Genomic DNA, 284,812 nt, shown 5'->3' with positions numbered 1-284,812 from the left:
ACTTTACAATAAGGTTGCATTAGTTAACATGAACTATCAATGCAAAATATTTCTAAAGCATTTATTAATCTTAGTTAATGTTAATTTCAGTATTTACTAATAGTATTTAATATTAATAGTATTTCATATTATTTAATAGACCCTGAGCTAACATGAATAGTTGTATTTTTATTTACGTATACTGTAACACATGTATTGCTCATTATTCGTTAATGTTAAAGGAATGACTATTTTGCCCAAAAGTATTAGATTAATTGTAGAACTAATCTGCATTTATGGGCGAGTCTCACTAAACCTGTCAAAAACATATCTGTGTCATTTTTCAGATTATAAATAAAAAAATTAAGCATATTTAAAAAAAAAAATCATGGAAATTAACCCACTGGTGCTGTTTTTTTACTTTATCGGAATGGCAGGAAACTTGGTAACGGATTTGGCACTTGGTGTGTGAACACACACACACACAAAAAATCATGGACATGATTGGAAAAGGTTAAACAGTCCTGAAAAAAAAATAGTCACACTTGTATTGTTCTCGTCAAAAACGAATTTCCTCTAGTGGAAGCGTTCGGTACTGCGCCTGAACAAAATCTGACTGAAAGCCCATTTATTGAGATATCAACCTCAAATTTGGAAACCAGCTTGTTTAGATTTAATCATATATTTAGATTATATATTTATTTATTAGCTTTGGTTTCCTCACAGTTTTAGAGTAAAACATGGTTAGAAAATATACATTTAAAATTAAATATTTCATAAACTTAAACTTCCATGTTCACTTTTTTTAACTTTTTGCCAAGTGTCTTTATGACGGTTAGTTTATGTTGGAAATTTCTTTTATTTACAGGTAATAAATGCTATTGCATAAATATAATTTGGCACCATAAAATTCCCTAAAAATACAAAGTATTGAATTATAAACATTATCGAACTAAAATATAGTACATACATTGGGGGGGGGAAGTGGTTATTTTTGCATTCACGTGAGCAGCACCAACATATTTTACCCACAAATTCTCATTACTGTAACAGCGTTTTTATTGTTAGCCTAAAACCATGCAAAATTATTTTTGGTTATTAAAAATAAAGCTAAAATGAATATAAATATTAGATGAAAAACTTAAAAAACTTAAATAGAAAAATTGCCATTGCAACTAATTGAAATAAAATAAGTTTAGATTGAAGTAATACAATTGCGAAAAATTAAAGCTAAACAGAAATATAAAAAACTAATAAAAGTGACAAAAGCACATGACAAAATTATTAAAAATACTAAAATTAAAAATAAAAGCTAATTCTAAATTTTAATAGATACTATAATAGTGGATAAATATAGCTAAAATAGCACAAAAAGCATTATTTTCACTGTAAATTATTTATATTTTATATATTATATTATTTATTATTTGTTGTACCACCTCTAATTTATGCTTATTGTGGCAAATCATTGTATTACAGTAATGTTTAATGTAAAATAAAACTGCCTTTTCGAGACTACATCGTTTTAAATAGATTTATTTAAAGCATTATTCATTTCTTTTGGTGTAAAATGTACTCGATGTGTCTTTAAACTACTCAGTTCCCATGCTGAATGTTTTAAGCTGGTGTGTTGTTTTGGCAGTCACGGTCAGCTGGGTCACGGCGCTCTGACGTCGCAGGACGAGCCTCAGGTAGTGGAGGCGCTGTGGGGCGTCCCGATCCGAGCAGTGTCCGCTGGGAGCTGGCACTCCGCTTCCGTCAGCGGTGAGATTATCCCACTAACATTCCCTGGCAAACTCAGCCGTTTGCTTGCTCTTTGTGAGCATACTGTAAACACACTGCCAAAAAAAAGTCTTGTCTTTTGTCTTGTTTCCAGTCCAAATATCTAAAAATTCTTAAATCAAGATGCATATGCTAAAGTAGTAAAATGCCATAAGATATTATGTCTTGTTTTCTGAGGGGGAAAAAATCCAAATGAAGTGAGTTTTTTCTTAAAACAGGCACAATTATCTGCCAATGCATTTTGATTGAAGAATTTTTAGATATTTAGACTGGAAACAAGACAAAAATACTAAGTAAGAATATCATTTTTTGCAGTGCGACAGCCACTTAAAGCCTTGTTTGATTGTTTTATGGTAAAAACGGCAATTGCAATTTTTAAAGATCATACCCCCTTCATTCCACTTTTGAATTGCTCTATCTGGTCATAGACTCAAAATTCCTTTGGCCAGAAGAAACATGTATAAAAAATTGTTTGTCCCAATGGCAGTGATTGTCTTAAATCGTACAATTTTCTAAAGTGATACAATAGTGTGTTTTGTTCTTTTTTTGAAAGATGGAAACAGTGTTTAATTGTATAATTTTGTTAATTATGTGTTGGTAATGTGTGATGTATTTTTAAGCATTAAAGCTACACTGTGTAGGATTTTCTCCCATCTAGCGGTGAAATTGTTTATGACTACCAACTGAATATTACTTTCTAGCCCCTCCCATTCCGAGGGCGTTTTAACTCCTACGATGGCCGTATTATTACAAATCTGCCGGCAGTCGTGAGTAATCTCCCCCTCGCATTCGTCACGGTGCCACTGAGTGTCAAAACGCAAAAGGCGAAGCTTGAATTTCCAGGTATGTCCCTCTTTGACTAATGTATTTTCAAGATGGAGGCGCAACATGGCGGCCGTCATTCGAGCGGCTCACTCGTATGTATTCTAAATGGCAGATTCTACGCTTACGAGAATACTTGATTAGTTGGTAGAAGTATTTGAACATTAATGAGCACATATCATTTTGAAAGAACAAAGTGTTTTTTTAAGAATCAACTTAAAAAATTACACAGTGTAGCTTTAATGTGAATGTATCTATGTCACCAGGGTCAAATTTCAGCATTGACAATAAAGTTCAACTCTACTGACTGTTCATCTGAAATCTGTCTGAAATAATTGTGTTGTTTATTGTGTTTAGCTGGCGGGGACCTGTATATGTGGGGCTGGAATGAAAGCGGGCAGCTCGGTCTGCCATCTAGAGGCCTGGAGGAGGAAAAACACAGAGCAAAAAGTGGTGGTAAAAGGACTTAAATATATATGACTTTACATAATGAATGTTTACTCAGGGCTGCCAACTCTCACGCATCGTTCTCATGCCACACATCCATTTTCTTACAAAGTGAAAAAACATTGCAGAGCAACGAATTAGACTAACTTTCAAATTCTGTCAATGTTATTCAAACATCGTATGCAACATGTGCAGCGCAAGTCTGTCATATAAGCTTCAAAACATTATAATTAGAACATCATAATTGTGTGTTTGGGTCATTGCTTTTAATGGTGAGACTTTTGTTTTTGTAATCAGTGCTTTCAAAAAGTATATAAAAATTTGTATTTAGATTTATCGGCCAAAATATCAGTTATCGGATTAAAAATATAAAGAATTATCGGTTATCGTTATCGGCCAATATAGCAGTTATCGGATTTAAAATATAAAGAATTATCGGTTATCATTATCGGCCAATATATCGATTATCGGATTTAAAATATAAAGAATTATCGGTTATCGTTATCGGCCAATATAGCAGTTATCGGATTTAAAATATAAAGAATTATCGGTTATCATTATCGGCCAATATATCAGTTATCGGATTTAAAATATAAAGAATTATCGGTTATCGTTATCGGACAAAATTTTCATATTAGTGCATCCCTAGAAATAAAGATGAATGAACATCAGAGAATGTATGTTGAAAAATACAGTACAACTTACTGAAATGTATCTTGTCTCATGTAATCACTCAGTCAGTGAGATGTGCATTTTGCTAAATATATGCACTATATACTGATAATTCTTTGTATTTTGAAAGCCAATTACAGATATATTGGCTGATAAATCTATTATAATCTTTTATACATTTATCGGCTACATAACATTATAATGAGAACATCATAATTGTGAGCTTGGGTCATGGCTTTTAATGGTGAGATTTTTGTTTTTCTAATCAGGCTATGAATTTTTTTTTTTTTTTTAAGTATATAGATTTATCAGCCAATATATCGGTTATCGGCTTTCAAATACAAAGAATTATCGGTATATAGTTAAATGAGACAAGATACATTTCAGTAAGTTGTACTGTATTTTTCCACATACCCTCTCTGATGTTCATTCATCTTTATTTCTAGGGATGCACTAATATGAAAATTTTGGCCGATAACGATAACCGATAATTCTTTATATTTTAAATCCGATAACCGATATTTTGGCCGATAAATCTAAATACAAATTTGTATAAACTTTTTGAGAGCCTGATTACAAAAACAATAGTCTCACCATTAAAAGCCATGACCCAAACACACAATTATGATGTTCTCATTATAATGTTAAGTGGCTTATATGACAGACTTGCGCTGCACATGTTGCACTGAACTGTACTTTCCTTTTTTTAAGTGATTTCAATCATATTTCAAGCAATTCAAAACCATCATGTTGATCAGTGCGCATCTGAAGTGTCTCAGCTGAAGGAAATAATACATTATTTATCAGCTTTAATATATCGGCCCGATAACTATAACATTAAAAATTACCATATATCGGCCAATACCGATATGGTTGCCGATATATTGTGCATCCCTAATTACTACATGTTTCTGTTTCTGTTAAGGAAACACTGACCAGACCATGAATAAAGATGAAAAGAACCAAGCCGATATGTTCATCTCAATCCAAGCGTTCCCTGCTCTAGTGGACGTCCCTAATGTGTCCGAGATCAGCAGGATCAGCTGTGGATCCCGTCATACAGCCGCCGTCACAGGTCACAATGCCATTGCATCAGTGGAGCATAAACTGGATCCCTGATGAAACGTAATACTGCTGGTCGACATGAAAAATCATTACCTTATTCTTTTCTTATTTCTTTGTAGGCACCGGGGATCTGTACACCTGGGGATGGGGTAAGAGTTTGCTTCGTTTTATTTTTTGTTAAATAAATCAACGTAAATAGACTGTAGATACACTACATTAAAGATTTTTTATATTTTGAAAGAAGTCTCATACTCACCAAGGCTGCATTTGCTACAAAAATACAGTAATTAAATATTTTCACAATTTTCTAATATGTGTTTGTTCAATATATTGTTAAACTGTAATTTATTCCTGTGATCAAAGCTGATATTTCAGCATCATTACTCCAGTCTTCAGTGTCACATGATCATTCAGAAATCATTCTAATATGATGATTTGATGATCAAGAAACATTCATAATTATTATCAGTGTTGAAAACAGTTGTGTACACATTTTTTTTCAAAATTCTTTGATGAATAGAAAGTTCAAAAGAACAGCATTTATTTAAAATATTTTCTAACATTATAAATGTCTCTACTGTAACTTTTGATCAGTTTAACTCATCCTTGATGAATAAAAGTATTGATTTATTTTATTTCTTTCCCCCAAAAATAAAAATAAAATGCTTACTCACCCCAAACTTTTTAACGGTAGTGTATATGTATGTACATGAATGAAGGAAAAATAAAACACTAAACTTGGTTATGGTATTTATCTGATAAAATTATTTGGCAAAAAAAGGCAAACTACAGTTACAGTTAAAATTTTACTGCGTAAAAAATGCATAAAAAAAAAAAAAGCTCTCATAGACCACAACATAATCAGTTATTAATATTTTTTTGGTTCTCTCTTGTTTTTGATGTGTTCATAATTTCTTTGCGTGACATCCTGGTCAAAAACCATGTACTATGTACTATGCGCACAACTACAAAATATGCTTACAAAATAAAAAATAAAAAGTAATATTTAAATAAAGGGTGAAGATTTCAATTTCCCGAGGCTGGACATCACTTTTGGCCACTACTGTATTTTTTTACAGGTTTCTTTGATGAACAGAAAGATCTTAAGAACAGCATTTATTTGAAATAGAATCTTTTGTAACATTATAAGTGTCTTTACTGTCACTCTTTTGTAACATTATAAGTGTCTTTACTGTCACTTTTGATTAATTCAGTGAGTCCTTGCTGAATAAAAGTGTTAATTCAAAAGTGCTAAAAGTTGCCTTTCCTCCATGTGTCACATGATCAGGTCATTATGGACAGCTGGGACACTGCAGTGAGAACAGCACAGATGAGCCGACGCTGGTGGATTATTTCCCTGCTCACAGCATGTGTGTTCAGGATGTTGTCTGTGGGTTGTGGAACACGTTTGTGTTCGCGGTGCCAAAAGAACAACCTCCATCCTGACAGAAACAGACCCATTTCAGAGTGACATATGAACACCAGGATGTCAAAGTTGCAGTGTTAAGAGTTTATTAAATTAGGTACAAATATATGATCTAAAATACAGGATAGAAAGTAGATTTTTTTTTAAAACAGTGAGTAAAAATGTTTTTCAAACATATAAACAGTAGAAAGATTAAACGAGAGAATACATTCACATGCTACATTATTGACAGATTAAAGGCGCGGGTGAAAAATCTGGACCGGAGAGCAGCTTCTGTGGAAACTTCACAACACAATCTTGAATGAACTGCAAAAGAACATTGTCAGTCAGTGAGGATCAGGAGAAATGCTGCGTTATGAGTTCAGAAGTCATTATTATTGTGTCATTTTGTTTTGGCAATTCCTGTTCCTGAAGTGTGTGAGTGAGTTCCTGAAGTGTGTGAGTGAGTTCCTGAAGTGTGTGAGTGAGTTCCTGAAGTGTGTGAGTGAGTTTCTGAGTGAGTTTCTGAAGTGTGTGAGTGAGTTTCTGAAGTGTGTGAGTGAGTTCCTGAAGTGTGTGAGTGAGTTCCTGAAGTGTGTGAGTGAGTTCCTGAAGTGTGTGAGTGAGTTCCTGAAGTGTGTGAGTGAGTTCCTGAAGTGTGTGAGTGAGTTCCTGAAGTGTGTGAGTGAGTTCCTGAAGTGTGTGAGTGAGTTCCTGAAGTGTGTGAGTTCCTGAAGTAAGTGTGTGAGTTCCTGAAGTAAGTGTGTGAGTTCCTGAAGTAAGTGTGTGAGTTCCTGAAGTAAGTGTGTGAGTGAGTTCCTGAAGTAAGTGTGTGAGTGAGTTCCTGAAGTGTGTGAGTTCCTGAAGTGTGTGAGTTCCTGAAGTGTGTGAGTGAGTTCCTGAAGTGTGTGAGTTCCTGAAGTAAGTGTGTGAGTTCCTGAAGTGTGTGAGTGAGTTTCTGAAGTGTGTGAGTGAGTTTCTGAAGTGTGTGAGTGAGTTTCTGAAGTGTGTGAGTGAGTTCCTGAAGTGTGTGAGTGAGTTCCTGAAGTGTGTGAGTGAGTTCCTGAAGTGTGTGAGTGAGTTCCTGAAGTGTGTGAGTTCCTGAAGTAAGTGTGTGAGTGAGTTCCTGAAGTAAGTGTGTGAGTGAGTTCCTGAAGTGTGTGAGTGAGTTCCGGAAGTGTGTGAGTTCCTGAAGTAAGTGTGTGAGTTCCTGAAGTAAGTGTGTGAGTTTCGGAAGTGTGTGAGGGAGTTTCGGAAGTGTGTGAGTGAGTTTCGGAAGTGTGTGAGTGAGTTTCGGAAGTGTGTGAGGGAGTTTCGGAAGTGTGTGAGTGAGTTTCGGAAGTGTGTGAGCGAGTTTCGGAAGTGTGTGAGCGAGTTTCGGAAGTGTGTGAGCGAGTTTCGGAAGTGTGTGTGTGAGTTTCTGAAGTGTGTGTGTGTGTGTGTGTGAGTTTCTGAAGTGTGTGAGTGTGTGAGTTTCTGAAGTGTGTGAGTGAGTTTCTGAAGTGTGTGAGTGAGTTTGTGAAGTGTGTGTGTGAGAGTTTCGGAAGTGTGTGTGTGTGAGTGACTGAAGTGTGTGAGTGACTGAAGTGTGTGAGTGAGTTTCTGAAGTGTGTGAGTGACTGAAGTGTGTGAGTGACTGAAGTGTGTGAGTGAGTTTCTGAAGTGTGTGTGTGAGTTTCTGAAGTGTGTGAGTTCCTGAAGTGTGTGAGTTCCTGAAGTGTGTGAGTTTCTGAAGTGTGTGAGTGAGTTTCTGAAGTGTGTGTGTGAGTTTCTGAAGTGTGTGAGTTCCTGAAGTGTGTGAGTTTCTGAAGTGTGTGAGTGAGTTTCTGAAGTGTGTGAGTTTCTGAAGTGTGTGAGTGAGTGAGTTTCTGAAGTGTGTGTGTGAGTTTCTGAAGTGTGTGAGTTCCTGAAGTGTGTGAGTTTCTGAAGTGTGTGAGTGAGTTCCTGAAGTGTGTGAGTTTCTGAAGTGTGTGAGTTCCTGAAGTGTGTGAGTTTCTGAAGTGTGTGAGTGAGTTCCTGAAGTGTGTGAGTTTCTGAAGTGTGTGAGTTCCTGAAGTGTGTGAGTTTCTGAAGTGCGTGAGTTTCTGAAATGTGTGTGTGTTTCTGAAGTGTGTGAGTTCCTGAAGTGTGTGAGTTTCTGAAGTGTGTGTGTGAGTTTCTGAAGTGTGTGAGTTTCTAATGCAATGTACAAACTAAAACTGAAATAAAATAATTGTAAAATAAATTAATAAAGCTATATAGAAATGTGTTTTTTTAACTAATAAAAGTGATAAAATGACATAATTACTAAAAATAGAAATATAAAAATAAAAGCAAATTCAAAATATTAATAAATGCTATAATAGTATATATTTTATACTAAAATAAAAGTGCATAAATCAGCTTGACATGTGTATGTCAAGCTTTATCGCTATTCACTAAATAATACAAACTAAACTGGGTTGCGTTTCCCAAAATCATAGTAAGCCGACAATAATTTACACAACAACAATGTACTAATAATGTTTCCTTTGCGTTTTCCGCGTATATATGACAGCATTGTCAAAACGATCCCACACGGATCCGCAAAACTGACTAAAATCACTCTATTCTGCTGCCAGGCCAGTAGGTGGCGATGTCACTTTATAAAGAAACACTACATGCCTATAGACGTTTTGCACCAGAGAAACGACGGCGCCGCCATCTTTAGAATATTGTCTTTTAACTTCCGGTTTTGCAGTCGCTCTGTATATCTCTATGGCATTGCTGTCCAGGAGTAATTAGCTTTTGAAGTGGATTTACTTAATGTAAAGTTAACGAAAGTTATCATGAGGACTGTGATGTTTAAAGCAGATGTCTTAACAAATGTCAGTCGACCGGGAAGATTTCAAAACGAGCCGTTCATTAATAAACACGCAGAATCGCTGTGAAACTACAGACCGGAAGTCAAAAGACAACGAGCGCCGCGCTGAAAAGGGGCGGGGCTACATAAGGTCTATAGACTGAACACGTTATACACATGCGCATGGCGTCACCATTTTTCACTAATCCGAGTTTTTTGTAGTTTACACGGAGCCAATAACGGTATGATGTAAATGAACGGCTAAAATGCATAAAATGTTTTACATTTTTAGTTAAAAACTGTGTCGTGTAAACGGCCCCTAAGTAGATCGTAGAAGTATTGCCACCAATGACCTCACAATGCTTTTGGGAAACGCAGCCCTGTACAGTAAACATTCGAAATCAAAACTTAATTAAACAACTAAAGGCAGCAAAATACGTCAGCTGACCAATTTGTAAATAAAATAAGCAAAATTCTCTCACCTGACAAAATCTGGAGATCTGGAGATGACATGCTGAAATTCGGAGAGGTTCACCGTTCCATCTTTATCGATGTCCGACTCCTCCAGGATCTGCACAATTACATTTGTTCACATGAGTAAAGTTCATCTTCTGACAGATGTCTCTCGTTTGTCATGTGACGTGTATCCACCGGACTCACATTGCTTAAGAGCTGCCTCATCTCCTCCGCAGTGAGACGAGTGTCGTCCGTCTCGCCGGTCAGGCAGTTCACCAGCTTCTCCAGATCTCTGGCATCAAGTGTCCCGTCGTCGTCAAAGTCTGCAGCGGAACAGAATAATGTTCAGGAACTGCTGTTTAATGGTGTTTGCTCAATTCAGAGTGTGTTCACACTTATGGTTCGGTTCGCTTGGTCGGGACTAATAAAGTCTGCTTAGCGTTCACATAGGATTGGAATCCACTGCTGCTTCAATGATTATGTAATGAGTGATTATAATCAAGGTATTAATAAATCTTTTTCCTTCTAAATATCACGAGTTGAATGACTTCTCTGGAGATTTTACTTTGTTATAGAAGTAACCAGTGTGATCATTGAAATGTTCTTTTCATGTATTCTTTAATGTCAGTATTTGATATCTGAATGCAGTGACAGTGCTTGCTCATTTAGCCCGGCTTCCAGAAATGAAATAGGGACATGTTTTGTGTTTGAGAAAGGTCTTCAACGTGTTAAAACATACAGGGGTCATTGAAGCCAATAGTTTAAGGGACCATTTCTCAGTTAAAGCCTTACTTTCCAGTTAGACTAAGGTGTAGCTCTCCTTGAGAAAGAACGCATTATCTTGATGTTTTGAGATGAGACTCCTGTTTATAGTTAGAGCCTGGCCAAATCCAACATTGGAAAAGCTGTGTGTCGGTGTGTGTGTTAGTCTTCTTGCTTACAGGTTAAGGAACCACTGGCATTATTGGAGATTGACTGAGTTGTTGTTCGAGACATGCTGGCACCCAGCAACCCAAATCTGCGACCTGGAAGGTCACGACGCGCCTAACTTCAGGGTCCGAGTGTCAGCTGCATGATCTATAGAGATATGCTTCAGTTTATCTGTATATGTGTGGAAATTTACTATGTTTATCAATTTCTTAGCCAATCAGAATCAACCTGTAAGCAATGACGTAGCTTAGACCTTGGAAATGGTATAACTGCTGTAATCTTTAACTGTAAGCGGGGCGGCCTACGAACTCCTGTGTGAGTCTTGAAGCTGACTTCTGCTGATGAAACTGCAAACTATCTTCAGTAAAACTTTTCTTCAATTTTTTATAATTCTGACTCCGGGTCTTCTTTCAAACATCTGGTCCTTGGGTCCTAAACTGTTAACCCCCTAACAATGCCAAACCTAAAGACATAGGGATATGTTTAAAATCTGATTGGCCGGCTTTTATTACGTATATTTTGTGACAAAACTTTCTGAACATCCGAAACAGTGCTGTGTTCTGGGCTAAATGTGCACGTTGTGTGTGTGTAGCTACATATGATGGTATTCTGACCAGCTGAGAACTTGTGTGTAAAGGAGTCAAAACAGCGTCAGGAATCCCTCCGTCACACACACTAACACACAGATCTGCTGCGAAGAGACGCGGTTCTGATCCTGTACTGAACTGTGATGGGAAACATTGCGACTATGAAGAGAAAAAACAGCTATGCTTGAGCTTTGTCCTTTTTAGGGTCGCATCTTGTGACATCATGTCCTGTTTGTGGTTCGTTTACATGTCTTTGGTCAGTGTTGTGTTGGCCTGAAACCTGAACACTTTCGGTGAGAGCGAGACTCGGTCTACTTGTTTGATGCACCAGGGCTCGGATGGCAGCGTTCACACTTATTCCGATGAACCGCACTAACAGCCCAAAGTGTGAACACACCTTAAACCTCAATCTTAAGAGCGTTCCAGCTATTACCAAAGATCCGGAAGGCGTAATGGGACTTGATTTCCAGGGTTGCCGAATCGCTGAAGGCACTCAAGAGGTCCAGGAAATCCTCAAAGCTCAAGCTGCCATCCCCCAAGTCACAGGTCGAGAAGACGTGACAAATCCTTTTCCGGAAGGGGTTCGACTGTGAAGGGATCGAAACACAGAATTTACAACAATAACAGCATATATACAGTTGAATAGGTGAATTTCGAAGGATTTTGCTTGAAGATAATGAACCCTATTTTAAGAAACATTATGGTTTCTAAATGTTATCTTTTACCTTCAGTTCAGGAAGCGTAAGGATCTTCTCCATGGACACCCTGGAGCCGTACGGCCCATTTTCTCTGCCCTGGAGTTCAGAGAATCTTTTGTGTGCCCTAAACAAACACATAATCAATGACAAAAGTATCAATACATTGAATGTCATTATCAATGTAATGACATTCAAACACTTTTAAGTGTTGGTTAAGCATCCAAATAAACTTCGGAGCCACTTTCGATAACTTTACTGTATGCTTATGTAGTTTAGCTATTGTCACAAGTAAATTGATACCTTGCTGTTACAAATTCACTTTGCAAGGAATGCCAAAGCAAAATGTACCATAGTAGAGAAGATGTATGTGAAAATCCAATAATAAAACTAATAAAATATTACAAAATATTACAAATGTAAAAACAAAATATAAAAATCAGGGTAACACTTTACATGTTACATGTACTTACACTATAGTAATAACAGTAAATTATGAAAAATTACAAGTAACTAACCCTAAACCAAACCCTAACCTTAATCGTAACTCTATAGTAAGTACGTAGTTAATTCATATTAATTGGTACGTGTTTGAGTAAGTACAATGTAACTACGTCACCTTAAAATAAAGTGTAACCAAAATCAGTTTTGGTTTTCAGTGACTGACATAAAGTTAATATATAATTATTAGGTGAAAAACTTCAATGAAAATTAGAATAGGCAGATCACTGAAATAAAATTACTAAAAGTAAAACTGATATAAAATTAAACCAGAGTTAAATATAAATATTAAAGATATAATTAAAATGACAAAGAAAATTATAAAACAGTTTTAAAATGAAAAAATAAAGGCTAATTTAAAATAAATACTTAAACAATAATAGCTTACTAAATAATACAATACAAAACAATTCAATTCTACAGTCAACATTCACAATTAAAACATAAGCAGACTGAAGGCAACAAAATATAACATAACAAACGAGTTTAAGTACATTATGACTTTACTTACAGTAAGATTTCTTGCTTAGTGAGAAATGTAAGCTCCTGTGTTACACAAAAAAGGAGAACATATAAACAAATATAAGCAACTCAACTCCTCTCTATAAAGAATACATTTATGTTCATAAATAATAAATATATTAAATGTGTCTGTCTCACCTGATACTCTGATAGAAGTTCTTTCGGCAACTTACTCGCGGTTCCCCCCATTAGTAAACTACAAAAAAGTCGATTAAAGTTACTATTGTTTCATAAAAACCGAGTTAACTGGCTGAAGTTTGGCTGTGTTTAGATAACGTTACCAGGCTAAACCACAGACAGGGCTAAACAAACTTTGGTCGAAAGGCTCTCCGCTTCCGCTTCCGCTTCCTGGATTACACGTCAGTTGCTATGGGAACAGATTTGCAGCGTTCAAAGACCACAATGGATTTTTCTCTTATCTTCTTTTATATGGGATTTTTTTATTATTACAAGGAAATAATGTTTAGTTGTAAAAAATAATAATAAAAAAATACCTTCTGCATATTCAACTGTGTTTTTATGTGGAGGATAACTGTATAATTTTCAGTGATCAGGTAACTAACAGATTTGAACTTGTTTATTCACCCTAATTAGTATATATTTTTAATGTTACAATGTTATTATTACAAGCAGTGAATAATACTGATGATTAACGTGTATTTAATACATAATAATTTCCTGGAGCATCTGATTACACATTGTTATTGTTAGTTCTATGGTTTATGATCGTGTCATATATTATTCTGACCACATGTTTTGAAGGAAAGACATTAAATTATTCATATCTTATCATGTTGCTCTGTCTTGGATCTGCAATTTGCCAATGATTTCAGAAGGTGGCATCATATCACTAATAATAAATGATCATGCCAACTATGATGTATTTATTTATTCATGAAATAAATAAATAAACAATTTATTTACAATTTATAACATTGTATAGCCATGTATCTTCTTCGTTTATGCAGTACGCTTAGGTGATCAAAGTTATTTTGAGGTTTTAAATCTTACGTTATGCTTTTAATTCGATAAGAATGAGCTCTTGTATTAAAGAAAATATTACAACACTAAAAAATACTGGGTTATTTCAATCCATGTTTGGGTCAAATATGGACAAACCCAAACGTTGGATAAAAAAATTAAACGTTAAATAAAAAAATTAAACCAACGGTTAAAAATGTATACCAACGAAATAAAAGTGAAATAAAAGCAATTAAAAACACATTTTGCTTTTTTAATCTGGGGCCCCAAACCATTAATTTTTGTTTTTCGTGTTTGACATATGCTGTCAAAACATGTAATAATAAATATAATAGAGGATCAAATAAGTTCTTATAAAGTTTTGCGGGATCAGGATGGGTTTAGCGTGTTGGACCTTTTCTCGAGTAAAAAGGTCCATCCAGCTCTACTCACAGTGATCCCGCCCCCACATGACGTAGGCTTCTCCCACAATCCCTCGCGCGGTCACATCATGGCGGACGAGCTGGCGCAAGAGCTGCAGTCCGTAGCTGCAAAAATGCAGATTTTACCGAACGGAGACTCTCACCTTCCCAAAGTAGACGCGGATCCCGTTGACGAGACCGGGAAGAAGAAGAAAAAGAAGAAGAAGAAGGGAAAAGCGGCAGCCGTAGGTAATAAAGACGGAGGAAAGTGTCGCGTGGCCCTGCCATTTACTGCCCTTTCTGGTGATCCCATTAGAGCTCGCTATTCTTGTATCTAATTCAGAGGACATTTTTATACTAGGGACTAAACGTGTTTTAGCAGACCTTAATGTTGATCTCATGCTCTGGGGTGTTCGGTTAAAGCCTGGTTGGAGGGTTAAACTAGCTGGCGAACTCATGGCAGTTGTGTAATGTTGTTATGAGAGGGCACAGTGACTCCACGTGCGTTATATGTCTGTGTGCTTTATGTCTGTTGAATTACAATATCTACATCGAATTCCCTTGACTATTCTGCAGAAGTGTAAAGAGTCCTTGAAAACCATACTTGAGGAAAAGTACAGTAAAAAATGACCCATTACAAGTTACCAATACCACTTGAGTATTTGATTTTAACAGTATTTTAGTATTTTGTACTCATAATGAATGTAGGAGATGCACTAGTCCTCAACATCCAAGAGTAAAACAAGAAACAGTTGATTTGGGAGGAGAGCAAGATCACGTTTTGTTTCTAAAATCAAAATTAAACTGAACGTCTCAATATTGCAGCTGACAGAACTAACAGTTGCAGAAATAAACTGCTGCAGAACGAGTTATGAGTCATGCAAAATGTAACAAGAAACTGCATTACTCATTACAAATGTATTGGAGTAAAGAGTACATAAACTTAAAGGGATATTTCACCGCTGGAAAGATGAATGTGTATTTAAATTGGGTAGAAATGTGAAATTATTTTAGAAGTTGGTGCCTTCTAGACTGAGAAAAGCCAGAAAATGTATTTTTGGCTCATGTGGATGAAAGACTACAACTCCCAGAATGCACTTGCTTCGCTGCCCTACGAGGACACTCCCAAGCCACGCCCCCCGGTTACAGAGGGCAGTATCGGGAGAAATGATACAGCTAGGCTACTAGTCGACTCGAAACTGAAAAGACAGTGTTTTATCGTGAGATCCCCCTATGGGCGGGCTGAACACATGCGGGACGAGCTCCTCCTATTGGCTGTAGTCTCTCGCCTCTGGACAAAAGAGCCTCAGATGACGATAAATGACGGTTTTTGCGTCATCGGAGGGTTTTTGTCCAGACACACAATACAGAAATCTCTGCTCTCAGGGGGACATGAGGGAGGGAAGCACGGTCAAATGAAAATACTACCGGGTTTCTACTGATACAAAGCTTAACGCTAATCGGTGAAGTATCCCTTTAATAAAAAATGTAGTCAAGTAGAGAGTTACATTTGCTAATATCTTTGATACTCTGTAAAGCTACAAAGTAGGCAAAAATATACAGTACAGGCCAAAGGTTTGGACAAATTACTATTTTTAATGTTTTTGAAAGAAGTTTCTTCTGCTCATCAAGCCTGCATTTATTTGATCAAAAATACAGAGAATTTTTTTTTTTTATGTTGTGATATATTATTACAATTTAAAATAATTGGTTTTCAATTTATTATACTTTAAATTATAATTTATTTCTGTGATGCAAAGCTGAATTTTCAGCATCATTACTCCAGTCTATCACATGATCCTTTAGAAATCATTCTAATATGATGATTCATTATGAGTGTTGGACACAGTTCTGCTGCCTAATATATTTGATGAATAAAAGGTTAAAAAGAACTGCCTTTATAAAAAAAATAAAAAAAAATTTAATAATATAAATCTTCTTTATCACTTTTTATCAATGTAACACATCCTTGCTGAATAAAAGTATTGATTTATTTCAAAAAAATTACTGACCCCAAATGACTGACCAGTCGTGTATATTGTTGTTACAAAAGATTTCTATTTTTAAAACATTTGCTTCTTTTTTAAAAACTTTTTATTCATCAAAGTATCACAGGTTATGAAAAAATATTAAGCAGCAGAACTGTTTCCAGCTTTGATAATGAATCATCATATTAGAATGATTTCTAAAGGGTCATGTGATAGACTGGAGTAATGATCCTGAAAATTCAGCTTTGCATCACAGAAATAAATGATAATTTAAAGTATAATAAATTGAAAACCAATTATTTTAAATTGTAATAATATATCACAATATTAATTTTTTTTTTTCTGTATTTTTGATCAAATAAATGCAGGCTTGATGAGCAGAAGAAACTTCTTTCAAAAACATAAAAAATAGTAATGTTTCCAAACTTTTGGCCTGTACTGCACTTAAAGTAATTACATTTACTCAAATACTTTACTCCACTGCTATTCTGCACAGGGAACCATGAGGGTGAAGGAGAGTCGGACATCACCAAAGTGGCCAAACAAATGGAGAAACAAACTTTAGAAGAACAAGAGAAAGAGGACGAGCCAGAGGAAGGTTTGTCTAAAGATACCATTGCGAATGCACGTGCACATGTGACAAGCGTAGGTTTGAGCACGAATCTTGTTTTGTTTTTATATTGGCAGATGGTGAGGAGGGAGATTCAACTGGGAAGAAGAAGAAAAAGAAGAAGAAAAAGAAAGGCCGTGAGTGATTATTCAAATACTTCATACTGTATAAAAATGCCCTTGTTACTCGCAATATGGATGTTTATGTTCTTGTTCTCTTTCAGCCAAAGTTCAAACAGATCCTCCATCCGTTCCCATCTGTGAGCTTTATACCAGTGGAGTTTACGCCAAGGGCCAGGAGTGTGAATATCCACCCGTGCAAGATGGGTAACAGACAACAGCCGCTTATTGACACACTCTAAAACCTGTAGTCAACCAGTGTAAAGAAACCTCACAGTGTTTTATCTCCTTTGCAGACGGTCTGCTGCGTGGAGGACCACCAGCGACGAGAAGAAGTTTTTGGATCAGGCGAATGAGGACATGTGGAATGACTTCAGACAGGCTGCCGAGGCGCACCGGCAGGTCAGGAAGTACGTCATGAGCTGGATCAAGCCGGGCATGACCATGATCGAGATCTGGTGAGCAAAACCATCATGAGCTTTGCTTTAATAGGCTGTTTTTGAAACGATGATGTGGAAACTCATTAAATGTGATATAAAACCTGTTGGGCTGTATTAGTAAATGCAAAATGTATCAAGTCATATATCATTTTTATTTAATTTTTTTAATCGTTTTTTGTGATTTAAAAAAAATGCGGGTTTTCTGTGCCTGTTTTTAGGGCTGCAAAATTGTGTGATTATTGATATGGTTATAAAATATTATTTAATATTGTAAATAATTTTTGTTTTTATTATTGCTAAATTAAAAATGTAAAACTTACAAAAAAATGTATAGTATTACTATCGTTGTATTGCTGGTGTCTTAATTTCTTTTCCTCCAAACTTTAAACCATCAAACTTTTATTTTGACAGAGAACTGAAAGCTTCTTTTATTAAGGACTTCTCATTTAATAATTTTTATTCCTTAAAGGGATGGTTTGGAGTAAAATCAAATCCTTGCACCATGACCTCGAGCCAAATGATCCTTATGATCGCTTTCTGCCAGGACTTTTACGGGCTTTTCCCAAACCCCTGAAGTGACGTTGACGTCCAGGTTAGCGGTAGCATTAGCCATCAGGCAAGTGTTATTTCAATAAACTCCTGATGTACTTACAAACTTTCCAATGCCTCGTTTTATGAGTACAGAACCTATTTGTACTACTGTAGAAGTTTGGTACCATTCTGGGCATTATTAGTGGGGAAATTTACGAGATACAGCCTTGGATCCATTAGCGCCTGCACTAAACCATCCGGCTGATATCTCTAAATAAGCTCTAACTTTATATAATAATGTTCAACCAAGGGGAAAAAAAGGCTTCTGGGGGGGGTGTTTGGCTCGAGGTCATGGTGCAAAGGACCCTAGGTTGATTTTACTCCAAACTATCCCTTTAATACATATATATGTGTCTAACATGGGACTGGGGCTCCAAATTAGCCTTTGGCTAGTAGCCTGTATGTAGAGCATTAGCTGCTTGAAATTATAGCAATGTTATTCTGTATTGTCCCTGTTTAATAAATAAATGACAAGTATGGGAAGATGTTGCGTTCCTAAAATGCATGTTAACCTCTTAAGTGTCACCGGCCCACCGGTGGGCCCAAAATCATTACATATTTAAAACAGTAATATCCTATAATAAACATAAACTAATCTTGACAAACTATATATCATTTGAAAGCTTACAAACTCTAGTTTTCATATTTGGTGAATGATTTTCAAAATAAATTAGAGAGGATCTGTAATCATCCATTAAATTATTTTAGAAAAAAAGATATTAAAATGTTTTTAATAACGCATATGGAAATGGAGGCGCCCTTATATGGGCAGTAATGGAGTCCGGTTGTCACCTAGTGAAAATGTTTGGTACTGCGCCCAAACAAAATCTCACTGAAAGCTCATTTTTTTGAGATATCAACCTAAAATTTGAAACACAACTTATTCAGATTTTTGGCTTTGATTTTCTAGCAGTTTGAGTCGGCCAGGTTTTAAAAATATATATTTTATATAAAATATGAATAATAATTTTTTTTACATTGTACATTTTCATAAACTCAAACTTCTATAACTTTTTTTTTGTTTCACTTTCTTAATTTATTTCACTTCAACAAAAATCCACCAAATGTCTTCTTTAAAACAAGACCAATTTTACGTCTCTACTCCAAAGCATTCTTTAATTACAACCATTTAAAGTCGAAATGTGCATTTTCATGTATATTTAAAAAAGGGGGGGTGACACTTAAAGGGTTAAAGCGACCCAAATTTGTTGTAAAAGAACACATCACTCTGAAACACGAGAAATCTCAGCCATAATTGCAGTAGTTCCATATTGACACTCATTGGCACTAATCCACTGTTCACATCTTGTTTTTTCCCCTGACAGTGAGAAACTGGAGGATTGTTCTAGGAAGTTGATCAAGGAAAATGGTCTGAATGCTGGTTTGGCTTTTCCGACCGGCTGCTCGCTGAACCACTGCGCGGCTCACTACACTCCTAACGCGGGAGACCCCACCGTTCTCCAGTACGACGACGTCTGCAAGATTGACTTCGGCACGCACATTAATGGTGCGTCTTTAATCATTCCTTATCCGTCTTGATTCCTTCCTGGTGCTTTTCTTGCTGATCTTTAGAGATGTTTGATGATTATGGCATTCCAGGTCGAATCATTGACTGTGCCTTCACCGTCACCTTCAACCCAAAGTACGACAAACTGCTGGAAGCTGTGAAAGATGCCACAAATACTGGAATTAAGGTAGAGTCTCACCTTTTTGCATTGTGATGCTATTTTCCGTGACAACACACATTTTTCTCTTGTCAATGTTGTTACTCTTTGCAATATTACTGTTAAATACAGTAAAAAGTACAAAAATACAGTAAAAACAGTAACATTGTGAAATATTACATTTTAAAATGTTATTCTTGTGAAATTTTCAGCATCATTACTCCTACATTTTTTTAACAGTAGTGCAAGTTAAATGTATAAAAAGACTAGAAACATGTTTTATTGGCATTTCAGTGATTGTTGTAAAGGTTATTATTTTATTTCAGTGCGCAGGTATTGATGTTCGCTTGTGTGACATTGGAGAGTCGATTCAAGAGGTTATGGAGTCTTACGAAGTGGATCTTGATGGAAAAACATATCAAGGTAAAAATAAAATAGCACTACCTTTAACATCAAAGACTTATAAATAACACAAGATATGATGTTGCAGATGACATTATTTTTCTTTCCAGTGAAACCAATCAGAAATCTCAATGGCCACTCGATTGGACAGTACCGGATACATGCAGGCAAGACGGTGCCGATAGTGAAAGGAGGAGAAGCCACCAGGATGGAGGTGTGTCCGGACTTTTTTGTTTTACAGATTTGAACATAGCTTTAACCCTTTTTATTTGGGTTGTTGCCTGTATATTTAGAGTTTACCATAACAAGGAAAAGGAAGGCTGTGTTTTTGCCTCTCAGGAGACAGACTTTATCTTAGGAGAAGGGACAGACAGTCTTGAGAGAGTCTCATTCTGAGGGTTTAAGGCTGAGTTTGGGTGTGCCAGAATTATCAACCCAACACTCTATCAGTCACGCCACAGGGCTTAAAGAGAGGTGTAGTCAAGTACACTAGCACTCAAAAGTTTGGGGTCGGTAATATTTATTTAATGTTTTTGAAACGGGTCTCTCATGCTCACCAAGGCTGCATTTATTTGAGTAAAAACCGCAATATTGTGAAATATCATTACAATTTGAAATAACTATTTCATATTTGAATATGTTCAAATGTAATTTATTCCTGTGATCAAAGCTGAATTTTCAGCATCATTACTCCAGTCTTCAGTGTCACATGATCCTTCAGAAATCATTCTAATATGATGATTTGATGCTCAAAATGCATCTCTAATTATTATCAATGTAAAAAATTTTGTGAAACCATAATACAATATTTTCAGGATTCTTTGATGAACAGAAAGTTCAAAAGGACAGCATTTATTTGAAATAGAAATCTTTATAACATTGTAAATGTCGTTACTGTCACTTTTCATGTGTTTTTTAAGTAAAATTAATTACTTAACAAAAATAATTTTTACTGACCACAAACTTTCACTTTGTCAAGTCGACATTGTAAATCTGCTCCTCCATTTTGAAAGCGATTATGTAGTGTTGTAAATCTCATTGTTAATGGTTTAGTTCTGCCATTTTGACGGTGTTTCCTCTTTTACAGGAAGGAGAGGTTTATGCCATCGAGACCTTTGGAAGCACTGGGAAAGGCATGGTGCATGATGACATGGAGTGTTCCCATTACATGAAAAACTTTGAAGTTGGTCATGTGCCAATAAGGTGAGAAACTAGTCCTAACTAGTCCTTGTCCTTACTAAGTTTCCAGCGACAAGCAATCTGTCAATCACAGCCAATCAGAAGATATTTGACATTTAAAGGGATAGTTCACCCAAAAATAAATTCTGTAATTTACTCACCCTCAAGTTCCAAACCTGTACGAGTTCTGCGAAACACAAAAGAGATTTTGAAGAATGTCAGCAATCAAACAGTAGATGAGCCCCATTGACTTCCATAGAAATTGTTATATTTCCATACTATGGAAGTTAGCTCAACTGTTTGGTTATTGTTTTAGTCGACATTCTTCAAAAATAACTTTTGAGTTCAGCAGAAGAAATTAATTCATACAGGTTCACACCAACTTGAGGGCAAAATGACAGAATTTTTGTGTGAATAATCCCTTTAATGTACTGGGAGCTCGCATATGATGCTTAAAGTTCCCTAAATGGGCAACTCACAAGATTTTAGAACAGAATTATGTAATGTTCATGTTCATCTTTCCCAGACTCCCCAGAGCCAAGCACTTGTTGAACGTGGTCAACGATAACTTCGGCACCCTCGCCTTCTGCCGCCGTTGGTTGGATCGCCTCGGTGAGAGCAAATATTTAATGGCGCTGAAGAACCTCTGTGACCTGGGTATCATCGACCCCTACCCGCCTCTGTGCGACACCAAAGGCTGCTACACGGCCCAGTTTGAACACACCATCCTGCTGAGACCCACGTGCAAGGAAGTGGTCAGCCGAGGAGACGATTACTAGGCCTCCACGTCACCCGTTTTTTATAAATCTGTCCTCTGCTTTCTTATCACATGAGTATTTGATGGGTAAAGACCTGAGTAAGTTAATAAGCTGTGCCTTCTTGTTTTTAAAATGCTAGTATTTGTTTGTATAAAGGATGGTTGGAGGTAAAGATGTCCCCTTGTTTAACCGTGGTGTAACTCACTGGCACAGAAGTGCCCACACGTAAAGTGCTCTAGAACCATTTTGTAAATGCAGACAACAATATGGTTAGCTTTTGACCAATGAGCAACCCAGGAAAATGTGAAGTCAAAACCACATTTTCAGTATCATCTGGATTAGGCTGTTGCGCATTTAATATTGCACGTTTTTTTGTACACAAATCTTGGTCTAAGAGAGATTAGGAAATGTTCTAGTTTTGATTTATTTTCTTTATCAAGTGCTGTTTGTTTCTCCTTTTCAGTTTGATTCAATTGCTCATTTAGGCTGAAAAAGAGGACAAGATATTATTAAAGGTGGGGATTTGGCTTTATTCCTTAGTGCAAGAACTGACTTTAATGTAACATAGACCCTAAGATACTAAAATACTCATTGAAACATGCTTTCCTCTAAGAGCGGGCACTCATAACAAAAGTGGCGGTGATGATGATGTGTAAACATCTTTATTTTGGCTATGCTTGATTTCAGGTAAAGCCTGTTTGAAATCACCTTTCTCGGAATAAAGCACATGTGGTGTTTTATTTTGAAGTACAAATAAAATTTATAAGAAATTGTGATCTGCATGTTTCATGGTTTTTTTCTTTTTCCTTTCAAGGCTTCATGTGTAACCAAGACTGATGTTCAATTTATGAAATGTAGAATTTAACCATAAATGAATATATCTATCTTGAAAATGTGTATTTTGTCACCACTTCTAGACAAAATTATATAAAATGTGATTGGGTCACACTTTGTGAAAATATTAATGCACATGTGAAAAGTTGGCTCGCAAAATCATTTACAAGTTCAAAAAAAGTAATCTTCTAAAATTAGATTACATTTCATTCAGACAAACAAAAACAGAATGTAACGTAAATATCAACTGCTCGAACGCTTTCCGTTAGGTTGGTATCTTGACGTACATTGACGAAACGTAAGTACTGTTGTTATTCATACACATTTTTATCACATCACAAGAACATATTTTAGTGTTTTGTTTAAATGGTCTTAAAAATAGTCGACGTTTCGTTTGGCTAAGTAACGTTAGTTTGATTGGCGTGAGGCGAACTCAACAGACGAGCCTCGAAAATTACCCAATTTATTTTAAAAACTCGACCCTTTTGTCGTAATTCATTAAGTTATTTAGAGTTAGCTGGAAAATGTTACTCTGAAAATGGCACTATTTCTCATAAAAGTCCAAATTTTTTGTTAGTATTTGGTCCAAACTCAAGTACACAAGAGGGGCGTCACTCCAGCGAATTTTCGCGGTTAGGGCGAAATATTTCTTAAAGGGATAATTCACCCAAATTTAAAATTCTGTCATTAATTACTCACCCTCATGTCGTTCCAACCAAACTTAGTGTTTTCTTCGGAACACAAATGAAGAGATTTTTGATGAAATAAGAGATTTTTGTCCCTCCATTGACAGCTACATTACCACTTTGACGCTTCAAAAAAGTTAATAAAGAGAGATTACAAAACTAATCCATATATGATTTGAGTGGTTTAGAAGAGACACGGTCGCTCGCTTTAGGCCTATGATGAACAGATTGAATTTTGGCTTTTATTCACATATAATTAACATTGATTAGCATTCAAGTTGGTCATTAAAATTGGCCGTATTTGATTTTTGGTTTAAAAGTGCCTTCTGTGTGAGCTGTGCTTCATACATCGCTACACAATTACCGATAGACAGTGGACCTTTTTTTGCCTGTGAAATTTTGCTAATGTGATGCAACCGCACCTTTAGTGATTGGTACATCATTACCAGTAGATGCCGTTAACTACACCAAATTTCTCCATGTATAATAGATCTCTTTGAACCAAACAAACCAAGCTCTCATTCAGTTTTACACTCAAAATGTTCAAAATGGATCCTCAGAAACTCTCCATCACGCTAATAATCTGAGGGTGCACCCGTTTCCTATTGCATTTGAACAGCCAGTCTTTCTTCCGCCTGTAGCGTTTGGACAGCAGAACGTAGAGGACGGGATTCACGCAGGGGTGCAGATACTGGAGAACCGTGCAGGTGAAATGAAACATCTCCCATGAGCGCCCATGCCGGTAAAGTCCCAAATACACACACAACTCTAGAACATACCCTGGCAGCCAGCACAAGGAGAACGTCCCAGCCGCCAAAAACACCATGAGAGACGCCCGCCGTGTGTTGCGGGTGCTGGCGAGGGACATAACGGGCCTCTTGTGCAGGAAAAAAGCCATACGCCCCGAGCTCACTGCGATAACCAGCATTGGTATGAGATAGTACAGCACAAATTGGCTGAGAACAACCTGGTAATGATGTTCCTGGGTAGTCGGCAGACAAACAGTGCTGTTACTCAAACCTGGGCCTAAGCTTTCCTTAGTGGCGAAAATACGCAACGGCAGACTTATGAAGAAACTCAGGCCCCAGACTAGAATAAACATGAGTACCACAAGGTCCATGCTTGGCGGGCGGTAGGGGTTGGTGATGATCATGGCACGAACCATTGATACGGTGCACAGGGAGTATGTGCTGGCGGCCAGGGAGAACGCCAGCAGAAACTGATAGACCTTGCAGGACGTGTTGCCCAGAGGCCAGGAGAAACTGATCGCGGAGTGGATGGTGAAGGGGATGAGGAGAAGCGTGAGGACGTCGGCCAGAGCCATGCTGAGGAGAAGGACGTCCAGGCGGTTTTTATGAAGGTTCTTGTGTTTGGCGAAGAGGGAGAAGGCCAGGAGGTTGGCGCAGAAACCAATGCCCACTATGATGCCACAAGTGCAAGCAAAGATCACTCCATAGGTGTTTGTGGCTGCCTATTAAAAATAGTATAAAAATAAGTTTTAAGTTGCATTTAAATTCTTTTTTTGTTGGAATTAAATCGCTGTATTGAATTATAATTTAAAAAAAAATATATATAATTTTAAAATGTATAAAAAAATTATATAAATACAGTATAATATTAAATATTTTTAAATACATTTTATATACAGTAGTCAACATACAGTAGTCAACACTTGAAGTGGTTTAAAAAAGTTCATCAAAGTTGTCCTAAGACAAGAACGGGTATTGTTCAAAATTCATGTATAACTGTGATGAAAGGTTTTGATCCAATTAAATGTTGACTAGTATGTGTGTGTGTATATATATATATATATATATATATATATATATATATATATACACAGTTTAAATATAACAAAACATTATTATCTCTCAGTGTAAAAAACATAAAAATTAGGTTGACTACATACATTTTTCACTGTGCTTCTGAAAATATGTTCAATGATAAATTATATTTAAAAAATAACTAAGTAAAATTCTAATAACTAATTCATCTCACATATTGCCAGAGGAAATTATTTACTCACCATCTGAGACGTTCAGTTACGGCAGATATCCGTGTATTTGCAAAGATAAAACATCTGTGCATTCAGATAAGATTCAACAAATCATTTTTATTGTAGAGATGAGTCTAAAATGTGTAAAGATATAATCCCGCTTTAAGAATAGACAAAATATGGGCTAAGCTTCCCTAACACCTCCATTAGAATAGAGCCATTTACAGACGCAAAAAAAGGATATGAAAAATATCCATTTATCAATAAAGTCTTCTATTGGATTTGATTCAAAAAGCGACTTCTTGCTCAAGATTTTATGTAGCGCATACACCAAATTACATCTTTCGAATGAATGTCAGTCTGTTTTTTTCCATCTCTCGCTCTCTGATTGGAGGCTTATTGATTTGTGATTGATCTCTGGGCTTCTGCCTCGTGGTTAATGCGTCTTTAAGGCTCGGCATGTGATCCTAAAGCACTCACAGGAAGTTGACCGAAACTTGCATTTACCTCAACATCCATTAGCATGTGCAGTGAAAGGTGTATAATTGTTGTTAGAGCCATTTTTGTGTCTTTTATTTGCTCGGTATTTGCACGCGAGCGCACATTGATTGATTATTCCACCATCCTCAGTCGCTACTTAACCCCATATTGATGAAGGAATAAAGTGACGCTTTGTGTGCACAGACTGAAAATAATAGTAAAAACTGTGCAAATTATGAGAATGAATTCGGCGTTCTCTCTTTTTTCAGTTTTATTGTGTATTGCTTATCAATGTATTTATTGAAAATAGCAGAACATTATCTAAAGTGAAAGAAAAGCTGTGTAATAAAATGTAAAAGATAGAAAAATACCAGCATAACTATCTAAAGTGCATTTTGAAAATCTCATCAAAATCAGCAGCATTGAGATACATTCAGGAAATAAATATTCCGATCAAATAAATTAAATATTACACGAAAAGTCTGACTGAATGAATACATTTAAAACAGGCTATACTCTAATTGTAACATATGCAAATTAGTTTGAATATGAAGCATTTTCTACGCATCAATTAAGGCTTTACGATAAAGAATTGTTTGGAGAGTTTATAATAAAGGCAAAGGCCTTTATTGTGAATAAAAAAAAACAAGTGGGTTCTCAAAAGAGTCCTGGAATCCCATGTCACTGAAGTCTCTCCTTGTAGGTGTTGCAAGCAGATCATGTGACCTCATTATATCACTGTTCATTTGCATAAAGTCTGCTCAGTCATTCAAGTCTTTTCATGTCCAGGCTCTTTTAATGGTCTCTTTGCATATGTAAGGCACACCCCCTGTCTTTCCTCCGGTCTGGGTCTCTCAATCTGCCCAAACCCATCTTCCTCTTCCTCTTCGTCACAGCTTTCAATGGCTGTTGCTCATATCTCAGGGTCTTGCTGGTCTCTTGCGGTAGGTTGTCTCTCATCACTAGAGTCTCTATTTGAAAGCTCAAGGGGAAGTTTTTGTTGCCCCCGATGTGTTTGGGACAGTGTACGGTGGCCCACAGCGGGGTCTGGACGCTTCCCTCGCTCTGATATGGGGATATGGCCGTGTGCACCTGCTCAAGAAGGTCTTGTATTAACTTGCGCCTCTTCCAGTCGTGCAGGGATCGGCCCCTGTCGTGCATCATCTGTGCGTGACCTACTGAACGTCGCCTGCGTGGGACAAACAGAGGAAATATATGTCAAATTGACTTCTACCTCAAATCACATGCAGAGATTTGAATAGTAGACATGAAAAAAATAAATAAATACATGATGCTTTATTTGAACAATTTGACCTTCACTGCATGCAAACCTGTGCATTTATTTTGCATTGGCTTCTTAGAGCTCCTGTTTCTTCTGTTACCAGCAGATGGCAATCTCAACTACTTTCTGAACAAGCCTCATGTTTTGAGATCTTGCAGAAATCACTCATGTTCAAAAAGTAAGAGGAGATCATGACTTACTGTCTGTTGTTGAGAGTGTTAGTGGGTCTGGACTGGACCGGTATCAGGACAGTCAACAGGAACACGGCAAACCCCCAATGCCTCAACATACTGGACAACTGAACACAGGAGAGTCACAAAGTTATCAAACATTCATATATATATATATATATATATATATATATATATATATATATATGTATGTATGCAATTTATTTAAATTAGAAAATATTTTAATAGGCATATATATATACTATTAGGTTTATTAGGCAAAAGATAAAATACAAATGATAATATAATATATATTTATTTTTTTATTATTATTATTTTATTTTTTTAATTACTACATATTTTTAGTAAAATATTTGCCTTATATCATTTGTAAATCTGAATGATTTTAGTTTCAACATAATAGTATGATATTCTTTTCACCTTCTGAATGGATTTTAACATATACATATATTAAGTTATATATAACTTGACTTATTAATTGCTGGTACTTAGAATTGAGTCAATGTCCAGTACACAAGTGGAAATAGTAACAGAATTATATCATTATTCATCAATTAACATGAGGTGTAATAGCCTATATTAAATTGCTGTTGTAAGGCTTCAGCATTGATGATATACTCACATGTAATGCCACTGCTCAGTAGATGTTACTGCCACCCGGCTGGACGAGTTACAGATGTTGAAGCCCAACATGTGACTGTACATTCAATAAACCAGGAGCATCATCTGCTGCCTAAATGAAGCATGTTAATATGTCCAAACTCCACTAGTCCAGAAGACAAACTCTTCCTATGTCTCCTTCCAGAGTGTTTGAAGGAATGAACGCATAGAGAGAGAGAGAGGACCAGAGCGATGGGCGTTAGATTTATTGCACCGGTGAGTCTTGTAAGTCCCCTTTGCTGTTCACTGCAAACTGGAATAGACAGCAGGCGTTACAGCAGAGAAAATTAGTGCGCACTGCACACTTGTCTGTGTGTGTGTGTGTGTGTGTGTGTGTGTGTGTGTGTCTGCTGCACATGACTGCCAAAGTGTATACCAGACTGACAAACCACACACACATACACACACACACACACACACACACACTTCTAGAAACGCACAGGCAGACACCTTCATTGGAAAGAGGCTGGTATGCTGGTCTCTCTCTCTCTCTCTCTCAGCACTCATGAAGGGCTCAGGTTTGGCCAGGAGGGGCAGCATTTGACGAATAATCACCCAATGATCTCTAATCTGAACTTTTGATTACAATGGTACATATTTGATACGCTCTTTGTGCATGTAAACAATCTGCAAAGTTACAAAGCACAAAGTCAGCGCAAAAGAAAACACTTGCCTTAAACGCTTCGTATATGTCGCCTTGTAACACATTACTGTGACCCGCCCCAAAGGCTTTGAACCTGATGCTCGCCGCTTATGGTAAGGGGCGTTACTTTTCCCGATACACGCTCTAAGTTATTGACCAATCAGAGAAGACCGAAGGCGGGGTTTAGAGAAACTAGTATTCAGACAGAGGGTGAAAACAGGTGCTGCAACTATTAATATGAAAAATAATGTGTTTTTGAAAATTTAATCATGTAGACCTATTCTAGTAGACTCCCTGCACAAAATTATGAACCTGTAAATGAACATATTATGGTCTCTTTCATTTTTGTGTTTATTACTTAAGATCTTATCCATACACTGGGTCCTTTTAACGTATGAAGCAAATCCCGAAAAACTCCTGAAAGCCATTACAATGGACAACTGATACTGATACAACACCCAAAAAAATATGCTGCATTATGTTGAACGTCTTTTACTTTGCATGGAAATTCTGTGTGAGAGTTCGGATGAACATTATAGCTTATAGCGGAGACCATGAGACCCTCCCCTCCTAAAACATGGGTGAAGCTGGGTGAAGAAAGTAAACAGCTTTGGCTGACCACTGTCCCAAGAGATTATGACCATAACCTCAGTGAAATCAAGCCTGTGGGTGGGTCTGCTCGCCTCCTAAGCAAACGTAATGGTCAAGGTGGTTTTCGGGGAGCCCACAAAATAGTACCGCTTCATTTATAGGCCTCGGGGCAAGAGGTTCACAACATAACTAATGCTCATCAACTACAAATTAGTTCTGTGCGACACTAAAATATTCCATATATTTCCATGTTTATGAGGCAGTGCGTACATTGGAAAATACACTGACTTGCACAACCACTCAAAAGTTTGGGGTTTTTTGAAAGAAATTAATGCTTTTATTCAGCAAGGATTCATTAAATTGATCAAAAGTGACAGTAAAGTCATTTATAATGTTACACGAATGTTCTATTTCAAATAAATGCTGTTCGTTTTTAGCTTTCTATTCATCTAAGAATCCTGAAAAAAGTTTTCCACAAAAAATAAATTAAGCAAAACAAACTGTTTTCAACATTGATCATAATCAGAAATGTTTCTCGAGCAGCAAATCAGGATATTAGAATGATTTCTGAAGGATCATGTAACAAATGTGAATAAAGTAGGCTACTTAAAAAATAAATTCAAATAGAAAATAGTTATTTTATATTGTAATAATATTTCACAATATTACTGTATTTTTAATAAAATAAATGCAGTTTTGGTGAGCATGAGAGACTTATACAAAAAATCTCACCGACCCCAAACATTTAGTACACAAATGGCTTAAAAAAAAAAAAAATATGTGCAGTTTCATGGATTTCTTTTTATGATTTGAGTCTATACACTGTCATGAATAGCAACAAGAACTTTGTAAAGATTCTTCATACATTTCTGCTTGTTCTACGGGAAAAATACCAGCATAAAAGTTTGGAAAATGAGGGACAGTGGCAGAAACGATGACAGAATTAGCATTTTCAGTTTTTTTTGTACACTGAACAATTGAAACCTTTGGCTTTGAACACACTATATTTCTATCATTTGTATGTAGTTCTCATTTGTCATATAAAATATGATGGAATATGAAATAAACCCAATGCGCAGCCGCAGACTCAAAAACCCAAAAACAAAAATGTGTCTTGATTAGAAGAACCTCAAGTGCTGTAAAAGATCCTTTTCGTCCCATGAATCCTTCATGTTCATTCTTTCTTCTAAGTGGCCTTAAACTACTGAGAAATGTTTTGTTCTTTATTTCTAGTCAGTGACAGCATCGTCTAGCAATGTTCAAAAAGGGCTTGACTCCCCGCACTAATGTCAAAAGCCTTGCGTTTTTTTATTCATTTTTTTTTTTATTATTAGAAATTGTTTAACTGTCATGGCTTGAGTTTCCTTTCCGCTTCCAGCGAACTCCTGTTTTGTTCTCGTGTTTGTTTGTTTTATCATGTAACCTTTGCGGGAACACATGACACGATTTCTTCCATTCGACCAGCCCAAAAAATAGTTCCAGCGGGCCGCGGCACAGCACCGCTCCAGATTTAATCACGAGGCGTAAGTGAATTCTGCCACCGAGGAAAGTCTCAGATTTTTTTTGCGGTCTTCTCAGTGAAATTGTTAAATGAAGAAAACATGTCATTTAACACCTTGTCAGTTCCCCCGTCGACCACTGGCACTTGACCTTCTCAGCACTTGGACAAACTTTGATATGACACCCGTAGTCAAACGCCACTCTTGAGTGAATCGTGGGACATTAGAGAAACACGCGAGCTAGCCACCCAGTATGCCATCAGACTGTGAGATTATTAAGACTGATGTCCCCAGCGAGGCCAATATTTTTTGTTCTACTGCAGAGCGTCGGCAATTTATCATCCAAACATCCCACAGGTTTGTGTTGTGTAGGTACTTTTGGATCTAGTCCGGCGGGTTTGATTCGGTGCCAGAAAAAACATGGCCGCCTTGCCAACAGGCCGTTTAGAGCTCGAGTTGTGAAAGCTTGTCTGAGGGTTCCAGTAAATCCTTCTTCTAGCAGGTAAGAAGTTTGGAAAGCGACGAGGCAGCTCCCAACACACCTCCCACCGCTGATCTCCATAAGCACAGCTTCATTTAGGTCACTATTGTTCGACGGACGGACTTGCGTGTTATTTCATTCATTTCTGCTCACATTGCATCGATATATACGAAGGCACCTTGAGGACTTCTTCATGAAAAGAGTATTCACAGAAACTGTATTTAAATATTCAGCACTAGGGGCCGCGGAAAGGACACGCGTGTGTTCTCAATAAAAACTATAGGTGAAACTTGTCAAAGTCAAACCTGATGTGTTTCTGAGCTCACAAAGCATACAAAAGGACCTTTCACTTGCGAAACGCTTTGTATCAGCTTTTATTGCATGGTATATTTCAATTTAATTTTGAATAATGTATATACAACTATACATTGGTACCATTTTACATTCTCAAACTATATTTAGTGTATGCAAAGTTTTCTATATATAATTCGTTAACTTTGTTTTAAAAAATAATAAAAATTAAAATTTTATAAATTCATTAATTAGACAAAGACAAACTTTTTTTTAAATACATTTTGAACAATACTTTTAAATATATACATACAATAGCTATATATATATACACAGTACAGGCCAACAGTTTGGAAACATTATAATATTCTGATTTATTATGAGTGTTGGACACAGTTCTGCTGCCTAATATATTTGATGAATAAAAGGTTAAAAAGAACTGCATTTATTCAAAATAAAAAAATATTTTCTAATAATATAAATCTTCTTTACTATCACTTTTTATCAATGTAACACATCCTTGCTGAATAAAAGTATTGATTTATTTCAAAAAAAAAAAAAAAAAAAAATTACTGACCTCAAATTACGGACCAGTCGTGTATATTGTTGTTACAAAAGATTTCTATTTTAAAAAAATTTGCTTCTTTTTTTTTATTTTTTATTCATCAACGTATCCTAAAAAAGTATCACAGGTTATGAAAAAATATTAAGCAACAGAACTGTTTCCAACTTTGATAATGAATCATCATATTAGAATGATTTCTAAAGGATCATGTGATAGACTGGAGTAATGATCCTGAAAATTCAGCTTTGCGTCACAGGAATAAATTATTTTTTGAAGTATATTCAAATAGAAAACTATTATTTTAAGTTGTAATAATATTTCACAATATTACAGTTTTTTTCTGTATTTTTGATCAAATAAATGCAGGCTTGATGAGCAGAAGAAACTTCTTTCAAAAACATTAAAAATAGTAATGTGTCCAAACTATACTGTATATACACAAACTTTTATGTTATGCGATTAATCAATTTGACAGTACTAATGTATATGTAAATATATTTTACAGTTTTTGTCCTATAAGTAAACAAAGTGGCCTTTAATAAATATATATTATTTAATATATGTGTGTGTATATATATATTTATGTTTATTTCTTCTCAAAGGCAATTCAAAACTGTACTATATACACATATATACTATATACATACATATGTACATACCAAGCTCTGCATAATAGACAATAAAGGCAATCTCAGAGATGAAGGTGAATGCTTTCATGTTGTCGAGCAGGTGCCATCCCATGTGGTCTGTCAACATTTCAGCGGTCAGCAAACCGCCTACAAAAACATGTTTCGATTTTATCTAATCGTCTGGAGGGAAAGCCCTTCCAGTAAATGCTTGGTTGGTTTAGCCCTCCACCATCCAGCCATACATAAAATATACAAATATTTACTGCATAATGGAGGTGAATGGGAGGTGTCCTTCTAAAGACCCACACGTATCCCAGAATCCCGTGCGGCGGGGCAGATGAGTGATGCGCCACGGCTAAAATGCACGCATGAAAAAGTGCTGTGTTCGCGCTGGAACAACGGGGACCGGAAGGTGAACTGCTGAGGGGCTTCTTCAGATTTTGGGGATCATACATCATGGGTCTCAATGCCTGTTGACCTCAGTCCACTGAGCTGAAGGTGTGTGTGTGTGTGTGTGTGAGGGGGGGGGGGGGGTTTAGGAGAAGGCACACCAAGGCTGTGTGTGCCGCCACACAGTAAGGCCTTTTGCTGGCTGCCATGGCGATGGCGACCGCAGAATTGCCATGTTTACTTAAAAGCTAGTGCATAAGAGAACAGCAGACCACCGGCAGACGCCACCCGCCGGCACTGGGCAAGGGCTACGGCTCATCTTTGTTGAAAATGGCTCGGGAACCTGCTGCCTGCACAGGGCCAACCTAAATTTAGCAACAAACTGAAAAATCCTCCTCATTCTTAAAAAGCTGTTTAAGTTTCCAGAGCGAGAGGGTTCAGTGAGGGACAGGAATGGTCTGAGAGACTCGTTCTGTCTCGTTGCAGGTGGCGATCGAGCGCTTCGGTCCACGGGCTCGGTCAAGACTTGTGATTGTGCTTCCTGCGATGTAATATCACATAAAACATGTCAACGCGAGGTTAAACATGCAGCAGGGGCAGAATCTGACTGGCCTCACTGGTTCAATTTAAAAGCGATATAAAAATAGCACCTGTTTTGTTTGACATTAGGCACATTGATTTAGAGCAGTGTGTGAATTATATAATAAGTTTCTGAGGGACCAATTTTTGTTCTTATCGAAAGTCATTTTCGTTGAGCATCAACCTAGTATTAGTTACCTAAACGTTCGCCTTTTCACCCTATGGACACCACATGTACACGAGAAATACCGGTAAATCCATTCTGGCAATGAGAGATTGCAGGTAAATGGACTTATTGATGATATGTGTGAACAAAGCAGGATTACAGGCATGACCACCTGCTTTGAGAGAAATGATCCACCCTCTTTTTAACGTAAGAGCAGGCGAGGCCAATGTAACTTGAATGGGTCGAGGCTTAAAGTCTCATCTGCTTCTAGTTATTTTAGCTGTAGAAAAACTGTTATGCTGCTTGATATAGAGTGCATTAGTGCAATGCATTAGCATTTTAAAGTCCCCCTGTAGTCAATAATTGTATCCCTTAAAACTCATCTTTGATCAGCAAAATTACATTATATTTAAGCATTTTTTCCCCCGTGAGAAATAATTCTTCATGCCCTAAAATATCTTGAATGTAACTCGACACCCTTGCCTCATTTAGTATACGCGGTTCTATGAATATGCAAATGAGCCCCGCCTCCACTCACTCACAGCATCTCAGAGATCCACTCGTTGACGATCACACGTTGATCTGATTGGTTACAAGGTAGTGTGTGACGTCAGAAACACCAGCGATTTCAAACTGTGTTTTTGGTTCACTGCAGCTTTAAGGAGAAAATACTCAGCAATGGTGTTGACATGAAATTGCACATGGTTTGTCTTCAAGCATATTAAAAACACCACATAGACATATAAACCTCATTAAAAACTTGATTTTCAACACAGGAGGACTTTAATGCGATCCTACTCTGTGTATTTGCTGGTTACCTCCTCAGGAACACAGAGTTTGTGCATCTTTTTGGTGAAAATACACTCTCTAATTTGTAATATAACTTTTGAAGTGACTAAAACTCTGTTCTGTACGTCTATATGATATTATGTGGATTTAAATTGGTTTATTATATGTACTATTAAGACACAAAATCGATTGTTTTGGTTTCCTTTGGAAGCACCCTAATATGGGGTCCAAAATTGGCTTTCACAAAATAGAGTTATACTAAGCAGTTTAGGATTATTCCTGTAATAATGGGGTATTGAAAGAAACACCCAGCCAAACTCAATTCATGTTAACTTCCCTGTGTGGGCCAGACCTGTGCATTGGGACATTAGCTGGATTTCTCTTCAGGTGCTTGGGTAATTGTGCTTGGCATAAACTGCCGGTTCTTTGTGTCGGCCCGCGTGAATAGGATCCTCAAGGTGGAATTCCTGTGCTAACATGGGGAAGTCACAATATACACGGTCATATGACCAGACGGCCCCCACGGATTGGCTCGGTGGAAAACGTCCAGCCTGCACACAGTAGGTGGGCGTGGGTGGCGACTTTGCCCTTGTGCCCACTCAAGGCCTCATAAAAACACCTGACAGTTCGTATTGCCTTTGAGTACAACCCAGTATTGACACGAGCTGACCTCCGTCAACACCAGCCAAACAAAACAGCAAAAATTCACATAATAATTGAACAAATAAATGGAGAACTTGTTTGGCACGCCGTTCATAAAGAGCTGGACTGGCAGGCTTCGGGAAAAGGAGTCTCACTTTCTCTGTAGTGAGAGTTGACATCGAGGTGTGTGTCCTATAAGCACAGTTTGGACTGTCAACAGGGGAAATATACTGTACTAGGTTTTTCCAAGCCAGGACAAATCCATTCAGTGCCTGTGAAAAGCTGCCTCTCAATCAGCGCCACACCAAGGGCCTGATTCTAATTAGCCATGAATACAAACCTTTGAGACGCTGCTTGTTGTACGCTGGTCAAGAGTAACGTCTGTGTGACTTTTCATGCTCGAGGCGGTGATACATTGTTACTACAACATCAAAGACCCTGTTACTTTACACCTGGTATTAAGATGTGTTTTGGTCGATCGGATCACAAGTTGACGAGGGAGACACATTCCCATTCACACCTGGTGTTTTAATCCGTCTCTTTTGTCCACTTTCAACCACTTCTGTCCTGATTTCTTCGAGGCGAGGGTCTATGGGTGAGTAAATGTATGGGTTTTTCAGATTTTCGATCTAATGGATGAAATAAGCTCGTGTAATTTACATATGAACGCGACCGGAGACGACGGAAACACACACGGAGAGCATCAGCTTTAGTTTCTGCTCTGACAGACACAAGACCAGCCGAACGCTGTGAGTGTGTGTTAGAAATCAGGAATGGTGGGAGAACATTGTGCTTGGTATGTTTATCATCTTCAAATCAAACTTGGGCCTCCAGACGACAGATTAAATCCCGTCTGGCTCGAGCTCTTCCCATAATGTCACTCATTAGATCAGTAGACGGAGAGAAGACGGTCTTTTGAACACATTCGATCACATGAGCGTTCACACTACGAAAGCAATCTGGTTGAATGTGTTTTCACTCCCTCTGGAAGTGTCGAAAGTGGACGAGCTCAAAACGTTTTAGACCCGTTTACACCTGTATTTAGTGTCGTCCACTTGCGATCCGATCCACCAAAACACATCTTAATACCAGGAGTAAACAGGGCAAAACACATCTCTTTTGTGTAATTGCAGTTGATATTGCAACTGTCTGTATTTGTAATTGTAATGCACAGTTAAAAAGCTCACGTTTTTGCTCACAGTCCCGCCTCAGGATTGGTTGAGCCAGTGTTGCTGTGTTGGGCTGGTCGAGATGCTCAAACAAACAGAGCAATGTTTTGAAAGCACCACAGAGCCACGGTGTTTACACTTTTGTGGCAAAATCAACCTACAAATGGCTTACTTATAGTTGTCTATGCAAATTAACATAGAAATACCACACACTTCACCTTTAAGAAAAGATCAGATCTCAAACATTTTGAAAATACCTCTCAAATACTTTTCACAGCGAAGGCGTTTTATGTTAAAATATGGTTATAAGCCACAAACCATATGAAATTTTCAGTTTTTACATATGCTGACAGAGGTTGTGTGATGGACAGACTAAACTGCGTGCTGAAAAGTCTCTCAGTCAGTACTTGGACTATAGAGAAGTTTAGTTTTAAGTGTAAGCTGCACGTTTTTTTTGCATTTTTGCAATACCCCTGCCAATGCAACGTTTATCAAACGACAAATGCAATATTCAAGATAATCACATTTTGATCAGTGAAACCTAATAACATGTTGACATTAGACGTGCAAAATGTGACTGACTGCCATCTTGCAGATGCTGTTACTTCAGAGTTCACAATGCATAAGCATTCTCATATTCCATCATTAAACAAAAATGTACAGTAAATACAATTCGAAGATTGTTTGATTTGGAAAACGCACACGCTTGGACAGTTTATACGTTTGAACATGTCATCACCCTGCTACAGTTTACACTGCATTCCTTTTTCAAAACCACTTTTATACACCCCGATGTTGATAATTGCCTAGTTTCTCTCAGATCCCTTTCCTGAGGGCACCACTGTTATGCTTTAAAAGACACTTTTATGTGGTGCTTGGCCGGAGGACTGTTTTCTGTATAAATGAAATACAATAAAGACAGAAAGGGTGTTTCTTAAGAGCTCAACATTTTCAAAGTTTCCCTCTCTGCTTTTCACTGGCAGAGCTCTCTTGGAAAAGCTTTAAGTGAAGATTAAGCGTTAAAATCTGTGTGGTTTTGGGCACCGTTGCCATAATTCAGCTCTATATCCCAGAAACATAAGCGCGGGGCGAAATCACCAGCTCTCGCGACGGAGATCCAGGGTGCCCGACCTAAACCACACCGAGCTGGAATCCAGGAAGACCAGACAGTGGTCAAAACCAACACATACATCCACACCCGCACACAAGCTCATGTTCATTATGCGCGTGGAGACCGTGAACCTGAGATGAGTGGAAAGGAGCCCGGATCAGTCCAAGAGATATTTGGACAAAGAATTAAAAAAAAAAAAAGATCGATTGGAAACTCCTGAAGAAAATTTGTCTTTTTTCCCCCCTTTTGTTCAAAGTTTTACTCGTATCAACCATTCAGAGTGTGTTCACACTTGTAGTTCGGTTCGCTTGGTCCGGACCAAAAAAACTAAACAAAAAAAACATTTAGTCCTGTTCTGCTTAGCGTTCACATTAGCATTTTAACACTAAACCTAAAGGCATAGGGATGTGTTCACAATCTGATTGGTCGACTTTTATAACGTATATTTTGCGACTGAACTTACCGAACATCCAAAACGATGCTGTGTTCTGGGATAAATGCACTTGTTGTATGTGTATAGCTACATATGATGGTATTTTGTCCAGCTGAGAACTCACGAAGAGGTTATAAAATGTTCTTTTTAGGGCCGCATCTTTTGACTTCATGTCCCGTTTTTGGTTCGTTTACATTTCTTTGGTCCGTGTTGCGTTCATATTTCAGTCGATCCGCACAAGAGGTTGTTTGGAAGTGGAGTGAGACTCATCTTTTCAGCGTCTCGGCCCGTGTGTTTGATGTGTGTTCAGATGGCAGCGTTCACACTTATTCAGATAAACCGCAACTAACAGAGCAATCGCACTAGAGTTCGTTTTAATCCAAACAAACATCATGCCAAGTGTGAAAACACTCTTAATGTCAATTAAAGATTAAATGATTTTTTTTTTTTGTGATTTTATTCATTATTAATTTTATTCATCCATCTTTTAGAAGGCTTGGTCAGCTGAAAAGGAATATTATTTTAGATGCAGAGCAAGCATTTTGACAAAAAATAAGTCAAAAGATTTCTTATTCTTTAGAATAATGTGCGGTGTTCGCAGGAGCATGCATTATAATAAAGTAAATACGATCAATTTTGATTTCATGTTGACTTTAAGATATTAGACTTAAGACTATTACTGGCTTCACATGTGCTTTTCATCTGTGTTTACGCTACAGTGCTGTATACTTTGTACTTCTCCATGTGTGTCATACATACCACAAGACCAGATTTGTACCGGATTTGCTGCTAAATACGGTTCATTTGACCTTATGCGTCTGTCCTGTTACTGTAGAGCCTGGTCTAATAAGGCTTATGCTGCCATCTTTAGGTAGGGTGCTATGCTGTAATTCCTCTATATTGAGTTAATCTTCCTACATAGAATGATTTAGTCTTATCATGTACATTTTAGTCTTACGTTTGAATGTTTTTAAGGGAAAATATAACAAATACAATAGTAAAATCATTAAAGATTTCACAGCAAAAAGACATGAGCTGAACTACTGAAAATACTAAAAGCCCCTTTTATTGCTAAAAAGAGTGTCAACTATCAATCAGAGGAAGAAAGGCATTTAGAAGCAAAAAGTTTATATCATTTTGATAATTTTCAGGTCTTAGAAACACAATACTGTAGGCTTTATAGGGTGTACACTCCTCCAAGCTTACAAAATACCTTTTAATACCATGATGTTTTAACAGTAAATCTGAATAACGACCATATTCATGTGCCATGGTATTTTTTTAACATACCCCTCCCCCATTTTGTATTAGTCTTTTATTATGAAATACAACCCTGTCAAAACCCCCACCTACGTTTTTAGTTGAACTAAACTCATAATAATGTTCCAGTCTTAATTTTTACAGGCCTTTCAACCGAGTTTACACAGTTTATTGTAAAGAAACCTGCTGCAAATTCAAGTGTGTGTTGCAGACGGACACCATATGCTGCAGCTGTCGCTCTATGGCGGCCTCTTTGTTTTGGACCAGCGTCTGTCACTCTTCCGCGTCGACCAATAGGAGAACGCCTTACTTAACCCATTCGACCAATGAGCGTTGAGCTTTGTTGTACTGTGCCAGTTCCGAGGCGCGCGCGCACGATAGCCGTCGAGCTATTTCTACTTTTACCCGCCTTCGCAAAACCGCTTAATTGCGTATTTTAGCAGAGTTGTTTTTATTTATCCACAAGATTCGATGTTCAAACTTCCAAAAAAATCAATTTTTGGATGTAACAGGCAGCTGTGTTTGTCGTAAAACCCCTAGGAGGACATTCAAACGGAAGGCGCGAGCCGGTTTGACGGTTGTCAGCGCGAGGCATCTTTTACTTTCATTTATTCTCGTGCGGAGGCGTACACAAGTTACCGCTTCATTTTGAAAAACAGGAAAATAAGTAATTACACTTGCATTTTGTAAGTTAACCCCGTGTTTCATACTGTACTTTGGTAAAGATAATAAGCATGGCGCAATTTCACGAGGATCCGGCGCTGCTCACTAAAGAGAAACTGAAGAGTGAGTTACTAGCCAATAATGTTCCTCTACCGAGCGCTGACAGCAAGAAAGACGTCTATGTTCAGCTGTATCTGAAGAACCTGACCGTGCTCAACAAGAAGAGCCTCTCTCCTCCCGCTCAGGACACTTTCTCCAGTGATGAGGAGATGACAGCGCCGCTGGTGTCCGACAGGAGCCGCTCGGGGAGGGTGAGATCTCAAAGCATTAGTCTTAGGAAAATCAAAAGCATGCATTAACACAGATTATGCATGCTTGTTCATAATTATGATGGATACTGGAGCAGATGGGAATCATTATATATGATACAATTATTATAATCCCATATATAATAAAAATTATGTGATGATGCGTATAATTAAAGATATTACAAATTATGGTTTTAGCTTTTTTTCTTCTTTTTTTTTTTTTGTCTCATTAAAATATTTCGCATATATTTATAATTGCTTTTTGATCCAATAATCATTTCATACTAGTCTACCGTAATAAAACATGCTTTCTAAAAATGTTAATAACAACAAAATTTAATAATCGATATAAACTATGATGTAGGTACAAATAAAACGATGTTTCCTTAACCTCCAGAAAGCCACAAGAAAGACGGACAGAGTTCGGGCTGAGGAGAACGACTTTTTGGGATTGACTGATGAAGAGTTGAAGGTTCAGCTTCTGAAGTATGGAGTCAATACAGGACCAATTGTTGGTTAGTATTGAGGTTTTCCACAGTCTGATTGTGTTTGTGAATATTAATCGCCCAATATGAATATGTAGGTTTGCATTGTATTCTCACATGTCTGATTCTGCATCTCAGCAACTACACGTAAGGTGTACGAGAAGAAACTCCAGCAGTTCCTGGAGCATCCGCCGCTGGAGATTATCCATCCTGAACCCGAGACCACGATCCCAGAGGCCATCACCATCAAAGCAGACGGAAACCAGAACGGCAACACGCATTCAGCTGAAGATCAGTACAGCGACAAAGAAGAAGGTAAAGCAGGGATAATCAAGACAAGTATCCAAATATCCAGTCGAGCTGTTCTGCATGTGCACGATCAAGTATATTACAAGTGATCAGACTCATCCAGACTTTTTCTGTATCAAACATAAATATTTAGTTGTGGCAATTGAAGACTTAAAGTTAAATATTTATGGTCATATGTGACCTTGGATCACAAAACCAGTCACAAGTCGCACGCGTATATATTTGTGGCAATAGCCAACAATACATTGTATGGGTCAAAATTATCGATTTTATCTTTTATGCCAAAAATCATTGGGATATTAAGTAAAGATCATGTTCCATGAAGATATTTAGTAAATTTCCTACCGTAAATATATAAAACATTTATTTCTGTGAGTGAATGCAGCACAATCGTGAACATAAATGAAGAACTTTAAAGGAGATTTTCTCAATGTTTTGATTTTTTTTGCACCCTCAGATTCCAGATTTTTAAAAATAATTGTATCTCGGGCAAATATCGTCCTATCCTAACAAACCATACATCAATGGAAAGATTATTTATTCAGATTTTAAATTGTTTTGACCCATGTGACTGGTTTTGTGGTCCAGGGTCACATATTAAGTCTCCTTTTCACCAATTTTGCTTTGCGTTTGATTGTCAGAAATTGCTCCAGTACCTGAGCCGGTTCCTGTAGTGACGAAGCCGGTCCGGAGCCGAGGAAAGACTCCAGTCACCACCAGGACCAGCAGCAGACAGCGCTCTAAAGTAAAGCCTGCACTGGAAAAATACAGTTAGCATCACAATAGAGTCATCAGGCCTCGGTTTCTGGTGCAAAATCTCTTACTATTAGAGTTTTCTTCTGTTCAGCAGGTGGTGGAGGAGACGGCATCAGCCAATGAGGAAGCATCCGTGGACGGAGGAGATATTCTGAAGGAAATCTTCCCCAATGAACCCGCCACACCAACCGGAATAACGTGAGTATGAAGATGTGTGTCGTCCTGAGTGAAGGAGGTTTCATTCACACATTTTTGTTACTAATAAAATAATTTATTAATTTATTTAATCTAGTTGCCATGGCAACATTTCTTATTTTAATTTATTTTAACTGGATGTAGTAAAATTAAAACTTAGGTTACACTTTATTTTAAGGTGACGTAGTTACATTGTACTTAAATAATACAATACTCAAATAAGTAATTAACTACATGTACTTACTGTAGAGTTGTGGTTAGGGTTGGGTTTAGTGTTACTTGTAATTATGCTTAATTTACTGTTATTACTATAGTAAGTACATGTTAGTTACTTGTTGTAATTATGCTTAATTTACTGTTATTACTATAGTAAGTACATGTAGTAAATTGTAACTACGTCACCTTAAAATAAAGTGTTAACAAAACTAAAACTGAATTGAAACTTAATATAAAAAAAACTTAATCAAAAAAAGCCCAAAACTATTAAAAATGACAAATAAAAGCACAACAAAATTATGGAAACTAACTAAAATTGACATGAATACAAAATATGACTATAAAAACTGATATTAATAATCTATAATAGTATCTCAATAATACAAAAATAACACTGATACGAATTGTGCAACTGGTTTAAGATTTACCACAAAAAAAATTCTTCTTTCTTTCTATATACCCCTGATATGTTTGACCATATGTGACTTGTTTATACGTTATACTTGTTTCTCTCTCTCTCTATAATAATAATAATTAATAATTACAATAAACTAAGAAGATACATAGCTATAAAATTTTATAAATTGTAAATAAATAAATTGTTTATTTCATGAATAAATAAATACATCATAGTTGGCATGATAATTTATTATTAGTGATATGATGCCACCTTCTGAAATCATGGGCAAATTGCAGATCCAAGACAGAGCAACATGATATGATATGATATGAGTAATTTAATGTCTTTCCTTCCAAACATTTGGTCAGAATAATATATGACACGATCATAAATCATAGATACATTAGAACTATATATATATATATATAAAAAGTTAGTGAAAAAAATGCAATCAGTGCTTTAATTAAACCCACATTTATGTTATCTGTCCGATCAGGGCCACATGTCGGAGGCCGATCCACGGTGCGGCCGGGCGTCCGGTGAAGCCGCTGAACCTCTGGTCCGAGGAGTCGCTCCTCCAGCAGAACACTTACACCGTGACTAAATCCTCCGTCACAGACGTTCGCAGTGCAGCTCCCGCCGCTCCTCCCACTCCTCGCCGCTGGTTCTCTTTCTGGCTGAAGCTCCTGGTGTTCATCGCACTGGCTGCGTCTCTGTACTACGCCTTCCAGAACGTCACCGCCGATCAGATCGACTCCTGCCAGCGCTATGTCCAGGACAATCTGATCACACCCATCATCAATTACATTAACCTGGATTACCAGCCAGAAGGTGGCGACAGCAAGTGAGCGGCGAACCCGTCGAGCCGCTTTCAGCATGCATCTACCGTCAGACTTCTTTTCTAGTCCTTTAAGGAGCAACGCATCGGCAGGGTTTGGCGGGAGGGGGGGGTTATTTCAGTTTGACCTAGCAGTCACATGTGTTTCAAGTAGTCTTTAAACTCTGTGCGTTTTGATCTTGCTTTGTGATTTTACGGTTTTTATGTAGCATTCGAGACGACGTATAGACGAGTGTAGTGTTCATTCACGATCGCTAGCAGTGAATCATTCGCCGTTCAGACTCACACGACGAGAGTTTAGGACTCACCTGCGTGTTTCTTCAAGTGCCAAGACGCGGCTAACACAAGCACAATTCGGTTTCACACACACACACACACACACACACACACACACATCACGGCTAGAAGGAAAAGCTTCAAGCTGAATGTCTGCACACAAAAAAAATCTACGTTTTCCTGAATAAACCTGGTGAAGTTTATTTTTAGCGTGACTGAATCTGACATTAGGAAGTGTTGCTAATGAGACCAGAGTGAGGAAATTGTGTTCTTGCATAGTAGGGTGTGTCTCAGAAGGAAATATCTTGGTCATATTTCACCACAAATGAGTGAAAAATCTCATTTTCATTACTATAGCGCAAAAAATGTAATAATTTGTGTTACTGTTATGGTGGAGAATTACTATTATACAATTTTTTTTAAATTAGTATAATATTATTTTGAATTAATTTAATAAATTAATTGATTTATAATAATAATAATTCATATCTGGGTACAATAATTATTTTTACTTAAAATTAGCATAAATTTCATTCAGATGTGTGTACTTAATAAATTAAATTTAGATACAACATTATTATTATTATTGGCTTTACAGTAATAAGAATCTATGAATGTGCTTAATTGAAAATATTTTAATTAATTATTTTGATAAATAGTAAATTTTGTGGTGAAATATGACTTTAATATCGTATGCTTTGACGGTTTTCGTGAGATTCATCCCGTAGCTTTTGTTCAAATGATTTTTTAGCACTGAAATGTTCAAGCTAACTGAACCACCAGCTCAGATGACGTCTGGTTTTAGAACTAGACTTTTTAGATTGATTTTTGTTTTTTTATCCAAAGCTTGAAAGAAAAATGTGATCTTATATGAAAGTCTTGTGTAGTAAATAACGCTTCACTTCTGGTGAGAGGCAGTTTATTTTATTTTTTTATAGGTAATGGTGGCTTGTTTAAATGTGTTTGTGATGTTTTCATAATGTGATGTGGCATTGTAGCCAATATTAAAACCCATAATGAGAGTCGAGTCCGCCGACACTTGCCTGCTATTGACTGTAATCGGACGTCTGTGATTCATCTGACTAAACTCAATTCATTTCTTATCTGTGATTTTTAAAAACAAAACTATTGTCGTCTGGACCCATGTACTAAGTATATATTCATTTAATTCAAAACATGCATCTTAATGTGCAGGGGTTTGTTTTTATATTTTGCTACTCGGTTTAATCACATTTTAACTGCAATATTTTTCTAATGTCTTCTCTGAAATTAAAAGCTTTTTTTTTTAAAATGCAGTGGGTTACTTTTAAATAAATGTACATAATACTGACTCCACTAACCACTAACTAACATCTTAGTTTTGTACTGCTGTGTCAAATGCAGTGAATGGTATACAAGTCCAATTTGCACTTTGTATTTAGGCAGCTATTTGTGGAAAAACTGGGCATATGGAATATCTATCCTTGATTCAATACAAATCTTGTGTGAAATAAAAGAAAACCATTGAGATCCCAGAGGTGACCCCTTCCTTGTATATTTACAGCAAGGTCAGTTCAGTGACTGACACACACACACACACACACACACACACATGACATTCCAGGAATTGCAGGAATGTTTCCATTTTTACAGGAGGTTTGACCTTCAGACACATCATTGCACACAGGAACTAGCAAACAATATAATCAATCATTTTTCTTATGTACTACATATACAAAATATATTTTGCGATAATTTGCTGCTGTACAACAATTATTTACATAAATATGCCTCAAACACGCTAGAAAGACATCAGACGGTGACTTTGAGATGAAAGGAATCTCTTGCGTAATGCTCTCCGGAAAAGCCCCGCCCCTTATTTTTGACCTGTCTGGTCGAGAGAAATCTACTATGGCGAAGGCTTGGCTCATGAATATTAATTACGTAATGTGACGTTATCCAGTTGGCCGGGCTGATTGGCTCAGACGCAGGTAGGTAATTTTTGGTGTTTTATTGTATTAAAAAAGATTACAAAAACAACAAAACAAAAAGTAAAATGTGTCACTTGTCAATTATACTTAATAATAGTACAGTCTCTAATAGATTTTTTGCGTTTACATTTTTGCATAACATTAGTTTTGTTTAAAATATTTACGAAACACTACGTTTCTTTGAGTAAAGTAATAAAATGTCTTTATGTATGTGAAATTTTAAAAAAATAATTAAAATAATAATCAATAAAGACAAAAAATGTCTTGTTGAAATATTTTTCTTATTGAAATGTATTATTATTATTATTATATCCTCTTCCTACACACACACACACACATATACAGTATGTATCTGTAGTAATATGTAGTCAAATATACATGGTAAAATATATATATAGTAAATATAGTAAAAGTATCTATATATTAAAACGTCATTATTTTGCAAACAGAGAACAAAAGAATCTGAATGAATGTAAAATAGTTTTCTTTTATCACTGGCACAGGTCATAGCTCACTGTTTTTAATATTACTATGTACATCCATTGTGTTTTCTGCATTGAAAAAGCTTCTTTTTTTTTTAAACACCGTCTCTATTAATATTCATGAGCCAAGACTTCACCATAGTAGGATTTGTTAAATAGTGGGCGTGGCTTGCAGTGACGCATCACTTCCTTTATCCGGTTCAGACTTGCGCGGCTCTCACTCACCGCTCGGTCTCTATGCGCACCGGTAGAGGAGAGGACGGAGGCGCCATTTTGCGACAACTTCTCTAAAGTAAGAGTTTCTCCCACTTTGCAACACATTTTCCTTGGTTTCCACACACATATGAAACCGTCTTCTCACACTTGCCTCAGATACATACTTCTTAACGTGTCAAATGCTTTAGTTTAGTGTTATTTTCATCACAACGTCTTCCTCAAGAGCGCAGGGCCGCTGACCTCTCCATACAACCACATGATGATGAGAGGACAAATGATGACTCGTTTAATGGACTGCTTATAAATGTGTTCACTGCCTAACCAATGTTTGTTCTTTATTCAGGTCCACCATCAGACATGTATCCGACCACACTAACCCAGCTGGCCCGGGGGAACCCCTTCAGCGCCCCGTTATTCACACTGCAGAAGACCGTTGAGCCCGAGACGAGCAGTCCCGTACAGAAGCGCAGGCTCGCCGCCGCCGCAGTGGCCGGTAAGACCCTCGCAGAACAAAAACCTCTATTCTTAATGCTTAAAATTGTGTTTAAATGTGTGTAAACGGGGGTTGACATAAGAGAGACCGCATAACCCATCAAATTTCTCTGTTTATGATTGTATTAATGCTTGAAATGGATCAGAATGGGAGATATGAAACGTCATATGAACGTTGAATAAAAGGTTAGAGTACTTGTTAGCACTGTGATGACTAGATCCTGCCGAGCTGTAGTTTAGATCATTAGGAAGATCCCTTTAAATGCTTTAGTTACTAGATTGTGTAGTTTAGTGTGACTCGAAGTTGCTGTGTGTTTCTGGCCTTGTTTGCGTTCATGGAGGGCAATGAAGGACAAAGATGGAGAACGCGTATCAAATCTTTCGGAGGACGTTTTTACATTTTAATGAGTTGTGTAAATATGACAAATGTTAAAATGGTATTGAGCCGGTCAGGGGGACATGATGTACTTTATTTAAAGCGTCCTATTCTGCACATGACCTGTGTGTGCACCGCTACTAGCAATGAAGGGCGATCTGATTGGCTCCAGCTCTCAGCAAGGCGCGTTCTGATTGGCCTTCAGTCTGAGGAACACGTCCAAGACCGGCATCGTGTGTCGTTCAGTATCTTGCCCATCATTTAATCGTAAATTTTAATACCTTTTTGCATGTGTTATCAGTGCCTCTCCCTCATAGGCTTGTATAATAATTGTATGTAGATTTAGGTTTAGTTAAACGCTTTAATTGGTTTGCTTAATCTTTTTATGTTTATCAAAATGAATAAGGAGGTCGACCATAAACTGTAGATAACTTGTGAGTTTCAGTTTGGAGGTTAGCGTGGTTTATTGCTTTAAAAGTATGTCCAAAATGAATCGATTAATAATTGATTGAAAATAGACTGAACAGAATTTTCAGTTGTCAGATGTATAGGTCATATATTAATTATATATGCAGTTGTTGCCTGCCTCTTTAGATTGTTTTTAGGAAGGGAGTCCCTCACACAAGGAGGATTATATTTGATGGTTTGTGGGATACAGGGTGTGTTCACACTTGGCATGTTTGGTTGGATTAAAACGAGTCGCCTAGTGCGATTGCTCTGTTAGTGCGGTTCATCTGAATAAGTGTGAATGTGCCATCTGAACCCTGGTGCACCAAACACACGGACCGAGACGCTGAAAAGATGAGTCTCGCTCCACTTCCAAACCAACTCTGGTGCGGGTCGACTGAAACATGAACACAACACGGACCAAAGACATGTAAACAAACCACAAACAGGACATGATGTCACAAGATGTGACCCTAAAAAGGACAAAGCTCAAGCATAGCTGTTTTTTCTCGTCATAGTCACAATGTTGCCCATCACAGTTCAGTACAGGATCAGAACCGCGTCTCTTCGCAGCAGATCTGTGTGTTAGTGTGTGTGACGGAGGGATTCCTGACGCTGTTTTGACTCCTTTACACATTTTATAAGCTCTTCACGAGTTCTCAGCTGGTCAAGATGTCATCATATGTAGCAACACACACACACACACACAACGAGCGCATTTAGCCCAGAACACAGCATTCGTTGCGAAATATACGCAATAAAAGCCAATTAATCTGGTTGTGAACACATCCATATGCTTTTACATTTGGTGTTAAAAATGCCAATGTGAACGCCTAACGGACCATGACTAAATGTTGTTGTTGTGTTTTGTTCCGCACCAACCGAACTACAAGTGTGAACACACCCTAAAAGATTAAAACCCCCTTGGCATAGCTTATGTCACTTGGTGTGATAGCAGGTGAAAGGTAACGCTTTAAAGTTCTGCGTGGAGGTTTCCCACTAACCCCCAAACAAACGTCTCAGGCTGTGTGTAGATGAATGTGACTCCGTGTTTCTCTTCAGAGGGAGACAGCTGTGAGTTCGGCTCACAGAAATACCTTGTCCTCTGTGGCTTCGGAGGAATCCTCAGCTGTGGCACCACACACACGGCTGTAGTGCCCCTCGACCTGGTCAAGTGCCGAATGCAGGTCCGTGTGCGCGTGTGTTAGCCGGAGTCACCCGAGTGTGTCCGTGTGTGACCTGACCCCCAATGCAACCCTTCTTCATCAGCATGTTAAGTGTCGTGTTGTGACGCATGAGCATGTGTGTGTGTTGTTCCTGTGTTCCCCCACGTCACAGAGACGGGCAATAGCTGCGAGTTCGGCTCATCGAAATACTACGCCCTCTGCGGGTTTGGGGGCATCTTGAGCTGTGGTATCACACACACGGCCGTCGTGCCCCTCGACTTGGTGAAGTGCCGTCTCCAGGTCTGTACTCGCCTCCATCCCCTTCATCAAATAAATGAGATGGCATCCGTGGCGAAGGGGTCACTAACACTTTTGAAGTGATTTGGCTAACCAAGCTAACACATCTGATTATCTCTGCTATCTATTTTTATTTAATTTGAGGTGCAATATCATTCTGCGGAAACAGTTTATAATATGAAATGAAAGAAAATGCCATTTTTTCTTATTATGCAGAATGTTCAAGCCGCTCTTTTCCATAAAATATATGTAAAACTGAAGATCTTTTGAGTTTCGTGGAAAAAAAGTAGTTGTACAGTATTATTAAATGACCATTTCTAAGTAATCAATTCCTTTAAATTGATCTGTGACGCTCTGCCACTGATGTCATCCAAGTAACATTTGGTTTACTTTTTGATTTATTAATCATGTTCCAGCATGTAAATACCATTTTTGAAGTGAAACCATTAACCGTGTTCCTTCATAACCAGCCGGTTCCTCGTGAAGTTCCTGTGTTGGTGTTTCTGGCTCTCATTGCAATAACCAAATGCTGCGTTTAGGTGGATCCTGTTAAATACAAGAGCATCTTCAATGGGTTCTCCGTCACGATCAGAGAGGACGGCATGCGTGGGCTGGCCAAGGGTTGGGCGCCCACCTTCATCGGATACTCCATGCAGGGGCTCTGCAAGTTCGGCTTTTACGAGGTGTTCAAGATCTGGTACGGTGACCTGCTAGGAGAGGTGAGATGGATGATGGGATGCTTGAGAAACATGTTTCAAAAACTTTTTTTTTAACCAACCTTTGGATCATAGATCACCTTTGGCCTTGGATCATAGATTTAAAATTCATTTATTCATTGAAGTATTCAAAAATTATTAACTTAAAGTAAAATTCTGACAAGTCATTTGTAATTGTAAGGTTTAAGGTGAGGCGGTAGCACATTGCATTTAGAAGAAAGCAATGAATTGTGGCACAATCATTTTTATAGTGTTTTTGTAATTGTTGGAAGGCAAAATTGAAATTAATATGTAATTAATTGCACGGCCCTAATTTATATTCATTTCACATATTTGTTTAGATGGCTAATACATATGTTTTTAATTTATAGATTAAATTACCTGTTAATTAATTAGTATAAATTAATGTAAACCTATATTCAATGTAGCCATTCTCCACAATTAAGCATGGCTATAACAAAATGAACAGTAAACATTGTAGAAGCTCGGGCTTGGTTAAAAATATTGATTTCTCAATTTTAATCGATTCTCTTTTTTGATTCTTAAAATACAAGAATCTTATCTTTCAGTCTGTGCTGTTTTCAGCTGATGAATGAACAAAGCTTTGTTTGTGCTTTTACTTCTGATATGAAACAAAGTCTCGGCTTTTAAATACTGTCAATTTTATTATGAAATTCAAATCAACACCTCTTCAGTGTTAGTAAGCTAGAAAAAATGAACCCTAGAGGAGCATTTTGCCAAATAAATGCATTATTGCACATAATTTTTTTTTCTTATTTAACCTGTTCTTCAATATTTAATGCATGTTTGAATAAGTCCCATCATGTTTTTATGACAGCCACCATTTAAATGTTTAAATAAATAAAAAATGATTTGTCATTAAAGTTATGGAATTATTATTAAACCTTCCTTTTGTTTAAGTAGCCTATACAAATCTATGGAAGCTTGTTTCCGCCACAAAATAAAACATTTTAAAAGATAATTGACTTCCATCTCCATTGCGAGTTTACATCTCGCAATTCTGACTTTATTTCTCAGAATTGCGAGATATAAAGTCAGAATTGCGTGAAATAAAGTCGCAATTGCGTCTTATGAAGTCAGAATTCTGACTTTTTTTCTCGCAATTGTGACTTTATAACACATAATTGCGAGTTTATATCTTGCAATTCTGACATCTTTTCTCACAATTGTGAGATATAAAGTCCAATTCTAAGAAGAAAAAAAAGATGGACTTCTTTTTTTTTTTACCTCAGAATAGTTTATATCTCAATTCTGACTTTATAACACGCAATTGCGACTTTATTTCTCAGAATTGCGACTTTATTTCACACAATTCTGACTTAATATATCGCAATTGTGAGAAAAAAAGTCAGTATTGTGAGAGAAAAAGTTGCTATTATTTATTTATTATTCAGTGGCGGAAACAAGCTTCCATACAAATCAGTTAATTATATTATATATTATTTTCCCTTGAATATTTTTCATGTACTGTACCTGATACATACCACAATTCAATTAGAATTGATTCATGAAATTTGTGTTAGTAGCCCTGCTGTAAAGTGTGTCAGCCGATGCTCATGTGTTCCTCCTGTCCTCTTACAGGAAAACTCATACTTGTGGAGAACCTCGCTGTATCTGGCTGCTTCCGCCAGCGCTGAGTTCTTCGCAGATATGGCTCTGGCCCCTATGGAGGCGTGTAAAGTGCGTATCCAGACTCAGCCTGGCTATGCCAACACCCTGAGAGAATGTGCCCCTAAGATGTACGCCGAGGAAGGACTCTGGGCGTGAGTATCCTGCACTTTAAACCTGTTAAAAGCTCAACACGTTCCTTAGATCCACCTCTGGGGAGTTCCTCCGGGTCGGTCCTGCTCTCTCTCTCTCTGGGATCAGCAGGATCGGGCCGGAGGCTCCCGGCAGCTTCACTGCTGTACAGTCAGAGGTGCTTGAGTCATTGGCGTGTGAGATCAGTCTACCTGCTTTACCCAGCATCCTCTCTGCCCTGAACCGTCTCAGGAAAACAGCAGGGCAGAACCGCTGGAGAGCAGACAAACTTTTTAAATAAACCAGCAAGCCTGTTTATGTTGACTCTTCGGGGAGTTGATGAGTGGTGTGAATCTTCTGGCAGGTTCTACAAAGGTGTGGTTCCCCTGTGGATGAGGCAGATCCCGTACACCATGATGAAGTTCGCCTGCTTCGAGCGCACCGTTGAGCTGCTCTACAAGTACGTGGTGCCCAAACCCCGCAGCGAATGCTCCAAATCCGAACAGCTGGTCGTCACATTCACCGCTGGTTACATCGGTAAGGAGGATTTCTGAGGATTGGGTTGATTAAATGGTGTAACGCTTTACAATAACATCAGTGTTACGACCTGCCTCAAAGTCATGACATAAAGAGGACACTTCACAAGATAGGTTTCAATAGAGAGAATTTAGATTTATTTAAAGTTAAACAAATAATGTCTAGGGTCAAATGGTAATAGGTAATAATAGTCAATATCAATGCAACCTCAACTTATTAAACTGTTGGAAATGGGGTTTGTAGAGTCATGGAAATCATATGGGAACACAACCACTCGAGAACCCACTCTTCAAACAAAGACAAAACAAAAATGAGAGAGAGCTAGACTAAATCCAGGAGCTTCTTGAATAGGTGCCACAGGTGCAGCCGGGTTTCATCAGGGCAATCCTGCCCACCGAGGAGGAGTCGGTCCTAGAGTTCTCACAAAAACTAAAGAAAAAAAAAAAGGGCTGTAACATCAGTTAATGTGTTAACTAACAATGAGAAATACATTTATTATATATTAATCTGTAACGTTAATTCATAAAAAAATAAATAAAGCTGTTCGTTGTTAGTTCATGTTGCTCAGATCTATTAAATAAAAGTAACAGATACAACTTTTGATTTTTAATCATGTATTAGTAAATACATATAATTAGTAATTTTATATATTGGTTTTTATTGATTCTGGTTAATATTAATTTTATATTACTGTTATTTTTAATTGTTTATTTTATCTTAATTTATTATACATTTTATTATTGTAAATGTACTTTAATGTTATTTTATTCTGTTTAATACTTATTTTGTTCATTTTTTTCTATATTATAATTATTGTATTACCTTAATGTCTATTAATTTCTATAGTTTTTTTCTATTTAATATTTATTTAATTTTATTAAATCCATTTCATTCTAGTTCTTTAATTCTAGTTTTATATTAATTTTCTTCTTCTTATTATTATTATTGTATTATCTTTATTTGTATTTCTATTAATTCATTATTTTCTATGAATTTTTTTGTTATTTTAATAATTTTATATTTAATTCTACTATTTTATTTTTTATTAAATTTATTTTTATTATCATCATTATTATTATTCTAATACCCATATTCATTTCTATATTTCCATTAATTTCTGTATTTTTTTTTTTTCTTCTATGAAGTTATTTCTTAAATGTGCCCAGTATTGTGACAGCTCAGAGTTGCTGAAGTGTAGTAGTGACACATGTTGCTCTTGTGTGTTGCAGCTGGTGTGTTCTGTGCTATCGTGTCTCACCCTGCTGACTCGGTCGTGTCCGTGTTGAACAAAGAGAAGGGAAGCACAGCCGCTCAGGTGCTCAAGAAGCTGGGACCTAAAGGTGAGACTTTTATCATCAATTCATTGTGTTTTAATATTTCTCTTTCTTGTACAGCCTGGGGTGTGTTTCCCGTACAACGCCGTAACTCGCTGCTTAACCACCGTAGTGCGACGCATCAGTGAAGAAACCATATTGTCGCAAATTTGTCGTTCAACCACGTTGGTCAATGTCACGCAGGTGTTGGGAGTAATAACTACTTTTAATAAATGATGGACATGACATCTGAGGACTATTTCAAATTTTTCTCAGTTATTTTGCTTTATTTCCAGATTCAATCATAGGCTCGTTCTTGCTCACTAGAGCTCGTTCACACATGCACACTCTTGCACACTCACAAAAACAGCGCTTTAAATCTCTTGACAAACTAAAAGACATAAATGACATTTGTATGTATTCCAAATAAAAGATATAGATTATAATGAATGTCAGCTTGCTTATTTTGCTCAAGATAAGGATTTATTGAGTCCACATGTCATGCAAACTAGAAACTGCTTCTAACCACAGATCGAGAGCCGTCCTTCCAAACACACAACGATAGTTTCAGGAAACACGGACTCATTGAACTATACTGATAATAACAGAACTTGCGACCATAGTTGTCTAACGATGCTTTCTGGAAACACACCCCAGATCAACACGTTCCTTAGATCCACCTCTGGGGAGTTCCTCTGGGTCGGTCCTGCTCTCTCTCTCTGGGATCAGCAGGATCGGGCCGGAGGCTCCCGGCAGCTTCACTGCTGTACAGTCAGAGGTGCTTGAGTCATTGGCGTGTGAGATCAGTCTACCTGCTTTACCCAGCATCCTCTCTGCCCTGAACCGTCTCAGGGAAACAGCAGGGCAGAACCGCTGGAGAGCAGACAAACTATTCAGATTAAACAATTGAGCAGTTCCAACACTGCATTACCAAACTAAACTCCTCATCCACCCTCTTGACTTGTGTGTGTTGTTTTTCAGGTGTGTGGAAGGGTCTGGTGGCCCGTATCATCATGATCGGTACCCTGACGGCCCTGCAGTGGTTCATCTATGACTCAGTGAAGGTCTACTTCCGCCTGCCCCGCCCTCCTCCCCCCGAGATGCCCGAGTCGCTCAAGAAGAAGCTCGGCCTCACAGAGTAGACAGCGATCACACACACCTTCCCCTCCGACAGCTACACACCTCCTGTTTTCTATATTTAAGCCTGTCCTGAGCCCCACTCACCCCCCCGACATCATGATTAAGGGGAACCGCTCTCCTCCACGGGGCCGTTCCATGTCTAAATAGTCTATATAAAAAGAGTTGTGACCTGAATGAATGCCGTCTGGTTTTAACCTCTGACATTTGTTTTGTCAGTAGTACAATAAAGAGCTACCTGGACATTATACACAAGAAGGGCTGTCTCTCTTTTTTTTTGTTTCATGTTTTCATGTTCAATCAATAAATTGAGTTCTCATTAGTTTCTCTAAGGATTGTTTTTCAAATTCATTGTCTAATTCTTTGTGGTTGCATATTTAGTGTTTTTGCTGTTAACATTTGAAGTGCAGTAACTGTCTATGGCCAGTAGGGGCGGTGTGGTTTATTTAGTTTTGCACAGAGTTGCTCTCTCTGTAAGAGTGATGTCAGTTATTTTTAGCTGTAGAAAATCAGTCCGTCATGCAGCTTGGTGTGGCAGACTGGTAATTGTTATATTTTAATTTATAATAACTAGTTTGTAGTATGAATAGATTTACTGTTCACTCAATGTTATTTTTATTTAGTCATTAACAGAATAGCTTCTGTATTGGAAAAATAAGGTACTTGAGTAGTTGTTGTTTTTTTTATATATATTTTACTTAATATACACAAATAAGATATCAAAGAACGTACTGAAAATAGTATTAAATTACCTTTTACTACAGTATTTCACAAGTTTTTGAAAGCTTTTTTCCTCTGAATTATTGATTGACACCACTGTTGATGTATAGAAACTGACACGAGGGTAATTATACTATTGCTATAGTAATAATTAATATATATTTAATTTAAGTTAGCATTGTAGGTAATGCTAAGATCAGAAACACTATTATAGGGATGTACTGACTATATACATGTAGGCCTGCAAGATTTTTGTGCATTAAAAAAAAAAAGTGGTAAAGATTAAGAGTTTGTTTGAAAAATGACCTCATTAACCGGCCAAATTTAACCAATAATTAAAATAAAATGCTTACCAATATGATACCTACAGTATTAGGGTTGATGATATCTAGTCTTTTTAAACCATGCTCTTCTACACTGGAAGCATAGGCGTAATTCTATGGGGGGACAGGGGGACACGTCCCCCCCAATATTCAAAGAAGGACAATTTGTCCCCCCCAATATTTGATCATACTGTATGATTATGCGGGCAATATCGATGTGATTGCAAATATGTCTTTCTTTCCAGCTCCGAAAATATAAAATCCCGGCCGGTCCATTTCCCAAATCCATTCGACTGGCCTTACACTATACAATAACAAAACCTATTTCTCCTGAAATCCATGTCATGTTTTCCCTATACCTTTAGTAGCTCGTGCACCGTCAGTGAGTTAGGAAAAACCAAACAGAAGAAGAGTTAGGAGCGCGAAATCTGACAGAGCAGGTGACGGCGGTGTCGTCTCACATGGTGAAATCTCATATGGCAGGTGACGGCGGTGTCCTCGCAGAGAAACCGAAGTACAGTTGTAAATTTATGTTTCCATTTATGGGTATTGCCAGAGTTTTTCCTGCATAAAGAATTATAAGGCGGCTGCCTCCGTCAAATTTCGTGCCGCCTCCGGCTCTCGACAAAACTCGGACAGACAGTCACATGGTCAGATACACTTTCCCCACCGTGATGGTTCTGTTGCGGTTATAAAAATATTTAAAATAATCTAATTTAATACAGTTATAATTTTTCAATGTAAATTATTTAATTTGATTGGTAACAGCCTAGTGTCTTATTATTTTAATTGGATATATTTATCAAATTTAAGAATTTGAAATGAAAGATGGAGCATACAGTTAATAAAATTAGGGGGGAAAATGCCCTTTATAAAGGTACAAAAAACTATTCTGAGTGTTTTCAAACAGTAATGTAATGAAAAATTGACCATTTGAAGTTTGAAGGGAGTAAAGCCTCTGTTTAGGCTATTAAGGAAATATAATTTTGCCAAAAGAAGAACTTTTATTTTAAATAAATGTTCATTTTAAATCAGCATGTCAGTGTGATATGTTACCATATTATCATGCTTAACACTAAGAATTTGAATAATTGTAATGTGATGATCAGATGCAGATATCTAAATCAGAGAATATCATAGGTTCGGGCGGTTTGCGGGTGGATTATTTATTTTTAACAGTGGATTCGGGTGACTCAAAGTGCACCAGATTAATGAATTTACCTTTAAAATGTACAAAATTTTCTTCCGGGGGAGCATGCCCCCGGACCCCCCTAGAGGTACCAAGTACACAGCTGTCCCCCCCAATGTGTGATTGACAATTTCGCCCTTGACTGGAAGCATATCCTAAATGTTTGTATTATGGTTTTATTGTCGTAAGACAAAATTTTGGAAGTTTTTTTTTCCCCACCAATGAATAAAACTAAATAAATAAAAGGTCATTGTAACTCTCACAATTCTGACTTTTTTTCTCTCGCAATTGCGAGTTTACATCTCGCAAATCTGACATTATTAAAAAAAGGTCGAATGCTTATATATGCATTCAAAATTATGCAAATCATATATTTAGTTCATGCTGCAGTTATGGCTTAGCCTAGGCTACATTAAATGTGTCATATAGTTTGAACCCGACAAAACAGGCGATATTTTTAACGGCTAAATCATACCGATAACAGTAGGCTAATTTAAATACAATATTGGCCGATGATGACGATCATCCGATGAACTTTTGATGTATCAGTGCTTGGATTAAACTAGCCTAACGTTACATGCTAAACATGTTATTACAGTATAGTTAGGCTATATGTAAAATCATGCACATTTTGCTTGCTGTATGACAAGAGTATTTAATAATTAATTTGTTGAGGTAGTTTTAAGCTCTAGCCTATCTGCTGTCTGACCCCTCGTGTCACTCATAAGTAAGGCTAATCAGAAAGTGACAGGTGTCAATCAGTCGCATGAACTCCGCTAATTCACAGCTTTACCTGTGCGCCTGACCCCACACACACACACACACACACACACCAGTATAAACTCAGGACCAGTGTCGTGTGATTTCCCTGTGGTTTTAATCTCTCAGCGTGTGTTTCAGCGGCTGTACAGCAGATGGCAGCGGATTACAGTAACTCCATTAGCCTGGCACTTACAGCACTGACTGCAGAGGACAGAGCAATATAAATATATCACACAATAACATGCTCGTGTCATGGTGGTATCTCTACCTGGGCGCGCAAAGCCTCTACACACATGGTAAGACTGACATGTGCTTGTGTTTTAACAAGAGTGGATGTTGAACATTATAGTCTTAAATGACCTTGATCGGAAACGAGAGGAGGGTTGTGTGAGGATCAGAGTTTGTTTGAGTGTATATAGGACAGGACAGGACAGGACGTGTGTGTTTGTCCACATGATCCATCACTGGAGGAGTGTCCTGTAAGTGACCTTGATCTATACAGACAGCTGCAGATATTATAAACATGATCAGGTTCTTCATTACAGCAGATTTCTTGTGATGCCTGTGTGATTTACTGAAGAGCATCTGTGTACCGGTGAGATATTAATGTGCCACATGCTGCTTTATTTCTATCATCTGTGTGTTATTATATGATGGTTTTGATTATGAGGTGAGGTTCTCCATTTGCTGCTCTGTTGACTGAGTTTTGGGAATTGTTGCTTGGTGAGGTTTTTAATCATCAACATAGTTAGAGGCAAAACTTAATCTGGGACTAATTTAACCAACATGTTCTCTGGAGATTTACTTGCTTCACCTCAAATTAACCTCGTATTTTTCCTTTCGGATTCTTTAAAATATTCCTGTACATTTTTCCTCTTTCTGGTTTTTAGGTTATTGTTTTTTCCCAGAATGATAATATATACGTAAATGATTATAAGCATGTTATAAGAATCAACGAGGTATTTTTAACAATTAATTTAATTCTGTTTTTATTTTTAATTACTAATTTAATATTTAATTTATTTTTAATTTGGTGTCTTCTCAATTTGAGATATTGTAGAGATCTCTAGATGAGACGCTGATATACAGGAAAAAGTCTCCAGTTGCTCTCTTTTTCATATCATTTTGCCATAATGAGAAATCATTTTGATATTACGCAGATGGACGTGTGTGTGTGTGTGTGTACCTACTTAACTATATTTTGGGGACAAATTTGTACCCAGAAGTGACTAAAACCTCCCTTTATGGACGTACTCATATGTAAATCAGTTTTTTTAACAATGTAAAACTGTGGAAAGTTGTGTGTGATGGGTAGGTTTAGGGGTACGGTTAGTGTGTGTGTGTGTGTGTGTGTGTGTGTGTGTGTGTGTGTGTGTGTGTGTGTGTGTGTGTGTGTGTGTGATGGGCAGGTTTAGGGGTACGGTTAGTGTGTGTGTGATGGGCAGGTTTAGGGGTATGGTTATTGTGTGTGTGTGTGTGTGTGTGTGTGATGGGCAGGTTTAGGGGTACGCTTAGTGTGTGTGTGTGTGTGTGTGTCTGTGTGATGGGTAGGTTTAGGGGTACGGTTAGTGTGTGTGTGTGTGTGTGTGTGTGTGTGATGGGCAGGTTTAGTGGTACGGTTAGTGTGTGTGTGTGTGATGGGCAGATTTAGGGGTACGGTTAGTGTGTGTGTGATGGGTAGGTTTAGGAGTACGGTTAGTGTGTGTGTGTGTGTGTGTGTGTGTGTGTGTGTGTGTGTGTGTGTGTGATGGGCAGGTTTAGGGGTACGGTTAGTGTATGTGTGTGATGGGCAGGTTTAGGGGTACGGTTAGTGTGTGTGTGTGTGTGTGATGGGCAGATTTAGGGGTACGGTTAGTGTGTGTGTGATGGGTAGGTTTAGGAGTACGGTTAGTGTGTGTGTGTGTGTGTGTGTGTGTGTGTGTGTGTGATGGGCAGGTTTAGGGGTACGGTTAGTGTATGTGTGTGATGGGCAGGTTTAGGGGTACGGTTAGTGTGTGTGTGTGATGGGCAGGTTTAGGGGTATGGTTAGTGTGTGTGTGTGTGTGTGTGTGATGGGTAGGTTTAGGGGTACGGTTAGTGTGTGTGTGTGTGTGATGGGCAGGTTTAGGGGTACGGTTAGTGTGTGTGTGTGATGGGCAGGTTTAGGGGTATGGTTAATGTGTGTGTGTGTGTGTGTGTGTGATGGGTAGGTTTAGGGGTACGGTTAGTGTGTGTGTGTGTGTGTGTGTGTGTGTGTGTGTGATGGGCAGGTTTAGGGGTACGGTTAGTGTAGGGGAGAGAATATACAGTTTGTACAGTATAAAAATCATTATGCCAATGGAATGTCCCCATTTAGATGGCAGTGTGTGAGTGTGTGTTTGACATTGACATTGATATATAATACACAGACTATGATTTCGATACGTTTCTTCTATGAAAAACATTCAGTTTTAATTATTTTATTTCGGATTTTAAATTTTTGTGACTCAAAATGTCAATAATGTCTAGGTGTAACTGTCTAGAGATTATTCAAGCAAGAAAGTCTCTAAAAACATTATTATATCTATTTTTAATATTATTATTTCTTTAATATTATTATTTCTTCCCCCCCCCCCCCTGGGTCTTCATATTATTATTATTATTATTATTATTATTAGAAGTAGTACCGGTAGTATAATTATTATTAATATTATACATATACATTTTTCAATTTTTCTATTTCTATCTATCATTATTTGTCTAAAAACGTCAGTGTTTTAAAAATGTATTTTAAAATCAAGTACATACTTGTGTGTAGTATGAGTATATGTAATTTGTGAGTTATTTGTTGAATGTTGTGTGTGTGTGTGTGTGCAGGAGCTGGCGGACGAGCTGGCGCTGGTGGACGTGGTCGAGGACAAACTCAAGGGGGAGATGATGGACTTACAGCATGGAAGTCTCTTCTTAAAGACACCCAAGATCGTCTCAGGCAAAGGTAGTGCACTTCTTCTGTCATATACATGCCTCATTCATTTATTCTACTGTCACCTCAACTCCTCAGTGTTACTCACTCATGCAAAAGTCGCCACTATGATGCTGGTGGTTGCCAGGATGTTGCTAAGCAGTTGTTAATATGTTTTGTATTATGTTACGATGTGGTTGAGTGGTTTGTTTTAAAAGAGAGTGAAATGTTTTGTCCTTCAGATTACTCTGTGACGGCCAACTCTCGTGTGGTGGTGGTGACGGCGGGCGTTCGACAGCAGGAGGGCGAGAGCAGACTCAATCTGGTGCAGAGAAACGTCAACATCTTCAAACACATCATCCCTCAGATCGTCAGATACAGTCCCAACTGCATCCTCATCGTGGTGTCCAACCCAGGTAAACACACACACTCTATTACACACACACTCTCTGTCACATACTCACACTCTCTGGTTACACACTCACTCTCTCTGGTCACTGGTCACACACTCACTCTCTGGTCACACACTCTCTCTCTGGTCACACACTCACTCTCTCTGGTCACACACTCACTCTCTCTGGTCACTGGTCACACACTTACTCTCTCTGGTCACTGGTCACACACTCACTCTCTGGTCACACACTCACTCTCTCTGGTCACACACTCACTCTCTCTGGTCACACACTCACTCTCTCTGGTCACTGGTCACACACTCACTCTCTCTGGTCACTGGTCACACACTCACTCTCTCTGGTCACACACTCACTCTGGTCACATACTCACTCTCTCTGGTCACACACTCACTATCTCTGGTCACACACTCACTCTCTCACTCTCACTATCACATACTCACTCTCTCTGTCTCACACACTCACTCTCTGGTCACATACTCACTCACTCACTCTCTCTGTCTCACACACTCACTCTCTGTCACACACTCACTCTCTCTGGTCACACATTCACACTCTCACTATCACATACTCACTCTCTCTGTCTCACACACTCACTCTCTGGTCACACACTCACTCTCTCTGGTCACACACTCACTCTCTCTGGTCACACACTCACTCTCTCTGGTCACATATTCACTCTCTCTGTCTCACACACTCACTCTCTGGTCACATACTCACTCACTCACTCACTCACTCACTCACTCTCTCTGTCTCACTCACTCACTCTCTCTGTCTCACACACTCACTCTCTCTGTCTCACACACTCACTCTCTGTCACACACTCACTCTCTCTGGTCACACATTCACACTCTCACTATCACATACTCACTCTCTGTCTCACACACTCACTCTCTGGTCACATACTCACTCTCTCTGGTCACACACTCACTCTCTCTGGTCACTCACTCACTCTCTCTGTCACACACTCACACTCACACTCTCACAATCAAATACTCACTCTCTCTGGTCACACACTCACTCTCTCTGGTCACTCACTCACTCTCTCTGTCTCACTCACTCACTCTCTCTGTCTCACACACTCACTCTCTCTGTCTCACACACTCACTCTCTCTGGTCACACACACTCTCTCTCTCTCTCTCTCTCTCTCTCTCTCTCTCTCTCTCTCTCTCTCTCTCTCTCTCTCTCTGTCACACACACACCACACTTTATTTGTGTAAAGACACTCTGGTCACACACTCACTCTCCCTGTCACACACACACTCACTCTCTCAGTCAAACACTCTCTCTCTCGGTCACACACACCACACTTTATTTGCGTTTCTAACAGTTTTTCTGCTACAGTGGATGTTTTGACGTACGTGACCTGGAAGCTGAGTGGCCTCCCGAAGCACCGCGTCATCGGCAGCGGGACAAACCTGGACTCGGCTCGCTTCCGGTTCCTGATGGCCGAGAGGCTGGGCATCCATCCCAGCAGCTTCAGCGGGTGGATACTGGGAGAACACGGAGACTCCAGCGGTGAGACGATACAAACCAGTGTGTGTGTGTGTGTGAGAATATATTAGTAAAGATATTTATATTACTATTATATAAAATACATTTATACAGTATTTGTATAAATATTTGTTTATTTAATTGTATAAAATATAAATTAAAATATAAATATAAATAAATAATAATGAATAATAAAATATATTAAAAATAATACATAATAAAATATAAATAAAAAAATATTAGTGAAATAATTATAATTTGCATTAATTATAAAATAAAAATAAATTATGTAATTAATAAAATATATTGGGATTATGTATAATAAAAATATAAAAATAATTCTAATTCTTATGCATTATTAGCATAAATACTAATTAATATAATAAATAATAAAATAGTAGTTATTCAAATAATTATTCATATTTATTATTCAAGATTTAAATAATATGAATAATAATAAATTATACATATGTAATAATATAATTATATAAATTGTAAAATGTTATGTTTTTATAAAATACATTCTATTAATGACCAATAAACATAAATATTGCCATCAAATTCTGAACATGTTATATCACTCAAGAACTCATGGCCTCTGTGTGTTTGTTTTGCAGTTCCTGTTTGGAGCGGCACTAATGTGGCAGGAGTCAGTCTGCAGAAACTCAATCCTGATATCGGCAAAGACACGGACAGAGAGAACTGGAAAGAAACACACAAGAAGGTCGTGGACAGGTACGTCAATGAGTTCATCTCTTAGATATCAGTCCTAATTAATGAATTAGTATGCGAAAGGAACAATAAACACTAAAAAAGTATGCATCACTCACTGTCATCACGTGACTTCACTACATTGCATGATTGATTCAGTGTTGTGTCTCGTTATCTCACAAATAAATATCCTTTATAATTCAGTTTGGTTAAATTTAAGACAGAAATGAGTATGAGTACTCTTGTATGATGTGTTCACCGCAGTGCCTATGAGGTGATCCGACTGAAAGGTTACACTAACTGGGCCATCGGCTTGAGCGTGGCCGACCTGAGCGAGAGTCTGATGAAGAACCTGAACCGAGTCCATCCCGTCTCCACCATGGTGAAGGTCAGGACAGGGTTATTGAACCCTACATATAATACACACACTAATGTTCAACACTTCAGGGTCTGTTTGAGTTTAAAAAAAGAAAACAGAAATAATACTTTTATTCAGAAAATACGCATTAAATTGATCAAAAGTGACAGTAAAGACATTTGGTTACACTTTATTTTAAGGTGTCATTGTTACAGTGTAATTAATATATTTAAGTACTGAGTAATATTAAGCAACTACATGTACTTACTATAGGGTTAGGGTTGTATTAGGATTTGGTTGAGGGTTAGTCGCATGTAATTATGCACAATTTACTGTTAATACTATGGTAAGTACATGTAACATATGTAACAAGGACACTGTAAAATAAAGTGTTATATTAGACATTTATAAAGTTATATTAGACAATTTAACATTATTAGACAATTATAATTCTTGTGATAATATGATTACTTGTAAGTAGTTAGTTATCACACATTCATCCAGTAAATGTTTCCCACAGTGTAAAGACACTAAAGTATTTCCATCACGAGGAAATATCCACCATTTTCCCCAAAACAATGTATTTATTAAACAAGTTCATGCTATAGTGGGGCATGTTGTCATACTGACATCAGAGAGATACTTCACCCAAACTTGTTTAATTCTGTCAGTAATTACTCACGCTCATGCCGTTCCAAACCCGTTCATCTTCAGAACACAAATGAAGATCTTTTTGATGAAATATGAGAGGTTTCTGTCCCTCCATTGACACTTTGGCACTGCCACTTTGACGCTTCAAAAAGTAGATCGTAAAACTAATCCATATGAATTTAGTGGTTTAGTCCAAATTTTCTGAAGAGACACAACGCAAAAGTCTTACGGGTTTGGAACGACATGAGGGTGAGTAATTCATGACAGTTCATAACCCTTTCACTAGCTGGACCACAAAACCAGTCACATGGGTCAATTCTTTGAAATTGAGATGTATACAACCACATGAAAGCTGAATAAATAAGCTTTCCATTGATGTGTGGTTTGTTAGGATAGGACAATATTTGGCCGAGATACAACTATTTGAAAATCTGGAATCTGAGGGTGCAAGAAAATCAAAACATTGAGAAAATCTCCTTTAAAGTTCTCCATTTATGTTCACGATTGTGCAGCATTCACTCACAAAAATAAATGTTTTATATATTTACGGTAGGAAATCTACAAAATATCTTCATGGAACATGATCTTTACTTAATATCCTAATGATTTTTGGCATAAAAGAAAAATCGATAATTTTGACCTTTACAATATATTTTTTGGCTATTGCAACAAATATACCCGTACGACATGTGACTGGTTTTGTGGTCCAGGGTCACATATAGTATATCATAATGATGATTGACAGGAGGACTGAATGTTTAGGCTCCTCCCGAACCTACGTTTTGAACTTCATTTAATATCCTACAGTAAATCAGTGATGAAACCCATTTCCAGTCCTGACCGCAGATGTGTGTTGCAGGGCATGTACGGGATCGGGGACGAGGTCTACCTGAGCCTGCCGTGTGTGTTGAACAGCGCTGGAGTGGGCAGTGTGATCAACATGACTCTGACCAGCGACGAGATCTCGCAGCTGAAGAAGAGCGCAGACATGCTGTGGCACATCCAGAAAGACCTGAAAGACCTGTAACGCTCGCTAACTCACGACCAAGAGCTTTTATTCACAGCGTCCGATGTTTGATCACTGCTTTCCCGTGAGCGGCTCACTAGAGGTGTTGCATTTTTTAAAATAATCCTAGTATTAAGTAATGCAAACATACACTGTGCGACCAAAAATAAGTCTCTCATTGGATTTAAATATGCAAATGCTTAAGAGTCTATCATTATTGCAGTGATTATGATGTTTCCAGCATGTTTGGCAATAATTCCTCTAACCATAATTGATGGAGTGTGTAGCTTTTCATCTCTTAAACAACCATGTATGAAGACACATTATGGCCATATTCCAGGATGACAATGTCCAGATTCCTCAGGCTCAGATTGTGAGATTGTGAGGAAACATGAATAATCATTTTCACACATGAATTGTCTCGTCTGAGTCCAGATCTTACATTCACTGAGTCTCTGGGATGTGCTGGAGGAGACTGGACTCAATAACACAAGATCTGGACCAAAAACTGATGCACCTCGTGATGGAAATAACATCACAACATTTAAAGACTACTTTAGAAAAACTGATGCCAAACATATAACATGCTGGAAACATAATAATCACTGCAATGAGGATCCAATCACACACTCTTAAGCATTTGCATATTTAAATCCAAACAGAGACTTTTTGTTTTTTTGGCCGGACAGTGTATAAATCGTACTATCAAATGATTTAGGTCTGAATTTACATACTTAAAATAATCAGAAACACAGTAAACCAGATCTTGGTGTCTGAAAGCTTATGGTGAAATATAGCAAATATTATACGCTACAAGTCAAAAGTTTGGATACAATTCACTGAATTGATGTTTAAAAACCTTTTGATTCAAAAGTTTATGCTCAAATTCGCTTTGTAAACAAATATAAATTTTGTCAACATTTGATTTGCATACTAAATTTATTTTTTATGCATGCATTGGATCAGATTGTGAAGGAAAAGCATCAAGCGTTCAGGTTTAAAAACCTCCCATGATGCATTTCGAGGTGGTTGATGCATGCCCTGATAGAGTAAGAAGAACTGAAATCCAGACAAAGAAAAAACTCAAACATGAGAGTTTTCATTTCTCACTTTTGATCACAAAATGTGAAAAATAGGCATAAAGAATAAGTAGGCGTGTCCAAACTTTTGATTGACTCTTCCAAATGACTGTTGGTTACAGGAGCTACTCAATGTACGCACTAAATGTTGATATTGAAGTGCAATATGTAAGGCAAATGCTACGAATATAAACACTTTGTGTAATGTTTGCACTTGTATAAGGCTTTAAATGTGATGTCGGGCAACACTAGCTGGGACCATCAAGGATTTAATCCATTTATTAAACAGAATCTTTGTCGGTAAAAATGTATATTAGTCTCACATTTCAAGTATGTACAAATACTTAAACAAGTCAGTCATGTATCATAACAGCATATCACGCAGGTTGCTGAATTTCCTGGTGAGCACGAAGAGATGAAACAGTCTCCGCTCCACTAGGTGGAGCTCATGTGGAAAACGTCCAAATTAGCCTCATGATGTCGATGATTAAAAAGGAGCGAGACAAACCAGTTGGCACGTAAAAAACATTATTTTTTTAAAAACAGTAACGACTTTATTCAGAACCCAGTGATTCCTTCAGGTTAACTTCATCGTTCGCTCGTCGTCGTGTCGGGGAGCAGTCGGTGGTCCCCGTCGCCCCCTGGAGGGAGACGAGTGATGCAGCAACGATGACAGCGCTTGACTTGGTTTGGTTATCAGTCCCAGAAAAAACACAAACTTCTTCACAGGTAAAATATCAAAAATCTGATCTGTGGTTCAGAGAGGTCGGCCAGCAAGACGCCGAGCCCGAAGCACATCATGACAAATATAAATATGAGCCACTCATAGAAAACTAAACCATTGACCGTTATACCATAGTGTTGCTCTCGCCGACTTTATCCACCAGCTGAAAGAGAAACACAAAAACAATCGTCAGAATGAATCATTTGACAGGATTTCTGTCATGCAAGTGCAAAATACCAAACCAGTGAACTGTGGTTGACTTACTCCACTGATACCAGGAAGGTTCAGTAAAGATCCCAGAATAGGCACCCGCCTAATGAAGCCAATCGCTACTGGGAAAAAGCCCCTGAAAATAGATGGAGATGCAATTAAAATCAAGTATTATTAAAATTCACCAAAAAAACAGTATTTATTATAAATGATTTATCCATGCACATCATTTTTTTGACAAATTAATGTGCCCTCATGATGATCATTAATCAAAATAACTTCCTCTCGCTCTTTCAGCGACATTTTTTCTCTGATGATGCGTTTACTGGCGTGAGGGCGGGGCAACCTGTCACTCACATGAGATCGACCAATAGCAAACCACAACCATCCAATCAATTCCCCATGGACAAAATCAAGCCCCGCCCCTTCATTTGTTCTTGTTTGCGAACTACTTATACTACGCCGTAAAAGTATATACTCTTATTGTGAAGAAAAAGTACATACTTTAGAGTGTGTAGCAGAAGAGTATACAAGCTTTAAGACACAATCACATCATAAAATCGCATAATAAATTAGTGTTTGTAGTTCTGAACCGAATCCTCCTCCAAAGCGCAATGGGTTGTGGGTAATATTAGCCGTTAAAGTGTGCATGGAGCCACACTTCGAAAATAGTAGACCATCCGGGGACTTTTTGGCATGCTCTTTTCAATATACAATGCTTTGTAAAACACTTTTTTTTTTTATCTCACGTACTATTTAGGATGGATAATACACACATTGGTAAGATTGGTGTCCACATTGGTGTTACAACCAGGTGTGCCGCAAACGTCCTGAAAAGTGAAGCTAAAGCATTGATCGCCCCCTGGTGGCTGGCTGCAGTATAGCTCATAAAACCCACCCTTCTCCATGTAATCAAATGGGACGCGAGCCAGACCAAAAAATTCAATTACACTTAAAATAATATTTTTCTCCAGGATGTTCCCTCCACGCTGAAATATGCTATAAAAACGTGGTGTAACATCATGATTGACAGCTGTGTTTGCGATCAAGTCCGCAGGAGTGGGAGTATAGACCTTATTCAGAGCAGCGCCATGACAGGTATAAAAACGAGGCTGTGAGGGATAGACAGCTTGGTATCCGCTGTAAAAGCTAGATCATTAAAAAATTCCCACAGCTCATGTTGTCTGGAGTTTTTGTACATTTCTTGGAAAGATAATTTTGCAGTGTTTCGTCAGCCACACATGAAATAACAGTACAACCCACTGAAGAGATGTACGTCTATCCCTCACAGCCTCGCTTTCATTCCCATTAAAAATCAAAGATGGCGCTGCTGTGAATAAGGTCTATGGGCAGGATCTTGATACCAGTGAGCGACTTGCGCTCTAAATTATGTAATCGTCAACAACCTTTCTGGGATGTTTCGGTGACATTTTCTACAGTCAAAGGAAGTGGAGACATGTCATCCATATCTTTTTTTTTTTTTGCAGCCTATGGTTACAACAGGGAAGAAAAGACTATCGCAACTTACGTTTCATGCTGACTTTAAATCTGTTAATCTTGAACAAAAAAAGTTACATAGTGTAGCTTTAAATAAATAAAAATAAACCCCTTTATGGTCATGCAAAACCACCCTGTCAGGGTTTGTTTATACAACAGCAACAACAACAACAACAACTCACCGGAAAAGAAGGAAAAATCCATAGACCTCCAAAACTACGCCTACAATCGGCCATCCGATGAGCACCACGAAAACACCTCCCAGGAAGAAACCGGTGGCTTTCATTTTATGCCGCTGGAAGAAGAACCTGAAAGTCCGTTCCAGCCCGATGACAAATGAGAGACCTGCAACGAACAAGATCTACAGACACACACAGACATCCATGTTCAGTTCAAGCAGGGTTTCATTTCATGACACAAATCTGAGCATTCACATCACATTTTACTCCAATCAAACACAACTTTGTTTCCATGCTAAAGCACACACTCACATTTCCTATGGCCAAGAGTGCTTTATCAAAGAACAGAATCATTCCGAAGAAGAGGAAAAACACGCCGAAACCCGTCAGCCCCATCCCGATCTCTGACCAAACACAAGAACAGACTTCATTAGTGCTGAATTACAAATCTGTAGAGAGTTAACTGCATGCAAATGAGTCATATTTGAGAGGTTGCAGAAATTAACATTCAGTACTTCAAGAATACAAGTAATACTGTTGTAAAACTTGCAATTTTATTAAGCTTTTTCTTTTTTATGCTTTGGAAAATGTTTATTACCATTTACCATGGTATTTGCATGGTACACCACAGCACTTGTTCAGAGAATGCCATGGTAATATATCTTTCATAGATAGATAGATAGACAGACCTAGATGATAGATAGATAGATAGATAGATAGATAGACAGACAGACATAGATGATAGATAGATAGATAGATAGATAGATAGATAGATAGATAGAATGTGGCAATACCATAGAACAGCAACAGTATAATATGGTCTATAAATCTAATGATTACCATATTTACATACTATAGTACATTACACTAGCCTTCGGGCTAATTTGGGTAAATTTACATGCATGGATGTTTATTAATGTACACTTTGCCTTTTTGAAATAAATCAATAAAACCATAATGGCAGTGCTATTACCATGGCATCGCCGTTCTTCATTAATTTTTAAATAGTTTTACTATATTTGATTGTACTGTTAGAGGCCAGGCCGTCTATCCTCATTCATTCCCTTTCATCACTTTAAGAACATTTCCAGCTTTAAAGCCGCATTTTCACTATTTCTATCACGATTAACATAACGCAAACATACAATAAATTTGACTTACTCTGTGAATCCGATAATGAAATCATGTTTGTGTTGTGTATCAGCTGCTTTACTGACTGAAGAGTAAAACTGTTCTGTGTGTGATCGCCACGACACCGGAAACACGTAGAGATACTTTAAAAGCCTGAAATGACGCAGAGACGCGCTGCAATTTTTTTTTACATAGTTTATAGTATTAGCATTATTATTTACTTAATTTTATTTAAAAGCTATTTTATTACTACCTCTCGCGATTATGCAACTCCAATGTAAATACTGACAAAGTTTGTTCGTTTGAATAAACCTACTCGCTTCCGTTTGTGATGCTGGGAAATGTAGTTTTCATTCACACCCGAATGCATTCTAAATTAGAGACAAAAAACTACAAATCCCACAAGAGGAGGTGGGAAGCAGGAACGCATGTCTGTCGCTAGTCGGGAGACGTGTTCATTGAAGTGCAGGAACATTTACAAATGTATCTATTCACAATGCCAGCATCCGGATTAGTGTAAAGCTGAAATAACTGCTGAAATAAGTGTTTCATTTTAGCCTTTAACAATGAATACGCTGTTTGCGACCAGTTTGGTGTTTGTTGGTTGCTGCAGCAATGTTGTGTTTTTGGAACTTTTGGTTAGGTGAGTTGCATTTCTCTCATTTATGATCATTCAGTGTCAGTCATCTCTGATATGCTGTCAGTTCTCACTTCTTTACATCACATATTTTATAGGGATTTCCCAGGATGTGGAAATATTGTCACATTTGCCCAGTTTGCCTTCATCGCACTGGAGGGGTTCATCTTTGAGACAAACTTTGGACGCAAAAAGCCACACATACCCCTCAGGTTAATAATTTATACATTTTACATGTGCACGCGTGCATTTTAATTCTAACCATTTGCTTTTGGCTTCTCAGACTAGATTAGTAGACAGTGAAAATTCATTGATCATTATAGGTGAATGTCGAATGATTTGCTTGATTGATTCCCATCCTATTATGTTATATGTGCAATTGTGCATTCATTTATTCATTCATTTTTACAAAAATGAAATGCACAGTTATGCATTTTTACTGAAACAACCAGTTTTGCTTGTTGAACGGGGTGGTAAAAGGCAGTTTACCATTATTAATTATTATATTATTATAGGTGAAAGGTGAACGCCTTGCTTTGTCACTGGTACAGGCGGTTTGCAAGTCAAAGCTCAGTTCAGAGAGCTTTGACAGATCAGTATTGTGAACATTATGGATATGTATATGTGCGTGTATATATATATATATATATATATATATATATATATATTAGTGTGCATGCTTTTTCATGGTGTACATATTTGGGTAACACTTTATTTTAAGGTGACATGAGTTACACATTACTACATAATATACTTACTATAATAATAACAGTAAATGATGCATAATTACAAGGAACTAACCCTAAACCCAACCCTAACCGCAACTCTATAGTAAGTACATGTAGTTAATTAATATTACTTATTTGAGTAATTACAATGTAACTACGTCACCTTAAAATAAAGTGTAACTCATATTTGCATTGAATATCGGATATGAAAACTGGATACCACTTGCTAAATGTGGTGTTGTGACAACAGTATAGCATTCTGCATAATGTTTCATATACTTGAAAGCTAATATACTGTACTGCACAGTGTACGTTAACCCAGGGGTTTCAATATTTTAGATGCCATTGGCCCCCAAATATGATTATGTGAGAGAGCCCATCTTAAAATATCTTTTATAAACACCCAGTTTATACACACACATTTTTTTTTTATATAATAATAATAATAATTTACAGATTTTTATTATTTATTTTTATATTTATTGATTTATATTTTAATATTTTTTTATCTAATGTATTTATTTACTTATTTTATTTTTATGATTTATTTTATTCTCATTTAGTTATTTATTTATTTTTTAAAAACTGGACTTTTCCACGTGCCTCCTGTCACTCCCTGGACTCCAGTTTGAAAACTCCGGTGTTACACTCACATTCCATTCCAAACATAGTCGTGCAGTTTTGAACCTCAGCAAGATGACTTATGTTACAGTCTTTGTGCTAAATCTAGAATCACAGACCAGATAAGACACATCTCTTACATTCAGTGGTTCTTAACTGGTTTTGCTTCAGGACAGATTTTGTACTGTACTTCAGGTGGGCATCTGTAAAATAAATAAAAATGACCTTAGTTAAGCATTGCAATTTATACGTTTAATTAATGTTTTATTTTTTTCAGTATGAGGGCATGTCATGCAAATCTGTTCATGTTGGAATCTGCCTAATTTTGCCAAGTAACAGATGAATTTGCAGAAAAATATTGTATGAATGCTCATATGGTTAGATGCATTACATTATTTGCATTCAGCATTGATTGATTTTCCCTCTTGTCCATCAGAAGCTACAGCTTAACGTCGCTGTCTTTCATGACTTTCAATGTCCCTCTTCTTTTGCAGTAACTATGTGATCATGGTGACTATGTTCTTTACCGTCAGCGTTATCAATAACTACGCCCTGAACTTTAACATCGCCATGCCACTGCATATGATCTTCAGATCAGTGAGTGTCATTCGTTTCATTCATTCATTGCTTTGGACTGTGCCTTATAGATCTTTCTAACCTCTCGTTTTGTTCACAGGGATCTTTAATAGCAAACATGATTCTCGGTATTGTCATCTTGAAGAAAAGGTATGCTGAAGATCATGCACAAAATCATTACTGAAAGAGGACCTATTATGTCTTTCTATATGTTCATCTTTTCTTTAATGTGTAATGTTGGTGTTTGAGCATGAAAAAGCTCTGCAAAGTTACAAAGTCCCTCCAGCGGGAGTTCTTCTCTATATCAGTGTCAGTGTTTCTGAACTCCCTGAAACGCCTCCATTGTAGTCTTGAGTTTTCTTCCGGGAACGAACATGTCACAATATTCCTAATTTAAATAATTAATGCGCAGATTAAAGGGGCGGGGCCTGGTTGAGTTAGTTAGGAGTGTGTTAAAACTGGAGGTTATGGTAAGGGGCGGGACATTTCCCAAACACTGACCAATCACAACACACTGATCCACCCGACCAATCAGAGCGCATTGTGCTTTTCAGAAGGAGGGGCTTCATAGAGACAGGAACTAAACAGAGCGTTACTGACAGACTGGGAAGAGAGGAGCCGCAACAATGGAGAATATTTGGAAAATTAAATCTAAATCAAGACTTTGTGAAAGTGCATAATAGGTCCTCTTTAACTTTCAGTTTATTGTTCAGTCACATTATTACTTTACAGATATTCGATGAGTAAATATCTCTCCATCGCGCTGGTGTCTCTGGGCATTTTCATATGCACTATTATGTCGGCCAAACAAGTGGTGAGTTGCAAAATACTGTGTTAGTACTTGTTTCATATTATAAAAGGCACAACATACTTGCATTTCAATGTTTTATTTCACATTTTATCTGCACCTAATACATCAGGTTTGATCCTTATGTAGAGTGTTGAGAAAGGGGCCACAGAGGAAGATGGTGTTTATGCCTTCATGCATTGGCTTCTGGGTAATATCTTCACTACACATTCAATGTTTTGGCATTACTAAAAATAAGCATTTAAAATGGTTGCATCCACATTATTTGTAGAATGTTTCATACGGTAATTCACTTATGATTTGCACAGGACCGTTCAGTTTGGGTCAGCATTTTTATATATATATATACACTACCGGTCAAAAGTTCTAGATCGGTAAGATTTTTTATGTTTTTAAAAGAAGTATCTTCTGCTCATCAAGGCTGTATTTATTTGATCAAAAAATACAAACAAAAAGTCATATTGTGAAATATTATTACAATTTAAATCAGCTGTTTTCTATGTGAATATACAGTAAAGTGTAATTTATCCTCTTTACTCATCATTACTCCAGTCTTCAGTGTCACATGATCCTTCAGAAATCACTCTAATATGATGATTTGATGCTCAAGAAACATTCATGATTATTATCAATGTTGAAAACAGTTATTTACATTTTTATTTCATGATGCTATGATGAATAGAAAGTTCAAAAGAACAGCATTTATCTGAAATCTAAAGCTTTTGTAACATTAAACACGACCGTTCAAAAGTTTGGGGTCAGTAAGAATTAAAATTTTATTTTGGGGGAAATAAATAAAATAAATCAATACTTTTATTCATCAAAGATGAGTTAAATTGATCAAAAGTTACAGTAAAGACATTTATAATGTTAGAAAATATTCTATTTTAAATAAATGCTGTTCTTTTGAACTTTCTATTCATCAAAGAATTTTGGGAAAAAAAATTACACAACTGTTTTCAACATTGAAAATAATAATGAATGTTTTTTTGTTGTTGCATAAAATCATCATATTAGAATGATTTCTGAAGGATCATGTGACACTGAAGACTGGAGTAATGATGATAAAAATTCAGCTTTACAATCATTACAATATCTTACCCATCCCAAGCTCTTGAATGGTTGTGTATATACTGCATACTGCTAAAATTGTATCAGGAGTGTGTTAGTATGCTATTCTGAACCTACCCTAAAACAGTTATAGAGTAAACGTGAGAAGTGAAATCCTTCTGAACTTTATTGTTTATTTTAGAGTACCCATAACCAGTCACCATACTGGATATTCCATTAAATCAGTGCTGTTGTGTTTCAGGTATCGCCATGCTGACGTTCGCCTTGCTGATGTCTGCAAGGATGGGGATTTTCCAGGAAACTCTGTACAAGAAGTATGGAAAACACTCGAAGGAGGCTCTGTTCTACAATGTGAGTCCCTAACTGTACATATGATGCTGTCATATATGAGTTTGTGGGATGAAGTGTAATTTCTCGGCCTTTATTTCAGCACTGTCTGCCGTTACCAGGATTCCTCCTGCTGTCAACGGACATCTACAAACACGGCGTGCTCTTCAGCCAGAGCTGTGAGTCTCATTCAACAGGGAGTCATTTAGGCCCCGTTTACTCCTGGTATTAAGATGCGTTCTGGTCGATCGGATCACATGTAGACGACACTAAATACAGGTGTAAACGGGGTCTAAAACGCTTTGAGCTCGTTCACTTTCGACACTTCCAGAGAGAGTTGAAAACACATTTGACCAGATTGCTTTCGCAGTGTAAACACTCATGTGATCGAATGTGTTCAAACAGCCACAGAAGACCGTCTTCTCTCCGTCTACTGATCTAATGAGTGAACATTTTTTAGGTTTGGTTTGAAGATAAATTTATTTGGAAAAAAAGTTGGTCAAGACAAACTTTAAGTTGGCTTAAGAAAGCCGAACCAGAAAGTTTAAAGATGTTTAAAGCTAAAATGGGAATGTGTCTCCCTAGTCTACATGTGATCCGAGCGTCCAAACGCATCTTAATACCAGGAGTAAAGTAACATGGCCTTAGTAAATTAGTCCTCATCTATATATACTACTGTTCAAGAAGTTAAAAAATATATATTTTTTAAAGTTTCATCTGCTCACCAAGGCTGCATTTATTTGATCAAAAATACAGTAAAATGACTGTTTTCTATGTGAATATATGTTAAAATGTAATTTATTCCTGTGATCAAAGCTGAATTTTCAGCATCATTACTCCAGTCTTCAGTGTCACATGACCCTTTAGATTTCTTATTGTTATCAATGTTGAAAACAGTTTTTGCTGCTTAATATTTGTGAGGAAACAAATTTTTTTTTCTTCAGGATTCTTTGGTGAATAGAAAGTTCAAAAGAACAGCATTTATTTAAAATAGAAATCGTATAACTATCATTACTGTCACTTTTGATAAATTAAATGCATTCTTGTGGAATAAAAGTGTTTATTTCTGTGAATATAAGCCTTAAGAAGTTAAAACCGATGACTTTCTCTCAAAGCCCCAGTGGAAATCCCTGTGATTGGTCAGTCTATGCCAGTCATGTGGTTTTACCTGCTGATGAACGTCATCACCCAGTATCCTTTCATACTTGTCGTATTAACATGTTGTTTATGGGCTTTATCGGACAGGACTGTAGAATCCTAATTGCATGCCAAGAGTCAGTTTTATATTGCTTATATATCGTCCTTATCCAGGTTTTCTCAGATATGTGTGTATCCGCGGCGTCTTCATCCTGACCACAGAGTGCGCCTCGCTCACGGTCACACTGGTGGTGACACTGCGCAAGTTTCTGAGCCTCATTATTTCCATCCTGTACTTCAGTAATCCCTTCACAGCCTGGCATTGGGTGGGAACGGGCGTGGTGTTCCTGGGAACGCTGCTCTACACGGAAGTGTGGTCCAGCATTCGTGTGGCACTGAAAGGAGAGAAAGCCCACAAGAAGGCAGAGTAAACTGTACAGGAGTTGCAATACCTCTTTAGTTCTGTGCGGGTGTGTTTGTTGTCACTTTTCATTGATTCACTGTGAATGGATGAGAGCTTGAAGTGTGTTTGGGCCAATTTTATGAGCTGTTTTTGAGCCAGATGTGTGTGTAGGTCTGTTAGAGCATTTGTCTGTAAGCTTGCACAATCCTTTGACCTGTTTCAGATTGTTTTTTGCAGAATTAGACACTCCTTTTGTTCCTGCCACCATATTTACTTCACGTAGATCTACTTCATTCAGGACTTGCAGCGAACCCAGTTTGTATTCATTTCCATACAAGTATTTATTTATTTTCCGTTTTTTAATCACACCCAGTTTCGGTTAGTCAGCGGAATGTGTCGGCCCACTTACATGTGTAAAATAATAAAGTAAATATGACAACAAAAGGTTATGTAATACATTTTTGTAATCATTTTAAGCTGTAGTCATTATATCAGTTTTGACTTTTTGTTGTCGCCTTACTCTAGCGCTTCGTCAGGGTGAGCTAAAGCAATACTGTAGAAAACAAGACTGCCAAAACTGTATGAGTGTTGGTCATGAGGCTGGAATTTGTAATGTTGCATGGATTTGTGTAAAAAAAAAAAACTGTTTTCTATCAGCTAACACAGAGACCTCATAAACTAAAGGAAATCTTTGTCTTCTTTATTGGCTTTAAAAGCGTTGTACCTCCATGTGTCTGAGGGATCAATACCTAGGCTTTTTATTGAATGTGGCTCATGTTGATTTCATGAACCCACAGTATTCTTTACAAAAATTCAGCATTATTCCACCAAAATACAATAATTAATGAAGTTATTATTAATATTGTAACATTAAAATGATGAGGGATTGCGCTAAAAAGTTTTCAAGTGTATGATTTACATTTTTAGTACACAGAAACAGTTTGTTTTTACCATTTTGAATAATAATAATCACCTCATGTATTATTTACATATATTAGCCACGCCCCCAATTGCATGAGAGACTACATTAAATATATTTTTCTTGTTTCCATTTGCTCACATAGCAACAGAAAAACTCCACAAATAGCGTTTTCCACAACTTTCAAAATAGGAAAATATACAGAGAGAATGATAACGACAGTCGGAAGAGAGAAAATTGTCAATTTGACAGAAACACCATCACAGCAGCGTAAATTAGTTTATTTGTAATCTGATGCAAAGGTAATATAATACAAGGTATAGTGTTATAAATGTACATCATTTAAAATAAATATATATAGGCCTAATATAAATATATATATATATATATACATACAGTACGGGCCAAAAGTTTGGAAACATTACTATTTTTAATGTTTTTGAAAGAAGTTTCTTCTGCTCATCAAGCCTGCATTTATTTGATCAAAAATACAGAAAAAGAAAAGTAATATTGTGATATTATTGCAATTTAAAATAATTGGTTTTCAATTTATTATACTTTAAATTATCATTTATTTCTGTGATGCAAAGCTGAATTTTCAGGATCATTACTCCAGTCTATCACATGATCCTTTAGAAATCATTCTAATATGATGATTCATTATCAAAGTTGGAAACAGTTCTGCTGCTTAATATTTTTTCATAACCTGTGATACTTTTTTAGGATACTTTGATGAATAAAAAGTTTAAAAAAAAAAGAAAAAAAAGAAGCAAATGTTTTAAAAATAGAAATCTTTTGTAACAACAATATACACGACTGGTCAGTAATTTGGGGTCAGTAATTTTTTTCTTTCTTTTTTTGAAATAAATCAATACTTTTATTCAGCAAGCATGTGTTACATTGATAAAAAGTGATAGTAAAGAAGATTTATATTATTAGAAAATATTTTTTTATTTTGAACAAATGCAGTTCTTTTTAACCTTTTATTCATCAAATATATTAGTCAGCAGAACTGTGTCCAACACTCATAATAAATCAGAATATTAGAATGATTTCTAAAGGATCATGACTGTGATAGATTGGATGTCACATGTGACACTGAAGACTGGAGTAATGATGCTGAAAATTCAGCTTTGCATCACAGAAATAAATGATCATTTAAAGTATAATAAATTGAAAACCAATTATTTTAAATTGTAATAATATATCACAATATTAAAAAAAAATCTGTATTTTTGATCCAATAAATGCAGGCTTAATGAGCAGAAGAAACTTCTTTCAAAAACATTAAAAATAGTAATGTTTCCAAACTTTTGGACTGTAGGCCTACTGTATATATATATATATATATATATTCTGGATTACATTATATTAGCCACGCCCCCAAACATAACGAAAAGCAGTCAGAAGAATTTACATATAAAACGTATGTTGAAAAAACATTTATTCTCGATTATAAACGTTTATTATATGGCAATATAATTCGCTGTCTGTCCGGAGGTTTGAATGAACGCGGGTCTGTGGACAGAAATTCCTCAGGGTGTGTGAGCAGTCTATGGGTGAGAGACTGAGTGGGAAGGGTCGGTCTGAACACGAGCTTTTCGGCAGATATTGAAGCCCGTACTGAATTTCCCATGAGCTTATTCCCGTTTTTGGTATTTTATGTACAATAATTATCACATTAAACTATAGAGGTAAAGGTACACCGTCGCAGTGATGGGAGGCAACAGCAGCTCGCGCCACGTTTCCCTCGATGAGGCCGATGAGGTTACATTCGTAAAGGGCATTCGGGTAAGTGCAAGTTACTAGTTAACAATAAACTTATGAAAAAGAGGTTTTAGTTATAGCTTCATAATCTCTATTCCTCATACAAAACTTGTGGTGCTTGCTTAAGAACGTAAGTTTGTTATTGTAATAATTGAGCTGCAGTTTCACTGATTCAGTCGAAGTCTTGTAGCGTTGCAATATCGTGCAAAAATGCAAGAAATGCATTGTTTGTGGAGATTTCAGTCGAAGTCTTATGTCATTGGAATATCGTGAACAGTGCAAGAAATGCACTGTTTGTGGAGATTTTATGGGTGTAGAACAAAATGTACTGCTGTGCAGGGTATGTTATGTTAAATATAGCCTATGGGTCATGCATGTTGACCTGATCTGCATACTAAGCATGCATGCATACTACACCTAGACATGACTGGTCAACTTTCGTATTACCTATAGACATATTGTAGTACCATGGTACATGAATTTGGTTGCCAGTTTCAATGAATAACATTATTGGTATGCTGTACCATGATTTAGGCAAAGTACTTAATTAATGCTAATTTCAATCAATTCCTGCATTATTTGCAATTGCTTGCATTTGCATTAAATAAAATAAAAAATAACGCAATATCAGCTAATGAATGTCCACGAATCCTGGTATTAATATCACAAAGTTTGAAAAAGATTAGTAAATTCAATTTGGACAACAATAATCTGGACAAACAAGTTATACGAGATCCTTGTGGGACAATCATACACTTAAACTTTTAGGTGATGCAGAAAATGTTCTCAGTTATCATTGTAAAAAAACGCAATTGTGCACATATTTTAATAAACAAGAGAAAATGTATCTCAATGCTATTTCTGATCTGATGATACACAGCTTTCAGAGAGAGTGATTGATCGAATGAAGGAGTCTCCACCTGTGGTTCGCCCGCAAGCGCCAACCAGATCACCATCAACTCCTCCGGTTGAGTCTTCAGTTCCAGATGAACGTCATGTACCCATAATGCCTCATTCTCCTTCATACGCCAGTGCTTTGGTCCCTCCTCCTCTTCCAGAGCCAATAACACCTTTAGTGCCTCATGTGACTGAGGAAACATCTACACCTCCTTCATCTGTTCAGTCACCTGAGGGTCTTCCAGTTCCTCCACCCACTGGTAATGAGCATGTAGTTGTACCTGATCCTCAACCTGAATCTGCTAACATACCTGTACCTGATCCTCAACCGGCTAAACCCATAAATGCTCCTTCACAAGCCTCAAGTGAACCAATAACCCCTCCTCCATTAGTGGATTCAACCAGTGCACCTGTTGAACCCTTAATACCCCCCCCTATCACCACCTCTACTACTGAACCTGTAACCAATCCACCTCCACCAACCACAAACCCACTTACTGAGCCTGTAACATCTTCAGAGTCCTCTATTGAACCTGTAGTTGTACCGATTGAACCCGTAGAGACTCCATCCTCCTCTACTTTAGCTACTGAAGCAATATCTGCCGACCCCATGGACTTACCTGTTCCTTCACCTGTAGAGCTTGAGACTTCACCCTTCCCGATCTCCATACCCGATCCCGTTGTATCTGTCATGGAGGAGTCTACTGTGTCACCATCTGGATCTGCTTCAGATGTGGTTTTGTCTAATGAAATGCCTTCCAAGACACCTCCTGTTGTTGTTCCTTCCTTAATCGACCAAGTCGAGGTCTTTCCACCACAAACACATGTTGGTAAGTTCATAATCCGGTACATTAGTCTTACCACAATCTTTCTGCTTAATTTTTTGATCGATTGACCAGCAAATACTCCAATTGTATCTCAGTATTTTATACAAATGCTTAACTCAGACTTAAAGTCAATTAAAGGGGTGGTTGATTATGATTTGACTTTTCTAACTTTAGTTAGTGCGTAATGTTGCTGTTTGAGCATAAACAACATCTGCAAAGTTACGACGCTCAAAGTTCAAAGCAAAGGGAGATATTTTCTTTTAAAGAAATTGCTTTTTAAGGACTACAACAAACGGCTGGTAGAGACTACACGACATTCCTCCAGGGTTAGTGACATCACAAACCCTAAAATTTGCATAATCCCCGCCCCCGGAACACAATTTATAGATTATCATGACAGAAAATGCTAATCAATGACTAGAAGGTAACTACACATAACCTACATAAATACATCTGTTGCTTCTACATGTTATCACTTCTTCTTGTGTCTCCATCATTGTCTGACTCTGGTTTGAACATAAAAGGCTAAAAGTTTTTGAAATTTTCAGTGCATGTCTGTGTGAGGTAAAAGGACACAAGCTGTTGAAGCTCCGCCCCCTGTGCCGGAAGCAGCAGCTCATTTGCATTTAAAGGGACAGACACAAAAACGATGCGTTTTTGCTCACCCTCAAAAAGTGACAATTTTAACATGCTATATATAAATATCTGTGGGGTATTTTGAGCTAAAACTTAACATAGACACCCTGGGGACATCAGAGACTTATTTTACATCTTGTGAAAAGTGCATTATACCACCCCTTTAAATTATCTGTCACATAGCTCTCTATATAAAGTTGGATATTTATAATCTACAACTTTAAATGCATACATACAGTAGCCTATACTCACATAATGGGATATATACTATATAGCAAATCTCAACTCTCTGATTTTTAATTTCATTTCAAAATGTAACTATACCATCACCAATATGTCCAAATTTATTTGCATGCATGCCGTATATTCATATAAAGCAATATACATCATAGCAAAGTCTAAACTCCCTGATGTTTTATTTCTTTGCAAAATGTTAACTATATTATCGGCCAGCTCTTTATATAAAGTTGTGTAAGTATGTCCAACTTTAGTCGCATACATTCAGTACATTGACGTAAAACAATTTATATTATATAGCAAATGTCAACGGCTTGATTGCTTGAATCATCGCAAAATGTAAAGTATGATATCGTCCAGCCATAATCTGCTAAATACGACAATAAGGCATGAACATCATGACTTTCTGTAAAGCTTTGTGACATGTTTATTGTGAAAAGCAAATAAATTTGACTTGATGTCCGTATTTTGACGTTTTAGCAGGTTATCACTAGAATTTTCACCAGAATGACCAGTTGTGGCATTTTGATTAAGTAAAGAATAAATAAAATAATAATAATAAGTAAACATGCCCAAATGAATTGTTGGTTGCACTTTATTTTACAGTACCAGTACTTTCACAGTGTACTTACCTAAGAAAGTACTGGGTAATTTAAAGTAACTACATGGGTTAAGGTTAGGTTTAGGGGTCGGTTCATTGTTAGTACCTATATTATAATAATAACTGTAATAATAAGATCTATAACATGCATGTTGAAAATAGATAGGGTGAATTTTCATCTCACGCTCAAATGTTGGTGTTTCTTCTGTTTAGTGAGTGAGGAGAAGCTCAGGAAGCAGATCGGAGAAGATCTCCAGAAGCTTCTGAACGAGGAGATGAAGATGGCAGAGCGTGATATGCGACAACAGTAAACACTGATCAAGATCTTTCAACAACATACGCAAGAATGCAGTGAGTTTTAGGGTTTAAACTGTGTGTTTTCGTAAGGCTGGAGGAAGAGAAGGCTGAAGCTCAGGCTCAGGCTCGAGCCGCAGCCCGACTCCAGATTCAGGATGAGGTCCAGAAGGTTCTGGATCAGGAGAAGGCGTCTTATCAACAGACTCTAGCAGACGCCATCAGGAGGGAGCAGTTGAACGCTCAGGATGATCGCCTCATAACTCAGTATTATGTAAGTCAGCTTCTCCACACAATTATAGATTGATGGATGGATGGATGGGTAGATAGATGATAGATTGATGGATGGATAGACGTGCAAAACAATGTTACGTAACATTTTCTCTGCATCACCTCTACTTTGATCTGCTCGTGTTATCTTTGCTTATTGCTAATGTCCAAATGCATGAAGTAATTGATCTGGTGATGCTTTGCTGCTTAACTCCACTGTCGCTTATTTCCTTTCCATGTCTCTCTTTCTCTTGATCTGCCCGTGTCTTTCAGTGGACGGAGAGGAAGGTAAGACGCTGCACCTTCATTCTGACAATCACTCACTCTTTCACTTTTTACAGAGAGATTTGTGACATTTCTATTGAGTGTGAGTGAGTGAATGCTCAAACACAAGATTAAATTAGTTCAGTTTAATGCTCATTAATTTATCACACACATATACAGCCTTTGGTCTAAATTTGACTTGACTTTTCAGTTTAGAGGTCAAGTGTGAGCAATACTTTTTTCAATGTGCATTAAAAAAAAAAAGTGCCTTTTAACTCTATTTACTACAGTGATCAATTATTTTTATGGGAGATTTACAGGTTGATCCGGTCATAACATGTTTTATCTTTAGGCTCAGAAGCTGGAAGAGAGGGAGAAAGATCTGGAAAATCAGGACGCTTTGTTCCGGGAGCAGATCGCCAAGATGCAGGAAAAGGCAAAATTATTCATCCCATCTTTCATATACTCTCCATAACTTCACTGCATATGAATAATATTACATGTGTTGACCATCTCTTGTTGTACAGGCGGCTCAATTCACTAAAGTCACAGCTGAAAATTACAGGAAAGGCTTAGAAAGCGCAAACAACCGCTTCAGGTGAGTGTGCAAGAGCAGATTTACTAATATTTGGAATTAGCTTTTATTTTTATATTAGGTGTCTTTAACTATGTACTTACATCAGAAAATAAGTACAGTGTACTTGTTGTGTTCATGTTGTATTGCAATTACAGAAATGAATTATAGATGTAATTACGTGCATAATAATAGTACAATATAAAAATATGTTTGTGCATAAGTGCATTGTATCAAATGTTTAATTTAAATATCAGTGCATTGTAGTTAAAGACACATAATATGAAGTGGGACCAGTTTAATTTTTAGTATGTGCTTTTGTCATTTTATTTAAAACATTTTAATTGCTATTTAGGTTTAATTTATAGTTCAGTTTTTTTAAATTTACAGTTAATAATTGTAATGCTTCAACTTAAACTAATTTCAGTTCATTGCCAAAGCAACCTTTCTAATTTTCAACTCATATTAATATTTCATTCAATTTCGACTTTTGTTTTAATGAACATAAATGTTTTTAATAGTTTAAGTTTTAGCTAATAATAATAACCCTGGTTCAAGATCAGTAAATCAGTGTTAAGTTTTTCCAATAAATCTCTCTCTCTCTCTCTCTCTGTAGGCGATATCAAATCAAGCCAGTGTGTTTGGATCTACAGAGTCAGATAATGAAGTGTTACGCTGAGAATAAAGGTCAAACTATGAGCTGTTCCAACATCGCATCTCTGTACATTCAGTGTGTGGACCGCGCCAAACAGGTAAACCGGACACGTGGATAAACAGGACAGGACTTGTATTCAAAATAGCAATCAAAATACTAATTAAGAAAAGCTTAGAGGACATTTTGAACTAAGACTTTAAAAGTGAAATGTTTTACAGAAATGTTTGCATTTAATTATTTATTTATTTTTCAGGATAAAAAATTAAGCACTGGAGGTTAACTTACCGGGCTGAACGTCAGATCCACAGTGTCATGGTGAAAGAAAAAAGGACCATTACACAGCAAATACACACATCTAAACCTTTATTGCGTACTGTACTGCAACATTTTCCACTGGAAGCGTGTGGGAATTTCATCCCTACAGAAAATGAAAAGGAAACTTAACACGTTTACGCAGTTTTAAATGTGCTTTCCAGGAATATGAGCCATGATTGGACCACGATGCAATACCTCAACTAGTTTCTGTGTTCACTCTTTTTAGTTTCTGTGTTCACTTCACTAGTTTCACTCTTTTAACTGTGAACTGTGAGCTAAATGATTTTAGGTGCTATCGAGTGCTAGTTGTGTGCACAGATATAGTGATGTTGTTCAGAATCCCTTTATGTTTCAGAAAAATAATGCACACTTTTTTTTTGCATGACCAAAAAGTACAAAGCGATGCACAATCTGGAAGCTGCTGTCTGATGATACATTTTTGCATAGTAAAAAGTTTGTGCCTTTGCCTTGAAATGCTTTTGTTATGGTCATTTTGGGTAAATGTGATTGGCTTTTAGCAGCACAGTTTGGATTTCATTCAAATTTGTCTCCTATAATAATAGGTTTCCACATTATCTTTTCCAGCCTCTGTGGGTTTTTCGTTGTGCAACTTACTTCCACTAGATGGCGCTGACGTTATTGTAATGTTCTTGATGTATTGTGGAACCACGCTGGTCCAGAAGGTTAAAAGGACGACCAAAAATCCTGCAATCCAATTTTCCCAAGCCTCTGATCAACAGATTAAGTTCAGTATGAAACGAACATGACCAGTTGTAAAATGAGGCAGTAGATGCATTTGCATATAGAGCTTGTTTTCTAGATTATTATTTAATTAAATATGTGAATAGTAGGGGGCTGTAGTTCTGTCAGTGCAGTATTGTATCGTATGAGAAGCTGAAATGAATAAGACATCATGTCCACTTGCTGCTGGTGTCCTCTGATAAACATGTCCTACTACCAGCATGAACACACAGCCTAGATTCAGCACAGCAATTCATGCTAATTTCACATCCAGCGCACCTTAACCCTCTATTGCATGCATTATGAAAGCATATTTGATGCATAAAACGGACCTCATTATCGAAATCCAAAAGCCTTGTGTTTTATGAAGATGTGAGTTATTTAAAGACTGCCATCACTTACTCTCAACCTCATGTTTTTCCAAATCCATATGCATGACTTATTGTATTGTGTTGAACATTTTTAATTATATGTCACTCTTTTGCATGCATTTCATGCATCAAAAGCACCATAAACATATCATAGTAGTCCATTTTCAAGTCATACTATAGCTTTATGTGAGAATTGAAAATTAATTGAAAATAAAAACAACTCTCCTTTAAGCAAGCTGATTGTTAAATCAGTGAGTTGAGCTCAAAAACTGGATCAGTTTAATCCACAAATGAATCATTTGTGAACTGAATCATCCGATTCATTGAAAAGATCTGACTCAAGAATCAATCAGACTCAGACATTGTTAGTTCTCTAATGTACACTAACACAAACATATGGCTTTATGAGAAATGGAAAAGTTAATCCTATGAGCTGCGTTTATGATGCTATCCTCTTATTTTCATAGAAATTATTGATTCAGATAATCATCAAAAAAAAAAATCTCCTTTTGAGTGAGTAGCCTAATTGATGGCAATATTTTCATTTTGAGGTGAACTATAGCTAATTAATATAGAATTAAAAAATCTAAATGAAAAACTTATGACTGCAACAGTATTCATAATAGTCTTGTTCATTTCATTCCACAGTTGCTCATGGGCAATAAGTGTCAAAGCAATCATAACGTACAATGAATTTATATGACTGTAAATGCTATAATTGAAGTTTACCCGCTAACAAATATGAGTCATATTTTCTGCTTTTCTCCAAAGTTTGTCCTCGAGATGTTTTTAAAGAATGCTAGGATGTGCTGTGACCAAGAAAAGAGTTCTTCTCTTCATTATAACCCGTTTTATATGCATCAGGTGTTTGTAAAGTGTACAGAATAGTTACCCAGAGTGCAACAGACGGGGACACTCACCTTTGGCTGTTTGCAAACCTGAATACACGACGTCCTCCTCCTGGTCCCCTTTATCCTTAAATCTAGACATGAGCAGACCGAGCTTTATATATGATGACAGATCTTAACGGGTGACATTTACAAAACCCTTGTGGTGCATTGACTGTTTACAGAGGGGTTGATGATTCTCAATTACAGTTTTATAGGACGATCTGAGAGGGGCAGATCTTATGCGAGCGAAGTGTGACGAAAGGTCACCGTGGCATATTGAACGGCTGGTTTGGTTGTTTGAAGTGCGCGAGGCGGAACCGTGAATTGCGGGTCCCCGTGTGACCTGGATTTTACAGTGCCATGAAACCGGCTTCTGGTGTCTGCCAAGGGCACTTCAAATCAAGCGTATGATTTTATCCTAGCAAATAACAGGACTCCGTTGGCGTGACCCGTTGATGCCAGCTTGATATTGCTTTTCTAGAGGTCGTCGGTGAACAAGACCCCTGTTTGGATGCAAAACTCGCGCTGTGTCACTTTATAAGAGCTTTTAAGTGATTCTAAATTGTTGCGACACCATCTATTTGTCTTAAATTTGGCCCATTTAAGTAGTGTGCACTTTACCTGTCATCCAGTCTGATGGATGAACATCTCAAGAACCTTTTCCTTCATCTGTGGTTAAGATGGCAGCACTTCATTGAGATTCCTTGAATGGTAGCCTACAGAACAAATTATTATTATTTTTTTTAAACATTTATTGTAAAACATAGCTCGGTTCCAAATCTTTAATGACATGAATAAGCAGACAGTGATCTCACATGGCTCAAGTACACCGTTCACTTTGAGACAAAAGTTGTATAAATCAAGAATAGCTCCAAAAGATTCAGTGAGTGACTCATTAGAACGATTCTAACAGAGTCATTTTGACTGAATCATTTAAAAGAACAAGCTTGTAAGAGTAATTTGTTCATGAATTACGGTCGTTTTGACACTTTTATTTCTTTCTACAGCTTCATCCCAGTGTTGTTATGGTTAACTAAAACTAAATCGTTTTCATTAACTGATATAAAATAAAAAAATATATGTTTTTAATATTTAATATCACAAGCGCTTTGAGGTCTCAGAAAAGCGCTATATAAATGTAACGAATTATTAAATGTAACGAATTAATATAAATATTAGATTTATAAGAATTTTTTTTATGAAAATTAGAAATGTTTACTTGGCAATTAACTGAAATAAAATAAGTGGAAGTTGAAGTAATACAATTAATAATACTAAAACTGAAATAAATATAAAGCTATTAAGTGAAGCAAATGTTTATAATTTTTCTTCTTACAAAACTGGTTCTTGAGTTCCATGTGAATCGCTAAATCGGCATCGTCATTTGTCCATTTCGTTCTTGACAACACAGAATGATTCCCACTGAACGCACAAGGACGAATGCTTTCGTAATGGTGCACAATAGACCTCTAAGAGCTGGGAAAATATTCATTAATATGCAGATTTGGTGAATGGGAGCTTAACTTCAGGTTTTTTTTTTTTGTGTGAATGCAAAATGGGGAACGTTTTGTCCTTGACAGCAGAAGCGAAATTAACCAGACGTTTCCTCAGATTTGACAGCATATGTCTTCGATGTCCTCCCTTCTTTTCTTTGCATATCATGAGGCTTTTACAACTTGTTTGTTACCAGCTTTTAATTTGCGGTCTGTCACTCAAAGCTATCACATGACACCAGAGAAGACTTGGTGTACAGCGCAAGAGGCGACTTTTTGTAAGTGCTTTTGGTGTTTTGTTAATGTTTACATATGAATCGCTGTGTGATGATTCGTCAATAATTCTCATTTTTTGTTCCACAGAAACCATAATATTCTCATATTCCTGCACAAGATGACTTTAGGAAAAGCAGCCATCGTGGCGGGTTAAAGAGCAGATGGATTTCGTCTTTTCCCCCACCTTTATTACAAATACATGTATACACAGGCTACAAGTCATAATAGAGGTACATAACTGATCAAGAATATGTACAAATCCCATGTATTTACAGTACATACAGTGGTTTATAAAGGACATGCATCTTGTAACTGCAGTAGTATCATTCTATGAAACCTATCATATTATATTCCAAGTAAGTTATATAAATAATACGATTATTTGATACCTGCTCATGTACGACTAATATTCACATCACGTGGTTCCCTTTATGGATAACAGTGCTTTTATGAAAACTAGTCTTTTGTTAGAGGTTGCAAAGTGGCTTTAATCGGCATCTTCGGATGATAGACATTTCTGCCTGGCTTCGTGATCATCAAACGTCACTTTCTTATTCCGTTTAGGGTCGATCCAGGAGTTTCGAATCACTGCGTTGTTCGGCAGCGGATCCGCCTCGATGATGGACACCACCCGTTTCTTCATTTTACTTTTCAGGACATTCTGAAACTTCTGCCTTGTGAAGGCATACAAGAGTGGATGGAAGACCGTGGTGCCGTAGGCCATGACCAGAAAACCCATTCGGAGCTTGACGGTGAGGTCGCTAGGGCCTGCGCTGAGAATCACAGTGTTTAAAACGGTAATGGGCGTCCAACAGAGGAGGAACGTGGAGATGATTAGCAACGACATGCGGAAAACGCGCTTTTGCCGCTCACGGCGTTCCCGGTGGCGTTTGACGGCCCTTCGCAGGGCGATGATCACCGAGACTGACGTGCGCATGCCAAGTGGAGCATTTCCACGGTTTCCGGCGCTGCTCTGCGAGGCGTCCGTGATCTCGGGAAGCTGCTGTTCAGATGTCGACATGAGAGAGAAGTTCTTTTTCCTCCTTATCTTCTTCTTCTTCTTCTGCGTGGCATGGAAGCGCGTACCAATGCGGATGTTGAGAGCCTGCAGGATCTTTGCGTATGTCACTAGCATTATGATGGCAGTCAAACAGAAAATGGGGATTTGGGCCACTAGGTGGTAGTACAGACCAAGTTCGGTGTAATACTCGTTTACGTGCACAACGGCGGTCTGATTTGCTTTGGTGGGCTCCGGTCCCAAGAATCCCACTTCGATAAATGGCACCAAGAAGCTAGCAAAAGACAGCACCCAAATGCAACCCAACAGAGCCACTGCTCGTCCCATAGTCAGCACGCGATTGGCGGGTTTAACGGAGATGTCGTATCGGTCCAAAGTGATGGCTAGCACGTTAGCTGCCGTAGCTACGCTGGCGAAGGACACGCAGGCCTCGTGGAAGCAGCACACGAGCACCGTGTCGCTTTGCAATGACAGCATTAGCACGACGATAGTTAGCGGGATGCAGCAAACGCACACCAACACGTCCAACACGTGCAGGTTCATGGTGACGATGTTGCTAACGGAGTTGACCAGGTTGGACTTCATGCAGTAGAGCGCCAGCACGGTCAGGTTGCTGCTCAATCCCAGGACGATCTCCAGCATGAGGAAACCAGTCAGGGACACCTGGAAGCTGAGCGGGTACGGGATCGGGCCGGCCGCCGTCATGGCGGGACTCACGGCCTCGGTGATGTCAAGGACAGTTACGTTACTCATGGTGCTTTCTTCCTCCGTTGAGGGAGGGACGTGCATTATCCTGAAAGGTAAAAACAGCAGAATGCACAATCAGAGACAAAGGTAGAAAGACCAGGTGCATTTGCACAGCGTTGTTTCATTCATAATTTAATGTCTTGAAGATGAATCGATAGCTTGAATGACAGATAGATGGATGGATGGATGGATGGATGGACAGAGATGGATGGATAGCTTGAATGATAGATAGGTGGATGGATGAATAGATTGATGGATGGATAGACATAGATAGATAGATATAGATAGATAAAAATGGATACAATTCATTAAATACTTCTTCCTTTCATTCCAATTCGACTGCCTGAATTTCAAATTCACACTCGTTCACTCACTTCAGTTCTGAATTTTGTACAACCTCTTTGTTAGATCCACTACCAATCTAAGAGAAGAACAAATTAAGTTGTCTGTAATGGCCACAATAAGATTTATCATGGATCTCACTTATTGAGACCAACAAAACCATTAGATTAAGGAGTCTGTGGTAGATTTATGCTGGATTCGAATTACCGCCATATACAAAGTTCTGTATGTCTTACTTGTTCAGATTCCCTATGCGCCTGCTAATGGCTTTACATCTGAGGTTCCTGTGCACATTGACTAATAATGCATTGGTTATGCACTGGCCAGTCTGTATTAGGCGCTGCTATAAATAGACTCACTTTAGGCATTATTTTTTGTCCACAATGCATTTTCATTTGTTGCACAGTGATGGATTGCTCCATTTGCAAATGTGACTGTCTTTAGTGCTGCGTTTCATTCATCACCGTGAGAGAGAGAATTAAGAGAGAGAGAGAGGATTGTCGAGATAAGTATTAACCTGGCTTTTGTAATTTACTACATGTAGATGGATGCATCAAGGTGCCAACTGGGTACTAATAACTCTTTTTGTTTTGATGTAGGCCGACTGACACCTTGGAGTGAAACCATATGGAAACTCGAATGACTTCATGAGCTAAAACACAACACCTCACAGATCATCAAGCTTGTTTTCTGGACGTCGAACAACCTTGACGACTAATGACATCTGTCCAATAGTTTATTCTACACATTAGTTGACTTACCCTTCCCCTTCCAGGTTTTTTCTCAGCCTCGGGAGTCAGCAGTCGAGACGGGAGAGTCTGGAAGGGGTACAAGTTGTACATCAGCCCCAGGCATGGCCTTTCAAGGAAGTATTCTGCACTTCTTAATCCTCGTAATCCAAGCGAATCGCTCTCTTAATGATCAGGGATGATGTTTTTGTACTAAACCAATTGATATGTTTGGTCCCCTGCCATGTCCAGACCTAACAAAGAGTTGGCATTCCCGTTTTCTTTAACGCACTGATTGAGTCCAAAGGACATGACAAGTGATTTAGAGATAAACTGTCCATTTTCATTTTCTATCCTAGCTTGACCACTGAAAGCTTGCTTTCCTTGTAGCTCAATCAGTAGAGCGTTGGCGCTTGCAACGCCAAGGTCATGGGTTCGATTCCCAGGGAAAGCAAGAACTGATAAGAATATAAATGCGTACCTTGAAATGCAATGTAAGTCGCTTTGGATAAAAGCGTCTGCCAAATGCATAAATGAAAGTAATTGTTTTCGATTAATTATTATATCCACGTTAGGGTTAGGGAGTTGCTGTAATCTCGCTCGATACCATCAGCACGGTCTCATACCGTTCCTTCACTGCTGACATATTCCCGTTATTGCAGTTTTATGGGCCCTAGAAGGTGATAAATCCATATTGATTTGCTGATTTGCATGTGCCATCTGGTGAAGAATCCAAGGTCGCTGAATTGTTTAGGTCAGCATGAGGGCGTTGGGGAATTGGCAATGTAATTTCCAGTCCCCCTCACAGAAGGTCACCTTTAGGTTGCATTATCAATGCTTTCTGAAGCCCGTGATAAAAACTTTTCACATCCGTGGTGAGCATGGGAATGTCTTCCCCTGGGAAATCCACTCGTTCTGGCACGTCTTCCTGAGAGATGGCACTTTGGAAGCAGTTCTCTTCCACTCTTTGATTCCACAATCCTAACAAGAAAAAAGCAGAGAAGTGTTGATAAGTGAACAATCAATTATTCATTAAGCCTGCATCCAATCCATCATCAAGTAAGGACTTCCATGTGTTATCCATTCATCTTTTCCGAGCGGTCTGCGGAAATGCACACGCTCTGGTCTTGCTTAACGTCCATGTGAAGGTACGAGTAACATCTGCGAACCTGCAGGGGTTGATGGATGGGCCCGTGCATCTTGGGAACAATCTACAAACACTCATTTCCAAAGCAATACCTTTTAGGGAAGGTAACGCAATCACCTGTGTTGTTTTATGTCTGTACTTTCTCACATCATTTTTCAGTCAACGGCCCTGCAAGAATATGCCTGGATCACGTGTAACGAGGTGGTCGTGTTCCAGCCGTGAATGAGATTTTACACTGTAAATTTTTCCCAGATGTTACAGTCCGGCAGACTTTGACAGATCGAGGGGAAAACCGTAAACAGAATCGATTGGGTATTGGGGGTGAAATTTGTCAGCGGAGACGTGGATCAATAGACTAACTAAAGTAAGAATGCTGTTTACAGGCAGCGGCAAGTTAATCACAAAACGTAGACGTCCCCTCAAACATTCAGATAACGGATCGATATGAGGTTTTCAATGACAAATTCTTAAACTTTAACCTTTGGTTCCTTCAATCATAAAGGTTGCATTCTTGCAATAAGCATATTTTCCCCCCTTCATCCTTCATTTCACAGATTTATTTGAATATGATTTACTAGGGCATCTCCAATTTTGACAGATTGCCCTAGGTAGATGTGCTATTCCAAGTTTCGACATCTGCTCTTTTGAACGAACACTGTTTAAATGGTTTTACATCCAAAAACTCAGCCGCATGCATACTTGTTCAATAAAAAAATTTTCCACCAAAGTTATTCAATATCACCAGCTTACCTTTGCGCTCCCAGAGTTCTCATCTGTCATGCAATGTGGAGCAGCTACATCTTCACCGAAGCATCACCTGAGATCCACAAGTGCACAGACTTTTGTAGGCATTGCATGTCAGCGAGTCGTAAACCTGCTTCTCCTTGAGGAGCATGAATCAAATCCCGTCCGTGCGAACTGTCAGAGTGAAATAGACTGACTTTGATCTACTGTCCTGCTAACTGTTTCTTTCACTGTCTTGCTTCTTTTCCTCTCTTGATGGCACACTCGCTCGCACACTCTCTCTTCGAAACTGTGATGCATTGAAGTGTTACCGATGCACCCCTCTGTTGCTCCTCCAAAAACCTTGCTTGTCCCCCCTCTCTCTCGTTCGCTCCTTCTCTATCTTCGTCTCCCTCTCTCACTCACTGCGGCGGTTTTGCAGTGTTGCTCTCTGCTCTGATTGGTCTGTCGTAATGGGGTTAACCCTTTCCTCCCCAGAGAGTGGGGATGCACTCTTTTGTTTTCTTGTCGTTCTCTCCATCCAGCTTTTCCCTCTATCCTGCGATGGAAGCGCAGTCAGTCCCTGCGGAGATGCTTCGGTTTCTATTTAAACACTGTGTCAGAGTTGCATGTTTTCATTCATATTTGATGCCGTGCTCTGTGATGAAAATGGATATGTGTCTACTGGGAAAAGGACACAAAAAGAATGTGGCTGTGTTATAAACCTAGCGAGCTGTCTATGTAGGCAGCATTTTATGGTGCGCAGGCAGTTTTTAAAGACTATTACTTCTTAATTTTGGCAACATTTTGGCTGAAACAGCATGGCATGCATTCATAACGGAGAAGGCAGTGTCAGAATGTTTTGCGATGAGCTCAGTGGGAAAAAATATATAATTTGTCCAGTACCTATAGCCCAGCTATAAGTACCTATAAAAATGATACATGCACCAATAAGACCGATAAGCCGATAATTATTTTGGTATGTTATGATAGGTGAATTTAAGCATCACAACATTATAATGTACAGAATGAAAAAACAATTATAGATAGATAGATAGATAGATAGATAGATAGATAGATAGATAGATGGATAGATATTTAATACAAATTATATCAATTTACAAATCCTTTAATTTAAAAAAAGTTATATAATGATATTAAATATATTATGTATTCCTATTCATTTTAAGATTAGCTAAAGATTACATTGTACCAATGTTAGAAAATTATTAGTATTTTTAAAGATGAACATTTAACAAGTAGATGTAATATTACATATCTAATATTGACCGATAATTTCTTATATCAGCCGATAACCAATATGAACATTTTACATTTAGTCATTTAGCAGACGCTTTTGTCCAAAGCGACTTACAAATTAGGACTTAATTAAGCGAGTCATCGTGAAGAGGCAAGAACGACGCAATAAGTGCTCAAAATACGAAGTTCAGCCATTGTTCAGAGTAGCATAAGCCTGATAAGGGAGGATTAAAGGAAAAGGAAAGATTTTTTATTTTATTTAATTTTTTTAGGTTAAGTGCTCACGGAAGAGATGGGTTTTCAGCTGTCTTTTGAATGTTGTCAGGGATCCTGCTTTCCGGATAAGGGTGGGGAGAGCATTCCACCAGCTTGGAACCGTGAATGAGAATGTTCTGGAAAGTGATTTTGTGGCTTTCTGTGATGGAACCACGAGACGTCATCAAAAAGTAATTTTGAGAATCGAGACGTTATTATGAACATCAGATTAATTAAACGTACATGATCTTACCCAACATATTTTTGTGTAATATAGTGTATTTTAGATGCTATTGTCATGTGCTTAATGCTAATGGTAAATTATTTAAATCAAAGTCGAGTCTAACATGCATTTTACAAAGTTGAGCGCTATTTGTACGACGTAAGAAAAGCTGCATATATCGATAAAATTGTTCACTTACGAGATTCCAATTGAAACCGACTGTGTAGGCGGTAGGCAGCTCACTAGGATTTGAAACAGAGCATGTGTTATATTTAGATGATGGGAACACTTAGCGTGTGTGTGTGATAAGTAAAGGAATTGTGATTGATAGTTTCAATTAAACCGGCCTGTCAGCTGGCAGAAGGAGCAGTCTTTCTCTATTCATTTTGTTTGGCTCATTTGGCAGGTAAGGGGGGGCGTTGAAAGTGACAGTCGTAACAAGAATGTGTGTGTTGTTCATATTTGAAGCACTTGTTGGCGTGCAGCTCTCCGTTCTGAAATGCACATGTTGTATTATTAAGTAGTAAACAGCCTTCTATAGACACGGCGGCAGCGCTGCTGAAAACTTTTTACTAAAACCAGGCTCAATATTTCAGCTGCCATTAATATTTCAGCATGCTTTCCCAGCAGCCTTCCAACACTGCAGACTAATATTCGGTTATTCCTAACCATTTTTCTGTGTTGAGTGTTGGAGAGAAAAGACACTAGCAATAGCAGACAGCATTGTGTGTGTGCTGTGAATAAAAATGCACAATGATCATTCTAAATAACTATTTTGATTGACTAATCCTCCCTCCGCAATCATGTGTGTCCTTACATGTTTGTCCATATGCAAATCAGACAGATGAAGGCTGTGAGGAAAAAAGAAGATATAGTAAGTATATTTTACAAATATGTTGACATGCATTTAGAAGAAAGTACTGTGGTGGTAACAGATGCTAATATACAATTTTCGGTAACACTTCATTTTACAGTGTCATTGTTACATGTTACATGTAGTTACTATAGTAATAACTATAAATGATGCATAATTACATGCAACTAACCCTCAACCAAACCCTAATCCTAATACTAACCTTATAGTAAGTACATGTAGTTACTTAATATTACTCAGTACTTAAATGTCTAATTACACTGCAACAACGACACCTTAAAATAAAGTCTAACCCTGTTTTCTAGCTGATTCTTATGGCATATAGCAAGGTAAAGGTTATTTACAATAATAACATGGTTTTACCATGGTACATATCCAAAAAGCCTGAGCAATGAGATTTACCATTGAAGTGCCTTGAAATGCGGAGCATTATTCAATGTTGATGTAATTTCCACTGAAACAGGAAGACAGGGCGGGACATATTGAATAGCTCCTCCCATTTTTAAAATAGCCAATAGCATTTAGTTTATATCACAGCTTGGCCAGAGCCGTTGAGCTCGGTAAAGCTGCAGTTTCCTCCTGATCTCTACCCCGGAAATCCAGAGTTCTCGCGAGAGCACATGTTGAATTTGCTCAGAGAGTTTACTCGTAATGCTCATTAAATATGCCCTTGTAGCCGAGCTGCACCAATCACATCGAGTTATCTGATATAGGCGGGCCAGAGGCGAGCTAAACAGAAGACGACAGCGCTGTGACGTCGAAGTCATTAGTAAACATTGCAAGATGGCTATGGATGAGCACCAGTTGTTTGAAACGGCTTTGGCCGCTACAATGAACGAGTTAGACTTGGCTTTTTATCTAAAAGAGGAACAGAAGACGGCGCCCGAATCGTTCCTTTGCAAGAAGGATGTTTTTGCTGTTTTGCCGACCGGATACGGCAAGCGTCTAATCTGCCAGTTAGCTCCGGTCTGGATAAGTCACCCCATGTATTGTTGTGATTGGTCGTAGTGTTATCCAATTGCGTGCAGTGAGATTTTCAAATGCATGCTTGGTGCCGCCCCTCGAGTTGGGTGATTTTCATTACTCAATGCCAGACCCTTAATCTTTCAGATTTGGGTCTAGATTTCCAGGCTACCTAATCTCTAGTCTCGGCCTCAGATCCACGGACCGTTGGCTGAACATCTGATGCATATGGCACACTTCTCTGGAAACACTTCAGCAGTTTCAAAGTCGCGATCTGATTGGTTGAATTCTACAGAATGCCTGTGAGACGCGTGTGTCGCGTTCTTTAACGGTCCGCCTGGAAACAAATGCCGTGGCGCCAAAACCCCTTCGTGGAAGAAGAACACCGTTGTGTTTACAACTTGACAATGAGCGCTTACCAGGATCAACTAACCGCTGGATTTTCAAAATTATGTGAAGTTCGCGGCTCCATTGTTGCAGTGAACTTGCACGTTCTTGAATGAATAATTAATTAGATGCATGCCGGTCTGTTATTGTAGAGACATCGACATTATATTCTCATGCTCCTAAATATGACGTGGAACAAAACGAACTGTGATTGGTTGCATTACATATCAGTCAAACGTCCTCTAAGGCGGTCCTTGACCAAGAAAAGCTGCGATAGAGTCCAGAGCTTCTGCCGTCAGTCTGAAGGTCTGGCTACGCGAGACTACCTAATCTCCAACATATCTTCTCCTAATCTCCTTCATATCACTTTAAAATACGGCATACTGTGCAGAATTCAAATGGGTCCAATATGTTTATCGGTCTGCGCCGACTCTATCGTGCCATCGTGTCTCTGGACCGGAGCTGCGGCGGCTCGCGTGACACAAACGTGAAACCAGACTTTATTTGTCTCAATGGAAAGCATATTTCAAATCATCTCTATCGTTCCCTATCCCCTATATAGTGCACTATGTCACCATGTAGAAAACAGTAAATGTGTTAACAAGTGACCGATTTCAGCCGCAGCTTCAACATCTATTTATAATGTAGGGGGCGGAGCTTCAGATTCTTAAGCGCATTTGATTGGACAGAAAATCTGATGAGAAGCTGAAGTGCAGCGTGATGTCATCAAAATCATTGATCCATATTGGCGGAAGTGAGAGACTTCAAAGTTTTGAATGCTTATATCTTCTAAATGTGAATTCCGTCATTGTTTTGCAGCACACTAACTTTTAGATAACAATAAGACTCACATATTCATACTAAAAGCCAAAAAACTTCCACTTTAAGTCACTTTTCTGGAGTGGCAGACAGCAAGTCGACTGGGAATTCCAGCACTCAAGCGCTGTTTCGATCCGTCTGCTATCGCTATGTGAGCAGAACAGCAAAAGCCCTATTGGACGTCTGGTTTTTCTAGGCCTGGCCGTGCGAGAGGGTCATTTCACAGGGCTAGAAATCAGCTTGAGAAAGGCAGAGATCTCCGCAGCGGCTCTTTTATCTCTCTCCTGCAGTGCCACTCATGGTCTTTGTAGCCGGAGTGTGTGCGGCAGCGTCCCAGTAGATTAACACAACGCTAATAGAGCCGCCTGCCTTTGTGTTACTGAAGTGGCGGCAGTGTTTTAATCACTCTCCTCTTAATACGCAGAGTAAATCTGAACACTTTCTCGGCTGGAGCAGCGAAAAACGAGAGCGAACAGGATGAAGAAAATGTTTTAAATTTTATGTGAAAGATATAAGCTTCCGAAAGGAATGAATTAAGCGCACTTGTACACTCAAGTGTCCTGAGGGAATCATTTTAGCGACTTCAGATGGCCCACATGTAAATCAGCCAGTGCAGATTAACATATTCATTTGAGTTTATTGCTATGTCGTTTATTTTGATGCTGCTGTTCATCGACACTGTTGTATTTAGTCTGAATTTATCGGTTTAATTCAAAGCTGTCACCCTATTCAAAATTAGTTTTTGTTCGAGATAAAGTCATTTCATCTGATGATTTCATATAAAATGATTCTGCTCCCTTCAATAGATTCAGTGTAATTTATATGATAACTAAAAGTTATCATATATATCTCATATATATATATATAGCTCAAGTTAGCTTCAGACACGTCTATGTTTATTGGTGCGTTTTCTTATGCTCTTTCAACCTTTTAATAGCTTCTTTTAGCCAAAGTTTGGACATTCCTTCTGAAACATTACATTAATTGTACAAGAAACTTTGTTCAGTTTTTAAAGCCCTTCATTGCATGTTCTTTATGATTTTATTTATTTATTGATTTGACAGTTTGATGTAGTTTTGCATCCATTGTTTATACATACATTATTCATTTATTGGTACACACGTGTTGTTTTTCAGCCGTAACATGTTTTCAATCCTCTTACTTTAGTGCTAAATGTTCATCTCTGTGCAATCAATAAATGATAATTGGTCGTGGGCCTCCGCTAATGTACTTATACTCGAGCCGACGACTGCATTTATAAGCCCTTTGATGTTTAAGCAAACAAATCACTCATCTTTGTTTGCGTTTATGACACTACATCTGATTTGTGAGCGATACCCTGTAGCCTGAAGTGATTAATCTTTATTGTTGAAGCTTGTAAATTTGATAATGTGGCCAGTGAGGCAAGACTGTTTTGTCTGTGTGTAATTGTGGCCTCTCTCTATCTTTCCCCCCTGTTGTCTCATTGCATCATCTGTTGTTATTAACATGTGCTCTGATTTGTTTTCTGCATGTGTTTTGTGTCATCTCCAGTCCTCTGTGGTGTCAGACTAACTGGTTACATGAATTAGAGCTGGTGAGGTCACATAATGACTGAAGGCACACATGAATGCCATCGCTTGTCATAAAAATTGGGGCGTCAATTAAAGAATTATAGTGGAAGGTGATTGTTATTGGTTGTAATTGTAAATGTTAAACGAACATTTAATTTTTATTTCATGTATTGATGTCATTTAACCCATTTATAAGGTGATGGGTTCGTACGACGAAAATTTCCTTGACAGATAGCTAACATCCAGCTTCCACACCTAATCCAGCTTCCATCATTTCCTCTTCATTTTTTGGATCAGTGCTAAAAAAGCTACTTTTGTCAGCAAGATAGAAAGGAATATGAAATTGGCCAATCATTGAGACTTCCGAATTCATAAATGTGAGGGCTTGAATGCAGCAGTAATCTAGTAAAACTGGAGAACAAATCATACCTGAAATCATACGGTTATTATGTTGCAAATGATTGCATTTTGAGGTGGATGCAATTTCAGTTTATAGATGAAGTAAATCTGCTTCTTTTTAGGCCTTTTGTTGGTTTTAGCTGGTCTCACAGCCTGACCAAGCTGGTTTAACTGGATGACCAACTGGTATACCAGCCGGACCAATGTCCAAAACATCTTGAAATCCTTCAAACCAGACCAGTTTGACCAGTGGAAACCATCTTGGTGCAAACCACCTGAGGCTAAGTTCAGAGGTCTTCAACCTTGGGGTCAATTGCAGATTATGTTTACAATATATTTTCATTTTTTGTAAGGCCATTTTCTACGCATAAATATAAAATATCTGGCTTATTTCGTGCTTAAACTGTTCAGTGAAATAGCATTACTTGGATGCAAACATTCATTCGATTTATGCAATTCAACATATCCACTACGGTGCATCCCTGGAGAAATTTTGGAGCAATAAAAGCTGCTGAATACTGTCTGCTAACAATAGTGCAAGGCCAGATTCAGCACGCTTTACATCAGTGCCAAACGCTGGATATAATAGCGGCGATGAAACACTTTCAACACTGAACATCAATCCTCATTAAAAAAGGCAAGTTCTAGTCCAAGTGATTTGTTTTAGTATTTGTGAAAGACTCAGTAGGCTATATCAATATTGACTAATCGTTTAATAGTAAAAAATGGTTTATTATTAAGAATGCATTTTACCAGTTATGCTTAATACAGTTTTTGGCTGGACAAAAAAAAAAAATGCTGATAAAAAAAATAATTTGAGCAGAATAATGTTGCAATTTTGACCATTACATTGATATTTAAATGCATTTATAAAGTAGATGACAGGTCGATTATATTCCAGCATACAGTATACACCAAAAGAGACAGAGAGTCACTGCAAACCCCTTGACTTCCTGTTTGAGTTGCATGTTTACATTAGCCTGTTAGCGTGAGAAAGGACAGGTCCGCTGTTTCAGAACGCAGCAGACATGCTCCAGAGGACACATTGTTCACCCCTCGGTCAGAGATTCACAAGAGAAACTGCTATGTCATGCATTAAAAAAAACCTGGGGTTCGCCACGCTCGGTTTAGTATTACAAGGGCTCCGTTACGAAACCTAGTGAGCCGTGTTGCTGTCTACTACACCCTATACACTGACAGTGAGGACGCATGCTAACCTAAATACAAAAAAACCCAATGGAAAACACAGATTGTCCGATGAACTCAGTTATTTGTGGTCTACACAACAAAATTTAGTTTTTCTCTTAAACTTGATGTCTTTGCTTTCAATTAATGTAATTCTCTAAAATGTGCGATATAGATTAAATTATGTGAACCAATCAAGTAGTCCAATGATTTTTTGATGTTGACTTAACTGAAACTCCAGTTCCCAGCATGCATTGCATGAGACTTGATTGGGAGGGTAAAAAATTAAGTATTTTTTGTGGTTTTGAACAAGATGAGAAAGAGGGAGACTTGATATAGTGTTTAGTGTTCGATTGTGTTTTTGGATTTAGAAGCATTTAAATTACACTGGGTTATCATTGTGGTGAAGAGATTTTGCTTGGGTTGAGGATGTCCTGCTGAAAAAAAAAAAAACACAGCTAAAACCAGCCTAAGCCGGTTTGCTGGTCTTAGCTGGTTTAAGATGGACTTCCAGCCTGGTCAAGTTGGTGTTCAGCTGGTTTTAGAGGGTCTTTCAGCTGGTCTCCCAGCATGACCAGCTAAGACCAGTCTGGTCAGCTAAAAAAGTGTCTAAAACCAGCCTGGGAGACCAGCTAAAAACTGGGGGTGTTTTCAGCAGGTCTGCATCTGAAATCACATTCTTCCTAATCCCTAGTATAGTAGTTGAAAAACAGTGTTTGAAAAAAGTAGTATGACCAAATTCACAGTATTAATAAAACAGACGCATAATATAAAATTAAATGAATTAAAACATATCAGGGATCCATATAAAACCACTTCAGAACGACTTAAATCGATGATGTTGAAGTTACTGAACAATTTATGCCTGTGTTACTTAATTGATTCATGTTGAACTGATGTAAATGGTTAAATCATGTAAATCCACACTTTTTTCAGTGCGTTGCATGTCGTCATACAAAATGCACCCTTAGCGATGTGCACGGGAGACTAGAAATTAGCATTAGCAATGTTGCTGATGTTGTCGTGTGGTAATAATAAGCATAAAATACACAAATATTGGGTCAAATACTTTATGCAAATTAATCAATGAATTATTTGTAGCCTATGTATTTTTCCCGCTTTCTCCAGCATCTTAAAAAAAAAAAAAATCAGCTCTCAGCCATGCATTTTGGTATTGCCTTTTCCGCACAATCCACATAATTATAATCTTTTTCGAATTGCATACATGTTTATAATGCCTTAAAGGGATACTCCACTTTTTTTGGAAATAGGCTCATTTTACAACTCCCCCAGAGTTAAACAGTTGAGTTTTACCGTTTTCGAATCCATTCAGCCGATCTCCGGGTCTGGCGGTACCACTTTTAGCATAGCTTAGCATAGATCATTGAATCGGACAGGACCATTAGCATCTCTCTCAAAAAAATTACCAAAGAGTTTCGATATTTTTCCTATTTAAAACTTGACTCTTCTGTAGTTACATCGTGTACTAAGACCGACGGAAAATTAAAAGTTGTGATTTTCTAGGCTGATATGGCTAGGAACTATACTCTCATTCCAGCGTAATAATCAAGAAACTTTGCTGCCGTACCATGAGTCCAGCAGGCGTAATGATATGACGCAGCGCCTGAAAATAGTCCCTAGCTCAGTATCTTTCAACGTGACCGGGACTAAGTTTGTCTAACCTATTAGACCTATTTTCATTTTCCGTCGGTCTTAGTACACGATGTAACTACAGAAGAGTCAAGTTTTAAATAGGAAAAATATCGAAACTCTTTGGTCATTTTTTTTAGAGAGATGCTAATGGTCCTGTCCGATTCAATGATCTATGCTAAGCTATGCTAAAAGTGGTACCGCCAGACCCGGAGATCGGCTGAATGGATTCGAAAACGGTAAAACTCGACTGTTTAACTCTGGGGGAGTTGTAAAAAGCCTATTTCCAAAAAAAGTGGAGTATCCCTTTAAAGTAGGCAGCTCAGTAGGTTTCAAAATGCAGCCAAAAACTTGATGAACGCAGAGATATTATAAAGTCAAGTTTTGCTCAATTTAACCACGTTGATTGACACCACCAAGGTTTATTTTTTGATGTAACAGATGCGTAAGCACATCACCAGGACATTGAACGCTGAGTAAATGTTTGTACGTGAATCACATGTTGTTTGTCCTGGCCATATAAAATATGTCGCATATTTATTTTTTCTCCCAGGGACCCTAAACAACACACTGTGCGCTGCGGGATCATCCGATGGTTATCACGTGACGGTCACTTGAACGTTTGGGACGTGGACTCATCAATCACGGCGGCCCACGTGCGGTTCGAAACCCGTAACCTCCCGCGGAGAGGTTCTGAAGATGCGACGTGCTGTTTGTTTTTCCACATCAAGAGAGCTCTTCTCTCGGAGAACCAGAGAAACTTCCATGTAAACATTTGACGTGTGAACATAGAATGCAGAGAAGAAGGTCTCCCACTTTCTCACGCTGAACGCATCAGTAATTGTCAGGGCTTTCGAAAGCGGGATGAGCGCCTCCATAATGCTCCTCTTGAAGTGCCATTAGCATTTAGTACTGACAGACTGACTGATCTCTTCCCCGTTCCGGTAGTGATGACCGATATTAGCGATGCCGCTGCGGTCTCAGAATGAACGAGCTGAGATGTTGATCTTGGCCCGCTCTAGTGTTTTGAATATGTGGTTTATTTTTGGAATTTATAATAATAATTGAAAGCCGTTTTACTCTATTATTTGGTGCTCAAGTCTTAGATTAGTAATCTAGTCCAGTGTACATACCAAAATGTTTGTTATCTGTGGCGAAAATCCAGCTTTTAATGTTGTTTATATGTCTATGTAGTGTTTTTAATGTGCTTTAAGACAAACCATGTGTAAATTCATAAGTCGACAGCATTGCTGAGTATTTTCTCCTTAAAACTGCAGTGAACCAAAGACATGGTTTGAAATCGCTGGTGTTTCTGATGTCACAAACTACCTTGTAACCAATCAGATCAACGTGTGATCGTCAACGAGTGGACCTCTGAGCTGAGTGAGTGAGTGGAGGCGGGTCTCATTTGCATATTCATAGAACTGTATACTAAATGAGGCAAGGGTGTAGAAGTACATTCAAGATATTTGAAGGCATGAAGAATATAAAACGTTTAAATATGTCATTTTGGTGATTAAAGATGAGTTTTCAGGAATACAATTATTGACTACAGGGGGATTTTTAGATGGAGTTCATGCAGGACGAGAGCAAAGCAGAATTCAATGGAACAAACAGAAAGAAAGGGTTTTGAGGTTTGTAAAAATTAGATGCAGTGCAACAGACAAAAGCATTTATCTGAAATATTGAAATTATGGGCATTCAAAGGTAGCTGTGTATTCTGGTTAAAAAAAACATTTTGCAAGCAGCATATCAATTGAAAATATTTCAGTGTATTATAGATGTTTTGCAAACCCATCAAATCAAATTTCTATTTGGCGTAGTCCATGAATCTTTACAGTCCGGCTTCTTCCAAACCTGCTTGGATGGCCATCAACGGCGTGTAGTTAATATTCAACAAACTGCTTCCACACCTGCTGCTGAGAATCATGCATTAACATACAGTCATCGTCCCATTTGGGAACATTTCCGGTTCTTTAAATGCATAGAAGAGCAGAGGTGGGATTAGCTTTGGGAAGCACCTGGAAGATAATGCCGTCTTTCTATTTCCCAGAGATTACGCTGGAGTATCAGGCACTTGATCTGCCAGCCGTTACAGAGCGCGAGGTTAACGGAGGTCAGCGGCCTTTTCCCAAACCAGGAAATTAAAATAGGTGATCAGGAAGCAGGAAGGAGAATGGAAAAACGAGAGCAATTGAATGATGGATGTGAAAAGAAAAAGAGCATGAGAGAGAGGATGTGTTTGGAGTAGCATAAACCTTATTGATACTTATTTTCATATATTATTTGAAACATTAATCATTACATATTGTTTCAGTTTTTTAATTACAGCAAAATATTAATTTATGCATATATTATAGTATATATAATATGTATTTTGTTTATTATTAAAGTAATATAAAGATATATAGATACAATAATGATATATCACAGTATTAATATTGTTGTATTTTTATATTTATATATTTTTGATATATTTATCAAAATAAGTGTAGTTGATACTTATTTTCATATATTATTTGAAACATTTATCATTACATATTGTTTCCCTTTTTAATTACAATAAAATATAAATTTGTATATGTATATATTATAATATATATTTAGTTTATTATTAAAGTACTATAAAGATAGATAGATACAATAATGATATATCACAGTATTAATATTGTTGTATTTTTATATTTATATATTTTTGATATATTTAATTTAATTATTTTTATATGCAGTAATTCCATTCTTTTAAGAATGAAAGATATCCATTTTAATTTCCAATTTGATGATTTGAAACCACTCACATGTAACTTTAATGCACATTGTGGCATACTATTATTGAAATGTTTATTGTCAAATAACAGCTACTTGTTCACATAATTTTTTATAAAGTAGTAGGCATGATTCAGTGTATTGAATACTGCAGAGTTTTAGCTATTTTTTTCCAGAGATCAGGTAGAAATACTAATGTTCACCTTGACACACGCTTGTTAAAAAAGGGGGTCTGGGATAAAAAAGGAAAAGCAAGTTTGCGATTCCTCCCGGACATCAAAGGTGTGCAGACGCTTCAGTGTGTCCCGGCACAAACACACACGGCCTGAATATCTGATCAGACGCAGTGGCATCAGGCTTTTAGTATTCTGTGCAGAGAGAAAGCTGTCTGTCCAAACCTCGGGCTGAAAGCTTGCCTTGTAAATAGCAGTTAAATTCGAGCATCCACAGGCTGCGCTGTTGAAAGCAAAGAGATTTCGGGATCTGCTGTTTGTAGAAAACAAGGTTGATGAAAAAGGGAAGAGTCTGTTTTCTGCTTTCCTGCTGGGTAAACATCATACCCAGACCACCCAGACTATTGGCAAGGGTGAATCTAAGCAACAACATTTTGCATAAAGGAATGGAAGTCTATTTTAAATCACCTTTTCATTTTTGACATTGACAATTAAGCACATTTAACACACACACACACCCTCTCACCCCCCCCCCCCCCCCCCCTCTCTCTCACACACACACACACACACACACACACACACACACACAGTAACTATCTGCTTATTTATACTGTAAAGTTGAATTGCAAATTTTACATTGTTTTATTTGATGTAGTGAACTACATTTACACTTAATGTTAAAGAATTATGTCCAAACTTTGTTATATTTTTCTTGATTTATCAATGCAATCCAAAGTAATGCAGTAATGAGTATTTATTTTATCCACCCATCTATCCATAAATCCATCCATCCATAATGCAGTATGAGTATTTTTATAATTATTTATTTTAATTATTTAATTGATTTTATCCATCCATCCAGCCGTCCGTCCGTCCGTCCGTCCGTCCGTCCGTCCGTCCGTCCATCCATCCATCCATCCATCCATCCAGCCGTCCGTCCGTCCGTCCGTCCGTCCGTCCGTCCGTCCATCCGTCCATCCATCCATCCAGCCATCCATCCAGCCGTCCGTCCATCCATCCATCCATCCATCCATCCATCCATCCATCCAGCCGTCCGTCCGTCCGTCCGTCCATCCATCCATCCAGCCATCCATACAGCCGTCCGTCCATCCATCCAGCCATCCATACAGCCGTCCGTCCATCCATCCATCCATCCATCCATCCATCCAGCCGTCCGTCCGTCCGTCCATCCATCCAGCCATCCATCCATCCAGCCATCCAGCCATCCAGCCATCCATCCATCCATCCAGCCGTCCGTCCGTCCGTCCGTCCATCCATCCATCCATCCATCCATCCAGCCATCCATCCATCCATCCATCCATCCAGCCATCCAGCCATCCATCCATCCAGCCATCCATCCATCCATCCATCCATCCATCCATCCATCCATCCAGCCATCCAGCCATCCATCCATCCATCCATCCATCCATCCAGCCATCCAGCCATCCAGCCATCCATCCATCCATCCAGCCATCCAGCCATCCATCCAGCCATCCATCCATCCATCCATCCATCCATCCATCCATCCAGCCATCCATCCATCCATCCATCCATCCAATGTAATTTAATGCAGAGAATTTGGGATGAAAATGTGCCTAATGCCTAATTAAAATATGAAAAGGACATTTCTTAGTGAGATTCACCCATAAAGTCTTTCCTACTTGTTCTGGCTTCATCTATAAAATGTTACGTAAGCCAGAACAGGCGGACAAGACTTCAAATCTATAAAAATTTTGATGCAACTCTGGCAAATCCAGCGTCCAGTTCCTCCTCAGAAACATTCATAGTAACAGTCCAGGAACTTGTAAACATGCCTTTGGTTTCCTGACAGACTGATAAAAACCTGCGCATCTTCATTCACGGAAAATGCATAAAATCAGCCTTTTTTGTGTGTGCATATGCGTCAGTCCGTCTGTAGTTGATCCGTGAGCATATGTGATGTCGCCACAAGCACTGACTAAAGCCACACACGTTATCACTGCTGTTTAAAGGTCATCCGCTCGGACGCCTTGTCCTGCCTTTATCTTCATTTCAAACCTGCTACCATTCATTTCAGTCTTTCGTCCCTTTCTTTTTTCTCACTTTGTACCAGTCTTTTTACCCTCAGAGCCATCATAATTGAATAACCTTTACATCAATAGAGTAAAACACTCTTTGCTCCTTCTCAAAGGGTCATTGAGACGAAACACGGTCTCAAAGCTGGCTTTATCAACAGGTTTTAATGGCTGTTTCAAAGGAGTAGGGAAATCCAGTGATGCTACTAGATAAACTATGTTTTATATAGTTTAGCTTTTGTAATCTGCTTCTGAGATCAAACTAAGTTCAAACGTTTAATACTTAAAAGCAACACTTAAGGAACTTTTCCTCTTCGGTCCCCCTACAGGTTGGAAGCGGAATTGTCCATTACCGCTGTCGTAAATTATTTAGCCTATCGCAGTCTACTGTCGCACGCACGCTCGCTGTTTATCCAGCACTGGCTTTGAATGAACGATGTTCACAGACAAGGTAGAGTATGTTGCATGATTTCATGAAAGTATGATGTATTGCGACATCAGAAACGAAGAAAAACGAAATAATGACTATTGTAACGCTTGACGTAAAGCAAGTCAAATTTGTAGTTTTCTTTTGTCTCATTCGAACTACAGAAACGCGATCCGGTTTGGCAAACTTGCATAGTGTTGTTATAGCAGATATAGGGCTGCAAAGTGAATCCAGAAGTGCCGTTCACCCTGTTACGACTTGATGAACCACTGATACGATTTTGGAAACATTAATTTAAGGTAACATTTTTTTTTACTTAGAGTTGCTTTAAAGCTGCCGTCGGCAAGTCTGGCAGATTGGGTCGATTAGCCAAAATTTTGAATGTTTACAACTCTCATGCCCCTCCCCACTACCAGCGAGCACCCTCCCATCGAGGTCGTGCTCGTCAGTGCGTCACTGTGCGTGTGTACCTGATTTTCTGTGAACGCGTCCGTCTCTTCAGCATCTATGGCCCTGTCCCAAATGGCGCACTTCATGCGGACTTTCGGTCTCGTGGACTTGAATTGCGCGTGCTCGCTGAGTCTACGAGTCCGTAGGCCGTCCCATTCAGCATTTTACCGCTCTGAAGTGTGCTCAGCAGCGCCCCCTTTGTACCCTTGAAGCGGTCTTCCACGAAGCCCGCATAGATGCAGGCTCCACGCACTTTAACTACCCAGGAATCCTTGCGAAAGGCCAATCAGACAACAGATGGGAGGAGATTTCACTCACGGATAATTGTTGACATGGCTGTGAAGAAAATATTACTGTTTTTATGACCTAAATGTACATTTTACCAGTTGTTACCTACAGTTTATACAAACATTATGGTCATCGACCAGTGGTTGATGTCTCAAACATAATAATAGCGTGTTTAATAATACGATCGCATTATGATTCATTAAATAAATAGAACTGAATGGCAGGGCTTTACTGAGTCATATGTAAACATAGTATGAATATTGAAACCTGTAAATTGAAAAAAATATGTTTAAATTATGTTTTAAAATTGTAATCTTAGTTCAAATGGAACATTATGTATTATTATGTACAACTGTATACATCATTTAAATAAGCATGATTTATCTATTGTCTAATGCCCAGGTGATATGCATAATATCAAAATATAGAACTGTAAAATTAGGCTGTGTAGTGGACATGCAGATAAGACGTCGGAGCGCAAAAATGTGATTTCTCCTGTCCAACAACAGCCAGACCGTTATTTCCGGCATGCCGATCGAGTCTGTCCCAAAAATACCTCTCAATGCGCCCTCGTGGACTCGCGCCAAGGGCCCGATAGGTCTGCACTACATGACGTCACCAAAGTGTGGACTCTGAGGAAGTCCACAAGTCCGGAGTGTGCCATTTGGGACAGGGCCTATCAACACCATGGACTCGGAGGTAGGCTGCCCTGGCTAATCTATCCATAGATAGCAATAACCGAGGAATTGGACGCTTGTTAGTAGATTTTCTCTCCGCCATCACGCTTCATGCAATCTCCAGGCGAACTTCATGCGTGGCGTGTGCATGTGATATTAACGTGCGCGAGTGAGGGGGGATCTGTGGCGTGTGCACGACCTGTGATTGACAGTCAGATCTCACACCCCCCTGCGCTGATTGGACCTGATGAAGCGGGAGCGCTGGATTTTTGCAAAACAAATAACACGCTCCAGGTGGAGTTAGAAGCTCGGGGTTTTTTCTAAAACCACCTTATTTATGTTGTTAGGGGTTTGTTCATATCACTAACCCGGGCTATTTTGAGCCACAGACTAAGGTTAAGTGGCCATTTATAGCCTATATCTAAATATTTTATTATTATTTATTTATTTATTTATTACAGCTTTTGCTGTGCTTTTCATAAATTAATTTCATATCTTAATTGATGTTCGTGTTTGTTTGGCCTTCACTTAATCTGCTCTTTTATTGTCTCAGGTTCATCTCTCTGAAAATCCCCCCGGAGCGCTCGAGCACGACAGCCGTAATGAACTTAATAACCGTGAAATGAAGTTTTGTGTTCTACTGAGACGAGGGAAGTTTCTGTGAGTAAATACTTGTCTCATTCTGCACTTTTTTTGTTGAAGAAAATGACATGACACAGTAAGTTTTAATAGCAGAGACAGGATTCTGCACGGCATAAATGTTCAATTATCACTGTTTTCATGATTAGTCCATTCAGAGCATGAACAAAACTAATCGACTGCGGATTTGGTTTCAACTATGATGACGTTATTTGTAATGGACTTTTTGTTAGACTCAATGATATAATTGCCTCGTTTTCTCTTCCGCTGCGTGTGCAAGACTGTTGATTATGAGCTGATAGCTCCAGAATAAGCTCAAGTGCCTCATGCCTGGCTTCTAATCCACGGACAGCTTAAGACAAGCCTCGTTTTGACTTTGTACGCAGCGTTGCTCTTTTAATGGTTTAATAACTCATTCAAAAGCATTTATTTTAGGTGCACGACACACTTCAGTAAGCGTTGAGACTCCCTGGTTTACACTACAAAATATAATGCAGAGGTTTATTTTATGCATTTTTGCATCAAATAAATGCATTTTTTGTTTTTCATAGACAAACCCCAAAATTGATTTTTATTTATTTATTTATTTTATTATTCTGCCCTGATTGAATTGAATTTGTTGTATTTTCATTGCAATGCAACCAACCAATTCATTTTTTATCTGAAATTAGACAGGCCTATAACACACCAAAATTTATCTGCCCATTTTAACTTAAATTTATTTCATTATATTTATTAAATTTATTGAATTTATATTCAATGTAACCAACCAAAATATATGTTTTTAAGTTAATCAGATTAATAGGTTAATTTGGCCATATTTTATTTTATTTTATTTTATTTTATTTTATTTTATTTTATTTTATTTTATTTTATTTTATTTTATTTTATTTTATTTTATTTTATTTTCAATGCAACCAACTAAATAAATTTGTTATGTGACATTTTCGGACAGGTAAATCTGAAATTGGATAATTTTTGGCTTCCCATATGGGTCATAATTAAATAAAAACAACCAATTTGATTGATTTGTAATTTGAGATGACAGTGCATCCTGTGGTGTGACAATGGCCCAACTCAGATGATGTCCGAGATATGATGCGTCATGCGTGTTCCTGTTTCCTTACAGACCCAGTGTGTGTGCCAGATATCAACAGTGTAAATGCGGCCTCTTATGTTTCATGCTGTAAGGACACTTCGGGCGAGATCTGAACGGTCCGCTGTGATCTGTGGTCCGGGCTCGTGGCGTTTGGCAGGGCTTCAGTTCGCCCTCTTGTCTGCCATCTGATTCTTCACCAGCCAAACTCTACAGCTCCCATCTGCCCTTTACAACATGACCTCATCGGCACGGCACTCGCGTGCTTCCAGAGGAGAGCGGTGAGTTTGCCAGTGTGTAATCATCATTACAGGCGCAGTCTTACGTCACGCTCCAAATATGCTTCTTAAAACCTGATATTACTTGGACGGCTTCAAAATCTGTTGCTTTGATTAGTTGCTCTAGCAACACTGCCAACGTGTCCTGGATTCCTCAGACCCGGGACTCCGACAAGACCAACGAATAGAACAAAAACTTGATCTATTAAACACTTTAAAGGTCAATTCTGCAACACAGCATCATGGAATGATAATATAATGACTTTATATAACAAGTTTTCCAAACTGGAATCAGGAAGCGTTGTTTGTTGATATTAGTGCTTATGAGAGAGAATCAGATTTAGTATTATTAAAAATAAAAGCTAATTCAAAATATTAAGCAATAATATATGTATATTTTTTCAGGGTTTTTTTTCCCCATTTGTTTAAATTTTTGGTAATTTTGCTATGTGCTTTTGTCATTTTTATAATTTTTTTATATAGCTATAATTTCTTTAATTTTAGATTTTTTTTTTTAGTACCTCAACTTAAAAGTATTTATTTTAGTTAGTTGCCACTGCATCTTTCTAAATTTTCGTTTAAGTTTTTCATCTAATATTTTTTATTTTGTTTGATTTCATTTACCGAAATACCGAAAAAAAATGTTTAATAGTTTCAGCTTTATTAACAATAATAACAACTTTTTGTAAATTTTTCATATTTTTGAAGGGTATTTATTTACTTTTGTAAAATACAGAATCGTTAAATGCAAATTCGACATATACGAATGCTAATTTCTGTATAACTGTTCATGCATGTTATATTTTGAGTGTGTTTTTTCACACTGGTCTGTTATTACGGTAACATGCTGTCTTTAAATGCATGGGGCAAAGCAAAAAAAGTTCAAAACGCGACGGAAATGATCCCAGTCAAAGGGGGCAGTGTTTAAACTTTTGCCGGCTTGTGAGCGACTCAATGTGAGTAAAGTGAGTTTCTAGAGTAAAGTCTTAATTCCGTTGTGTTGTGGCTTAATTTCAGCCTTTTGTTTGCCTTGTAAATGTCATTGTGTGTGATGCCTATGGGCAACTATAACAGTATTAACGGCAGAATAACCTGCAGATTGTCAGAAATCTGGCTATGCAACACTAGGGGCCAATAAAAGTTTCACTCCAGTCCTGATGAATTAATACGTCGGCGTCAGTCAGACACATAAGTAAATGAATTCATGCCGCTCAGATGAGTCATTACCGCGTTCAGTAAACCCAGTAATTTGCTTGTAATGTGTGTTTGTTGGCAGTCGACCGGATGCTCTGATGTCATCACGATGGCACATCCCGTTTCATTCCTGAAAGGTTGTTGTTTTTTCCTTCGCTCATTAGCATGCACTTATCGTCACTCCTGCCATTTGTCTCGTTGCACTGATGACAAATACCAACCATAGTGTGAATTATAGGCAGGCTCTCAGACCGTGTAAAACATTAAATCACCTTGTTACATAAACAAGAGGATGCGGAGAGAGAACAGGGCTGTGTGAAGGTGAAGACAACAGCTTAAAATAGATAGAAATACACTCACAAATCAATACACTGGGTAGTTGGGTGAATCTTATGAAAACTGCAGAGAAAGATCCTTGTAAAAACATACTTACACTTCTTCTTTTTTTATTATTATTGATTAAACATGAACTGGACATTTCTTTGAGGGATTCACCCAGTATCAAGCTCAATTCTGATTGGATGAGACACGTTTAAAGTTGAATTCTGTATTTATGTGGCATGTCTTGAATTAGTAGAGATGATGATGATGATTATCATTATTAAATAAAACTATTATTATTATTAATATTAAAAATAATAATGTTTCAAGTTTCAAGCTACTTTTTATAATCTGCCACTTTGTGAGTGTGTGTAAAATGTACAGAAAGTGTGGTTCTCATTAGTATATAGTTTATGATTGTTAATAAAATCATTTTATGTCAATAAAACATATGTTTACAGTATCAATTTAATATACTTTTTATACGTTAACCCAATCACGAGCAAGACGAAGAAATTGTGCAATTGTTGTGAATCAGCCTTTCAATAAATTAATCAGGCACTGGTGAAATATTTACTATAAATATTTGAAAATTCAAAAATTGGTAAAACTTTATTTGAAGGTGACGTAGTTACACGAAACTACATGTACTTACTATAGTAATAACAGCAAATTATGCATAATTCCATAACCTTAAACCGAACCCTAACCATAACTCTATAGTAAGTACATGTAGTTAATTAATATTACTTAGTACTTATTAGAGTAAGTACAATGTAACTGTCACCTTAAATACCAGCTAACTGGACCATGCTAACCAGTCAAAACCCTTGGATAGTTTTATGGTTTACCCACTTTCCAATCATAAGCAGTTTAACTGTGTTAAATCACCACACTTTTACCACGGTAAAGAGGGTTTTAGGTGCTCCATTCACTTTGCATTCAAATCTAAGCTGATCACTTTGTTTAATCAGGGTCCATTTTTTGTTTATGTGTGTTTGTCCAACAGTTAAACAGCCGGCAGCTCTCAGTTTCCTCTCCGTGAGTGTGTCTCTTATGTTTCTGGATGTAGCTGGAAGACACTTAACATTTCTTTGAAGTGTGCAGGGGATATTTTTAGGCATGGCACACATAGGGGAGCTGGGAAGAAGGCCGAAAACCGGTGGAGAGAGATGGGAAGCCAAATGAAAAGTAATCCATATTTGCTCTGGAGGACGTAGATTTCCAAGATTTAAATATGACCTCGATTTTGAGCTGCGCTTCGCCGAGGCGTCAGTGAGTGCTGACGTCAGAGCGGGACCAGAACTGACTTCACGGTGGATGATATTTCAGCTGCTGTTGACTTCTCTTTATGTTCAAAGTCTCACGGTTAAAGTCCCATTCACACCAAGATTGATAACTTGTGCAACAGTCTCCATTCATGTCTCCCATAGGGATTTCAAAAAAGTGTCCATTACAGTGTTATAAGCCGTGAACCATGAGGAGAATCATAACATTACAAACTTTGATTTGAAGCAAAAAAGTATTCGAAAATTGGACAAAAATACAAAGGTACAACCAAAACTTTTTGCTGACCAGCCGCTGTGGCTCGTGGTTTTCCAAAGTTACAAGCCACTCAGCATTTTCACTGGCCACAATTTTGGCACATATACCATGGGGAAAAACTGCCATATAGATATTTTTAATATTATCTCATAATTTGGCAGCAGGTTTATTAGGTCACTGTCACTTTAAGAGCTGACGCACTGATCCATTACACTGTTACACATGCGTTTTCTTACTGTTTACGTTACATTTAAAACATAACTGACTGTGTTTACGTGAATACTCGCAGAGATCAGCATTTTGACATTATTTTGTGTGTATTTGACTGTTTAAGCCCAAAAACGGACTCAATTTAGTCCTGAGAGGAGGCTTTATGTGTCGAACACTTTAGGTATTCATTCAGCAAATGAAGCGAGTGAGTGAGGAGAGGCGGGTTTGTGTGTCACTCGCTGTCAGAGAGAGAAAGTGCAGCTGGTATCGTGTATCTATTCTGCGTCTAATGAGTATTGGAAGCGTTTCAAATATTTCAGTATTGATTATTTATATTTTTTGACAAAAATTTATATATTATATATAAATTAGAACAGATTCTGATTGGCTGTAAAAAAAATTTATCATTCATGAGCTGGGAAAAATCATGAAAGTGATTCCAACGATATCGTTCCTCTATGTCGTTATCTTCATAGCTGTGATGTGAACTTCCCCGTTCTCTTAAATAGTTATCTTTATAGTTATCATTCTTGGTGTGACTATACAATTATTGTATGTTCAGTCCCAAGATGGACTGTAAAACACAACCAGTGTAAGCAAAGAGTCCAGCATTCATTCAGCTGCAGAACTCGAGTTCGTGTGTGATTTACGATCAGTCCATGTGTAAGAATTAGACATAATGTTTTTTTTGCGTTTTGGCACCTGAATTAAGACATGTCCTCTCGCATGACGGGGCTGCTGGGTATAATTTGCCAGCAGCACTTGGCAGGTAACTTTAGAGTAAATTGCTTTATAATTGAATCTCCACAGGTTCCTTTTGCAGAAAACAATGCTAATGGAAGGTCAGGAAAGAAACGCTTGTTTCTCAGGCTCCCCCTGAAGTGTCTTGACTGCTTTAAAGTGTTGAAAGTTGTGATTCAGCAGCGTTTCTTGCCACTAAGGATTGGCTATAAAGACGTTAATGGACTTTGCCTGCAGTAGAGAGTCCTTCACAATATATAGGAGATATTATATTATATATATAAAAAGGAGACATTTGCAAGTTTTGTTTTCTACACTGTGATTTTGCCAAGTAATATATGTTCCTGGATCAACATACACTCACCTAAAGGATTATTAGGAACACCTGTTCAATTTCTCATTAATGCAATTATCTAATCAACCAATCACATGGCAGTTGCTTCAATGCATTTAGGGGTGTGGTCCTGGTCAAGACAATCTCCTGAACTCCAAACTGAATGTCAGAATGGGAAAGAAAGGTGATTTAAGAAATTTTGAGCGTGGCGTGGTTGTTGGTGCCAGACGGGCCGGTCTGAGTATTTCACAATCTGCTCAGTTACTGGGATTTTCGCGCACAACCATTTCTAGGGTTTACAAAGAATGATGTGAAAAGGGAAAAACATCCAGTATGCGGCAGTCCTGTGGGCGAAAATGCCTTGTTGATGCTAGAGGTCAGAGGAGAATGGGCCGACTGATTCAAGCTGATAGAAGAGCAACTTTGAGTGAAATACATTGACTTTGACTCGTTACAACCGAGGTCTGCAGCAAAGCATTTGTGAAGCCACAACACGCACAACCTTGAGGCGGATGGGCTACAACAGCAGAAGACCCCACCGGGTACCACTCATCTCCACTACAAATAGGAAAAAGAGGCTACAATTTGCATGAGCTCACCAAAATTGGACAGTTGAAGACTGGAAAAATGTTGCCTGGTCTGATGAGTCTCGATTTCTGTTGAGACATTCAGATGGTAGAGTCAGAATTTGGCGTTAACAGAATGAGAACATGGATCCATCATGCCTTGTTACCACTGTGCAGGCTGGTGGTGTAATGGTGTGGGGGATGTTTTCTTGGCACACTTTAGGCCCCTTAGTGCCAATTGGGTATCGTTTAAATGCCACAGCCTACCTGAGCATTGTTTCTGACCATGTCCATCCCTTTATGACCACCATGTACCCATCCTCTGATGGCTACTTCCAGCAGGATAATGCACCATGTCACAAAGCTCGAATCCTTTCAAATTGGTTTCTTGAACATGACAATGAGTTCACTGTACTAAAATGGCCCCCACAGTCACCAGATCTCAACCCAATAGAGCATCTTTGGGATGTGGTGGAACGGGAGCTTCGTGCCCTGGATGTGCATCCCACAAATCTCCATCAACTGCAAGATGCTATCCTATCAATATGGGCCAACATTTCTAAAGAATGCTTTCAGCACCTTGTTGAATCAATGCCACGTAGAATTAAGGCAGTTCTGAAGGCGAAAGGGGGTCAAACACAGTATTAGTATGGTGTTCCTAATAATCCTTTAGGTGAGTGTATATATATATATATATATATATATATATATATATATATATATTTTTTTTTTTACATTTATGCATTTGGCAGACGCTTTTATCCAAAGCGACTTACATTGCATTTTAAGGTACACATTTTACATTCTTATCAGTTCTTGCTTTCCCTGGGAATCGAACCCATGACCTTGGCGCTGCAAGTGCCAACGCTCTACTGTTTGACAGGAAAGCACATGACAATGACAACATGGCGGATGTAGTACGAACAATACTACAAACATTCATACTATTTACACAACATGCTTTTTTGATGGTTGCAATATAACGAAATGTAGTTCCTACTATAGAGTATGCAAGGTTTCTGACCAGCGAATTTCTGAGAATTTTGGACATACGTGTTTTTTCTGTCATTAGAACGGCCGTGTCTGAGGCAGTAAGAGCATTGCATTGTATTTTCATCAACTTACAGGTTAAAAAGTTTACTGTAGCTATGCGGAAATGATGCAAAAATCATTTTTGACATTTTTTTACTTTGGCCAAAGTCTAACCAAAGCTTCTACACACCAAGACAGTAGCTATGACAAATGCTAGACTAAGACACTCTTCTCCGCTCCTCAAATACATAAAACATTAGTCTTTATATGAAGAGTTCAGATGCAAAAACCTCTAAATGCCATCTGAAATTTCCTCCTAGAATGATCATTTTTATCAAGCTCGTATATTTAATTTCAATAATTTCACTTAAGTGGCAATTAATAGGTAATTTTCATTGCCATTTAAGTGAAATTACTGAACTTAAATATACGAGCTTGATAAAAATGATCATTCTAGGAGGAAATTTCAGATGGCATTTAGAGGTTTTTGCATCTGAACTCTTCATATAGAGTTACTTGAGTAAAGAAAACACTGTATTTATTCTAACATCAGTTTTTTATTTACCATTGCATTGCAAACAAGCAGAGACATCTATAAATGTGTGCGGCACTTAATTCACTATAGAGGTGGGCGGAGTTATGAGGTTTGACAGAGAGTTTGAGGATCCAATGGAGATACGAGGTTTAGTCACAAGCTCTTTTTATGTATATTTATCATATAAATATAATAATATTCATAATTAGATAACTATAAAAACATAAAGTGGATTATGAAAGCTTACCAGTAAAACTGTTGAACATCCTTAAATTCCCCCTGTGGTGAAAATCAAGCTTTCAACTTTCACACTCTTTGTCTGTGTGGTGTTTTTAATGTGCTTTAAGACAAACCATGTGCAAATCCATAAGTCGACATCATTGTTGAGTATTTTCTCCTTAAAACTGCAGTGAACCAAAGACAGTCTCAAAAACACGGTTTGAAATCGCTGGTGTTTCTGACGTCACAAACTACCTTGTAACCAATCAGATCAACTTGTGATCGCCAGCGAGTGGATCTCTGAGCTAAGTGAGTGGAGGCGGGGCTCATTTGCATATTCATAGAACCGCGTATACTAAATGAGGCAAGGGTGTCGAATTACATTCAAGCAAGGCATTTTGGTGATCAAAGATGAGTTTTAAGGGATACAATTATTGACTACAGGGGGACTTTAAAACATGCCATGTTTACCTGAGAAAGCTGCATCAAGATTTGTGAATATGTATTTTAGTCTATTGTTAGACTTGTTTTATTGGCAGATTCATGTTTAATGCACATTAATGCTAAATGTATCTAAGGAATCTCAGTGTTATTAGTTCTCATGTCTATAGTTAGCTGTAGCAATGCAATACCACTTGAAGATCGATCTGATTTATGTGTTTTTCTTCAATCTGTGAAATCTTTTTGGCTGGCAGGGCAGGTGTGTGTCGTCTGGTTTGAGCTCTCAGCAGGTGGAGACGACTGCAGCAGGTGTGTGTGTGTGTGTGTGTGTGGAGGGTGGAGAGAGACCGTGATTAATGCCGAGGTGCCCTTTACTGTTTCAGAGCGGCATTAGCATTCGAAGCATGAAGAGCAGCCAGTCTGTGTGTGTCTGGTGTGGCAAGAAAACAGCAGAACACACATTTACACAATCTGTTCACACACACACATGCGCACACTGCAGTTCTGCAGTGCTTGTTTGCCTGCATGCTCCATTTGCATTATTTTTTTCCCTCTCTAAGAGCATCTACAGTCTGTCATTCATGTTACAGACACTTATAACTAGCCATCCTAATAAGTTTACACAGATAAGCAGTTCATGGCTAAATTTAATCTGCCGTTTCTTTAAAAGGCAATAACACACCTGTTCTCCTCCTGGGAGTCGATGCTGAAAGCAATCCTTTAAGTAGGTGATCAATGCGGTTTCTGTGGCATCATTGCGAATTAATGTCCTGAGTGTCCTTGTTGTGTCCAATGGCATCTCTTCATTGATGGAATCATCCAATTCTCCTCGTAAATGAATGAGTCAGATTTCTCAGTTAGTCATCACTCTGTGCAATATCAGCAATGGAATCCTTCACTTGTTTTTACCTTACAATTAAAACAAGTGATAAATCTTTAAAAAATCTAAATAAAAAAAATTGAATGGAGTGTTGCATCTGTAAATTTATCATATTTATCAAAATTTTTCATATGTTTTAAGGATTTTTACATACGTCATGAAACTCTGGGCGCAGGTTGTTCGGTCCTTTACATGCAATCTGCAAGCAATCACATCATTACCTTATGGCTCAAGCTGATTGGCCTCTGCCGATCCAACAGCCAATGAGATTCCTTGCTCAACATTGAACTAATCTGGTTCAGTGTTTGCTGTAGGCTAGTCCTGCAGTGCTATCAGAGCTCCTCTGAACCCCTCCACCTCCCCAGCTCCACCTGCCTAGATCTGCTACGGGATTTATGCATGTCTATTTATGCAGCAGCAGCGAATCTTACATGCTCACAGCAGTGTTTCTGTTTAGCAGTAGCGAGTCCTTAAATAGCTGCGTAGCAGATCTAGTCCAACAAGAACAAATACATTACCATTGCCATAATCAATAGCATGCTAAAACTATTCTGCGAGTTGTCATGATTGAAATATTTTAACTGGAAAACAAGTCAAAAAAGTCTTAAAAGTGACAGAAATATTATAATTTTTTGTTGCAGTGAATAAGTGTCTTAATAATAAGTGTTATTATACAGTAGTCGACATTTGAAGTGGATCAAAATCTTTCATCAAAGTTATACATGAAATTTGAACAATACCCGACAACTTTGATGAACTTTTTTGATCCACTTCAAATGTCGAATACTGTAGTGTATAGGCTATGTATATATACACACATTTTTAGTATTCCTATTTCTAATTTAAATTACTATAGCTATAAAGACGTTATATGCATTATGAATATTTTAATACTATTATTTATGCCATTATATATATATTTTTTTCAATTATCTTTTTATTGATTTTTAACATTTTATTAACATAACAGACAGAAAAGAGAAAAAAATAAAAAAAAAATAAAAAAAATAATAAAAAAATACGATTCACGATTCATCCTTTGTGAATGTTATGTAAACATGCCAAAACCCGTTATGACATGGTAGTGTCAGAGATCCATAAGCGGTTCCCATATCCTTCAGAAAGGCATCTCCCTTATTTCTTAGGGCGTATGTGCGTTGTTCCAGTCTTAAAGTTTCATTTAGGATTTGTTTAAACAGATTAAATCATGTTGATTCATCATTGCTGATTCATCTTTGTTGATTCCAATTGAGCAAGATGCATTTCTTAGCTATATAGGACATTATGATAATCCTTTTCCTGCATGTGGTGTCCAGTGTCTTGTCCAATTCCGTACCTATGCCATTATATTTACACCACCGTTCAAAAGTATGGAATAATTTGAAAGACATTTTATTTATTTTTTTTAAAGAAATTGATGCTTTTGCTTGCCAATATAACATTTAAGTGATCAAAAATACAGTCAAAAAAACTGAAATATTGTGAATTATTGTTACTGTTTGAAATAACTGTTATATGACGGAAAATGTCATGCTTACAACATGTTGCTGAAGCACTAACTATACTTGCATTTCACACCGCACAAGCTAAATGTTGTTTTCAGAACAATCACATTTCAACCAGCATGTCTTCCTGTGAAGTCTTGTTGGTTAGGCTAGTTAAGATAGTTAAGATATCTTTGCTCTTTTGATTTCGGCAGGTCTGAGCAGGAGTGAGATGTCCTTTAACTGCTGGTCTTCCTCCACGTGGAGGCAGTGAGTCAGTGTAAAATGGTTGTTCACGGCCCCTGATTCATTCTCCCAGCAGGCTTGGACAGAGCCCATAAACGCCGCTGAGAACGCAATCAATCTGAGTGTGTAAGTGTGCAGCGTGTCTGCCAGAGAAAAATCTACTTTTGAACGCCATTATGCGCATCCGTAAGTTTAGCGAGGAAAAAAAGAGGCCAAGCTGTTAAAAGTGGGTCATCAAAAATGGCAATATCAGTCTTTTGATGTGATGACACGTTATAATGAGGTTTTATGTTAATATAATTACATTAACATTAATGCAATTATGTTCACGTTAGTTAATGCAATTATGTTAACATTAGTCAAAATGAAAAATGAACTGTTGAATATTTCTAGTTATGTAATATTAATATAATTAACAAATATGAATGAACAATCAATACTGTGTGTGTGTGTGTGTGTGTGTATATATGTAGAGAGAGAGAGATACATAAACATTATTTAATCAAAAATACAGTATAACAGTAATATTTTGATATTATTACAAATTAAATAAAAAATTGTCTATTTGAATATTTTATTATATATTTATTATATTTTATTTGAATATATTTTATTGAATATACTTTATATTTTGAATAAATCAGCATATTAGAATGATTTCTGAAGGGTCATGTGACACTGGATGATGCTGAAAATTCAGCTTTGATCACAGGAATAAATTACAATATATTAAAATAGAAAACAGCAATTTTAAATTGTAATAATAATTCACAATGTTACTGTTTTTACTGCATTTCTGATTAATTAAATACAGCCTTGGTGAGCAGAAGAGACTAATTTTAAAAACATTAAAAAAGTTGGAATGTATAATAAGTTGTAAAAGTATAATGAATAAACAAAGTATATTTATAAATAAACATTCATACCTAGTAATATAGCCTAATTATAATTATAATATTGTAAAGTATTACTGATTCCAATTCCAAGCCCATATCCCATTCCATCCTGATCAATTTCATTCCATTCCAGCTGCATCACGATTTCTTTCCATCCTATTCCCTTCCAGCACGATCCATTCTTTCATTTCTTGCCTTTTCTTCTGTTCTTTCCCCCCTTCAGCGTTTGGCTCAGTCGTGTTGTGAAGTTTTCATTAACTCACAGATGTCTGTCACAGCTGCCTATGTGTTCACGAAGCCACATTAATAATAATAACCTCCCCACACAAACCATTTGATCATCGCTGGCCCACAACTAATGACCCTCGCCTGGCTTCACACCATTTCATGACTGTATATGGCTGGAAAACACACAAGCGCCTTTTACTGAAGGCCCGACTGAACCTTGAAAGCAACAAACAGCAGAGCGAGCGGCAAAGTAAATACTTTAGCAAAAACTTCTCACATCAGAAGTGAAAGGAATGGGTGTGGGTGTGCAAACTGATCAAGAAGCAATGAATCTGTATATCAGTTAAAGGATTAGTTCGCACAAAAATTCTGATTCTGATCTCTCATTTGTTCGCAAAACATTTATATATTTCTGAGTGGAATATTCAAGAAAAGCAAATGTAGAATCAAGAATTAATTGGATGGTCAAAAGTCTCTCTTATGACATGAAGAGTCGAAAGGTAAGAGGCCATGTTGATGTCAACTGTGAAGGAAAGTATTTTTTATTACATTTCTAATGTTTTTCTTAGGGATAACATGTGCACTTGTTCATAGGACCAGTATTTAGACTATTTAAAAATAAGATATATTTATATTCAAAATAAAAAGGACTTGGTTGTTAGCTGTAAATGAAGGTCTTTTCAGAGGAGGATCAAGTTGTTACATAAAAGATTCATGTTTTGTGCACAATTGTTCAAAAAAAAGTTAAATGAGGACAATTTCATTTTTTAAGTCAACTATTCCTTTAAAAGACATTGTTGATATTGTGATTGTGTAATATTATTTGCACATAAACGTTCGCTACGTGACTGTTAGCAGACTCCACATGATTTAAGAGACTGAGGGCGCACTATCATGGTCTCTGCGCTTCATCACCCGCATCCTGTCCAGCGTCAACGTTTACATATAACTGGAATTTATGACTTTAAAATAAGAGCTAACTAAGTATACAAAGTTTTATGAGCTTTGGCTGTGTTTTCCTGAGAGGCACTTTGACATTCGTGCTGAATCTGTCTCTTCTCTGCTGGTTATTTTCGCATCCATCACTTGTCCGGTGGTCCTTGTTTACGATCGTATCTCTGCTCGCTGTTTGCGTCGAATCGATGTGAGTAATCACGCGAGGGAAGATTAACTGTGATGCCACTGCTTCAGGCCGATATCTCAACATCCTCATTAAGATGTGACTATGGCAAGCCGTTTTAGCATTTAATGCCCCTGGCTCTGCTAGTTGTAATTGGTGATGGCGGGTCATTCATTCATTGCGTCTGTCACGTGACAAATTAACGAAAGACTCGGAAGTTAAAGTAATTATTTATGTTCCCTGTAAATTATTTTAGACTGCATGATTTCTTGATCAAGATTGCGTTGGTGGATGTGTTCGGGAAATTTGGCTGTTAAAAGTATAACATTTAAAGCCACTGAACGAAATATGACTCGAAAAAGATTCGTTCATTTTGACGAACGAGATCGAACAAGAGAGTCAGTGAAATAATCCGAACTTCCCATCATTTTAGTTTTGATTAGGCAAAATTTAAGAGATATTGTGAATTGGAATTTTGTCAAATCTCATTTAAAGATATATGCAGTTTAATAATGGAGATTTCAGTCTGAATTTTGACCAAGACCCAGACAACAACATAGTGTCGGCCCAGATCCGGCCCACATCTGGTACGCGTTGAATCCACATGTACCAGATGTGGCCCGGATCTGGGCCAACACTATGTTTTCTGGGGAAGGTCTTTCTTCGGAGATATCTGCATTTAGCTGTGACCAGGAAGAATTTCAATGTAGATATCAGGAATTATCATTCTTACTGGTCAAAATGACCTTATTATATATATTTGAAACATGCATGCAAACACTTTTGCTAAGCCCCGCCTTAAACATTTTATTAACTAACTAATCCTACCTTGAAAACTGTTGTCATCCGCCATTTTGTCTCAGAATTGCATAATAAAAGTCCTGTATGGGTCATTTTAAACTGCTTTATATAGAAGTAAGTAATTCAAAAGTCTGAGAATAAAAATGTAGCTGTGACATATAAAAGTGACATAAGGTATGCAGAGAAGACTCAAGAAGGTTTTATATTCTATATTGTAAAGTAGGATAATGTTGAGATGTGCATGCTGTGGATTTATTTGTGCCAAACGAATGACACATCAATGACTTCATTACAGCTGTATCTTAAATAGCATTTAGACTAATAAAAACGTCTCGAAATGAATTTCTTATTAGTGCGATTATAATTGTAGATATCTCTAATTATCATTCCGACTACCCAAATTATTTTATGACTCGATGAATTGTAACTCTCTAAAATATATTTATGGATAGTCAAACCATAGTTTTATATGGCAATTCAGCTTGCCATATTCGCCAGCAGTTCATTTATGGGTATTGAATGCGACTTCTGCGTTTGTTCGTAATCGTTTCAATTAATTCGCTATGGCACTAGATATGTCATGCATATAAACTTCATAAAATGTACAAAAGTCTCTGTTCACTCACGCATTTCCTCTTTCTCGTGCGCTTGTCTTGGCATTAGTGTCATTGATAATGTAATCACATCGCTGTGGTATCAGAGCATCATCTTGGCCATTTCCACCAGGAAATGAGTGTTTGTGGCTGATCTTGTTTTGCCAATGTAGGTCACGTCTTAATTAGCATGCTCGTTTATGAGTGTTCTGCAGGTGAAAAACACTGCAACATCATCCGCTGGATTTATGTAGGCCTACCCTTGGAAATTACATTTAAATGAGTAATTATATAATTTATATTTAACTGAATATAATGTGAGATCTTGGCCAGAGGGGGTTTATGAATGTTTGATCCTCAAGGAAGGACAGGGTTTCCTATCCTGGGAATTTGATTGGGTTATGTTGGGAATATGTGATAGATAATTTGTGATTCATTTGAATAATGAATTAGCATATCATGTCATTCATTTGATTAAAATATTGAATGGATTTAGAGCTATAGTTCAGATGTCTTCAGGGTGTCTTTTCTCACGTGTTTTAGCTGCTCGACACGTCACCCTATTAGACCGGGACGGAGAGAAAGAGAAAGAGAGAGAGAGAGAGAGAGAGAGAGAGAGAGAGAGAGAGAGTGTGGCATAAAGAGAGAGCTTCTGAAGAGAAGGAAAGAAGAATGAAAACCGTGAACAATTCTTTATCTCCTCTTGTCAGGCCGTCAGAGGGAGTCAGTCTTTATCCGTTCTGTTCTCCCTAACCTTTCTCTCTCTCTCTCTCTGTTATCTCTGACAGCGGCTTCTTACCCTGTTCAAGCATTTCAACATCACCGGGTCTTGTGGTTTGACTCTGAGATGAGGGCGACACGGGATGTGCAAACGTCCCATCAGAGGATTCGATCTGCACCACAGGCCAAATGTTAAAATACTAAATAATATATTTCATTTCTGAAGGAAATTTCATGCAATATTAATATAATGAACAAAAATGCATTAACAGTCAATACGGTGTGTGTATATATATATATAGAGAGAGAGAGAGAGAAAAAGAGAGAGAGAGATACATAGACATATTATTTAATCAAAAATACAGTAAAAACTAATATTTTAATATATTATTACAAATTAAAATAAATGTTTTCTATTTTAATATTTTAATATATTTATTATATTTAAAAAATATATATTTTATTGAATATATTTTATATTTTTAATAAATCATCATATTAGAGTGATTTCTGAAGGATCATGTGACACTGAAGGATCATGTGACACTGAAGACTGGAGTAATGATGCTGAAAATACATCTTTGAACACAGGAATAAATTAGATTTTTTTATATATTGACATAGAAAACAGTTATTTTAAATTGTAATAATATTTCACAATATTAATGATTTTACTGTATTTTTCATCAAATAATTGCAGTCTTGGTGAACAGAAGAGACTTCTCTCAAAACCTGTTTGTTCAGCTTTGTTGTTTGCTATTTTATTTCCTCTGGTTTCTGTGCAAGTGTTTTTATTTTTATTTTTATTGCTGCATTATCTAATTCTGATAAACCACCCATAAATGGTATGCAAAACCAAAACAAACTGTGATTGGTTTACATGTCTGTCAAACTATCCCTTCCTGTTGGTTCTTGGACAGGATAATCTGCGATCGGGGCGAGACTTTAGGCCGCTAGTAAACGCTCATCTACACGAGACTCACAATAACTGGCCATTTTCCACTAAACAGCAGCTTCTTCATCCAGTAAACATGAACACTAACTCCAGTAGTGTTTGTCATTGTTAAGCGGAACGCATCGATTTCGTTTGATCTTTCTCTCGCTCTCATACTCGCTCGCTTCCCATTATAGTGGTGTAATTACTTCTAATGAAGAAGTCTGTGTGCAGATGCAGGCTCTGATTAGCCAGCCGCACCCACGGACATCTCTCTCTCTCTCTCACACACACACACACACACTTCATCTTTAAACGTTCATTTTGTTAGTCATTTGTTCCGCAAATTGCTCCTCTCAGAGTCATAATGGGGGACTGCCTGAAGTCAGCGTGAACTGAAAGGCATTAGACATGCAAACTACTACTAGTTTAAAGTCATCATGTTTCTTATGGAATATTGCAGTATTTATTATAAATTATTTATCTATCTGTGTACATCATTACTGTTGTGCCTTCATAATCTTTAATCAAAATAACTTAATAACACATAGCGAGGGCGGAGCAACCTGTCACTCACATGAGATCCACCAATAGCAAACCACTACCATCCAATCAATTCTCCACATATATAATCAAGCTCCGCCCCTACATTTGTTCTTGTTTGAGAAGCCGTTTCACTCGGATATACGTCACAATAGGGAAGAAAATCCCATCACAACTTCTGTTTCATGCCGACTTTAATGAATATCATTTCTGTTAGTGATCTAAACAAAGTCCTAATGCTTAGTCATTATGAAATCAAAACTTGTGTCGTATTAAGTAATGAATAATCATATGAATCATATTAAATTATGAGATAAATGTCGAAAATGGGATACAAAGTCTTAATTATGAGTAGGCGTGTCACGATTATTATTAATCGTCTGATCGTGGGTGTTTCATCTAATCATAATTTGAGATATATTATATTATATTATATTAATTATATTATCAGAAATCATATGGAGCTAGTTCATTATAATTTTTTTGATTATATACAATTGAAAGTAAAAAATAGGCTTACACTGTAAGAGATGTTATTTGTGATAATTAATCATCAGAGCAAAACAGATTAAGTGAGATAAAGGCAAAATTATGTCATAATTTATGTCAAAATTGACATACTAAGTCATAATTGAGAAAAAAAAGTCCACAATATGACATAAAAGTCTAAATTATTAGATAAAAATGTCAAAAAAATGTATGTCAAAAATACCTTTATCTCAAAATTATGACTTAGAATATCATATTTTCAACTTTTTATCATTATTATGACCTGTTGGTTAAAAAAAAAACTGCAGGTGAATTATTATTATTATTATTATTTTTAAAGTGACATTTTTCAGATGTATTTTTAGTGAATCCTCCAGAAAATGTAAATAACCTGTACAGGTTATAGTGGCGCACACATTCATTATTGTGTTATATTGATATTTTGATCAGTTCTGGCTGTTTCGGTTTCGACACTAACCACATCAGCTCTCAGACGAGTTTGTTAGTGTTTGCACGGTGACATTGCGCTGACAGCTGCTGATTTGAACTGTCTTCTTTAATGTGGCTCTTCATTCTCGGCTTTATTCGCGTCTGCTCGCAGACCTTGACGAGAGGACACACACGTCACGGGCTCGCATGACTTCATCAATTCTGCTGGGGAGCTCCACATCATGCATAAACATGAGCTGTCACTATCACAGCGAGGTCCCAGAGCTGCCAGCCGAAAGTGGGACCGCGGACACATGCTGCAGTGTGTGTGTGTGTGAGTGTGTGTGTGTGATTTGGAGGGGTTTCAGGAACGTGGAGCACAAGGCCGTGCCGCAGTAGGTCAACACACAGAGCTCAGAGAGCAAACACAGGCAACACTGCAAATAGATGAAGATACTCCAGTGCATCTCCCACGCCGTCCCAACGTCCACACCTAAATATATGATCTGATTTATTAGCCTGGTAGATGATAAAGTGGCTGAGAAAATCCTAGAACTACTTTGAAGGTCTTTATGGTGACTTAGAAACACCATCACATTAGTTTTGCATGGGCAAGCAGCACTGAAAATATTAAAATCTAGGTATATATGTGAATATATATCCTTTAATTCTGTTACAATGTATTTTTGTCCTGTTTAAATGCTTTTAAGGCATACAGTTCAGGCACATTCATTTAAATTTCATGAGGACATTTAAGTGTTTTCTGACTTTGAAAGACATGAATTGTTCACAAGGAGAGCTGTCTTTGAAAGAAGCATGTGGAAAGCTGGGCTAATGTTGGAAAATCTGGTTTCTTTTACATATTATTTTATATATATCTTAATGATATAGCCTAAGTGTCATGGTGTGCTACTGATATTTAGCCCTAGTCTTTTTATTTTATTTATCTTAAGGCAGTTAAAATCCATATTTCAGTTCTACTTAAAAACTGTTGCACAGTACAGTAAGCCTATATGTATTAATGTTTAGCTTTAATAATTATATTATTTTAGAAGCACAAAGCTGATGAACACGTGCTTCATGTGTAGCATGTATTGTGTTTGTGCGCCCCCTGGTGGATGTACCCGAATAACTCATAATATCTGTCTGCAATTTAGGTAATGAGATTTATTGGACAATATCAGACCTGTAACGTCAGATAAAATAAGATAACAAGCCACATATGAAGATTCGAGTGGTGAATATTCAACAAAAGGTTACATTTGATGGCGACGCTCCTGATTTCTGGCCGTGCAACTCAATTACTTGAGTTTTGATGTTTGGTGAGAACGGGAAAGATTCAATTGAAACTTCAAAGCAAATACGCTGAATGGAAGATTGATCCACAGATCTTCTGATACACTGTGGTGTGTATTAACACAGACTTCATTAAGGCTGTTTTAATGAAGATTTGTTTTGATGTCTGGAGAGTCTCCAGGGACACCGTCGCCACGGAGATGAGTACGGCTGATACTTCTTAAAATGCAAATCACTGGTCGGACGTTTAAAACAGGTTTTTACAAACTTTGTCTATTAATTACTGACACAGTGCTGTTTGAATCCAAGCCAACATTCTCTCATTTACCACAGAATATAATTGCTTTAAAAAATCGTAATGCGTTTATAATCGAAGTTTATTGGGGCAGGACTTTTATTTTATTTTATAAAATTACGCTATGTAACTTCTTTTTTTTTATATATATTATAATAAAACAGTAATTATGAGAGTATGAAAAAAACTGTCTTTACCTAAATGCGATTTGATAAACCTTTAAAAAAAAAGATTTATATTTTAGCGCTGTCGGGACGGATTTGGCGGGAAGTTGCGTACCAACGTAATTCGCTTGTTTGTACAAAGACACATTGTTTATGTTGATTATTATAATTTTTTCATGTCAGGAGACACAAAAGAAATGGTGCACATGTATAGGGTAGCGAGTTTAAAATTTTATTTATAATATGATACAAGAATAGTTTGTGCAAGAAATGGATGGGAACGTTGACCTGTACAATATTAACATAAATGTATTTGTAATGCAATCCAATGGCAAACACAAAACACAACACTCAGTTGCTCAGTTTGGCCATGATTGTGTCAAAGGATACATCTTATCAAGATATATAAATTTTTTACACATCATTTCAGCTTGTATACATTTATTGGTTGTATAAGGTTATATTTGAATATAAAGTGCAAAAACAAGAACACTTACAGTGAAGGCATGGCCCTGAAGTGCTGTATGTGACAACATGTGTGTCGTTGTACTTGCTTGCTTGCGTGTGGGACTCTATCCATGTTCAATATGGCCATTATGGATAGACTCATACACACACACACACACACACCTGCACACAGTTACGCAGACACACACACTGATTATGGCCTAGGCTGGACTGGTGTCATATCAAATTCAACCATTTTCCAGCACGTCGACGAATACGAAGTTCAACAGCATTCGTCTGTTTGCAATACATTTGAGTCTGTGCAATAAGTTGAGTTATACAAATATAATTAATATGAACAGCTGAAAAAAAAAAACAAGCTAAGATCTAAATTTCCCCTTTTTACATTGAAAAATAGACATTATTTGTATATATATATATCGCTCCTTCGGCCTCAGTAAAATAGCACCACAGGGTTGCACCTTTCAAGCCTAGAAATACGAAATTACCTGATAGAAGAACTGAGCGTTGTCTTGCTTTGGAAAAGTAAGGCATTTTCGTCATTTTTGAAAGGATAAGAAAAATACACAAGCACTGTTAGTTGACTAGATTAAAACATTTTTTTATATCGCATATAATTATATCATGATTTGCCTTTCGTTCATATATTTTTAAAAATGTATTTCTTCTTTCGCAAATTCTTCTCGCGAAGACGTTTCGTTGTAATTAGCGAATTTGATTTGTTTGTTTTTTTTCCCTAAAGCAAGTGCGTGAAGCATCACAGTTGCGGTTTATCATTCTTTTGAGAGAATGTGTATCGGTGTCCGTCTCCTGCTGTCCAGTTCGTGTTTTGGTGACGATCCTCAGGCTAGTTCTGCTGAGAGCCCTACAGCGAAATGGAGAGGAATATGATTTAACGATCAATTTAAAATTCTTAATGACCTAAGAGCCAATGAAAATGACGACAGTTCTTTTGAGAAAATCGAGGTAAGTCAAATTTTATCTTTCAAAAACAGATTCATGATATCAACGCTAATCATGCTAATTCAAAAATGCTAACCGAGTTTGTTCTCTTGCGTTTCCAGCAGTCAGGGTTGAGACGTTTCTGCTCCTCGGCCAGAGCTTTGGCTTCCATGGTGTACAGCCTCCTTTCCTCGTTTTTCATCTTCTTCCATTTATCGCCCAGAATCACGCTGATGGCTCTGAGTAAATTAGACACAGAAACATCTGTAATGTCTCATTTATCCATGAAACCGGACACTTCAGAACATTTTTTTCTTCTTATTCTACGAAAATGTATTATTTTGTCCTATTTTAGTATCGATGCTGCCTATGTAGGAAACAGACATCAAGACAGCTCACTAGGTTTTTATTTTTTATAAAAAAAATAAAATAATTATGTCTGCCTTACTATTTTTTTTTTATTATTTTTTTTTTATTCAACTTTCATAAAAGCTTAAAATGACATTTAACATTAAACATAAGCCAAACAGATATTTGGGAAAACATTTAACAGATTAACATTAAATTCTACAAATTTTTTTTTTTCAATATAAGAGATGTTTTTATACACTTCTTATTTCTAGTGATTGAATTCAATGAGTCATAGAATATTTTAAGATTTTTACAGAAAAAATTGAAAAAGAGGGTGTTATAGACATTACTTTAACTTTATGCATATGGAACTTCCCAAGAAGAATGATTAACTTTAATATGTTATCAATTATATCGGAGCCAGTATCAGCTCACTAGGGTTCTGGAACAGAGCTAACGCACACATGTGTTTGTTTGCACATCAACACACCTGTTGTCTTTGCCGGGATACATCTGTGTGTATTCCACCCTGTACTTCTTGGCAAAAAGCATGAAGGCATTCATTGGCCGCTTGCACTTTGTGGGTGTGGCTCCAGAGCTCCCTGAGGCGTGGCTGCGCTGTGATTTGCTGCTGGTGGAGTGGTGGGAGGAGCCGAGGGCCTCACAGTCGGGACTCACAGCGCCCCCACTGGACTGGGAAGCCCGACGCTGGCGTGCCATACTGCTCAGAACATACACGGCAGAAGAGTCGAGAGGAGTGAAGTCGTAACTGTGGGGTGAGAAAACATGTTAAACGTCCGTGGAAAAAATCACCCTGTCCCTTCGGTTACAGAAGGACAAAGGGGAAAGTACAGGAGGAAATGGGATTGTTCCATACAAAAAACAAATAATTAACATACTTTTAGAACTGTACCACAATACCACAAAGCAAGACCTCATGTACCAGTTATCGTTAATGGTTGTGTTATTGTTGTTAGATTTTTACTTCTTTTTCTCTTATAATTTTTTTCTTTTCTCAAAAGTTCTTATGTCAGAAATGATGTATCTATGTTATTATTATTATTTTAAAATAATAATAAGATACATCTAGGAAATCTAAACTAAAACTAACTAAATTAAATTAGTTACTAGTTGCAAAACAGTATCAAATTAGGTCATATATCACATTAAATAAGACAAATATATTTTTCTTAAATCATATTTTAATTTGTCATTACCACAATGCAAAAAAAATCTTAACATTAATATGAAAAAAGAATGAATATTGGTAACAATTTACACCAAGGTTTCATTTGTTGAAATTAGTTAACATGAACTTAGAATGAAAATACTTAAAAAAAAAATATTATTATAATATTCATTCATATTTTCAATTAGCTTTTAATATTATAATTTCAGTTTTTATTTTAAATTAATTTTTGTGTGTACATTTGTCATTTTTATTAGTTTTTCATTCCTTTTTTTTAATTGATATTTTAACAATGTAGACATCAATCCAAAACACAAGCCATAAACAAAACAAAATCAAACCAAATAATAGTAATAATAATAATGATAAATAAAAAAAAGAGATGCATATTCCGTATGTTCATTATAACACAATGCAGGAAAACAATAAGGAACAAACACATATGCAATCAACATATATGTATATTTAAATGTATGTGTTTTTATTTCTATTTAGCTTTAATTTATTTTTATTTCAGTTTTTAGTTTAGTACTTAGTAATTTTATTTCAGTTAGTTGCCATGGCAATATTTAAAAAAAAATTTCCTTCATCAAATATTTGTAATATTTTGATCTAATATTTAATTTCAGCTTTATTTCAATTAAGGAAGATTAGTTCACAATAACAACGCTGGTACCTCCTAAAAGTGTCAAAAACGACAGAGTCGTCGCAGTTGATGGCGTCACGGTGTCCTGGCGGCAGACACAAGTCTCCGACCTGCATGTCATAGCAGGGAATGCCGTGCTGTACAACGGTAAGGCTCGGATAGAAAGAAGACCACCCTAACACACACACACACACACAGTCAGAATAATCTTCTGAAATCACATTGATCTGGTAACGATACTGCATATAAAAAGGCTTTTGCGTTTACCTTTATTTTTCACAAAAAACGGATGGTCCAATCTGCACTCAGCAGTCAGAGGCCCTGCTTCAGGGGAACCAGGGTCAAAGGTTAACTTCAGGACAGACTGGCCGAAAGACACGCTCTCCTCAAAGATCACCAGCTTTAGACCATCAGAGCCATAATTCTGCGAGACAAACAAACTTATATTATTTTGTCAATAGGATTTTTCAAAGCATACTTAGAAGTAACTTGATGAATAATTGCACAGAGCTCATGTTTACACGATTACCTTCATCGGGTTGGACCGTGTTTCTCCCTCGTCCTCAGAATCTTCATCCGACTCCATCACATCCTCTGCCTCCTGCCACTCCACATTCGGACCTTTGTGGAAGCGTAAACGTGTTCCTAGAGGAAAAAGATGGTTTGGTGAGATACACACATATCAATCAATACACTTTTGTTCACATAAAATTGCATTGAAGTACAAGCAAACATGTTCTAGGAAGAGGGTGTGTTGACTAGAATTTGTTCTGAGGACTTCTTGTCCCTCCTGTGACCCAGAGACACGCCTGTTTCCCTCTTTTACTCCTGTTGCTCTGCATTTGTAACAGCAGAAGGTGCTGTTCACCACATTTCTCCAAGTCACTCATTGATAAAATGACTGCCATTACAATATTGGCTGCTATTCTGTTCCCAAGCTTTTAGGAGCACCTTTATCTGCGTGTGTCTTTACCTTTCAGGAAACAATGCCAGGCAGTGGAGGGCCAGGAATGGGACCATCCCAGGTCGTCATCATCGGACAGAGACGACATACAGAAAATGCCAGACTCCGACTCACTGCTGGCCTGTAAAACGCACAGAAAACAGCCTCAGAAGTCTATACTAGATCCGATTCACTCTTTGACGGCCAGCCGCTGTTTGGCAAAAAAGTCACAGTCTGGCTTTAAACAGGCAAATGCATAAGAGTGTGTGATTGGATCATTATTGCAGTGATTATTATGTTTCTAGCATGTTATATGTTTGGCATAAGTCTAACCCTAATTTAACGGACTGTGTAGCTTTTCATTTCTTGTCAGTACAAGATCTGGGCCAAAAATGTATGATCCTCTTGATGGAACTAACATCACAACATTTATTTGTGATATATATATGTTTTATATATTATATATTTACATTAGGGCTGTCAATAGATTACAATTTAAAAATGGTGTATGCTTAATGTCACGATGAGTTTGCGATTAATAGCACAAAAAGTGTGCAATTTATCGCAAACATATTGTGAAATTAAACTTACACCATTTATCTTGTTTACCACGTTCATTTTGACATCATTTGCTATATCCAGCAAAGGAAACCATCAAGACTAAATGCTGATTCTCACAAACGACACTTGGAGACTAAAAAAAAAGGACACCAAATGATATAAGGAGTCCTTATAATTCATACATTTATGCACACCAAAAAAAAACATTACAGAAAAAAACTTTTCAGAATTCACAGTATATAGTATGTGTACAGTGCAACATCAAAGAGCTTGTTTACATTTTACACAAGTCAAGTTGTGATACCGAACATGGAAATGCCCCAAAAAAATTAAATACCCTAAAGTTAAACCAACCGCCTTGACCAGACTGCATTTACCTACTATCACAGATCCATTCAGAATTACTAAACACAGCAACATACACATGACAAATCAAAACATTATCCTGAATGTGTGTGAAAACAAAATGAATGTGTCTGTCCGTAAATACACTGCGTCGAGAGTGAGCATACAATACGACTCCTGTACGTCACCGCAATCATCTTTACCTTGATCGTAATACTCTTCCATCGAAACTTTACTAGTGAGATGTTGCTTTATCTAGCCAAGAAATGTAGTTTGCATGGCCATCCAGCGGTGGGTTTTAACATTCCCTTCAGTCTGTATTTCACACAAGCGTGATGTGTAAGGGCTTGTGCTCTTCAGAAACAATCACACACCTCGTGTTTTAAAGCGAAACACACACTGGGAATGAATAATTCACTGAGAACGCAACGTGAGGCTCTATTCTCTCTGCCATCTCTGATGACATAAGCCTGGTTATCTTTACATTAGCGCTGTTTTGGACTGATTGTTTGAATGCATTCGCTTATTGGATCAATGGACCAAAAATTTTCCCAGTTTAGCGACTTAAAATGATCTGATCTCGCAAACAGAGAAGCGAAATCCGGTTAAAGTTTCCGCCTACCAGGGTTTCAGGTGCTGGCGCCATTGTCGATGCTCAGTGCGATAAACTCCCGACTTCTAAGATCATATAATTATAACATATAAATGTGTACAATTTCTCATGCTTCAAGTCATTTATTTGCGTTAAATTATTTTAACGCGTAAATGATTTTTAATTAATCGCATGCATTGACCAGCTAACATTGACAGCCATAATTTATACAGGGCTTGACATTGACTTTTTTTGCTCACCAAACACTGGAAAGTGGTTACTAGCCACTCAGCATTTTCACTGGCCACAATTTTGACATCGATTCCATGGAGGAAAACTGCCAGTTATATATTTTTAATATTATCTCAAAATTTGGCAGCAGGTTTATTAGGCTGCTGTCCCTTTAAGACCTGACATACGGGACCCATTATACTGTATTATTTAGCCAATATACTTGTCTTTATGTGCGCACACTTTGGGTGTGAGCACAAAATCTGCGGGAATGAGTAAAATTATGCTGAATACGCGCAATCCCACGCCGAAACTCAAGCCCTGTAACACCAACAATATTAATCCGGAGCAAATTAAACAAATGAGTGAGGAGAGGCGGGTTTGTGTGTCACTTGTTTGTCGGAGAGAGAGAGAGCAGCTGGTATAGTGTCTCCTGCAGAATAGTTTCCGATATTTCAGTATTGATACAGCTTTTGGCGGGTGTTAATGTCAATATATATATAATTTAAATAATATAAATAAGTTTCATGGCGAGTAAATTTGCTGGTTTCATTGGCAAGAGTGGCAAAACCTTATTTCTGGACCTTGATATCTGCACATAACTTTGGCATTAAACCTGATTATGAGTGTTTGTGTTTGGAAAGGCCCGTGGCCGTACCCTGGTGCGCCGGCGCTCTCTCATGTGGCTGCGGGCGGGACTGGGGGCGCTGCTGGAAGACAGAGGGGGTCGAGCGTAGGAATGTAAACTGCTACTGCTGGAGAAGATGCGGACAGGAGAAGACCTGCAATGATAATGTGTCATCATCAGTATAGCCTGAGCTGCACGATTTACATGAATGTGCAATGGTATATATTCCAGGATTTCCTGACCGGTTGTGTGGGGCGTTCTGGAGCAGGGGGCTTTGAGGGCTCGTGGCGATGTTGGCCAGCTCGGTTAGCCAGTTTGTGTGTGAAACGCTGGAACTCCATGCGTCGCCGGGTTCCTCCTCGTGATGCGACACACCCGGGGCCACCTGGAACACGCCAGGGGTCGACTGATCGTCCTGCACCTCCTGCAGCTCCGGCAGGTCATCTGCAGACACACAAACTGTCATTTACAAGTAATCTGAATATTGTTTGCACTTGATTTTTTTAATTTTTTAGACTCAAATATGTGCGGTAAAGCTTATTACCGAACTCCATGTGGCTCTCGTTAGAAGGGCAGCCAGGTGAGGAGGGCAGACGCTCATTACACTTGAGCAGGTCGAAGGCCTCGTCCATTCCTGAGCTCTGTGACTGGACTTGCTGGACTCTCTGGGGGACTGACTGAGTTTTCACTTCCCACACCATATTATACCATGTCAGCTGTGAAGGCTGCAAATACAAGACAAGTGGTTAACCCTCTATGGTATGGTGTTTAACAAAACATTTTTACAAATTTCCTTGCTATTCAGAAAGAAATACAATATGTCGCACTATGGCAATTAAAAGGGCAGGCTTAAGGTAGCCAATGATGTGCTGTTTTTAAGTCACATGACATTTGAATGTCCTTCGTTCCCATTGTCACCCTCACACGGAAGACACCTGTTGAAGTGCTCAGAAAACGCTCTATTAAACTAATTTCTAAACATCTCTTCTCAAGAGGGATTTTTTTGTGTGTTTTTTTTGCATATTTAATAAGTATATTAGTAAATCAACTTTGTCAAACATAGTTTAACTGTAAATTGAGAAAAATATCACTATAATACCACTATGGAATTGCAGTAATGTATTTCCCCATGGGGATTTTTTTTTTTATATAGTAGCATCAACAATATGATTGAAGTTATTTATTTATTTGAAGTTTTTATTGTAGTATAGTTGTATTTATGTATAAATAACAAATTGATTTCTTCATTTCAGAAAATTAATACAGCAATATTTTACGGAAAGGGCAAAAGGAAGAGCGCAGAGTTAGCTCTTCCATGTGATGATAGTGAGGATGAGTTAGCCAAATGATTGGGAATGAAAGGGATCGACTTATTTTTGGTTTGGATGAGTTCCAAGTATATTAAATCTATCAATTTCTAAAAGAAATGTGCAATTAAATAGAAAAGAAAATCATGATTTTATCGAAAAAACTCATTTTTCTTTCTTTCTTTTTTTTTTTTTACCATTTTCCGTTTGGATTTGTATGATTGAAGCTATTTCATGTAATTAAAACTTATTTGGAAAAATATTTCATGGTTAGAACATAATGCGTTAATACATAGTGTTAAAGTGAAAGAAAAATGGGTAGGTAATTTCCAGACCAGCATACTTGCATATGCTTTTACTTTGGGTTTTGTTTTTGTTTTTGCATTATGTAGACTTTTATTTTGAATGAATGAATGAATGAAATGCATGAATGAATGAACGAAATGGATGAATGAATGAATGAAGCAAAACACAGAAACAAACACAGCCTTTTCTGTGGGGTATTGTGCAATATGTTCTTGGCCACTGCTTGATCACGTTGAGCACACGTATATTAAATAAGAGAATGTAAAAGGCTTTGAGTCATTCATTTTGGCGTGTTAAATTACGCGTTTTGTTTTTTTGCTAGCACTGCGTCCGTTTCTGTAAAGCGCAGTCACGTGACCCGCATTGCACGCAAGGCTTGTTTATAAACTTTCAGGGACTTCGCGCATGCGCAGCGCAGCTCATTCATTCATAACTGCGTAACAACGGGGGATCAATAACAGCGATAGACTGCGCTAGAAAATTCACCATGACTTTAGAGATTCATGGATTGAAATCTCCCCGTTCGATTCAATCGAAGATCGTCCGTGTTTATGAGCGGAAAGCTTCATTTGAGGCTATTTTGCTCGGTTTCAGTTTTTCACACAGGAAGAAAAGACGATTTTTATGCTTTCGTGAACAAAACGGACGGAATCGCATAGATGTTTTGGTTAATAATTGATATTTTAGCACGAATAATGTATTTTTTTATAACTGAATACGGGAACAATAACTTCAATACGGCTGTAGCAACGATATGAAGGTCTTTGTTTGAAAAAATCGCCAAAAATGAATCAACAACTGCCGTATTTAATAAAAACACATCTTATACAGACCATCCAGCGGTGAGACTTTTGATCCACGTAGATTTACTGAAAATAAATGCTTAAAACTGAACTCAAATGTCAATGGTGGGAGCTGTAAACAAAAGAATGTCAACAAGTTGAGACATGGTACATCAAGTCCTTCCTTTCCCCCCAGTGTAATGAATGGAGACCCTGTTTTCTTCTTGGCTTTGATAAAAAAACACGACCAATTGTGTTTAACTATTGTCACTAAGATGAGGTTGAGAATTACTAAACCACAAGCAAAACAACAAACGTCACGGAGGAAAAAAAAAAAAACCCATCAAGTATAAAGTTGTCATTTGCGATCGAAAAAATGAATGACAGTCTTTTTGCTTCCCACGGCCACAACCGTCCCCGTTTAAAATAGTCACGCAAAATAAAGTTCATTGACATTACTGTTTCATTTCATGGTAATATTTCAACAACTTTTTTACTTACCAAACCTGTCGCCATTACCGAGTATCTCTGGCATTCTCCGCGAAGGCAGGACCGATTACTTTTAGATATGGCCTCCCATTGGTGGAGACGCACGTCAGTTAGGTGAGCTCGAAGCGCGATTGGCTAGTCGCTTGGACACTGGGATAGACATGGATGGGTTTGTTATTGTGTTTGTGATTGGCCAGTTCTCCATGCCCGTTACATCAGCCGCGAATTTAATTGGTTTAGACGGCATATTTTATATGAAAGACCCTCCTTCTTTGTTAAATGGGGTCTTGAGATATGTATTGTCTTAAGACGTTGTAAACAAACATAAAACAAGATTTGTCCTCTCATTTGGATTTATTACAGCTCATTTAAAGTGAAATGGCTGTTGGTTTGAGGCATAAATGCAGGTTATGGACCCAATTAATGATATAAAGCACAACAATATCACATCCATATGAGGAAGTTTAATTTTTTATGGCATTTCTATGTAAATGTTACTCAGCGAGGTCATAATATGCATAAGTGAAAATAAATAATTTCAGCATAGGAGTAAAATGCTCACAGTCTTACAATTTAGCTGTAATAATCACAACATGATTTAAATACAAAATTGTTCTTTATTTGAATGGAAAGTCAAATATAACTGACGTTATAATACTGGGTTCTCTTGCACCAAGAGACTGTAGACCTTTGATCCATTTTTCAGGACATAAAAAGCATTAGCGACTTCTCAATTATATGCGGCAGAAATTCACAGAAATGGTACAGAAATGAGCACTGATCAGCAATTAAAAGTCTTTCCCCCCCCCAATGAACAGGGTAGAAATTGTGTAAAGTTACACTGACACACAGATATGGTTTAGGGATTCATTACAGGTTAGTTTACCAAGAGACAAACCTGTGGGGATCTACATGGGAAGAGGTGATGATGATGATGATGATGGCTAAGCTGTTTATATTAGAGGTAGACAGTAATGAATCTTCAGTAATGCTTTAGGAAGAAATGGATACTAGTAATGCTTATGACTTGCTGTGAAGTAAAAAGATCCAATCAACAAGGACGAACTTCTCATACATCGAGAGATAGAGAAAAACAGTGTCCAAATACTGCAGAAATGAACAATAAAGCAAGTGCTCTGAAGAACATTATCAAAATGCCAAAAGCTTCCAAAAACAAAAGAAACACAGAAAGAAAGAAACTCACAAATATGCACAGGAAAAAAAAACGAGGAATCATTCAGATAAAGCAAATGTCATTGGTACGTTTTTGAGCTTCTAGAAAACAAATGTGAACATACTATTTGTGCATGTCGATCTAAATTCAACGTGAAGTATTAAAAAACAAAATAAAAGCACTGAAGATGTGAACAAATCATAAAAATCTGCTACACCATTTTAAAAGTAAAGCTACACAATGTCTATATCTACTATTTATACGTGACGATGAGGAGCTTCCCTAAAAGACTGTGCAAAAATAAGGAATTGAAAACATGTACAGTAGAGCTGTCATGACACTGGCATCAAAGTGCAATAATATTCAAAATGCATTTTCATTTCTTCATGTAATTTGAGTCTGTGCATCTCTATGTCCTCTTCTCATATTGTATTCTCAATCAGTCTGATCGGATACGAACTCATGGGAGTGTAATGAAAATCGAGCATTAAAGTCAGCATGAAACAGTTCGCAGACCATTTTACAGTTAAATAGGATATTCAACAAGAAAAAAAATGGGTGGGGCCTGATTTTATCCGACAGAATTGATTGGATGGTGAAAAAACATCCATACCAGAATACATTTGTGACATCAGCTGAAGACAAATGTTTCATAGGCATTGAGAATTTTTTTTATGTACAAACTTTTTTTGTTGTTGATTAATGTACACTAAGTATTTATGCTTATGTGACTTTTTATGTTGACTTTAAAGTGCCCTATTATGCTATTAAAAAACACTTTTTCTCATTATATATACTAATTTCTCAAAGAGTCTGAAACGGTTAGTTCGAAGATTCAGTCTCTCTAACCCCGCCTTTCTGCGAGTCTACTCTGCTCTGATTGGTCAGACGGCCCAGTCTGTTGTGATTGGCTGGCGCATGTTGGAAACGAAACACCTATTACCATATCTGAATTTCAGCTCCGGAGGCTTCCTTGATACACAGTGATTCAAACAGTAACAACGGCGTCCGTTTTACGTATCAATTCCACAGCGAGTCTCATCCTTTTTGAAGTGTATTAAAGTGGAAAACAGCGTCTTCTCGACATATCAACAAACAAACCAAACTCTTTCAGTCTCAGCCACAACTAGTGTTTGAGGGCGGGGCAAAGTTGACGTTGTTCGAGGGCAGCCAATGAAGAGCATAGACTGGCAATATGCAAATTTGTTACGCTGTTACTTGAGATACTGATAACTCATTTCAGAAGTTCAGAATCCACATAGTTTGTGTGCACTTGATCTTTAAAATTGTGCAGACCTTTTAAATTCACAAGCAGCTATATTACACACTGCATGAAAGCTAATATTCAAAAAAGCATTATGGGGCACTTTAAACTCTTGGCGTGAACAGTCCATAATTGTTTCCTTTTTCTGTAACAGGTGTCATCAAAATGCAGTTCATGAAGCAAGTGGACAGAGCTCAGTTGCTGAATTCATTCATTAATTTAGTCAAAAATGGCTTACAGTAAAAATGACTTACATAACACTGAAAACACTGACAACCTGTAGATTTCAAAATGCAGAAGTTTAGCTTTAAAAGAATAAATTAACATATCACTGTGCTGTATATGGCAACAATTCGGTCTTTATGTGGACGTCACTGTAAAAGATGCAGCATCGGTAACATGAAAGAAACACAAACCATGTTTAAAAAATTAGAAAGATTCGAATAAACACACCAGTACCAAATCCCCAAACCGAAAAACGCGTGAGGAAACCCCTGTAACCCTCATGTACCCTGGAGGAAAATGCTCACATTTGGCTTTTCACATCTAAAAAATCATGATCATTGACACACACCGGAGTTTCACATCTGTGAATGCAAAACAATAACTTCAAGCTTATGACCTACAGTATGTTAACACGATTTCTTGACCATGATGACGGCCCTCTACTTACCATTTTCTCATCATTTCATGTTGCATTTAAAGTTTGCGATGTTTATTGATTAACTGATTTCATGCATTCTGCTCCTCTATTGCCATGTGACTCCCGAAAAGCGTGATCAGCTGCTCTTCGTAATTCGCAATGTTCCGTTTCATGATGTCCATGCAGGGGCCTAATAACCTCTCAAACGCCTGCACGTCCATTACTGTAAAACACAAGGTGAATGACCTCATGTGCAGATGCGATACATACGTTATGTCATATGATTTATACTTACCGGCCACTTTATTAGGTACACCTTGCTATTACCGGGTTGGACCCCCTTTTCTTTGTGGCGTACTGTAGATGCTGGAAACATTCCTTAGAGATTCTGGTCCATATTGACAGGATCGCATCACGCAGTCGCTGCACATCCATGATGTGAATCTCCTGTTCCAGCACATCCCAAAACTGCTCTATTAGATTGAGATCTGGTCACTGTGGAGGACGTTTGAGTTTAGAGAACTCCCTGTCATGTTCAAGAAACCAGTCTGAGATGATTTGAGCTTTATGACATGTGTGTTCTCCTGCTGGAAGTAGATATCAGAAGATGAAAACACTGTGGTCTTAAAGGGATGGAGATGGTCAGAAACAACACTCGGGTCGGCTGTGGCGTTTAAACGATGTCCAATTGACACTAAAGGCCCAAAGTGTGCCAAGAAAATACCATTACAGCGCCAGCAGCCTGGACCACTCATACAAGGCAGGATGGACCATTGCTCTCATGTTACTTATGCCAAATTACCATCTGAATGTTGAAGCAAAAATGGAGACTCATCTGTGTTCAGAGATGCTCTTCTGCTTCAATGTTCGAGGTGTTGAGTTATCAGAGATGCTCTTCTGGTTTCAGAGATGCTCTTCTGCTTCAATGTTCGAGGTGTTGAGTGTTCAGAGATGCTCTTCTGGTTTCAGAGATGCTCTTCTGCTTCAATGTTCGAGGTGTTGAGTGTTCAGAGATGCTCTTCTGTGTTCAGAGATGCTCTTCTGCTTCAATGTTCGAGGTGTTGAGTGTTCAGAGATGCTCTTCTGTGTTCAGAGATGCTCTTCTGCTTCAGTGTTCGAGGTGTTGAGTGTTCAGAGATGCTCTTCTGTGTTCAGAGATGCTCTTCTGCTTCAGTGTTCGAGGTGTTGAGTGTTCAGAGATGCTCTTCTGCTTCAGTGTTCGAGGTGTTGAGTGTTCAGAGATGCTCTTCTGCTTCAGTGTTCGAGGTGTTGAGTGCTCAGAGATGCTCTTCTGCTTCAGTGTTCGAGGTGTTGAGTGCTCAGAGATGCTCTTCTGAAGATCTCTGTTGTATCGAGTGCTTATTTGAGTTACTGTTGCCTTTCTATCAGCTGAACCAGTCTGGTCATTCTCCTCAGACCTCTCACATCAACAAGGCATTTTCTCCCACAGAACTGAAGCTCACTGGATATTTCCTCTGTTCCTACTCTGAATCCCAGTAGATCAGCAGTTTCTGAAATACTCAGACCAGCCCGTCTGGCACCAACAACCATGACACATTCAAAATCACTTTCTTCCTCATTCTGATGATCAGTTTGAACTTCAGCAGATCGTCTTGATCGTGTCTGCATGTCTAAATGCATTGAGTTGCTGCCATGTGATTGGCTGATCTTTGTATTACCGAGCAGTTGAACAGGTGTACCTTATAAAGTGACCATTGAATGTGTAATTATAATTCATTACCTAAGCATTTGACGTTGTCCATGGCATATGCAGAAGCCGCCCGTGGCTTGTTGGTGACGAGCGCCAACTCCCCAAAATACTGCCCTCTGGAGCATGTGGCGATTTCCACCTCCTCGTCTTCAGCATCGTTTTTTGACTAGAAGAGAGGTAATGACACCGGAATGTAATGCATGTGAACCTTTTAAAGCTGAAAGGCACATTGGTTTATTAAGATGCATAATGAACTAAAATGTGCTGTAAACAGTGATTCTTTGTTAAAACACGTTTTTGCCTCACCTTGCTCCTTTTCATAGTGATCCTAACGTGTCCTGACTCTACGATGTAGAAACTGTTTGCCAAATCACCCTGTGAAAACAAGGATAACCACTAAGCACTGCAGATACACGTTTAAAAGTTTGGGGTCTGTAAAATTTTTACTTTTTTTTTATTTTTTTAATATGACGCACCAAGGCTGCATTTATTTGATCAAAAATACAGTAAAAAAATGAAATATTGTGAAATATTATTACAACTGTTTTGTATGTTGGTATATTTGTAAAATGTAATTTATTCCTGTGATGCAGAGCTGAATTTTCAGCATCATTACTCCAGTCTTCAGTGTCACATGATCCTTCAGAAATCATTAAATATGATGATTTGATGCTCGAGAAACATTTCTGATTATTATCAATGTTGAAAACAGTTGTGCTGCTTAATATATTTGTGAAAACTGCAATACATATTTTCAGGATTCTTTGATGAATAGAAAGATGCATTAAACATTATAAATAACATTATAAATGCCTTTACTGTAACTTTTGATCAATTTAATGCGTCCTTGCTGAATAAAAGTATTAATTTCGCATAAAAAAAATCGTACTGAGCCCAAACAAATGAACGGAAGTGTATAGCATATCACTCAAATCTGATTGGTTGAGCCATTTTTTCACGATTTTTCCAATTGTTAAAAATCATTTTATACACGCTGAACTCATAACTTGTACTCAAATCTCTTTAAATATTTTAGTGGCAAGCATAAATGCAGAAATTAAACAGAAAAATAAATGTGCATGATAAAAAATCCAGGTTTTCCATGACTGTGGGAACCCGCAATAATTGGTCAAAATATTTTCTTTATTAGTTCTGTCACACTAACCTGAGCAATGATCTGTTCCCCACTATTGTACACTTTGGTCGACAAGACATCAACAACCTTCATTCTCTCTGAAACCTAAAAACAAGAGACACGTTTATTCATGAAATCAACAAGAGGACTGCACGTGCAGAAGTAAAGTGTGTGTGTGTGTGTGTGTGTGTGTGTGTGTTCAAACCTCCAGTGACGTGAGCAGAGGAAGGGTTCCGATGAAAGCCTCGTACGTTTTTCTTTTCTTGGCGTTGTTCTTTAAGATGATCCTTCTGAATGTCAATCGATCCTAGAGGCATTTAAACAAAGAAAAATACAAAACAATATATTACACTCCAGGAAAACAACCAAAGGCAGAGAAAAGAGGGATTGAGTCTTTATCCTTTGCACAAATTAGGGAGTAACTTTCCTTTTGGTAAATTGTAAACAATGAATGCAATAATAAGCATTTTCAAAAATGGGACAATGAGATGACATTTTTCTTCTCACTTTTCAACCGTTGAACATTAAAAGGACATTTAAAAGTGTAAAAGCATTAACAAAATTACTACCACAGACCATGATTAACTCTGTAATATATCTTGCCATAGATATTCTTGTTATAGCATGTCCCATTAAAACACCAAGCGTTACGATATTCTCCTGACAAAACAAGGATTATTTGTAGCGCAACCTTATGATTTTAAATGATTTGTTTTAGTCTTTTTGAGTGGAACTTCCTCAAACTGGAAATGCCTCCCATAATCAAAAACGCAGTTGGCTTGTTAGGAAAAAGGTGGATAGTCCTGTAATTTCAATACTTGCTATGAAAAGCAGAGGGCGCTCTAACAAAACGCACACATGAAATGCTCTTGGAGAAGAAAACAAGGCATTTAGCATGTGATTTTACTGTAAAATTGCTTAAAGTCGACATGAAACGGAATTAGCGATAGCCTTCTCTTCTCTATCGTGACGGCTTCTGGAACAAGAACGAATGTAGAGGCGGGGCTTGTGGGGAATTGATTGGATGGTTGTGGTTTGCTATTGGTGGATCTCATGTGAGTGACAGGTTGCCCCGCCCTCGTCATCAGAGAAGAGAAGAGCTGCAAGAGGGAGGGGAAGTTATTTTGTTCAGAGATTACATGAATAAATAAAAATGTGCACGGATAAAAAATGATAATGAATACGGCAATATTCCATAAAGGTCACACTTTAGTTTAGGGTCCAATTCTCACTAACTATTAACTACGACTTTTGTCTCAATAAACTCCTAATTACTGCTTATTAATAGTAAGGAAGTTGATAAGTGATATTGGTAGGATTAAGGATGTAGGAATAAGGCATTAATATGTGCTTTTTAAGTACTAATAAACAGCCAATATCCTAGTAATATGCATGCTAATAAGCAACTTTGAAACCAATCTGAGCACTTAGAAAGTGATGTACTGTAACTGCACGCCACTGAATATTTATTAGACCATGTCAGGCGGCTTTGGACGGGTGATGACAGGAATCACTCACGAGGCACCACAGGGCTCCAGGTGAGGTAGCGATGATGGTGGCGGCCCTTGGCGTGTTGTACATGAGGGCCAGCTCTCCAAAACTCCCACGGTTGTCATAAGATCCCACCACCCGCGTGGTGCCCTCTGCTTTCAGCTCGATGTCAAACATGCCCCTGTATGACGAACACAAGATATCGATGTCTGACAGGTTTAAACTCCAGCATTATAATGCAGAGATGAACCCAGTTTACCTCTCAATGACGTAAAAGTTGTCGCCATCGTCATCCTGATCAATGATGTGCTCTCCTATCACCACTACCTTCTCAAACATGGCATCCAAGACTTGGGATATCTGCTCCTGTTCATTCAGAGAGCAGACATATATGAGCCTTTCTTGTGTTAAAGGGAGCCTAATGGACTCTTCTGGCATCGTTATTTCTTCCATCATATATAAAAGGAGATATTTCACAGATTTCAGGTGAATAACTACATGTATTTGGGTTTGTTCCGAAAACCATAAAAACATTTTGTTACTTGAAATAAAATAAACATGAAATGAAATAAAATATTTTTAAAAACCAGTGCTGTCAAATCGTGATTAATCGCATCTAACATAAAAATTTGTGTGTGTGTATATATATATATATATATATATATATATATATATATATATATATATATATATATTTATTTATTTATTATTGTGTGTGTGTGTGACTGTATATATATATATATTTACAAACTTTTATATTAGATTCGATTAATCAATTTTATTTTAACTTAAACCACTAAAATAACTAAAACTGAAATTAATATTAATAAAAACTATATAGACATGTAAAAAAAATTACTGAAACTTAAAACTTACTTAACTCTTTTTACATTTTTTTATTAAAATTAAAAACATTTAAATGAATTAAACTATTAATAAAAAATGATGTCATATTTGGAACAGGGTTATTATGGTTCCCTAACACTAAAACTATTCAAAATGTTTTTTGTTAATTGAAATAAAGCTGAAATCAAATCAAATATAAATATTAGATGAACATTTTTTTAATGTTGCCTTGGAAACTAACTGGAAAAAACTAATTTAAGTTGAGGCATTGAAATGACTAACAGGAAATAATAAAAAACTAAAACTGAAATAATAAACATAAATATTTCATTAAATAAAAAAAACACATTTTTAGTTATTTTATTTCCTTCAACACACATAATGAGTCACATTTGTTTTTATGGCAATCTTCATTTTTTTATATCAATCTTTGAATATTTTAGCTATTTTTTTCTAGAAGTAACTAAGCAACAACCCATCCATGTTAATCTTAGTGTCTGTCTGACAACAAATTCACCCAAACATGTTGTCAAATTGAAGAAAATGGCGTCTTATCATCTTATGAAGTGTTCATCATCTTACCTGGTCCAGATTTTTGAACAGAAGGATGTCTTTGCAGGCTTCCTGTAGTCTCTGTCTCTGCTCATCTGTTTTGGGGTAAGTGACCTGAAGTGCACAGCAAAGCATTGTGGGATACTGGGCAGCAGATGCCACAGAAATGCATAAAAGAGGAAAATCTCTCATTTCAATAGCCTGTTTCGAGAGGCCACTCACCCTGGGTTCTCTCTCCTCTTCATCCTCCTCATCAGGGTTGTACGCCTCCGCACAAACTGTCCAGAGAGGAATAAATGCAGGAAATCGGAAGCAGGATTAAAACGACCTGTCTAGACAACGCATTACTGCGCAATTAAAACACTGTGTGCAACCTGTTAAAATAGAAACAACCAATTTAATGAAGAAATTAATCTTAATGTCTGCTTTAATTGGTTTATTGGATTGTTTACATGGTTTAAAACACCTAGAAAATAAAGGCATCATTTTCTCATCCTTATATCGTTCTGAAGCTTAATGACTTTCTTTAGTCAAACACAAAAGGAGATGTTTAGCAGATTGTCCAAGCTTTTAAGAGAAGGTTTTTAGAGGATAATGTACATTTCCCACTGTTGCATGTTCCCTGGTTTTGTGTTTCTTGTTTTTGCTATTAGGACTTTTATTTTGAAGTGTATTTTCTGGTCCCAGTGTTGAATATATAGATTTCCCTTGTTTTTTGCCATAGTGATTGATTACCCTCACCTGTTCCTAGTTAGCAGCATCTGGTTATCCTGTGGTTTTATATCCCAATGTTTTCAGTTCTGTTTCCACCTGCTCCTGCTTTTTCACCTTAGCCTGGATTTAATTGTGTTATTTTGTTAAAGGTGCTCTAAGCGATGTCACACGTTTATTAGGCCAAAAATGTTTTTGTCACATCCAGCAAACATCTCCTCACTATCCGCTAGCTGCCTGTCCCCTGAACACACTGTAAAAAAGTGCGGTCTCTGTAGACAGTGCAGGCTCATCAAACGGCAAGAAAAACAAACTGGCCCAGCCTGGACCACGAAACATAACAGTGTTCCAGCCAATCACCGACAAGAATGATTTGGGGGTGGGGTTGGGGGGTTAGTGCACGTGCACATGAAGGGGGGTGTGTGGAGTGGAGGAGAGAGAAGCATGAAGAGGGAAGTTAGCTAGAGGAGAGATGTCCTAACAACGACTAACGTTAAAATTGTATATTCTTGAGAATTTTGATATGGCCGACACACGACCAAAGAGACGACGTTCCGATGAACAAATAACAAAGAATAGGGAAAAGGAGAAGGAACACGAAGTCCCGAATTTACATCGGAAAAGCGTTCAAAAGGTGGCGAGAACTCCGCCGGCAGAAGGGCTTCCAATCCGACATTCAGGTGGCTCTGTTTTTGCTGGAAGGGCGAGTAAATCCAGTTTGTTTTTCTAAATGGTTCATGACTGTTTTAGGAAGCACGGAAGGGAGGGGGAGGGGACGGGATGAGGAGGAGGGAGGGTCGAGATAACCTCCGTTTTGATGGACAATACTTTGAACGTCAACAAGAAGTGACGTCACCCAGCATCGCTTAGAGCACCTTTAATAAACTTTTAATATTGGAATTGGATCCTACTGTCTTCTCTGAAACATCACGCGTTACAGAACTCCAGACATTGAACAAGGGAAACACTGGGTATAAAAACACAGGATAACGAGAGGCTAACTAGGAACAGGTGAGGGTAATCAATCACTTTGGCAACAAACAAGGGTAACTATAGAAACAAAGCAAAACAAGAACTAAACAGAAAATACACTTCAAAATAAAAGTCCAGATAGCAAAAGCAAAATCTAAAATTAGAAATGCTTAACTGAAATACAGGGCTTCTACTCAGAATGGGAAAAGTCTGGACTTTTGTAATGTCCATGTCCCTCATAAGTATGGAAAAAAGAAAAACGGAGTACAACGGGAATTTTTTTTAATACTATTTTCACTCAGAATTTGCCAGTAAATTTCAATTAATCACAAAGAAATTAAATGTGAGATTTGTAAAAAATTTGTCAATGTTTTTATGAGCTACAGAACCCAGCTATAATAGTAATATTATGAACATCATTATGAACTATGATGAACATAATATTCATAGTCAGAATGTAACATGCATGATAACAGCTGGATTTTAAAACCATTCATCAGATGTTAAATATGGTCTGAAAAATCCACAGAAAAGTCTGGAAATTTGACTCTGGAAAAGTATGGAATTTTGATATGGGAAATGTGAAGGAACCCTGGGAATAAGAAAAGTAAACCTAAACAGTAAGATTTAAAAAGAAATAATAATAATATTAAGAAAAATGACAAAAACACATAACAAAATTACTAAAAAATTAAAAATAAAACTGAAATAAAAATAAATTAAACCTTAATAGTAATATTAAAAAAAAACTAAAAGCACTTAAAAATACTAAAATAAAAAATATAATAAAAACTAATTCAATATAGCGCATGAGTTGTATTAAATACTTTAATTGTACTTAAAATGATTTTTTTATTTCACTGTATTGAAAGCAGAAGATCAGATGTTCTGCTAAACATCGCCTTTCACGTTCCACAGATGAAAGAAGGTCACATGGCTTTTGGAACGGCATGAGGGCGAGTAAATGAACTAAAAATAAAGGTTTCGCAGTCATTCTAAATCTAAACTAATAATTTAAGAATCTTTTCCCACAATAAAGAGTGCAAAGGTTCTTCATGGGACCATCAATGCCAATAAAGAAGCTTTATATTTAAGAAAAGTTTGATAGTGCTGTTACACATGTAGCGAGAGATGAGAGGATCGTCTGCTCTCCTCTCCCACGCGCCTCCAGTATTCCTACTATAAATACCAACACAGAGAAGACAAGACCAGGAACTCCAGCGTCTAGATCGATACTAAAGTTTCAGGGCCAGGAACCCTACAAGAACCATCTAGACTGATCATCTCTAGATCTCCCAGGCTATTGTGTACATCAATCCAGGGCCTATTTTCCAATGTTTGGTCTAATTTCAAGTAGGTTTTAGATGACTCAGCTCACCAGATGCACAAGAAAATCACAGACATATTGGTCACATGTTCAGTGTTTTGCCTTAATATTGGTACTTTGCAGTCTTGGTTTGTTCTCTATAAGATCATACACCGCTCAAAAGTTCTTCTCTTCTGCTCACCAAGGCTGCATTTATTTGATCAAAATACAGTAAAAACAGTGAAATATTATTATAATTTAAAATAACTGTTTTCTATTTTAATATATTTTAAAATGTAATTTATTCCTGTGATCAAAGCTGAATTTTCAGCATCATTACTCCAGTCTTCAGTGTCACATGATCCTTCAGAAATCATTCTGATATGATGATTTGCTGGTCAAGAAACATTTATGATTATTATCAATTATAAACAGTTTTGCTGCTTCATATTTTAGAGTAAACTTTGATAAAAAAAAATCAGGATTCTTTGATGAATAGAAAGTTCAAAAGAACAGCATTTATTTGAAATATAAATATTTTGTAACATTATATGTGTCTTTACTGTCACTTTTGATCAATTTAATGCGTCATTGCTGAATAAAAGTGTTACTTTCATTCAAAAAATATCTGAATGACCCCAAACTTTTGAACAGTGCTGTAAAGTCTTAATTTCACGTCATTCTTGACCACATCTGGTCAGATCTGAGCTGTTTTCAGTCACAGAAAGAGAACAGAGCTCATGCTATTCTATTAAAAACCTGGCATGAAATAAACCAGACGGGAACAGCTCAACACTTCGAGACTCTCCTGATTAATTGTTACAAATAACAGAACTAGATTTAGCTTTATAGAAACCATTTTCCATTACAGTAAAGTGCTATCTATCATCTATCTATCTATCTATCTATCTATCTATCTATCTATCTATCTATCTATCTATCTATCATGTTGAATGTCTGTCTATCCATCTTTCTATCTTTCTATCTATCTATCTATCTATCTATCTATCATGTTGAATGTCTATCCATCCATCTATCCATCCATCCATCCATCCTTCCATCCATCCATCTATCTATCTATCTATCTATCATGTTGAATGTCTATCCATCCATCCATCCATCCATCCATCTATCTATCTATCTATCTATCTATCTATCTATCTATCTATCTATCTATCTATCTATCTATCTATCTATCTATCTATCTATCTATCTATCAATCATGTTGAATGTCTATCCATCCATCCATCTATCTATCTATCTATCAATCATGTTGAATGTCTGTCTATCCATCCATCCATCCATCCATCCATCCATCTATCTATCTATCTATCTATCTATCTATCTATCTATCTATCTATCTATCTATCTATCTATCTATCTATCTATCTATCTATCTATCAGTCATGTTGAATGTCTGTCCATCCATCCATCTATCTATCTATCTATCTATCTATCTATCTATCTATCTATCTATCTATCTATCTATCTATCTATCTATCTATCTATCAGTCATGTTGAATGTCTGTCCATCCATCTATCTATCTATCTATCTATCTATCTATCTATCTATCTATCTATCTATCTATCTATCTATCAATCATGTTGAATGTCTATCCATCCATCCATCCATCTATCTATCTATCTATCTATCTATCTATCTATCTATCTATCTATCTATCTATCTATCATGTTGAATGTCTATCCATCCATCCATCTATCTATCTATCTATCTATCTATCTATCTATCTATCTATCTATCTATCTATCTATCTATCGTTAAATGTCTGTCTATCCATCCATCCATCCATCTATTTATCACATCATTATAAGGAATGAGTGTAATTTTTCACCCATTATAAAAACATTTATTATTCGACCACCAAAATCCCATCTTCCCCATTACAAACCGGCTTTATTTCCTATTTCAGTCCTTCCTTAAACCACAGTACATTAAAATCTCTCCATCCGTCCTCACTTGTGGCTCTGAACGGTCCACGAGAGACAGAACTTCACAGCATCTGAAACACTTTCGTTCTGCAAACAATGCTGATCTTCCATTAGTCAATTAAACCATTAGCCTCTGAGAGCAGTAAAGAAGTAAATTACATGTTACTGTAACAATAACAAGACAAACGGCACTCAAATCACAAAAACAGGCTCATTAACCAGAGTAAGATGTCCCATTAGCAGGATATCTTCAACAAATTGGTAATAAGTAGATTCTCTCTTGACCACCAAATCTGTTTCAACAACAGATCGCTAATATATATTATGAATCTTCATAGAAAGCTCTTCAGCAAAGGTGATTTCTCTGATGCATGCACTAGTGTCCAATTGTGTTGTGATATATATATATTGAATAGGCCTATATTGTAGACTCATACACAGGTGAACTGCATTGCAAGGAACTTACCAGAAGCTCTCCGGACAAATCTGTTGATAACCGGAGCTGAAAGGAAAGATAGAAAAAGGATCGATAAAAAAAAAAAATGGCTTGTGGTGCATCAAATGTTCATTTAAAACATTCAATTCAAGATGCCACAGTAATGGCCTATCCGATCCGTCCACACCCAGGAAGCATCTTTCAGCTTGACCAAAGTCTAAATGTTTGTGCCTCATTGATAGTGATATTCCCCAATATGACACACATCATCACACATCAGCATGCATGCGAGGAAAAATGGGCCCGTGTGCACTGTACACATCATGCCAAGTATTTAATGCACACAGGCCCTAGTATCATCTTTATGAATAATAACCAGAGCTTCCATCTGAAAAGCATGGAAATGAGAGCATTCATATGATAAAACCAAGCCAATTAAGCCTGGTCTTTGTTCCAACCCCCTCTGCAGTGAGCTGACCCCTCATTTTTAAAGGAAAATGCATTTCATCATCATCATCAAGGAGATGTGTGATCATGCATTAGTACTGAACAAAAGATCACAGGTTAAGCCAGTGTGGACAATGTTGTGATGCATTAAACATGCAAAGGATATGAATGATGGTCCTAGTTGTCATTACCTACGAATTCTTCATCATCATCATCCTCCTCTCCGTTTTCAGAGTCGATCTGCATGGCCTCCTCGATGAAGTTGACGGCTTTGCCCGCTCGCGAGGCTGAATTGTGTTCATTGCCGAACGCGCCGCCGCGGGTCTCGTTCTCCTTGAGACGCGTGAAGTATTGCAGCGCGAACTCCAGCAGATCCCCCGGCTGGTTCCTCAGGACCTCCACGGTAAAGCTCTGCAGAAGCTCCGTCAAGCCCTCGGGGATTTCTATACTCATTTCCTGACGGTGAAATGTGCGCAAAAAATTCGGCCCGGTCTTGCGCGTATACGTACAACAACAGTCGGTCCCGTTTCGCCGCGTCAGCTGAGAAGAATGACCCGCAAAACGCGTCAGAGGGAACGCGACGGATTTCTCGCTATTCCACCATCTGCGTGTGTTTCCCACCGTGTCCGACCGTGTCCTCTAATTCGCGGGCGTAAAAATGGCTGGGATTTCAAGAGCTGGCATTTTTTTTCTCTCTCCCGCTGCTGCTGGCTACAGGAAAGCCGCGCATGTGATGCGGGAAACCATGGCAACCAGCATCCCGGGATTTGCGCAGGAGGAACGCGGACGCGACGCGTTGAACTAGAACGCGACGCGAGCTCTTAAAGGGCTAGTTCGCTTCAAAATCACCCTCATGTTGCTCCAAACCTGTATGAGTTTATTTCTTCTGTTGAACACAAAAGAAGATATTTTTGAAGAATGTATTCCCCCCCCCCCCCCCCTTAATTTTTTCCTATTATTTTTCCCTGTCTGATTAACATTCTTTAAAATATCTTAAGTTGTGTTCAACAGAAGAAAGAAATTCATACAGGTTAGGAACAACTATAGGGTGAGCGAATGATGACAGATTTTTTTGGGGTGAACTATCCCTTTAAATTAGATTAAAAACATTGAGATGTTTTTAAGTTTTCACGCAAAAGTACCATGGTATAATGATGCTTTTTTTTGGACGAGTACCATGGTATTACTATAGGATCCTTTGAAATCGCTACCTTGGAGTCTATGCAAATAGTGCAGGCCTATATGAATATGGAAATCCTTCAGGAGGACCATGGTAGGGGGGGATTGTTGTCACACCTTTTCCCATTAAAATAGCCTGTTTATCATGATTTTTAAAGTTTTGACAAAATTTGTTACACATTTAACATTTCCATTGAACACGTTGACTTATATACACATACATAATACATCAGGAAATTACCAAATGGAAAAGGTCTTAAAATATCAAAGCCTCATTTTCGCCATCAAAAAAAAAAAAAAAAATATATATATACAATATACAGTATGAATCCCCTGTGACAACCTACCCCAACCTGACTTTTATGATAACATGTAGTTCAACCGAGACTTTTTGGCAATTCGAATCAGGCTTTTGACTCAAGGCCCTTTAACTTTCCTATGTGACAACTAGCCCCGGTGTCCTCTATTATAGACTAAAGTATCAAAGTAGTATTTTTTTTATTATCTTAAACCATCTTCTGCATTGTCTTGCATCTGTATAATATATAGCCTAGTTTTGCAATCTTTTTAGAGTGACGCTATCAAATATAATTAAGTTAATGGATAAACAGACACCTCAGACAGAATTAGATTAAGTGGGTTGCTGGTTAATCCCGTTTTGACGAAAAATATGAGCTGATTATGTTGAGATTATTATCAGAGTTTGACCTTCTGGGAACAATAACATTGTTGTTATATAAAGGTACAAGGTCTCTCTCTCTCTCTCTCTCTCTCTCTCTCTCTCTCTCTCTCTAAATCTATGTTGTGTTTCACATCTGTCATAATGTATCCAGCATTACCAGAGAGAACAGAATAGAGAAGAGGATATTAAAATAACTGGAGACTTTAATATCAATGATAGTCAGGGCACAATAAAACGCACCAGTCCAGTCTTCTACATCAATCGTGTTCCTCTTTATACTGAATGTGAGGAGAAAATGTTAAGATAGATCAGTTGTTCTGGCCGGTTACATCATTGAGCTAGAGTAAAAATGTGAAATATTATCATGGTGCAGTTTGTTAACTCACATGACTCTGATGTTGCTGCATTTGAGTGCATAACTAAAGTGTGCAGCTCATATTTCCTTTCCGACACAATGTTTTTATAGCTCAGATGATTTAATAGAGATCTCATTTTTCTCTTATTGAAGTATCAAATGTCTCCTGAATGTCTTGGGAGTCAATAGTTGACATACAGTAAGAGTATAGAGCTATAAAATTAATACGGATAGCAGCACGGATCATTTAATTTTCTCTATACTGGAGCCTTTTTCTCAGGAGAAACAGAAAATTGAGCAAAAGCCATTTGTTCTCATTCGTCTAAAAAAGCGATATATTACAGAGATCTCATTTGTGATTTTTCTGTCCTGTGGTTTGAAATGTTCCTCATACTCTCACACCTACAGTAGTTGTGAAAGAGATTTGTATGGTTTTTGTTGTTGTAATTTTTTATAATTATTTTAATATTATTATAAAAACATGAATTTTAAAATTAGCATATAAAGGAAGTATATAAAATACTACCATGATGTATACATAATGTTAAATATGTAATTATTTTTAATCAGGCTACATTAATTTGTCGCAATGCAAAAACATTTTTACGAAAATTTTACAAAAAAAAAAAAAAAAAATATATATATAGGCTATATAAGGAAGGGTATATAGCCATATCATAACTAGAACTAAAACCATAAACATATTTTATTTCTGCTAGTTGCCAGGACAACATTTTATTTTAAGTAAAAAAATTAATAAATCATATAAATAAAAATTACAAAAATACACAACAAAATTACTAAAACTTTAACTAAAATTGAAGTGAAAAACAGAAAATATAAAAATGATATCTAGCCCAATTCAAAATATTAACAAAAACATTAAAAAAAATATATACCAATATTACAGTATATCACAAACATTAGCTATGTGATATAAAAGTCGACGAAACGCTATTGGCTATTTTTAAAAAGGGGAGGAGTTGTTAGATATGTTCCCGCCCTGTTTCAGTGGAAATTATGTAAATGATGTAAATGATTTTACATGAAAAAAATGATGTAATGATGTAATGATCATTACATAATGGTGTAAATGAAATTTTAATTTATGTTTCCCTTTTGAAGTATGAAGTATTGTCCTTGTCCATCACCTTTGAACTTTTTATTTTGTCTGACTTTTATCTCTTTTTCTTTCTTTTTTAAAATATTTTTTATATTTTTTACATAATCATGTATTAACTGTTGTTATTCTGAAGACAACAATACATTAACAATGAAAAGTGCAAAGCTCGTCTGACGACGCTGTCGCTGACGCCTCGTTGCTAGGAAACAAGGCTTCCGTTACCAGCGTGCTTGGTTACAGCTGCTCAACCAATCGTTTTTCACGGTTAGTATGACTGACATGTCAAAGGGGCGGGTTCAAGCTGAAGGAGGCGGGGCTACATGGAGGAAGACGCTCGAGCACATCAAGCAAAACAAAAGCGATCCAACGAAATATTTCTCGATGAAACTGACCATATGGTGAGTTAGTTAAAGTGGTTATACGCTTCTTTATCCAATTTAAGAGCAGTTTAAACGTATTGTCGAAACGTGCAGCTGTGATTCAAACAGAGTGAACAGAAAGTTAGTTTTAATCAGTTTAGTGCCCTTGAAACGTGCTCTTGCCAAATGTCTTCAGTCCGAAACAAAAACTACATGATATTGCTACGTTGCTTTTGAACATGGTATTGAGGTAATAGTATGTTTTTGGTATGTATCATGTTTGTTTAAAAATACGTTACAACGGGTTTTTCAATATTTTAGCGATTAAAATATATGATCATCCTGCCAAATTTTAAAACGGACCTATGTATTCATGCATGAAGTCCCAATTTATATTAATTTAAATTATATACTATACCAGTTTGAAGTATTATTTGGAAAATATTTACTATTTGCTAAGTTACATAGTTGTTTTTTTCTGTACTCACGATAGTACTGTACTGTTAAATGTATTCTTTATTTATTTAAATAAAATGTTGTATTGTTTTACTTATCTAATCTAATATCATTTGAACCTATTTTTAATTTATTGTAATACAATTGTTTAATTATTCTTTTTTTAATTTTCAGATTAAGTTCGAAAACCCTTGCATTAGACTACAATAGTAGTACATAAATCGCAATATACTATGGTGTTACCATAGTACTTTCTTGTAGGGATCTCCTGGTTGCGTTCAACACGTATTTCTCTGTATCCTCAGGTTTGCTGATGATGTCGGCCTTTCCATCCTCTTCCTCCAAGAGCCTGACCTCCACCCCGCTGAAATCCAGAGGCAGCGTCCCGCAGCGCAGCAGAAGTGTGGAGTCCACCGGAGACTCGACGTCCTCTCTGCTGTCACCCATCTATCACGACAGCTTTGAGCTTTCAGACGAGGAACCAGAGCCAGATCAGCCTCAGCGTGTTCACAACATCACCGTCACGTTACCTGAAGATGGCTCCTCCTCCAGGTGAGCGCTTGTTGAGTTACACATCAAGGGAAAGCACACCAGTAGTCATGTATCATGTAAAATCAGACATGCTTTCAGGGATGAGGTGGACACAACAGGCCTGGAAGACGGGAACTTCAGACTGAGTGCCTGGGAACAGTGGATTGTGGAGAAAGCCAAAGAGGAGCGTGTCAGAAAACAACAGAAAGCTATGGAGGTACATGACAAAAAAACATTATTTGTAGTTATGGGGATATTTTATGTTAGTACTACAGTTTTCAGCGTGTTTTTTTAGTGTCATGGACATTTTTTATTTTATATACACCACTGTTCAAAAGTTTGTGTTTTGGAAGAAATGAATATGCAGTGACCAAAAGTGAGAGTTAAGACATTTATAATGTTACAAAACATTTCTATTTCAAATAAACGCTGTTCTTTTGATCAAAGAATCCAAAAAAAAAAAAAGTTTAATCAAAAATAAGAAGCAGCACAACTGTTTTTAACATTGATAATCAGAAATGTTGATCAAATCAGCATATTACAGTGATTTCTGAAGGATCATGTGACACTGAAGACTGGAGTAATGATGCTGGAAATCAGCTTTGATCACAGGAATAAATTACATTTGACAATATATTCACATAGAAATTTTTAATTGTAATAATATTTCACTGTTTTTACTGTATTTTTTATCAAATAAATGCAGCCTTTGGTGAGCAGAAGAGACATTTTTTTAAAAGCATTTAAACTTTTTCCATTTTCCTTTTAATTATTCGGTTTATGAATAGTTTTCATCATAGCTATAGTAGTGTGTGATAATAACCCTGGTCCGACAAGCATTCATTAAGGTCTATATTTCAGGAGCTCACGCTGAAGGAAAAAGAGGAAGAGCAGAAGAAAGAACAGCAGAAGAAGAAAGTCGCCTGTGATTGCAAAATTCAAGAGTGGCTGCAAATGAAACGAGAGCAGGTAACCGTCTCCGAAACTCCCGATTTAGCTAGAATAATAGGATTCATTCGCGTTTCAGAATGGGGACTGGTCTCCTCCTCACGCTTTCACTGTTTCTGTCCTCAGGAAAAGAAAGAGAGAGAGTCCAAAGAGTTTCAGAAAAGCAAAGAACAGCTTCGAGAGGAGAAAAGACGTGCCGAGATTGAAGAGAAAGCCCAGGAGAAATATAAGCAGTGGATGCGGAAGAAGAAGCAAGAAGAAACAGAGAGAAAGCTTAAAGAGAAGGTGTGATTTATAGAAAACATTATTGAACTTCATGAGGGTGTGTGTAGATGATGACAGAATGAACAATCTCTTTAAAAGGAAGAGGCAGCCAGAAGAGACGCGGAAGAGAGGGAGCGCAAAGAAAAGGCGGAGGAAAGCTTTAAAGAATGGCTTGACGGTGTCAAAACGAAAGGAAAACTGAGCCGACAATCATCCGGATTCTCAGCCGGTGAGTGAACTTCCATTTGTGGCATTTCAGAAGTTTGGACATGAAATATAGACATCAGAAGAATATGCAGATGCATCCAAACCTTTTAAACTGGTTCACACTGAAAAATATGTCAAACTCCCTACATATCCAACGTACAGTACAGGCCAAAAGTTTGGACACATTACTATTTTTAATGTTTTTGAAAGAACGTTCTTCTGCTCATCAAGCCTGCATTTATTTGATCAAAAATACAGATTTTTTTTTAAATATTGTGAAATATTATTACAATTTAAAATAATTGGTTTTCAATTTATTATACTTTAAATTATCATTTATTTCTGTGATGCAAAGCTGAATATTCAGGATCATTACTCCAGTCTATCACATGATCCTTTAGAAATCATTCTAATATTCTGATTTATTATGAGTGTTGGACACAGTTCTGCTGCCTAATATATTTGATGAATAAAAGGTTAAAAATAACTGCATTTATTCAAAATAAAAAAATATTTTCTAATAATATAAATCTTCTTTACTATCACTTTTTATCAATGTAACACATCCTTGCTGAATAAAAGTATTGATTTATTTCAAAAAAAGAAAGAAAAAAAATGACTGACCCCAAATGACTGACCAGTAGTGTATATTGTTGTTATAAAATATTTCTATTTTTAAAACATTTGCTTCTTTTATTTTTTTTATATATTTTTTTTAATAATTTTTTATTCAACAAAGTATCCTAAAAAAAAGTATCACAGGTTATGAAAAAATATTAAGCAGCAGAACTGTTTCCAACTTTGATAATGAATCATCATATTAGAATGATTTCTAAAGGATCATGACTGGAGGAATGATGCTGAAAATTCAGCTTTGCATCACAGAAATAAAGGATAATTTAAAGTATAATAAATTGAAAACCAATTCTTTTAAATTGTAATAATATATCACAATATTACATTTTTTTTCTGTATTTTTGATCAAATAAATGCAGGCTTGATGAGCAGAAGAAACTTCTTTCAAAAACATTAAAAATAGTACTTTTGGCCTGTACTGTAAATATTCATAAAAAGACTGAGATTCAAAGCCAAGCTTTAAAGTGTTAATGTTATCACTTTCAGGCAACTATAACAATGTGAACTATCCCACTCCGAGCTTCGTCAACCCCATTCCCTGGAAACCCATTCACGTCCCACAGGAAGACAGAACGCCCAGGAAAAGTTCTGCGCGTAAGAGAACGGCAGGAGCGGCTAAGGGCCGGTCGAGCCGCTGTCTCACACACACACACACACACACACACACACATAAAGACACCGGCGGTTTGGCTTGTAAGAGATGGTGACACTGACCTCTGCTGGTCTCAGTCCAGTATGAACTCTTCTGAAGACTTGCTGCGTTTTGGTCTAGCAAGTGTTTTACATCTTTAAAAGACTCACTTTTCATGTGATGGAATTATGAATTTGACTTGTATATTTTTGGTTGAATGTTAGCTAAAGATGATTTTTCTTGTCCAAATTAAAGATCTTTGGAAATACAGTAATTTTCCCCAATATTATTTGTGTTAAATGGTTTTGTACAAACATTTCAGCTCAAAAGGTTTGGGACCAGGAAGATTTTTAGTGTTTTTGAAAGAAGTCTCTTCTGTTCACCATGGCTGTATTAATTTGATAAAAAATACAGTAAAAACAGTAATATTGTGAAATATTATTAACATTTGAAACAACAGTTTTTTATGTGAATATATAGTAAAATGTAATTTATTCCTGTGATCAAAGCTGAATTTTCAGCATCATTACTCCAGTCTTCAGTGTCACATGATCCTTCAGAAATCACTCTATGACGATGATTTGATGCTCAATAAAAGTTTCTGATTATTAATGTTAAAAGTAGTTTTTCTTTGATGAATAGAAAGTTCAAAACAGCATTTATTTGAAATGGAAATATTTTTGAACAACATAAATGCCTTGATTCAACTGAATGCATCCTTGATTAATTAAAAAATATGAATTAATCTACAGCTATTGTAAATGACAATTCCTTATGTATACAAGTATAAGAAATGTCATTTATAGCATATTTGTATTATACTTATTAAATGACTACGTAGAATATTTGTGCTTAAATGGAGTAGATCTACTTAAACAATTAAGTGACCAATTATCAATTAATTTATTAATAAAAAAAAAATAACTTTCCAAATATGTAAAAAAAAAAAAAAAAATTCTAAATTTACTTCTTTTTTTTATTCTTAAATATTAAAAATATGAGAAAATAATGGTAATAACAAATCAACTTTTAAAAATTTAAAAAATTTTTTTTTTTACAAAATTCATTAACCATTTAAAATGGAGGTTTTACTAAAATGTTTGTTTTTGATGTATAGAAATACACTAAAAACCTAAAAACGCAGAACGCCTTCGGCAAGTTTTCATTGGTATGAGGGGGAAAAAAATGCCACAAACTTTTCCTTTAATAAATGTACAAAATACAATGTAAAAGTCTATACATTTGCACTTGATGATGTGCATGATTTTCGAGACAATCAGTGTTTGTGACCGCCGTGGTGTGGTTTCACAAAAGACTTCTTCTGAGTTGAACAGGAGTCGTCATTAACTGGCTTATCTGCATTTCCCGAGTCAGCTTGTGACCAGACACAAAGACCTCTGACCCCTGGACCGGGCCGAGAGCCAAACGCAGCCCTCGCACAGATGTGTGTATTGTCCGCCTTGGAGTTCTTTCAGCTAATGACGTGTGTGAGTAGGTGCGTGTGTGTGTGTGTGTGTGAGTGTGAGTGTGTGTGAGTGCATGTGTTCACAATACAGTAGATTTCATCCCTTCACATTCTCATAAACACACGTTACTGGACCAGAGACACTGTAAGTAATATTCTTTAAGTTGTTAAGTTGTCCCTCTGACTAATTGCTAGTTGAGTCATATTTAAGACTATGTTTATGCAACTGACCCACATGTTGTTTGTTATGGATATGACAGGCAATTCTCACAACTATCACTAGCTGTGATAGTGTGCATTAGAGCAAGTGAGTTATGTGTTTATATCCTGTTCTGCTGAGCAAAGGTCACCTTTCAAGACAGCAGTGCTGCTTTGCATTTGTTTTGTTGCACTTTTTAAGACACATATGTGTTCAAGTCTGTTTGTTTTACGTGGGAATCAGGTTTAAGAACAGGTTTTCTCGTATGTACAGCTTGAACTATGCATGTTTCTCTCCCAGTAGATTGCAATATTTGCAATAAGATGCACTGGTGCAGGTGGGCAGGCGGCTGGACGTCTCACTTTCACACACAGGTACACGGGTGTGTCTGTTTGCATTTGAGTCAGTGTTTCAAAGAAGGCGAAGGACGTGGCAGAGAACAGGAGTTAATGTTGTGTGACTGAGGTCAAAGCTGACTTGTTCGTTAACCTTGTTTTTGGCAGCATGGAGATTTCTTAACATGTTATTTTCTGTGCTATAGCTTATAGAAAAGGCCTGTTTTAAACACATCTATGACAGACGTAGGTTGAGCCTGTGACATTTGCACCCTGAATGAATCGTTTCAGGGTCAGTGGGTCACAATCCGCAAGTATTTATTGCAGAAATGCAGTCCACAGGGCAAGAGGATGAAGACCGCTGTGACTTTCTGTTCAAGATCATCCTGATCGGCGACAGCAACGTGGGAAAGACCTGCGTGATCCACAGCTTCAAGTCTGGGCTGTTCAGTGACACCCAGCACAACACTATAGGAGTGGACTTCACCGTTCGCAGCATGGACATCGATGGGAAGAAAGTAAAGGTCTGTGCACTGATTCATGACTTCAAATTAAAAAAGGTTTTCCTTACATTCAGTAAAGAAATCTTCTTATTGAGGCTGTGTAGGTTGTATAGTATATCATTTAATATATATATTAAATAAAGAACTTTATTATATATAATATAATAAGGAATTTTTTTTGCCATGGAAGGGGAAGATCCTATGGATGGATATATATATATATATAGAATCTTCCCATTTCATCAAAGTTTCTTTATTGTGGCAGAAATGTTCTTTAGATTACAAAAAAAAACATGGTTCTTTTATATATAAGGCATTTTAATGAGAACAAAACATAATTTACATACAGGAGTACATATAACCATACATTTGAAGGGGCTATATGTAGAATTCAGAAACCCTTGTTATTAGCGATGATTAGCGACACCGGTGGCCGTTGAGTGAACTGCAGCCAGCAGCTTATTGCTCGCACTCAAGCAAACGTAACGTACAAGAGACTGAACTGAACGTGATTCAATGCCACGATATACTCACGACGAAGTTCTTTTCGTTCATTGCGTAGAAGTAAAAATAAGTTGGAAATACCTTTACAGCGATGTACTGTTAACCGAACATCCAGGCGCCGTCCACGCTGCTGAGAGCGACAATTAGGTTAATAATATTTATGTGCTGTGCACTTTCAGTAACAAAATAAACACAACTATGAAAGCTTGTTTCCGCTACAGAATAAAACATTTTAAAAGATAATTGCGACTTTTCATCTCACAAAAGTTAAAATCTTGCAATTCTGACTTTATTCCTCAGAATTGCATGATATCAAGTCACAATTGCGAGATATAAACCCATTTTTATAAACCCAAATTCTGACTTTATAACACGCAATTGCGGCTTGATATCATGCAATTCTGACTTTGTATCTCCCAATTGGAGAATCCAAAGTCAGAATTGGACTTTATAACTCGCAATTGCGAGTTTAAATCTCACAATTCTGAGAAAATATGTCAGAACTCGCAATTCTGACTTTTTTTTTGCACTTTCACTTTATAACATGCAATTGGGAGATATAGCTTAAATTCAGAATTGTGAGATATAAACTCACAATTTGATATAAACGCGCAATTCTGACTTTATAACATGCAATTATGAGTTTATGTCTCGCAATTCTGACTTAATATCTCGCAATTATGAGTTTAGATCTCGCAATTCTGAGAAATAAAGTCGGAATTGCGAGATGTAAGCTCGCAATTGTGAGATAGACTCGCAATTTTCTTTTAAAATGTTTTATTCTGTGGCGGAAAAAAGCTTCCATACTTCCATACAAAAATGACAGCAGTGAGAAAGCTGCGGTTAAGAAAGCATCTGATCATAGCGATGTGGATTTATGTGCACCAGTTCTGCGATTCACTGGCATTATGTCGACAGATGAGGTAGGCCTAAATAAAATTACACTGTTTTGAGAGATTGATTATAAAGTATATTTGAGACTATAGATCTGGCTGTGAGACTATAGTTTGAATTAATTACTTTTCTTTGCATGACACATTGACATTACAGTGCAGGATTGTTCGGCATTATCCTGTATAGGCATTCATATGTGTCACTTCTATGACATCACTTTTTTTATGATTGTTCATGTCTTGGAGAGGCACTGGTAAGCATTTTGTGATTGTGTCTGTCTGGAGTTCAGATGCAGGTCTGGGACACGGCGGGACAGGAGCGTTTCCGCACCATCACACAGAGTTACTACCGAAGCGCCCACGGTGCCATGATCGCGTACGACCTGACCCGACGACCCACCTTTGAGTCTCTGCCGCACTGGATACAAGGAGTGGAGCAGTACGGAGCCGCCAACGTCGTCTTCGTTCTGATAGGTCAGAACACGGATTCCCAAACTTTTTTATCAACCAAACCCCCATATTTACTTGAGTACCCCCTGAGGTTTTAGAATCAGTATTTCAATAATTTGACAACACATTTGCATGTTCACGGTTATCTGATGTTGGTTAACGTTGCCATGAAACTTATCCCTCATCCTTCCCTCGGGTCATTTTGACCCGGATGTTTTTTTGTTTTTTTGAGTGTTCATCGAGTGTTCACCCCATGACTTTTGTCACGCTTGAACCTCAAATACACACATTTTTTTGAATGGATTCGAGGAGTTTTTGGTTGAAATTTAAAAAAGTAACATTCTTCACTCGCGGGTCAAATTGACCCCCATAGGAATGAATGGAATGCGAGGAAAGCTTCAGTACACATAGAAAAACCTAAAAATGCTCAAAATTCAATCTAAAAATGCTAAAACTTTACCAAAAAAATATTTTATAATGTCTACATGTGTATCTGAATGCATACTAAAGGAAAAACTGACTTTAGGACCCAGCGGAACAGCTCATTTGCAGAGCTATAAGGCCATCTAGGGGCAAGAGTCATGAAATATCATGTTATATTATTTTCTTTCCACAAGAGGTCGGCAAAGACACCCAATGTAAGATATTTTGAGCTGAATTAAAAGGTTTAGGCATGAAATTGTGAGTTATTTTGAATTCGAGTTGAAAGAATGTGAGGAATGTGCTTCTAAATTACTGTTTATTGAGTATTTATTGATCAAATCTAGTAATTTAAAGGTAAATCAAATAAAAAAGAACAAAAAATCTCCCCCCCAAAAATTGCATTAAAAACACAAAAAATATGATTAAAATGAAATAAAATAAGCTTTCTGAACAAAAAAATATTAAGTATAATTTTAGGGCTTCGGGTCATTTTGACCCGCGAGGGAAGGATTTAAGTTTGGATAGTCTTTTCTTTGCTATTGTGACATTATTGTATTGTATATCTGAGTGAAACGGCTTCTCGCACAAGAACAAATGTAGGGCGGGGCTTAATTTTGTCCACTGGGAACTGATTGGATGGTTGTGGTTTGCTATTGGTCGATCTCATGTGAGTGACAGGTTGCCCCGCCCTCACACCAGTAAAGGGAGGGGAAGTTATCCTGATTAAAGATTACGAGGCACATGACAATTTAAGCTTGAGACATTTAACAGCAAATAAACTAGATATTCATAATGTGTTTTCCGTCCTGCAGGGAATAAGTGTGACCTGGAGGCGCAGCGGCAGGTGCTGTTTGAGGACGCGTGCACGCTGGCGGAGCGGACCGGTGCGCTGGCCGCGCTCGAGACCTCCGCAAAACAGTATCGCAACATCGAGGAAGCCTTCGAACTGATGGCCCGGGAACTCATAGTACGACACGGAGGAATAGTCCATCAGGACAGCCAATCAGATTTACCCACAGTTTTCTTGCACTTGGATTCTCATTCAATAGATGGAGAACATGAGAAGAGGTCATGTGACTGCTGACTTGTGTATATATATATTTATTAGGTGGACAAAGATGATAAATACAGTGGAAATGACATAAAAATAAATCAGACATCTCAGAAAATGTAGTTGCATTTAATGAACGAACTATGTAAACTTATACATGTGATATTATGGTTTTCTTGTTCTGTGACATTTATTTTGCAGTAGGTTGTGTACAGTACAATAAAATGCAAAAACATTAAAAACAGTAAAGGCATTTGTTCTTTCTGAACACAAAACAATATATTTAAAGGACTCGATATTAATTGAGGGATTTGTGTGTTAAATTATTTAAAACCAACATTAAACAATATACGGCTTGTTAACGCTCACTGACTGTTCAGTCCTTCAAAAACAGCTAGACAGAACATTAAAAAAATGCAAAACACACTTTTTTTACTTGAAGTTATCTGAAAATACAGTACGACATGATGCCCAAAACGTCCAGCTCTTGTACATAAAACAGCTGCAAAAACAGAACCATGTACGTTCTGTGTGAACGGCTCTTAAGAGGTACAGTGTTACAGCAAACCAAAGTGTTCACATTTAAACAAACTAACTGAGGCGTACGTGTACTTTAATATTACAGAGAACACACAAACTATTTACAACCTACTGGAGGGGAAAAATGAACTTCCTCCTTTCAATGGCACTGTGTATTTTTTTTTTTTTTCATTAACTAGTATGGCTTCACCGACAGTCTTTCCAGGCTGCAAGCGTTTAACCTTGTGCTTGTGAAAGTACTAAAAATAAAGGGGGTTTCACACCGATGCCACAGAAAAAAACATTTCTGGTTCCCCAAATAACCTTTCAGAGAACATTCTTAAAAAAGAAAAAAAAAATTCTTAGTGTGAAGAACATTTTGATAATCTATAGAATCTTTTATAGAATGGAAAGATGTTCTTCATGGAACCATCAATGCCAATCAATAACCTTCATTTTTAAGTGTAGCACTCTCAATCTCCTTCAACACTCAGTTTGAGCTCGTGACAATTATACTTGAGGATACGTCCTTTCCCAAATAGTGCAAGTGCACTTGACTCGTGTCTAGATGTAAACGTCATTCAAACTCTTACTTCAGTCTTGCGTGAATTGCTGCATTTAATTCAAATTACACCAAATTAAATCAAATTTGACGTGAAGGCGAAAGATTTCCCCAATCAGATTTTGCAAAAAGTTCTGGTCACACAGATTCACCGCGTTGACCAACTTTCTGTTGCTTGGTTTGTCACACTTTACAACTGTAAATGTGACCGGGCCTTAAGAAAACAGTTTATGAAATAAGACATAAGTTGCATTGTAAGATGTAAAGTAACATATAAAGTCTCAAGTCGCAATTACGAGCAATTGCAAAGTCGCAATTACCATTTATTACTCTAAAGTAGAAAAGGGCTTTAGTTTATGCAGTCCCATAAAAAATATTTTTTTATGCTAATTGAGTTCTGTTAAAAATAACAAACTGAGCATTGCTTCAAACATCGCTACACTATACTGACAATAGATCATTTCCACACCTTTACAATTACCTTATTTATGTTATAATGGGCTTCCATCCCAGACAGCAACATAGTGTCGGCCCCGGTCATGTGGACTCCACACATCCAGATGTGGGCCGACACTATGTTCCTGTCTTGGATATTTGTTCAAAAGCAAAATATGATTTAAATTAGGAGGCACGAAAAAAATGACATGCATAAGAATTTAACAAATAACATGATAAATGTCTCAAATAGCATGCTAAAAATCACAACAGACAAAAAAAATTAAAATAATCATAAGGCGCAAATAACACTTCCTGTGTAGACAGCTTGGTTAATTATAAAAGGACTGATTCTGTTCTGATCGTGTAGATATGGCGTAATAGATGGCGGTTTACTGCAGTGGCCGACCCTCCAGCTGGAAGACCAGCTCCACTGCATCCCGAACGTCATGGACGATGAAGGAAGGCTGAGTCAGGCTGGGGTCGAAGCGGAAGTCCCGGTGACCGTGGAAAATCCGCTGCTCCGTCACCGCCTGCTCGGGGTCGGAGGGCAAGTCCTGCTGGTCTCGGTTGTAGACGCCCGTGCAGACCAGGATTGAGCCGCAGCCTTCGGGAAGACGGTGCTCGAACGAGCCCCCCACCATCACCTGTCCGGAGCATTTGGCGTCGTCGGACGCTTCGCACGCCAGGTCTCCGGTCACCTGGCTGGCCGAGCCACCCTGCGCCTGCACCTGGGCCCGGCTGCGATGCATCGCCTTGAGGTAGCGGTTGTACAGGTTCGCACCGTAAATATCAGCCATGGGGTTGTCACTGTGAGAGAGACACAATGTTTGGATCAAGATTTCTCTACAGTGTCAGAGTCTTAAAGTGACAGCAGCCTAATAAACCTGTGTCATTAATGTTAATCAAAGAGAATCACTCACTGCTCTTGACTGAATCACTTCTGCAGCTTTAATAAGGATTCATTTGTTCAATTGATTATGCGTGTTACGACAAAAATTCAGTTTTATGAAATGTAATGTCATAAATATCATAAATGGTAAAACAAATGTCTTGGTCATTTTAAGAGGTCTTAAATTTGGGGATGGAAAACAATGTTTACTTTATAGTGTTTATATTGTAATATGTTGATAATTGATAATAATAATTCTTGCATTATGCATATATTTTGTGTGTGTGTATATATATACTGTATACACACATTTTAAAATATTTACATAATTATTAAATAGTTTGAAGCAGAAATATTTAAAAAAACAGTGTATTTTTTGTATTATATAAAATTAAATAATATTGCTATAAATATCTCCTTGTATCCATTTATTAAGAAAAAATTCTTATAGCAAATATTGGATAGCACCACTAATGTTTTTACTGTGCTAAGTAAGAGCCACACCCTGTTCAGACTGAGCGTCAATGAAATTTGACCGTTCAATGCTCTTAAAAAATTGCTCATGCATATTAATGTGGTCCAAGCTTTACCCAATGGCGTAAAGTCTCTCGACCGGCCGGGTCCAGCCCAGATTCTCGGCCTGTTGTCTGATGAGCAGTTCGGCGTAGTTGTAAGTCACAACGCTGGGCTTCCCGATCAGAGCCTCGTACTTCAGCTCACAGCCTGTTATCTTCTTATAGATGCTCTCCAGGCACACGAGGAACATGCCGTGACCGAATCTGCCAACAAATGAACATAAAATGGCATTTGCAACCCATTTTTTACTTCAGAATTCTGTTGAATTTCTGGATATTCAGGATATAACAGGATATTCAATAAAAAGAGATTGTATCAATCAAGAATTGACTAGATGGTGTAAAGTGGGCTGCACTGCCTACAACACTAGCATGAAACAGTTACTAAACAGCTGTTATGGCGATTGGTTAACATTACCAAAAGCCATCATGATAACATCAGTCAAAAAGGAAAGTTGTTCCAGACTCGGAGCGAGATAATAAAATCTTCCTGACACTAACCGAGGGCTTTTGGCTTCGGCCATCCACAGCAGATCCATGTTGCAGGCCAGCACAGGGATGTGTGGGTAATGCAGTGATGTCACCGTGTTTCCTGGCCTCCCATTGGTCAAGAGCACATCAACAATCAGCTGCAAGTTTGTCTCCCACCTGATTGGCTCACCGAACAGGATGACAGCTTTAAAGTGACAGTAAAAGCAGATGTGAGCGGACACAGATCTCAGCCAGAACAGAAAGTGAAACAGCTGGAATGAAACTTACCGTCTATTGGTGGCAAATCTTTAGATGGGGGAATCTTAGGAATATTAAGTACATTATACAGTCAATGCTCAGTGATTAGGAATCTGTTCAATTAGTTGTATTGACACTTGCCTTACAAACACAGCTAATAACAAATGCTAAATTCTCCTGATTTTTTACATATTCAGATATTATTGCATCTACTCACAATGTCTTTGGGTCTGCGATGGTGATCCACCATGTCCTGGAGAGGAAACGCCTCCCTTAGCATGTCAATGGTCACAACGTTCTTGAAACCGACACTGGAGTTTATTTGATCAAGGACAAATTTAGATATAAAAGCCATCACACACACACACACACACACACCCACATGTTGAATGCTTGATTTTGCACTAGCGAGATAATAACGGCGCTGTTCTTGAAGCAGTTAAACTTACAGTTTATCTATTATACGCTGCTGCCGAACACTGTTGAGAGACGCACAGACGGAGGTAATTAATACACGCTTGACAACTCTCTCTCTCTCTCTCTAATAACTGCACTAGATTGCTATCAGTGGCTTAAAGCGTAACTCTCGCCAAAATTGAACCTAGGCTCTTTTTGTGAATCTACCCGAGTCAAACTTTCGTGTAAAAGCATAATTAGAATAGAAACGCCACTTTTAAGATTGACCGTATTTTCGTTTTCGGTCAAAATGCCTTTTGAATGGGAGTGTGTGGGGCACTACAGTGATAGCATCAAAATCGCTATTTTTAAAACACTAAGAAGGCTCGACACAACATGAAACTGTGCTGGAAGTATCACCAGAGGCTCTACACATGAACTCCAGCATTGACTACATTGTTTGTGTACACAGAGTTTACTAAAAAGAAAGGTTTGTATGACTCACTTGATCAGTTAGTGTTTCCGGTGGCTGGAATTTTGTCAGTCAAAAGTAGTCGATCTCCGAATGCAACGTAACATGAGGAGAGTAAAGATGGAAAGCTCCTAAAGCTTGTTTCCATATAAATTCACGGATAATTTTTTATCTAAGTTATCATGCTTTTCATTGAAATTACAAGTTCATGACATTTCCTCATATGGAGTCAGTTCGATTACGTTGCATTCGGAGATCGACTACTTTTGACTGATTAGAAATCATTCTAATATGATGATTCATTATCAAAGTTGGAAACAGTTCTGCTGCTTAATATTTTTTCATAACCTGTGATACTTTTTTAGGATACTTTGATGAATAAAAAAAAAAAAAAAAAAAGAAGCAAATGTTTTAAAAATAGAAATCTTTTGTAACAACAATATCCACTACTGGTCAGTCATTTGGGGTCAGTCATTTTTTTTCTTTCTTTTTTTTAAATAAATCAATACTTTTATTCAGCAAGGATGTGTTACACTGATAAAAAGTGATAGTAAAGAAGATTTATATTATTAGAAAATATTTTTTTATTTTGAATAAATGCAGTTCTTTTTAACCTTTTATTCATCAAATATATTAAGCAGCAGAACTGTGTCCAACACTCATAATAAATCAGAATATTAGAATGATTTCTAAAGGATCATGTGATAGACTGGAGTAATGATGCTGAAAATTCAGCTTTGCATCACAGAAATAAATGATAATTTAAAGTATAATAAATTGAAAACCAATTATTCAAAATTGTAATAATATATCACAATATTCCTTTTTTTTTTCTGTATTTTTGATCAAATAAATGCAGGCTTGATGAGCAGAAGAAACTTCTTTCAAAAACATTAAAAATAGTAATGTTTCCAAACTTTTGGCCTGTACTGTATATATATTAGATAAATTTGTATAATAATCATTATTTATAACTATTTTATAATTATAGTCATTTATATCAAGGATACTTGTGTGCAACTTCCACCACGGGTCCCTGTCCGGACACCAGCACGCACAGGTCATGGAACTGAGTGAAAACCCTCAGAGGACTGTGGGACAGCACCACCTGGTCTGGTGACACCTGTTTGGAGAAATCAAACCGCCCTGTCTTACTCTCAGACACTGTCAACAAATCAAATGTTGTGTTGAAACTACCAACAGTGCAAATGGAACAACCTGGAAGGAAGGATTAAATATTTGTCATCAGGTGTCTCACCTCAACCTCCAGAAGGTGAGACAGCTGCTCGGCTTTGGTTTGCCGGAGAGAGTTCCCTGCGTTCGTCACAAACACCACAGGAACCTTGTATTTCCCATCGCCGTCCACCAGGTCCCTAAAACACTGTTTCGCTGCTGGGATGGGCGTCCGTCCACGTACCAGCACTCCATCGATGTCAAACAGAAGCCCAAACAAGCTGCGGTCCTGTTCATCCTCAAAACAAACACAATCACATGTTTTGTTAGTACTCACTTAGCAGACACTTTCTATCAAGTCAAGTCACCTTTATTTAATAGTGAGATTTATATACAAAACATTGTTTCAAAACAACTTCACAGCGATAAACCAGGAAAAAGTGACCAACTGTACACATAACACTCAGATTTCCCGGAGGAATCTAAGGTTAAAGGTCGTGTCACAAAGTCACAATGGTGATAGTTTTGTCTCAATTGGGGATTTGAACCTACAACCTTCAAGTTACAGATCAAATTGAGGCTCAAATTGAATCATGAAAGCCCCACCATCCCCCAATAACAAGGCGTCTCATTCCCTTCTTAGACTGTTTTCACATTTCCCGCAAAAGGAAAGTGAAACCTTGAGTACATCCACTCCCATTTGCTGTGCTATTTACGGGAAAACATACCAAAGAAAGAAAGCCAGGTGAAAGTTCATGTAGATCAGTTACAAAAGTTCCATTCACTTGTCTGTCAAAATAACTATAACTATAACTATATATATATATATATATATATATATATATATATATATATATATATATATATATATATGCATGTATATAGCCTATTAACTAGTTGCTTATTAGAATATTACTCGGATATTGGTTGTTTATTAGTAGGCTACTTATTATGCACATATTAATGCCTTATTCTGCATGACCATATTCTACATCCCTTTCTACTCAATACCAAAACTTAACAACTACCTTACTAACTATTAATAAGCAGTAATTAGGAGTTTATTGGGGCAAAAGTTGTAGTTAATAGTTATTTAATAGTGAGAATTGTACCTTAAACTAAAGTGTGACCATATACCATAATTCTTGGGCCGAAAATGCTGTCTAGATAGGCAACTCACTACGTATTGAAACACAGCCCGACACTAACCAGAAACTCACAACAACAACAACAACAACAACAACAACAACAACAACAACAGCATTTTAACACACTCGGTTTGTTGTGGTCAGGGGTGTTAGTTTGTTCATGAATATTAATGAGGGTTAAATTCTGAATACTGTAATACCAATAATAATGAGCATGAACTCACAGTGCTGTAGCGGCGCTGCGTCTGCGCAAAAGCAGCCGCATTAGTGACTTTCCTGCTCAGTTTCACGCCTCTCCACCCGATCCTAAACATGTTCAAGCGTGGAAACATGTCTGGGGAAAAACAAACGAGGAAACGAGACAACGTTTCTACTTTGACCTGAGGACGACTGTGCACTGCTGCTAATCACTAGCCAACATGCTACCAGCAGCTGCCAAACATGTTTTTCTAGCTCTAAAGGCCTTCTTATCTAAATCAATGCATGTGTGTGTTGTGTGTCAGCAGGGACGAGTGTAGAACTGACAGCGCCAGTGCGCGCTCGTGCTCTTGCGCAGACTCAGAACGCGCTCCTTTAAACAACACACACACACTTCCGGTTTGTAACCGGCGTGTTTTGAAAACGAGCAGTGCCAGTGAGCGTTCAGAAGGTAACTAAATAAAAAATGTACTTATATTCATTTATTTTACCACGAGAATATGACTATAACAATCGTTTAATAATGTGAGCAGAGGTAAATATTAGAAATGGTACATGTAGCCAGCTAGTTGGACCATTAACAACCGTTATTCTTTATATTTTGATTTTATTGTACAACCGTAACTATTTAACTTACTTCGCATCTGACAGGTTGATTAAAAAATAAAGTGACTAAAGTGAACATTTAATTATATAGTTAATTTATTGGTCCAAATAAACCTGGATAACGCTTTGTTTGTTCAAACTTCCCACCGCAAAGCGTCACTGTTTACATGACAACCATAAACTGATCATAAGAGGTTTTATTTAGCGAATATTTTATGAATCTTGATCTGTTGCATGTTGTTTTTGTTTACCTGCATTTTAGAGTATATTTTGATCACCTACAGCTCATTATATTCAGGTGAAATTACCTTAAAATGAAATGTAGCTTAAATAAAATAAATGTAGCTTATTTATTTTCCATTTTAATGTTATTTGAGTGCACCACATTATAGTCTTTTTTTAAATAATTTTAGGCCATACTCACTGTGATGATGGATTCTCCTCCTACAAAAGAGCATAAAAGGTAAATATCATTTATATTAGCACTGATTGAGAACCTCACGAAAAAATATTTTGCATGAAGATTTTTTCTTTTCTTTTTTATGACCATTAAGACTTTTTAACAAGAAAGTTTAAGTAATTACTATTTTCATTATTTTTTACATCCCCATCCCCCAAATTCTCATTATCATAATTTACAATTTCCATTATTCTTGCTGATTATTCCCATCACATTCTCCTGTATAATTCCTTCATTTGTAATACAATGATTGAAATAAAGGCAGAACAATTGAAACCACCATGCACAATTTATAGATCATTCATTTAAGAATGAGATTTTTGTTTTGTTTTTTGGATTATGGTAATGAGACAATGGGTGCAAAATATGCTTAATTGACATGGAAACAATATAAGACAATAAGAGTATATATATATACTGTATATTATACCATTGTTGACCATATGCATGTATGAAGCATGTCTGAAATCCCACATGACACACATTTTGAAGTGCTGAAGGTGCTCTCCTCCTCTTCCTCTCTCTGTGTTTGGGTCAGTCAGCTTGAGTCTCCGCTGCCCTCCATCTCGGAGCGCCTGGCGTTCCTGCGGCCGTCCCGCGAGCTGCTGGAGTTCTACAGGCAGAAGGTGGCTCAGTTTGACGGAGAACATGAAGACCTGCTGCAGATGCTGGAGAAGTACAGGAGCACCGCAGAGGAGCAGGTCAGCCCTTTTCCTGGATTAGGTTTCTCTTTTTTAATGTATATTTTTATCAAGCACATTCTTAAGTGCATGACATAAACATCACAACCTGCTGTTTTTCTTTTTTAACATCCATAGAAATAAATGAAGAACAATTATACAAATGTACAGAACACTCTTAACCCTACCCATCCCAAATGTCTCTACTCTCTCCGTCGGTGTGTGTACATGTAACGCTGTGTGTTGTCGTGCAGCACAAGATGCAGTGGGAGGTCCGTCAGCGCGAGGAGGAGATCGTGGAGCTCCAGAACGCTCTCAGTGACATGCAGGTGTATCTCTTCCAGGAGCGAGAGCAAGCCCTGCGACTGTACGCCGAGAACGACCGCCTCAAAATCAGGTCAGATGTCTTGATGACAGCACAAACATGATCACTGAGATGATGAGCACGAGTCTGAAGGCTTCGTTTACTGTCACAGAGAGCTGGAGGACCGGAAGAAGATCCAGCATCTTTTAGCGCTGGTGGGACCGGATCCAGGCGAGATCACGTACTTCCATCGAGAGCCTCCCAATAAGGTGCGAAAGAATACAAAGCTAACCTTACTTTGATATTTTATGGCCATCTGTGAAGTGTTACGCTTTATTTCGGTGTGCAAAGTTTTCATGAATTCTGTTTTATTCAGGTCACGATCCCTCAGAAGAAGATCCAGCCTAGATCACATGAGGAGTCGAAGGTGGCAAAACCAAGACCTGTGTATGCGAAAGGTTTGACCATCACCTCTGCTTTTTTTAAACGTTTAGCTGTAGAAGGTGTAGAGGTAAAATACTAGGGCTGGGTATTGACACAAATTTCACAATTCGATCCGATTCGATTCAATATTGATTATTTTGGATATCAGGTACAATACATGGCAAATGTTCTCAAGGAAAACAAATCTCTTAACTAATGCTGTAAACTATGGGAGTCAGTGGTAGCCTATAGGCTTCATTAGCCTACTATAATATTGAAGGTAAAAAGGAACTGATTTGTATACAAACACTTAAATTACACTTTTATTTATTTTTATAATAATAAAGTTATGTGAAATATAAACATTTAAATGGTGGCTGTCATAAAAACTTGCCAGATTTATTCAAACATGCATTAAATATTGAAGAACATTTAAAATTATAATGAATATGTAATATGGTGCATATATTCAGCAAAATGCTCCTCTCTAGAGTTTATTTTTCTAGCTGACTAACGAGTTTATGGTCACTGGTAAATGTGACGTTACATGACATTGTTTACGAGCTGATTTGCTGACTTACTTTCACTGATTGAGCGATTCCATGTCACATGATACAGATTTCGATAAGTTGTACTCTATGTTTTAACACACTTTCAGATGCTCATTCATATTTATTTCACGCTTTAACTGGTATGATTCGCGCAAAATATTCATGCTTTAACTGGTGAGCGCCAGAGCGATCTCACGCCACAGCGCCAAAACGGTATTTATGTTTTTGAATTTTGTAAGAAAATGGATGTAATTTGAAATCTGAGACTTTGTTTCATATCAATAGTAACAAAGCACAAAGATAATTGCGATTTATTGGATGGGATGCAGCGCTACAATGATCCATTCATTCATCAACTGAAAACAGGATGACTAATCGATTCTTGGGATTTAAGAATCGATATCGGTTCGTAAAAATGAGAATCAATTAAAATCGAGAAATCTATATTTTTTTTACTCAGCCCTATAAAATACTGATTAAACTGTAGCAGTTGTATGGGTGGATTGATGCTATTTTGATATTAAGGACTCATCTTTAACAGCATGTGGTGTTTTTCAAACTACAGGAAGCAAGAAATCGTCCAAAGAAGACGACAGCAGAAGTTCAGAGCAGTACAAGAGAGACAACCAGACGTTACTGCTGCAGGTGTGTGTGTGTGTGTGTGTGTGTGTGTGTGTGTGTGTGTGTGTGTGTGTGCAAAAGCTATTTCATGCATTCTTATGCTGATATTTGTGTATGAAACTATTCCTGAATGTATTACTGCTGTTTTCTGTAACAGTGTTCATCAGAAGTCCTTCAACGTTATGGTATAACTACGTGAGGCTAAATAGATGTGTTTTCCGCATGGTTTTCATCCTGAAATGCGAGGCAAATGTTGGATCACTATAATTAGGAACCACAGTTTCCACAAATCCCCTCACTCGATTGGGATGTTCTCTTTTATTCTGGAAGGCAAGCGTAGTGACTGTAACATCGAGCGTGTTTTACAGTATTAAACACATATTTATACAGATTTCATCAGGCTCTGAAAATTCTTCAAAAAACCCCCACAAAGATTGGCCTTCTCAGCTGCCATAGTTGCAACTCTTGCGTCATCAGAACACGTGTTCAACGCACCACCGTTTCCATTTAAAAAACGTGTCGGGGTTGAACGCAGCCGGTTCTCAGAAGTCATTTATGGTGTTGATGATGTGAAATGTTCAGTGTGTGCTCATGGATGCTGTTCCTCCATTGGTCCAGGTGGAGGCGCTGCAGGCTCAGATGGAGGAGCAGACGCGGCTGGCTAAAGAGCAGGTGGAGGCGCTGCTGGAGGACAGACGTATTCACCTGGAGGAGAGACAGGTTCAGCACCAGCGGGACCAGGAGAGAATCACGGCCCTCGACGAAAAGTAAGTCGGCATCCCTGCTTCTGTTTCAACAAACCCTGAACCCGCACTATCAAACTAGAGCGTGACTCTCATCATCTGGGGCCGGTTGCATAAACCGCTAAGACTAGTCTTACAAGTTAGACATACATTTTTTTCCATAACTTTTTAGATTAAGTAGATTGGCCTAATCCGATACCGAAAAGTAAGACTGGTTGCCCCCCTGACTAACTGTTAGAGGGTCACACTAGATCTTAAGACACTGTGTTTCAATTAGCATTTTGAGTTGATTCACTGAAAAGGACGGTTTGCACTGAAATGTTATTCAGATGTTCTACAGATGTGTTGTAGACTAGATTTCTTTGAATTAGATTTTGATAATAAAGTCGACAAATGAAGTTCAGAGAACGTTTTCAGTAACGTTATGCTAACCTTTTAAAAGTAGACACTTCAAGCTCACATCTCTCATGTGTGTGTGGCAAGTGTTTGCTGAGTTTCGGTTCATTTTTGTGACACGCTTCAGAAAGAAGTTCACAGAGATTGAGACGGCAGAAAGCACACCCTGTTTGTTTTCTTTATTTTACAAAAGCACAAAGTTTTGCTGTTATTGTGCGAGTACGCAAATAAAAATGTACAGTTTTTTACAGACCCTTTACAGTTTCGAATGATGTATTTCACAAAAAAAAATTTTTTTACGTTATTTTCTTCATTACCCAATCTCTTAGTCTTAAAGGGATAGTTCACCCAAAAATGAAAATTCTGTCAGTAATGACTCACCCTCATGTTGTTCCCCCCACCCCGTAAGACCTTCGTTCATCTTCAGAACACAAATTAAGATATTTTTGATGAAATCTGAGAGCTGTCTCACTCCTTCATAGGCTGCTAGGTAATATCATTCTGCCGGTACAGAAAAGTTAGTAAAGACATCGTTAAAATAGTCCTACAGTGACTCAACCTTAAGTTTATCAAGCGACGAGAATACTTTTTGTGTGCAAAACCCCCCAAAAATAACGACTTAGTTGTGTTCTGAAGATGAACGAAAGTAAAATTTTTGGGTGAACTACCCCTTTAACATGATGGCTATGTTCCTGCAACTGGCCCCTGGCGTCCTCAGACTCCAGCGCACGCAGAATCTGCTGTACGAGAGCACGAGGGACTTCCTGCAGCTGAAGTTCTCGAGTCGAGCTCACGAGAAGAGCTGGATGGTGGAGAAGGACCGTCTTCTACGAGAGCTGGACTCCTGTCAGGAGCGACTGCGCGAGGACCACAGTTTCCACGAGCAGCGTCCGTCAGCTGACACGCTGGTCATCACACACAACCACGAGAGCAGCCACACACACCGGGACGAGATCAGGGTCAGAAAGACCATTTTTACTTTTTTAGAAGACTCGTTTATAACTTGAGAAAAATAGTGTGATATTATGAACACGTTATTTAAGAATTAAAAAATTGTACTAAATGTACTAAAGCCTGAGAATAAGTATTGTTTTCTGGAAAATATTATTATTAATTACACACATATATATATATATATATATATATAATTTTTTTTAATTATTTTTATATAATATATAACATTTTTAATTACATTTTTCATAGTAATTTTGTTGTGTTTGTAATTTTATTTTTGTCTTTATAGTTTTCAGAAATTGTTTATTTATTAGCTTTAAAGGAACACTCCACCGTTTTTTGAAATAGGGCTTATTCACCTTCTTTCCCACATTTAGATAGGTGGGCAAATGCATTTTTGTCTCAGTGCATGCATTGTTTTAGTTTGACAGGGTTGGTGCTAGCTTAGCTTAGCATAATGAATGGAATCCTTTGTTGCCAGCTAGCATGTCCTGAGTAAAAGTGATAAAAAAAAATAAAAAAAACCCACCTAATTACTTCTTGTGGCCTGCGTATTCACAACGAGTACAAATAGCGATGCAGATTAACACTAGGCGATTTCCTATGCAGATTTTGACTTGGGACTATATTAGGGGGAAGCACAGGCGAAGCACTGCTACTTGGGCGCAGAGATATCACGCCCAAGTAGCAGTGCTTCGCCTGTGCTTCCCCCTAATATAGTCCTTAATATATAAGTCAATATCTGCCTAGGACATCGCCTAGTGTTAATCTGCATCACTATTTGTACTTGTTGTGAATACGCAGGCCACAAGAAGTAATTAGGTAGGTTTTTTTATTTTTTTTATATCACTTTTACTCAGGACATGCTAGCTGGCAACAAAGGATTCCATTCATTATGCTAAGCTAAGCTCACGCCGACCCTGTCAAACTAAAACAATGCATGCACTGAGACAAAAATGCATTTGCCCACCTATCTAAATGTGGGAAAGAAGGTGAATAAGCCCTATTTCAAAAAACGGTGGAGTGTTCCTTTAATTTAGCAAATCTAGCTAAACTAAGAAATGTTGTGTATGTGTATATGTATATATATATATATATATATATATATGTGTGTGTGTGTATATATATGTAAATGTGTGTGTGTGTGTGTGTGTGTATATATATATGTAAATGTGTGTGTGTGTATATATATATATATATATATATATATATATATATATATATATATATATACACATGTGTGTGTGTGTGTGTGTGTATATATATATATATATATATATATATATATATAAATAAAAATCCATAAACATGTTTGTTTTGTTTTAAAAACCCTGGTGTATAGAAATCACATTTTCCTTGTAAAATTTTTTGTTAAATATTATTCTAATAAACTTAAGGTTCACCTCTATTATCAATATTTTTGTTATTATTAATATATAATATTTATTTAATATAATATTTATATAATTTTTAGGTATAGATATATATAGATGGCTTTAATTCATAATATCTTTGTGCTAAATAGACAAACTAGTTTACAACCGTATTCTCATTGATCTTTTAAAGTCTTTATCCAGCTCTTACAAGTAATTTTGTCTTTTTTTTTTTTCCCAGCAGGCTTTGCAAGAGGAACTGAAACAGGCTCATAAACTGTCTGACATGTACCGAGAACAGTGTGTGAATCTGGAGACGGACCTGTCCCAGATCAGAGAAGAGGGCGACGTGGGCCGAGAGATCTTCAAAGTACGCAAACAAACTCTTAGTTCACCAGAAGAAAAGAAAGAAATGATTGCTCACCCTCCTTCATGTGTGCATGCAAATGTGTTTACCTCTGTGACACACAAAAGTCCACGTTTAGCAGAATGTCGAGACATTAGAGCAGCCTAAACATCACACTAAATATCTCCTTTTATGTTCTAAAAAAAAAAAAGAGTAATATCATAAAGACATGAGGGTTTTTGACATTTAAAGACATTTTGATATTTTATTGAAGAGTTGAGGTCGTTTAAATGTCAAACTAGCTTCTGAATTTTGAGTTTGTGTGTGTGTGTGTGTGTGTGTGTTCAGGAGCGCTCTGACAAGATGGCCAATCGCCTGCAGCTAATGACTCAGCGTTACCAAGCTCTGGAGAAAAGACGGGTCATGGAGGTGGAGGGATTCAAGACCGACATCAAACACCTGCGGCAGAAAGTCAAAGATGTGGAGAAACATCTCTTTAAAGTCAGTCAGCGCTCTCATTCGGCTCGTCTATACTGTTTATACGCCACTTAAAAAACATTTGTGCAAACTGTGGCACGTTGACTTATCTTCAGCTACACACAAACAACGAAATTGTCTGATATTATTACATATGAAATTGACTGTTCGCTAAGACCCGCCCCCTTTAGTTACTGTTGCTATGTCCGACAAGCCACGCTGCTCTCACGCCCCACCATGTTCTCACGCAGTGAAACACACATCGCGGAGCAGAGGACACTGACAGACAGGACAGGCCAGGTCACTTTTGACATGAAACAAGTCTCAACTTTCAAATTTGGTCATTTTTTAAAGATATTTAAACAGTAAATACAGTTTTGAGGCTAATGTGTCTGACAGATCGCTGTAGAGCCTCAGTTAAAGCTGCTCGTGAACCGATCATCTCTTCCTTCTAGTTCATTTATAGCATCAAATAAACATGAATGAACATAAGAAGGAATGTTGTTTTAACTGCGGAAAGACGTCAGTACACTTCAAATCCTCCAACGTTAATCTACTAACTCTCCTGACTGCTTTGTCGGACAAAAATGGCGGATTTGGCAGATGGAGGATTATGATTGGTCAGATCGCCTGTCAATCAAACTCCCCGTGAAGGGTCAATAGAGAGCCTAAGTCCCGCCCCTCCGCTTCCGGCTCATAGGACCTTATTTCGGAAAAAATCTGTATGGTAGTCAATGGCGAGAGACAACTTATCTTTTTATTCCATCTGAACTGTGCCCTGAATTACACATATGATGTTTGTCAATTTAAAAGATAATTATGAAAGTCAAGAAAGTCGCAGTTTGTCATAAAACAGAAGAGTAACATTTAGTTTTATGTGGAAATCGCTCAATGAACTACATCTCTCGTCTCGCACTGTGTACGTATGTGTGCAGTCTGGTACAAAACACTCAGGCTTGACGGCGTAACGTTACGATTATAACGTAAGACTATAGATAAAATGACAGACGTACGTTAGCTTCAGTAAAGTTAGCTTCATTCATTGAGAGAAAAGGTATGATGTCACATGTGCGCCTTTTGGGTTTGTAGTCTTTGTAAATACGTATTTTCACAGTCTTATACCTCAACAGTTTTACATCAAACTGCGACTTTCTTGACTTTAAAATGTATCTTTTAAATTGACAAACATCATATGTGTAATTCACGGCACAATTCAAACGAGATCAAAATATTTGTTGTCTCTCGCTATTGACTACCATACAATATTTTTCCGAAATAAGGTCCCATGGTGGTCCACCGGAAGGGGAGGGACTTAGGCTCTCTATTGGCAGACAGATAACTATTTGTTGGTCATTCATATTATCATTAATAGTGCTAATCTATTTAAAATGAAGCAGATTTTGATGTCTGTCTCTTCCACTAGTTGACGCTCAACGTGGGCCCTAATCAAGACCTGGCGATTCTCCACGAAGTGCGTCAGACGAACAGCCGCACGGTGAAGGTCCAGGATGAGCTGAAGAACCTGAAGGCCAAAATCTACAGACTGGAGAACGACCTGAGATTCTGCTGAAGACTCGTCATGTGGGTTGATATAGGCATTTGCATGTGGAAATATGAACTCTATCCGCTCTGGGTCATATTGTTGGTCTCACATTATGTTGTTCACACTGTTTTTACCAATGATTTGGAGTACGAGGAACTCCTGAGACTTAAGACTGGATGAATGATTCAGAAGAAAGTCGGACGTGTGTTTATATGTGCCGTTGCATTTTCTATATTAGTTAAATAAAGGTTGATTTTTGTATTCAATATGAAAGTGATCACTATTTTTGACTGGTCCGAGACAATGACGAACAACACAAGGCCCATGTTCATTTGATAGCTTTTAAACATATTTCTTAAGACAAAAACAGTACTGAAATGCTTGGAAGAGACTACATCTTTCAGTAGACAAACTAAAACATACAGATGAATCTGATGAAGACTAATTTAAAAAAGTCATATTTTACCAAACAAAATAGATATTTACAGTACAGGCCAAAAGTTTGGACATATTACTATTTTTAATGTTTTTGAAAGAAGTTTCTTCTGCTCATCAAGCCTGCATTTATTTGATCAAAAATACAGAAAAAAATTTAATATTGTGATATATTATTACAATTTTAAATAATTGATTTTCAATTTATTATACTTTAAATTATCATTTATTTCTGTGATGCAAAGCTGAATTTTCAGCATCATTACTCCAGTCTATCACATGATCCTTTAGAAATCATTCTAATATTCTGATTTATTATGAGTGTTGGACACAGTTCTGCTGTCTAATATATTTGATGAATAAAAGGTTAAAAAGAACTGCATTTATTCAAAATAAAAAAATATTTTCTAATAATATAAATCTTCTTTACTATCACTTTTTATCAATGTAACACATCCTTGCTGAATGAAAGTATTGATTTATTTCAAAAAAAGAAAGAAAAAAAATTACTGACCCCAAATTACTGACCAGTCGTGTATATTGTTGTTATGAAAGATTTCTATTTTTAAAACATTTGCTTCTTTTTTTTCTTTCTTTTTTTACTTTTTATTCATCAAAGTATCCTAAAAAAGTATCACAGGTTATGAAAAAATATTAAGCAGCAGAACTGTTTCCAACTTTGATAATGAATCATCATATTAGAATGATTTCTAAAGGATCATGTGATAGACTGGAGTAATGATCCTGAAAATTCAGCTTTGCATCACAGAAATAAATGATAATTTAAAGTATAATAAATTGAAAATCAATTATTTAAAATTGTAATAATATATCACAATATTACATTTTTTTCTGTATTTTTGATCAAATAAATGCAGGCTTGATGAGCAGAAGAAACTTCTTTCAAAAACATTAAAAATAGTAATGTCTCCAAACTTTTGGCCTGTACTGTATAACAGTAATGAGAATTTTTAAATTTGAAGATAAAATAAATAGAAGTTTAGGGGGTAAAATGCTCAATTGTCAAGAAAATATCACAATGCAAAAAAACTAAAACAAATTACACATTTTATTAACATGCAACATCTGAAATATGACTCCGTACACTAATTTGTGAGATTCGCTCATACATTGAAACGATCCACCCTGAGCACAGACACGTCACACTCCAGATCATTGTCTAGTTGCGTCTCATTCAAGTATAGCATTCATTTCCCCCCCAAAAAACATCTCCAACTGAGAGTTTCGTCATTTGATATTAAAACGAGTATATTGCACGATAGTGTAGAACGTACCATTGTCATCACTTGGCAATAATATTAACGGTACAAATACTTATTTTATAATATGCGTCGACTTCAAAAACAGCCAAAGTATACACATAGTCAACTAAAACCCACATATGAAAAACATGAACGCAACAGAGGTCTTCGTAAGGGGGACTTCACACGTACCTCGAGACCTCAGTGACGCCCATATGGCTTCAACAATGACTAAAACACACAGTTCATTTGCTCCTGAGGCACAAAAGTGCGTTGTCACTTCACACTCGATTAAAGGTCATAATCTGATTGTAGTGTTGAAATGTTGTGCCTTTCAGTGGCTGTATTGTTTGGATCGGTTTCATTTTTACTTTAAAAATAGTTACGTATCTTAAGGTGGCATTATTCCCGACCAGCAGGAACCAGCCTGATGACTGGGATTTTACAGGTATAAACGTATTCTACTTTGATGAGCCATATAAGAGCTTTTTAGATAGATTTGGCCATTAATGGCTGTATGGAGGCATCATAACCGCTGTCAAAACACCAGCTCTAGTAAACAAACTACAGTTTTGTGAATCGATAGGCCTTTTAGGGAGGTCCACCCTCATTAGTTTGTGTCTAAGAGTGGGTTTGTGACTGTGAGAGTTGATTGTGTTCACAGTGTGTCAGATCATGTAGTTCTTCTTGAGCACCTCCAGATATTGTTGAGTGGCTCTGCTCACGGGGTCCGTCTGCTCCTGGGTCACGTTCAGGTTCAGGTTTTGAGAGCCAGAGGCCGAACCTACGGGAGACAAACGGGCAGAACCTCCTTCCAGCTCTCCTGCCACTGAGAGAGAAAAAGATGGACAGGTGAGTCACTTTTGAGTCCACATCAAATTAATATAGAATAAATTTGCCGCTCAGGGGGGCGGGGCAACCTGTCACTCACATGAGATCCACCAATAGCAAACCACAACCATCCAATCAATTCCCTATGATCAAAATCGCCCCTACATTTGTTCTCGTTCCAGAAGCCGTTTCACTCGCATATACGTCACAATAGGGAAGAAAAGACTATCGGAACTTCATGATATTAAGGATATTTTGTTGTAATAATGACTCACCGTAGTCCAGCTCCTTCGATATATTCTTCTCCAGCTCCGTCTGCATCTGTAACAGGAACAGACAAACCTGATTACACTTCTAACTTAATCTCATCAAACACGCATGTCCTAAAACTAGCACTCAGCCACGTCACAGCGCTCACAATAAAACGCAGCGTTAGTAATCGGAATAGTCTAATCCAAATGCTAGTATAAGCCAATCAAAAGTTTGGGGTTTTAAGCCTGCATATCTTAAATTGTAATAATATTTCTAAGTGAATATGTGTTAAAATGTAGTTTATTCCTGTGATCAAAGCTGAATTTTCAGCATCGTTACTCCAGTGTCACATGATCCTTCAGAAATCATTCTAATATGATGATTTTTTTGTTTGAGCAAACAAGGCCATATTATAACTCCAGCTAGTGATATAATTATTATGAATTTGATTAGTATAATATTAAATAAAGAATATAACAGATCTGATGCTAAACTGAATCATTCACATGGATATTGAGCATCAAATAAAGGGGTTCAAATTTGGACTAATACAGACCTGAGAACAGCAGAACGTGTTACACATCATAAACATTAGATCTAATTTAAATATGAATTATGTATATTCAGAATGAATATTGTTTGTCAATTTTCTGTACCCATTAAGGTCCAGGATGACCTACATTGATCAAATTGTGCAGTATACAACATAGCACACTGCACAGAATACTGTATCCCACAATGCAACGCTCCTGACTTTACCTTCCATTTCCAGTGCGGTAAAAGAACTGAAACTAATATCATCTGATCCAACCGTCAAAAGTTGCAATATTTTACACAAAATAAAATAAAATCCTTTTTATAACTATAATGAGGTAATTTGAAAACAATGTCGCATACAATAATATTTTCAAAGTTGCACAATGCGAAAAAATAGTAGATAGTATACAATGTATATTAGCCTGTATGCAGTGCACTCGTATTTAATTCTGAACAGTGTTATTTTCTCCCCCCAAAAAAGCAGGTGTGTGTGTGTAGTGTGTGTGTGTGTGTGTTCTGATAGTCAGAGATCTGCACACAGCTACACACCTGCTCAGGTATCAGGCTGCAGAGAGGACAGGTGAGAAACAGACTTTTGAGCTAGAAGCTGAAGATATCAGAGACACAAGAGGTCATGAGTCCAGACAGCAGGAATAACAGGCGAGGGGGTTAAGAAGGGACGGTTAAGAAGGGAAAGATAGTGGAAGGAGAAAACATATCATTGTTCGTTAGTTTTAGAATCGCCACCATCTGATGATTTTTTAAACGGTGGCTCTTCTAAAGCTAACAGTAAGTATTAGATCATGGTTAGTGTTGAATGTTGAAGCAGTGACGTGTAGGATTTGGAAAACTGCTCACAGTCTAAAGCCGGGAGCTCACTGTGCGATTTCGGCCTCGATTTTGCCGTCTGAGACAAATTTAGCAAATCCTAAAAAGATTCCTCTGATCCTAAACTAAAATAGAATAAAACATTTTAAAAGATAATTGCGACTTTTTTTCTCGCAATTGCGACTTTATATCACGCAATTCTGACTTTATAACACATAATTGCGAGTTTATATCTCACAATTCTGACATCTTTTCTCAGAATTGTGAGATATAAAGTCCAATTCTAGGGGGAAAAAAGACGGACTTTTTTTTTTTTTAACCTCAGAATAGTTTATATCTCACAATTCTGACTTTATAACACGCAATTGCGACTTTATATCATGCAATTCTGACTTCATATCTCCCAATTGCGACTTTATTTCTCAGAATTGCGACTTTATTTCTCACAATTCTGACTTCATATCTCGCAATTGTGAGAAAAAAAGTCAGAACTTTGAGATAAAAAGCCGCAATTATAATTATTTATTTATTATTCAGTGGCAGAAACAAGCTTCCATTAGCCTGGCTAACGTCAGACCTCTTTCTCATTGAGACGTGGTCTGGGAACCACATGTTCATTTTCTCGTATTTGAGGCGTGGTTTACGAATGCCCAGAGCCGTTTATTGGACGCTACGAATGTCTATCAAATGCGCCTGTACGTAGCTCATAGCCAAGCGTTTCAGTTATACCAGATGACGTATGTAGAGCGACAGAAATTCGACGAGGAAAAAGACGAAATAAACTTGCGTTCTAAACTACTTAGAACACTATCTAAGGCTTCATCGAAAGGTAACTTCGCGTCTGATGCCATGTTGGATCCATAGATATAAACAAACTACTTCGGTGTGTCGCATAGACGTCGTCATCGTCTTGCTGCTCCCTCCCCGTTCTGTGATTGGTCCCCTCGCTGAGGCGAAAATCTAGTCCATGGAATCCAGGCTGCCTAGCAGCGTGAATAAAATCGCGCTGCGCACAAGGCAGCATGGGGAAACCCAGGCTAAGCTTCCATAAAAATCTGAAGTCTTTGATCGTTAGTTTGACATGTTCACCAACAGCCGATTAAAGGGTAACTCAACCCCTGGTCAGAGCCTGACTCGAATGCTGGAAAAGTGCTGGAAAAGTGGGCAGAGCCCAGCGGAGGGGGGAGGGCGTGTACCTGAAACCCGTCTCTCTGTAGGCAAGGGCGTGGTTAGCTGGTACCCTCTTACGTCACAGGCAGAGCCATAGAGAGAGAGAGTTGCGACACTCCCATAGACCTCCGTTGTAAATAATGGCGGCGCTTTTAACCGCCTACTTCCGGGATATGAAGATCGGAATAGTTCCAAACACTGTCATTTGGGCGTTGGACACCATTCACTTACATTGCTGCGCGTCGAGTTGTTCCAGAGTTAAGTTGCCGAAATATCGACCTCTTTTGAATTGTCAACTGTCTATATTGTATCAGAGGCCCTTTGCGATGCTTATACTGGTCTTCATTTGTACATGCACAGCGTAATTATTTATATTTTATGTTGGTTGTTTCAACCAATTTTCAAGCACTGCCTGCTAGCGCGACTTCGTCAGCTAAGAGTTCGGTAATGAATCGCTACCACCTTTATAGCAACTTTTATTTAATTTAATTTTTTGGGATATACTAACTTTTCATTATGTTATTATTGTCTTGAGTGAAGCGGCTTGTGAGAACAATGCTGGACCTTTAGGATTGTTATGGCCATCACCAGTCCTGTCTGTTTCATGGATCACCTGCCCCTGGTTTTTGTTTTTCTTGTTCACACACACAAGCACACATTTTTGTTGTCTGTCATTGTTTAATAAAAAATATTTTATTTGAAAACCTTCATTTGTATCAGCCATGCTTAAATTCGTTTTTAATCTGTTATAGTTTTGATAATGTGTATGGCCTTAATCTTAAAATAATATTCTTAGTCTTAACATGATCATGTTTCACGTTGTGGTCCTGGGGATGGCCACTTTCAACAGAAGAAGTGAGCTATAGCTTCTAAGCGAATTCTGAACGGACCGCCACGGCAGACCTCTTTGCGTGATCACGAAGGTAGGCTAATGGCTGAATCAAAATTTATAAGCAAAATCACGGGAATCAATAGCCTAATACAGCCCAGTTGTGCTAAAATAAATATCATGAGACGTCCATCATCAGATGAATGATATGGAAAAGTTAAGTTAGAGCCGCTAAAGCCAGTGCTACTACCCATGCGAACATGAACACTAAGCTTTTCCCTCCAAAAATATAGCCTAAAACTTATCTCCAAATGCAAAACTGACATTAACAAAATGCAATAATGCAATAACAGCTGAAAAAGTACTTGGGTGTGTGTTTTATTTTATATTTACCGTTCAATAATGCAATCGCTGCTGTCTGTCCCATAGAAGAACATGACAGCCAGCGTACGTTTTGGAACTATTGGGGCTTACATGAACCACGTGACAGCCATAGCGGCGACATCAAAGAGTGTCGCAACTCTCTCTCTCTATGGCTCTGGTCACAGGGTACCACAACTTCCAATAGGAAAATTCAACTGCAGTACCACCGTTCAACCTGAAGAGGGCAGCACTCAGATGTTTTTACACCATATTGTAGAATTAAAACACTTTATACCCAAATGTCAAAAAATTTACTTGAATCAATGACCAGCATTAATAAAGCCCCAGTCTTACAGATCATTAACTAAAAAAAGTTGTTTTAGGGTTTAGTTACGCTTCAATGGCCGTTGATAAAATTTTACCTCAGACGAAATTCTGCCGTGTCAGAAGATTTGACTCCTCCTACGACCACCGTCACATTGTCTTCGTTTTTTTAAGAAAAGCCATGAGCAAAATTAACCTTAGCAATTTCTTTGTAGCCACCATTTCAATCCCGCGTGTAACGCAGCTCACATCACCGAACGTGTCATCGATTAATGATGTAAAACTCCGGACAAGTTTTCTTGCGTGCGTCTGACATTAATGACAACTGAGATCTTACAGTGTGAAATGACTTACAGCGAGGATCATGTTCGTAGAGTCTGACAAGGACTATTATAAATCGCACAGTGTGCACTCGGCTTAAAGGAGAATGAAATGACTTGACGCAGCGCTCACCTTTGCCAGGTAGGCCTCGACGCGGTTGCTCTGGGATTCTCCTACCGTACCCAGCAGAGGGGTCCCCAGGCCCAGACTCCTGTTCAGGGGTCCCAGAGAGGCCCCATACGCCCCCACAGAGCCCAGAGACGCCACATCGAGCGCGGGGCCTCCCAGACTGCCGTTCACGAAGCTGCTGGTGAGGAGAGATTTACTGCGCTGCCTCTCGCTCAGGAGTTTAGTGTTGGCCTCCGCTAGCCGCTCATTCGACCTACACACGATCATAACAAACAGACATTTAATGGCACATAATAAAAACACAGAAATAAATAAATCAACTGAATAAAGACAAAGTGCTGCTTAAAATAATAATATAGGGGTCATTCATGATTATAATTTTTTTTACTGCTTTTATTTTATTTATTTATTTGTTTTTAGTTTCAGTTTTTACTTGGTAAATGTATGATGATTTCCTGCGCCTCCCTTGATATGCTTTGAAATAATATTTATTATTTGTTCTTTTATATTTGACAATTTTTAAAAATGTATTTATTATTTTATTAATTCATTCGTATTTATTTTTAGCTTCACCAGTTAAATTTTTCATAATTTTCTGCTCTTTCCAGTATTTACATTAACATTTATTCATTTAGCAGCAGACAGTATATATATATATATATGCATTTATTATTATTTTTTAGTACTACTTAGTAAAACATTCTGCACCTCCCTTGATATGCTTTGAAATAATTCATATTTAAGGATTTGTTTGTTTAGATGTTTAAGTATTTATTTATTTGTATTTTACGGTTTATTTATTATTTGTAGTTTTATGAGGTACATTTTCATTTTCTGAGCCTTGCTTTGATATGCTTTGAAATAATTAATAGCCATTAAACTTATTTTTTTTATGTGGTTAATGCAACTAATTAATTCTTTGAATCTCACAATGTGATTGAACTGCGATTCTAATTAAGGCAAACGTTTATAAATGGCAGGACAGACTCCCATCATGCCTCTCACCTCTCGAGTTTGGAGGCCAGACTCTTGCGTAGGCGCAGCTCTTCGCTGTACAGCTGTTTGTAGCGTTCCAGCTCGGTGCGACTGGAGTCTCTCTGAACCAGACTGTCCTGCTGAACACTGCGTGTGCGGCTGAGTTCTCCCTCCAGATCCTTGATGCGCTGCTCCATCTGAGCGCGCTGACTGGCCTCGTTCACAGCTTTCATCTGCTCCAGAGCTTCCTGAGACGCCGCCTGCGTCTGACGAGTCAAACACACAAACAGTGCAGAAAACTTTACGATACAAATTATTCTAATTATCTTTAAAAATATATAATATTTTATATTCCAGAAATATTTAAAATAATTAAATAGTAAATAATAAAAATTCTGCATGCATCCGACCTTTATAATAAACAAAATTATTATAATTAATTTTATAATAAATACAAGAAATAATATAATAAATAATAAGAATTATAATAAACTAAATAAAATTCCATCTTTTATGAAGATTGAAAAATACAGTCTAAAACGTTTTATATTAAGACATTTTTTTTAAATAAAATATTTTATTTTCAAGACAATAAAAAATAAAATAAAAATAAAACTTAAATAAAATAAAATAAAATAAAATAAAAATGTGGACCTTGCAAACAAATTGAAAGAAATGCATTATGGTACAAAAACACATTTAATGGCACAGAAATAAATAAATCAACTCAATAAAGACAAAGAGCTGCCTTTCCTATAATTGAAAATATTTATAGGGCTTATAAAAGATCCTGAGTCTCTGATTTCCGTAGTGTACCTGCAGGAAGAGGTTGACCTCCTCTAGTTTGTGTCGGATCTCGTGTCGGGCTCTCTCCTCGGTCTCCCTGCGGTACTGCTCGGCCTGGCTCTGGTTCATCACTCCGTCCTCCAGCTGCCTGCGCAGACCGGCCACCTCCTCCTCTAGCTGCCTCTTGCTGCGCTCCGTCTGCTCGTGGCTCCGGCTCAGGCCCTTCACAGACGCCAGCTTCTCCTTCAGCTGTCGGTTCACCTCCTCCAGCCGGGAGCAGCGCGACGCCTCACGCTCGAACTGAGACTGGAGCTCGTCCATCTGGAGGCAGGCAGAAAAGGGCACGTAAAGGAGGAAATAAGAGACTCCATGAAGGCTGCATACTTTTGCAGTCTGTGCAGTGTGTAATCTTTAGCGGCATCTAGTGGTGAGGTTGCGAATTGCAACCAACAGAAGTTACGGTGGCGACAGGAAGTGATGTCGTCGTCTGAGACAGTAGAGAGTAGCCAGTTAAGCAATGAGGTTTCTTTACAAAGATAAATGAAGAAATTAGGTTTACTAAATTATTCATGTTATTGAGAATATTATTGTTACTTGTTCATAATTGCGTCAGTGTTTTATTGGCTGACTTAAGCTCGCTTCTTTGCACGAAGAACAACACAGTGACGAAACGCGTTTGTCCGTTTAGGGCCACTGTAGAAACATGTCAATGTAAGGGGACCTGAGGTGTGTGTAGATAGAAATGGCTCATTCTAAGGTAATAAAAACATAACGCTTCATTATGTAAGGTCTTTATACACCACTGAGAACACAGTTATGTATATGATATTGCATTTCTGTCAACAGATCCTCCTAAATATTACACAATGCACCTTTAAAATAACAAATAAGGCTGTAAAAGCCAGAAGCTGAGACTGTACCCTAGTCTTCATTCTAGTGGAGGCGCTCTCTGCCTCCAGTCGGTGGCTCATGTCTCCTCTGAAGCTGGCCAGAGGAGAGTCCAGCTGTGCAGGGCCCTGATCACGCAGCTGTTTCTTAGCCGTCTTCAACAGAGTCTTCAACCTGACACATACAGTAAGATACGATGAATATCCAGACATTCTCTATCAATGGTGTAAACTATTTTCTAAGAGTTAGAAAAAGAAAAAAAAAAGGGAAAAATAAATAAATAAATAAATAAATAAATAAATAAATAAATAAATAAATATATATATACACACACTCACTGTATATTATTAGATTAATAAGTTATACTTAAAAAAACGTTTAGAAATGCTGGCTTGGCAACTAACAAATAAAAAGTTGAAAAACTAAAATTATTAAAATAATAAATAATTTAATATTTTACTTTATATTTTATTTATTTAACAAAAACTGATAAAAAGGACAAACGCACATAAAATTATTAAAACAAACCAAAATTAAAATGAAAGCTAATCATTAATAAATATTAGAAAATACAAAATATAAATAAATACTATATAAATAATACTAAAATAACACTATTCAGCATGTATTGAAGTCAGTAAAAGCTTGAGATGTCAGCCTAGCCATATAAATAATATATAAATAATAATAACAATATATATATATTAAAGTCAACATAAATTATTTAAATTGTTTGCTTAATTATTTATTTATTTGTATTTTTACGTAGCAAATTAGTCATTCTACAGCACTATAGCACAAAAAACAATTAAGCAAATATAAGATGTGTCTTCGCAAGTAAAAAGCATTTCTCTCACACATTTGCAAGCAGGAGGATCCGCGTAGCCGGCTTCTCTATGCACTCAAACACGTCTACAGGTGCAGAGCTGCAGCAGTCGGGGTTAAAGGTTAAAGGGTCACCTGTACATTTCTTTCTGAAGGTCTGTGTTTCTCTTCATCTCCTGCTCCAAACGGGTGTCCACAGATTTCTTATGCTCGGCTAGTTTCTTGGCCTTTTTCTTCTCGAGCTCCATCTGAAACACACAGAGTGTTAGACAGAGAGTGTCTGGTCCTTAAAATCTTAATAACATAATTGTGTTGTCAACATGACATTTCAAAGCGGTGTTCCACGGTCTGACATGAAATACTTAATCTAATACTTTTTCAAACGAGATTTTCCCTATTTATACACTACTTTTCAAAAGTTTGGGGTCAGTAATATTTTTTCAATACTTTTGAAAGTCTCTTCTGCTCATCAAGGCGGAAATATTGTGAAATATTATTAAAAAAATTAAATAACTGTTTTCTATTTGAATATATGTTCAAATGTAATTTATTCCTGTGATCAAAGCTGATCAGATCCTTCAGATATCACTCTAATATGCTGATTTGCTTCTCCACAAGCATTTCTGATTACCGTACTATCAATGTTGAAAACAGCTGTGCTGCTTCATATTTTTGTAGAAACATTTACTTTTAGGATTTATTTGATGAATAGCATTTCTTTTTAATATTTTGTAACATTATAAATGTGTTTACTGTCACTTTCAATCAATTGAATGCATTTTTGCTTAAAAAAATAAATAAAAATCATATATATATTTCAAACTAAAACAACAAACATTCAAGGGCATGTTACATGTAAATGAGCTTTTTTAAGTCACTAAACATTAAGCAACTCGTAAACATGCAGACTTATTTTAATAAAAAATATTAAGTGTCAAGTAGCACATTTTGGATTGACATTATTATTATTTGGATGGACCTGATTGGTCAGCTCTCCTTTCTCTCTCTCCAGCTCAGAGAGGCGGAGTCCCAGTCGTGAGCGGCCCTTTAGCTCCTCCTCCCACAGAGTTTGTGAGTCCTGGGCATTATGGGATAGCATGCTCTGCTTCTGCACCTGGAGAGGAGGACCACAATTAAACAAACAGTTTTTATAGTATCTTCCTATAGCTTTGCTTTGTTCATCAAGATCAGTGTGACACGTGTTTGCTATGAAGTGTACCTCTCGGTTGAGTTGTTCTTCTAGCGTCATCTTACTGCTCTGCAGGTTTGTGACGAGATCTTCCAAACGATTCCTGACCTGAGAACATCACAAAGGTCAATACGCAACAGGATCTTACCTATTAGTTAACTACTTCATGCAGATCTAGATCTATTTTTAATCTAAGCACTTTAGATCCCAGAAACCAGAAATAGAAAAGGCAGAAAGGGAGTTTACAGACAAATGAAAGTCGAATCAAATCTGCAAAAAGACCACCACCAAAACAGAGGAAATACCCCGCTAACAACCCGACTAGAGAAGAGCAATAAAATATAAAGACACTTGTTACAAGTGTAATCACAGTAAGATTTTAGGTCTAGATCAGTAAAGAAAAACAATCAATAAAGGGAGTTGCTAGAATCACAGCTAGAAGTTTGATGATACCAACCCCTTCTCCAGGTGATGAGCCTGATAGCTGTGAAAACAGTGACTATACCATCAGTTTACATGAAATCTCCTCTCCGACCGACTCACATGTACAGTCGCCTCATTCCTGCACTGACCAGGGTTCATCTAAAGTCGAATGTGAAGCTCAGATGACTTAAGACGGTGAAACGAGGTTCTGACGGGATTAATGTCTAAATCTACCGTCATCAGTTGAGTCAGGACACAAACTAGAGGTCCGGCTCGACCCCTGACCCCTAACTGAGGGATATTTGAGTGAACTCACCACAGCCCCCTCCTGAACACCCTTCTGCAGCACTTCAATGCGGTTGCTCTGCTGTTTGGTCGTGGCCTCCAGTCTGGCGTTCTCGATCTCTAACCTGTGGAAATGTCATAATCTCATCAACTATTTTCACCCATTAATGATCAGTTAGATCATATAATATTTATATACAATAATTTTTAATTATGCAATAAATAACATTATACTACAGGGCCGTTGAATGCTTGAATCTGATTGGTTGACGAACGTTCTAAGGTGTGCATTATTTTCAGGGAAACGCACGGCTAAAGTAGTTCCAGGCAGGTCTCGACCGCATTACAGTTCCATATCACTTCGCGTAGTCAACTGTAATAACGGAAAATAGGATACAATTCATAACAAGAAAAAGCATTTCGCCCCGTGCACTTGATCTGCAATTTTCAATGTCTAGCTTCACAATCAATAGAAACATGCAGTTTAATTTGAATAAATAAACTATAAAGTCCTATCTAATCAATAGAAAATTAAACTGAATATAGGCTAAATAAATGGATAGTCCTGCAGCACGGATTTTTATTGCAGATAATTTAACAAATAAATAATTATTGATAGGCCTACTTGTTAAAAGGGCTTTGGGTTTCATTTATTTGGCTAGTCTGTCATCTGTCAATAATAGAAAGAAAAAAAGAATGAACGAATTAATTCAAACGAATTGAATTAATTAATAAATAATAATATTGACGCACATGCTTTTCTGTCTCATTATTGCAACATCTCTCTCTAATAACTGCATAAAGCCGGGAACACACTTTAGGGCCGGTTATGAATGTAATTTGATACTTTGACTGATCATGCCCGCGCGTGTTCAGTGCGTTCAGTCTGTGTTCAAAGTCGGTGTTTAAAATCTGCTGCAGTCGATCATGTCGATGAAAACAGTCAGAGAATGTGTCAGCTAGTCGTGTGTCCCCAGCATTAGTCTGCTATCAGCGGCTCAAACCTCCGTTACTAACTCTGAAATGACGTTTTGGAATTAGCAACGGAGGCATGGGATTAGATGCGTAAGAAATTAGTCCTACATACAAGAGCGTTTTAATGACAAAAACTTTACAAACGTCTTGAAATACATAATCTGAACAATGTTTCGAGGTGTGGTAACTGTAGTATAAGCGGAATAATTGACTTCAGGCCGTTGAATTATTAGAAAAATAATGCACACCCGAGGTGTAACGGCCACTCCGCTTCGCGTCGTGACCGCATTACCACCTGGGGTGTGCATTATTTTTCTAATAATTCAACGGCCTGTCGTCAATTATTCCTTACTTACTGAAATATGTAAATACGATTATAAATATATTCTTATTTATATAATATTCATATTTAATAACTTAATAGTATGCAATAAATAACTATTTAAATAAGTATATATGAATTTTTATATATATATATATATATATATATATATATATATATATATATACACACACACACACACACACACATCTACATAGTTATATTAATTTCACTATATTAATTTCAATATTATGCAATAAATTACTATATATATATATATATTATATATATATAATATTTATATTAATTTCATATAATATTCATATACAATAACTCAATAATGCAATACAATAAATGACACAACTGAAATACTTAAAAATTAATATAAATATATTAATGTAATATTAATAACATATATTTATATTCTTACCTCTATTATAATGGTACTATTTTTCCATTTGTATTTTATTTTTATTATAAATATATACAATATTTGTTTTCTATAATAAACTGTTTGATTGTGATCCCTGACGTCCATGAGTAACATTATCTAAATTAAATCAACATTATTAAACTTAAATCATGTATTATGTTGAAGTTCCAAATAAAGTGACAGGCTGAGTCTGAAATCGCCCCCTATACCCTCAAATATAAATATCAAATTTATTGCAGGTCATATAGGGCATTATTTGAGGGCACAGCCATTTGTAGTGGTGTCCGAAACCATAGTGGACTTTATTGAGTGCACTCATTCTATCCCACACTGCACCAAAATAACGAGTGAACAGCCGATGTATGCTCAACGACTGTCTGAATTCGTTTACTCGTTTTCATTCACTCCTTCAAGTGACCAGTATCAGTGGACTAACGTAGGGAATAGTGAACGAGGGTTTAGGGGGCGATTTCGGATTCAGCCGCAGTGTTCTTTGCAGACCCTGATTAACTGCACCTCTGCACCGCCTCCTCCAGCTGTCGAATGGTTTGCTCTTTGCCTGTAGAAGCAGATAGCGCCTCCTCTAGTTTCTGAGCGGTACTGCAGGCTTCACGCTCCTTATCGTCCAGAGAGCTCTTCAGGTGACTGATGCGTCTCTCGGCCTGGACGTACACTTCTTCAGACTCCTGCAGCTGGAATTCAACAGAAAGTATAAGTCAAACGAAACTAAATTCGTTTGAATGGCCTACATAAGAACCTTTATACCATGGTCTGGGTGAATACTCGATTCTGATTGGCTGCAGGGTGTCCATTAAAAAGTGATAGAGGACACCTAGTAAAGGAGTTCTGGTGAAACTGACCGTTTACCGTTCAAAATTAATTAATAAATGCGCTGGCTACATCAGCTGTGAGTAACCATAGCAACAGGCAGTAAACTGAAGGGTTCTACATCAGCTGTGAGTAACCATAGCAACAGGCAGTAAACTGAAGGGTTCTACGAGCTGAGCGGACTATAAATATCTCCGGTTGCTAAATAAACCGTCAGGCGTAACCAGGGAAACCAAGTTATTGTTTGTAAAAACTTTAGATTTCGATTGTAAAACTAATTAAAATATAAACTAATGTTTTAAAAATGTGTTATTTGGCAAGTGACCATGGTATAAGCCGGTTAATGCCCTTCGAGGGGTCCATTGTCAGGTATTAATGGACTTCGGCGGAGGCAACCGTCCGACGCGGTTCACGCCTCGCCGTCGTCCATTAATACCTGACAATGGACACCTCGTCGTGCATTAACCCTTACATATTTGTCTATAGCAACTTCATTTATCTAATTAATGAATATGCATGCAGAAAATAATGAATGAACATATATTGTTCCTGAGACTCCAGTTACATGTTTTCAGGAAGTATTGGGTACCTTGGCCTTCAATCGGTCCATGTCCTTGAGTGTGCGCGCCTTCTCTTCCTCGAGGTCGTTGCGGTACCGCGTGTTGACCTCCAGAGAGGCCTCACACATGGACAGCTTCTTCAGACTGTCGGCCAGTTCCTGCTGCAGCTGTCGAAGAGAGGTCTGCAAACACACAACATAGCTTCATTCTCTCATTGGATCATCTTCCTTTTACATTATATCACACTGGGTCTACACCGGATGTGTGTACCATGCTGAGAAGTTGCTGTCTACATTTCAAGTGTCCATTCAGTTGACCAATGACATTTTATTTTGTGTCGCACTGCAGAGCTATTCTGGCCATTTTCTTTTCTTTGTCTGTAAAAAATCTTGTCGATTTTTTTATTTATTATTATTGTTTTTTACTTATTTTATACTATTATATACAGCGCACTACTGTTCAAAAGTTGAGGGTCAGTAGCATCTTCTTCTGCTCACAAAGCCTGCATTTATTTGATCGAAAATACAGTAAAAACAGTAATATTGTGAAACTTTTTGAATATATTTTAAATTTTATTTTAAATTTTTATTTTTAAGCACAGCTGAATTTTTTGCATAATTACTCCAGTCTTCAGTGTCACATGATCCTTCAGAAATCATTCTCATATTTTAATATTAAGCAGTTTTGCTGCTTAATTATTTTTAAGGAAACTGATGCATTTTTTTCAAGGATTCTTTGGTGAATAGAAAGTTCAAAAGAACAGCATTTATTTGAAATAGAAATATTTTGCAACATTATAAATGTTGTTCCTGTCATGTCAATTTAATGTGTCCTTGTTGAATAGAAGTATTTATTTTGAATACTTCAAATAACTTTTGAATGGTGTATATATTATATAATTAATGATTTAGTATACGTATATTTTAGTCATTTAGTCAAGTGTAAAATGATTTTGCTATTGTAAATTAAACTATTCCAAATCAGTTTTATACCAATGAATAGCTGAAAATAAAGTTGGATTTCATTTCAATGTTTTTTTACAGTAGTGTTTCTGTCACTCTTCATAAAGGAAATGAATATGCATACTGAAATAGTATGCATATTAATTGGCTTATTTAAAAAAGAAGCCATTCTCTGTGTCTCTACCTCTCTCTCAGCTTTCTCCTGCTCTAGTTTGTAGTTCTGCTCTCTCAGCTCGCCATTCGTCCTCGCCAGCTCTTTGCTTCTCTCCTCCACCAGTTGGACTCTCTCCTCTCCGTCCGCACGTAACTGGTTCAGCATTTCGGCAAAGTTTTGATGCACATCTGTTACAGCTTTGTCCTTCGCCGAGCCCTTGTTGAGTGCCTCCTCCAGCTGCTGTCGTAGCAGCGCGCCCTCGCTCTGAGCCTGGGCCAGACGCTCCTGCAATGCTTCCAGTTTGGCCCCGGCACGGCTTGCCAGCTCCCGTTCGCTCAGTACCGTGGCCTCCTGTTCTTTGAGTTTGGCCTGGGCCTGGTCTTTCTCCCGGGCCAGAGTCTCCAACAGCACGACCTTCTCCGCGATGGTCAGAGAGTTGCGGTGACACTCGTTCTCCAGGCTGTTGGCACGCGCCTCGGCCTTGCTGAGTTTCTGGGAGAGGGACTGGATGGTGTCCCGCTGGGTGCTGGACTCAAAGATGTGTTTTTCCTGTGTACGCTGATGCTCCTCACGGTCTCGCTGGAGTGTGCGCTCTGCATCTGTGCGGGACGCCTGACATCTCTCGGCCTCCTGTAGCGCCGCCTGCAGTCGTGCCCTGCTCGCCTCGGCCTCCGCCTCCAGTTGCTGCCTCACCTGCCTCTCGTGCTCCAGTTTAGCTGTGACCACTGAGCATTCGGCCTTCAGCGCGCCGAGCTGCCCGTTGTACTGGAACACGGTCTGGGCCAAGGCCTCCTCGCTCAGTTTCATGTCCCTGCGTGTGTCCTCCAGTCTCTCGCGTAGAGCGTCTCTCTCCTCCGCCAGTCGTGACTCTTCTTGCCGGCTGTGACACTGCGAGCGGTCCAGCTCGGCCCGAGAGCTGTTCAGCTCATCCTGAAGGGCTCGGTTTTGTTGCATCAACTCTCGCTCACGGTCTGATGCCTCTGTTAGCTGGGACATGGCCTGAGAACATCAGTAATTGACATGCGACAAACACATTTAGCATTGTTTTAAAACGAAACAGTACGTGGCTTGATTGCACTGGAGTGATCGGCTCTATAACACGGTAAGTTAATGCCTAAGTGCAGGTCATTAGGACAAAGCCTGAAAATCTGACCAATCACATGTCAGAGAACAGGATTAGAGCAGTTGGGTTACAGTGAAGATCTGCTGAATGCTGTAAGTTCACTGCTTATATGTGGTAAACTTAACATATTTTATTAAATAAGGGAAGAGGGGAATTGTAATTTAAATATTTAAATATGAACAGTTTTCAGATTTAGGTAGGCCTACATTGGTAATTTGTTCTCAATTATTTTCATATTCTTCATGGTTTCTTAGAAGGGATGGACTAAAGCACCAAAGCAATGATGTCACTGCTTATTTGATTGTAAAGCTATGATGTCACTGCATATGTGATCATAAAGACATGACCACTGATTTGGGGAATTTGTTCTCAGTTATGCTCATATTCTTTATGGTTTCTTAAATGGGATGTGATATAAGCTGCAGAGCTATGACATCACTGCATATTTGACTGTAAAGATATGATGTCAGTGCATGTATGACTGTATGATGTCACTGCATATTTTATTGTTAAGCTATGACGTCACTAAGCACATGTGGCTGTAAAGATATTACATCACTGCATATGTGACTACATGCATTTGTTATTCGCAATGAATTTACTGACTGATTTCCTGACATTTCTAAATATTCCCCGGCAAACACACAATGGTACCTCATTGCTCTTGTTGAGGTTTCGGAGGTTCTCCTCCTCGATGTCCTGCTGCTTACGCAGGTGGTTGTTGAGCAACTCCTCGTGTAGGGCGCGAGCACTGCGCTCATGAGAGAGGAGACGCTGAGACTCGTCTCTATCCTCCTCAAGCTAAACATACAAACACACACACACATACAAACTGTTATGCGCTGGCTTTACCAGCAGGGGCCTGTAAAATCTAACAGTCTGCTGCTGTTGACCTGTTTGATGCTGTTCTTCAGGGCTCTGATCTCCAGTTCCAGACTCCGGACTTTCAGCTCGGCTTTGTGGCGCTCCTCGGCCTCTGCCCGCTGCTGCTCCTCTTTCCTCTGTAGCTGCTCACGGGTTTTATTATACAGCATGAGAGCGCTTTGATGCTTTTCCTGTTCCTGTCTCAAAAGAAACCTTTCATGAGGAGAGAGAGAGAGAGAGAGAGAGAGAGAGAGAGAGAGAGAGAGAGAGAAGAGAGAGAGTCAATGGCACTGTTCCAAGCCCTGGTGAGCATCTGACCTCCTTCCACGTGCATTGAGTTGAGCTCACTTGAGATTGTTCATGTCCGTTTCCAGCTCCAGTCTGAGATGTTCTAGGCTGGACTTGCTGCCTCTGATCTCATCCAGCAGGATCTTGAGCTCGTTGCGTTCTTGCTCCAGCTGAGAGGTTTTATCCGCCAGACGACTGTGCCTGTCTCTCTCCCTCTGGATTGTGCGCTCATACTCATGAAACATGTTTTGTAGTTTCACTACGCTCACTGAGTCTGCAGGGTGGACATAAGACACAGGGAACTTAAGCAAACATCTGAATTTGCTGGACACCTTGATTATAGGTAACCTAATAGTTTATTACCAGCTGACTGGATCAGAGCGACTCACCCATAAAGCTCGAGTCGAGCTGTTTGAAGAGCAGAGATGCGTTGCGGTATCCAGATACTGGAGTCTCCAGCTCTTCAGTGGCTGTGTCAGAAGACTGGGTGAGATCTTCAAAATCATCCGCCATCTCCAGCTCTCCAGTGCTCTGCATAGGAGACAATAAAAGTCAATAAAACAATGAGTATCTTGTGTTAAAGTCACCATAACACCAAATTTAAAAAAAATGTTTTGGGAAAATTGCAGTATTTATTATAAATGATTTATCTGTGCACATATTTTTTTTAATTCATATGCCCTTGTGATCTTTCATCAAAACCCCCTTCCTCTTGCAGCGACATCTCTTCTCTGATGGCGTTTACTGGCATGAATACAGGGCAACCTGTCACTCACATCAGCAAACCACAACCATCCAATCAATTCCCTCCATGAACAAAATCAAGTCCCGCCCTACAGGTCCCAGAAGTCGTTTCAATTAAGATATACGTCACAATAGGGAAGGAAAAGCTATTGCAAATTCATACTGACTTTAAACTGGTAAATTTATAATGAGTATTATTTGATAGTATTACAAATATTTTCCTTCTTATTCTCAAAGGTGCAATTTGGTAATCACTGCAGGGTTCCCACACCTTTGTTAACTTCAAATTCAAGGACCTTTCAAGGACTTTCCAGGTCCAATACCCTCAAATTCAAGGACTTAATGTGGGGACACATTTCAAGTGAGAGCAAGGTTACATTGTGTTACCTCGCAAGATACATTGTTACAGTTTTGCGCGCATGAACGTCATGGCAACGTACAACACAAAGTACCTCACGCGGGAAACATTTAACGTAACGCGTAAATGCGCGTAACTAACGATAATCAAGCAAGTTAGCATGCATTGGCCACAAAGCGTTGGCGAAATAAAACATTAGCGGACTGACGTGAATAATATGGAATTTTTTCCCAGAAAACTTCTTGCACAAAATAAATTCAAGCACTTTCAAGGACCTGTATCTACAGTATGTGTGTTTATTTTCAAGAACTTTCCAGGGCCTTGAAATCTTTTTTTTCCAGATTCACAAACTTTCAAGGATTTAATGGACCCGTGGGAACCCTGCCACTGTAATAAACAAACACTACAGGGGTTACCTTATCAAGAAAGAAATTCACCTGCTCTTTCTTACGCCTTGAAGACGGAGACCTGCCAGAACAGAGGGGTAAGGAAGAGAAAACATGATTTTAGACAAGTTTATCTTTAATCAGACAACAACAGCCCACCGGAGAGCAGGTGTGGTGCTCTAAAATGAAGATATAATGCAGTATTCGCTTAAAAAAATGTAATATTATAACAAGGCCTAAATGGAATCTGCACTCTTTTCATTTGTCTTCTACACTGATTGTTGGGAAAAGTTGTGGAATTTTGTTGAATGATTTACGCTTCATTTTTATCATTAGCTTATCAAATTATTCACAATATTTTTCATATTTGGTAGAATTCTATGGGCACAGATTCTGTACAGGCCAAGTTATCCTTCTAATGTCGCTGCTGCAACACTGCAACATATAAAAATCTATATTTTATAATGAAGCTGCATTAAAAAGCATGTAAATACTGCATGTATACCTCCTGTCCTCCTCCGACAGCTCACTTAAAGTACTATCATCAAAGACAGACTCGAGGTCTCCGTTATGGCGGGTCGCAGGCCGGGAGGGTTTTCCCTGCAGCGGGGGAGGAGCTACACAGAGATTTCTCGCTTGGCTACCTACAGTTTTCTTTTCCTCCTCCTTTTCATCTTCCTCACCATGTGGTGGTGCCCTGTCAGTACTGGAGGTACACAGATCTCAACATGAAGTTGAAATGAAAGATTTAACTAAAATAAACAAATGTCAACTTCACAGCCTCCACCTGGGAAACACCCAGAAAAGAAATAGATGATACCAGAAGCAAAATCAGAGCGTCAGCAAAGACCTGATGGCTATTTCTGCTGTGTTTTCATCAGAATGAAACATAACAGACGGACAAATTAAAAATATAACACAATCGTTGTACACCATGGCTACAGACTTTGTTTTTGATTGCATGCATATTCATTAAAAATAGAAAAAGAAAAAAAAAATCTATAAATGTGCATAAAAATTTGTTTGTGCTCAACTGGGGCACTTTTTTTATCCGATAAGAAGACACAAACTACAATGGAACCACATTTAACTAATGAAATCCCTTGATGCGCAACAAAAAAGCTCAGAGGATGTGATTGGATATCTGGACTAACCAGCGGACCAATCGCATCACAGCATCTCAAATGTTTGTTTGGTCATTCTGAAATGCCTGAGCCAAAGTCTGTCTTCAGAATGATTTAGTTTAATGTGTCTCACACGATTGCGTTCCTAAACACTAGGCATCCGAAGGGTCATTCACGATTTCCCCCGATTGCAGCAGCTTCCATTTTCATTACAGATATTTTCCACCAATTTCCCAGGACGCATGGGACTGAAAGGCTGCTTTATTTTATGTGATATTCCCATTTTGTGCATAAGTTAAACTTGCAACTTTGAAAGAAAGCACAGCTTATGTGATCGGATCAAAAAAGAAATTCTCCCTTCACATTAACTCCATCTACTGTACTGTAGTAATGTGACATATATACCTTCTTGGACTTCTTGACAGATGTCTGGGTGAAACACTACCCTCTCTTCCCAAAGACCTGCCGTCAGCCATCCCTTCCTGTCGAGGTTTTGGGTTCCCAGAGTTGGTGTCAGTTTTCTTCCCTTTTCCTTGGTCAAGTTCAGCTCGTCCCCTGGATCCTCCAGAATCCCATAAAGCACTGGGCTGGCGTTCTCCCCTCATAACATCGGTCTGTTCCTTACCACCCTAAACAGAAGATATTAAGGAAAGACAATTCTCGATTTAAACCCACTTCTGGGAAATGTTAATGCATTTATCGATTTAGCCAATTGATCATGCAAAACATTCATATACAGTCATATACAAGACAAAACACCACACAATACAGCATGTCTTCTTTTCTTATTTAAAAAGAAGCGCCAGCAACATAAAAACACTTCAAGCCAACATCAACGGAGGAGTTCCGACCACAGAGGGTTAAAAAACGGTGGTTGAAAACTCATCAGTTGAGACGCATCATAAAAACACACACTAACACTTAGTAAGACAGATCTTCAGGGAGATGAGGAGAGATCTTCAGACAGCTGAAGAAAACCATCCTTGGCACACATGCACACGACAGATGAGGTGTGAACTGACGCCCATTTGTGGCTTCAAGTGAATCATTTGACACCAGTGCATAAAATTAACTGATAAATATTTAATAGAGTGACAGACTGAATTCAAGACAGGTGCTGGTCAGGTCACACTGACATCTTACAAACATTAAGACAGATACAGGACAACATGGAACAAGGGACCCCGTGAAATCCAGCTTCGTAGCCCATGTCTTTTAGCATATTACTAACGGTTGAATCATTAATTGACTATTAATTTGCCAATGTAGCATCATACTACTGTCTAAAACGGTTATTGTTGCACAATGTGAACTCGAATTGTTGCACTACGAACATTACGAACACAGCACAAATTAGGATTCGCTAGGATGTGGTGCAAATTAAAAGGTGGCTTTTATAAATATAAAAATGCACATAATAAAATTATTAAAAATGAAAATGAAATGAAAACTGAAAATCTAAAAATAAAAGCCAATTCAAAATACTAACTTAACATTCAAAACAGTAAATAATTAGCCTGGGAAAACCCAGACAAACTTCCGGCAAATTTAGATTTGCTCTACAAGTAGTCTGGCAAAGAGCCCATTCAAGCCCATTTCTAATCCGTCCAAATCGAGGCACCAATCAGAAACGTTGAGGCGGGCTTTACACGATGATGATCGCTCTGATTGGTTTTAGGTCTATCCAATTGCGCCCAGAGGCATTTGAGCGACGTCCGTTGGTGAAGCGCACCAACTTTTAAATGAATTATTATATTCAAATAGGCAAACACATGAGGACAGTCTCCATGAAAGACCCACTGGCAGATGAACGTGCTGCTACATTTCTCTCCGAAACGGTAGGAAATAAAATTAGATTTAATAGAGTATTTTAACTGTGACAAGATGATTGACAGGGCAGTTTACGTGACAGGATGCACGCGACAGATCCGTCCGATAAAGATGACGAAGTAGTGTGTCCCAAAGCTTGCCTACTTTTTTGCTACACATTCAAAAGTAAATACCTTTTCTTCACAAAAAGAGTACATACTTTTATGGCGTAGTGTAACTTAGGCGAATTGGGATATGGCTTTACACGATGATGATCGCTCTGATTGGTTTTAGGTCTATCCAATTGCGCCCAGAGGCATTTGAGCGACATCCGTTGGTGACGCCCCTTTGGAAATGAGTTATTAATGAAGCTTTGCCAGACCATAACTCAGTTACTACTGAGAATGGTCTGGTTTTAACCAGGCTACTAAATAATACTAAAATAATACAGATTTCATGGGGTCTTAAAATGCATGAAGAGTGCAAATTATATGAAAACACTGGAATGAGTAGAAATGCTAGTATAAAAAACGCTGGCAAGACAATAGCTCCGTTTCAAAAACTAGCGTTCTGCCTTGCTTAATATATAGCCTCCTGCCTTCTAAGGCACAATGCTAACCATCATGAAACCTCACAAATGACTGATTTGAAGGATTTATATAGGCAGCAAGTTCAATGTGAATATTTACAAATGTACAATTACAACATTTAAATGTTTTTCTAAGTGCATGCATCACTTAGCATTTTGCTAAGTGTTAAATGCATCACGCTATAAATGCAATGCATCGCACGATTTGCACCATAATCACATATTTAAAGATAGAGTGTCAACTTAATGACAGATTTAAAATACCCGTCTTTGGTAAAACAATGCATCTCTGAAAGCAGCATTTCAAACAGCCATTATCATGTTTATGATGCCTTAAAATGCTGTCTAGGTAGGCAGCTCACTAGGTTTGGAACAGAGCTAATGATTAGCATAACCAGAGATCGTGGAAGAGTTGTGTAATTTGGCTGGTCAGCGTCTGGTCAGTATTATAAGATGACAGAACAGACGGTTCTGTTTTTGAAGCTGGAGCTTTTCCCCGGAGCTTTTAGACCTCATATTTTGAGTTTACATGAATGAAGAAACAAGGAAGACAGAGGCAAAGCTGAAAGTCTTCATTTGTTATAAAGGTTTATCTGAGACTCCTCCCGGGGTCCTACCTCAAGTCTGGACTTCCACAGGCCCTCGTCAACCTCGTCGGAGTCAGAAGAAAGCACTTCTAGAATTTTAGGTGGGACTTTTAGCTCATTCTCAGCAAGTAATGGGGGTCTGTAAAGCTCTTCAGGTTCTTCTTCTTCTACACCAAATCCAGATTCTTGTTGACAGTTTTCTTTGCTTTCACTATTAGCTCCCTCATTATCATCAGTGCCATCTGCTCGGTTCTCTGGCTGCTGGGCCTCATACGTAAGGGATTCTGGGATGATTTGAGGGTTGTGTTGATCACTGGGAAGCTCTGCATCGCTGACCTCAACGCTAACCGTGCGGTGGACGCTTTCGGACTGCGAGTCCTCCAGACCTGACTCTCTCTGCTCAGGGATGGGCAAAAGTATGGCACTTCTCGCACGGGCGGTGGGCCGCACTATTGGCTCTCCCTCTTCCTCACTAGAATCATCCTCATCCGCTTCCTTTTCCACCTCTTTTATTTCCTCTTCATCTTTCTGTTGTGCTTGTTGCCATTCCTGCTCCAAAAGGTCACCCGGTTCCTTGTGCTCCAGTTCTCCGAACTTCTCTTTTAGTTCAGCAGCCACATTTTTGTATTGGGACTTGGTCTCCTTTTTTTCAGTCTCCACCCAGATTTTCTCATAGCGTTCCTCCCAGGGAATCTCATCGGTTTTCTCATCTTGTCCGTCCTCTCTAGGAGAGGTTGGGAGCTTCAACGGTTCATTAGATGGCTTATTTATGTCTACAGAAGACGTTTGTAATGCCTCTCTTGCCTTTATTTGCATAATTGGACAAAAGAATAGAATTAACAATGAAAAACTAGAACAAGTCTGGGTAACAAGGACTTCAGACCAAACTTAGGACACAAGCACGTGACTCGTGCCAACATTTAAAACTGTATCACGGTCACAAACACCACTTTTAACTAAAATAATGCACAAAGGAAGCACATGGTGACATTAAAGACCAAATCCACTGAAGACAAAGCAAACATCACTGTAGTTTCCAATTATAGCTAAGGCAAAAAACTGTGCTTTCAACAATTACAGGAGAGTTCTCCAATTTTAAATAAATTAATAAAATGATAAAAGGAAAACCAGATTAAGCTTTTGTTTTCATTCTTGAAAAGTGTCTGTAAAGTACTCGCTATCTAAAATGTAATTATTCGATTTTAATTTATTTTTAGCGAGTACTTTTCACTGTGAAAATTACAATCATTAAAAATATATATATTTTGGCACGTAGTTTGCAGACATTTTCAAACCAGGTTTTCAGTTTTATTTATTAATTTATTTAAAATTGGCAGAAACTCTTCCATAGAGTTTGTTAAATGAATTACGCCCACCTGATCTGCATTTTCACTTGCGTCAGAACTGTTTTCACTCTCATCATCTTCAGCTTTGGGTTCCTGCTGATGAACTGAAGAGAAATTCAGACACATTACTAAACAATATTAAAACAGTGAACAGTGTACTGAACCCTGAATGTTCATCTTTACATTAAAGAGATTTACCTGCGTTGGGCTCAGTGACGTTTGGCAGTGAATTTGTTGTCTTGGCTGGATTGGAGGTGTCTGTATCCCAGTCTGATTCTGTGCATCAATAAACCATTTACTCAGAAATTCACCAGAAATGTTGATATGTTTCATTATCATAAAGATTTCTAGTTTCACCTTCACTCTCTGGCCTCTGATTCGAGTCCAAGCGCAGTCGTGGCAGTGGTCGTGGCTTTGAGCTGCCGTTTGGATTGAGAGATCGTGGACTAGGAAGAGGTTGTGTGCTTGAGGTTGTGGGTTTGTTTCTCTCTGGACTGGCTTCTTCATGTTCTTTGGTGTCAACTTCCTGCTGCTGGGGTGTTATGGGTAATGCAGAAGCTGCTGGGCTTTCAAACACCGTTTCCTCCTCTAGCTTATGAACTGGGAAGTTCTTACTGGCCTTACTGGTGGTGCTGGCGGAGTCCCAGTCTGACGCATCTATGAGAGGAAGTGAAAACAAATGAAAAATGCAAACCCAAAAGAGACTATCTTCACTGCCAGTGTGACCTTTCATTGACATTTTCACTGAAAATCTTTCAAAATAAGCAGATTCACAAAAAGTATTTTTTTTTAATTAAATTTATATTTATTTTTAGCCATTTTGCCATTTGATAGAAGATGGAAAAGACCAGGGAAATGGGAAAATGGCAAGCTGAACTGAACCCTTTGCAACCCACAGTATATGCACTAACTGCTACGGCTCTGATATTAGCAAGCATCAGCAGAACTACAAATGTCCAACGAAGGTACATAGAGCACAAGCGCTTGAGTATCTGACCTGGAGGGCATTGGCGATTTGCTTTTGTGTAAAATAAGACAAAAACATGAACACATCAGACATACATAACTTCAACGCAAAGTTTAAAGATTTATTCAAGACTGTTTTAGTGAAGCAAAATCATCAAGATTACCTTCAAGATCATCAGCATCCCCCAAACCAAGTTCTTCCATTAGGTCTGCAAGAACAGAGAATTTTATTCAAAAAGCCAAACTTGTTACAATATAGTTTATTTTTGTGTTAAAAAATTAAGTGATGAGATGACCTGTTTTCTTATTGGCTTCTTTTGAATCCATCAGCTTACTAAGAACAGACACTGGCTCTCTTTTGATCACTTTGGGCTGTGAAGAAAAATGTTACATAAACATGTTATAAAATTCAAAAGTTAAAAAAAGTATTGTTTACTTATATTTATACATTTACATTTATGCATTTGGTAGATGCCTTTATCCAAAGGGACTTGCATTGCATTGAAGGTACAGATTCTTTTAATCTTTTTTTATTTGTATTAATGTAGCTGAAATTATATACTATTTTTATATACTATACTATTATATAATGATACGATCTAATCATTAATGCATTTTACCCAAAAAACTGCATTGCAAACATCGGTTCTTCATTCATTCATGAATACAAATCAACTTCAGTAATTGAACTTATTTTAAAATGATGCTTACTGGTATTTCAGTTTCCTTCTCTTCTACATCATCCTCGTCGTTTCTTAAAACTGAAAGGCAAAAAACAAAAATTTCAACTCCCCTAAAAACATATCAACGGACAAAGACAAGCCTACATGTGGCGAGTGCGCAGGCATGCACATGCAGCGATGGAGGTCTCCCATGATGCCTGTAATCTGGGGTTTGAGTTCACAAACATTTAAAGGAATTAATTCTGCACCATTTAGCGACAATGTTAATTGAATGAACTCATCTTGTAAACATGAGCAACAATAATGGACCCACTACAAGCAAATATTAGTTGAGCATCATGCCATGTCTTATCACATGCCATGAATGCACAGATGACAACAGACGCATAAGAGAAAAGATCAAGATCCGAGGACAAGATGCTAATGTCACGGCTGGAGACACAGCAGGGGGTTATGGGTGATGATTAATCCAGCAGGACAACAGCAAATCATGAGGCAGATCAGAATGCCTACCCATCGGCCTGCAGCCTCCTGGCTGGCCTATACTTCTCAATAAATTAACCTCCCTCCCTCCTCTTACGAAGGAGGGAACGTATAAGAAGTCTACAAAAGAATTCAATGAGATTATGAAATGCAAATCTACAAATAACCAACACTTTACATTATTTAGCATAGCATGTAAAAACATCTGTTAAGCCGAAGCAATGGAAAATGTCAATATTCTCTGCATATTTGTAAGCATGAAATGGCTGCAGAAGGCTACACAGACAAAGCTATTATGGTATTACACTCTAAAATGCAATCATATTTTTATATAGTAAAAAAAAAAAGCCACTGCCAATGCCATACATACCTTCAGTGTTCTCCTCACAAATACTGGACATGGATTTATGTGATTTGGCAGGAGTTTGTAGACCACTTGCCTGCTTTTTCCGTGGGCTCTCAGAACCAGACTGCTAAGTGACAAATACATTATTAAAACAACTATATGTGCATTGATTAAATTAATTCCAAATTTAAATAATTATATATAATTGTTAAAATACATAATTAGTATTTAAATATAACTACAATTTATTAAATAAATATAAATTCATTGTTACGTATTATGAATTACATTAATTTTATAATTTAATTAAATATACTTGTTAAATAATATAAGTATTCATTAAATATAACTACAATTGATTTAACTTATTTAATTTAAATTAAGAATTTTGTATCCTTTTTGTTTAACTAAGTTGCATTAATATCACAACCCTTGCAATTCCATCACAAACCTGTAGGGGTTTTCTAGGGAAAGCCTGTTTTAGGGTGTGATGCTGTATGCATATAATGCATTACTGTATGGAGATTTCACCAGCTTTGCTTTGTTTAATATGCCTTGCGACTGACCTCTGAATCCCAGGGAGAGTCGTCATTTTCATCTTTTTCGAGCCCCAATTCGGAAAGGAAATCTGAAAAAACATGCACATCTAGTCAAATGTATTACTTAATATATATATGGTCACAAAATAAATGCCACAATTCTTAAAACAAAAATCCTTCAAACAATACACTATGAAAATGTACCTCTTCGCTTGTCTTTGCTAGTGCCACCATTTTGAGGAGCATTAGACTTTTCACACATTTCCTCCAGTTCTTCCCTCTCATCCTCCTCTTCTTCTACATCCTCCTCTTCCTCATCCTCTGTGGATGCCTCTTCCTGTTCAGAGATGAGATGAAAGTCAACATAAACAGAGCATTTTGCATTCAAGGCACTCAAAAAGTTGTACAATTCAATGAGATTAGATACATAAAAGAACAAAAGACACAAAACAATTGGGATGAGCAAGAACAGATTTGTCAGATTTGCCTCCTACCTATAGCTACCACATCTAGAAGCTATAACTACAAACCACAAGTCACCACTTCCTATCCACAAGCTACAGGTATCATCTACAGAGTACCTGTAATGATCCTTGCTTTGACCGTCTTTCTTCCATTACAGATTCGTTAAGAGAGTCCTTCTCAAGTTCTTCCTCCTTACCATCTTCTCCATCAGAATCAGAATCAGTGAGATCAACTTCATCTATGACGGTATAGGGGATTTCTTCTTGAAGAGCTGGTTCTGGTTCAGTCACCTCTGTAAAACGTTCATCTGCAAACTCTACCGAAAGGTCACCCTCAAGATGAGAATTGGGGCTTGAACATTGAGATTCTGGATTCATAACTGCTTCCTGTGACTTTTGATCCAAATCCTGAGACATAAAAGGGATACATGCTGAAGGTGTGGGACTGCAGTGTTGGGGACTTGGTGAGTGGCTTGAGAAACTTGAGTTCTGTGGACTAGTTGCAGCTGAATGTTGATGGCTAGGTCCAGCAGATAGCCTTGGATTTGACAGTTGCTTGGGACTAGGGTTCGTTGGGGATTTTGGACTTGTTGGAACTGGGCTCATTGCTTTTGAAGGATTTGGGCTACCTGAGAGAGATCTCATCGGGAATGGTTTTTCCAATTGTGCTGGACTAGATATGGTTGAGCGGTTTGGCCTAATGTTGGAGAAATTTGGAGACTGTGGTCGACTTGCATCATCATCAATACATCCGTCATCATCTTCCACCATAGATTCATCGTCAGATACATCAGAGATCTGATCTATATCAGAAGCTTTGACTGAGCCACTTGCAAAGTCATATTGCATTTGCTTCACTTGGCTGTCGTCCTCTTGACTTATACTGTGGTCTTCATCACTTTGACCAACAATCATGGAGTTTTGTGGACTAGTTGCAGCTGAAAGTTGATGGCTAGGTCCAGCAGATTGCCTTGGACTTGACAGTTGCTTGGGACTAGGGTTCGTTGGGGATTTTGGACTTGTTGGAACTGGGCTCATTGCTTTTGAAGGATTTGGGCTACCTGAGAGAGATCTCATCAGGAATGGTTTTTCCAATTGTGCTGGACTAGATGTGGTGGAACATTTTGGCCTAATGTTGGAGAAATTTGGAGACTGTGGTTGACTTGCATCATCATCAATACATTCATCATCATCTTCCACCATAGATTCATCGTCAGATACATCAGAGATCTGATCTATCTCAGAAGCTTTGACCGAGCCACTTGCAAAGTCATATTGCATTTGCTTCACTTGGCTGTCGTCCTCTTGACTTATACTGTGGTCTTCATCACTTTGACCAACAATCATGGACACTGGTATAGTTTCACTGTCATCACTGTGTTCCATGCGCTCAGGTTCTTCATGTAAAGGACTCTGGGAAAGGTGCTCAACAGGTTCTAACAATGACCTTTTTGAAGTGTTGTCATCCTGAACCAAAGTCTCTTGATGTTGATCTTTTTCTGCACTTGGCATCTCCTTAGCGTCTTTATCTCCTTCAGGTGTCCCAACACTTTTGTCTGAGCCAGAATCCCAAGAAACCTCAGGGCTCTCTGCTTCCTTCTGTCCCAGCAAGGTCAGAAATAAGTTCAGAGGCTTTTTCGTTTGGGCTTCCTCCTCCTCCCCAACATCATCCCAATCATCTTCATTATCATCTGCAGTAGTAATGGCTTTTGACTTAGGTGATGTTGAAGGAACATCCAGATTGCTGGTGTCAAGATCAGCTATTCCTTCATTTGGTCTCAGTTGAATATCATCAGTTTCATCTTGAAGTTGTGCATCTTCACATACAAGGGTTGTCCCTTGAGAGGCCTCCACTTTTAAACTGTTCTTCCCAGTTCTCAACAGCTCCTCATCTTGATCATCATCATCATCATCATCCTCCCAATCATCATCACTATGGTTTTCATTCTTGCTCTCTATTGGATTTCTGTGTGATGTTCTGTCCACACTTGGTAAAGAAGTTGGACTTGGACTGTCATTGGCCCCCTCTTTGTCCTCCTCATCTGAGAATCTTGCCTCAACCCTGACGGCTGACACAAGACAACCATCCTCTAAATCGAGAATCCCTGGAAATGGACCTCCAAAAAGTGGCTTTTCAGGAATAGTTTCTTTCACATCCATTTGATCTGGTGCCTCTTGTTCTTGATCTGCCCTTACCTCCAGAGGATTGTCCCCTGAGACACTGTCCTCCATCCTTTCCCATCCAGGTTGGTTGACATTTTCATCAGCCTTATCTGATTGTTCTGCTGTACCGAGAGCAATGGTTTTAGGCAACCCAGGAATGTGTGTTGTCTCACAAGCCACAGCAGCTTCTTCATCTTCATCATCATCATCTTCCTCTTCATCATCTTCTTCACCAACCTCATTTTCATCTTCTTCATCATCATCTTCTTCTTCATCATCATCCTCGTCTTCTTCTTCTTCCTCCTCCTCCTCCTCCTCCTCCTCATCTTCTTCTTCTTCACCATCATCGTCATCCTCATCTTCATCATCCTCACCTTCTTCAGATTCGTCCTCTTGACTTTCGTTGCCTTCCATGTCTAATTTACTACCAGAGGGCACCTCTGTTAACTCACTATGCCCACCTGACACAGCAGGGTGGAATGGGTTGAATAAAAACAATAAAGAAGGAGAGAGTTAGACAGTGTACCACACAGAGACACAGTGAGGGTTACCTTATGGGTGCTGCTCAAGAGGGTTGAGCTCATCTGGGGTGGGTGGGGTAAAGAGGCAGGTGGGGTTGCTACAGGGGGTTGGAGGGAGGTGCTGCTGGAAGGGAGTGGTCTGGACAGAGGTGGGCGGTTAACACCCTTATCCTCACTGTCCAGTTCTGACTCTGACCCGCTCCAGGATTTGTCTGCATCCCGATCTGCTATGACTACAGATAGAGACAGCATATCACAATGCTCATTATGGTGGCTGCTGGATAAGAAATACCACCTTTTTCTTTTACTTTTTGATAAAGCCATCACCTCGTCTTATTTCTCTAAAATGCAACATGAACTATACAGTTTTTTAGACTAAGTTGATTTTAAGCAGCAAAAATTATGATACTATTTTAGTCAAATTTAAATTGTGATTTGAAATATGTTACTGAAACAAGTTTAGCCAATTCAATCTTTCCGCATTCAAATTGGATGAGAGTAGTACTTGTGTTCCTACAACTTATATATATATATATATATTATATATATATATAAATCTGCCAAGGAGCCTTGCCAAGATGGCTGCCAATTGGTCTGTGTTGCCCTAAAAGGACTTTTCTACAGGGCAGGGGTTTCAAATTACAGCACAGCCACAAATCTTACAAAAACATTTAAAATGAAAACGTACCTTCTATGTTTTCCCTTTTCGAGGTGCTTATGAGTTTCTTTAAATTTACTTTCTGTTTCTGTATAAAAAAATAAAATAAAATGATATTACCTACCCCAATATTACAATATTTTCAATCAATATCACATTATTCAAAGCTGTTTTCATGCACAGTACAACAGAGCTCAGAATACCTTAGGGCGCAAATCTAACTCGTCATCATCATCTGATGAAGGCCAGGAATCAGCAGCACCACTTTTTGATGCTCTGCAAATTAACACATTTTAGAGCTTGATAAACTTATTGAATCATTTGTAGCTTCTGTCATCACCCATTCCTGTCTGATACATCAATGACATCTCACCTGCTAATGGAGTCTGTATGGGAAATATCCTCCGTATCTGAGGAGAGAAATATGAAGGAGATTACCTGAACTTAGGACAAAATAGACCCTAGCCAATAAATAATCCATAGCAGGTACAATAATTTTTTTCCCAATACAGCTATAGATCAATTTATCAAGATCAATTCAGAATTATTAATTTGGGGTGAACTTATGCATTCCTACAGATCTATTAACACCAATAAAGTATGTTTTTGTCCAGTTTGTTTGGCAATAAAACTTCAATAAGACTAATGGGTTAAGACCAATAAGCCTTTAGGTCACATATCTAGAATCTATTAAATTTTCTATATACAGTAAATGCAGGGCAAAATAAGTGGCATGACAAGGGATTGCTGATAAAGTGGAACTTTATTTTATATATTTATACTACACCAAGAAATCTGTTGTTGTCAAATGCTTTTTATTGTACACTGAAGAAAGCTAATAACTGGATTTTTTCATTAAGTCTCACTTTTTCATTTCGATCTTGGTGCGAATAGGTCTTTAACCTAGTATGCAAGCGTACAACACACAAAGAAGGATAGCTCCTATGACATGACACAACATGGTTTACCATTCAGCAACACTGAATGCACTCATACTACTCTTAAACTCTGAGATGGTAATGAATGATGTGTCTGATCTACAGCACATCAGTTGGCACACATTGGCAATACCTTTCCCTGCTACTGCAGAGCTGCTTCCTGCTGCTACAACAGATGAGTGTGGAGTGGGAAAACAGAACTAAATCAAAACACCGCACTCAACACTGCAAGAATACTGACATACAGTACATATTTATGAACACAGACGACACTGAAAACCATTTTGCAAATGGTCTCACCATCTTTATCCAGAGCTGGCCCTCCCAAAGGCAAACCGGCCACAATACCACCTGGGCTACCGAGGACGGACGTCTGTTTCTTTTTGCTCGAGGTAAAATGGGAAGGTGACTGAAGGGATCTCCTCTTCGTCCCATGCTCAATGATCAGATGTGAACATCTGGAACAGAACGACTGAAATGAGCTCCAACAAGATTCAAACAAAGCTGTCAATGTCTGCACTGCATTTCCATTATATTAACAAAACATTGCCAATTTAACATGTTACCATCACCTTTTCAGTTATTCCTAACAATCTTTACAATGCATAAAAATTTGATAATAGCAACACAAATCACCAACATACGAACAAACTTGTATTTAACGTCAAATGGTGAGAAAGCCCTTACGCGTGGTGTCCATTCATGACGGCATAATCATCAGAAGACCATCCCTTATCATCTTTCACCGTGATGTCGGCATCATACTGCAGGAGCAAACGCACCATGCTGATTTGTCCATTGCACGCCACTATCATCAATGCAGACCTTAACAATGGCAGAAAGAATGCAAATCAGTTTTGTTATAGCTAACTAAAACCAAAAATGCTAAAAAATTAAATAAAAAAACATTTACGTAAATGAAATCAAATTAACTTTGCGATTTTTTTCATGTTCATCTTTTCTTTAGTGTGTAATGTTGCAGTTTGAGCATGAAAAAGCTCTGCAAAGATACAAAGCACAAAGTCCCTCCAGCGGGAGTTATTCTCTATATCAGTATCATTGTTTCTGAACTCCCTGAAACGCCTCCATTGTAGCCTTGAGTTTCTTCAGGGAACAAACATGTCACAATATTCCTCATTTAAATTATTCATACGCAGAATAAAGGGGCGGGGCCTGGTTGAGTTAGTTAGTAGTGTGTGGAAACTGGAGGTTATGGTAAGGGGCGGGACATTTCCCAAACACGCATGAAGCTGTTGACCAATCACAACACACTGCTCCAGCCGACCAATCAGAGCACAGTGTGCTTTTCAGAAGGAGGGGCTTCATAGAGACAGGAACTAAACAGAACATTGGAAAGAGAGGAGCTGCAACATTGTCCAATATGGAAAGAATAATGTGTTTTTTGAACATTTAAGTTTAAACACCTATTCTACTAGAGCCCAAAATGTGCATATTTTTTACCGTTGCTCCTGGTTCTTGACATTAACTTCCGCTCCCTCTTTCAGTAGAAACTCTGTCATGTCTGTGTGGTTTTCCATCACAGCCAGCATCAGTGGAGTGTTGCCATCCTGTCAATCAAAACATCAGACTGGATTGCATGAACTATCTAACCTTTCAATGTGCAAAACAATTATTTTTGATGCATACTGCCTTAAGTTGCTTGACCACTTTTCTCCCAACCAATGTTGTGAGTAGGCATTTATAGTGTATACTATGCAGTGCACACTAAGTACCAAGTTAGTATTTCTCCAATCTGGTGTCGCAGAAATTACACTGTACACCTTTTGTGTGTGTTTAATACTGGAGTCGAGGGCTGAAGTTTCACCTTGTTCTGTGCATTGATGTTGGCTGAGTGCTCCAGGAGCTGCAGTGCCACAGGTAGGGAGGGGATGCGGGCGGCCAGGTGCAGTGCCGTGTTTCCATTGATGTCCACCAAATTGGGGTCAGCCTCATGTTCCAGGAGCAAAGACACAGAGCGGTCTTGCTCACACTGAACCGCCTACAAGCCAAAAGACACATGCATGACCACAAATACATAGCTGTCAGCATTTACTTATATTCATACGACTGACATAATTCCACAAGAACAAACCGAGTGTACCTTCATCAAGGCGGAGCGATTCTGATTGTCACATAAGTTTAGCTTCACTTTGGTCTCCACCAAAAACTGAACGACATCCGTGTGTCCGCAGGAACAAGCGATGTGCAGCGCAGTTCTGTCGCCAAATAAGTTCAAGCAAAAAAATAAATAAATCATGAAATTGACCAAAAGTGACAGTAAAGACATGTATAAAGTTAGTTACAAAAGATTTCTATTTCAAATAAACACTGTTCTTTTAAATTTTCTATTAATCTAAGAATCGTGTAAAAAAAAAAAGCATCACATTTCCCACATAAATTAAGTTTCGAAACTGTTTCCAACATTGATAATAACTGAGCATCAAATCATCATATCAGAATGATTTCTGAAGGGTCATGTGACACTGAAGACTGGAGTAATGATGCTGAAAACTCAGCTTTGATCACAGGAATAAATTACATTTTAACATATATTCAAACAGAAAACACTTATTTAAAATTGTAATAATATTTCACAATATTACTGTTTATTTTTGGTCAAATAAATGCAGCTTATGCAACAACATATTCTACCTTGAGAGCCTGGAGTCATTTAAAGGATGCATAAAGAATCATTTAAAGTCAACACGAAATCACAATCATTAAAAGTAATCGTGCTCTTGTGATTGCACGTTGGAGATAAAGTGGTAAATTATGTTTTTTTGCACAAACAAAGTACTCGCATCGCCTCATAAAATTAAAGTTAAACCACCGGAGTCACATGGGGATATTTTGGGGATATTTAATTAAATTTTATCAATCAATAAATTCCTCTTGAAACAAACTTTGTTGTATTATTTTAATTTAATACTGTGAAGCTGCTTTGATACAATCTGTATTGTGAAAAGCGCTATACAAATATACTTGACTTGACTTGACATGGATTACTTTAAGGATGTCTTTACTACCTTTCTGGGCCTTGAAAGTGGTAGTTGCGTAGTCTGTCAATGGAGGGACAGAAATCTCAGATTTTATTAAAAAGATCTTCATTTGTGTTCTGAAGATGAACGAAAGTCTTACGGGTTTGGAACGACATGAGGGTGAATAATAATGACAGAAATTTAAATTTTTAGGTGAACAAAAAATGTAAGTCCTAAGTCAATATCTGACAAGTGAAAATCACCGTGGTTGGTTGGTAAGATTCTGTATTATTTCTATAATACATTTTGCTTCGTCCACTATAAAGTAAATCAACGATTACCTGTTTTCCTTATCCAGCTGATTCAAATCATTCTTCTTGGCCAGCTGTCTGAGTTTGGCCACATCTCCGCTGAACGCAGCCTTGTGGACCTTCCCGAGGTCTTTCTCCTTGACGTCGTAGCTGGCCGACAGCACGCTCGCCGTCTCAGAGGGACTCGGGGAGCCCTTCTTCTTCTTGAAGTTGAATATTTTCTTCATGGTCGGTGACGGCACATCTCCATCAGCGGATTGTCGTTCACCTGACGTTCAGGCACTGGTCACCTTGCATGTCTCGTCCATCCTCCAAAAATAAACCCTGCAAAGAGGATTAGAGTTATTTAATAATGACAGAGGCGCAGGTCAGTCTGTCGTCTGCACGTTCAGTCTAAGTATAGGCTACTCATTAAAATAGACTGTACAAATAAAAGCTACATTCTTTAAAGTTTATTATAAAGCACACACCTTCCTTACAAAAAGTAACACTGTGGGAGTATCAGACAGATGGTAATATCATGGTATTTTGTGACTGCCATATTCATATAGCATGGTGCTTACAAGGCACTTAAAAGGACAATTAAAAAAACATGGTATTACCATGGTACTTGTTAGTAAATCATTGCTTTTATTTTAAATAAGCTATAAATCAGCAAACTATATAGTTTCATATTAGAAGCAAATGCGACAAACATAACATACAAAACAAGGTTGTTTAGATAGAAAAGCAATACATATGTGTTTAGAAAATCTTATAATCACCTCAACATGTTAATCTGCAATTACACAGGCAAGCAAACAACCTGGCGAGCTTACAAACTCACCTTCATTTTCGTTTCATTGTAGGGCGTCTGCCAAGTATATTTTAAACGAGAAACAACACGAAACGTTTTTCAAATGATGTTTGCTATCGAGTAAGACACATCGGGTTTGCTCAAACGATGAGCCGTTTACGGCGCTAGCAAGCTTAGCTAGCTGCTTCTGTTACCATGGTAACAGTGTGAAGATCATATTTGATCTTAATAATTCATTATACATTTGTGTGCTGCGTAAGTACGGTTGAGGAATTTGGAGGACTGTTCTAAATGCATTTTAAACCCGACCTAGAGTTATGTTTAATAATGTGAATGATGTTAATATCAAAGCACGGAACTCGTTATGCTTTGCTCTGGTTTTACACGGAATTTCAATCACGGGAACGTCCCCAATGAGGCGGGACTTCAATGCTCTCATCCTGCATTGGACGGTTTGAATCACTGACAGACAAATGCATCATCCAATAAGATCACAGCTCGTCCTCTCCCACACCTTCTTGATTGTGATTGGCCACATTTGTCGTGACAGGCAGCCGTGTTGTTCAATCACACACACGGAATCTTTGGACCCACCCAGAATTGACCGTTCGAAGCTTATTATTCGTCCGAGAATAATTTTAAACTATTTAAACCGTTTTTGAGCGGGTGCCTGGAAAACAAGAGGCAGTCGTGTCGAAGAGAGAATAAAGTAACTTCAATTTAGCATCTAATGTTTATAAACAAAATAGAAGGAAGGATCATAACTGTGGATCATCGGGTCTTTGTTTTTTCAGTGCGATTGTTCATAAAGTCGAAAGAGGTAGATGACGTTTTATATCCTATTATTATACAATTGTTTAGGTTAACGTTAGCTGGGTTGGCTAGCGATTCTCAATGTAACGTTAGTCACACTTAAATCATTGTTTTAGGTCAATCTAATTTTATTACGTGTTCTTGTATTATTCCCAAAATGTAATATATATTGGTGTTTATCATATTGAAGCATGTCCATCTGCGTCTGTGTGTTTGAAGTGAGATCGGTAACGTTATAATATTAAATATTTAGTTTATGAAAACCAAATGAGGTTGTTTATGTGTTTACATTTGTTAATTTGATAAAAATTAACAAAAAATCAAAAAACCATGTTATGCTTTTACTTTTGAAAGTGTGTTGAAATGGTATGTAATTATCTAACTTACCGGCGTCAAACGAATTGGTGAAATGACTTCCATTTTCTTTCTTGAGAAAAACAGTCTAAATGCTGAATTTCACTGTTGTAAAATGACAGATGTCAAATAAGGCAGGTTTTATGTCCTCCTTTGCAGACCTGGATGCAAATGAAATTCATTTGAATGATTAACTAGACCTTTTGCTCTTTGTTGTCAGGGTTTAAAATTTTCTAAGGAAAAGCAAATGCATGTTTTTCCATTTTCATCAAAACTCAACACAATAGTGTATATGTAGTGTAAATGAATGCATTTTTAATATGACAGCATTATCAAGCAGAGCAAAAGTGCCAGTCGGATCATAGTGCAAAGTTAATTTCTGATCAGTTGCATGCAAGTTATTTGTATCCCCCAAAATGCTATTGTTTACACTTTTTACAGAGCTGTGTAAAACCCTGAACCTTCCTTCTGTATTTCCAGGGGCGCCATCATGAGTTCCTTGCCGGAGGCCACGCGCTCCCTCATGCAGGTTTTTAATGGGAAGGTGCAGGATTTTACCAATGAGATTGATACTGTCCACATGGTGTGGCTGGAGGAGATCCAGCAGGAAGCGTATCGCATGTTTTCAAGGTGAGTCAGACCGTTAATGTGAGGTGGAGTGTGTTATACGCTTTACACTTTTGTGTTCTGCACCCATATATTCTGTCACTAGTGGCTTGTGTGTCTCTTTGTGTTTATGTGAGATTCACTGTTACCATCCAGGTCATTAGACGTGAATAAAAAATATGTTTTTGTTGTACAGTGACTTCAGCACTGAGCCGGAGCTCATGCCGAAGACTCCGTCACAGAAAAAGACAAACCGCAGGAAACGAGTGTCGATGGATCTCAATGAGTCTCGCAGCAAAAGACGGTGAGGGCTTTGACCATGCTGGTTTTCTAATGTCTTAATATTTTTGTTTATTTGCTTTGGTAAAAAAAAACTTTTATATGTCTATAGAAACATCTTTAGAAGTAGTTGAAAGGTAGCCTGGCAAGCCAGACCTACATCAAGATGTTAGGTCTGGCAACTCACCATTGGCACGGCTCAATCCGAGGGGCGGGATAAACGGTTGTCTCTTAAAATCCCTCTGCACGCAATAGGATAGCGCTACAACCAATCAGAGCAACGAAGAAGGCTAGTTGGTATATTAAACTTTTGCCGTATCCAATCGGCAAAACTCCAAACACATCTTCCTTTTTTACAAATGACTTAAGTGCCGTTCTTTGTCCTTTGTCCGACCTGAGTTTGTTTTTTCCAGCTCGAAAGTCAACAGAGAGATGCTAGACCACACTGGCTGCAAAATACATTTTGCTGCCGCTAGGGTGCGTCTAGATTTCTAGGCTAGTTGAAAGGTATATTCACCCAAAAAAAGAAAATTCTCATTAATTGCTCACCCTCATGTAGTTACAAACCCTTTAGACTGTTGTTCATCTTCGAAACACGAATGAAGATATTTTTTATGTAATCTGAGAGATTTCTGTTCTTCCATTGACCGCTATGCAACTGACACTTTGACAATCCAAAAAGTTCATAAAGAGAACGTAAAACTAATCCATATGATTTAAGTGGTTTAGTCCAAATTTTCTGAAGAGACTCGATCGCTTCATATGATGAACAGATTTAACCCATTAAGGCCTAAAACGCCTGCTAAAAAAGGCCTTTTTATGCCTAAGTACTTTTCTGTAAACCCCCTCCCAAAACCTAAGGGTTTCCAGAAATATTTGTCAAAATTTGTCAAAGCCTACTAAAATCTTAATTTCTCAGGCTCTATAGCAGATAAAAACATGGAATAAAAAGCATTTGAGAGCTTACTTCTTTGGCTTTCAACTTGACTGACTTGCTTGGCCATAATCTTAAACTGCATTTTAAAAAAAAATCTTAATGGTGACTACACACAGATGCGTGATCCGGTCTTAAAGGTAAACACACACAGATGTGTGATCCGGTTTAAATGGGTTAATTTAGCCCGAAAAAAATACTGATTATTAATATAAATTATGTATAGCTCTGTATATCTCTCCTTTAATATACATAAATCTTATACTGATATAGTATGTGATGTCATTGTCTGCCTTTAGTTTCTCCAAGGGGAAACGCAGCAACTTGCGTCGCTCCTCGGTCCAGATGACCCTGAACAGCATCTCTGAGCTCGTTACGGCGCACGCCCCGAACGACAGCTCAGAAAGCCTTGTAGAGGAACCTGCTCGCCGCACACGTCGCAACAAAACCACCGCTCCGGCTGAAGCCGAACCCGTCAAGCGCAGCACCCGTAACAAAGGTGCCGCCAAAACCAAAGAGGTGGAAGAAGTGGCAGAGAACGTTCCAGAAGTGAAAGAACCCGTTGAGGCGCAGGATTTGGGCTCCGATCAGGATCAGGTCCTGGTGTCTAAAGCCGTGGTGAAGATTGCCTCCTCGGAGCGTCTGAGCGCAGAATTGATGCTGAACGCTGGTTTGTCTCCAGGCCGATCCGCCAATAAAATCCCCATCGCTGCATCCGGGTCGCAGACGACCCCTCAGGGCTCGTCTCGGACGTCGGTTCGGCGCTCACTGGTTGTGAGGCGCTCGCTGGTGGGACTCAGGCATAGCATGACCCAGGAAGCTGTTCGCAGGGCGTCCCGGCGCTCTTTCCTGAAGAAGAAAGCCAGACTGGGCAACTCGTTCTGCAGCAGCTCCGTCAGCGGTGAGACTCCCATTTACATTCACAGTCAAAGCTGAACTTCAAATCGCCAACTCTCTAATTAGAAATGAATAACTTGAGGTCTGTGTAAATGCCTTATTAGGATTTATCGCTTTGTTCGGACAGTCATGCATGCTGTTAAAGTGATTTAAGTTTGTATGTTAACTGAATGATGATATTTATGTCTGCACTGCATTTTCCAGAGGACATTTGTATGGACATTGAACCTGAGGACATGGAGAACAAAGAGGAACAGTGAGTTTGCTTTGAAATTTCAGGATATGATGTATTTTTTTCTGGGATTCAAACCCACAACCTTTTAGTTATCAATCGAGATCTTTTAAACGCCGTTTCTCGCTTCTGTTTAGGGTTGATGCCCCACAAAAGATGGCCGAACCACCCACTGAAACCAACCCTGAACCTGAAATCATCCAATCTGAGGTGAGAACTTTCTGCTGTGATTTTCATTTACCCTCTCAAATAAGAGTCACAGAACACCTGCATTTAACCAAACACGGCCATTTCTGTTATGATGATAGTATTTTATTGCATAGTGTAATTTGTAAATGACTCACGGCTGTGTAATATCATAGGAACCTGAACCTGAGAAGACTGAACCTGAGAAGACTGAAGAAAAGGAAACTGAGATAAAAGACAAACTACCAGAAGAGATTTCTGAATCTCCCATCACCGTTGCGAACTGTCGCTTCACACGATCCATGGCTCGTACTTCAGAAACAGGTACAAGTCTAACAGAGTAAATGCAGAAGGTGTATATGGGATGACTAGTAAGGTTTGATTTACTGTATTTATTTATTTATTTATTTATCTTCCTGTAATAGATGACAGTAGCAGGTCAAAGTCCACAGAAGATGTCCGGTAAGCAGACCATCAATTTGAATTCTTCATTCTAGTTAGTGGATTTATGTTGGATATGTTTTCTAATGGTCTTTGTGGGTTTCCGTCAGGCCTACGCGTTCAGGCTCCAAGCGTCGGGCAGCTGAGCCAGCAATTCAGGAAATCAATACACCCAAGAAGAAGCAATCTCCTCCAAAGAAATGCCTCACGGTATGAGTGTCTCTGACCATCTTAATGCCAGCAATCCACCTAAAATGAACCCATTATGAAGCCAAAACATTCTCTGACTCTTATAAAGAAAAGTTTTCTGCAGAAGTCCACATTAAGTTTCTCTGTGGTTGTTTGTAAAAAAGGATTTGTATCGATTTGTGGCCTGTTTCTTGAAGATTGGATTAGCCAATCTTTGATCAGTGCAGACCCTCCATTATGTGTCTGTTTGTGTGCATGTAGAGTATTGCTCCACACATGCGCTCGTTCGTGCACACGGTGCAGAAGAACCAGATGCTGATGATGACGCCTGGATCTCTGGGTCGCAGCAGTATCATGAAGTCCTTCATCAAACAGTCTGCCAGCAAAACCGATGTCAAGGTGGGCACACTTTTCAGACTCTTCCTCTGTGCATATTTTTTTAAGGCCCTATGGAATCGGTTTTATTTATAAAAATAAAATAAATAAAAACATTAATAGATTAATTAAATTTGTAGTTTTTCACTTTAACATTCACAGACACTAGTCCATATTGCGATTTGATTAAAGGGATAGTTCACCCAAAATTTGAATTTTCATTACTTACCCTAATGTTGTTCCAGACCTGTATGAGTTTTTCTTCTGTTTAACACAAATGAAGATTTGTGTTCAGATATTTTAAAGAATGTTGGTAATCAAACAGTTGAAGGCATCCATTGACGTCCATAGTAGGAAAATAAAATACTATCGAAGTCACAAACTATGGTTACCAACGCTGTTTAAAAATACATAATACATAAAAATAATTTTGTGTTCTTCAACAGAAGAAAGAATTATACAGGTTTGGAACAACTTGGAATCTTTTGAAGAGTTTTTGGGTGAACTATCCCTTTAAGTGTAAAGCCCTACTTTTGATCGCGTGCTAATATTCTTCTCCAAGTAGAAGTGGTTTTTGTTGGTAATTGTACTTCCTGTCTTTCCCCCTCAGTTGGGCTCTGGCTCTGTGGTGAGTATAAACAATGAATCAAGTGTTCGGTGACATTTCCATGCCAGTCAACTATTAGAATTCACTTTTGTTTGACACTTCCTGTTTTCTTACATTATGAATGGGCTTTGTTGTTGTTTTTTGCTCAATCCTTACATCATAAGCCCCTTTCACACAGCGCTGCGATCCCATAAAATTGCTAGTGCCTTCTGTGTGAACGCAAACACGTCCCGGGATTGATTCTGGGATCGATTCCGGAATGGGGACCTAGTAATATTGCCGGGATCAGTCCCGGAACGCGCCCTGTGTGAACAAAAGCTGTAATCAATGCCGTAAGACGTTTGTCGTAGTGATGGCGCTGAAGCTGAGATCGTTCGCCAGATTAGTGAAATGGTACGCAATGCACTAGTTAATGATCGAATCAGGGAAAAAATACACTAGCATGGTTTCTCTAGAGAGAAAGCGCAAACTTAAGACGCTGCGGATACATTACTCGTCTCATTGATGTCATGTGTGTGAACGCACGCGCAGATTCCAGAAAATCACTGGCATTGTGAATGAACCAACATCAAACGATCCCGGGAATCTCTGTGTGAAAGGGGCCATACCACACTTCCTTCGGGCAGTGAAGGCACTTTGTGTCTAAACTGAAACGGAACTGACCATCCCATTCAGACTTTGTCGGATTAACCTCATCACTCATGTGGTGTATAAATGTGTGTCTTTGGCTTGGGAAGTTCACCTTCACCCATTTGTGTATCTGAGATGTTGGCAAGAACTGTTTTTATTCACTTTTCACACAAAGAAAAAGCAGCCGTCCTTGTATTTGGTTTAGCTTTCATCGTCCTGGCTTAACCTCAGTAATTCTTCACTTAATTTCCTGTAATTGTGGTAACTCTAAAATGAACACTTTTCCTCCAGGAGCGAGAACGACAGAAGTGGGATGCCTTGAACAAGAAGATTGAACAAGAGAATGAACGAAAGATAAAGATTGAGGAGGAGAGACGAAAGAAACAGGAAGAAATGAAAAGGTGGGCAGGTGCTTTTGATTGAGCGACTAATTTCAATTGAATTATTAATCTAGTTTAAGTGTGAATGCAAATCGGGACTCACTGTGAATTCTGTCCACTTTAGAAAGCGGGATGAGCGTTTGAAACGGGTTGTTGAGGCTCGAGTGAAAGGTGAAAAGGAGAAGGAGCAGGAAAAGAAAAAGAAGATTGAAGAAAAAATGGCACAGCTGGAGAAGAAAAATGATATGGTTGGTAGTGAAGGTCTCAAGACTGAATGGAAACCCACGTTTGAAACCCATTATTTGATTTTAAGGTTTTTTTATGTTGTGTTTTATTTTCCCTCTCTCTCTCTCAGCTGCGAGTTGAGCGAATGGCAGAGGAGAAAGCCAAGAGGAAGGTGGCCACTAAACGACAGGAAGATCTGGAGCTGCGCAAGAAACAGGAAGAGGCAGCCAGACAAAAGAAATTTCACCAAGTTGTAAGTCAACACCAGCATTTCAAGTGGAGAGACCATGTTGAAAGAAGTTTTGCAAGTATGTTAATGGGACAGCCTTCAATATTGAAAGTGTACTTCAAACAAAGTGTGAATTTATTCTTTTTGCAACCACTTATTTTCTTTCAAACCAATGGCAAATAATGTCAAGGCTAATATAAGATTTGTTTATTATATTCTTATATATATATATATATTCTTTTAATGTTTTTGCAAGGATGCAAAAACGGTAGTATATCACAATTTTAAAACTTCTATTTGAATATATTGTAAAATGTAATTTATTCCTGTGATCAAAGCTGAATTTTCAGCATCATTACTCCAGTCTTCAGTGTCACATGATCATTCAGAAATCATTCTAATATGAGGATTTGCTGCTTAATATTTTTGTGTAAACCATAATATTTTTTCAGGATTCTTTGATGAATAGAAAGTGTACAAGAACAGCATTTATTTGAAATAGGAATCTTTTGTCACATTATAAATGTCTTTACCGTCACGTTTGTTTGATTAATTTAATGCATCTTTGCTGAATAAGAGTTCATTTATTACTGACTGCAAAATAAATTGATTATTTTTTATTTAAAATAATTGTAGCTACAATAGCCAATTTATATACTTGTCTTTTGCTTTAGGAGGAAGAGGAGCGGCGACACCAGGAATTGCTGGCTAAACGCAAGGCTGAAGAGGAGCGAGAGAAGGCCCGCAAACTGGCCGAGGCCACACGCGCTCTGGAACTGAAGAAGGAACAAGAGCGGGAGAAGGAGCGCGAACGTGAGCGGGAAAGAGAACGCGAGCGGGAGCGAGAAAGGCAGGCTGCAGCTGAGAAGTTAGTGGTGCTTTATCATGCATGTGTTTGAAATGAAAGCATGACTTTCAAAGATAATAAATATGCATGTTTGTGTCTTGCAGAGAAAGACTAGAGAGAGAGAAGGCTATCGCTCTTCAGAAGGAACTGGAGAGAGCAGCCAGAGAGAAAGAGAGGAGAGAGATGGAGGAGAAGAGGAAGATGGTGAGGATTTTATGGTCTCCATCCACCTATGCGCATTTTGGGAAATGGCATAAACACGCTGGATGGAAATGCCAAAATTTGAATAAATTGTGCATAAACTTATGTGCTCAATTGAGACGGATACATTTATTTTTAATTTTTTTATCTAATAAAGTGACATGGGCATAAACTACACTGGAAACACATTTACCAGATAAATCCCTCGATGTGCAACAACAAATTGTGACTGCCTCAAGAGAGGATGTGATTGGATAACTGGACTAACTAGCGAACCAATCGCATCACAGCATCTCAAATGGTCATTTGGTCATTTTGAAATGCCTGAGCCAAAATTTGTCACCAGAATGACAGCACAGATGTTTAATTCCCTCCCAGAACCGTCTCATTCCCAAACACCAGGCATTTGGTATTGCATCTCGTCTGCGTGCTCTGAGATCCCAGATTGCAGCAACTTCTATTTTCTTAATAGATATTTTGCAACAATTTCCCAGGAAGTGAGGATTTTGTTCTCTTGAACGCATGGAATGGAAACGGTGCTTCATTCGCGAATGTTTTATGCGATATTTCAATTTTGCGATCAAGTTATATTCACAACTTTGGATGGAAACATAGCCAGTGATCTAAAATCCAGCTCCACATGACTTTATATTAAACATCGATTGTGTTCTGCTTGACTGTGATGTTTGCTTTCAATAAGGACTGAATGATTCTCAACTTTGAAATTGTGTAGCACTCACGTTACATAACGACCTCATTAAATCTGAGTGCTCCTTTAACAGGAGGAGCAGAGGAGGGCCGAACAGGAGAGGGAAGCCCAACAGAAACAAGCCGCTGCAGCCTCTGCGTCCCATAAAGTCACCGCTCAGGTAATGAAGTCATAGTCTTGTGCGACATTACTTTAGTGTTATTTCTTAATATTTTTAATTGGCTTTTATTTTTATATTTTATATATTATATTTTTTCGTTCTTGTTTTTGTTCAGTTGCATCTCGTATTTTATAGAAATTAACTGTTTATTAATAGCTATTACAAAATATACATTGTATTTTTGTTGTTTGTTTTAATTGTAAAGGTGCAATAAGTGATTTTTGAGAAACGCTTTTGAGATTTGAAATCACCAAAACAAACACGCCCCTACCCAAAAGAATCACTCCTATATCTTGATAGCTCCGCCTCCAAATTCACAAACATTCTATGCAACACAGGCACCTCCCCCATCATGAGTGGACACGCCCCTTAATGCTGATTGGCTACAAGTGTTTTGGTGCTCTGTCGAATTTAAAATTGCTTACTGCACCTTTAATACATTTTTATGTGTTAAATTTTCATTTATACTTCATACATTGTGAATCCAATTTTATTTTTTTAATAAATTTTTATTAACAGGTCTCAAAAACACAAGCTGCTAATATGCTCAACTCCACTATAATTAAGAGTTCAGCTCTAAACATGACTGTAGATATTGAGGTAAATGGCTTTTCTTTTCCTGTTCTTTCGATGCCTGTTCATATTTGCTACTTACTACTAATAAATATTTTTACTAAAGCTATATTATTCCATCTCCACAGAACTCTGGCCTGAAAACTCCAGTTGGGAAAGGAGCCGCTCAAAATAAGACTATAGATCACGGAGCTGGACTCAACGTGACCGTTGACATTGAGGTGAGGTCAAGGCAACTGTGATGCATCTTTTTCCCTGCTAAAGGCGGGAATGTGTCAGATAATATTAGTAAGCACAGAATAGTTCCCAGACTTACATTTTTAGTTGGACATTTTTCCCCCTTCTAATTTAGGTTGGGTTCTAGTTTGGTTTTGGGTTTCGAGGGTTGTTGTTTGTATGTAAAAGCATATAAAATGATCTCAGGTGACTAGAACAGCTGGTTTTATACCTTGCAGCAATCTCCACAGTCCTACCAGATCACTCCTAAGGGCCAGAAGGTGGCCGTTTTAGTGAATCCAGAAGATTACGGCATGGACCAGAACAGTGATGACTCAACAGATGATGAATCTGCACCCAGAAAACCCATCCCGTCCTGGGCTGAGGGTATGATGCATTTTTGGCAAATGCTGAAAAATGTTTATTTGTAGTTCATTTTTCATCTGTGCGCACAGTGTGACTTATCAGTTATAAGTAAGCGATAATCTATGGGAAGATTTGGATGTCTTGGAGATAAAGAACCACCCATTGTGAACAGAAAAATGCATTCAAATGGTTTAATGCACAGCTAGTCGTGGATTATCCCACTTTATACCATGGTCATTTGCCAGCATTGACAAGTTAAAGCTGTTATTGATGTTCGCAGGGAAATATTTGACCGGAAGGGTAAAAATAATGGTTATTTTTGACAATCACAGCTCGTTAGATCTTGCATTCTGTCCACTTTTAATCAGACACAGAGATAAAGTAATGCGTAAGATAACTTTTTTTATTTATTAATGAATTATAGCATTCATTTAAATTATTGAGAGAGATGTGAATTACTGAGCCAAGGATATTTTCGTGAACGAAGACAAACTATTGGTCAAACATTTTCGTAAACTGAAATAAAATAGAAAATTCCACATAAATGGGAAAACTAAATGAAACTAACAACAGTTACTGAAAAACCAAAATAAATTGTTTTCATAATTTATAAGCTCTCATCATGTCTAGACCTTATGCAAATACAGTTGTACCTTAATTTCAAGTAAGATAACCATCTCATGTGAAACTAAACAAGATACCACGCAGATATTAGATAAGATACCACACTGAGCCGAAATGGAAAAAACAAATAGCCTAGCATGTCTACCCCCACAAATAGACGTACATTTGTCAGAGTAGAAGTAAACTAAATGTCCGGTCTGAATAGAACACATGATTATGAGAATAACTATATGATATTAAAAGATGCAATAGACAAAAAGCATAAGTGGATCAATACAAGAATAATGTTTGAAAGGATTAATCATAGAAATAACCATAAAAGACTAATCATAATAATCATACACGTATATCTTCTTATACTCGCGTTTAACAAGATTTGATTTTTAATATGAATAATTAGTTGCATTAGTTTGGTTCTTTGTTCACTCTCAAACTGTTATTTTATTTGTATTATTAAGATAAAGATAAATTGAGTTAACTGTAAACTGCAAACATTAATCTTTGCTGAAATTAAATGTCTTTAACTGGAAATGTTCTGTTAACTCTGCTAAACTATAATTACTAAATAGAAATGTGTTCACAAGATAAAAACTAACAAAACCATTAATGAAACTAAGACTAAACTCAAATGTATAGGACATTTTAAAATTATATTAAAATAAAAACGAATTTAAAAATGCTAAACTACAATAACCTTGATATGAGCAGCATCTTTCTACTATTAGTAGAGTTGTGAGTATTCCGTATCAAAGCTATTATTAAGTAGGGTTGGGTATCGTTAAAATGAACAATCCCGATTCGAAAGTACATAATTATTTTGCTGTATCTACAGCATGTGACTGTATTATTTTAAAGTGATGTGTTGTTTTGTGCAGGTATGCAGTTGCAGCAGTCTATAATGAAGCACTATTACAACCCACTGGATCTAACTTCATATTTTGGAAAGGCTGAACCACCCAAGCTGGAGGCGATCTTCAGGCGGACCAAACCTCGCTTCTTCAAACGCACTAGCTCAGCTGTCTGGCATTCTCCACCACGTTTGGGAAATTTGGGCAATTAATAACCAAATGTACTTTTGTTTTTCCTACTTTTAGTCTGTCGTCTTTTTTATGTTGTTGCCTTTTATACTTTAATCTCACTATAATAAAGCCTTTTAAAAATCTATATGTAAGTAGATTAGACTGGGGGAAAAAAGAGCAGAATGTGTAATTTAGATTACACAAAAGATGGAGTTTGACGACTGTCTCTGTTTAATTACTTGCGTTGTTTTTAAGTGGGATTACATTATCACCCATGTATTTAAATATAGCGTCACGTGTAATAAATTTGGAAGTGTACACAGGAGCTGCTACAAATGGGATGGTAAAGTAGATGTAGACAATATGGGGGTGGTGTTTTCCCACAACATTCACTTCAGGAAGAGTGTCGGATTACTCTGGACTGTCAATAAAAGGTATAATTTCTAAATGTTTGCTGTGTGTTATTTATGATTGATGTGATTTGAATATGATTTGTAATATATGAACGAGACATGGTTGATGTGATTTGTTGTTTATGATTTAAATGGTTGTTTTATGATTAATGTGATTTGATAAGGCAATCTGGATACAAAGCATCAGTTGCAATTCCTTGCTTTAAAAAGCTTTCGGGGAAAAAAACCCCCACAATAATTTAAATAAACTCCTTTTATTTTTATGTTGAAAAACGTATTATATATGGAGACATTGAAACCTACTGCAAAGTAGGAATGAATGGGAACGAAACGTACTACTTCTGCTGTTTTATTGAACATTTATAAGGTTATGTTCATGCTAAATGAATAAATAAATTAAGTTACCATGATTAAGATCTGCCGAGAATCCCCACGACAGTTCTGGTAAATGGTGTCAGAGGAAGGATTACGACCAGTACGCATGCGCAGATGGCGGCAGCTCCTCGTCTCGTGAGCGCGCACAGCAGTGGAAAGTTTCATCGTCATTAACGGCGTCGCGCTTCCCAGGGAACACGTTCACCCAGGACAACGCTCTGAAATCAACACACAAGGTACGTAAACTATTAAAACACGGTTTCTTATTAATGAAAACAGAGCTATTATGTTATGATTAGTCACTGGTTTGGAGCTACTCATTTTGCTTTATAATAACAGGTGCAGTTAACACGCTTAATTATAGGTCCGCTATTTAAAGCATTGTGAATTTGCGCGCGACCAGAGGCCCAGATTTTGTTTACATTAATTATATAATGGCATATCGACTTCCAATATTTACATATAATATTCAACACATTCATCACCCATGAACGATTAAATAATATGTTGTATAAAAGGAAAATAAAATAGACTGCGTGTTGTTGTTGTTGTTATTGGTGATATGATTACGTTAGGTGATAATTTATTTAGTTTGATACATTCCGATATATCAAATATGAGTATTTAGATGGATTTTGTTTATCGCATCCTTACATAAATCCGCGAATAGATGTTAGAAATGGCCTCCATTCAACGAGAGAGACACACACCCATAGAGATTAATAGACCGATACACACTAACCGTTGTAATGACTGTAAATACGTTTGTCCTCGGGCATGTAATAAGATACTCAGATGAGCATGATGGGTTGTTACACTAGACAATTATAGTGAAATAAAACACTGTGACGTCATACATTTGTGGACAAATCTGAGCACATTAGGGGGCAAGTCACGTTTTTTTATTCCAGTGACTATTTGTCATAATTGTCAAATATTGCTCCAAACTATAACGTCTTTACTCCAAAAAAAAAAATACCATTGACCATTACTATATATATATAATATAATATAAAGAGTTCAGATGCAAAAGCCTCTAAGTGCTATCTGAAATGTCCTTCTAGAATGATCATTTTGATCAAGCTCATATATTTAAAGTTAAGTAATTTCCCTTAAATGGCAATGAAAATTACCTATTAATTGCCATTTAAGTGAAATTACTTAACTTAATATACGACCTTGATAAAAAAATAAATAAAAAAAGATCATTCTAGAAGAAATTTTCAGATGGCACTTAGAAGCTTTTGCATCTAAACTCTTCATATTATATTATATTATATATATATACAGTTCATGTTGACCCTATTAATGTTACACTATATGGGGCAAACTCACAAAGGGCAATGGACATTTAAAATGTTATAATATAAAAGGCAAAAAACTTGCCCCACCCTAACATTCATTGTGTGTGTGTGTGTGTGTGTGGTTTTAATGTGTTCATTTGCTACCCTAAAACTATTATAAAAATCTGATGAACCTGGAATTTTAGTTTGGAAGCTACAACATTTTTTAGTAAAATCTCCAATTTTGAGATAATTTGGAAACTGGATGTTTGAAGTTTGAAAATCTTAAATGTGTAATTGGGCGTTTGACTTATAGGTGCTGAGATACAGGCCCAGTAAACACAGTCTCTTTTATATGGAGCTACATTGACACTTTTAAACTCTTAAATCTGAAGTGTCAGTTTCTTAATGTTTATTTCCGTGTTAATTAGGAAAGGTTCGTGTAGCTCAGTGGGGATAATATAATTAAGTTTTTTATGATTGAATTCTTGCTTACTTGCTTAAAAAAAATGTAAAGCATAATCATTGTCTGTCACTGTGGGCCATCCAGCTTTCATTTACCTTCTGCAGATTCCAAAGCTGTAAATAGTGTCTTATTAGCCTGGGAAAACCCAGACAAACTTCCGGCAAATTTAGATTTGCTCTACAAGTAGTCTGGCAAAGAGCCCATTCAAGCCCATTTCTAATCCATCCAAATCGAGGCACCAATCAGAAACGTTGAGGCGGGCTTTACACGATGACGATCACTCTGATTGGTTTTAGGTCTATCCAATTGCGCCCAGAGGCATTTGAGCGACGTCCGTTGGTGACGCCCTTTTGGAAATGAGTTATTAATGAAGCTTTGCCAGACCATAACTCAGTTACTACTGAGAATGGTCTGGTTTTAACCAGGCTAGTGTCTTATATATTCCTTGCTATTTAGTGAGTGTGTTTTAGTGCTGCACGATTTGGGGAAAATGTCATATTGTGATTATTGAAGTCAATATTGCGATTGAGATATAATAAACAAATGGTATCATGAGTTAACTTGCTTGGTTCTCAAGGAAAATGCACACAGATTACTGATAATGCTGAGATATGTATTTCTCAACTCAAACTAACAACAACAACTAAATGCAGTGTTTTCAAATTAAAATAATAAATAAAAAAATAATAACATCTTTGCATTACTGCAAACTTGTTCTTGTCTCAATGGCAAACTTGTCTCTTGTCTCGTGTTCTACAGCTAAATAAAATAAATAGAATAAGAAATAAGAAAATTTGTATGTTCATGAAAATAAGATATTTTGAACATTCTGTCCAAACAAACATATGCTTTGTACAAACTCTTTCAAAAAGGAAACTGGATATAGGCCTAAATGTGTGGTTCACTCAATCAAACCACTAAAACTGTCGTTGGACATTTAAAAAAACAAAGCAACAACTGGTAGGCTACTTCCAAATCCTCTTTCGGTAACACTTTATTTTACAGTGTCCTTGTTACATATGTTACATGTACTTACCATAGTAATTACACTAAATTATGTATAATTACATGCAACTAACCCTCAACCAAATCCTAATCCTACCCTAACCCTATTGTAAGTATGTAGTTGCTTAATATTACTTAGTACTTAAATATATTAATTACACTGTAACAATGACGCCTTAAAATAAAGTGTAACCCCTCTTTCTAAAAAGCTCTACTTATCACTTGAGAGGTGAACCACTAGAAGGATCTCTAGGCATGTTTTCCTTGATTGCTTTTCCCTGAAGAGAAATGCGTTGTTCAAAACAAAAGTAAGTGACGCACGTTCGTTGCGTTTTACCATGAAACAAGAGAGTTCTGTGTCTTACATTAGTCATTTATTTCACACTTACAAATGATCAGAGAATAAATAGTTATGCGTATTTGGCGTGCTGTCCGGGGGGAGGGCTCCGAGCTCGGAAATTGGGCCCGAACCCAGAGTACTCCCCCCGTATCTCTTGGTTAGGAAGATAACCAGGCAAGTGTGAGGAGATGGGGTGGTGGAGGGATGCTGAAAACTGTCGAGGAATATGGGTGAGTCGACTGTGTGTATTTATAGCCCTTTTAATCATGCTGATTGAGTGGACCTGCTGATTACTTATTGCTGACAGCTGGTTGGAATGACTTGATTGTTTGATCATTAGAACGTGTTCCTCCCGAACCTTGTTAATAAAACAACATATCTCATCGGCCTGCGACGCACCCGAAATGAATTTGTTATTTTTTATAACTTGGCAGTCGCAGATTATCTGCAGTATCCGCGGGTATAACGTGATCCGCGCATCACTATCTAACGCTTTGAGAATGGATGCAGGCTGGGATCCTGCAACAGAACCGTGCCGATAAGAGGTATCGAGCATACGTGTGACTAGTCGATAGTTTTGTCGTCCGTCGGAGGCGGCACTAAATTTGATGTCGTAATTCTCTATGCCGACTATTGTACTCTTAAAAGTACAATGGTATAAAATATTTGCTGTAGCCTAATAACAAAAGATGAAATCAATTTAACTTAACGATGGCCAGATGAAGTCTCTGCCCAAAGCATTGGAACCTAGTCCACTAATTAAGCTCCACCGATTTGACAACGTTAGTGCCGTTGTCTGTTGTGATAGCGACCTGACGCTGCGCACTCAGGTCCCATGCAGCCAGTGCCTCTCTCAAGCCCAAGGCTATGTTCTCTCCCGCGTGCTCGTCGGGGAAATAGGATGTTTTCAACGATGATCTTTAATTCTTTTCATTGAACCTCTCTCTCTTTTTTCCACAGAGATGGGTCGCCTAACTGTACTGTTTCTCTGCCTGGCTCTTGTGGTGTCCGTTTTGGCCAAACGAGGCGGGGGCGGTAAAGGCGGATTTAGCTTGGGCAAAATTGGCTCAAACAAAGGTGGAAGCAGCACAGGAAGCAAAGGTGGCACCAGCAAAGGTGGCAGCAGCAGCAGTAAAGGCACCTCACATGGGACACACTCGGCCCCTGGAAACTATCCTCGCCAACCTCAAGTACCAAACCAGAATCCACCCCCCTATCCCGGTGGAGGCGGGTACCCAAGCCAGGGCAGATATCCACCAGCTGGCTCTAATCCAGGTCAAGGAAACCCAGCCCAAGGTAGATACCCAGCCCAAGGTGGCAACCCAGCCCAGGGTGGCTACCCAGCCCAAGGTGGCTACCCAGCCCAGGGTGGCTACCCAGCCCAGGGTGGCTACCCAGCCCAAGGTGGCTACCCAGCCCAAGGTAGAAACCCTGCCCAAGGTGGCTACCCAGCGCAAGGTGGTTATCCAGCCCAAGGTGGTTATCCAGCCCAAGGTGGCTACCCAGCCCAAGGTGGCTACCCAGCCCAAGGTAGAAATCCTGCCCAAGGTGGTTATCCAGCCCAAGGTGGCTACCCAGCGCAAGGTGGTTACCCAGCACAGGGTGGCTACCCAGGGGGAGCAGGTTCCAACAGGTATCCTGGACAAGCCGGAGGAAACCCCTATCCAGCTGGAGGCTCTTATCCAGGTTATCCAGTACGAGGAGGTTCCAGCCCTAACCAGTTTGGTGGAGGTGTTGCAGGTGCAGGGGCAGGTGGATATCCAGGAGCAGCACAGTATCCTTACTGGAATCCCAACAACAAAATCATGAGCCCTGGCTATGGGGGCAATTATGGTGGCTATGGGCAAGGGGGCAGATCACCTTTTGCCCAGTCAGTGCAGGGCATGGGAATGGCCCCTAATAGCAATTCAAGGGGCTTTGGCAAGCAGGCGATTATGGCTGCTGGCGTAGGGGCGGTGGCCGGTATGGCTCTGGGATATGGCCTGGGAAGTTTCCCTCGTCCCCGCTTCAATTTCAACAATCCACAGGAGGAATACTACTACAATAACTACATGTACAAACGTTATGGCCAAACTCCCCCCGAAGGTAACGTGAATGGAAACCCTAACTCCCCAGGCGGCAAGCCAGGCGAAGCAGGATCGACCTCTAGAGGCGAAGCAGGATCGGCCTCTACAGGACAAGGAAATGGTAACCCTTATGACATCTTCCAGAATCCTCCACCAGAGTCCTATGAGAAGTACATGGACAAGTGTATGAAGAGGACTGACTTGCTTCGGGAAGAAAGACCAAGGAGATCCATTGACCTCTTTGAGGCTCAAGCAGCAGAAGTAGGAGATGATCCTAATGGCGCTCAAGAAAATGCCACAAGCAACAACAGCACTGCTGAAAGAGCCAGTACAGATGCCCCTTCATTTATAAGCTCAAACCCAGCCGAAATATCCAGTCAACCTCAAAAGCAGACCCAGGAAAGAGAAGCAGAAGCCAGTGATGATGACAGCGACACTGTTAGCATTATGGAGATTGGATATCCTGTACTAATTGAGCAAATGAAAGCACGACGATGTGTCGAGCTGTACATGGCCTATGCGGAACATCATGCAGAAAAACAGGTGCAGGATCGCAGTGCCGTGGATACTAAACCCAACGCTAATAGTGGTGATTTACCTGGACCCCTTGGCCATGGAGTCATGCTACTCTTTACGAGCATTCTGTCTCTTATCTTCAGTTGCCTGCTACACTGACATTCTAGAAAAGGATAAACCCCATAAAGCCATTGAGTCAGACTGAGAAATGGACCGCTTACACCCATCACATATAATTTGAAGGATTTGTCTTGGATGTTGTAGAGACTTAAGACGAGGCATTCTCAAAGGACTACTTGAAGATTCGGCAGAAAGTACTTTCACTTCTCACAATGACTCCTCGATAGGTACTCCACTAAATTGCAACATGAGCCACCTAACAATTTGACACGAGCCTACATTTTTTTAGTAGTTTCCAGAAGTTTTTCTACACCATTCACCTTCCATCACTGCCTCCTTCTTGCATGTGGTTTGATGAACACTTACTTCTCTTCCAAGACAGCATACTGCATGAACACTTTATTATCTCCAGGTTAAACGTTGCGCACGGCATTGGCATTTGAGTCATTGTTTTCTTCTAGCAACAGCTGTTACTACAAACCATGATTATTTTTTACGACATGAAATGGTGGCTTCCAGTTCTGTCCTTATGATGGCACTTCTACTTGCGTAGTTGAAATTGAAATTACTTGTATTTTTATTTAGATTGTTTAGACTGTTGACTTACGGATTAACATTCTACTGATGTACTTATTTATTTTTAATTAATATTATGAAACATTTAAATGTCTTTTCAAAGTCCTCCACTGTTGGTTTTGTTATTTTTACTTCTCCGGGGCCGTTCATACAGAGCATTATTTTGCGTTTAACTCAATTGTTTTTCTATATAAACATGCACCACACAAAAATCTTTGACCAATTAACCTTTTGCAGTAATAACACTGTGTTTTTATATTGCCGTATCAAGCTGAAAGACATTAAGCTTTTAAACACTTTGTGTGAAAGGCTCCTTTGTGAACGTTTATGTAATCATAGCCGTTTGGTTTCAACTAGATATGTACGATAATACTCCTGCGTATCAGTTTCATTCATATCAGACGTACTATGACAGAAACACTCATGCAGCTCATCCACTGCTCACTGAGATAAAACAATATTTTATATAAAGTTGGATCTTTATTAGTAGCTTGGTGCTGTGGTTTCTCTGAATATTACTGCCGAACATTCAATTAGATTATCAGCCCAGCTTGGCACTTGCTAAATCATTTATCTAGAGCAGGGGTTCTCAACCACGTTCTTGGACCCCCTCCTCCCCACCCACCCCACCCCACACACACACACACCACACACACACATTTTTGAATCTCTCCTTTGTCTGACACCTATTTCAGATCTTGAAGTCCATACGAATGAGCCGATGACCTGAATTGGGTGTGTTTGATTAAGGAGACAATGCAAAATGTGCAGTGTTTGGGTGGCTGGGAACCCCTGATCTAGAGGGACTGTGGCAACCACTGGATAATCAGCAGAAGGCAATGCTTAATGCCTTATTGTTACTCAGCTGCATATTATGCTTTTGAGATGTTGTGAATGTTGAAAGTGTGTATAATGTTACCGTCACTGGAATTAAAGTGATTAAATGCACCTTAAGTTGCGTGTCTGCCTATTTTCATTTGATATTTTCTAGAAAAAAGGTAATCTAATAGGATCTAATAGCCCTCTTCTTTGAAAACCCTGAACAAAACTAAAATAACCCACTTAGAACGAGGCTAAACATAGTTTTAACATTTAATTGAGGCTAGTATGTCAGTTCATGATAATGTTTTGTTTACAGACATCACTTGATGTCAAATGTAGAATCCGGTCCCTGAAGCAAAAGCCGATGAGAACAAAATGTCTATTATGGTTTCAGGTAAGCTAAATGTTCAGTGTGTTGTGATAGTTGGTCTTGGAGGAGTCCTTTTGTTGTTGTTTTCCCCCCTTTGATATTTGTTCAAGTGTACCTGATTTCCTCAAGTTGACATATGCACCCATTCATAATGAGACTGGCTAACTAATTAAAAGCTTAAATGTACCCAAAGTGGAAAACCATAAGCCCTGTGCGACTATAAGACTATTAGGAGTAGTGACAGAATCCAAATACAGGGCTAATTGTGACATGCAAGGGCATACCTATCAGAACCATTTATCTTCACCTGTGTTTTTTAGAATACAAGTTAACCCTTGGGATGAAGTCTAACAGGATCACAGGAGATAAAAATCCCCTATTTGGAGATCATTACTGTGGTTAATCAGGCAGAATCACACATACACAAATATAGAACACAATATGTTTTTGTTAATGATGCAATTTGAGAGCCGACAAACAATTTAGGAACATCTTGACAGGCTTTTCCTTCAGCAAGATGCCATTGAGATGATCGCTCAGAAGGGGTCAAAGTGCATTTTGAGTTTTTATGTAGTGTGCCGAATCGGATATAGATGGTTACTGCAACATGCCGTCTCAGCAAAGAAGGTATTAGCAATGCATATAATACAAAACCACATGCCAAAAAGAGGACACTGGCCATGAAAGAAAACTAAAGACTCAAAGATTCTCACACCTAACAAGAGATTGTGTATATATACGCACATTTTTCCAACTCAACTGAAAATGATCATGTGAATTTTCAGAGAAATCAGAGGACCATTGTTGGTTCAAATTGGTTAAAGGTCATAATATCCCAGATCTTGAGGTCCTCATCTTGTGATCTCATAAAACTGCATAAATGGATGACAATGTAATTTCCACAGCTGGAGTTCTACCACTGGTCCATGCCAGCCTGGGAAAACCCAGACAAACTTCTGGCAAATTTAGATTTGCTCTGCAAGTAGTCTGGCAAAGAGCCCATTCAAGCCGATTTCTAATCCGTCCAAATCGAGGCACCAATCAGAAACGTTGAGGCGGGCTTTACACGATGACGATCGCTCTGATTGGTTTTAGGTCTATCCAATTGCGTCCAGAGGCATTTGAGCGACGTCCGTTGGTGAAGCGCACCAACTTTTAAATGCATTATTATATTCAAATTGCAAACACATGAGGACAGTCTCCATGAAAGACCCACTGGCAGATGAACGTGCTACTACATTTCTCTCCGAAACAGTAGGAAATAAAATTAGATTTAATAGAGGATTTTAACTGTGACAAGATGATTGACAGGGCAGTTTACGTGACAGGATGCACGCGACAGATCCGTCCGATTAAGACGACGAAGTAGTATGTCCCAAAGCTTGCCTACTTTTTTGCTACACATTCAAAAGTAAATACCTTTTCTTCAAAAAAAGAGTACATACTTTTATGGCGTAGTGTAACTTAGGTGAATTGGGACGCAGCATATGGCTTTACACGATGACGATCGCTCTGATTGGTTTTAGGTCTATCCAATTGCGCCCAGAGACATTTGAGCGACGTCCGTTGGTGACGCCCCTTTGGAAATGAGTTATTAATGAAGCTCAAGCTTTGCCAGACCATAACTCAGTTACTACTGAGAATGGTCTGGTTTTAACCATGCTACTGCGCTGCCATAATCAACTTTTTCCAAACCGCTGGTCCAGCACAATATTATGCAGGTATAATTCCTTTTTAATTGATTATTAAATTTTTTAATTAAAGTTTGCCAATGCTAGTTTCCATGACAGAGCTCAAGATAAATCTTTTCATCTTACTACTAAAGCTGCCAGTGTTGTGGCCAATTCTCTATCTTTGGTTCAGGTCTTCAATGTCTGAAGAAATCTTTCAGAGTCGAAGTTTCAGGTCCCAGAAAAATAAACTTTATTGTACAAACAACAAAGTGAGACGCCGGCTGGCCATCTGGACATCTAATTTTACAATGGTTTTCTTTCAGATCTTATACCTTTTTTCTCATCCCTTGGTGTCCAATTTCCTCACTTGGTGTCCAATTAGCGTTAACATAGTTATCTTTTTCTCTTTGCTCCTCCACGTCACGTCGCCACGATTAGAAACACCTGCATTAATGTCCAATTTCTATTGGTGGCCATACTGGCGCATGCGCTTTTTTAAATATGATTTCATATATGTTTTTTTGGGTACTTTTCCACTCTTGTCCTTAGACTACCTTTCACCCAGTTTTTATCCTGTCCTCACACAACCTTTTCCTCATAAACACTTTTGACAGGTTCAGTGTTTCCCATCATTTTGTCCCCTTTGACCTGTTTTCTCTGTTTCCCATGATTTTAGGCCTTCGTTTCCCCTGCTTTTGGGCCTCCCATATTCTAGGCCTAGTTTCCCTAATATTCATATCATGCATTTGAATAGGATTCATGTCAAGTCAAGTCAAGTCAAGTTTATTTGTATAGCGCTTTTCACAATACAGATTGTATCAAAGCAGCTTCACAGCTTCATGTGTGACACAGATGAGACAAAGAAAATTCTCCAACACCAGCTTGCAAAGTTTCAAATGATTATTTTTGCGGCAGCAGTTTCGGCACAGTCAGTGTCTGAATTCACTCTCTCGTTTTCATTCCCTCCTTCAAGTGGACTATATTAGTGAAGTAATGTAGGGAATAGTGAATGAGGGTACAGGTGGCAATTCCGAACACAGCGCAAAGTCTACTAACAAGCTGATGAGTTGAATCAGGTGTGCTTCCAGTAACGAGGTAGGAAAACGTCTCGGTTACGGATGTAACCCTCGTTCCCTGAGTGGGAACGGAGACGTTACGTCGGATGACGACGATTTGGGTTTCGCTTAGAAGCCTATCACCTTCGAGTATATAAAACGAGCCAATGGCAATGAAATGCCATGGGTCTGCGGAATTTGCATAGCGTAACTCCGCCCGCCGCAGGGGGTATATAAGGAAGTACGCTGGCACAATGCAGATATGTCTTCGCTGAGGAGCCGAGACTAGCCCCAGGCGTTTTTCAGCGGTACAGCGGAAGTGGCAGGAAGACGTAACGTCTCCGTTCCCACTCAGGGAACGAGGGTTACATCCGTAACCGAGACGTTCCCTTTCGTGGTCACTCCGAGTTACGTCGGATGACGACGATTGGGGTTCCAGTCTAATCACGCCACCTCGGCTGTCTTCCAGTGCCCTGCGTAAGTCTGAGCTCCCTGTTGTGAGACTAGCACGAACGAAGGAGTCCTACTTAACACAGGGATACCAAGGTACACTGGGAAGCATATCTCCAGAGAGAAATATGCAAATATGCCCAGCCATTGATGGGGGGGACTTAGAATACACATATGACCCAGAGGGCTGCATATGGAAAATCACTGGGGTGTCCAGCCGCAGGTGGAATTTTAAACCCCAGGGGTGGCAAGGTGGCTTGCCAAGGGAAAGACACACGCTCACAAGGAGACTTACAGTGGAATACACATGTGGGGGTCGCCCAGAGGGGGAACCATGCACATGGAGGCACTTAGTCAAGCGCAAAAGCTGCGTTATGACAGATTGGCATAACTCAGGCGTTGACGTAACCAGTGCTGGAGGAAACTCAGAGCTTATCAGACTCACCTGAGAGAAATATCGCACGTATCCCGTCCGTGGAGAGGAATGGCGAGCAAGCGAAGACACCTGAGCAGAATCTAGCACCGGCTGGTTGAAGCGAGTACATGAGAAGAAACTGGCTCTACTCGGAGATTATAGAATCTCGCGAATGTGTTGGGTGTCGCCCAGCCTGCAGCTCTACAAATGTCTGTTAGCGAGGCGCCATGCGCTAGAGCCCAAGAGGAAGCCACACTACGTGTGGAGTGGGCTTTCACACCAAGGGGGCACGGACGACCTTGCTGCTGGTATGCCAAAGCAATGGTATCCACTATCCAGTGGGATAACCTTTGCTTTGAGAGAGCCTTTCCCTTCAGCTTCCCACCATGACAGACAAAGAGCTGGTCTGAGGTCCTGAAACACCGCGTTCTGTCTACGTAATCACGGAGGGCGCGTACTGGACAGAGCAGTGCCAAGGCTGGGTCTGCCTCCTCCAAGGGCAGCGCTTGCAGGTTCACTACCTGGTCTCGAAAGGGTGTGGTAGGAACCTTGGGCACGTATCCAAGCCGGGGTCTCAGGATCACGTGAGAGTTAGCCGGCCCGAATTCCAGGCACGCTTCGTCAACCGAAAATGCCTGCAGGTCCCCTACCCTCTTGATGGAGGCCAATGCAACCAGGAGCGCTGTCTTCATTGACAGGAACTTAAGCTCCACTGACTGTAAAGGCTCAAATGGAGCACTCTGCAGGGCAGTTAGAACCACTGAGAGGTCCCAAGAGGGTACGAAGGGAGGACGAGGAGGATTTAGTCTCCTCGCTCCCCTCAGGAACCTGACGATCAGGTCGTGCCTTCCCAGAGACTTACCATCAACTGCTTCGTGATGTGCGGCAATGGCGGCAACATACACTTTCAGGGTGGAGGGAGACAGCCTTCGCTCCAACCCTTCTTGCAGGAAGGAAAGCACGACACTGATCGGGCATTTCGTGGGTTCTTGATGTTTAGAAGAACACCAGTTGACGAAGAGGTTCCACTTCAACGCATAGGCATGTCTCGTGGACGATGCTCTAGCGGAAGTGATGGTAGCCACCACCGCAGGTGGTAGGGTACTCAAACCTGCCTCGTCCCGTCCAGGAGCCACACATGGAGGTTCCAAAGATCGGGACGAGGGTGCCATAAGGTGCCCCGTCCCTGAGAAAGGAGGTCCTTCCTCAGAGGAATTGGCCAGGGAGGTGCTGTCGCGAGGAGTACTAGTTCGGAGAACCAGGTCCGGTTGGGCCAATACGGGGCAACCAAAATGACCTGCTCCTCGTCCTCCCTGATCTTGCGCAAGGTCTGCGCAAGAAGGCTCACTGGGGGAAACGCATACTTGCGTAGGCCCCGCGGCCAGCTGTGCGCCAGTGCATCCGTGCCGAGCGTGCCCTCGGTCAGGGAGTAAAACAGGTCGCAATGGGACGAGTCGTGGGAGGCAAACAGGTCTACCTGTGCGTCGCCGAACTGATCCCAAATCAGCTGGGCCGTCTGGGGATGGAGTCGCCATTCTCCAGCAAGAGGCCGAACTCGAGACAGCTCGTCGGCCGCCTGGTTCAGGTGTCCCGGGATATAAATGGCTCGAAGCGACCTCAGATGCTTCTGACTCCATATGAGGAGGTGGCGAGCGAGTTGCGACATACGGCGGGAGCGTAGACCACCCTGGTGGTTGATGTACGCTACTGTTGCGGTATTGTCTGATCGGACTAGTACGTGCTGGCCCCTGAGCAGCGCATGGAAGCGGTGCAGGGCGAGACGTACAGCCAGCAACTCGAGGCAATTGACATGCCAAAGGCGCTGGGGTCCTGTCCAGGAGCCCGCGGCAGCATGACCATTGCACATGGCGCCCCAGCCCGTGTTGGAGGCATCTGTTGACACAACAACATGCCGGGAAACTCGTTCTAAGGGCACTCCGGCCCGTAGAAAATTGAGGTTCGCCCACGGGGTGAAGGTCTGACGGCAGGCTGGAGTCACTGGGACTCGGAGCGTGCCGTGTTGCCATGCCCACCTCGGGACTCGATCGCGAAGCCAAAGCTGAAGCGGTCTCATATGAAGCAATCCCAGCGGCGTTACTGCGGCTGCGGATGCCATATGCCCCAGGAGCCTCTGAAAAAGTTTCAGTGGAACCGCACTCTTGTCCTCGAACTGACGAAGACAAGTCAGCAGTCGATCTCCATACCGAGAAAAGAGATCCTCTGCACGGGGCAGAGTTTGCTCTTCTCCCAGTTGACCCGAAGGCCCAGACGGACTAGGTGCCGGAGCACTAGGTCCCTGTGTTCGCAAACCTGGTCTCGAGAGTGAGCTAGGATAAGCCAGTCGTCGAGATAGTTCAGGATGCGAACCCCGTGTTCCCGAAGGGGAACAAGGGCTGCCTCGACGACCTTCGTAAAGACGCGAGGAGACAGGGCTAGCCCGAAAGGGAGAACCGCGTACTGGTATGCCTGCCCCTCGAAAGCAAACCGTAGAAACGGTCTGTGTCAAGGTAAAATGGAGACATGGAAGTAGGCGTCCTTCAGGTCGATCGCTGCAAACCAATCCTGCGGCCGCACACACTGGAGGATGTGTTTGGCCGTTAGCATCTTGAACGGCAGCCTGTGAAGGGAGCGGTTCAAGACGCGCAGGTCGAGGATTGGCCGTAACCCACCGGACTTCTTGGGTACAATGAAGTAAGGGCTGTAGAAGCCGGACTTCATTTCGGCTGGAGGGACAATCTCGATCGCACCCTTCGCCAGCAGGGTGACGACCTCCGCTCTCATGACAGGGGCATTGCCACCGACCATAGTGAAGCGGACTCCGCTGAAGCGGGGAGGAGATCGCGCGAACTGAATCGCGTAGCCGAGCCTGATGGTTCTCGCGACCCAGCGGGACAGTCTGGGAAGCTCTAGCCAGGCCTCCAGAAAGTGCACCAGCGGGGTCATACGAACCACAGACGTACCGTCGGTGGGGCAGCGAGGCGGAATGACCGGCACCGGCGAGGGTGGCATCGCGGCCCTGTGCGGGGGCACGGTCATTAACCGCGTCCTGCCAGAGGAGGCCAGGGGAGGGCGCGCGTCCCACGGGGGCGTGCTCTGGCAGGGGTCTGGCGACAGAGGGGGATGAGAGGAGCGTGGCCCGTGGGCGGTGCGTGCTGTCATCCCAGACCTCTGGGACAGAGGAGGGCGGCAGTGGCGGGACCCGAGGGTGGCGCGCACTGCGGCCCTCTGACTCTGTAGGCTCAGGATTGGGAATTTCGATTCTTTCTTTAACCACATTAGGGTGCTGCCCGTCGTGGGACGAGCAGCGGGGAGTGGAGAACAAAAGATTCTCCCCCGGCCCTCCACCGGGGGAAGGAGTGGCCCTGCTACCACCTCCTGTAGAGAAAAGAAAGCCAATCCTGAGCTGCCCGTCTCAGGAGCGCCGCTTAGCCTGGCGTTTAGCGGGCCGCGGGGCTTTTTAAGAGTGCTGCTTAGGCTGGCGTGGCAGTCTAAGGGGCGGAGACGGGCAGCGCCGCCCTCCTGCGACCTCCTCCTGCTCAGGGCCAGTGAAGGCCCGAGGGGAGGAGCCGCATGGAGGTGGCCTCGGCGGGAAGCAGACTAAGGAGACCGCACGGACGGATGACCGTCGGTGCAGAAGGCCTCAGTCTGCTTCTGGGGGGGGGGGTCAAAAACTGTAGGGTACAGTCCTCAACCACACCGCCGAGGAGCCCAGCCTGGGACATGAGGGAGCTGAGAAAATGAATTCTCAGACCCCCTCACATCAACCTGGCTGAGCCCATGTCTGGACCACTCTAGTGGACACCACCTGACCCAGGATCACGCAGGTACCGATGTCGCCCGAGAGCGAGGTCAGTAGTGTGCGCGGCGGAACGACCAAGCCGGGCATGGGAGGCATAGCGTCCCAGCAAGGGGGCGTGGTCGAGTTTCCGCGTTCTGTCAGTGTTGGCCAGGGAAGGACTAGCGTTCCACTGCGGCCGGTTCCGACAGAACTCCCGAGTCAGCACTGCCTCGAAGGCGAAGGCGACACACAGCACTGCATGCCTGTGCCACGATAGTGACAGAGAACATACAGCCCATGATCGCCACGCGATCGAGTGCAGCGAAGGCGGAGGACGCCCGCGGGCCGGAAGCATCCTGATGCACATCCGGGAAGCCTACAGCGCTCAGGGGGAGGGCGGCGCCACTCCAGCCGATGCTTTCAGCTGCCCGGGAAAGCATGGCCATCAGCTCTGGATCTGACTCGACTAACGCTGACACTCCAGAGGGAGGCAACGCAGTCGAATCCTCATTTCCAGAGGAATCAAGCCCGCCTTGTGATGCTGTGAGTGACATGACACCACCTGCTGGAGCCCCGAATGAAAACACTGGGTCCCTAAGAAGAACCAGGTACACACGGAAGCCCCACGGTTTGCGATGTGGAGGGGGGCGTGGCCCGAGGAATGCTCGTCGGTATTATGCCACACTGTAACCCTCAGATCACCCTGGCCACCAGCCAAAGTATCCCCTCTCGAGGAAGAGATAGATTGGGGTGTGGCAGAGGGGACCCTACCCACACGGGGATCATTGAGTCTCGATCTATAAACATCGCGATGGTCACGTTCCCGCAGAGAAAACGTGACTCACCCACGAGCGCTGCCGAGCGTGAATCAGCCCAACACGCGAAACAGCGCTCGTGACCGTTAGGCAGATGAATCACGCGCCCACATCCAGTAAATACACGGGCGAGCCGTCTTGAAAAAGACGTGCCGCGTGCAGCTCTTTTAGAGAGAGGAAAAGCTCAGCAGAGTGCTGAAGCGCCCAGGGAGAAACACACACACTGTCGGCAGATCACTGCACAGATCAGCAGCAGGCAATGCGATCTCGCTGGAACACGCCGTCACACCAACACACTGAAGAGCCGCTCGTCTCGTAGAGTGAAGATGATACAGAATAGCTTGTAGGAGTGAAGAAAACTCTTGGCTCCGAAGCGAAAACATATCTGCATTGTGCCAGCGTACTTCCTTATATACCCCCTGCGGCGGGCGGAGTTACGCTATGCAAATTCCGCAGACCCATGGCATTTCATTGCCATTGGCTCGTTTTATATACTCGAAGGTGATAGGCTTCTAAGCGAAACCCCAATCGTCGTCATCCGACGTAACTCGGAGTGACCACGAAAGGGAACACTAGATAGCTGCGTCCCGATTCAGAGGCTGCATCCTTCGAAGGACAGTCTGGCCTATGGAGGATTGTTCTTGTCGCCTTGAAACTGTGACAGCTTCTGTTTTTTTTACTGGACTTTTTGAAAGTTATATTCAATTGTCTGACTAAAAACAAGGTTTACAATCAGTCTAAATATGTTCACTGTAGTCCATTTCTGTACATATACTAAAGAGTATAAACTTTATAAAATCGCATCTCTAGCCCTGTTTCCACTGGAACTACCTGGAACAATTTGTCACAGAAACTTTCCCACCCAGACCTGGGTCCCGTTCTTTGTACGTCGCTAACTCACTTAGCTGGATTTGATTGTTGACGATTTGGCATGATCTTGGATTGTTTGGTTCTTCGAAGCTCATCCTGGACTTGCTGTCATAGCAACAGGTCCGTAAGCTTAAACCTGCTCGGGAGCTTATTTCATGTAAACAGGGTTAGACTGCGGCTCATAAGCGGAGCTGATACGGGAAGTCCAGCGCAGTGCGATAGTGCACTTTCTGAGATATATATTTTTTTCTCGTGACTCGTGAGATTGTCGTTTACATTATTCATTTGTTGGAAACGCACATTTATTTTCGACTTGTCGGAGTCGGGCTTTAACTACAGCACAAACTGTTTGCATTGCCCTAAGATTATTTGCGAGTGGCTCTTTCCTTTACACTATAGAGATGTGGAGAACTTGATGGAAAGTGCTGTCTGTCGTGTCATTCGGAGTTTACCTGGCGCTTTTAGGTTTAAAAAACAGTTTTAGGTTTTTTTGTGGCATTTCCAAGCCACTGAAGACCCAATGTTGTAAAGCAGTTATTTTAAAGCAAATTTTTTTTTTAGGCTATCATAATTTTTTATGAAGATCATGCAATCATGACCATGCCGATTACAGTATGTCACTCAGGCTTCACTAACGTGATTGGTACCATAGACTATAGGCTACCATAGACTGTCATCAAGGCCTCAATGAAGGGGATTATGTGAACAGAAAGGGGGTTCACAATGTAAATGTGCAGCCCAGTTACTATTGTGATTCTTAATATTCCAGATTAATAATATTATATCAAATAAAAAAAAGGCATTTAACTAAAATCTTCCATATCACAAATGTGAAAGCAAAATGACCAGGATCTGTGCATGACTTAAGAATTTTCAGAGATTCACATTTATGCACATTATTTGAAAGTGGTAAGGAAAGTTCCACAATTAAATATCAAGCTCACTGTATTACATACACTTATGCTGATCCTAACAGAACTGCATTTTTTCATAGGTGATTATGACATGTTCCTGCCTGCAGACAGGTGTTTTATGGCCCCATTCCCTGACCCAAACCAGTTATGCAGCTCTAGCCAGGACAAGGCAACATAATGAAATGAACTTTGGCTAACTAAAGGGAAGATTTCAGTGTCTGAAAAGTCTGAGGGTTGCACACCTGACAGGGCCTGTGACACTGTTGCATGTGCCATATTACACAACAGTGCAAAAAAAAAAACCCCAAAAAAACCTTTTCATTAAATGTTTAATAAAAGACAAATATGCTTAGTTCCTTGAGTTTTATTTCAATTGTTCTTTGTAAAGAAAAGCCAGTGTTCAAGTGCCTGCAACAAGAGATATTAGACACATGCCTCATGCAACAAATAAAAAGGAAAAGTTGGCTCTACACTGCCCACCTGTAGGCCTATGTGTCCTCTGTCTGTGCAGACTCTTCTGTAGGCCTTTCTGTAGATGTGGAATCCTGCAACTTATATTGCAGCCATAAATCATACAAGTATAAATTAAGTAAAGTTATTTATGCACTTGCAGGTAGGCTAGTTCCTCCATATGACAGTTATCTGAGAGGGTTTATTCACTGTCCAGTGCAATGGAAACAAATGGACATTACAAAGTCTTATACTTTCTTTCCTTTGGAAAGTTAGAAAATGTCCACTTACTGCACATATTTCAGCCACCACTTTCTTGGGAACAGATACAAGTGTTGGTGTATTATGTAAAAGTGCACAAAAGAGGAAAACATAATGTCATTACAATGAACTACACTCGGGAAAAATGTGATCAATAACTCATGGCAAAATATTTTTACATTAACATAAGTTTATCAGTTTTCACTTTCACAAGTCAAAGCAATTCATCATTACTCAAGATTTAACAGTTGAAATTACTATACGGCCTTAATTTAATGCAGCAAAAATTATTTTGCAGTGTACTAAGATCTTTTCTTTTTTTTTTTTTTGCCTTTTTCTTGGTTGCTTTTATAAACAGACAACCATTTATTTAACAGTGCCTTTTATAAAAGAGACTATAATATAACTAAAAATTACCATTATGTAGAATATTTTTGTACTTCACTTTTGTTTGTTCCCATGTTCTCGTGTGGTGACTCTGACATTACAATGAACAAAGTAATTATGCAATTATTAAAATACAAATATATAGGCTAATAAGTGATAAAAACATCTAACATGGCCACATCTAACGGATTTAAATTGTCTGCTACTTTTTGCCAGCCCTCTCTCCTGGCTTTTGCAGACTTTGAGGTGTTCCCGGGCGTTTTGATTAAACATTAAAATTCCGAATTAACTTCGACTATTAGTTCTTGCTCTGCTGAGGAGAAAAACTGTGCGCGCTCTTTGGCCACGCTGAGCAGCCAATAGCAGCGTTGCTGATCAGTGTTTCTACTATCGATACATATCCCCTTTTAAACCAGCGCATGAACGCGCAATTATCTCAGATAACTCAATCCAGCTATAGCCTACTAATCATATCCGGCAAGTGTGTTCGAAGAACCTGATTAGCCAGATCATGGTTAGCAGCACGATGATATCATCTTGGATGTGTCAGATTTGATCTCGGATATAATAAGCAACGTACGAAGAACAAGCCCCAGTTGTTGTCTGCGTTTCCATCGCAGTCTGAAGTACCATGAAGTTTAGTCAAATTAGTCTGGTGACATAGCGACTTTTCAGTTCCCGCTGGATTTCGTCCTCCGCATATAAACTTATGCTGAGTCCCAATTCGCAAACTATCCGTCCTAGTATGCGAAACTAGAATTACTACGTCCCAAATCGTAGTATGTTGAAATGAGTATTCCAAAGATTCCCGGATGGTCTACTCTACTATTTCCGGTTAGAATTCGAAGTGCAGATCAATGCACACTCTAACGGCTAATATTGCCCACAACCCATTGCGTGCGGGAGGGAGGAGCTTTGTGGTGATGGTGGTGATGTAGACATGGCAGTCGGATGCAGCAGCGGAGATGTGCCCTCAGTTTTTAAGTGTAAGAATTCAAATGTTTAACCCTAATTAAAGTGATATTTTATTGTCTCGTAATATTAATGGGTTTATGTTGTGCCAAAAAAGTACCGTGTTTATCTTGTAGGGTCCGATGAAGATACTGAGCGCCTCATTGCAGGCTACAAAACAATAAATAAAAAGGCTCTAGTACAGTGTCATGCAAGTGTCTTTTTTATGTATTTCTTTTGATGTTTCTGTCTGACTTATTTGTAGTAATACTGTGGCTGTACAAATGTTAACATCAGTCCAACCAAAGAAACATGGTTACTACACTTTTACAATAGTAAAAGCATGGTTCATTTTCATCAGGGTATTTTTAAGTATTATACATAAGTATAAGATTAAGTATAACATACGTTAAATAATAGTTACACTATAAACTTTAAATATTTTAACTCAGAAAATAAGTAGCTTTCGTTACACACATTTGCACATGAACGTCAGAACCAGCCGCTTCACTCCTACATTTGGTAAAACACATTGTAAATGTATTGTGGAAAAAAAGATGGGAATAGTAAATAAAATTATATTGGATATATAAGAATGAATGAAATGTAAAATGTTTTGTTAACAGTCGCGGTGTGCGTAACTAGGCAACCACGTTGCATGACGTCATTGAAGTATGTCCCAGAACGTGCATACTCTTTTTCATCACAAAAAAAGTACATACTTTTAGGTAGTAGTACAAGTAGGCGAATTGGGACTCAGCACCACGTCGTCGGTCCATCGGTTCTATTTTTTAAACTCCATTGTTGATTCGAATTGCAAACAACTTTTACTGCCCGCACCGCAACAGACCGCAAAAAAAATGCTGACTGAAATAAAATGCAGCATGGAGTCAACCAATTAAAATGCTGCATGAACTCAACCAATCAGCATGTTCAGTGGCCAAGTCCCGCCCCCAAAAGTTCCCGAACTTTGAAAAAGTACTATCTTGCACAGGGACTTTCTGAGGGGGAAATTTTTACCTGGAACTTCATTTAAACCCTGGTTCCTGCAGTCAAAACACACAGAGTACCACCTCAAAGTCCCTAGGTCCTGGGGATAGTCCCTGCGGTGGAAACACGGTTTCTGTAAGATATAAGAACACATTTGAATTGCTTTAAAAAAAAAATTTCTTGCATTTGTATCATTAGATATTCGAATAATTAAAAATTATTTAATTTATTCGAACGCTGGACCAATATTGATCCTAGTCCGGTGAAGCAGTCGATTCTGTTCCCTACCGGAATTCCTGTTACCTTTACACAATCATACTACAAATCATGCGTAGTTGCCGAGTTACCATACGTACCATCAGAACTGAATACGAGCAAGAAGCACAACTGGATGTACGGGAAGCCAAAAGGTTAAAAAAGGATTGTATTTTTCCCCGAAATGTAAGCGTTTATTTTTTATTGTTTTTTTTATTAGAAGCGAGTTTTTCCCCATCTGTCAATTCAATCCAGATTATTTCTTTTCAAATTTAAAACGTTATTACCGATTTCAATGTAATGTTTATTAAGGCTTTGATTTATTAAGGTTTATTAAGGCTTTGACGCATGAGCTGTCAGCAGACACGGCTCATTGAGGGGGAACAGGAATTCCGGTAGGGAACAGAATCGACTGCTTCACCGGCCTTTGATTTTGTCACTCTCCCTTTTTCTCTTCCTAGTCTCCTCCGACAAAACCTTTTCCTTCTTCGGTTCCGTTGCTGCTTCGGCCATGACAACAACATACCACACGCTATACCACCATGAATTTGAGGAAATGCGGGGTGCGGGGTGGTGGAGTAAGTGAGGTATGCCGTAAAGCAGTCAAATTTTGTAGTTCTTTTTGTGCTCGGGTTACTACCCGAACCCCGAAGTTCCGTAGTGTATGGAAGTAGAATAATGTCAAATGTTTTTGAAATAAAAAGCCTGTTGAATTGCACTACTTGAAAAAAAATAGGCATTGCATTAACCATGCTTGCATTTTAATGCATTGTAATTTTAGTGCTTACATTTTTATGGGCTGAAATTCAACATGGTTGAATATTTAAGCTGTGAATATTTCAATTAAAAACATTTCAAACACCTTTTCATTATTAAAAATTCAATAATCCATATTCACCTTTCATATTTCACTTCCAAAATATTCAAACTGTTTAAAAATACAACCAATAATATTCAACAGGCAATTTTCGGTCCATTTTATTTCGCTTTGCAAATTCGCTTCCACAGAGAGGAGGCGACAAGATGGCGCCGAAAACACACGCGTTGTAAGATTCTCTATATAGGCTTTGGCCATTACTCCTTCAAAATGTTGTTTTAAACAGATTACCTAGTTTTTTTAAGTGCTTGAATCGTTGGAACACTTGAACACTTTACTTGATAATGTAAAAAGAGAAAAATTAGAAATCAGTGAAAGTTAACCGAAATTAACATCGCAAATATGAGTGGCGCAAATGAAAAGAGCAAGAAAGGTATCCAGAAATTGGACCACTCGTATCCTATGGAATCTAACAAGTCAAAAAGTCTAAGTGGGAAAAAGCATCTTTCAAAAGAGCTGGATTTTAGCGCCGAATCATTTCCACCTCTCCTCGCCGGAACGCCGACAAATAGCCCAGCGTCAAAAAAACAAAAAGCTGATCTCTCGTTGCACGAGCTTCAAGAAAACATTATCACAGCCCTTAACAAGAGAGCGGACTCCCTTGAAGAAATGATAAAAACGAATTCAAACACCATTGAAGAGCTGAAATCGTCACTACTTTTTGTCAACGCAGAAATTGTGGATCTGCAGAAGTGTAAAGGCGAACTAACAGCTAAAGTTTCCGAACAAGCAGCAACGATATCTCAGTTGGAAAACAGAATCGTGGAAGCAGAGCGCTACAAACGGCGGTGGTGCCTACGACTATACGGAGTTCCAGAAACAGAAACTGAAAATGTTAAGATCAAAGTGACAGAGATCTGCAAAGGAGTGGTACCTGAGCTTGCGGAAAAGATGAGCGAGGCGGTGGACGTTGCTCATAGATTGGGCAGGCCGGTGTCGGGTCGCGCGAGGGCCATTATCATCCTCTTTGCACTGCGCTGGGTGAGAGACTTCATCTGGAAGAGTGCAAAAAACAGCGAATACCTGAAAGAACGCAAAATACGCTTCGGAGAAGACCTGACAAAAGAAGAAAAAGGATCCCGTGCACTACTCTGGCCTTATGTACAAAAAGCACGCAACGAAGGGAAAAAGGCTTACTTCATCGGCTCTAAAGCATATATTGCCGGCAAAGAAATCGTTCCAGAAAAAATGGATACTTCCTGATTCCTGCTAGTGTTTGAGTAAAATCAAGGAAGATTCTACTGAAAATAAGCACTTCTTTATTTGGTACGTTTACAATCATTTAATGGCTGTTTGCCTATATGTTCAAATTTAGAAGGAGAAAAGCTAAGCTTTCTTTTTCTTTCTTTTTTCGACTCTTTTTATTTGTTTTTGTTTCGACGTTGGATGGTTTTAAAACTATGTTCCATTAATGCCAGAGGTTTGAGGAACTTGGTCAAAAGAAAAGCTTTTTTTCTTTTTTGCAAAGAATGCAAAAGCGACTTAATTTTCATTCAAGAGTCTCATTCGTGCCCTGAGGATTTACATTTTTGGAAAAACCAATGGGGAGGTGAGATGTGGTTAGCTCACGGGTCAAGTCACTCCGGTGGAGTTGCAATTTTGTCACATACTTTCCGTGGAAAATGTGTATGGAGCAAGGGTGACTCTAAAGGTCATTGGATAATGCTACTGATTGATATCAATGATTGTAAATTCATTATTGTTAATGTTTATGGGTACTGTTCAAAAGATGCAAACACTTTGTTATTAGGTGAAATTGAAGACTGTGTCAATTCTGCCATGAGTAATAACCCTAATGCTAAATTAATAATTGGTGGTGATTTTAATTTGGTCATGAATGGTTCAATGGATAGATTTCCTCCTAGAGCAAACAGTGAATCCAGTGATCTTATACGTTTAAGTTACAGCCTTGACTTGATTGATATCTGGAGGGTAAAAAACCCCTCAACTAAGCAGTTTACTTGGAGCAACAAAAATCTCTCATTACAGTCGCGTATTGACCTTTGGTTGGTTTCCTCAGACTTAGAACCTTCTATTTTAGAAACATCTATTTTGCCTGCTGCTTTAACTGACCATAAAATTATTAGCCTTAAAATTGCATTGTCTGGGCGTAAGGATCATAGATTTAGTGGAGGATACTGGAAGCTCAATAATTCATTGCTAAATTTTGAAGACTTGAAATCCATTATAGAAAGACTCATCCAAAATCACTGGAACTCTGCAATTAATAATGGTGAATTTGGTAAACAATGGGAACATTTGAAATTTGAAATAGGGTGTGCTGTTAGGACCTATGGTAAAAAAATAGCTATTAAAAGAAGGGCAGACTTAATTGAAATTTCAGCTGAAATTACTAATTTAATGGAGAAAGCCACTTTAACTGTCGAGGATCAGGCCACTTTGAATGAACTCCAAAATAAACTTAACAAAATATATGAAGAAAAAGCCAAGGGGGCCTTTATTAGGTCAAGAAAGAAGTGGTTAGAGATGGGAGAAAAAAACAGTAAATATTTCTTTAGTCTTGAAAAAAGAAGGGTGGAGGTAAATGCTATTAGAAAAATGAAAATTGATGGTGCTGTCTGTGAGGATACAACTCTTATCTCATCCCATATAACACATTTTTTTGGTAAATTGTATGAAAAGGATGTTAATGTTATTGACCCCTATCCTATTCTAAATTCTATTACCTCAATAAAAACTGTTAGTAATGATTTTAATTCTATATGTTCAAAAAATATATCATTGGAAGAAGTTAAAGAAGGGATTAATAACTTGAAAAATAACAAATCTCCAGGGAGTGATGGGTTGACTTCAGAGCTATATAAAACTTTTTGTGTCCCTTTATCTAAATTTTTATTGGCAGTGTATGAAGAGTCATTTGTAAATGGATGCCTTCCTCCATCAATGAGAGAGGGTGTTATAACCCTAGTACCAAAATCCCATAAAGACACTCTTTTGATTGATAACTGGCGCCCAATCACATTATTAAATAACGACTATAAAATTTTGGCATCTGTTCTGGCAAAACGACTAAAATATGGCCTGAATGATTTGATTGATGAGTGCCAGTCAGGATTTATGAAGGGACGTCACATATCAAACAATGTAAGGTTAGTTCTTGATTTGATTGATTATCGTGATTTGGTTTTGGATCCTGCTCTAATTATGTTTTTAGACTTCCAAAAAGCCTTCGATACAGTTAGCCATAATTTCATTTTTAGTGTATTACAATTCTTTGACTTTAATAACTATTTTACCCATGCAGTAAAAACATTATATGTAAGAGGAAGTAGTTGTGTTAAACTTTTTTCTGGAACAACACCTAAATTTCCTATTCACAGAGGAATAAGACAGGGTTGCCCTATCTCACCCTTTCTTTTCTTGATAGTTACTCAGGTTTTAAATGTAATGGTCAAGCAGAATAATATGATTAAAGGTATTAAAATTCATGATAAAGAAATAAAAATTTCCCAATTTGCAGACGACACCACAGTTTTCCTAAAAGATCAATTGGAAGTTCCTAAAGCATTGGAGACCATTCAAGAATTTTCTCAGATCTCTGGCCTCTCTCTCAACATTTCAAAATGTGAAATATTATCCTTAAAAAATAATGATAAAACAGCGATCTGTGGAATTCAAATTAAAGATGTAGTTAATTATTTGGGAGTAAAAGTATCATTGAATTCAAATATGGTTATAACAGAAATTAATTTAAACCTTATTAGAGATGTAATTAAAAAGAAATTCAATTCTTGGTTGGCAAGAGATTTGTCTCATACTGGTCGAGTTTTATTATCAAAGGCAGAGGGTCTATCTAGAGTTTCTTATCTCTTTTCTGTAATGGATTGTCCCAAGTCATTATGTTCCTTATTAGATAAATTATTATATAATTTCATATGGAAAAATAAATCACACAAAATTAAAAAGGAGGTTCTAAAAAATAGGATTAGTGATGGAGGTCTTGGAGTTGTTGACTTTACCCTATTTAACCATGTGTTAAAAGTAAATTGGTTAAAAAGATTTGTTAAAAAAGCAGACTCTATATGGAATGTATTTCCTAATTTTGTTTTTAAGAAAATTGGAGGTATTGAATTTTTGTTACAGTGCCCCTTCTCACTTGGTAAACTACCCATTAAATTAGCAAAATTTCACCAACAGGTTTTATTATCATGGTTACTGGTTTACAAACATAATTTTTCACCTCACCGTTGTTTTATTTGGAATAATCAGAATATTATTTACAGAAATAAATCATTGTTTTTTGAGAGATGGTATTTAAACAACATACATACTGTTATTCAGCTGATGGATGACAATGGTCAGTTTTATTCATTTCCAGAATTCTCCAGAAAATTTGGTTTTGGGGCTTCGTTAAAGGAATATAATATTGTATTCAATGCCATTCCTAGTGGTATAAAAACTCTTTTGAAAGGAGAGCACACTTATAGTCCTATATCTTTATATAACACTTCTATTTCAATTGAAGGGATTTTGATTACTGATGACAAGTTCAATAACCAGTTTGTTCGTAATCTTATGAACAGAAAATCTATGCCAGTATCATCTTTCAAGTGGATGGCGTTATACAATATTAATTGGAGAGTGGTATGGTCTCTTCCACACAAATATTTGTTAACAAACAAGATAAAAGAAATTACATTTAAAATATTACATAGATGTTACCCCTGTAATAGTGTACTCAATAAGTATATCCAAAACCTAGAAGATAAATGCACTTTCTGTGATGCTGAAGAGACAATTGTACATATTTTTTGTGAATGTGTTTGTGTTAAAGCTTTTTGGAATGAGTTATGTACCTATCTCTCAGAGAAAACAAATGTCAAAATATGTATTAACACCTTTAGTATTATTTTTCTTTATCATAATCCAAATTCTCAAATTCAATACGTTATTAATTTGTTTATGATTCTTGGTAAATTTTTTATTCACAAATGCAAATTTTTGGGTAAGATCCCGTTACTGTCTATTTTTCTAGTAGACTATAATTCCTATGTTTTGTCTTTGATGGGCATAAAAAACAAAAAGTCTTTGAAAAGTCAAAGATTGCTTTCTATGTTTAATCTTGTATAATTTTTTTTTTTTTCTTTCCTCTGGCACTTTATTTTGTTTTTATTTATTTTTTTGTGATCTATGTTTTTTTATTATTATTATTGTTCCTGTTATGTACTTGTTACATCTTCATTTTGGCATTAATAAAAAAAAAAAAAAAAAAAAAAAAAATTCGCTTCCACAAATTCAGTGGTTCAAATTCGACAGTAAATTCAACGTTGACGTCCAGGAACTGCAGGAAAAGCAGTAGATTGCCGAGCATACTCTCCATCTGCTGTTAGTCTACCTCACCAGCAGATGGTGCAAAAGCGCGTGTTGAAGACCAGCAAGTTAGAACAAGTCATTCATTCATAAAACTCATTTACAGCAATGTAAGTGTATTTGTGATTATTATGACGGCTGTTTTATGTTAAATTCAGTGTCTTCACGGTTACTTTTCCTGTGTAGCCTACATGCATCTTTCTCTACCGTGAACGAGATTATAATGTTATTCCCCGATGCGGATATACAGATCCAAGGTTAAATTTTTGAGGTTGACATATGAAGAGTTCAGATGCAAAAGCCTCTAAATGCCATGTGAAATTTTCGTATAGAATGATCATTTTTATCAAGCTCGTATACTTAAAATCAATCATTTCACTTAAATGGCAATGAAGATTATCTATTAATTATCATTTAAGTGAAATTACTGAACTTAAATATACAAGCTTGATAAAAATGATCATTCTATAAGAAAATTTCAAATGGCATTTAGAGGCTTTTGCATCTGAACTCTTCATATATTTCTCTTGGTTGTTTAGTTGCCTTAACTTTATATTGTGGCGATGTGCTGCATGCAGGCTATTAGGGTTTCCCTCAATACTTAAGGATTCCCCTGCTGGACACAACGCTTAACGTAGCTTAATGGACTACAGTGATGTAAAAGACCAAAATCGCAGGCAAGCAGATGGACTCAGAATAACGCGCAAAGCTTAATGCTGAGCGTTTCCCAGTGATAGACTGGCATACAGATGGCTTGATGTTGGACATTCGCACATTTAGGGACCGTCTCTAAAGTGTATACGACTTTGGTATACACGTTTCTAACTCCGATAGCATTTGAATAGAACGACTTACAGTCATAAAACCAACTGTAAAGTGTTCATTTAGTGTCAGGCATAATGCGCACCCTTTGGATTTTTAATATTTATTCAAATAAATTTAAGTTTGCTATTGAAGTTAGAAACGTGTATGCCAATGTTGTATGCAACTTTAGAGACGGTCCCTAAATGTGCTAATGTCCAATGTCAAGCCAATTTTTACATTGTCATTTAGCAGACGCTTTTATCCAAAGCGATTTACAGTTAAACTAACAATAGGAGGACAATATGCAAGTGCTGTGACAGTTTAAGCTAATGCAATATACGTATGCATACTATATGTATGTATGTGTTGATTTTATGCCAGTATATCACGAAACGCTCAGCATGAAACTTTGCGCGTTAAGTTCATATTCTGAGTCCATCTTCTTGCCTGTAGCCTATATAATAGCCTACAGCCTACTTCCCTAATAAGGTGCAAGATTGGTCTTTCATATCACTGTATCAACGGAAGGAGAATCCTTGAGTATGAGGTATTGAGGGAAACCGATTATAATCCTGTTCATGGTAGAGAAAGCTGATGACATGTAGAATACACAGGGAAAGTAACAATGAAGTTATTGAATGAAACATAAACACAGCTTTTGTGTGTTTATCATATTTTCCGCATATACTGACACAGATAATCATTTTCATTTTATGAATGAATGTCTTCGTCAGCAACAAGCGCTTTTGCACCATCTGATGGTGATGTCGACTAACAGCAGATGGAGAGTATGCTCGGCAATCTACTGCTTTTCCTGCAGTTCCTGGACGTCAATGTTGAATTTACTGTCGAATTTGAACCACTGAATTTGTGGAAGCGAATTTGCAAAGCGAAATAAAATGGACCGAAAATTGCCTGTTGAATATTATTGGTTGTATTTTTAAACAGTTTGAATATTTTGGAAGTGAAATATGAAAGGTGAATATGGATTATTGAATTTTTAATAATGAAAAGGTGTTTGAAATGTTTTTAATTGAAATATTCACAGCTTAAATATTCAACCATGTTGAATTTCAGCCCATAAAAATGTAAGCACTAAAAATACAATGCATTAAAATGCAAGCATGGTTAATGCAATGCCTATTTTTTTTTCAAGTAGTGCAATTCAACAGGCTTTTTATTTCAAAAACATTTGACATTATTCTACTTCCATAGTAGTGCCAGTAAAAGCGATACAGACCCCGTCAGGCTATGGCAGACGTGTCATTCAACCTATTGTAAGTCGATGTACCATCACAAGGGTCTTGGAAATATATTATGAAGGTTGAAAAACTACATGGTGTTGCTTTAAAACCCAATACTCACATTTAAAAGGGTAATCCAGCAATTTCTCTCCAAAAATCCTGTCATCACCAGCACGCAATGAATTCTGCAAGGCAAGGCTGCGAAGGATCCATCTGTTGTTTCCTTTATTGCCCAAGAAACGAAAGACGCATTTTGAGGCCGTATTTGAAGGATCCTTCGTATTGGGACAGCCTTCGTCATGCCGCTGTGATGCAGTCGGCCTTTGACTTCAATTCCATCCCTTCTCCAACGCACCTTTAAATTAATCCTTAGCACTTTGATTAACTGGTAGCTGTTGTTTGACTACCCCTGTCCTAGAGTGATTAGTAATAGCATTTAGGTTCAGATGATTGGCTCAAAACAAAACAGCAGAATTGAGCAAAGATGGTGGATATTTTGCATACTTCAAATTGCATACTTCCGGATAAAGTTGTAGCAAAATGTAAACTGCTACCAACATTAGGGTTATTATTGCTGCGGGACATTACCTAAGCACACTATATGAATGTTGCATATGAATAAAAATGTTGACACATCTATGCAAGGCCATCAGATCTCTTTCAGAGAGAATTGAAAGTTTTAGATTTGAGAAAAACACAAGTGCATTTTAGATGCATGTCATTCAGCATGCTACAAGAAGTTCTTATCATCGGATCTTACACTCCAATTAACATTTTAAAGTAAAATCTTATTAGCATTTTGTTATGATGATCATCTGTCCTAGGAGAGACCAAATGAGACCACCTTCGCTCTTGCGCTTTTAAAAGCGTGCACTCATGTGCACCCTCATGCATTCGTTAGGCCTACTTGTCAGCGTTGCAATGGCTCTATTCTTTCTCTTATAGCTGTATTTACAAATACTCTTATCACTCATGAATATTTCTCGGAGCAATGTGGGTCTTGGCACCGTGCTGCCTCTTACTAGTTTCGAGAACGTGCTTTTGTTTCTCTTCAATGTAATTCTCGCCACCGCCATCATTTTTCTCAACGTGTCCGTGTTTCTCTCCATCATGATGAACAGATCCCTGCGCAGCGAGAACCGCTTCATGTACATGCTCAGCACGAGTCTCAGTGACTTCTGCTCGGGCGTCTCCTATTATTATGCTGGAGTTCTGGATGTACGAGATTATTATGAATCCCCAACACGCACTTTCTATATCGTTCCCACTTTCCTGGGTCTGTCCTATATGGCGATTCTGGCCGCTCAGGCGGACCGGTACCACGCGGTCTCCGCGCCTTTCAAATACTCGCAGCGCATGACCCGAAACAGAACATTACTGGTAATCCTGGCCTACTGGCTTTATGCTTTTTTGATTGTGGCTGTTAATAATCTGGTGACTGTTGGGGTCGCTAGGAGAGTGACGAGTTTTGGTACTTTTGTGGCGAACATTTTCACCGTCATTATCATGATTGGCTTGAACATCAAGCTGTTTTTCATCGCCAGATTTCAGCTAGAACGCGAACCGGCGAGCGCGGAACGGGACAGCAAGCGCGCGTCCGTTTACCTCATTATAATAGTGGCTGTATGTTTTTTGATCGCATGGTTGCCAATTTTTCTTCATGTTATTGTTTGTAACTTCGCGGGGTCTACGTGCTACGCGTTCAGAAATGAGGGTTCAGACCCTCTGCGCATTCTGCCCCGGGTGAATGCAGTTCTGACTCCCTTATTGTATATCAGGGGCTGTTCTGCACTAAGGAGCACCCTACTAAGTAAAGTCTGGAGAACAGCATGCTGCAAGAGAAAAGGGTAAACTCTCCCAAGTTCTCTCCGTATATCTTGCACACACTGGTAAAATATGAATGTAATTATAACCAGACCATCTCTGAGACATTATTTTTGAATAAACTCACGTATTGGTGGTTTATTTTTTTTAATTCAAAACAAACATAGGCTAATTGTCAAATGTTTATTTCTTATTATTAAAATGATGTATTTTATACATGGCTATATTTTCCAAAAGTGCTTTCATGAATTGATCATTTTAAGTATTCTATAGCCTATATTAAATGTCTATAACATTTATAAATATTAACAATATTAATATTGCCTTTCTGGTAGAGCTGTGACTAGTTAGGCATACATGCAGGCTTTTGTCACACATTAAAAGGACACTGAATATCTTTGAAGCACTTTGGCCTTTAAAGCTTTTTTCCCCCTTTTTTTTCTCAGTGTGAACCCTCTGTCAGTGAATGAAGCAGTTGTCTTCAAGATGTGATCTTACAAGTGCCACGTGAAAATCAAAACTCACTTTACATTTGCTTCTAGCTGTTATCTGGTTTCTGAAAACCAAAAAAGTCACATTTGTAACATCACAAGATATCTCAAATATCACAGATGCTGGCAGGGATGTGGGTGCGGCTGTTTGTGGAAAACTTGAAATTGTCAATAACTTTATCAATATTCCTTGAATATTTGTTATGCCTCCTTCTCCTCGTGGCATGAACATGCAATATTCATGAGGTAGAAATAAAAAAAATGGGCTATTTTACATGCATCTTTGCTAGATTTAATTGTCCTGAAAAATGTTTAACTTACTGCTATCAGAATTATTTATCAATAAATTCCACATGGCCTTGTGGTTCATACATCATATCATGACTTGAATGTTTCAAAGTTTATTCCAGTCATCTTGACTTTAAAGAAAGAAAATTAATAAAAATGAACAATATTGTGTAGGCTACAATGTGTAGGTCTTTTTCATTGTGTGATTTTTAGGCTATCAGTGAATGTTTTAATGATCATAAAAGGCTCCTACAGAGAAAATGTTAACAAACTTAAGACTAACGTGTATATTTATTATATATGATTGATATCTAATTGGCCAGTTAAATAAAGTATTTTGTCATTTAATCAGATGATTCCGTGTAAATATAAACCATAGGCTATGGGAAAATTCTGAAGAACGAGGAGATGACAGGGACAGCGCGAAATTTCTGAGGTAATGTTTATATCACGACAAACTATATTACCGTTTTATGAAAACAATATATTAGTGATATTATTGGTCATTAAAGTAAAGGTTAACTAAAATGAATTTGATAGAAAAACAACGATGAGAGCTAGTAGGCCTGAACCGTTTTTCAAATCCCGTTCTTGAATCACATCGACCAGTCACGAAGCTTAAATTATTAAAAAACTATGTTTGGATTTGATTCATTTTTTATTTGGATGAAATATTAATATTATTTAAGAATTTTTTTGTAGCTAAATGTGTTAGAGGTAGGCTACTATATGGTTAATTTTCAATATTTAACATATGTTTTCGGTGGGCACTTTAACCTTATTTTTCAAAACAAACAAAAAAGGCCCACCACCTGTCTCCTTTTTTTACAGTCCATTTGCATTCTTGGGATATTTACATGGCAAACATCACATATGAAACACACAAAAGCTTTGAAAAGCTGTTAGCAAACACACAAACATTCAATCATCTCCATTGTTGTTTTTAGACTTTTTCTGGCGTACACCCATGAAAATACGAAAAAAGCAATCACCCGTGCTTAACATAAAGTGATGTTCTTATTCTCGTAGGGGGGAGTGTTTTCTGCCACCTGTTTTCCACCTTGCTATCTATTCAGTGCACTTGATTTCCCCTTCACCCATTCATAAGAGATTGGATAATTAGCCGCTTAATTATACCTACAGCTGAGTCCTGTGTGGCCGTAAAGCTGTTAGGATTGTCAATCGACGAATAAACATGTCAAAATACACACACACAAAGTCGGGATCCTGTCAGAAGCATTTATTTTTACCTGGGTGTTTTGGGACATAAATAAACACCTGGGAAGGTGACTTTTGTTTAACACATTATCAAGGGACATAAAAGCATCTTTATCATTACTATGGTTAACCAGGCAGAGCAAATGCACAGTGACTGATCATAACATCGCTCTGTTTTTAAAGTTCATAGGGAATCTATTGGGGACTTATTATGACTGTGATGATGATGATCGTGGTAATTGCAGCAGCTGAGCTAATGAATGACCCAGAACACAGTCATGGAGTTAAAGTGGACAAAAACACATGAATTTGAAAGCAGGAACTACTTTTGAGTATATTGATGGGCTATGCTAATACACAAAGCCACTCATGTGTACTTATTTACTTAATATACTAACAAGTGCATTTTGGAAACATTGCACACATTTTGTGGGGGATTTTTTACATTTTTAATAGTGAGTTATATTTAAATACAGGGGTTGGACAATGAAACTGAAACACTGGCCAATACTGTGTTGGAGGATTCACGCTTGTATAGGCCTGGTGTCCAATCTTCTCTGATTTTACATTACATCAGTAAGAGCCGAGTGTGAAGGTTGAATTAGCAGAGCAATCGCACAGCTGCACATTCAATATATCACACACAACACAACGGGAGACACATAAGAGGTAAAAAGAGGACATATTGTTGGTGTGCGACTGTGCGTCTCGCTGGCTCATCTGTGACCAGAACAGTCTTTGTGGTGTGTTGAGAGCTATGCTATACAGGGTAAAGTTGGCAAACCACCATGTAGGAAGAACCACATCCAACAGGAGTAACTGACGAAACAAGAGGAAGCTGATAGGGATGTTACCCAGACTGTATCCAAAAAACATAAAACCATAACTGAATTAAATACACACCTCCACTCTCCTGTTTCCACCAAAACTGTTCGTTCGAGTTTCACAAAGTCAATATTCATGGTCGAGCTGCTATAGCCAAACCTTTGGTCACTCATGCCAATGCCAAATGTCAGTTTCAATGGTGCCAACAGTGCAAATCTGAACAATGTGAAACATGTATTGTTCTCTGATGAGTTCACCTTTGCTTTCTTTCTCACATCCGTGAGAGTTACGGTGTAGAGAAGAACCAAAGAGGCTGAACCCGGACTGTTGCTGTCCAGAGGGAAGCGCGGGATGAATCAGTGATGGTTTGGGCTTCAATATCATGGCATTCTCTACTGTACTTGATGGATGCGTCTCTGCCATGGACTAGCAAACCATTCTGGAGGACTGTGTGCATCTAATGGTTCAAACATTGTACCCTGAAGGTGGGGCCGTGTATCAGCATGATAATACACCAATACACACAGCAAGACTGGTGACAGAATGGTTTGATGAACATGAAAGTGACGTTGAACATCTCCCAGGCCCGCACATTCACCAGATCTATATATTTTTGAGCAAAGTTGGGGGATTTTGGAGGAGCGATGTTTTCCTCCACCAGCATCACATAGTGACCTGGACACGGTTCTGGAAGAGGAGCGGCTCAAAATCCCTCTGGCCACTGTGAAGGATTGTATCTGTCATTCCCAAGATGAACTGATGCTGTATTGGCTGCAAAAGGAGGCCCTACAACATACTAATAGATTGTTGTGGTCTAAAACCATGTGTTTCATTTTCATCATCCAACCCCTGTGTGTGATTTCAGAAAGAAGTAAATAATCTGAGGCAAATGCAGAGTGGTGGTTAACATGTTTTGGAGGAACAGGAATATTATGGATGTTGAGAAAGGTGCAATTTAGTACCATCTAAAATAAATACTTGTAAGTGAAAAAGATTTGAAACACTTCTCAATTTTGATCTTAAAATGTCTGTGACCCTTTATTTCTGACACGGCCATGTTTCACATTTCGAAATAAAAATAAAATTTTTAGACGATTGTCACTTTAACTTACACAAACTTACAGATTGTCACTAAATGATGACAAATAAAATAGTTCCAGACACTTGCTGTACCAATTAGTTATCAGTTATGTCTTTAATGGCTAATGTTTGCATTAGAGGTCATGAATGGTAATTTTGATTAGTTAAAATCTATATCTCCTCAACCATGGTATTGCTTATAGCAGTTTGAAATTATTGTAGTTTTGAAAATCATGCTTTTCCCCATTATTGTTGAATCACGGAAGCTACACCAGATATTTTGCCAAGAGATCTCTATTTATTATTTTATACATTTATCAGCATTGGAGGGAAACAGGCATGTCTCTATGTTTCTCTGAGCCAGTACTGTAAGGATTGAGCTTATATACACCACTGAGGGATTTACAACTTCCTTGTAAGGTAGAAAAACATGTTGCTTATGTTTAAAAATGGAACATATACCTCACACATGGTACAATCCACTTTTCATATTAAGAAACTTCCCTTCAGTGTGTACATTTGTGGAACATTGCATCAGTTGAAAAACATTCCTTTCCTTGTAAAGAGCATGCCAACTGTACGAATTTGAAGTATCATCATCATTGGAACATCTCTGCTCAGTGAACGTTGCATTGCACACATACCTCTAAGCAAAAATATATAACTCTCCCAGCTCTCTGCTCAGCATACATAATAATACTAAAAATAATACTAAAAAATAACATCAAACAGTACATTTTTAGTCTTCATTATACTTTAATAATCCATCCATCCATCCATCTTCTTCCGCTTATCCGGGGCCGGGTCGCGGGGGCAGCAGTCTAAGCAGGGATGCCCAGACTTCTCTCTCCCTAGACACTTCCTCCAGCTCTTCCGGGGGGACACCGAGGTGTTCCCAGGCCAGCCGGGAGACATAGTCCCTTCCAGCGTGTCCTAGGTCTTCCCCGGGGTCTCCTCCCGGTGGGACATGCCCGGAAAACCTTCCCGGGAAGGCGTCCAGGAGGCATCCGGAAAAGATGCCCGAGCCACCTCAGCTGGCCCCTCTTGATGTGGAGGAGCAGCGGCTCTACTCTGAGCTCATCCCGAGTGACCGAGCTTCTCACCCTATCTCTAAGGGATCGCCCAGCCACCCTGTGGAGAAAGCTCATTTCGGCTGCCTGTATCCGGGATCTTGTCCTTTCGGTCATGACCCACAGCTCATGACCATAGGTGAGAGTAGGAACGTAGATTGACCGGTAAATCGAGAGCTTCGCCTTGCGGCTCAGCTCCTTCTTCACCACGACAGACCCGTACAGCGACCGCATTACTGAAGAAGCTGCACCGATCCGTCTGTCAATCTCCCGTTCCATCCTTCCCTCACTCGTGAACAAGACCCCAAGATACTTGAACTCCTCTACTTGAGGCAGGAACTCTCCACCAACCTGAAGCGGGCAATCCACCCTTTTCAGACTGAGAACCATGGCCTCGGATTTGGAGGTGCTGATTCTCATCCCAGCCGCTTCACACTCGGCTGCAAACTGTCCCAGTGCATGCTGAAGGTCCTGGTCTGATGGGGCCAGCACGACAACATCATCCACAAAGAGCAGAGATCCCCAAACCTGACACCCTCCGGCCCCTGGCTGCGCCTAGAAATTCTGTCCATAAAAATTATGAACAGAACCGGCGACAAAGGGCAGCCCTGCCGGAGTCCAACATGCACCGGGAACAAGTCTGACTTACTGCTGGCAATGCGAACCAAGCTCCTGCTCCGGTCGTACAGGGACCGGATAGCCCTTAGCAAAGGGCCCCGAACCTCATAGTCCCAGAGCACCCTCCACAAGATGCTGCGAGGGACACAGTCGAATGCCTTCTTCAAATCCACAAAAGCACATGTGGATTGGTTGGGCAAACTCCCATGAACCCTCCAGCACCCTGGAGAGGGTATAGAGCTGGTCCAGTGTTCCACGACCGGGACGAAAATCACACTGTTCCTCCTGAATCCGAGGTTCTACTATCAGCCGTATTCTCCTCTCCAGTACCCTGGCATAGACTTTCCCGGGGAGGCTGAGAAGTGTGATCTCCCTATAGTTGGAGCACACCCTCCGGTCCCCCTTCTTAAAAAGAGGGACCACCACCTCGATCAGCCAGTCCAAAGGTACTGTCCCCGACCACCACGCAATGCTGCAGAGGCGTGTCAGCCAAGACAGCCCCACAACACCCAGAGACTTGAGGTACTCGGGGCGGATCTCATCCACCCCAGGTGCCTTGCCACCGAGGAGTTTCTTGACTACCTCGGTGACTTCAGCCCGGGTGATGGACCAATCCACCTCCGAGCCCTCAGCCTCTGCTTCCTCAATGGAAGACGGGACGGCGGGATTGAGGAGATCCTCAAAGTATTCCTTCCACCGTCCGATGACATCCCCAGTCGAGGTCAACAGCCGCCCACCTCCACTGTAAACAGCATTGGTAGGGCACTGCTTCCCTCTCCTGAGGCGCCGGATGGTTTGCCAGAATCTCTTCGAGGCCGACCGGTAGTCCTTCTCCATGGACTCACCGAACTCCTCCCAAGCCCGATTTTTTGCCTCCACAACCACCCGGGCTGCAGTCCACTTGGCCTGTCGGTACCCGTCAGCTGCCTCAGGAGTCCCACAAGCCAGCCAGGCCTGATAGGACTCCTTCTTCAGCTTTACAGCATCCCTTACTTCCGGTGTCCACCACCGAGTTCGGGGATTGCCGCCTCGACAGGCACCGGAGACCTTACGGCCACAGCTCCGAGTGGCCGCGTTGACAATGGAGGTGGAGAACATGGTCCACTCGGACTCAATATCTCCAGACTCCCTCGGGATCTGGTCGAAGCTCTGCCGGAGGTGGAAGTTGAAGATCTCTCTGACAGGGGATTTGGCCAAACGTTCCCAACAGACCCTCACAGTACGTTTGGGTCTGCCGAGTCTGTCCAGCTTCCTCCCCTGCCATCGGATCCAACTCACCACCAGGTGGTGATCAGTTGACAGCTCCGCCCCTCTCTTCACCCGAGTGTCCAAGACATACGGCCGGAGGTCAGATGAAGTCTGTCGATCATCGACCTCCGGCCTAGGGTGTCCTGGTGCCATGTGCACTGATGAACACCCTTATGCTTGAACATGGTGTTCGTTATGGACAAGCTGTAACTAGCACAGAAGTCCAATAATAGAACACCACCCGGTTTCAGATCAGGGGGGCCGTTCCTCCCAATCACGCCCCTCCAGGTGTCACTGTCGCTGCCCACGTGGGCGTTGAAGTCCCCCAGTAGAACGACGGAGTCTCAAAATCGGAGCCCTTTCCAGCACCCCTCCCAGAGTCTCCAAGAAGACCGGGTACTCTACACTGCCGTTTGGCCCATATGCGCACACGACAGTGAGAAACCTATCCCGACCCGAAGGCGCAGGGAAGCGACCCTCTCGTTCACCGGGGTGAACTCCAACACATGGCGGCTGAGCTGGGGGGCTATAAGCAAACCCACACCAGCCCGCCGCCTCTCACCATGGGCAACTCCAGAGTGGTGAAGAGTCCATCCTCTCTCAAGGAGTGTGGTTCCAGAGCCCAAGCCGTGCGTGGAGGTGATCCCAACTATCTCTAGTGGGAATCTCTGTACCTCACGCACAATCTCAGGCTCCTTCCCCGCCAGAGAGGTGACGTTCCATGTCCCTAGAGCTAGATTCCGCGTCCAGGGATCGGGTTGTCGAGGCCCCCGCCTTCGACTGCTGCCCGATCCACTAAGCACCGGCCCCTTACGGTCCCTCCGGCAGGTGGTGGGTCCACGGGAGGGCGGCCCCACGTCGCTCCTTCGGGCTGAGCCCGGCCGGACCCCATGGGGGGAGGCCCGACCACCAGGCGCTCGAATACGAGCCCCAATCCCAGGCCTGGCTCCAGGGTGGGGCCCCGGCTGCGCCATGCCGGGCGACGTTGCGGTCCTCAAATTTATAGGCATCATAAAGGGTTTTTGAACCGCTCTTAGTCTGACCCGTCACCTAGGACCTGTTTGCCTTGGGAGACCCTACCAGGGGCATATAGCCCCAGACAACATAGCTCCTAGGGTCGTTCGGGTACTCAAACCCCTCCACCACGGTAAGGTGGCAGTTCAAGGAGGGGACTTATTTTAATAATAAACTATTAAAATGTATAATGAGCACATCAAGCCATCAATAATGCATTTATAGAAGTTATTATTGTCACCATTATTAGTTCATTTGTTTCATCCGGGTTCTATTAATTATACTCATTTTTGTTGATCCCTCACATTCAATCTGTGGTCGGTCTAGTATCATTAAGTGTGTGTTGCCCTGCCTGTCTAAGTATTGTTTATATTACCCTTATTAAACTTTGCATCGGAAATTTATTCTTCATCTTTGTCTGCCTTCCTGCAACGACCTGTGACAATTATCACTCACAATAAGTATTTATAAGAACAAAACATGGCTACTAATAACAGTGTATTCACTTATTTGAAATAAATAAATCTGAATCACTAAAAAGTCATTACATTCACTATAATGTAATACAATGCAGGTTGCATCTTTATAAATACATTCATGGAACCATATAAGACTGACTAATTAATACTTATAAATCACTGTATAATGGATTATGAGCATGCAGATTAAATAAGCAAATGCATGACTTATAAGTAATTATAAAAATGATATAAATGTAACTATACCTGTTCTTATAATGCAGTATAGGTCTTAATGAGTCTTCATAAATATATTTATATAGTAATAATTCATTATAAGCATGGTCTTCATCGAAAGTGTTAGTGAATTTGGCAGTGTGCTGGCAATATAAATTTATAATAGAATTAAAGAGCTACAGTTCAAACTTTTACATCGTCTCCAAATTACCCCGTTACGCACACATAGGTTTAACCCAAATTGTCTGAAGTGCAAAGTTGAAGAGGGTGACTTTGTTCACTGCACTTAGGCTACATATTAAAGCCTGTACAGATTTGTATGAGACTTATTTAATACACAATGTGATCTCAGCCCACTTTACTGTTTGTTAGGTGCTAATGATAATAATAAAGAGTGCTTCAAATAAGAAATTGTTTAATCTCTTTACTTATGCTGCCCGTACTCTCTCAGAAAAAAAGGTACAAAAGCTGTCACTGTGGCGGTACCTTTTCAAAAGGTACACCTTTGTACCTAAAGAGTGCATATTAGTCGCTCAAAGGTTCACATTGGTACCAAAAGTGTACATATTAGTTCCAAAAGTGTACATATTAGTACCCAAATGGTACATATTAGAACCATTTTGAAGGGTACTGTCCCAGTGACAGCTTTTGGACCTTTTTTTCTGAAAGAGCATTTTTCTTTACTGGATCTCTGATAAACTGCAGACAGTGTTGGAGTGGCATGAAGTTATATTTGATTTTCACTGGAATATATTACTTACTGGTCAAAAGGGAAAATGTATATGTTTTATCAGACTCCTTTCTTTTAAGTGTCCCAGGATGTCACATATCTTTTTGCAAAACCTTGGCAGGTCAACATGAACCTATTTTTGTTGTTGTTGCTGTTGTTTGTTTTTTAAAGATGCAACTTGTATGTACGGAATGTACTTGTGATCTTGAAGAATAAATAAAAAAAACAGGATAAAGAAATTGTCTTTGGATACATAAATAGATTCACAGGAAACTGGATGCAAATGATTCTTATAGCTTGTACAACAGATTTCACACACACAATGTCATCCTGACACTTTATATAATTCATCTGCCTTCAAGTTAATCGAAAGTCAAATTGAAATGCTTAGGCAATAATATATTTGCTCTAATATAATGCTACTATTTCAAGATACAAGACATGTCAAGCGGGGAAAAAAGGACACGGACATGAAACAGCTCATTGTGTTTTAGATTTACAAATGTTTATTGAATAAAGCCTTTTTAAAAGTCAGTTTGCTTGTGGTAAGTGATCTTGAAGATCGATGCTACATCCCGTCTTCAGCTTTCTCTATATTCTGTGGATTCACTCTGAGAAAAGATAAGAGATCTTTTTCCATTATACACCAAACATATGAGTGAAACAAAGGAAATAAGGCTATGCGTGATATTATCTTTCATGTGCATCAAACATAAGCTACATTTTAAATAAAAAATACATACAGAACTGCTGTGTATCATGTTTGTTAGTCTGGATCTAATGGACTAACAAAAGTGCAGACCAGCACCACAGCTTCTGACCCTGGAATTTCCATGATTTTTCCACTCATTTGTCATTACTGGATACAGATTTCATTAATATAGCCTGATGTCTACAGAAAGAGTATTCCATTACTTTTCTTATTTACAGGCCTACACCAAAAATCCGTAAAAATAGGGCATATTAATTTGTTGTTTTCCGTATTTCTTTTTTACAGGGTTTTCCCCTGTATTTTGCCCTTCATTGTGTTATGTTTTAGGGTTAAAGGAAATATCCGTAATATAATATTACTGGATTATATTACTGGCCAGTTCTGTTCCTGTGTTTTATGGATTTGTTTTAATCAGTTTATCCTTATTTTCAGATGTCCCGTGTGAAAGTGCCTGTGCACGTGTGTGATATTGGATTTACCCTTTGATCCTGCAGCATGGTGTTCTCCAGACTTTAATGAATATAGTGCTCCTGAGTGCAGAACAGCCCCTGATGTACAACACGGGTGTGATGATCGCATTGAGACGGGCCAAAATGCGCATAGGGTCTGTGCCATTATTTTTAAACAGATAGCACGGAGTCCCCCTAAAAGTACACACAGTTGAATGAAGAAACAATGGCAACCACGCGATCAGAAAACACATGGCCACTATTATAATGAGGTAAACGGACGCGCGCTTGTTGTCCCGTTCCGCGCTCGCCGGTTCGCGTTCTAGCTGAAATCTGGCGATGAAAAACAGCTTGAAGTTCAAGCCAATCATGATAACGACAGAGATAATGTTCGCCACAAAAGTACCAAAGCCCGTCACTTTTTCAGCGACCCCAGCAGTCACCAGATTATTAACAGCCACCATCAAAAAAGCATAAAGCCAGTAGGCCAGAATCACCAGTAATGTTCTGTTTCGGGTCATGCGCTGCGAGTATTTGAAAGGCGCGGAGACCGCGTGGTACCGGTCCGCCTGAGCGGCCAGAATCGCCATATAGGACAGACCCAGGAAAGTGGGAACGATATAAAATGTGCCTGTCGGGGAGCCATTATATTCTCGTACATCCAGAACTCCAGAATAGTAATAGGAGACGCCCGAGCAGAAGTCACTGAGACTCGTGCTGAGCATGTACATGAAGCGGTTCTCGCTGCGCAGGGATCTGTTCATCATGATGGAGAGAAACACGGGCACGTTGAGGAAAATGATGGCGGTGGCGTGAAATACATTGAAGAGAAACAAAAGCACGTTCTCGAAACTAGTAAGAGGCAGCACGGTGCCAAGACCCACATTGCTCTGAGAAATATTCATGAGTGATAAGAATATCAGTGACCGCAGGTGTAATGGAGCTCAGACATCGCTGATGAATGATCAGCGCGCGACTGAACTCAGACGCTCGTGTGGGGCGTTTTTAAAATGAAGTGTAGGTCTCACCGGGACTCACGTCACGTGGCAGGTTCGTGGAAGTTTCAGGGCCTGTTTTAATTAACTGTGTGCATATAGAAATGAGCGCACATAACATTAGGGACAATAAAGTAGCCTATTTTCCATTCCATATCTATTTTTCCTTTTTATAGTTAACAATTTATGGGGCAATATTAATTGTCTTAATTTTCAATAATTTGCTGGTACTCAAATAAATTTTTTTTTAAAAGACCTCAGCCAGGGATTTTTTTACTTATGTGTTTATTGATCTCAGGGCATGAAAAACAAGATTTTAACTTCTTGATGAAACAAATAAAGTAACGCATTACAAGTAACGTGCATTATTTAATCGGATTACTTTTTTACGTAATAAGTAAAACATCACAAGTAACATGCATAACGTAATCAGATTACCTTTTTGATGTAACAAGTAAAGCAATACAAATAAAATGCATAACATAATCAGATTACTTTTTGATGTAACAAGTAACGAATTACAAGTATTGTACATTACATAATCAGATTACTTTCTTGATGTAACAAAAAAAGCATTAAAAGTAATGTGCATTACAGTGAAGGAGGTGGATTCTGGAAACCACTGCCACTTCAATATCCTTTTGAGTGATTCGTGATGAGTGATTTATAATCAAGGTATTAATCAATATTTATCCTTCTACATATTAAATGATTTGAATGACTTCTTCAAGCTTATGAGATTTACATGACTGTTTACTGTAATGTGCTCTCTCCATATTTTGGAGAGAGGCATACAAACAATATGTAAAACATATTTACTCTGCTGACCAAGACACTCACTCCAGCCTGTCTCCTATATGTGACCAATTCTTAGTTAAAGCATTTTCTTTATTTTTCATCTTCAGTACTTGTGATCTTGAATAATAATAATAAAAATAAAAAAACAGGATAAATTTTTTTTAATTGTCTTTGGATACATAAATAGATTCACAGGAAACTGGATGCAAATCACTCTTATAGTACAAACAGATTTCACACACACAATGTCATCCTGGCACTTTATATAATTCATCTGCCTTCAAGTTAGCCGAAAGTCAAATTGAAATGCTTAGGCAATAATATATTTGCTCTAATATAATGCTACTATTTCAAGATACAAGACATGTCAAGCGGGGAAAAAAGGACACGGACATGAAACAGCTCATAAATGTGTTTTAGATTTACAAATGTTTATTGAATAAAGCCTTTTTGCTTGTGGGAAGTGATCTCCAAGATCAATGCTACATCCCGTCTTCAGTTTTCTCTATATTCTGTGGATTCACTCTGAGAAGAGATAAGAGATCTTTTTCCATTATACACCAAACATATGAGTGAAACAGTCTTATGTAGAAAGGTTCAATCACAAAGGAAATAAGGCTATGCGTGATATTATCTTTCATGTACATCAAAAATAAGCTACATTTTAAATAAAAATGGACTAAGAAAAGTGCAGATCAGCACCACAGCTTCTGACCCTGGAATTTCCATGATTTTTCCACTCATTTGTCATTACTGGATACAGATTTCATTAATATAGCCTGATGTCTACAGAAAGAGTATTCCATTACTTTTCTTATTTACAGGCCTACACCAAAAAATCCGTAAAAATAGGGCATATTAATTTAGGCTATGTTAAGTTTTCCGTATTTCTTTTTTACAGGGTTTTCCCCTGTATTTTGCCCTTCATTGTGTTATGTTTTAGGGTTAAAGGAAATGTCCGTAATATCACTGGATTATGTCCGGACTCCGGGTAATACACTGCAAGTTCTGTTTCTGTTGTTTTATGGATTTGTTTTGATCAGTTTATCCTTATTTTCAGATGTCCCGTGTGAAAGTGCCTGTGCATGTGTGTGATATTGGATTTACCCTTTGATCCTGCAGCATGGTGTTCTCCAGACTTTAATGAATATAGTGCTCCTGAGTGCAGAACAGCCCCTGATGTACAACACGGGTGTGATGATCGCATTGAGACGGGACAAAATGCGCATAGGGTCTGTGCCATTATTTTTAAACAGATAGCACGGAGTCCCCCTAAAAGTACACACAGTTGAATGAAGAAACAATGGCAACCACGCGATCAGAAAACACATGGCCACTATTATAATGAGGTAAACGGACGCGCGCTTGGTGTCCCGTTCCGCGCTCGCCGGTTCGCGTTCTAGCTGAAATCTGGCGATGAAAAACAGCTTGAAGTTCAAGCCAATCATGATAATGACGGTGAAAATGTTCGCCACAAAAGTACCAAAGCCCGTCACTTTTTCAGCGATCCCAGCAGTCACCAGATTATTAACAGCCACCATCAAAAAAGCATAAAGCCAGTAGGCCAGGATCACCAGTAATGTTCTGTTTCGGGTCATGCGCTGCGAGTATTTGAAAGGCGCGGAGACCGCGTGGTACCGGTCCGCCTGAGCGGCCAGAATCGCCATATAGGACAGACCCAGGAAAGTGGGAACGATATAGAAAGTGCGTGTTGGGGAGCCATAATAATCTCGTACATCCAGAACTCCAGCATAATAATAGGAGACGCCCGAGCAGAAGTCACTGAGACTCGTGCTGAGCATGTACATGAAGCGGTTCTCGCTGCGCAGGGATCTGTTCATCATGATGGAGAGAAACACGGACACGTTGAGGAAAATGATGGCGGTGGCGTGAATTACATTGAAGAGAAACAAAAGCACGTTCTCGAAACTAGTAAGAGGCAGCACGGTGCCAAGACCCACATTGCTCCGAGAAATATTCATGAGTGATAAGAGCGACTGAACTCAGGCGCTCGTGTGGGGCGTTTTTAAAATGAAGTGTAGAGTAGGACTCACCGGGACTCACGTCACGTGGAAGGTTCGTGGAAGTTTCAGGGCCTGTTTTAATTAACTGTCTGCATATAGAAATGAGCGCACAAAAGGGACAATAAAGTATTTCCATTCCATATCCATTTTAATTTTTTATAGTTAGCAATTTATGGGCCAATATGAACTCTTCCATGAATTATGACCACAGCCAGGGAATTTTTTTACTTACGTGTTGATTGTTCTTAGGGCATTAAAAACAAGATTTTAACTTTAAATAAAAGTTGAGTGTGAAGCTGACTTCTGCTGATGAAACTGCAAACTATCTTCTGTAAAATGTTCTTCAGTTGATTGCATCTCTCGACTCCGGGTCTTCATTCATCATCTCTGGTCCTGTAAAATCCACCACAATGTAATCAGATTACTTTTAAGATGTAATGAGTAATGTAATACATTAAAAGTAATGTGCATTACATAATCACATACATTTTTTTATGTAACTGCAAATTACATTCTAATAACACATGCATTTATTTAGAGCCAAAAAGTAACTGCAGATGAAGTATTTTCAAGAATCAACGTCACAGAATTGTAGCTGAAATATGATGCATGATGTCCAATTAAGTGGATGATTAATCAGAATTTCCTCTAAATCTAAAATCAATAGTTGGAAAATTTAACAATGACATGATTCTTTAGATGTTACTTCATTTTTTTTACCTGCAAAAAAGTCTTCTGATAGAAGGAATGGATTGATATTCCAGAGCAACTTTGCCATTTCTGACTGGCCGTCGGCCATCTTGGTTTGGAGAGAAGAAATCCACATACAACAGCTTTGCGCTTGGTGACAGTGTAAAGTATGATGCACTAGTGTCCACCGTAGAGGTTGATGTGCAACTATGCCATCAAAACTCTTGAATAAAATGCTTTTTCAGCTGTCCACTGACCTCTATGCAAAGGGTTAAAGTGTTTGCCATTTTTTGGGGCCCAGACTGCCGCTTTTTAAAAATAATATCACATATTTTTACCATTTTATGAAAAAGCTTATATATAGGCTACTAAACTATTGTGTTTCAAAATATTAAGCAGAGATCTTATTGCAGGCCCAACATCTCTCCCATCAATCACAGCAAGGGTCTCTGACACCAAGCAAATAAAAAATCTCTAGTGCAGACTATTCCCATGAGACATTATCGGAATCATTCATCTTAGTCGAATTTCAGTCTCATGGGATTGAGCCTCATCTACTTAAACACCCTTTAATCAGGACCAGTGTCTTCCATCTACTAAAGGCTCATTACAATGCTCACCTTTAACCTAACCGTTCCACTCTCTGTCGACTTTTCGCGTCCTGAAGATTATTTGATATTTATTTTTCATATCCTGTTCGCCACATGTTCGTCTCTCCTGGCAGGGTCAGTGGTCGTCGGCATCATGAGCACCAGAGCCCTTCGCTCCCAGAACCGCTTCATCTTCATGTTAAACACCAGCATCAGTGACACGTTAACCGGCGGCTCTGTCTTCTACCTCGGCCTCTTCGACGTCCAGGAGGGTTACCCGTCCCGAAACGGCACTTATTACATTTTACCGTCATTTCTAGGGGTGAACGTGTTGACATTTGTGTTTGCTCAGTTTGACAGATACTTTGCTGTGTGTCACCCCTTCTTCTACAAGCGTTACATCACGCGCGGGGTTGTGATTGGCGTTTGCGCGCTCTGTTGGATTTACACATATTCAATTCTTACTGTTCAAAGTGTCGTGCCTGTTGCTTTTGCTGCGCAAATGAACGCGTTTGGGGTCATTGTCCTACAGGTGATCGTGGCCATCAAAGTGTTAATGACCATCAAATTGTACATGATCGCGAGGCATCAGCTCAGCCGAGAGAAGCCCAGCAGCGACAAGGAGAGCAAGAAAGAGTCGCTGCGCATCATCGTTTATGTGGTCATTTGTTTTCTCATCTTGTGGGCTCCGTCTTTTGTGAACATCTCGGTAAAATATGTGACTAAGAACGGGCTGAGGTTCAAAAATGAAGCCACGAATCTTTTCGCGATCATGGCGCGAATGAACGCGCTCAGCACGCCCGCGCTGTATATTTGGGGTAGTCCGTCTTTGCGCGCGGCCGTCTGGGACTCAGTGTGGAGTAAAATATTCAAGAGAAGAACGACAAGGTTTTTTTTTGTTTGTTACCTAATGTAAAATGTTCAAATCCATGCACACACATCTGTAAAAAATATTGTAGCCTAATAGCAATGCCAACTGTAAGCCTCTGTAGGGCTACTATTTTACAATCTAAAATGCTTGATAACTTTTAACAAATATTATATGTATCCTAATAAAGTTAATGTACTAACAACACACTCAAAAAAATAAAAAAAAATAAAAAATAAAATCCTTATATTATTTATATTATGGATTACGACTTTTAAAAGAGAAAGAAACTAGAGCTTAATAAAACATTTCATAGAAATCTTAATGGAACAAGGGAATGGGCCATTTCAGTTAATAATTATTAATAATTATATTATATATATTTTAAAAAGTGTTTAAATGTATCAATACGAATAACAAACTAAATGGTCCATCCGTTGTTCCATTAAGATTTACACAATTTCTTTCATTAAGCTTTCTTTTTTTTTTACTCATTCAAAATGATTAATCCATAATATTAATAATATGTAGCCTTAGGATTATTCAATTCAGTTTGATGGCATTTTACTATACAATTGAAATTCGTAAATCTTAAAAAATAAATAAATAAACATTTACTAACATTTACAGAACTTTTAAAAACAAAATTGTGGGAACGCTCTGTGTTGGCTGGGTAGGGTAAAAAAAATCTGAGACTAGGCTAGGCCTACTAATGAAAATATTTGTAGCACTTTTTTTTTTTCCAAATCAAGTTTCCCCCCAAAATCCTAAATCTTTATTTTCAGGTTGAAATGAGGGGGGAACGTTTTTCAATATGGTCTCAGACTTTTTAACCCCGCTGTATGAATCAACCTCACACAGCTGAAGTCACATAACACATTAACTAATCCATCAAACATTTCCTTTGTCAGTGTTATTAATAATTTAATCATCAAGCTGTGTGCAACCTTACATCAATGCGTCTGTGTGTGTGTGTGTGTGTGTGTGTGTGTGTGTGTTTTGAAACAGGGTGGACTCTGGCCATGTGAAACCCGAGAAGGGAGGAGAGAGAATTCTCAGCATCACACAGAGTTCCAGAGACACATGAACACTGAAGACTCTCTCTGCTCAAACCCTGAAATGATCCGAGCCATTACAACAGAGCAGCTAATATTAAAATAATATAGGTTTGGCTTCATGATCTATAATGCCAAATTTCACGTACTTTCACAATATTGTCTTAAGTATGCTCATGTCTTGCAAAGATTTCCCCCTCCAAACTTAGCTGTGGGTAACATGTCCCTTAAAGTTATATTCTTACTGTTACTATTTTTTACATTTCATTGGTTAATGAAACACTAAGTTGTGAAGTAAGGTTACCTCATGAATGTACAGCATTCCTGGTAAGTCCTTGCGTATTTCGGCTGCTGGAGAAAAGCGCGCCATTTTGAATTGAGAAAAAATATAGTTTGGAATTTAATATAAAGGTTGTCAATTACATTTTTCACTTAACTAAATATTCCTGAAACTACACCCCTACAAAAAAACTCCAGGGAACTATATTAATTTTTCAATTTGGAACGGTACAATTTCTGTGAATAATTGACCTCTTGTTTACAGAAAAAAAAATAAAAACAATTATCCATACCTTTATATATATATATCAAAGAATAGACGTCATCACATTTAATTTCAGCATTTATGTTCAATATATTTACACTGTACTAGCAGCTATGCAAAATGCAACCGTTACATCTTAAAGCCAAGCATGTATATTTAATACTTTTTTTTCCTTCATTTCAATTAATTATGGAATGTATTAATCAAATTAATAAACTAAACTGAGGTTACAAGTCAAGACCATAAAGTTGTTGTTTTTTTCCACACAAACAGAAACATTAGACCAAAAATGTGCATCCTAAACTTTATTGGACTGTTTTAATAAAACTTTTTAAAAAATATTCTCAGATATAAAGATGAAGACTAAATACTGTAACTGAAGAGGTTAACAGCGTCAGATCAGTGTTTATTCCAAAAAACGGAAACTGGAAGGTTAAAAATAAAACAACACGAACTGAACATCACATCCAAATAAATGGAAACCGAATCAGGAAGTAACTCAAACTTGAGACAATACGGATCACAAAGCCGCAAGTTAAAGCCCATTTTCAGACTCAAAATGTCGAACTGTTTTGAAAGGATCAATGCGAGCTGTGAGAACAGCTGAGGACTCTTCCATAAAACTGGTTTGAGAATGAAGCTTTACAATACTGGGACCCTAAAAAACAGCCAACATGAACTCAAAACCTCAATGTAGATTTAAATCAAACAAAGTTGTGAAACTGCAGGTTGAAAGCATCTGGATCTCTCATCACTTGCAGCTGCTGATGGCCTGAGTGGCGTTTCGAACCGAAAATTTCGTTGAAGTTGACAATGAGGCTTTTGCTGCATTACAGAGTTCTGTCACAGTATATAGGGATGAATATGTGGCCGACCAGCAATCATCTCCAGTCTTCCGCTAGAACTCTTAGTATGCATGAAACACAAATGTAGAGAGTGAAAATGAAGGTAAAACAGAGGAGATGCAGGGTTTCACTCTCCCTTTGTGACCAAATCTTCAATGTAGGCGTCCAGCTCATCGTCACTGCTGATCTCAATGTCCTGCGGGACAAAATACACACATGAACTAAGGAAATTCCAAACATTCTTTCCCATTGATGAATCTAAACAGCTCATTATTCTCATTTCCCTGACAACAGTCCACAAAATCAAAACAAATAGCAAAATGGATATTATTATGTGTGAGAGTGTGTGTGTGCGCGTTTCAGACCTCCTGGACTTTCTGCAGAAGAGCGACGATGTTGGTTCTGAGTTTGCGGAGTTTCTC

General features: G+C 38.4%; 25 protein-coding genes and 2 long non-coding RNA genes across 53 annotated transcripts in view; 16 read left to right on the top strand and 11 right to left on the bottom strand.

Moving 5' to 3' along the window:
* Positions 1-6,336, top strand: part of rccd1 (RCC1 domain containing 1) — an 8,556-nt gene extending 2,220 nt beyond the window's left edge. The window contains exons 4-8 of the mRNA XM_082159397.1: positions 1,622-1,743; positions 2,941-3,039; positions 4,628-4,777; positions 4,887-4,916; positions 6,056-6,336. Coding sequence (XP_082015523.1) covers positions 1,622-1,743; positions 2,941-3,039; positions 4,628-4,777; positions 4,887-4,916; positions 6,056-6,213 — 559 coding nt within the window. The 3' untranslated portion in view covers positions 6,214-6,336. The remainder of the gene's footprint in view (positions 1-1,621; positions 1,744-2,940; positions 3,040-4,627; positions 4,778-4,886; positions 4,917-6,055) is intronic.
* On the bottom strand, positions 6,263-13,009 carry cib1 (calcium and integrin binding 1 (calmyrin)). The gene is made up of 7 exons (XM_082159402.1): positions 12,823-13,009; positions 12,674-12,708; positions 11,692-11,788; positions 11,400-11,553; positions 9,654-9,772; positions 9,476-9,564; positions 6,263-6,499 (listed from the first exon to the last, which is right to left on the bottom strand). Exons 1-7 carry the CDS (start codon positions 12,871-12,873, stop codon positions 6,478-6,480), a joined length of 567 nt encoding a protein of 188 aa, XP_082015528.1. The 5' UTR covers positions 12,874-13,009; the 3' UTR covers positions 6,263-6,477.
* A 1,117-nt stretch (positions 13,010-14,126) lies between these two features.
* metap2b (methionyl aminopeptidase 2b) lies at positions 14,127-22,593 on the top strand. Its single transcript, XM_082159396.1, has 11 exons — positions 14,127-14,315; positions 16,551-16,652; positions 16,742-16,801; positions 16,888-16,990; positions 17,080-17,241; positions 19,140-19,321; positions 19,414-19,508; positions 19,805-19,901; positions 19,991-20,094; positions 20,968-21,083; positions 21,586-22,593. Exons 1-11 carry the CDS (start codon positions 14,156-14,158, stop codon positions 21,836-21,838), a joined length of 1,434 nt encoding a protein of 477 aa, XP_082015522.1. The 5' UTR covers positions 14,127-14,155; the 3' UTR covers positions 21,839-22,593.
* A 1,300-nt stretch (positions 22,594-23,893) lies between these two features.
* LOC309490696 (galanin receptor 2a) lies at positions 23,894-37,600 on the bottom strand (the record flags this gene model as incomplete). Its single annotated transcript, XM_082159909.1, has 4 exons — positions 23,894-24,808; positions 26,708-27,002; positions 27,296-27,393; positions 37,523-37,600. The coding sequence occupies 4 exons, from the start codon at positions 37,598-37,600 to the stop codon at positions 23,894-23,896; spliced, it is 1,386 nt and encodes a 461-aa protein (XP_082016035.1).
* Positions 37,601-39,512: 1,912 nt separating this feature from the next.
* tmpob (thymopoietin b) lies at positions 39,513-45,144 on the top strand. Of its 2 annotated transcripts, none has more exons than XM_082159399.1 (6): positions 39,513-40,158; positions 40,553-40,670; positions 40,779-40,955; positions 41,591-41,694; positions 41,800-41,903; positions 43,013-45,144. In XM_082159399.1, exons 1-6 carry the CDS (start codon positions 39,919-39,921, stop codon positions 43,362-43,364), a joined length of 1,095 nt encoding a protein of 364 aa, XP_082015525.1. In that variant the 5' UTR covers positions 39,513-39,918; the 3' UTR covers positions 43,365-45,144. The 2 variants fall into 2 exon arrangements, with proteins under 2 accessions (XP_082015525.1, XP_082015524.1); XM_082159398.1 differs by having other exon boundaries at positions 39,514-40,158; positions 41,797-41,903.
* Positions 45,145-46,265: 1,121 nt separating this feature from the next.
* Positions 46,266-54,872, top strand: slc25a3b (solute carrier family 25 member 3b). Of its 2 annotated transcripts, none has more exons than XM_082159400.1 (8): positions 46,266-46,374; positions 46,642-46,791; positions 48,952-49,079; positions 49,616-49,795; positions 51,395-51,576; positions 51,918-52,090; positions 53,320-53,430; positions 54,385-54,872. In XM_082159400.1, exons 2-8 carry the CDS (start codon positions 46,656-46,658, stop codon positions 54,543-54,545), a joined length of 1,071 nt encoding a protein of 356 aa, XP_082015526.1. In that variant the 5' UTR covers positions 46,266-46,374; positions 46,642-46,655; the 3' UTR covers positions 54,546-54,872. The 2 variants fall into 2 exon arrangements, with proteins under 2 accessions (XP_082015526.1, XP_082015527.1); XM_082159401.1 differs by lacking the exon at positions 48,952-49,079 and adding an exon at positions 48,676-48,800.
* A 5,457-nt stretch (positions 54,873-60,329) lies between these two features.
* Positions 60,330-66,475, top strand: ldhbb (lactate dehydrogenase Bb). Its single transcript, XM_082159617.1, has 6 exons — positions 60,330-60,487; positions 60,697-60,870; positions 62,210-62,383; positions 62,977-63,094; positions 63,335-63,458; positions 64,939-66,475. Exons 1-6 carry the CDS (start codon positions 60,427-60,429, stop codon positions 65,104-65,106), a joined length of 819 nt encoding a protein of 272 aa, XP_082015743.1. The 5' UTR covers positions 60,330-60,426; the 3' UTR covers positions 65,107-66,475.
* golt1bb (golgi transport 1Bb) lies at positions 65,783-70,224 on the bottom strand. The gene is made up of 5 exons (XM_082159618.1): positions 69,936-70,224; positions 69,087-69,178; positions 68,778-68,956; positions 67,153-67,234; positions 65,783-67,051 (listed from the first exon to the last, which is right to left on the bottom strand). The coding sequence occupies exons 1-5, from the start codon at positions 69,958-69,960 to the stop codon at positions 67,013-67,015; spliced, it is 417 nt and encodes a 138-aa protein (XP_082015744.1). The 5' UTR covers positions 69,961-70,224; the 3' UTR covers positions 65,783-67,012.
* Positions 70,225-70,330: 106 nt separating this feature from the next.
* On the top strand, positions 70,331-77,850 carry slc35b4 (solute carrier family 35 member B4). The gene is made up of 10 exons (XM_082159616.1): positions 70,331-70,548; positions 70,641-70,754; positions 72,386-72,488; positions 72,568-72,617; positions 73,200-73,281; positions 73,405-73,465; positions 74,588-74,697; positions 74,777-74,852; positions 75,789-75,864; positions 75,995-77,850. The coding sequence occupies exons 1-10, from the start codon at positions 70,472-70,474 to the stop codon at positions 76,239-76,241; spliced, it is 996 nt and encodes a 331-aa protein (XP_082015742.1). The 5' UTR covers positions 70,331-70,471; the 3' UTR covers positions 76,242-77,850.
* Positions 77,851-78,549: 699 nt separating this feature from the next.
* chchd3b (coiled-coil-helix-coiled-coil-helix domain containing 3b) lies at positions 78,550-84,943 on the top strand. 3 transcript variants are annotated; one of them, XR_014202682.1, is made up of 10 exons: positions 78,550-78,923; positions 79,780-80,626; positions 82,311-82,404; positions 82,485-82,665; positions 82,935-82,949; positions 83,278-83,361; positions 83,453-83,523; positions 84,116-84,251; positions 84,408-84,672; positions 84,717-84,943. XR_014202682.1 is itself a non-coding variant. In XM_082159571.1 (9 exons), exons 1-9 carry the CDS (start codon positions 78,849-78,851, stop codon positions 84,432-84,434), a joined length of 1,530 nt encoding a protein of 509 aa, XP_082015697.1. In that variant the 5' UTR covers positions 78,550-78,848; the 3' UTR covers positions 84,435-84,943. The 3 variants fall into 3 exon arrangements, 2 of the variants coding, with proteins under 2 accessions (XP_082015697.1, XP_082015698.1); XM_082159571.1 differs by having other exon boundaries at positions 84,408-84,943; XM_082159572.1 differs by lacking the exon at positions 82,935-82,949 and having other exon boundaries at positions 84,408-84,943.
* Positions 84,944-88,389: 3,446 nt separating this feature from the next.
* Positions 88,390-93,375, bottom strand: gpr22b (G protein-coupled receptor 22b). Its single transcript, XM_082159451.1, has 3 exons — positions 92,973-93,375; positions 91,109-92,056; positions 88,390-90,051 (listed from the first exon to the last, which is right to left on the bottom strand). Exon 3 carries the CDS (start codon positions 90,045-90,047, stop codon positions 88,728-88,730), a length of 1,320 nt encoding a protein of 439 aa, XP_082015577.1. The 5' UTR covers positions 90,048-90,051; positions 91,109-92,056; positions 92,973-93,375; the 3' UTR covers positions 88,390-88,727.
* A 14,438-nt stretch (positions 93,376-107,813) lies between these two features.
* Positions 107,814-127,325, top strand: LOC309490768. Of its 2 annotated transcripts, XR_014202822.1 has the most exons (5): positions 107,814-108,232; positions 109,902-110,008; positions 111,117-111,364; positions 121,079-121,235; positions 125,536-127,325. It is a non-coding gene; the product is annotated as an uncharacterized lncRNA (long non-coding RNA). The 2 variants fall into 2 exon arrangements; XR_014202823.1 differs by lacking the exon at positions 125,536-127,325 and having other exon boundaries at positions 121,079-121,586.
* Positions 127,326-129,828: 2,503 nt separating this feature from the next.
* hbp1 (HMG-box transcription factor 1) lies at positions 129,829-139,521 on the bottom strand. The gene is made up of 11 exons (XM_082160029.1): positions 139,410-139,521; positions 137,058-137,238; positions 136,756-136,957; positions 136,544-136,667; positions 134,187-134,298; positions 133,743-133,858; positions 133,481-133,637; positions 133,244-133,388; positions 131,869-132,147; positions 131,125-131,266; positions 129,829-130,950 (listed from the first exon to the last, which is right to left on the bottom strand). The coding sequence occupies exons 1-11, from the start codon at positions 139,422-139,424 to the stop codon at positions 130,933-130,935; spliced, it is 1,491 nt and encodes a 496-aa protein (XP_082016155.1). The 5' UTR covers positions 139,425-139,521; the 3' UTR covers positions 129,829-130,932.
* Positions 139,522-139,994: 473 nt separating this feature from the next.
* prkar2b (protein kinase cAMP-dependent type II regulatory subunit beta) lies at positions 139,995-154,915 on the bottom strand. The gene is made up of 11 exons (XM_082159230.1): positions 154,227-154,915; positions 153,619-153,654; positions 148,436-148,491; positions 148,244-148,327; positions 147,075-147,181; positions 146,843-146,996; positions 145,530-145,631; positions 145,355-145,429; positions 144,496-144,564; positions 144,220-144,355; positions 139,995-142,701 (listed from the first exon to the last, which is right to left on the bottom strand). Exons 1-11 carry the CDS (start codon positions 154,486-154,488, stop codon positions 142,568-142,570), a joined length of 1,215 nt encoding a protein of 404 aa, XP_082015356.1. The 5' UTR covers positions 154,489-154,915; the 3' UTR covers positions 139,995-142,567.
* Positions 154,916-157,646: 2,731 nt separating this feature from the next.
* Positions 157,647-162,018, top strand: ccdc34 (coiled-coil domain containing 34). 3 transcript variants are annotated; one of them, XM_082160599.1, is made up of 7 exons: positions 157,647-157,772; positions 158,495-158,741; positions 158,820-158,937; positions 159,582-159,689; positions 159,795-159,953; positions 160,032-160,161; positions 161,262-162,018. In XM_082160599.1, exons 2-7 carry the CDS (start codon positions 158,503-158,505, stop codon positions 161,480-161,482), a joined length of 975 nt encoding a protein of 324 aa, XP_082016725.1. In that variant the 5' UTR covers positions 157,647-157,772; positions 158,495-158,502; the 3' UTR covers positions 161,483-162,018. The 3 variants fall into 3 exon arrangements, with proteins under 3 accessions (XP_082016725.1, XP_082016727.1, XP_082016726.1); XM_082160601.1 differs by having other exon boundaries at positions 157,695-157,983; XM_082160600.1 differs by having other exon boundaries at positions 157,695-158,000.
* Positions 162,019-162,926: 908 nt separating this feature from the next.
* On the top strand, positions 162,927-167,478 carry rab19 (RAB19, member RAS oncogene family). Of its 3 annotated transcripts, none has more exons than XM_082160037.1 (5): positions 162,927-163,016; positions 163,371-163,444; positions 163,741-163,929; positions 165,596-165,779; positions 166,991-167,478. In XM_082160037.1, exons 2-5 carry the CDS (start codon positions 163,394-163,396, stop codon positions 167,260-167,262), a joined length of 696 nt encoding a protein of 231 aa, XP_082016163.1. In that variant the 5' UTR covers positions 162,927-163,016; positions 163,371-163,393; the 3' UTR covers positions 167,263-167,478. The 3 variants fall into 3 exon arrangements, with proteins under 3 accessions (XP_082016163.1, XP_082016164.1, XP_082016162.1); XM_082160038.1 differs by having other exon boundaries at positions 162,998-163,016; positions 163,374-163,444; XM_082160036.1 differs by lacking the exon at positions 162,927-163,016 and having other exon boundaries at positions 163,053-163,444.
* On the bottom strand, positions 167,343-174,617 carry hdhd5 (haloacid dehalogenase like hydrolase domain containing 5). 2 transcript variants are annotated; one of them, XM_082160035.1, is made up of 8 exons: positions 174,355-174,617; positions 173,068-173,271; positions 172,820-172,932; positions 171,159-171,252; positions 170,972-171,005; positions 170,714-170,888; positions 170,228-170,416; positions 167,343-169,555 (listed from the first exon to the last, which is right to left on the bottom strand). In XM_082160035.1, exons 1-8 carry the CDS (start codon positions 174,460-174,462, stop codon positions 169,138-169,140), a joined length of 1,335 nt encoding a protein of 444 aa, XP_082016161.1. In that variant the 5' UTR covers positions 174,463-174,617; the 3' UTR covers positions 167,343-169,137. The 2 variants fall into 2 exon arrangements, with proteins under 2 accessions (XP_082016161.1, XP_082016160.1); XM_082160034.1 differs by having other exon boundaries at positions 173,068-173,280; positions 174,355-174,613.
* An 83-nt stretch (positions 174,618-174,700) lies between these two features.
* ccdc77 (coiled-coil domain containing 77) lies at positions 174,701-184,266 on the top strand. 4 transcript variants are annotated; one of them, XM_082160032.1, is made up of 12 exons: positions 174,701-174,779; positions 175,348-175,397; positions 175,933-176,095; positions 176,329-176,471; positions 176,551-176,647; positions 176,755-176,836; positions 177,918-177,997; positions 178,592-178,740; positions 179,831-180,071; positions 181,684-181,809; positions 182,134-182,286; positions 183,686-184,266. In XM_082160032.1, the coding sequence occupies exons 2-12, from the start codon at positions 175,363-175,365 to the stop codon at positions 183,830-183,832; spliced, it is 1,416 nt and encodes a 471-aa protein (XP_082016158.1). In that variant the 5' UTR covers positions 174,701-174,779; positions 175,348-175,362; the 3' UTR covers positions 183,833-184,266. The 4 variants fall into 4 exon arrangements, with proteins under 4 accessions (XP_082016158.1, XP_082016156.1, XP_082016157.1 ...); XM_082160030.1 differs by having other exon boundaries at positions 181,681-181,809; XM_082160031.1 differs by lacking the exon at positions 174,701-174,779 and adding an exon at positions 174,823-175,232 and having other exon boundaries at positions 181,681-181,809.
* A 1,025-nt stretch (positions 184,267-185,291) lies between these two features.
* On the bottom strand, positions 185,292-222,057 carry ankrd26 (ankyrin repeat domain containing 26). Of its 12 annotated transcripts, none has more exons than XM_082160016.1 (44): positions 221,786-222,057; positions 220,990-221,283; positions 219,772-219,886; positions 219,496-219,669; positions 219,132-219,238; positions 218,358-218,495; positions 217,971-218,128; positions 217,804-217,836; positions 217,106-217,142; positions 216,936-217,008; positions 216,763-216,820; positions 216,105-216,307; positions 213,131-213,263; positions 212,954-213,015; positions 212,412-212,514; positions 212,072-212,161; positions 211,587-211,636; positions 211,172-211,247; positions 211,040-211,084; positions 210,267-210,566; positions 210,108-210,185; positions 209,940-210,013; positions 208,594-209,367; positions 205,984-206,207; positions 204,960-205,160; positions 204,485-204,536; positions 203,356-203,497; positions 203,027-203,240; positions 202,708-202,891; positions 202,469-202,615; positions 200,722-201,678; positions 199,605-199,757; positions 198,704-198,879; positions 196,489-196,582; positions 196,207-196,233; positions 195,780-195,857; positions 195,540-195,674; positions 194,696-194,808; positions 193,768-193,909; positions 192,878-193,168; positions 192,092-192,327; positions 191,090-191,339; positions 186,609-186,654; positions 185,292-186,331 (listed from the first exon to the last, which is right to left on the bottom strand). In XM_082160016.1, exons 2-44 carry the CDS (start codon positions 221,184-221,186, stop codon positions 186,171-186,173), a joined length of 7,101 nt encoding a protein of 2,366 aa, XP_082016142.1. In that variant the 5' UTR covers positions 221,187-221,283; positions 221,786-222,057; the 3' UTR covers positions 185,292-186,170. The 12 variants fall into 12 exon arrangements, with proteins under 12 accessions (XP_082016142.1, XP_082016137.1, XP_082016143.1 ...); XM_082160011.1 differs by having other exon boundaries at positions 200,722-201,690; positions 221,786-222,056; XM_082160017.1 differs by having other exon boundaries at positions 200,722-201,690; positions 204,506-204,536; positions 221,786-222,056.
* Positions 222,058-222,408: 351 nt separating this feature from the next.
* Positions 222,409-234,295, top strand: incenp (inner centromere protein). Of its 3 annotated transcripts, none has more exons than XM_082160024.1 (21): positions 222,409-222,575; positions 223,403-223,552; positions 223,725-223,832; positions 225,041-225,642; positions 225,843-225,894; positions 226,008-226,080; positions 226,248-226,380; positions 226,482-226,518; positions 226,608-226,707; positions 226,948-227,085; positions 227,672-227,689; positions 228,590-228,699; positions 228,803-228,926; positions 229,034-229,156; positions 229,807-230,000; positions 230,084-230,183; positions 230,963-231,049; positions 231,569-231,649; positions 231,751-231,843; positions 232,078-232,225; positions 233,704-234,295. In XM_082160024.1, exons 2-21 carry the CDS (start codon positions 223,413-223,415, stop codon positions 233,886-233,888), a joined length of 2,646 nt encoding a protein of 881 aa, XP_082016150.1. In that variant the 5' UTR covers positions 222,409-222,575; positions 223,403-223,412; the 3' UTR covers positions 233,889-234,295. The 3 variants fall into 3 exon arrangements, with proteins under 3 accessions (XP_082016150.1, XP_082016149.1, XP_082016151.1); XM_082160023.1 differs by having other exon boundaries at positions 226,233-226,380; XM_082160025.1 differs by lacking the exon at positions 227,672-227,689 and having other exon boundaries at positions 222,410-222,575; positions 226,233-226,380.
* Positions 234,296-234,735: 440 nt separating this feature from the next.
* On the top strand, positions 234,736-241,961 carry prnprs3 (prion protein, related sequence 3). The gene is made up of 2 exons (XM_082160028.1): positions 234,736-234,871; positions 238,690-241,961. The coding sequence occupies exon 2, from the start codon at positions 238,692-238,694 to the stop codon at positions 240,468-240,470; it is 1,779 nt and encodes a 592-aa protein (XP_082016154.1). The 5' UTR covers positions 234,736-234,871; positions 238,690-238,691; the 3' UTR covers positions 240,471-241,961.
* Positions 241,962-255,445: 13,484 nt separating this feature from the next.
* LOC309491346 lies at positions 255,446-255,734 on the top strand. Its single transcript, XR_014203046.1, has 2 exons — positions 255,446-255,655; positions 255,687-255,734. It is a non-coding gene; the product is annotated as an uncharacterized lncRNA (long non-coding RNA).
* Positions 255,735-264,691: 8,957 nt separating this feature from the next.
* On the top strand, positions 264,692-265,631 carry LOC309490695 (uncharacterized protein; the record flags this gene model as incomplete). Its single annotated transcript, XM_082159908.1, has 1 exon — positions 264,692-265,631. One exon carries the CDS (start codon positions 264,692-264,694, stop codon positions 265,568-265,570), a length of 879 nt encoding a protein of 292 aa, XP_082016034.1. The 3' UTR covers positions 265,571-265,631.
* A 9,447-nt stretch (positions 265,632-275,078) lies between these two features.
* Positions 275,079-276,886, bottom strand: LOC309490692 (adenosine receptor A3-like; the record flags this gene model as incomplete). Its single annotated transcript, XM_082159898.1, has 2 exons — positions 275,079-275,431; positions 276,012-276,886. The coding sequence occupies 2 exons, from the start codon at positions 276,884-276,886 to the stop codon at positions 275,389-275,391; spliced, it is 918 nt and encodes a 305-aa protein (XP_082016024.1). The 3' UTR covers positions 275,079-275,388.
* Positions 276,887-277,354: 468 nt separating this feature from the next.
* LOC309490839 (adenosine receptor A3-like) lies at positions 277,355-279,800 on the bottom strand. The gene is made up of 2 exons (XM_082160117.1): positions 278,882-279,800; positions 277,355-278,299 (listed from the first exon to the last, which is right to left on the bottom strand). The coding sequence occupies exons 1-2, from the start codon at positions 279,754-279,756 to the stop codon at positions 278,257-278,259; spliced, it is 918 nt and encodes a 305-aa protein (XP_082016243.1). The 5' UTR covers positions 279,757-279,800; the 3' UTR covers positions 277,355-278,256.
* Positions 279,801-281,064: 1,264 nt separating this feature from the next.
* On the top strand, positions 281,065-283,686 carry LOC309490838 (uncharacterized protein). The gene is made up of 2 exons (XM_082160116.1): positions 281,065-281,966; positions 282,955-283,686. Exons 1-2 carry the CDS (start codon positions 281,101-281,103, stop codon positions 283,031-283,033), a joined length of 945 nt encoding a protein of 314 aa, XP_082016242.1. The 5' UTR covers positions 281,065-281,100; the 3' UTR covers positions 283,034-283,686.
* Positions 283,687-283,833: 147 nt separating this feature from the next.
* Positions 283,834-284,812, bottom strand: part of morc2 (MORC family CW-type zinc finger 2) — a 17,822-nt gene continuing 16,843 nt past the window's right edge. Inside the window, exons 26-27 of the mRNA XM_082160115.1 lie at positions 284,756-284,812; positions 283,834-284,586 (exon numbers count right to left, since the gene is read on the bottom strand). The exon at positions 284,756-284,812 is cut by the window's right edge and continues 132 nt beyond it. Of these exons, the coding sequence (XP_082016241.1) occupies positions 284,518-284,586; positions 284,756-284,812 (126 nt within the window). The 3' untranslated portion in view covers positions 283,834-284,517. The remainder of the gene's footprint in view (positions 284,587-284,755) is intronic.

Source organism: Leuciscus leuciscus, assembly GCF_965113295.1.
Source record: "Leuciscus leuciscus genome assembly, chromosome: 25".
NCBI classification, from domain to species: domain Eukaryota; kingdom Metazoa; phylum Chordata; class Actinopteri; order Cypriniformes; family Leuciscidae; genus Leuciscus; species Leuciscus leuciscus.
This window is presented reverse-complemented; position numbering and strand designations above follow the sequence as displayed.

Bases quoted from the DNA above. Each gene is read 5' to 3' on its own strand.
- prnprs3 (XM_082160028.1), top strand. From the start codon at position 238,692: ATGGGTCGCCTAACTGTACTGTTTCTCTGCCTGGCTCTTGTGGTGTCC.
- ldhbb (XM_082159617.1), top strand. From the start codon at position 60,427: ATGATGGACTTACAGCATGGAAGTCTCTTCTTAAAGACACCCAAGATC. The intron at 60,488-60,696 runs GTAGTGCACTTC...TTTGTCCTTCAG, and splicing joins CAAGATCGTCTCAGGCAAAG to ATTACTCTGTGACGGCCAAC. The intron at 63,459-64,938 runs GTCAGGACAGGG...TGTGTGTTGCAG, and splicing joins CCGTCTCCACCATGGTGAAG to GGCATGTACGGGATCGGGGA.
- ankrd26 (XM_082160011.1), bottom strand. From the start codon at position 221,186: ATGAAGAAAATATTCAACTTCAAGAAGAAGAAGGGCTCCCCGAGTCCC. The intron at 213,016-213,130 runs GTACATTTTCAT...ATGTTTTTTCAG, and splicing joins TAGCAAAGACAAGCGAAGAG to ATTTCCTTTCCGAATTGGGG. The intron at 191,340-192,091 runs GTGAGAGGCATG...GATCGTGTGTAG, and splicing joins CTGGCCTCCAAACTCGAGAG to GTCGAATGAGCGGCTAGCGG.
- golt1bb (XM_082159618.1), bottom strand. From the start codon at position 69,960: ATGATTTCATTATCGGATTCACAGA. The intron at 69,179-69,935 runs GTAAGTCAAATT...GTGTTTGGTCAG, and splicing joins TTCATTATCGGATTCACAGA to AGATCGGGATGGGGCTGACG. The intron at 67,235-68,777 runs GTGAGTTGTTGT...ATCTATTTTCAG, and splicing joins GGATTTTTCCTTCTTTTCCG to GGGCTTTTTCCCAGTAGCGA.
- LOC309490838 (XM_082160116.1), top strand. From the start codon at position 281,101: ATGCTCACCTTTAACCTAACCGTTCCACTCTCTGTCGACTTTTCGCGT. The intron at 281,967-282,954 runs GTTTTTTTTTGT...GTTTTGAAACAG, and splicing joins TTCAAGAGAAGAACGACAAG to GGTGGACTCTGGCCATGTGA.
- hbp1 (XM_082160029.1), bottom strand. The intron at 133,859-134,186 runs GTAAAGACACAC...TTTTTCCTCTAG, and splicing joins CTGGCATTGTTTCCTGAAAG to GAACACGTTTACGCTTCCAC. The intron at 132,148-133,243 runs GTACCAGCGTTG...CTCACCCCACAG, and splicing joins GTTTTTGACACTTTTAGGAG to TTACGACTTCACTCCTCTCG.
- hdhd5 (XM_082160034.1), bottom strand. From the start codon at position 174,462: ATGTTTCCACGCTTGAACATGTTTAGGATCGGGTGGAGAGGCGTGAAA. The intron at 171,006-171,158 runs GTGAGTAGATGC...AATATTCCTAAG, and splicing joins ATCGCAGACCCAAAGACATT to ATTCCCCCATCTAAAGATTT. The intron at 170,889-170,971 runs GTAAGTTTCATT...GTCACTTTAAAG, and splicing joins AGATTTGCCACCAATAGACG to CTGTCATCCTGTTCGGTGAG.
- ccdc34 (XM_082160599.1), top strand. From the start codon at position 158,503: ATGATGTCGGCCTTTCCATCCTCTTCCTCCAAGAGCCTGACCTCCACC. The intron at 158,938-159,581 runs GTACATGACAAA...TCTATATTTCAG, and splicing joins AACAACAGAAAGCTATGGAG to GAGCTCACGCTGAAGGAAAA. The intron at 159,690-159,794 runs GTAACCGTCTCC...TTCTGTCCTCAG, and splicing joins TGCAAATGAAACGAGAGCAG to GAAAAGAAAGAGAGAGAGTC.
- metap2b (XM_082159396.1), top strand. From the start codon at position 14,156: ATGGCGGACGAGCTGGCGCAAGAGCTGCAGTCCGTAGCTGCAAAAATG. The intron at 16,991-17,079 runs GTAACAGACAAC...TCTCCTTTGCAG, and splicing joins TATCCACCCGTGCAAGATGG to ACGGTCTGCTGCGTGGAGGA. The intron at 20,095-20,967 runs GTGTGTCCGGAC...CCTCTTTTACAG, and splicing joins GAGAAGCCACCAGGATGGAG to GAAGGAGAGGTTTATGCCAT.
- ccdc77 (XM_082160030.1), top strand. From the start codon at position 175,363: ATGATGGATTCTCCTCCTACAAAAGAGCATAAAAG. The intron at 175,398-175,932 runs GTAAATATCATT...TGTTTGGGTCAG, and splicing joins CCTACAAAAGAGCATAAAAG to TCAGCTTGAGTCTCCGCTGC. The intron at 180,072-181,680 runs GTCAGAAAGACC...TTTTTTTCCCAG, and splicing joins CACACCGGGACGAGATCAGG to CAGGCTTTGCAAGAGGAACT.
- slc25a3b (XM_082159400.1), top strand. From the start codon at position 46,656: ATGTATCCGACCACACTAACCCAGCTGGCCCGGGGGAACCCCTTCAGC. The intron at 46,792-48,951 runs GTAAGACCCTCG...CCCACGTCACAG, and splicing joins CGCCGCCGCCGCAGTGGCCG to AGACGGGCAATAGCTGCGAG. The intron at 52,091-53,319 runs GTAAGGAGGATT...TGTGTGTTGCAG, and splicing joins ATTCACCGCTGGTTACATCG to CTGGTGTGTTCTGTGCTATC.
- tmpob (XM_082159398.1), top strand. From the start codon at position 39,919: ATGGCGCAATTTCACGAGGATCCGGCGCTGCTCACTAAAGAGAAACTG. The intron at 40,159-40,552 runs GTGAGATCTCAA...CTTAACCTCCAG, and splicing joins ACAGGAGCCGCTCGGGGAGG to AAAGCCACAAGAAAGACGGA. The intron at 41,904-43,012 runs GTGAGTATGAAG...CTGTCCGATCAG, and splicing joins GCCACACCAACCGGAATAAC to GGCCACATGTCGGAGGCCGA.
- chchd3b (XM_082159571.1), top strand. From the start codon at position 78,849: ATGGGAGGCAACAGCAGCTCGCGCCACGTTTCCCTCGATGAGGCCGAT. The intron at 78,924-79,779 runs GTAAGTGCAAGT...GATGATACACAG, and splicing joins CATTCGTAAAGGGCATTCGG to CTTTCAGAGAGAGTGATTGA. The intron at 84,252-84,407 runs GTAAACCGGACA...TTTATTTTTCAG, and splicing joins GTGTGGACCGCGCCAAACAG to GATAAAAAATTAAGCACTGG.
- gpr22b (XM_082159451.1), bottom strand. From the start codon at position 90,047: ATGCACGTCCCTCCCTCAACGGAGGAAGAAAGCACCATGAGTAACGTA.
- slc35b4 (XM_082159616.1), top strand. From the start codon at position 70,472: ATGAATACGCTGTTTGCGACCAGTTTGGTGTTTGTTGGTTGCTGCAGC. The intron at 70,549-70,640 runs GTGAGTTGCATT...CATATTTTATAG, and splicing joins TTTTTGGAACTTTTGGTTAG to GGATTTCCCAGGATGTGGAA. The intron at 73,282-73,404 runs GTGAGTTGCAAA...ATCCTTATGTAG, and splicing joins TTATGTCGGCCAAACAAGTG to AGTGTTGAGAAAGGGGCCAC.
- incenp (XM_082160023.1), top strand. From the start codon at position 223,413: ATGAGTTCCTTGCCGGAGGCCACGCGCTCCCTCATGCAGGTTTTTAAT. The intron at 228,700-228,802 runs GTGGGCAGGTGC...TGTCCACTTTAG, and splicing joins AAACAGGAAGAAATGAAAAG to AAAGCGGGATGAGCGTTTGA. The intron at 231,650-231,750 runs GTAAATGGCTTT...CCATCTCCACAG, and splicing joins ACATGACTGTAGATATTGAG to AACTCTGGCCTGAAAACTCC.
- cib1 (XM_082159402.1), bottom strand. From the start codon at position 12,873: ATGGGGGGAACCGCGAGTAAGTTGCCGAAAGAACTTCTATCAGAGTAT. The intron at 11,554-11,691 runs GTAAAAGATAAC...ATCCCTTCACAG, and splicing joins TTACGCTTCCTGAACTGAAG to TCGAACCCCTTCCGGAAAAG. The intron at 9,773-11,399 runs GTAATAGCTGGA...GTTCCGCTGCAG, and splicing joins TTACGCCTTCCGGATCTTTG to ACTTTGACGACGACGGGACA.
- rab19 (XM_082160036.1), top strand. From the start codon at position 163,352: ATGCATGTTTCTCTCCCAGTAGATTGCAATATTTGCAATAAGATGCAC. The intron at 163,445-163,740 runs GTACACGGGTGT...GCAGAAATGCAG, and splicing joins CGTCTCACTTTCACACACAG to TCCACAGGGCAAGAGGATGA. The intron at 163,930-165,595 runs GTCTGTGCACTG...TCTGGAGTTCAG, and splicing joins TCGATGGGAAGAAAGTAAAG to ATGCAGGTCTGGGACACGGC.
- prkar2b (XM_082159230.1), bottom strand. From the start codon at position 154,488: ATGAGTATAGAAATCCCCGAGGGCTTGACGGAGCTTCTGCAGAGCTTT. The intron at 148,492-153,618 runs GTAAGTTCCTTG...CTCTCTGGACAG, and splicing joins ATTTGTCCGGAGAGCTTCTG to TTTGTGCGGAGGCGTACAAC. The intron at 144,356-144,495 runs GTGAGGCAAAAA...CCTCTCTTCTAG, and splicing joins TCACTATGAAAAGGAGCAAG to TCAAAAAACGATGCTGAAGA.
- LOC309490839 (XM_082160117.1), bottom strand. From the start codon at position 279,756: ATGAATATTTCTCGGAGCAATGTGGGTCTTGGCACCGTGCTGCCTCTT. The intron at 278,300-278,881 runs GTAAATCCAATA...ATCTCTTCTCAG, and splicing joins CCATGCTGCAGGATCAAAGG to AGTGAATCCACAGAATATAG.